The 221957-nt window shown below is 39.1% G+C and overlaps 10 protein-coding genes across 15 annotated transcripts; 5 read left to right on the top strand and 5 right to left on the bottom strand.

Annotated features, from left to right (window-relative positions):
• The first annotated feature begins 3303 nt into the window (after positions 1-3303).
• Positions 3304-30708, top strand: LOC105395608 (ubiquitin carboxyl-terminal hydrolase 4). Of its 3 annotated transcripts, none has more exons than XM_038121653.2 (14): positions 3304-3553; positions 5887-6738; positions 7534-8670; positions 16734-16812; positions 23192-23350; positions 24209-24339; positions 25295-25392; positions 26488-26640; positions 27248-27341; positions 27930-28018; positions 28408-28544; positions 29036-29114; positions 29418-29516; positions 29988-30708. In XM_038121653.2, the coding sequence occupies exons 2-13, from the start codon at positions 6097-6099 to the stop codon at positions 29497-29499; spliced, it is 2880 nt and encodes a 959-aa protein (XP_037977581.2). In that variant the 5' UTR covers positions 3304-3553; positions 5887-6096; the 3' UTR covers positions 29500-29516; positions 29988-30708. The 3 variants fall into 3 exon arrangements, with proteins under 3 accessions (XP_037977581.2, XP_037977579.2, XP_037977580.2); XM_038121651.2 differs by having other exon boundaries at positions 3304-3564; XM_038121652.2 differs by lacking the exon at positions 3304-3553 and adding an exon at positions 3583-3768.
• A 24967-nt stretch (positions 30709-55675) lies between these two features.
• Positions 55676-68642, bottom strand: LOC105395183. The gene is made up of 9 exons (XM_048631978.1): positions 68463-68642; positions 63879-64290; positions 63126-63194; positions 62235-62338; positions 61658-61767; positions 59103-59245; positions 58461-58506; positions 56893-57514; positions 55676-56582 (listed from the first exon to the last, which is right to left on the bottom strand). Exons 2-9 carry the CDS (start codon positions 63936-63938, stop codon positions 56213-56215), a joined length of 1524 nt encoding a protein of 507 aa, XP_048487935.1. The 5' UTR covers positions 63939-64290; positions 68463-68642; the 3' UTR covers positions 55676-56212.
• Positions 68643-77963: 9321 nt separating this feature from the next.
• On the bottom strand, positions 77964-89820 carry LOC105395619 (organic cation transporter protein). Of its 2 annotated transcripts, none has more exons than XM_048632081.1 (10): positions 89620-89820; positions 85709-85838; positions 85183-85311; positions 83808-84000; positions 83429-83534; positions 82853-83103; positions 82500-82579; positions 81718-81893; positions 78963-79135; positions 77964-78633 (listed from the first exon to the last, which is right to left on the bottom strand). In XM_048632081.1, exons 1-10 carry the CDS (start codon positions 89752-89754, stop codon positions 78435-78437), a joined length of 1572 nt encoding a protein of 523 aa, XP_048488038.1. In that variant the 5' UTR covers positions 89755-89820; the 3' UTR covers positions 77964-78434. The 2 variants fall into 2 exon arrangements, with proteins under 2 accessions (XP_048488038.1, XP_048488037.1); XM_048632080.1 differs by lacking the exon at positions 89620-89820 and adding an exon at positions 86369-86569.
• A 7796-nt stretch (positions 89821-97616) lies between these two features.
• On the bottom strand, positions 97617-112435 carry LOC125491070 (carcinine transporter-like). Its single transcript, XM_048632082.1, has 3 exons — positions 112177-112435; positions 104140-104606; positions 97617-98291 (listed from the first exon to the last, which is right to left on the bottom strand). Exons 2-3 carry the CDS (start codon positions 104529-104531, stop codon positions 98015-98017), a joined length of 669 nt encoding a protein of 222 aa, XP_048488039.1. The 5' UTR covers positions 104532-104606; positions 112177-112435; the 3' UTR covers positions 97617-98014.
• Positions 112436-121596: 9161 nt separating this feature from the next.
• Positions 121597-126281, bottom strand: LOC105395237. Of its 3 annotated transcripts, XM_048632098.1 has the most exons (9): positions 126050-126281; positions 125380-125449; positions 124900-124972; positions 124485-124735; positions 123996-124074; positions 123297-123538; positions 122970-123045; positions 122563-122804; positions 121597-122039 (listed from the first exon to the last, which is right to left on the bottom strand). In XM_048632098.1, the coding sequence occupies exons 1-9, from the start codon at positions 126166-126168 to the stop codon at positions 121632-121634; spliced, it is 1560 nt and encodes a 519-aa protein (XP_048488055.1). In that variant the 5' UTR covers positions 126169-126281; the 3' UTR covers positions 121597-121631. The 3 variants fall into 3 exon arrangements, with proteins under 3 accessions (XP_048488055.1, XP_048488057.1, XP_048488056.1); XM_048632100.1 differs by lacking the exons at positions 125380-125449; positions 126050-126281 and adding an exon at positions 125047-125292; XM_048632099.1 differs by lacking the exons at positions 125380-125449; positions 126050-126281 and adding an exon at positions 125105-125292.
• Positions 126282-127189: 908 nt separating this feature from the next.
• LOC105395226 lies at positions 127190-140297 on the top strand. Its single transcript, XM_048632069.1, has 6 exons — positions 127190-127499; positions 127924-127990; positions 128521-128771; positions 129544-129616; positions 137822-138078; positions 139535-140297. The coding sequence occupies exons 1-6, from the start codon at positions 127299-127301 to the stop codon at positions 139973-139975; spliced, it is 1290 nt and encodes a 429-aa protein (XP_048488026.1). The 5' UTR covers positions 127190-127298; the 3' UTR covers positions 139976-140297.
• Positions 140298-142812: 2515 nt separating this feature from the next.
• Positions 142813-171428, bottom strand: LOC105392123 (lachesin). The gene is made up of 11 exons (XM_048632030.1): positions 171312-171428; positions 170093-170211; positions 160185-160307; positions 159657-159749; positions 159212-159275; positions 158591-158690; positions 157871-158027; positions 156788-156894; positions 156068-156207; positions 145010-145136; positions 142813-144211 (listed from the first exon to the last, which is right to left on the bottom strand). The coding sequence occupies exons 1-11, from the start codon at positions 171361-171363 to the stop codon at positions 144190-144192; spliced, it is 1104 nt and encodes a 367-aa protein (XP_048487987.1). The 5' UTR covers positions 171364-171428; the 3' UTR covers positions 142813-144189.
• Positions 171429-172703: 1275 nt separating this feature from the next.
• On the top strand, positions 172704-180198 carry LOC105395266 (D-arabinitol dehydrogenase 1). The gene is made up of 10 exons (XM_048632079.1): positions 172704-172813; positions 173452-173611; positions 174108-174232; positions 176768-176925; positions 177566-177667; positions 178006-178101; positions 178521-178604; positions 178985-179078; positions 179466-179573; positions 179949-180198. The coding sequence occupies exons 2-10, from the start codon at positions 173468-173470 to the stop codon at positions 180061-180063; spliced, it is 1026 nt and encodes a 341-aa protein (XP_048488036.1). The 5' UTR covers positions 172704-172813; positions 173452-173467; the 3' UTR covers positions 180064-180198.
• A 3671-nt stretch (positions 180199-183869) lies between these two features.
• LOC105395281 (D-arabinitol dehydrogenase 1) lies at positions 183870-192509 on the top strand. The gene is made up of 11 exons (XM_048632078.1): positions 183870-184004; positions 184936-185085; positions 186190-186314; positions 186731-186897; positions 187767-187868; positions 188375-188470; positions 188725-188802; positions 190132-190225; positions 190801-190908; positions 192142-192293; positions 192325-192509. Exons 2-10 carry the CDS (start codon positions 184942-184944, stop codon positions 192254-192256), a joined length of 1029 nt encoding a protein of 342 aa, XP_048488035.1. The 5' UTR covers positions 183870-184004; positions 184936-184941; the 3' UTR covers positions 192257-192293; positions 192325-192509.
• Positions 192510-204050: 11541 nt separating this feature from the next.
• On the top strand, positions 204051-217161 carry LOC105395289 (trypsin). The gene is made up of 7 exons (XM_048631950.1): positions 204051-204390; positions 207375-207482; positions 209276-209396; positions 209825-209980; positions 210634-210762; positions 216093-216216; positions 217074-217161. The coding sequence occupies exons 1-7, from the start codon at positions 204127-204129 to the stop codon at positions 217159-217161; spliced, it is 990 nt and encodes a 329-aa protein (XP_048487907.1). The 5' UTR covers positions 204051-204126.
• The last annotated feature ends 4796 nt before the right edge of the window (positions 217162-221957 follow it).

Here is a 221957-nt window from a genome sequence, read left to right as displayed (position 1 = left end):
ACATTTTAAAAATATTTACTCACTAGTTTTATTTCATTACCTTCTGTTATTGAAACTTCTAATTATTTATTATAGGTACTTACCTTTTATGAAAAAGAAGGGTGTTAAAATTAGAATACTTTGGTACTTACCTACATAAAAAATCATCAGCTTTATTCACAGGTAGGTATATTTCTTGATTTATGCTTTGCCTAGGAACTGATACACTCACAAGCAATGAAAAGTTCTACTCACAAAAAATTTATAAGTACCTACTGACACAAAACAACCCCAATTTTTTTAAACATTCAAGTAATTAAGAATTTACATAACTACCTACAATATTTTCGTTTTTAGTTGGCAATGTTGATGCGGTGTTCATAAAATAATATATTGCAGACAACGACTTCATTAAGTTAGTGTTTTCCGTTTAGGATTAATTTGATGCAAGACAGTTACCATACACTTAGTCCAGTCAATAAATGAGTCAAAATGAGGTGTAGAGTGCGTGAGCAGGTAACTAAGCGATTCCTTCAGAAACTTGTTCAGGGGGCTTAGGTTGTTAACATACCAAAAGTCCTGACTCCTAGGTGATGAGCGGGGGGGAGAAGGGGGGTCAAAGGTACGAATTTCTGGTTTTTAGCTTATATCTCGAAAACGGTGCATCGGAGAGAAATATTTTCAACTAATGAAATTAAGTTCTTAAAATTATCTAAAACTTTTATAGTATATGTTTTTTTCTGATTCCTAACCGTTTTCGAGCTATTACCCTCGGAAAAAGTTGAAATTTACAAGAGAAATGTATTCGAAAACTGAGATATAAGCAAAAAACCAAAAATTCGTACCTTTATCCCCTCCTCCTCCCCCCCGCTCATGACCTAGGAGTCAGGACTTTTGGTATGTTAACAACCTAAGCCCCCTGAACAAGTTTCTGAAGGAATCGCTTAGTTACCTGCTCACGCACTCTACACCTCATTCCTTGACTGGACTAACTGGAAAATTTCATTGCTCGTGTGTGTATAAAGAACTTATTATAGTACCTACCTACCAAGGCTATACCTACGTATAATAAACCTGACTGAAACCAAAATGTAGACACGTTACATAAATTGATCGAATTCTGGACTTCTACCAGTCTCCTAACAGATGCAGTTATAAAATGTAGAGGGTTAATCCACAACAATGAGAATTTGATCCAGCCCAGGCTCAATCAATACAGTTAATCAAATAAAAAAACGCAACAAATAAAATAACACCAGCTGCAGGAAATACAACAAAAAACCCTTAAAAAGGGAATAAAGAATTCTTGTTTTTGCCCAAAAACTTCACCCTTGCTAAAAGGTTTGCGCAAAAGGGTGGTTTTTTGAAATTGCCAGTTTCGGTTGAGTTAGGGGTAGTTTTTTTCAGTCGGAAATAGTAAATTTCGTAGATCCGTATCCAATCTATGTGTATCGGATGATCACTCTACCTTTTATTATTATTCTGTATTACTGCTCACAAATAAATAAGTAAGTAGGTACTTCCTACTTTTTATAATGTATACCTACCTATATCTAGGTACCTATAGGTACTAGTACTACCTTTCTTTAGTTCTACAAAAATGGCTTTCTATCTTTAACTCCTAATAAGAGAGGGGGCCCCTATGCCATGGTCATCCCCATTTATTAAGATTTGATTAATACGTTAGTATAAAGAAACCAAAAGAAACCTACCTTTCTACAAATTGAGAGCATCACGGACCTAAGACTCTGTCCTTGACATCATCCAAATTTTAGGTTAGTATCTATCGACTATCTGTAAGTATGAGATGTTGACCCATCAGTCTAGAGGGCGTCCCACACTACGCCTGTTCGTGGTCTCCACTCAAGAACTCGTCTACCATAGCGGTTCAAACCCCGTCTACCAAAGCTGTCAGGAAGACTGTACATAATATGACGAACAACCAAGTTACGGAGCGAGTCCCGAGTCCATCTGCCGATTGTGCTTCTAATCTATCTATCTATCATGGCGAGCTGATTTTCCGCATTTACCCTCTAAGGTGGGCCATTATTCGTGAAATACCTATGTGGTGCTGGTGACTAGCTATTAAGCCACCCAAGCTCACCCTAGGAAGCCAGTAGACAACCTAGGTTGCTTATGACTTCCCGGAGGGACACCGGAGATCCGATTGTGATTATTCGCTCGTTCGTTGATTTAGAGAGTTCTGCCCTCCTGCAGCAGAAATCGGCTAACTGCCACTCCATCTTGTAGATAATAGAAATAATAACTTCAAATGTAGTAAATCCTTCGCTAACACTAGGTACCTACCTACTTACTCACGAAGTCATCACTGGCAAGACGCACTGGTTGAAGATATGTCTTAAAAAAAACGATTAAGTATAAACTATCATTGAAATAATGTAAGTATGAGTACTTAAGTAAAGTTGAATATATGTAGTTTAGAATCGTATAAGAAGGTACATTATGTATCTAATAAGATACCTATCAACCTATTACTCTTCGTAGGTAGGTCCTTCTAACTATTAACAGTCTATCATTTATAGGTACTATGTGGCATTGCATATAGAAATCGATCATAGATAGGTACCTTCCTAAAGAGATAAGGATAATAAAGCGCCCCTATGATATAAGATTATTGTGTAAGTAAATAAAATGAAATTGGAATAACAAAATATGCTAGCGACACCTATCGGTCGTTATTTAAAGCTTCGCTAGCTATGCCATCTGTGGGCGAGTAGCAATACTATTTTGTGCAGTTCAGAAATTTTGTAATACATAATTGTATTATTTTCTTTAAGGTTTTTGCCAAGATTTCCTACAGATTTTATTATTCATGTGTTAGAATAGAATAAAATATAACATATTTAAATAATGAATGAACTTGCTGGCTAGACTAGATTTTAAGACTCAACGATGAGTCATAATAATGCATTCCAGTTAAGTTACAATGCTATTGAATTTTGTAATCTTTCCTCAGTAAAGTAATCTCTACTTATTGGGTATGTGATTTCCAAGTAAAAAAGACTTAAACAAGAAAATTTACTGAATAAAATCTATGAAAGATTTAGGTTCTTTATATTTTAGGTCATTATAAAAATCCTTATCTAGTATTACTAATAATGGAACACAGCAAAGTCATTTTATTTTCGACATATCGTTTCTTTGTGATGGCAACACTGAAAATTTGACTTCTACTTTATTGTTTTAATACTTATGTTTAAATATAACCGTTATCACATTGCATCAAAGTCTAATATCTCAAATTTTTTTATTATAATAAGACATTTTATCGTTCGAGACGGAAGTGGCATAAAAATAGGATTGCCAACATATTTCATGACGTCATGACGTCACTATTCAGGCAATGGTTGAAGTTGGAGCCTTCTAAAATTACAAATCTGGAAGAAAAATACGCTATACGCACGTAAATGCTCCAATTTTTTCATATTAACTCTCGAAAGTGCCGACAAACGAGATTTGCGCGAGTGAATTGGTGGCTGGAGTAACTGTGTCAGTGCAATAAACTTATTTGTTCTACAAAATCCCGAACCGAGATTTCTACTTGTTACCAAAAGTGTGTAATTTGTGAGTATCAGGGTATCCCGTCGCTATGCAGCTGAAAACGATCGAATTATCAAATGTGCGCCGATGTCGCACGTGATGCTGAAAAATTTAATTAGTGTACGAAAGTGGTCGAAATCTATGTGTCATGCTGTGTCTTTCTAGCTAAAAATACACCAGGGAGTGTATTTTTAGTCGAAATTGTGTGATTTTGCGAGTGCGAGGCGGGTGAGTGCTGTGAAAGTGATATTTGCCCTCTTATTCATCATAAAATCGTATAAAAACAGATGGCCTTGAACCAATGAATCAATTCTTCTGGTTCGGTGTCATATTACAAGAAAGGCAGACAGCTGTTCTCGTGAAACGCTAATTTGGTGCGAATTTTTCATTTCTGAACGATTTCCTGATATTTTCGTGCAAGTTTTTCTTTTTTTCTGCAAAGATAACCGTCGCCAGAGAGCCTACGGCGTGCGTGACCTTGGCGCCAAAATCTGATTAGTTGTACGGAAATAAAGGAGTTAGACTTTATTAAATTAAATACCTAACTTCTAATATTTTCACTAAACATACACACAACACCTATTCTTTAAAAATTACAAATATTTTGTGAAATATGTTATTCATTAGATTCCATCCCAACCATGTTATTTTTATGGCAGTCTGTACAGAATACCTATATCCTGTTTAACATACTATCAAAACAAAATACAACTAAAATTTAAAACTTTTAGTACTAGGTAAATACTTTAATAATCCTGAAGTATGTTGATAATTGCTTAAACTCAGCAAATCAATTAAAGCAAGGCAAGGTTGCATTCCAATGAAATAACTCAATAATTTGGTCCTATTTTTGTTAATTTGGTGCTAGACAAGCTGTCTTTTTCGTTATGTTTAAAGTTAGTTTAGTTTGTGTTGATAAAGTGCTGGCGAGATAAAATAACTTGAGGATAAAACCGCTGCCCAATCTCATTGCATATTTGAAGAAATATTTATCCTATACCTGCTTGTACATCATTCTTTAATGTTTAAAATTAACATAAAATAAATTGTTAGTGGCTATCTACTTTATTTACACAAATCTGGTCTATACATACTCTACTAAAGAAGAACCGTTAACCAATGGGGTAAATGTGTTTTGCAGTAGAGACCATGATTAGCCAAACATAGTGTAGGACGCTCTCATAGGGGTGACAACTTGCAAAAGGTGCTACTAGAAGCTATACATCACATCCCATAGCAGGCTTATGGAGAGGCCTACTAGGCCTTTGACCCTAAACTCCCATGTGACATTATGTTGAATATCTGACATAGGAAGCGAACCTGGGCCATCTGTGTAGGAAGTAGTATTGCAAACCACCAGCTATCTGTTTATCTGATCATGACATAATGTTATCACTAAAGCATTGACAAGAAATTTTAATATCTCTCAAGGTTAAGAGAGTGTTGCATTTTGTTATCTTAAAATTGCTTTAATACTTGACAAGAAAGCCTTGTACTTTTTATGAAAGAAATTATATTTTTTATAATATGTGTATCACAAAACTTACTTATATAATAAACAATTAAATGATTGAAATATCAATAAGAAATATTTTTTCCGAGACTAAATGAATTAATTTTATATGTTGTTAAACCTAGTTGGAGGCTTGGAGCTTGAAAACGTCGGACAGTTTGGTTGCCCATTTACCATTTTTACCCAACAATTAACTTTCTCAGCACAAGCTTGCTTATCGGGGTCGCCACCAACCCGTAATTGACCCTTGTGGTAGACAGGGCCTAACTTCCTTCCTTAAGTTTTTTTTTCAGTAATAACATTACAATTCATCAAAATCTGTTCAACCGTTGCACATTTCTGAGCAAAACTGTGTCTATGTTATACGTGTATGGGATAGTCCTTACAGGTTACAAGTTTATAGCCCACAGGTTTACTATTTCCTGTATTTTGGATATGTAGTAAACATTGCCTAGACTCAGACCAAACAGGATATGAAAGATGAAACAATCAACAAAATTAACTAATATGAACACAGGTGAAACTAGTAAAATTTACTGTAGGTACCAAACATTTGCAGGGCATGTCACTGTTCAGTCAGCAACTGACAACTAATCTGAGTGGTTAATCTTTTCAGCTCAGTAACCAATGCTATTTCAGCTTTACCCTTTCTAAGGCTCTGGGCAATATATGGCCTTGATATTTTGAACTTTATGACATCAAATTAAGGTCCATAACCAAAGAGATATTTGGACTTACTCTGCCTTATAAAGGGTTAAGTGTTAGTCACCGAAAGAAGTTCAATGTAGGTTCCTACTTTAAAGTTAATCTAAAATACGATTATTTTGTTTCAGGAACAACAGTTCAGCCGGCTAAGAAGATGCTCAGAAAGAGACCTCCGTCTAGAAACAAATATCACAACAAAACATACTTTTAAACTCACTCATTCTACTCAACAAACTCCTCACTTTAGTCCTAAAATGTGTTAAAAGCACACGCCTAGCTAGAACACAACCAGAAGATATTTATTTAATTTTAAAACCGTTTATACTAACTAAGCCAAAATGCCTGCTGTATCGTCAACCAGATATACCTCGTCGCCAGCCTCTTCTATTGTCTCTGGCTCGTTCCGGTCCACGCTAACCTCGTCGCCAAGTCTAGACAAGCCTTACTTCCGGTCCGGGAGCGGCACCTACGTGTCCTCTTCGATCCGGACCAGCATCGGAGACCGAACCACAGAGTACAGGTCCCGATACTCAGATGTCGACGGGAAGCGGGAGAGAAAGACGTCTCTAGTCGAATATTCCAGAAGCTCCAGAGCTCCGAGCGTCACGGATTCTGACAGCGGCATATCGACGAGATACCGCTCGGAGCGTAGCGAGTCTCGCTCGCGGGATCTGTCGACGACGCGGAGCGAGAGCAGCAAGACCAGTATCAGCGACCCGTTGCCGCGGAACCCTAAAAGAAATGTGATAAACTCGGCCGCGCTGGCCATGTCGACGGCCGAGCTGTACAATAAATACTCGCCAGCGAATTATGTGCCGTTGACGCAGCGGATCCAGCAGCAGCAGCAGGCGAACCAGAACAGTTATGGCGAGATTTCGCGGTCGAAGTCGATATCGAACGACATCGGGCGGCCGCCGGCGCCGGACGCCCGGACCGTCCGGAAGGCGAGGAACTCCACCGCCGGCTCCACCATCAGTGAGGTGAGTGGCGACTCCTTTTGATTTTTAGTTGAGTGTCTGCGAAATTTTGGATACTTTTCGGTTCAAGATAATATTGTAAAAAGGAGGACCTAAAACGGTGCCCTGTGGAGGCCCGGTTGTTTATTGACTTGTACAGTTCGTTTGATGTTGTTTGTTGTTTATAATGTGGTAATTAAAATTAAATTCAAAATTTATTCGAGCAGACATTTCATGTGTTGATTTTTTTATTTATTTAATTGGCCTATTTATTGATAAGTGAATATATCACCCATAATACGCCTAGTGTCTAAGTTTCATTTACACCCATAGTACACTTATACAAACAGTAAAATCCGTCAGTAATCTACCAACTGAACACATTATGCACAACAACACACCTTAAAACACAGAACACAAGCCACATATACCTTCAAATTCCATTCAAAAAACAACAGACAATCCTAATAATTTCGCAGACACGCAGCCGAGTGCGCGTGTGTGAGTGTGTGGATGTTCATTAACCAGCGCACTGATGAGCCACTCAGAGATCTCAGCTTACTGTTGATTAGACTCACTTACTCCGTATCGCTCGAAAGGTCATCTCTGTCCGCTACAGCATCTAGACTAGCCTTTCACGCGATACCCCAGTAGCAACATTAGCCTCAGAGCCGGCCGAAGCATCACAAATGAGAATTTCTGGTGTCTCCGGCTCCGCATGTAACTCGTAAATGTCGAACTAACACACACTTTCACACAGCGCAATTTGTTTAGCCCATTTGTTGTCTGAGAAACTTACGCTTGATTCGTAAACGCCAGAGACCGGAGGGCCGCCGGTCCTACAAGGAGACCTCGCCAACGCCGAGCTACAGCAAACGCAACTCTATGACCAACGGCGTAAAGGACACCAACGGCAACGAAGTGCCTCCATCCGTCTCCGAGATACGCAAGAGGTTCGATCCTAAAATGACTGTTACAAAACTACCCGCGAATGAAACCAAATACTCGTCGAAAACCGCAGTCGACCAGTACCTGACGCAGCTGAAGAACTGTGAAAATGGGACTTCAGGCTACACAAAGATACTCCCTAAAGACGAGCAACCAGTGCCCGTGCACCAGCCGAGCGTGGAGAAGAACGGGATAGGGCACAAGTGGGAGGTAGGCTCGTCCAGCTCACGATCTAACTCCAACTCAGATCTCTCCATCAGCAAGACGCTATCTGAACCCGTCTCACTGGCCAGACCTGTTGTAGACAAGAGCAACGATATGTCAGTCTCGTTCAACGCTAAGCTCCCGTCCGATCGGCTCGCCAGCATCAAAAGCCAGTTGGACCCGAACAACCCAATCGGGAAGATTCTGGAAAAATCTACCGTCATTCAAGTGGAGAACGGAGATGCTGACGCGAAAGAACGCAAAAGGTTGTCGCGGAGTCCAGAAGTGACTGTCAACTCGAAGAAAGAATCTCTCAAGAACGACATAGAAAAGCAAGGTATCAAAACTCCGAAGCACACGTCAAACTTTGCGTCCTACATCCAGATATCGCAGCCCGTCGCCTCGGGCAGCTCCACGCCTAAAACCAGACTCATCGAAGTCACCACTTCCATTGACGAAGACCCAAAACCGGAGCCAAAAGAATCTCAGAAATCCAGAAACCGAATCAAATACATAGACTCCGAAACAGATGACAGTCGAGACTTGCTGGATAACGAAGTGGAATCCCCGAGCGGGACAGGGTTCGAGAACAAAACGTTTGAACACGAGAACTATTTGAAGAAACGCAGCGAAGACTTGGAAGTGAAAGAGAAGGATTTGCAAACTAACGGCGATGAAGTGGACCTCAAGCCCATGGAAACCAGTACAGAGAGCACGATCAGTGATCCAGCCGAAGATCTGAGTCCAGACTCGCCGTCTTCTAGAAGGAAACTGAACATCAAAGATTACGACGACATTACAACGGTAAGTGCGCATTATTCCATACCTGGAGGGTCACTCTATACTGTAGAAAAACGAACGAACGAGTGCTGTCGTGCAATCGGCACGTTTAATATAGCGAAAAAGGGTCGTGGCTCGCGCAGTAGCGGTCCGAAACTTCGTTTTTCGTCATATAGACTGACCCTCTTGTACCTCTAGAATATCATTACATTCTGGCTCATTTTGTTTGTTTGCACATTTTTGTATCTGTTTTCGTCCATAACACGTACAATGCTGCGATCTACAGGTGTTTGCGAGCTCTGGTGTAAGCGGTAAGGGTGTTTTCATTTGAATTTGTCGATTCATTTCTGGTGTCATAAGAAATTGGTAGGATTAGTGTCGGTCTGAGCTGCCACGGAATGTAGGTTAATGAACACATTAAAATACATTGATTAGTTACCTTTTAGCAGGAATGCTCTGTGTTAATTACTTTTAAAGAAGGAAATAACATTTATTTAAGCACGCGGCAATAGTAAAAAACATACCCTAGAAACTACTCTATTCTTTCTACCCCTATTACTAAATCTACAAAGATTAAAGCCTAATTTAATTAAGAAAAGTCTAGAACAATGCAATGATGTCCGAAACAAGACAGGTACTCAGTATGACGACTGTTTTAGGTTTTAAAAGTACCGAGTTCGTTGCCATTTAACAATTCAGGTCATTTATTTGTGTGCTACTGATGTTGTGTGTGTGTGGGTGTCAGGTGGTTATAGATAGGATAGAAAAGTGTACTGTCAGAACGTTGGATCCAAAGTTTGCGACCGATACGCAAGTCACTCGTCCAATGTTTTAAAACTCGCTACAATCCTTTTCTAGAATTTTGAATTTAATAAAATAGAAACACAAAATACTTTCACCGAACCATAACAAACAATTTGTAGGCGGAGAGAGTTTGCTCATTACGATTACAACATTAGCTTAACTACCCACTTTGTCGTTAATGACTCGGATATAAGCCCACTGTTTAACCACCTGTCAAAATGACTGTGCCGGAAGCCGATAGGTGGATGGTATATTGGTTCCAACATATTCGATCGAATAAAAGTTTATAAACGCTATATTAATCCGATGATTCTTGTGCAACTAAAGGACATAAGATTGTGCTGACCATCAGCCACTGCCCACTGCTGGACATAGGCCTTTTCGTAAAGCTTCAAAACAAATATCTTTCCCGCCATGTCCATGTTTTTAAGTTATTAAATTTAAATACCGAATGTTTTTTTTCTGTTGAGAGTTGGCGCGACAATAGTCTACGAAATTGAACGCGTCCTCTTTCCAATAGAAAATATGTTCTAAATTTAAACTCATGCGAAATGCGACTGGCTGGAAATAAAACATCGCGATAACCCGAACTGACGCTGCGCGCTTTTCTTTCACGCACGTCAACTTTTCGGGTGGCCATCTTGAATTTGCGACACGCGGCTTTTCCCCCCAATTTTCTGCAGCGCTTTGCGTGAGTTTTTGAGGTTAGGTTGTGAATTGCACGAACGTACGTAATCTACATAAAATATTTAATAGTGTCTATTCTTAGATTTTTTGAGATTCTGTTAGTCTTAGATAGTTGATGCCTATTTTTAACTAGATACTTTGTCGGCAACATTCAACTCTAAAATTTCTCCCTATTTTATTGTTTTATTACTTTTCTAAATAGTGAAGGTCTTCTAGCAAAGCGTGTGGCTGTTATTATTCTGAAGTTAATATCCTGCCTTCTGTACAGTGAAACTATAAAGTCCTGAAATTAAATGAGGGCACTGCTATCTTTCATGTAGCAACCCTATATAGCGAAACATAACTGACTTTGATACTTGAAATTTTGCCTGTTAACTTCCTACCTATTTATGTATTTAAAAACAACTTACCATCCACAAAAAGCTCTTATACAAGCTAGAAGGTGTTAATATGAAGGCTAATAGTGAAACCAATAAATATTTATTTAGATAACGTTATTTAACTGTATAAAAAAACTGGATCTGTTGACGAAGGGCACCCATAGTAAAGACATCAATTTCTCTTTTTGGACGGCCAGTTCTGTTTCTTCCAGGAGTTAGAAATATTCCATATTTTGCCCTCTTTGGCACGCTGGTCCGATATAACTAAAAAATAAAATAAAAAAATCTTTTTGAGTTACACAATGCCCCCCAGATTCACACAATGTGAATTTAGTAAGTGAACAAACATATCTCTTCAAGTATCAAAATGTTAAGGTTTGACTCAACTGAAACCAGATGAAACCTACAATAAGTGGTATGTAAACAATGTTCGACTTGGGCTCTAAACCTAGGTTTATCGATAAATGAAGCGTTGGTACTAATAAAAAATGAGTTATTACAATTTGTACAATGCTACATACCCGTCATAGACGCTGTACGAGCGTAAACATCCTCCAAATTCGACAAAATATGTCCAGCTTGATGTTCCGCTAAACATTGTATTAAAACTCGATAAATAACTTCACTAGCTTGACTACGAATATTTTTCTTCATCTTCCTAATTGCAACCAAGCGTAAATTGTTGCTTTTATCTAGATTATCCTTATAATTAATAAGAAAATTCAAAAAAACAGCCAACCGCCTATTGACATAAACAATTGTTATGACTTTTATGTTTCTTTTCTAATGGTGCCAGGCTCCTGAAAATTTTAGTTCCTCAAACATTAATTTCAGGACTTTATAGTTTCACTGTATGCGTACTTATTGACTCCGAACTTCTTGTTGCCGCGTTACGAAAAACGAAAGCTGTCATTGAAATTCAGTATTGTCAATGTGTCAGTTATGTTTTGAATGTTTTGTTTGAATTTCTCGTTATGTTTTAGATAATTTAGCCGTTTTGTGTTGTTTTTGGACGATAACGGGTGTTAATGAAGCTGGTTTCTGTAATGTAGAAGGTAATTTGTAAGTTTTGTAACCATCAGAGTGTAGGGTTAGATGTTTACCTTTTTGCTCAAAAACTATACAAATCAGCATTTCGTAGGTCGTCAATACACTACATACTTATAGTATTGTTCAAAATTCATTAGAAAGATTTAAAAACCCTTCCCTTTCAATGTGGAAAAGCGAAAAGTACCTAACAAAACTAAAGATGTTGACCGTGGCCTTTCCATCCCCAATGCTCATTCAAAATGTAACCCTCAATTCAAAACTCTAAGGTTTATTTCAGCGTGTAACTCTCTGAAGCCAGCGTGCATTATCTAGAAAGATTACATGACAGTGGTTGTGAAATTTGGCAGTGAATTTTGGCGATACCCCGCTAGGAACACCTCAGTGCCCGACTGGGCAGCGCCTAGACGCCATGGGGGTCACGTGATGTTACATTCGCGGCAAATATACGCGACGTTAGCTTTCGCGTTTACGAAGACCGCTAATTTCAAAATCGCAGGTTGTTTACGAAGTTTGCTATCTACTTAAAAATTGTTTTTTAAAGGTGATAACTGAAACTGAACCAGCTTCTTAACATTCGGTGTTGATGCAAAAACAAATGTGGACGAGTTGTAGTATACAGATTTTAAATGTTGTTAGTGTTTTGGAGTCGACTACGTGATAGCTACTGTGATAATAGTTTTAAACAGTAAATAACAAAGTGATTGACTGAAAGTTTGCCTGTAAACAGACAAAGTAACCTTTAGCTTCTGATGTGTAATCATGGTCAATGCAGTAGAAGAAGCATTTGATCTGCCTTGACCTAATGAAGTGAAATCAAATCGAAAGTGAATTAGTGAACTTTAAATTGAAGTGTTTGGATCTATCGTCGAGTGATAAACGAGTGATTTGATGACTCAGTGGATTGAGAAAGATATGGACGCTTGTAGCAGAGATTTAATGAAATCACAAGTGAATAGGCTTGTACAGAGCTGGTGAATCTTGTCTTGACTGATCAGCTGATAGGTACTCTAACGATGTATTCCGCCTCTCTTTATATCATATTTATGTGCTAATTCATTCATACTATATTCGACATCGATGTTATAAGCACATTTTCTACTTATTTGTATTGCTGCAGTACTATTTTTAAAAAATTGGTCTCCATTGACAATACATTCATATTTTCAAGATCAACCCTTCTGTCTTTCGATTCTCCATACGAAAATTTTCTCTGAAATGGATCAATCCAATTTCACCATACTTAAAGCAAAATTGTAAGAATTAGTCCCAAAACCCCAACCAAGTTGAACCAATAAAGAGCCTATATTCTACGACCATTTCACTTGTAAAGGAATCTCAAACCTGACAACCTCAAAAACCACCAAGCGTTTAGGGTTGCCACATCAACCGCAAACAATTCCTAACCTAACCTCAAAAACATCTAAAACACAATACACAAAAGTGAAAAAAGCCTAACCTCAAAAAAATTCAGGTGAAAAAATCGTGAAAGGTCTAAACAAATCGTGAAAAAATCCGCCCAAAGCGCTGAATGCTGAGTTAACCGACAACCATTCCCTACCTAACCTCAAAAACAAGCCCTGAAAACAAATCTCGTACGCCAAACAATCGCTTGAAGCAACGCAGCGCTGAATGCTGACCAACTTAGCCTCAAAAAGACCTTGAAAAACAAAACACGAACGTCAGAAAATCGGCTGAACGCTGAATGCTGACCTAACCTCAAAAACTTTCAAGCGCTAAAACAATCACTTGAAGCGCCACATCGCTGGATGCTGAGCTACTACGAGGCGCTGGTGGTGGTAGCATGCGTGGCGACGAGCGTGGCGGCGCTGCTGCATGAGGTGTGGCTGTCGGCGCTGCCTGGTGCCGCGCCGCGGGGGGGGGCCGCCCCGCGCGGTATGGCGGGAACAATTATCAGGTAGCGAAGGTGATTTTGTTGTGGATTTGTTAGTGTAGGGGCGTTTGGGTAGGCGAGATAGAGTTGCACTTTTGACAGGAAGTGCTTGAGGGCTCGTGTCGCATTCTAGCATTACATGATTACTAGATTGCATGATGTCTGAATTCAAAACACCGGTATTACAAGAAAGTGTGGTCCTTTGTAAATGATATTCTCCGAAAATAAAAAAAAAACAGTAAAATATTGTCGTTATTATAACGATGTAAGGTGGATAAAAACCATTGTTCTAAATGAAGTTTCTGAAATATGAGAAATTTCAATATGAGCAAATTTTGTGGTGTTAGCTAACTCTAGTTTGGCTACCTTTTGTTACTCTTATATTGGATCTACATTGTCCGTCTGAAGAGTTCGTCATTTCGACAAAAGTGCAGCTCTTTCTACGAAAGCTCTTATTATGTAGGATGTAGGTACACTAGACAGTAGTAAGTGACTCAATGCGATGTACATCTGACGAGCGGGCGGTATGAATCATTCGTTATTTACTGTCTGTGAGCTATACACATCTAGTTATCTTTGTGTCCAAACGCGTAAATTCAAGTAAATTTTATTATTCACTGGGTATTTTTATGCTTTTCGACACTCTTGTCAAATGTAGATCGGATTAGGAATAAGCTACTTATCTACGTATCTATCATCCATGAGAATTTTCCTAAGACCTTTCTTATTATCCAAAATTAAACTATTTAAGACGTTTAAACTCCAAAATTAAACTATTGCTTCCGAATAAAAATATTTAAAACGTTTGAATGAAAATTTTCCCCAAAATAAGCAAAAAATATTTTGTAGTGGCAACACAGGAGCGGGCTAGAGCCCTGCGGGGGCGGGTTGCGTTCGGAAATCACGAGCACAGCGGGTACGCCGTCGCACTCGCCGCGCTGACGCTGCGGTCGCGCATGGTACGCGTTTCCGAACGCTTGCTTGCGTCTTGCGTGTGATTTGGCGGGAACTTGAGTTTTGTCGTTTATAGTTTTTCCTAACCTTAAAACGCGCCATGTTTTTGTAAATGTAATATTCTAACACACATCATATATTTTCCAATAAAAAACAAAGAAATATATTATTTTCAAGTTGAACGCATTCGTTTGTAAATTTCATTTTCTTTGCGTTTTCCAACAATGCCGATAGAATTTCTTATTATAGCATAGGTTAGTTTTATGGCAGTTAAGTTGTGCTACAAAAAGCTACCCATGTCTGTACCTATGTATGTATTTGTATGTATATTTCATAGGGCATTGAAAAAGCTATACTTTTTTAATAGAATTCCGTGGCAGCTCCAAAAAGTCTTACAACTCGATAGTCTATGGCAAAATCCTTTGCTTTTTGTACTCCATGCAGGATGCAACTTGTTCAGTGAACTTCCTCTTAAAAGGTCAATTTACACGACATATTGAACAACTTTTATTATAAAAAAACAACTCTAACAAAAACAAACTTATAAAAAACTTTTGTCGAAACTAAAATTAAAAAACTCAACCAATAACTTAATAAAGTTACTAAGTACATAGATCAGCCAATAGGAAGTGTAATGTTTCGATTCTTGTAATAAACCACTGTTCAACACTTGATTAACTTGGCTCGTCAGTACACGCCCACTTGCTTGTAACCCGCGCTTCATCCGCCACACTGACAGCTGGGCACAGACAACTGACATATGTACTCGAGACAAGTAGGATCTGTGCAGGATGTTATTATTCCGAGTGTCATACACTACAGGAAGCTCCTTGAATCCCACCCTGTATGTTGGTCCAATAAGCAAAGGATTCCCTCTCTTTCCAGATATCTATATGTTTCGGGAAGATTATCTGTTTTACTTTGGCCTTACCGTGCATGTATGAAATGTATTTCAAACGGGAGTATAACGAGACGTTTCCCGGTAGACGGGTCATCCAGAACTACCATTTGAAACAGGTATCCCGTTATTGTAAAACGTAGACTAAAGATAGTACTGGTTTAGTACCGTTTATAATCCAGAGATTAAGGGCCTTACCACAAAAACTTAGACAGTATTTAACAGATGTTTAGCGCTGTCAAACGCCTAGGAAAACTGTCAGATTTCGTTTTAAACACTATTTAAACAGTGTTTAAAGTTTTTTGTGGTAGCACAGTACATGTATTGTATACAAATCAGTAGTCCAAACACGGGTTTTAACCAGAACTATATTTAGTCTTCGTTTTATGCTAAGGATAGTAAGAATTTGTGAAATAAGGACAGATTCATCCAGGTAAAGTCAGATTCATTAGTAGTTACACTATTTTGTACCTTGTCAAACTCACAAACCGCCTGATCATTGATAGAAGCGTAGACGGTTTTTGAATTAAAAAAGGTACAGTTTGGAGCAAAGAAAACTGACCCCCAGCAATGCACCATGCAAAGGGTCATATTTCTTTACCCCAGATTGTACAAAAGTGTAAAGCTACTAGTGAAGCTGGTAGGACATCGTATTTTTCACTCTGTTCAGTTTGGTTAGGTACTTCGAAATCAGTTTTTTTAAATCACCTACTGGGCTTTTGGTCATATCATTCTTTATGAAATAAGGTGAGTCATGATTTTTGGTTTTCACTGTTTGTGTGTGTTTGTTTTTGTAGCTTATACTATTGCATGTCTTTCTGTGTATTTATTTTCAAGTTGATTTGAAACTACCTTTACAATACAATGGATTATAGGGTAGTTTATTATACGAACAAATATGGTCAATTTATTTAGTAAAATTTATAAACACAGAATTTACATTTCAAATTCTATGCACATGTTTTAGGGATCATATTGTTATTCTATCACCATATTCAGAGTGGAATGATAAAAAGTAAATTCAAATTTAAATATAAAATCTAATTCAAATATAAAATCTAATTAAATATCCCAACTAGCAAATGGGAAGTTTATTAAAAAATACAGTGTTAAAACTTTTACAAACTTATTTAAAAAGTTTACTATTGCATCATTGTTTGACGGCCAAACACTTTGATCCCAACAGTTAGGTATGCTGGCACCACACTTGTCTATTTTGCCAAATATTAAAAACGTGGCCAAATTCGGCAATAATTTTGAAGAATATGCTGACCGCAGATGGAAGTTTTGGAAAAGACGCAAATACGAATAGCCAAGTGGGGTGTTAGCATAACAGGTAAAAGCAATATTCGTCAATGGCCACAGAGTAACAGTCGCTTGCCTATTTGTCAATGGCCACAGAGTAACAGCTGGTTGGTTGTAGGAGGTGGGCGGCGGGGCGGCGGCGCGGCGCAGCTCCGAGCGGAGCGAGGCGGAGCGGACCACGTGCAGTGACACTAACGGTGAGTCTCATCATTAAATACATACATACATAATACACACGCCTGTCTCCCAGATGGGTGGCAGAGAGCTATGGATCGTCACGTACCACAATGTACTTCTTTAAATTAAATTTATAAAAGGAGTCTGATTTATTTTGTCCTCCCTCTGAAAAGTCTCTAACCCCAATTCTCCTCTGACCCAGCCCACAAGATAGAGCCCTTATCGAATTTTAAGTATTTTGTTTTTGACTACCATTAAGTACGTATTATGCCATTTTACAACAGCCGTTTGGCTTATTTATTTAGATATTTCGGGGCGCGCTCTGTAATACAGGTTCCTGTTTAGGTTTTTGTACAACCAAGGACAAAAACACCTAACCCCTAAAACACAGAAACCTTTGAGGGTCAGGTTAGACGTTGGGTTTTGCACAAAGGTTCAATTCTCGAGCCAGTTACTTCTTACACCCCCAGAGACACTAGAGCAGCTATACTCAAACTGCGGCCCGCGGGCCGCATGTGGCCCGCCAGGCCTTTATCAGTGGCCCGCGTGCCATGGGAGATAATAGAGAACATACATTCTGTGTAAAAAGTATCGGTATTAGGTATATCCATAAAAAATGATTGTTATTCATCCAAATTTATTTCATCACTTTCAAAGTTTGCTCCTTCGGAAACAATACACATACGCCAACGAATTATCCAATGATCACAACATTTTTTTAAACGCTGTTTTCAGTTTAGTACTCGCGGCGTTTTTTTCTTATTGTCTTCTATCGATTGGAAACCGTGCCTCGAAGTGGTAATTTGAGTTTAGGAAAAAAAAGAAGCTGTAGCCGTGAGCTGCAGCCATATCTGGTTAATATGGTGGATGCTCGATGGTATTTATTGAGTGTTTGCTCAAAACTTCATTCACAATGATCCTTGTGCGAAAGGCGCGATATCGTTGTGCAAAATATTTTCTCGATTTTTTTCCACAATCTGGCCTTCTTCGTCGAATTTGCTGTATTAAATTCTACATAACCCGCAAATAATATTATTTTCCTACCATTTGACTTTCTGGCAAGAATTTCGAGTGCACAACACCAGCACCACGTTAATCAAATAAAACAGTCAACATGACTTTAACTAACAATCGATAGAAGACAAAAAGGAAAATTTGCTGTGAGTGCCAAACAGAACTCTAGAAACATCGTTTAAAAACGTTGTGACGTATGTGTATCGTTTCTGAAGGAGCATACTTTGAAGGTGATAAAATAAACTTGGATGAATAACTATCATTTTTTGTTTTATTAATCCCGATACTTTTTAAACAGAGTAGTGTATGCATGTGTTTTTTTTATATTATTATTCGATAGTTTACATCGCTTTATACATAATAGTTAAAAAAAAAAACTTGCGGCCCGCGACACCATGACTTAAACGTGTTTGTGGCCCTTATATAAAAAAGGTTGAGTACCAATGCACTAGAGGGTCTGCTTTCTGACCCCGACTGTACAAAATAGAGAGTTTTACCTAAAAATAAAACTTACCTATTATTTTTTCATCAATATCCGGAATCCATCTTGAGTCAAGCGAGTGTCTTTCCGCTTACAGTCGGCCTAGCATTTCCTCTCTCGTACAGTGGCGCCATCTTACCGGTGTTGTTGCCGGAACTGTCATGACGCACTTGGCCTGCTTGATTCTGATTTTTCGTCATTATGGCACTCGGGATGCACCAGGTAGGTCTTACCTGGATTCCGGATATTGATGAAAAAATAATAGGTAAGTTTTATTTTTAGGTAAAACTCTCTATTATTTGTTTTGTATCAATATCCGGAATCCATCTTGAGTGATGTGTTTGTTATCTCCTGGTGTTTGTTGACGCTATAATGTGTCAATTAAAACAATATTGGTTTTATTTGTTAATTTTAATGTTAATAATTTGTATAATCTGACAATTAATGTGATTCTTAAACAATTTGCTAAATAGTAACATGCATATTGATTCAATCAACTCATTAACTTTAGAATTTATCGTACAGGCTGGAAGTAGTTTGAAAGGGAAATAGAATCATTACCATTCCTTTCGGCTGTCTCAACAATAATTTCTTTTTGGTAATATTTACGGAAAGTATGTTCCTGTTTCCAATTGCCTGTCTCTAATATTTTATCAATTGGGAATTTTTCAAGCCAATTTAATGGAGCTACAGCTGATCGTACACTTCCTGGCGGAGCCTCTATGCCGGCGTCGCGCAGCAAGGACTTCACCCATCCTCCAAGGACAGTTCTGGATGCAGGCTTAGGCTCACCTCTAGCGGTTATAAATAAATCTTTTAAATTACTATCTTGACGCCTAGGTTGAGATAAAATAATAATTTTTCTAATCCAATAAATAATATTTAAATTTTTTAATGGATGTTCTCTAAGCCTCCACCCAGATTGCCTGTAGTTAACATTATCTGTTTTCGACCCAAATTTTGGCCATAAAACTATAGCATTGCCTTCATCTACTAAATTGTCTGTATCAATAGTTAGAAGCGTTAAGTCGTGAACTCTACGTCCAGAAGCTAGAAGCAACAAGGTAGATGTAAGCCTTGAAACTTGATATAAACTATTTTCATTAATTATATTACAATTTATATAGTCAATGAGGGTTTTCGGGTTCCATATTGGTGGTTTAACAGGTTTGTTTTTGGCAACAGATATAGCTTTCAACATATGTTTTACAAAGAAGTTTGAAGACAAATCAGTATTTGAATTAATATTTGTAAACGTAGAAATGACCGATTTGTGCACTAGTATAGTTTTATATGCCAAACCTTCATCACAATGCAGGTGGGCGAGATAGCGTGCTACTTGATCAGCACTAGGATTCTTAAAGTTGATTGTATGATCCCCGCACCATCTCCTCCATCTCGTCCATGCTGGCTTGTAAGTATTAATGGTAGACGGACGCCAACTGCTCATTAGAAGTTGCTGCTCTTGTTCCGTCCAGTCGGAAACTAACTCTTTCCACCCAAAATCAGCCATGCCTCCAGACACAGGTCCTGCACTTCCGGTGGGTGTATTCCCGTTCTCGTGTCGATGAGGCTCTGCGGTAAGTCTAGAATCTGATAGGGTACCTGTAGCGCTCGATGCTGAAGATCTGCTTTCCAGAATACTTTTTTCCATTTCGGAGCTATTAGAATGTATCTGCCCTTCGCATGATTGAGTTGAGTTAGAACTCGGGGGATTAAGTTCGGGGGCGGGAAAACCCAGGCAAGTCTGTAGTCCCACTGATGGCAGAACGCATTGTGTCTCTGTGCGTGGTGATCCTGCGGGTCCATTGTCACGTACCTTGCAACGACATGTGCGGTTTTCGAGGCAAACAGGTCGATATCCGGTATTCCGAACCTCTGGAAGATTCTTGTCGTGGCTGGTGGTAACAGGTGCCACTCTGGGCACGTTTTCCCCCGGGACAGTGCATCTACTACTGAATTGAATCTGCCTGGAAAGTATTGAGCTGTTAGGGAAATGTTCAGCCGATCGAGAAGCGCCAGTAGTTGCTGTGTCTGCTGGAGCAGTTTCTTTGACTTTGTTCCTCCTTCGTTTTTTATGTACGACACCACGGTCCGATTGTCCGTTTGCAATAGAATCTGAGCATCCCTGAGTTGGTTTTCTTCCTGACTTATTGCAGCGTAGACCGCGTACATCTCTTTCCTGTTCGCGTGCCATGAGCCCTGTTGTGGTGTCCAAGTACCTGCTATTTTGGTGTCTCCAATCTGCGCTCCCCAGCCGATATCCGAAGCATCTGTTGTCAGTAGGTGATCTATGCTCTTGGGGTGTATCGGTGTTGATTGGCCTATAGCCGCCATCCACCATAGCATTTCTGTGAGAACTGGTTGTGGAATGCTCACCTTGCGATATGGGTGTTGTTTCGGCAATTGTCTGCTGTAGTATTGTATTGTACGGCAGTGCAGCCGGCCACGAGGTGTGACAAAGTTGGCGAAGTTGAGTCTCCCCATTAGTGATTGATACTGTTTTAGGGACCAACTGCCTTTCGACATCTGCATCTGTAGTACTTTGCGTAGCGTTAAGCACTTTGGTTCCGACAGGGACTTTGCGTTGCGTTTTGTATCCCAAGTAATGCCCAGAAATTCGAGGCACTGTGTCGGAACCAGCACAGACTTGTCGAAATTGATGCTCCAGCCTAGGTATTGCATCAAACTCACCGTGAACGATATGTTGTCTCGTAGCTCCTGTTCTGATTGATTTGCTACCATAAAATCGTCCAGGAAGACCACACATCGGATGCCCCGGGCCCTTAAATACTCCGCTATCCAGTTGGTGAGACAGGCGAACGTTCTGGGCGCTGAGGCAAGGCCGAAGGGTAGGCAAGTCATCTGCAGTAGTTTTTGGTTGTAGATGAGCCTTAAAAACCTGCGATGTCGTTGGCAGATCGACAGATGAAAATAGGCCTGGCTCAAATCTAGCTTGGTCATCCAATCGCCGTCTTGTAGGAAGCTTGGCAGTCTGAAGTGGCTGATTAAATGAAATGGCTTGGTTTGTACGAACCTGTTCAGTTGTTTTAGGTTGAATATTGGCCGAAAAGTGCCGTCCGGCTTCGGGACCAAGAAGAAGGTCGACAGGTAACTCGGCGACGGCTCTGCCTCCTCCAGCACTTGGGCATCCAACATACCTTGTATTTGTAGGCTCATTTGCTTGGATGGTTTGGTCTGATAGTTTTTTATTACCGCAGAGTTTGGATATATTAGAGGTGGCTTTAGTATAAAAGGAATTGGGGCACCACTTAGTAACCTGCAGATTCTGTCCGGTGCACCTAACCTTATCCATGCAGATTGAAATTGCTGCAGACAGCCGCCTCGAAAGTGTTGAGAGTCATTGTGAACGCTTGCCTCTCGGGGGAGTACGAGATCGAGGCTTCTTCCCCTTTTGATTATTCTTGTTTCCATTTTTTCCGCGATAGGACTGACCGGATCGATTATTAGACGTTTTTGTTTTCTTTGCGGGGGTATTTCGAAAAAATGATTCGCCGTTTTGTCTACTAGTAGAAGGTTTGGATCTTTGGTACAGGTTATCCTTGAAGTTATTTTGATGCACTGATGGACGTGAATGCGTCATTAATTTATCCACCCCCCCAATTTTTTGCAAATAACTTTGTATTAAATCGCAATCAAATAGATGTTGAGGTGTCGGTGGGATTTTTTGAAGTACATCACGATGATAATCATCCGGGATTTGTCGTAGAATAGCTTCCCGTCGTGTATTTATTAAATCTGCGCGTCGGCCACAAACTACTTGGGATAAATCATCAGAAACTTTACTGTACGCAGAATCTTTAGCAAACAATTCTTTTATCTTCGCAAACAAAGTTGTAGATGTTAAATTTGTTTCAGCGGCATTTGACCAATCCACTAACATTTGTAACGACCTTTGCAACTCATCTTTTTGCGTTAAAATTGCGTTTGTTAGACTGGCAAATGTTCTTTCCAAGAGATGAGAACGAGGGTCGTCACGTATTGCCGCAGCTTCTAATCGTTTAAGCTCATCATTTACGCTAAGCTCGACAAAACCCGGTGAGGCTACATATTTCTTTTGTGTCTCGGAGAATCTTATTGCGTACCAATCATCATTTTTAAATCTTTGCAACTGTGATAGTCTGCTTAGGTGAGGGTCAGAAGCTTTAGGATAAATAGGGTCCTTCACTGTTGTCGAAAATTCCGATATTTCAATTTTATCGCTACTTTCTGTTGGGCCACGCAATTCTAAATCGTTTGAGTTTTGTACCGTTTTTTCGTTTGAAATTTGTACCGTTTTTTCGGCTGCGTTTCCGGTATTTGTGACACTTGTACATGCTCCGGAAACCGGATTAGCCGCATAATTTTGAGAAATCAAATTTGTCAGGAAGGCCACTTGTTGTGATAAAAATTCAACATGAACATTATTACTCACTGCGTCCCGCTTCCTTACTTTTCTTGATTTTCTTCGGCTGGAGTCACTCTCGGATGTAGAAGCGCTAGTGTCCTCACTAGAGCTTGGTGAAGCACTCCTTTTCCGGGACGATTTAACACTTTCAACTGCACTTTTTTCACTTTCAACTGCACTATTTTCGTTCTCCATTGCTTACAGAGAGAGGATTACTTAAATTAAATTTTATTTTTTAAAATAATTATTTGGAGCGACGTGATTATTTAAGCTAGACCGATGTTCACGGCGCGAAACACGACGCTATAATGACGAAAAATCAGAATCAAGCAGGCCAAGTGCGTCATGACAGTTCCGGCAACAACACCGGTAAGATGGCGCCACTGTACGAGAGAGGAAATGCTAGGCCGACTGTAAGCGGAAAGACACTCGCTTGACTCAAGATGGATTCCGGATATTGATACAAAACAAATAATATTTGATTTTTGTCTCGCAGGCCTGAACGGTCTCCGCAACATCGGCAACACGTGCTTCATGAACAGCGTGCTGCAGTGCCTGTCCAACACGCGGCCGCTGCTGGAGTACGCGGGCTCGGAGCGCGCCGTGAGCCACGTCAACACCACGCTCTCGCCCATGAAGGGCAAGCTCATGAAGGGTACAAGCACTCATCCATTTCATTCCTTCTATATTAAGGGAGCAGATACGGACTGAAGGCCCGATATTCTTTGTTTGAGGGCTCTTAGAAGAGCCATTTTTATTTCTCGAATTCTTTGACGCCATAGTGTGTAGTGTAGACCAGTGTCCGGATCGGAACAGTGCAGCTGCCAGGTTTGTTACTCTCTTGGCACCACCCAGGGATCACGTGTAGGGTATGTGGTGGTAATTCCTACGAACGTGGAGTAACAACGATCCCCTCTCTCATCATTGACTCGATTACTAATTGACTTAAAGATGTAGCAAATGAGTCGTGACTCACGCGCTCTATGCGTCGCTTACTGTGCGCGGTCCGGCAACACCAGCAACATTTTCTAAACCGTAAAGAGCCGAGCGAAGCGAGGCCATACACCTCACCCCTGCATTCCTTAAAGCCTAGAGATCCGAGCGTAGCGAGGCAATGCAAACCTTACCGGCACTTTCTAAACCCCAAAGAGCCGAGCGGAGCGAGGTAATACAAACCCTCTCTAAAGCTCGTATTTCCTAAAACTTAAGGTGCCGAGCGAAGCGAGGCAATACAAATCTAACCCGCATTTCCTAAACCGTAAAGAGCCGAGCGAAGCGAGGCTATACACCTCACCTCTGCATTCCTTAAAGCCTAGAGAGCCGAGCGCAGCGAGGCAATACAAACCCTCTCTAAAGCCCAAATCGCCGAGCGGAGCGAGGCCATATAAACCAACCCCGCATTTCCTAAAATCTAGAGAGTCGAGCGAAGCGAGGCAATACAAACCTTACCGAAACTTTCTTAACCCCAAAAAGTTGTGTAGTGAAATCTGCTTATTGAAGCAATGTCTTGCAGCGTTCGTGTCGGTGATCCGCGAGCTGTGGGAGGCGGGCGCGCGGGACCAGGTGGTGAACACCACCAGCCTCAAGGCGCAGGTGCAGCGGTTCGCGCCCAGGTTCATGGGCTACAGCCAGCAGGACGCGCAGGTCAGTCGCCACCTCAGTGATTCGATCATTGAGTCAATCATTCACACATATTTGCGATTTCAGACTACAGCGCAGGTGAGTTGTTCACTCAGCCACCCGCAAAATTCATTTATTCTGTGATTCAATCATTAATTCACTTATTTAAATCAAGGAGCGTCATTGTATATGGGGTATTCATTCACGCCCAAATTTAATTTCTTTCAATCATTCTCCCTCCTATTCTCTCAAAGATCCATCTTTTTTTGTTAAGAACTTCTTTAAAAAAATATTGAAAAAATTGGATGTAGTACCTAAGCCAAAGGATTCTAAACAACTTTTTTAAATATACCACGCTAAAAATGCTTTCCTTTATAAACTTTGTTATACTTAGATGCACGTGACTTTTTTATAAGGAAAGTAGATTTTTACACGACTTTCCAAAAGTCGTAGTACTAAACTTGTTCAGAATTACCTTCTTTCGGTCTACTGTACCACCAACACCCTTCCTCAATGTATTATAACTCTACATCCGTATCATTCCCCACCTCCACTCAACATAAAACTAATCGTACAACGCACCTCTCACCATTCAATTATAGAATTACTATTCATTCATTCACTCACTCATTTTCTATTTCTTGACCCCATTCTTCTCTTTTCTCTCAAAAAATCTGCTTCCTTCCTGAAGGATTACTTTATCGCCTTTTATGCCCATGCCCTTCCTCACCTCCATTCAACATAAAACCATAACAACAAGTACAGTACTAGTACTAGTACTCGTTATTCTATGATAGATTAGATTAGATTAGTATTTATTAGTATTAAGTATTTACTGCATTTGTATGTTTGTATTTGTTTGTTTCATGTGTTATGTTTTGTTACAATGTTTTATGGACGTGGTCTGAAATAAAACTTTATTCTATTCTATGATAAAGCTAACCCTACAACCCCTTTCTCTCTCTCTCTCTCTCCACAGGAGTTCCTCCGCTACCTGCTGGAGGGGCTGCACGAGGACGTGAACCGCGTCACCGTGAAGCCCAAGCCGATACTCACCGAGATCGACGACAACCTCAGGTGAGTAGCACAACTTGGTTTAGGGCCACTTGCACAAACATTTAAATCTAGATTTACTGCCAGTTTCTATATTTCTATCTATCCATAACTGGTAGTTACTTTCATAGGATTTTGACATAATCAAAAGTAACAATCTGTCAAAATCGTAAGAAAGTAACTACCTACCAGTTATGGATAGATAAGAGTTATAGAAACTGGCAGTTAGTGTCAAAGGTCGATTTAAGAAACGTCAATTCATTTAAAATTTGACACTAAGGGCCACTTGCAGAAACATATTAAATCAAGATTTAGTGTTAAATCTCGATTTAGTGTCAAATTTTATATGGACTGACGTTTCTTAAATCGACATTTGACACTAAATCTAGATTTAATATGTTTCTGCAAGTGGCCCTTAATGGAGATTTAACACTAAATCTAGATTTAATATGTTTCTGCAGGTGGCCCTTAGTTTTTATGAATAAACCACCTGCACGGGTCTGTTATCGACGTTGATAAACGCCTCCAATCACAGCGTCGTATTTATAGCGAAACGCGCTGTAGTGACGTTTCTCCACGTCGATAACTAACCTGCTAGTAGGTAATTCTCAATTATCTGCAAAATGGTGACTGAATATTATTATTGCATTACGAATCAGAAAAAAAAGACGACTTATGTCTGGGATACAGGAGGCTAGTCATTCAAGCTAGTAATTCTGCCTTTTAGAAATAAATATAGTTGTGTCTACACGATGCCATTGCCAATATGAAATTATTTTATAAATGTCAATATTTTACTATCTACTATGTGTGATACTACTCAACTACTCAAACCCTTGTCAACAAAACTAACCAACCTACTAACGATATAGAAGATAGTACAGTGCTCCAAAATTGATAATGCGCATAGAAATCTTTGACAGATTGGTTGTTTTCGATTATGTGACACATGATATTGACTCCTATTTCTTTCGAACAAGGTGCAAATGCAGGTGTTATTTGTAAGGCTCTTACGATTTAATGATTCGGGTGTGAAGATCTGCATGTGCATTATTAATTTTGGACAAGTGTACCTAAGTGTAAGTATCCCTCCTCATTTATCTATCCATCAATTTCCAGTGACTCAGCCAAAGCCGCAGAAGCCTGGCAGCGCTACCTGCGCATGGAGGACTCCCAGATCATGGACATATTCGTGGGACAACTCAAGTCCACACTACGATGCACGCACTGCCAGAACGACAGTGTCACGTTTGACCCTTTCTGGGACCTCAGGTACTATTGACATACATAATATACATTCATATAGACACACATACACATAGAGACACACAGAGTTAATAGTTACAGCCAGTAATATACCGTAGCTAGGAAAAGCTGCCATAGCTATACTTAATTTGGAATACTACCGATAGACGGTAGTAAAAGCGAATCATGTCGGGGTCACCAATTTGCCTACTAATCTTCTTCATGAATTTTCTGCGTATTCCACTTCAGTGCCATCAGTTGGTTGTCTTTCGAACTTGTAGCTAAGATAGGTCGCCACACACATAGACACATCTACATGGACATATGCGTGGAGAAAAATGGCAGAAATGTGCCTGTGATGTAAACAATCCCAAGAGTGACAATTAACCTTAGAGGGGTCAGATTTCTATGTCTCAGACTGCACCAAAGAATACTTAAGAAAATGTAATGTGTAACCTTTTACTAAAAGGTGGAAGTTCTTTTAAATAAACAAATACATAGTTAATAATAATATACACGTAATATAATAATATTACCTGATATCTATAAAAGTGAATTGATGAGTGGAAAACTTATCCGTGTATTTCCTTTTAATTAGTATAACATATATTATTATTATGATTATGGCTTCCAGTCTGCCGATCCCGTCGCGCACGGGCTCGCTGAAGCTGCAGCAGTGTCTGCAGCACTTCACCAAGGAGGAGGAGATGGACGGCGACGAGAAGCCGGTACGTACTCACATCATCATCAGCCAATAATCATCCACTACTGGACATAGGCCTCTTCCAAAGAGCGCCACAACACTCGGTCCTAGACCTTCCTCATCCAACCACTACCGGCTACCCGCCTAAGGTCGTTAGTCCAGCGGGCAGGAGGGCGTCCCACGCTGCGTTTGCCTATTCGTGGTCTCCACTCGAGAACTCGTACTCACTAAATGCATGTACATCAACCCTAAGGACTTACCACAAAAACATAGATATTGTTCAAGAGGTGTCTAGCGCTGTGAAATGTAAACTCAAACGTGAAATGTAAATGTGTGTAAACACTTGGTAAGCCTTTTGTGGTAATCAGCTATTCTTAGCGTAGTGTTAGCAAACGCATCATCCTTTGATTGAACTGAAACTAAAATATCATTTAAGTCACTTGGCATCTTTAATATAGAGGGTAGCTAAAAAACCGAAAGGAAGTAAATAAAATAAAGACAGTTGAAAATTCAGCGTATTCAAGTTGACTCTATGTTCATTAACTATGTAATGTAACTTCTTCACAAGTATAAAATAAACAGGTGATTATAATTAAACTTGTATCATTCGCAGACGTGTTCGAAGTGCGGCGTGCGGCGCAAGTGCCTCAAGTGGCTCTCCGTGCAGAAGTTCCCGCAGGTGCTCGTCATACATCTCAAGCGGTGAGTGTAAAGGCATTGTTAGTTGATAATCGTGGCATTATGCTGAGTAGGAAAGCTTTTGCTAATATGATGAATAAATAATTTGGCGACTGAATGGCGTAGTGGTTAGTGACCCTGACTACTGAGCCGAAGGTCCCGGGTTCGATTCCCGGCTGGGGCAGATATTTGTTTAAAGACAGATATTTGTACTCGGGTCTTGGGTGTTGATATTTATATTTAATATGTATATCTATGTATTTGTGTAGACATATCAGCTGTTCGATACCCACATTACAGGTTCTGCCTAGCTTGGGGTCGGATGGCCGTGTGAGATGTCCGCACATCTCCGGCAAAAACTTTTTTTTTAAATATTAGTAAAACAAATAAAAATAAATCTATCTATTTTCCAGGTTCTCCCCAACGGAACGCTTCCGCGGCAAACTCAACGTGGTGGTCGAGTTCCCTCTCAGCCAGCTGGACATGTCGCCCCACGCCGCGACCCGCCAGCCCGCGCTGTACAACCTGTACGCCGTCAGCAACCACTCCGGTAGGTGCAGCACGCGCTGAGCGGGGCACCTTTACTCACAACATGCCAGCTGAGCAGGGTTTTTTGATCGCTGTATCTTCGTCATTTCTTGTCCAATTTGGATATTTGCGGCCCGCGGGCCAAAAGGTTGAGTATATAGCTGCTTTATATCGACGGCAACCATTCCTGTAGATGGGAGAGGCGTGGAAGAATGCTGAGTGGGGAACCTTTTTATTTTTTTATGATTACATGCCGTATATGAAGCTTTATGCAGTCGGCGACCACTCCGGTGAGTATAGAGGCGTAGGAGAATGCTGAGTGGGGAACCTTTTTTATAATGATATGTCGTATATCAACCTAAATGCCATCCGTAATCACTCCGGTGAGTGAGAGAGGTGGAGTAGAATGCTATCTGCTGGATAACTTTGTCTTACATGAATTAAATGATGCATACATTTGTAATTGTATTTGATTAAATATGTCATTTAATTATTATTTTTTTTAAATTCCAGGCACGACGTACTCGGGGCACTACACGGCGTACTGCAAGCACCCCTACACCGGCGAGTGGCACGAGTACAACGATTCGCGGTGAGTACAATGAGTACATGAGTGAGTACAGCGGTTCTAGAGCATCCAAATATAAAGGAGATGGAAATTTAGTACACAATCCCCCAGTTCAAAATCCAACCCTACACATTTTACACCCATCCTCCACACACACACTCCAAATCTCAACCGTCTTCCAAATTATAAATTAAAACGATACCTACCTTTATTATTACAAAGATTTTGAATGAAGTTCTACCGTTTATTCAAAATCCTAACCGTCACTTTTTACACCCATTGTTAACATATATTACAAAATCCTAACCACCACACTCCACATTCCAGCGTCACGCCGATCAGCGCGCGCTCCGTGGTGTCGTCGGAGGCGTACGTGCTGTTCTACGAGCTGCAGCGCGCCGCCGCGTGAGGAGCCTGCTTTGTGCGGTAAGTCAGCCTTTAGGGGCGTAATCACAGAGCATTTAGCTTAAATTTTCATCGTGAACGTGAAGTAAAAATCTAAGTAATTTTGTACGAAAATATGACAGCGCCCCTGGCGATGGCAGTCGTTAGCAGAACAAAAATTTTCCTACAAAATAAATAGAGTAATTTTACTTCACGTTCACAATGAAAATTTATGCTACGGGCTCAAAATAATACTAGATTCCGCAAGTGTATGTACTGCGCGTGTCAAAAACTAGTCAGAAGGTTGAGCAATTTCTCAACTTTTGTTCATACATTTAGTTCCGTCCAGCGGTCATTATCAGTTCAAAAATGGGACCGTGTGGTTTTCATCGAAATTATTATTATATTTTTGAATATTATAATACTCTTATGAAACTAGTTTCAAATACTCTTACGCTATTATGTAACTGAATGCATGCTAAATAAAGCTATATATAGTCCATATTTTTTCAGGATCGTCCGATCGCAGAGTTATTTATAGTCAAAAACAGTCCCGTAATCGTAAGTAATTTATATATAAATAATAATAAATAAATTATTAAAAACAAGCAAAATTTAACTATACATACATACACACGCTTATTAATATCAAGATATTATGTAAATACAAATAAATGTAAAGCGTATATTTATTGCAAAAATATAATAATATATATTATAGAATTAATTTAATCATTGTTATTTAATTTATTGGTTGTTGAAGTGAAATAAAATTATCAGTGAATGTATTGAATTGTATTTTATTTCTGTGACAGAAATGAGAAAGGTACACTCAATTTAAATGTAGATATTTATTAATTGAATTAAATCTGTAAAATAATGTTAAAGTTAAAATTTCTAGTCCATCACACCATCAAATTAATTATGACATTTTAATTTCCTACAATTTATAAAACAATATTTTGAAGAGAATATTTCTTTCATATGCATTTATATATCCATACCTACAGTGTTATTAAAAATATATCCTGTAACACAGTACTTAATTAGTCATAGCAAAATATTACACAAATTAATGTGGCTAGCCCAAACTTATATAGCCTATTCCATCGCAGTTGTTTGATCTCAATAAAGGTGGCAATTGGGTGCGGACGACATAAGTTTACAGCAACCGACATTTCGCAAAGTTTGCACTGCTTCTATGTATAATGTATTTTTTCTTACTTGTCGTAGATTTTCAGCAATCTTGGAATGTCTGTTTATTTGAACTAATTTGAGTTATAAAATAAAACATAATGTCAAATGAAATATTTACAAGCAAAAATTATTGATTTCGCAATGAAACCATTTATTTTGGCCGTAGTTTATTTGTTTAATAGTATTTTAATTAAAAAGACACACAAAGATTGTTTACCTTTTTCGCCAAATAAGAATGAATACAGTATATTTCTGTGGAGGTTTCGTCAAGCCTCATGTAGCTAGCCGCCAAATGACGGTCATTCTGGGAAACGTGTGTGTGAGAATTTACCCTACCCTAATAGATTGAATTACCTTTATGGTAGGGTAAATTCTCAGCTCATGAGCGGTGGTGGCGTTATGGATTAGGCCTCGTCCTCTCAATCGAGAGGCCGTGGGTTCAAATCCTGGCCTTTACCAATGAATTCTTTCAATTGTGTTTTCAATTAAAGAGTTTAAGTACAATAATACCATGTGCTCTTACGGTAATGGAAAACCTCGTGAGGAAACCTGCTCATCTATATTCTAGATGTGTATTCTAGGTGCATTGTGCTTATTCCAAAACGGCGATATGGTTCGCAACCTATCACGTGAGTACAAATGTGCTGCGAAAAGTGGGTGGCTCGCTTGTGAGCCACCTCTGACTACCCCTTCGGGGATTACAGTCGTGAGTGCATATAATTATGTAAATACTCAAACATACGTTTCCTAGAATCCACCATTGGGCAAATTTATTGGGTGTTACCCAAGGATAGGAATAAACGCCAAAATAATCCCATGTATAATATTATGTAATGATTTATATATATTAAATAAACAAAGTTAAAAAAAAAAAGGAATTAAATAGAAACCAGTAGTGAACCACGTGTCGTCCGCCGCCTGTTGTTACCTTTAGCAGACTTGATCGGATATTTGGGAAGTGAAATATGAAATACCAGCTAATTTAAAAAAGTAATAGTAATAATAAATTACTGTGAATGTAGTTAAATGAATGAAATTTAGTGTACATACGTGATGTAGTATTTGCACACGACATGAGTGTTAAATGTGTAAATATGAATTTACTATCGCAAACTATTGAATTGTTAGAAAGAATATATTTTAACTGATCTACCTCAAAGTGTAAATTTAAGAAAACTGAATCCTATGTAAATGTTGTAAAGTAGTGTTTTCCTTTGCTACGTAAAATTTAGCTTGATGTGGTTTTGCAATGATTAGGGTAATATTAGAAAGAATGGAATTGAAATATATCCAAATAATATAAACCAAAAATCAAGTAATTTTTCTTTGAACATTTTTTTCCTTTATATTAAAAATAATTGTTTTATAAATTGGTGGAAATTAAAATGATTTTATGAGCTTTACGGCTTTCTGTTTGTAAATGCGAGAAAGAAAATGTTTTTCATAAAATCTATGCAGTAGACACATAATACATAATTAGTTATGTACTTAATACTGTGAGATGATATTAGTAGTTAGAGTACGACCTCGCTAACTTTGCATCGCGTTAAAGAAGGAAGTATTTTTATTAACCGGTAATCCCAAATGAATAAAGACATGTAAGAACCTCGTCAGTATCAGTTAAATCAGTGCCCTAATAAAGCAAGCGAAGTTAGCTTTGTCGGACTCTAAAGTCAGTTTTTTAATCTCAGACACTTAGTGCCAATTTCACCATTCTCTGTTAGAGCATAACCAGGGAGTAATGGTTAACTTTTGACACATCTGTCATGAATTTTATATGGAGATGACGTTTAATTTATAAATCAATCCCTGTCGGTTAGATAACCGAGAATGGTGAAATTGGCACTTAGGGCCAGTTTTTTGATCCGTGGTCAACTTTAACCATTAGTCAGGTCACGTATCAGTCAGCATGACAGCAGCATACGAATTTTGTTGGTTTTTAACTAATGGTTGCCATTTTTGACCAATGGTTGAGTTAAAACTAGGGATCAAAAAACTGGCCCTTAATTGACAGATTCTGAACGGTTCACCAACAGTCGATTGTCCCGCCAATAGAACGATACGTCACTTAATCGCGGGCCAATCGAATGTTGGTGAACCGTTCAGAATCTGTCAATTAAGTATCTGAGATTAAAGAAACAGAGTTTAATCAAAATGCAGAACTGTTTTTGAAATAAAAATGCATAAATGTACGGTCATGTGTTGTCAATGTCGTTATGCATTTTTAAGTGGCAAAGAAAGATTTTAGATATAATTTTGTACTATTTCAATGCATTTTACATGGAATCGGACAATACATGGCTAAATCACAAAAATGTAGCTTCTTTTCAGGTCTTAATTAATATACGAGGTGGATTTCACCAAACGCTAAACGTATTTACAGACGTTTGACAGGCATCTTAATAATAAATAATATTTATTGAAAACAAGCAGAGTAAACATAACATATGAAAACCCTGACTCCCAGACTAGGTAACTCTGTATCTTGAGAGTCAGTGCCTTCCCATTCTATGAATAATACTTAGCGTTTCGTGAAATTACACCTAAGTTTCTGAGTTTTACTAAAATAAAAATCTCGGTACTGAGACAACTATGGAGCTTCCACTATATTATTGTATTTTTGACGTTTCCTTATGTCTGTTGGTTTTCCTTTGCAGTCATCAAATATGTATGGGATTTGGAATGTCAAAAAACCAATAATATAATGGACAGAGTATAAGTATGGCATTTGTTAGTTAATTTTTTTCACTCATATTTAACTTGAAATCCCATTTTCACATAAGTATCCTTCTTAGTATTATTCTTGCTAGTGTAAAAAAGGTTTTTACTCGCATTACGGTGTTGCCAGAGTGAAAATAATATAAATTGTGAGGAGTTATAATATTGTTTGCACTATAATACCCTTGACTTTAATGAAAATCATGCTAGTATCGTACATTCAGCAAAAGAGATATGTATACCTCCCAGCGTATTTACTGACGGATGATTATCTACTTTCCACCTATGAGTCTTGGTGCCAATTTCGCCATAGTAGGTTAGACCATAACCAGGGATTGTAGCTTGACTTTTGACACATCTATTCTAATTTGGAGCTTAGTCCCAGTTTCTCCATAGTCGGTTATCTTACCGACCAGGGATTGGTTCATCAATTCATGACTGATGTGTCGAAATTCAACCACTAATACCACTAATGACTATGGAGAAATTGGCACTTAGGATGAAACGGTTTGCTCTGTTCTTAATCATTTCTGTTGGCTGTACCTATGTATTTAAATATCTTGCCTTGTGTAAATTATGGTTTGAGAAAGATAATACTATAGTGTTGTAAAGCTAAGGATGTTGTTTTTTAATAATTGCGTTATTTGCATGGCAACAATGTTTATTTAAAACTACAACTATTATTGTTTGAATCAGCCTGTCAAATTAAAACCTTGTTAAATTTAAGATTAGTCAATAATCGTTGTTTTTTTGTATTATTTTATTAACTGTTGATAAATTAAATAATTTTATTTATAGTTTTGCCAAATGTCACTCATTTTAGTGTTATTGTCAGCAACTCATCACAAAAGGTTTTTTAACCAAAGATAATTCAAAAATAGTAATTATATGTATTGTATAGATTAAACCGAATGAGGTATATAAAAAGTATATTATGTACTTACCAGTTATATTTATTTTTCCCTGAAGAGGGTTTGTGCCCGTGATAACCAACTATGTAATATATACGTAACTGATTTCGATTATATAGAAAATATATATATTTAAAAAGTAAATTGCATACATTCGTGTGTTTTATTTTAAACCCTAAGTGCCAATTTCTCCATAGTCAGTTAGAGCATAACCAGGGACTGACTTTTGACACATCTGTTATTAATTTTATATGGAGATGACGTTTAATTTATAAATCAATCCCTGTCGGTTAGATAACCGACTATGGAGAAATTGGCACAAACAATAGAATAGAATTAGACAACGGTAATTTTTGAGTTTAACTGGAATTTTATGAATATTTTTTTTATTGAATTGTTGCCCTTTTCAAAGTTAGCATTGCAAAGTAGGTTTGTTTCTATGCGAAATACAATTATTTAAAATGGTAACGAGGATCCGGCGACTAAATAAAACGAGAAATATAGCTCCAAAATACTTTATAGCTAAACATATGTAGTGTAGGTACATAAATATTAAGACGAGTACGACTAATTTACATATTTATATACTTGATCACATATACACATTCAGGTTTAAATGTATATACACTTACTGCCAGTTTCTATAACTCTATCTACCGGTTACTCCCTCCATACGATTTTGACAGGTTGTAACTTTTAGGGCTGATTTTTCAATGGTCCGATAAACGCTATCTGAGGACTAAAATTGTAGCTGTCAATGTCTAATACAAACAGTCAGACGCGACAGCATCAGAATTATTCTCCAGATAACCCTTATCTGACCATTGAAAAATCAGCCCTTTAATGTGTGTGCCCTTTTATGAAAGTAACTACTACTCATCGGTAGATAGAGTTATAAAAACTAATGAAAAAGGTATAATGTTTCGTCGTTGACATTCATCAATGAGCCTGCGATTTTATTGAGAATATTCTAGTTATGGGGCCGAAACCAAACTCCTACTAGTAGACACATTTTACTTCCAAAAACTACAAAAAACAATGAACTATATCGTATTTAATGAAGTAAGAAATTAAAACAATAATAAAAAGATAAGTACTTAAATTACTTAATAGGTCGGATATAACAAAGGCCACTCCAGTAAAATTACAAAAATAAATACCAACTTAGGAGTTTTTCTAAAAAGCTGCTTAATTTAATACTTTACAGTAATCATTATTAGTATTTTTTCATTCTTAGCTTTGCTAGATTAACTACTTGTGACACAAATTATACCCATGTATTACCCATTCCCAATAATAAATAACACCAAAGTTCTTCTATTTTCTTTAACTTCACAACAATTATAGGTTAATCAAAATCAAACTTGGCAAATACTTGACAGAAAGGATGTACGTACCTATTCATTCGAGGTAATTCCAATCTGTTCCTTTAGAGAATTCACTCTAGGGTGGATTCTGAGAAACGAATATCCGAGAATTTACCCTACCCTCATAGATTCGAGTTTTTTTAACCTATGATGATGATGAAATCCTGTTATCCCTCATCAGGGACTTAGGGCTCGAAGAAAAGATTTCCACTATTCCATTTTTTAACCTATAGTAGGGTAAATGATCGGAAATACGTTTCCCAGAATCCACCCTGGGGTGTTTTTTCTAGGGCAAAAAATCGGAATAACCATGCATTTGTGTTTATTTATTATTGGTAAGGGGACAGTGAATTACTTACTTAAATTATCTCATATTTACACTACACATTTTACACATATAAAATACAAATGCATTCTAAAAAGTTTTATTTATAATTCAAACGATCTATGCTATTAATCTTAATATTTTTTCTTAATGTGAGAGCCATAATACAATTTCATTGATGTTTTTTTAACTATTCTAAGTTAAAAATAATACTAATACTTAAGTAAGTACTTTCTATTACCCTTACTAAGTAAATTGTTACTATTCAACATCATCTAACACAGCAAATATATTGTACGACTATTTACAGGCCTGGAACTTTAAAGATACTCGATACTTAATTCTGTTGTCAGTATTTTGTTCTAACTACAGAAGATAAATGCTTAAATTAAAGTGAGATTCTAATAGTAATCTATAATTAAATACCCATGTCCCATGGTTCATTCTTCTTCTTCTTCTTCTTCTTCCTTGCCTTATCCTTATTTAGGGTCGGCTTTGGTGGTCATGTCACGCCATTTAACCCTATCCTCTGTCATATCCTCATTCACTCCACACTCTCTCATATTTTCTTTCACGCAATCAAGCCACGTCTTTCTTGGTCTTCCTCTCTTGCGCCTTCCTTCGGGTCTCATTTCCAACACTTTCTTTGTCACATAATCATCTTCTCTTCTCATGACATGCCCAAACCAAGAAAGACGATGGCTTTTCATCTTCTCCACTATAGGAGCCACTTTCATACTTCCCCTTATATACTCATTTCGTATTCTATCTTTTCTTGTAACACCACACATCCATCTCAACATTCGCATCTCTGTCACATGCATCCTTTTCTCATCGCATACTTTGGTTGCCCAGCACTCAGCCCCATACAACATCACCGGCCTTATGACGCTTTTATATATTTTGCCTTTGATCTTAATTGGCATCTTGCGATCACACGTCGTGCCGGTGAGTTGTTTCCATTTCATCCATCCTGCATTCATTCGTCTCGTCACATCCCTGTCAATACTTCCATGGTTCATTCTTAATTAAGTATATTACCAAAAACCAAATACTAATCTCAACAAAATAAATGCTATAATGAATTTGCCACACTTTACTAATCAATTATTTTTTGTGCAAGTTATAAAGCGCCTTCTATGTTTGTCAATGAATTCGAAAGGATATTGATGTCGATTCTGAAGGCGGAAATTCTAATTTTAACGCTGTCAAAACCTTAATCGATTCGATTCCCGGCTGGGGCAGATATTTGTTTAAACACAGATATTTGTTCTCGGGTCTTGGGTGTTGATGTGTTGATATTTATATTTAGTATCTATCTATCTATGTATTTGTGTAGATATATCAGCTGTCCGACACCCATAACACAGGTTCTGCCTAGCTTGGGGTCGGATGGCCGTGTGTGAGATGTCCCCACATATTTATTTATTTATTTAATTTCTTTATTTAAAATTCGACTCTATGAGTGTTCCCGTAAATGTCATTTTTTGCTAGCAAAATTTATAGTTTGACAGCGTTAAAATTAGAATTTCCGCCTTCAGAATAGCTACCATTGAATCCTTAAACAGGTTTTATCAGTATAAGGGTGCTTACATAAAGAATCAGGTTACCGGTACATACCTGTACCATGACATTTAAAAATCCGGGAAATGCTCCGTGAGTGAGCGCTTTTACATAATCAGGTTACCGGTACAGGTAGATACAGGGAACCCGATTCTCTATGTAAGCACCCTTATTCTTGTCGCCAGGTCATTGTACCCGACGTAAAGAACTTTCATTATGAGACCAAACCTTAAAGCGCAAAAAATATAACCTATTTCAAACAAAATGCATGGAGCAGATCATATTTTTTCCGGGCTAGGTACGGTGGCCTGCGCCTAAAAGAATAGGCGGAGTTTTTAAAATAGCTCTAATATTTTAATATGCTGCTTAAAAATTCCGCCTGTATACTTTTAGGCGCAGGCCACCGTACATAAAGAAAGTTGTTTAGTATGTCTGACTTTTTGACCAGGAACGACAATGATAAAAATGTCACCACTACAATGAGTAGGGCATTGTCCTGGTCACACCGCAACAAATTCCAGCATAATTCGGTGCATAGAAACAAGGGGTCACGTCTCCCCGGTGCCTCTCACTGCTACATGTTGATAAAGGGGGGACAATTTCTCTCAAGCGACCTATCCTACAGCTTTCATATAGGTATAGCATATTCTGATATATCCGCCACAAGGGCCAACGTCCCCCCGTGCAATATTCCTTATATTGATTGCAGTTGGCTGCATCCCCTCTAGTGCCGTAAAATGAGCCGCGTCCCCCCTACTGCTTCCCTTTAGTTGGTATTTGTTGTCACACCGCAACAAGCGCTAGCATATTATATACACTTACACAGCTATTTCCTCTACGATTGGCAGCGTCCCCCCTAGTGCCCTCCTTGTCCCCCCTAGTGCCCTACTTGTCCCCCCTCTACTCATTGTCCTGGTCGCAGTCCGCAGCGAGCGCCAGCATGTGCGGCAACTTGTAGTGTTGCATGTGGAACGGAGGCTCCGGGCTGCGGGAACTCACCGTGGATATCTGAGGAGAGAATGTGGAATGTGGACTAAAGTGATATAGAGTAAGAAGAGAAGAGAGATCGGGAGAGAGAATATGGAATATAGTTACTTAGTGCCAATTTCGCACTAGTGGGTTAGAGCATAACTAGGAATTATTGGTTGACTTTTGACATATCTGTCAAAAATTTAATATGAAGATGACGTATAATTGATGAACCAGCAATCCATGGTTAGGTACGATCTAATTGACTATGGCGAAATTGGAGCTTTAAGTGAGAAGAGAAGAGAGATAGTTTCATTCAAGGTAAGACATTCAAATGCAGCTTGTGATAAGGATAAGCAGATATTAGTTAGATGAGGAAATAAGAAGGCATATTTTGGGAGAGTTCCAGAAAGGTCGCAATCCAGTGGTGGTGGTGATCGAGGTGACCTTTTGCTTCGTGTCAACGATTAATCTATTGGCTATATCAAATGATGATGTGTTAAATGGGGTATAGTAAATATTCTAGATAGGTAGTTAGGTGGTAGGTGCTACTCACATGTCCATGCCTGCCTCTGCGCCGCCGCGGCAGGATGCCCTTGCGTGCCATGAAGAAACTGAAACATTAAGGCATAGGTTAGGTACACCGTAACTACACACTTGTCTTAAAAACATAGGTGTTTATAGATGCCGCAAGTGCATGTAGCTGGTAGTGGCTGGACTCGGAAAGTCGAGGACCGAGTGTTGTGGTGCTCCTTGCGAGAAGCCTATGTCCAGCAGTAGAACATTACGGGCTGATGATGAAGTATTCTAAGATGCTCACCGTGTGTTCCGCTCATCTCGCATAATCTTTATTGACCAAAACTCATTTCGCATAACTCGTATGGTCTAAACTTTTTTGGCCGAACCATCACTTTGCCAAGACTTATGTGGCATAAGGCTCGTTTCGTCTAAAACTCTTTAGGCACAATCATTAAACACCTAAGTTTCGTTTGCTCAAATTTATGTTCGTCCATACCTATGTATAATCTTGTTTCTCGTAATGTTATCTTAATAAATAATATATTAAGTATGTAGTAAATGTACAAGTTGTGGTATTTTTCTCCTACATCCCGAAAATCACGATATTGTATGATCAAAAAATCGAAAGTTAACGACCAATATAATTATTACAAACCCCATGAGATCGAAACCTAAAAATAGGTGCGACGACGAGCAAAGCGAGGAGGAGCGTGTTAGGTGCACATGTTCATCAAAACCAAAGCGGAGCGCAGCGAAGCGGAGCGGAGCGTTTTCCAAACAGCGGAAACAATACAAGGCACCAGTTTGCGCTATGTAGGGAGACGCTCCTTCAAAGTTAAAGCCAAACGAATATTATTACTTTGTATAAACCTAATAAACCTATGCCATAGCATTAATAGGCTATTCAAGATTTGGCCATACCATTATTAGGCTAAACAATGTTATGCGAAATAACTTTTTACTAAACGAGATTTATGCCATACGATTTTCGGCGTAACGAGATTTTGACCAAACGTTACTATGCAATACGAGATTAGGCAAAAAAATCTTATGCCAAAAAAGGTAGAACCGCTCACCGTATCGTGGAGATGGGAATGTTGAACCGCTCTGAGACCGTCTGGAACGTGAGTCCTCGGCTCACGCAGTCCGCCGCTTCCTGGAATATTACATAGGTTGGTTTGACTATTTATAAGCAATGAACATTGCACAGGGATGTATCTTGGTTGACTAATGCGCAAAAAAGCTTATAAAAAGTTATACAGAATGTTGCAAAAAGGGTAAGTTCATATAGCAAACCCAAACGGAGTGACTCAGAGCGGGTCATTTTAAACAACTTTTGAAAATTCTCGACAATAAATACTCAAAAATCGTAGAAGAACATTTGTTCAGTATTAATACTTACCGGTAATTTATAGCCACCTACTTTCGGCTTGTAAACCACTTTTGCAACACCTGTAGATGGCGCTTGTAAAATGTTCTAGGAGTAGGAATATCAGTTAGTTAGGTAGTAGGTAACGTAACAGCACCAGTAATGGACACCTTAAGGATTTTTTACAAATGATTTGGCTGTTACTCGCACAGTTATTAAGTTAGAATATTGAAAGTTGGTATGAATCGTAGGAATATCTTGCCGTTTAAGATGAATGTACACTAGCTCGATTTAAACTATTGGTATTTCAGGAAATTGCATATTTGTAAAATATGTCCTAAAACCACAGTAATGGACACCCAACCTCCAGTTATGGACACCCAATGTTGGACAGTGATTTTTTATTGGATAAAAGTATAAAATATTGTTTTATGCTTATATTATTATAATTGTAACGATGATTAGTAATCATAACCGTTTACACAAACAGGCTTGGTTGCCAGTTACACTATGGGAAACATCAAAGTCGGTAGATTTAACTTTCTGAAAAAAAAAGTTTTACAGAAACACAAAAAATTCCAGTTCAACATTATAACTTTTTTTCAACTTTTTTTTTGGAGGTTAGGTGTCACAGTGTAAACATTAAATAATTTAGCTCTTGATAAAATTTAATAAATACTTACATAAATAGAGTAGTACTTCATGACCAAGTAAAGTTTGTGACACTATTATACCCGCCAGCTATATATATACTGCAAGAATATTATCCATTCATTGTTTGGGTGACATAACCTATAAGTAATTTCATAAACAATGGAATCAATAATGAAATCACTGGAGGATATGAAGGAGCTCTTTGGGAGCAGCATGTCCAGCTTCCAGGAACAACTGGACAAGAAATCCCCGAGCCCCCCAACCACCACTGGACTTGCTGCAGAGTTCAACACATTCCGGACGTTTATCATGTCTGCCCTGGCAACTCTGCAGCAACAAGTAGACTTCCTGGCGCGGGGCATGGACGCTGTTGAGATGAGGAGCCGCCGCAAGATGCTGCTGGTGAATGGTGTCCAGGACAGCAAGGACGAGAACACCATGGCGGCTACCATCAAGGTGCTTGCCGAACATCTCGCAGATCCCGAGCTCATCAAGGAGGACAATGTGAGACAATGTCACAGGTTAGGACGCAGTGTAGGTGACAAGGCCAGACCCGTTGTGTTAAAACTGAAGGAGGCTGCAGTGCGAGACAAGATTTGGTTCTCCAAGACCAAACTCAAGGGCACTGGAGTTACTTTGACGGAGTTTTTAACCAAGCCGCGTCACGATACATTCATGGCGGCTAGACAGCGAGTCGGTGTGACGCGATGCTGGACGAGGGATGGGTGCGTATTCGTGCTCAGCCCGGATGGTAAGCGGCACCGAGCAGTCACTGTCGCCGAGCTCGATGTGGTGTGTCCGCCGTCGCCGGTAGCAGGATCGTCGTCGTCCGATAATGCATCGACAGACGTTGCTAAAAGGAGTGGTGAAAGACCCCCATCCACTAAAGCTCGTCCAAAACGGGCCAACATTCAGAAATCTTCGTGATCATCTTAGTGTTCCGCTTAGTCTCTGTTTTGTTCATATTTTATTATTCTACCTGTAAATTTCACTTTTGTAACTTGTTTTTGTTTCCATTATTGATAAATGTCACAAATTTTAGCTGTCATTTAGTTGACTTTGACATCTATCACAGACTATGTTTATTTTTATTTATTCTATGATAGTGCTTTGAAACTTAAAATATTTATATAACGTAGTCTGTGGCTATCGAATTCGGACAGCTGGCGGGTGTATGATACGACTTTGTAGTACTTGCGTATAGTGCTGCTTTGTTAATATTAGGCACATATTATTTAGTTTAACTATTTGTTTAGATATTATTTATATTTATATTATATTATAATTAATTACATATACTATATAGGTACTTGCAAATTATGTCCATACTGAATGAAAGCACTGATGTTGAAAACTACCTCTCTTGTACGTCCGATGATGAGCTGAACAGCACAGGTAGTAGTTTTCTAAGTATCCCGTCCCTATCAGAAACCCTTATATCGAATTACTCTGATGTTCCAAAAAATTTTAATGTCATTCACTTCAATGCCCAAAGTATTCCGGCCCACTATTCTGATATGCTGGCAACGTTTGATAACAAAAATGTCCATGCTATATTAGTTTCCGAATCCTGGTTAAAACCATGTCTACCTACAACATCATATTCTCTCCCTGGTTTTCGGCTAATTCGAAATGACAGGACTGGCAGTGGAGCGGGGGGAGTGGCTATTTATCTTCGTGCCCACATTCCTTTCACTGTCATAAGTATGTCCGCACAACCCCCTCCACAAAATTCTGGTGAACACCTGTTCATAGAGGTAACTCTTTCACAGCAAAAAGTATTTCTCGGAGTCTACTACTGTCCTACTCTTCGTTATAACTTTTTTCCCTCATTTGAAAAGCTTCTTGAAGACTTTACTTCCACTTACTCTCATATAATTTTAATGGGTGATTTTAATACTTGCCTTCTCAAAAACGATACCCGTTCTTCGTCTCTAGTGTCAATCTTGAATGCGAGCAACTTAAATATTCTTCCCCTCCATGCTACGCATCATTTCCCCAACTGTAATCCGTCTCTTCTAGATCTAATAATAGTTTCCTCCAATAATCACGTTGCTAAATTTGGTCAATGCAATGCCGATGCGTTTTCGTATCATGACTTGCTTTATCTTTCCTACAAAATTCGCCCCCCTAAAGCCAAGCCGAGGATACTTCTGCAACGATGTTTTGGTAGCATGGATGTAGAAAAGCTGCGGTCTGATGCTGAAAAGCTAGATTGGGGATCTATCCTAAGCGCCAACTCAGTCGACGATAAAGTGGAGCTTCTCAACTCTTTACTGGAAGACCTTTATGACAGACACGCTCCAGTCAGAGCAATTAAAATGAGACACTTGCCAGCTCCGTGGCTTACTGACGACATAAAAGCTCTGATGCATCGTAAAGCTTCATCAAAATGCAGATTCAAGTGTAATCCTACAGACCTCAACAAAGACAAATATATTCTAGCAAGGAATCGCTGCAACAAGGCGTGTAGGGACGCTCAACGACGCCATATCCACGAATCTGTACAAAATGGAGATCCGGTTAAAGTCTGGAAATTCCTTAAAACATTAGGAGTTGGGAAAATTCAACATAGCTCTTTCCCCAAAGATATTAATATAGACTCATTGAATCAACACTTTTCCTCAAGCTCATTTCTCAGTGGATCTAGTAAATCTGATACACTTTCTCGTCTCTCATCATTGCCAACCCCTAACTACCCCCCTTTTACTTTTAGCCAATTTAGTGAATGTGATGTTAAGAAGAACTTAGTTTCCATTACATCAAATGCAGTTGGAAGCGATGGTGTTAGTCGAAACATGATCATCCCCATTATTGATGTCGTCGTCCCAATAATAACCCACATCTTTAATTTTTCAATTAATGCAGAATCTTTCCCCGTAATATGGAAAGATGCACAAATTACTCCCATTCCTAAAAAATCCAACCCCTCCTCATTCTCAGATTATCGTCCCATCTCTATTTTAAGCTTCCTCTCCAAGGTGTTTGAACGATTGGTGCATCACCAATTAAATTCCTTCCTTTCTCAAAACAATGTCCTTAATCCTTTTCAGTCCGGCTTCCGTTCAGGCCATAGCACGGTCACAGCGTTAATTAAAATAACAGACGACATCCGTTGGGGTATGGAAAAAGGTGAACTTACTGTGTTGACACTACTCGATTTCAGTAACGCCTTCAACACCGTTGACTTCGACATATTGCTAGGAATACTGAGTTCACTTAACATATCTCCAGGAGCTATTGGCTGGTTTCACAGTTACTTGCGTGGCCGACGGCAGAGGATACGCATTGAAGACTCCTTCTCAGCGTGGTGTAGCACCAATGCCGGAGTCCCGCAAGGTGGCGTCTTATCTCCACTTCTTTTCGCCCTATTCATTAACGGCATATCCCAAAGCTTTTCATGTTCCTACCACTTGTATGCCGATGACCTTCAAATATATTGTCTATCACCTCCACAAGAACTGCACAATGCAATATCTAGGATGAACTGTGACCTCAACAATATCTCTGACTGGAGCAAGTGCCATGGTCTAAAGGTCAACCCTACGAAGACCCAAGTCGTATTGGTTGGCAGTTCGAGGCTGAAATCTAAAATAGACTGGCTTCAGCTACCCCTCATTGCTTTCGATGGCGTTACGATTCCTTTTGCTGACAAGGTCAAGAATCTAGGCATCTTTATCGACAGTAATCTGACTTGGGCGCCACAGATCGGTGAAGTCAGTCGGAAAATTTTCGCATCATCCGCCAGTTTGAGAAGACTGCGTAATTTTCTGCCTACCGCTACCAAAATCTCGCTTGCACAAACTCTTCTACTTCCGATCCTCGACTACGCTGACGCCTGCTATTCAGATATCACAGAGGAGCAACTTAATAAGCTTGAGCGCCTTCAAAACTTTTGCATACGTTTCATATTTGGTTTACGCAAATTTGATCACATATCCGAATACCGCACTAAGCTCAAGTGGCTCCCAATCCGCCTTCGCCGGAATGCTCATATTCTCTCCTTACTCTACTCTGTGCTGTTCAATCCCTCAACACCGGCGTACCTTAAAGAGCGCTTCGTTTTTAAACTTCACGCAGACAACAGGCCGATGAGATCCTCACAAAGGCTTTTGTTGGAGCTTCCAACGCACACCTCTGAGTTTTATGGCAACTCCTTCACAGTAACCGCCATACGGCTGTGGAACTCACTGCCATTGGAAATCCGTTGTGCAAAATCAGCTTTTGCTTTCAAAAGACAAGTAAAGGAATATTATCTGTCCATCATTTAATAGTACCTACCTACGTATAAATCTTTATATAAGTATATGGTATGTATGTATATATATAAGTATCTATTATATTTGTATGTATGTATCTAAGTATTTATTATTAAAACATAAAAAATATCACTAGTATTTAAATGCAATACGTGTACACCTTCCTCTTCTACTCAATAAGTCTCTCATTCACCCAAAGGTTGCCTGGAAGAGATCGCTTTTAGCGATAAGGCCGCCTATTGTGCTTACTCCTTTTGTAATTTAATGTATGTTGTGTGTTTTGTTCAATAAAGTTATATTGTATTGTATTGTATTGTATTGTATAAATTCTGTCCTCCTGCATTTTATTCTGTAACTTGGTATCATTATGTTCCCCCAGTGGGACAGAGGGCAGACTCAACAGTTTTTTTTATCCCAGACTGTTGACAGCAGCCAGCTTTGCATCGGACCACGTGATTCACACTTTCCACATCTCCATACGATCGAGCGCCGAAAGGTCTATTTAGATCGGCCTTGCTTACGCTTGCCCTGCGGATCCCATTCGAGAGCCTGTCTCAAGATTGGGTTTTAGTCTCTACGCAGGGTATGGCTATTCCAAGTTCATTTGCGTCGTTTTATGTGTGAACCAACAGGATCTTCATGGCAGCTTTTCCTCAGATCTATGTTGGAGATGATCTCGGGCCAGAAAATCTTTAAGTTCCGCCGGGGACAGCGGTTAATGAATACCTGCAGCTTCTGTGTGTCTATGCGTCTTTGTGGTCTACCAGGTGTTGCAAGCGTATAACAGTACCGACTTTAGTAACGTTGGTGATAAATATCTATCACTGTAATGGAGAGGTGTTTTGACTGCCAAATGCATCGCAGACATGTAAATGCACCATTGACCGTATCAGTACGGGCACCCACATCTAGGTCAATGCTCTCGTCTCAACCTCTTCCGTTCCCACAATCCTCTCGTCATATCATATCATCTGAGTTATCCAGGTCTTGCATTTACACCAGCCAGAAAATGCTTTTAATTTAAGCTTTTCTTTTCAGAACCATTTCTCTCACTTCCCTTTTTTCTACTAAAATTTTGCTCTTAATTCCTTCTCCTCCTAAAGCCACTTCTTTTCAAATTCTCATGGTATTCTTACCAAGCTTCACTGGTCTATTTGTCACACGATCACTGTCTATTTCTCTATTTCTATTCTCTGTGGGTCTGTAAGTACCTGCACCTGGCTCTCTCGAATGAAACCTTTGTGCTTGTGCATCTAGGTCTAAACTGCATTCCTAAGCTTGGACCATTTCCCACTATGCTGGTTCACTGCGGGTTGGTGGGTTCACATATTTAGATGTGCTTAACTACTACTTATCATATTACTCATTTTATTTCATTGTGCTTCTGTGAGCGTGATTTTCTACAACCACAACAGTCGCGTGAATATTTAGATTTTCATGTGCATCTTGCATCAATACTTGTTCTGAAACACTAGAAATAAGTAGATGTAGGGGGAACATGTTTGTGTCTCCATAACGCGTGGCTGCAGTGGCCATCTTTTACATCCATAATACCATCTCCCATTTGCTTGGGCGTATATACGTTTTTCATGGACAATGTGAAAAATCCAGTGATGGACACCCAATTATGGACACCTGTACAAGACTGGTATCCTTCATTTTATTCATGTTTTACAAAAACTACCAATATAATTATGAAATTCTAAAGACAATTCAATAAGAAAACACAACATTACCTTAAAACATTATTTTCGACACGTGTCCATAACTGGATCTACAGAAAATTTGCAAACCAGTAATGAACACCCCCCTCTGTAATCATTTCCATAAACGTAAGCTGTCCTATTCCTTTGAAAATATGTCGGAAATTCAGTATAGTTTCCATAAAATCAAGAAAGTCAATTTAAAATAAAATAAAACGAAATTACCAACAATATTCTTCACTTACCTCTTTAACAATTTCCTTAACAAATCTCCATTTCATTTGTGAACCCCCGTCAAATGAACTTTTTTTCCTCACAATTTTTAATCTAAATGGATGACATAAATAACTTGTTTATATAACAAGGAGGGATGTCTAGGCTTTGAAACTAAGTTGTTGCAATTTTCGTAAAACTATGCATACTCTTATTTTAGACAAAATAAGTTTGTAAGTGTCCATTACTGGGTCCGTGTCCATTACTGGTGCAATTTTTTTTAAACTTATAACTATCATTACAGGCTTAACCTAACTTATTGTAAGTAGGTAGGTAAGTGGTTCAGTTACCTTCAGCACCTCTTCGCTCCGTCGGATGCGCTTGTTCATGCTGGTCTCCTGGGGCTGTTCCTGCACCTGGAACCATCACATTACAGATAATTGAATAAGTTAATAAGATAAGTACAGCCAAATAAACAAAATGTAAGTATTTCAAAAGCGTTTTTACTAAAAGTACCTATTTAATAAATGATTTCTATTCTATTCTATTTCTAGATTTCAAGATTAAGTAGATATATTACAATATTTCACTTTATAGATGAAACGGTTAACGGTTTGTCCATATTGGCCTTTTAATTGGACATTACGGACAGCCGGATATTTGAAATAAGTAGTTATCCGGATAGTGCCGGTCACACAAATACCGGTAGGTATTCTTGCACAAGTCTTCAGTTCCGGTATACCGTTTAAGTAAACCGGTACGTAAGTATGTGGCCAGCTATGATGTTCCTAAAGGCCTATCTCCACCTCCTTACCTGTCTTTGGTCGGCGACGTGTATGACATTAACAGCGGGCAGCGCGCCCGGCGCGATCGTCATGAACTTGGGCGCCGCCAGCGGAGCCCCGCCCAGCGGGAGGGACGACTGGAAACAATGTGCGTAAGTAAAAGTAATTTACATTTTATAATTTACGAAGGTAAAAAATAGTAGACTGTATAGACGGATGCTAGCAGCCATTTATTAAATAAAATTACTGTGCCTGGTGCCACTATGTAAGTTTTGTAAAAGTTTTTAGTTGATTTTCAAGACAGAATATAGGAATTTCGAATTACTTTACCCTAGGCCAGCCTGGGAAACGTATTTCCCATAATTTACTTACCCTAATTCTTTTTTTAGGGTTCCGTAGCCAAAATGGCAAAAACGGAACCCTTATAGTTTCGTCATGTCCGTCTGTCCGTCTGTCCGTCTGTCCGTCTGTCACAGCCGATTTACTCGGAAACTATAAGTACTACAGTGATGAAATTTGATGGGAATATGTGTTGTATGAACCGCTACAAAAATATGACACTAAATAGTAAAAAAAAGAATTGGGGGTGGGGCCCCCCATACATGTAACTGAGGGATGAAATTTTTTTTTTCGATGTACATACCCGTGTGGGGTATCAATGGAAAGGTCTTTTAAAATGATATAAAGTTTTCTAAAAAACATTTTTCTTAAAGTGAACGGTTTTTGAGATATCAGCTCTCAAAGTCGTAAAAAGTATGTCCCCCCCCCTCTATTTTTATAACTACGGGGTATAAAATTCTAAAAAAAATAGAGGTGATGCATGCTAATTAACTTTTTCAACGATTTTTGGTTTGATCAAAGTATCTCTTATAGTTTTTGAGATAGGTTGATTTAACTGTAATTTTGCTGCTACGGAACCCTTTGTGCGCGAGCCCGACTCGCACTTGGCCGGTTTTTTAACCTAAGGTTAAATTCTTGGACGTACGTTTACTAAATCCTAGAATCCACCCTAGGGTAAAATTTCAAGGGCAACACATCGGAAAACCTACAGAATTCAGACCTTTAATTGTGTCACTCATTCTAGCGATTCGTGTCGTATTTGCAACTACAATTTTCATATCATTCTTATCTTGTCTGCGTCCAACCACTTGAGCTGGTTTAGGATCTATCATCGTGGTGAAAGGCATAGCCAGTCAGAATAGCTTCAGTCGCTGACTGCCTAGCATGCGCCGTACGTAGAAGCAAGATACCTACGTCATACAAAGTACCTACAGTTGATAATGTCACTCGGGGGCCTCTCCTTTCATCATCCCTCCCCTCATCCTTTCATGCACCCTGTTACTCATCATAATCTTACTCACCACGTTGACCTGCTATATGATTAAGGTGCGACTTGCTAGCCACCGACACAGAAGAGTGGAAGCACCAGCCCCAGACTCCATGTCGTCTGGCAGGAATGAAGAAGAAGACTCACCAAATTAACCTGCTGTATAATGAAGGCGCACGGCCCGACTTGCTAGCGACCAACAGAGAGTGCAAGCTCCTGATATCAGCCCCAGACTCCTAGCGTCTGGCAGGAATGAAGAAGAAGACTCACCACATTAACCTGCTGTATAATGAAGGCGGGCGGTTCGTCGGCGCGGTCGTAGTTGTGGTCGGCGAGCGGCCGCGGCGCCTCCTCCGCGTCGCCGTCGTACTGGCACTGCACGTTCGCTATGGCGAAGTCTGGAGAGAGAGAGAGAGAGATCTATCTATCATGGCCAGCTGATTTTCCGCATTTAGCCTCCAAGGTGGGCCATCATGCGTGAAATACCTACCTATGGGGTGACTAGCTATTAAGCCACCCAAGAGAGAGAGATAAAGGAGATAAGGTAAGGTGGGGTAAGACAATCACCGGGGCAAGACTATCAGTCCATGTATGGCTAGACAAATATTATGGTAGTCTTCCCTTGACGACCGAATGGCGTAGTGGTTAGTGAAATAGTGACCCTCACTACTGAGCCAAAGGTCCCGGGTTCGATTCCCGGCTGGGGCAGATATTTGTTTAAACACAGATATTTGTTCTCGGGTCTTAGATGTGCATGTAAAATGGCTATACTCCCGCCCCCTATTACATTGGGACTAACATAACACTGGCGAAAAGTGGGTGCAGCAATGCACCTCTGCCTATCCCCAAGGGAGTACAATAGTACAAGGTGTGAAGGTTATACACATCTGATTTTAGTTGTCTGCCTTGTCTAGATGTTTGTCTTACCCCGCCACTATGTTAGTCTTACCCCACCTTACCTTACATAGACAGAGTGAAAGAATAGAGACGCTGAATTGCAGAAAGGAACTTAAATGCGTTATATATGTACCTATACGCAGAACTAGTGCCGCCAGTTGAAAAAAAACTTAACTTCCGTTTGAAAGCGTTTTCCAAAAACTGCCCAGGCCATCCCCCTGGTCATGCTAATTCCAATTTTTAGAACCTACCTCCTTATCCCTGGTGCCATAAAAATATAGTTATAGTAGTAGGTACCAAAATAAAAATACAAACATATTATGACGAAAACCATATTTATTCCATTCTGAAATCACCCGCACAAATCGAAACACCGGCCGAATCATTCATTTATTATCGTTTATTTATACCTAGAGTTTATTAAGTACAAATAAGAATACTTATACGATTGATAGAGACTGTAACTGAAATTACACCATAATTATACTATACATAGAGTAGGACATAGGAGTAGTCAAGTAGGCATCATAGAAGCATCAAATAAATTCACAGTTTATGTAAGTAGGTACTTATGTACAGTACTCTTATGTATATCTTTTGATTGTCAGGGTCATCAATTGTCAATAATCAGTTATTAAGGTATGGATTAAAGTGAAAGTATGTAAAGGGGGTTATAATAAATAATTTAAGTATATAACATGATGTAATTTTAGTTTATTTTGACATCCAAGATTTAAAAATTACATTTACTTTCTTAATTTAGTTTTAAATTTAGGTATATTGCGGCGATAAAAATAAAATGGAAAATAAGAAAGTATACAGATATATTTCGTTAATTATCTTCAGTAAGTTTATATAAATATATTTCTTATACTCAATGACTTAATTTAATATACCTACCTACATTTTATTGATTTGGTATAAAACTGTATCAATTATACCTATATATTATATGAAAAAATATGATAAAGGTAAAATATTCTCTAGTAAAAAATACTTATTGATAAAATGAAATTTACTAGCACTTATAATAATCAACAACATAAAAAAACTCAAAAATCCTTTGGACGCATAATTACTACTTTGGCAAATTAGGAACTAAATAAATAAAATACCTAATACAAACTTTTGAATAAAAATAAAACCTTTCTGTAGTAAAAATAAACACTCGACTATAATTATTTGGCAATCTTAGCAATTTTTACTTAATTATTAAGTACATGAAACTATATTTAGACTAGATGCATTATTTTACAATTCTATCATTATTATTATCATATGTATTTGAAAAATTATCATTGAATATTTACAGTAAAAACAGACTTTTAATTGGATGTGTTAGTTTCAATAGGTTTAGACATAAAAAAATATAATATTGCAGCGGTCGCCGATTTAACTGGCAAAATAATTATTCTTATTGCACAACAAAACTTACAAATAAGGATATTAAACCTAATTTCAAAACAAAGAGTACCTTTATACTAAATGCTTTTGTTGGGCACCCAAATAATATGTAAAATGTTGGTTTGGCAAATCTGTCCATTTCTTAATTCACTTAACTTTCTGAGGGGTTAATTTGCAGCATTCTTAATCTTCGATTGAGCATAAGTCGAAATCTATAATGTGTATCAATGCAAGATATTGCTTTGCTAAGTTTTACCAAAAAGGAAAGTAGTAAGATATCATCTAGATAAAACACAAACATACCTATTTGGTACCGGAATCCACAAAACTCATAGCTATTGCTGGATCGTAACTTTCACGTTATTGTGGCATAGTGCAACTATTCTAAAAACAATACAGTTATGAGCTACCAGAGGTTATAATATTATGAAACCATACAACTGCACTTCAAGTTGGTAGAAGCCGGTTTTCAAATCAACTAACCAACACGTAAATAATAAAAATCAATACTGCGTAACCTTTGGAATATTGGCAAGACATTAGCCTATATCTTATTTATTTGCTTACAAATTCTTATATTTTTCTCACAATTAATATGGCGTGTATAAAATCAGTCAAAGAACATTTACAACGGATCCTCATATCTCTCGGACCTCGCTTCCGCCATCAAATCTAACGGATCTAGTATCTGATTGTTCCGAGCGCCCCGTCGTCCTTTAGAAAACTGGCTCTTTATATCGTATTTCTCCATCCAATTCCGCAAAGTCTTTCTCGGTACACCGTATTTATTCGAGGCCGCATATACACTATATCCCTTTTTGACAGCAATCAACGCGTCTCTCAAATGCTGAGACGAATACTGTTTGTAAGATTTTTCCTGAAAAACGTCGGTTTCAATGTTGACTATGGCGTTGGGTCGGCGTCCCACGATGCGGGGCCGCGCGTGGATGTTGAGCGGGATGCCGTGGTCGGAGGGCATGTCGATGAAATGGCGCGTCACTATTTCCGTGGACGTCCGCACACCTGCAACAAGCAAGGAGAAGAAACTGCCCTTAGTTGTGTTGTTTGAACAAAGGGTGGGAGTGATCGTTGGTGGTTGTGAGACGGTTTCGGGCGTTTCTTTTCCTGGCTTCCTACAGGGTGCGGGCGGGGTTGTAAAAAGCGAGGAAAAGCCGCTCTCGAAAGTTAGTGCGAGTTTAGGTTTCAATATTTATTAGCTTGGAAGACAAGCTAATAATACTTATAGAGTTTACGCAAAAACAAACAATATTTTCTCGGTTCAGAATGAGAAAGTAGGTATTTGACCTATGTGATATCAAATTCTAATAATTAGCAATTGTGCAGTGTTCTTTTAGAGATTCTACAAACATAATGTTTGGACACGATTTAAGTATGGGTTGAAAAGAGAACTAGAAACTAAAAGTAGAGTTTATCATATAAGGAAATGACCGGCTTTCGATAATCATTTATGTATAGAAAAAGGAGATAAAAAGTAATACAAATAAATGATTTTTAATACATCTTTATTTTAACTTCCGTAATATAGCAAAACTCGTACAATCTTATAATCGTAATAGTAAATAATTATAATATATTATGTTGGCCGGTTTTTCCAACATGGAGACAGGAACAAAAACACTTCAGGCAACATTCATACTTCATAAACTTCTTCCTCATAAAAAAACATTAGCCTTTGAAATCTACAAACATATTAACTAATGTACTTACACGTAATTATTTTTTATAAGTAAAATTAAAGAAGGCGAAGTTTGAATTACACTCAGTAATGACGAAAGAAGTTTATAAAATACTATTATGGCTGTTTAGACATGGTTCAGTAATACTATAGATAGACATCATAAATAATACTTGGAGTCAGATAACCTTTATAAAATATGACAAGGAAGTAAAAATATTTAATAAAATAATAAGAAAGTAGGTAGTAGTCGTATTCCAATATCGGAATGGAATACAAACCAGTTCACCCTTTAACTGGTAGAAAAGTTAAAATATTTAATTGGTTTCGGACCTTATAATAATAAAGTAAAAAATATGGTGGCCATATTTCGACCACTACTGGTGAAAGGGTGAACCACAGCATTATAAGAGTATAGAGTGAAAATTATATACTCAAGAAAATATTTCAACATGATCATAACGAGAAAAGAACCATTATTTAAAAACTAGGAGACCAGTTTATTTTTGCAAAAGAAACATTAATTAGTATAGTATTTTAATACTGTGTAAACACTGACGTATAACTAAAAATAGCCACTTACGTACTAAAATGTATATCATACAGTATATTATATATAATAGTATATACTTTATATATACTAATAGGCACTTCTTGGGTTTAGGCATTAAGTACAGATTTTTGTTAAGAATATACTAGGTTTTGGTTAGTATTGGCCGAAAACTACACAGATCTTAATATATTTCTTATTTAACCAACGTTTAATGGACTTTTTTGTTTTATCGGCTGTAGTAAAAGGCCATGGATTAATTTATAAGTACACAATACAAAAAGTTTTACAAAACTTTAGAAACAATACGCATACTACAAATTTAGTGCAACAAAAATATATTTAAGTGAAATTATAGAAGCGTCCGTAGTCGAGCGGGCCTCAGTGATCGTAACTGATCGCTGAGGTTAAGCAACAACTGACACGGTCAGCCATTGGATGGGTGACCAATATCAAGTGGTGCTTTTCTGGACGCTTCCGGGCTTCGGACGGCACGTTAAGCCGTAGGTCCCGGTTGCTGCTTCGGCAGCAGTCGTTAAGCCTAGTCAGAGGCCTTCGTGCGGCTTGAAAACATCTGACAGTCGGGTTACCCACTTACCCGACAACTCTCTCAGCACAAGCTTGCTTGTGTTGGGGTCCACCAACCCGCACTTGGCCAGCGTGGTGGACTAGGCCTAAACCCTTCCTTCATTGGAAGGAGACCCGTGCCCCAGCAGTGGGGACGTAATGGGTCGTGATGATGATGAAATTATAAATAAATACCGGTAATAATAATAATAATAATAATAACGAAGACATTAGATTAGAAGTTACTTACACTTGTAAATCTGTACGTAAAGTTAGGCACATTAAATACATATACATATCTCTCAATAGTAAAACAAAATACCGGCAATGAAATTAAAATAAATCTAATTCATCAAAACTTTGAAAAGTAAGTAAAATCTGCCATCACCGGTATTTTTCTTAAATGTTATACTTACATATATTATAATAAGTATAATTATTTTAAAATTAACAATAATAAGAACACAGAAAACCATAGCTTTGGCTTTTTACTTAAAATGCTAAAATTAAATATTTTTGGTGGCATAAAATTAAGTAAGTACTTCTTTCGACAAATAAATTAAGTTACTACTTTTTTTCTATAATAATATATTAATAATTAATTAATAACTATTTATAAATAAGCTTTTTCCTAACAACTAATAGGTATAGTTGTAAAAACAGTCATAATTTTTCGCTCCAACATCAGTAGATTTTTAATTATATTTTTTATCTTTGGTAATATGACTAATATGCGATTTTAGTCAAATTATTGCACTCATTGTCGTCATACACAGTTATTATGAACCACGCTATCTCTGCACGTGTTATCAAACTCTTACCTAGTAGATTTTTTTGATTGCTCATTTTGCAATGTTATGTATGTAATACCTACCAATTATGGCTACTCTTTTAGAATTCATATTTTTATCATGAAATATTTTTGAAGAACTATATTTCTTTTATAAAACGATAATAATTTATATTCATCAATCACTTTTTTTGTAAAAAATATCACTGTTTTTACATTTAAAAAAAACGTAATTACTTACTATAAACAGTTATTTTATAATACTTAAAAACTAGTTTATATTTCAAGTCTTTTAAATAATTTGGACGCAGTCCAGTCAAGCACTAATTTTTTTCTCAAAAGGCCGTATTTTTTAATCTTAGGTCAATCTCTTAAAAATACTAGAATAACAAGAAAATAAATAAAATTATAATTAGAAATCTTTGGGTACGTAATAGTACATAAACAAGAATAAAACAAACTTTGGACAAAATGAAAATTAAGTATAGTTTTTTGAAACATAAGTACCTAAGTAATCGAAATAGTATTTTAAATACTCAATACTTTTTAGTTAGATAGCCAGCACTTTGAAAACATTAAAAATTTAAAATTTTAAACTTCTTTTGGTTTATTTCTTTGTTGATTTTTAATATAAGTTGTTATAAAAATGACTTATTAATAGAAATCAATAAAGGTAATAAGTATTTATTTCTTATGACATTAATGTTTTAAACACTTGCTTTGCCTTGTACAGATAAGTGACCCCCTTAGAATATTAGGTAGGTGACACTTCCTAGCAAAGTAAACCTAAACAAAACCAAACGGGGGGTCAGATATATGCGTCATAAACTGTACTCCTTTGCGGGGTAGGGCATTTAGGTCAATTTGATGAAGACAAAAGATTTTTAAATGAAAACCGCTACTATTTGTCTGTCTTTGGTGAGTCATACAACTTGGTTCAACTACATCAGTGCAATTATTCGTTCACCGACATATCTACTGCATCTGGTGTATCGTTTTTCTCACTACTCACTGGAGTGACTTCCTTATCATCATCGCTTTTATCCCCCGCATCATCTTCACTAGACACCTGATTAGAATTGGAGAACAGAAAGTGTTTCCCGAAATCGATATCCGGTTCGAAATTAGCCATTTCGGTTTCGGTATCGGCCATTTTCGGTTCGGTTTCGGTTTGCGGGTATTCGAAGTTTTTGAATTCTTTCTGTTTCTTGCTGTTTTCTACGAATTGTTTCAGTTGCTGCGGCATGGGGAAAGAGGACTTGATGTGGCATCGCTTCATCCAGTTGCGGAGGGATTTTCTAGGGACCTTGTGTGTTTGCGCCGCCCTGGAACAAGAAAATTAAACACGAGAGTTAAAATGTGGAAAATTAGCCGTTTATTTATTGTATTTTAATATGCTGTATCGTTTTTGTGTAAGGTTACAGTTATAACAATGAGTAAAATATTCAGCAAAAAATATGGCAAAATTGGAAGTAACTATCTCAACGACTAATAACTTATAAAATCTTTTGACTATCTTTTAGGGGATTTCAGTCTTGTAAAGTGCTAAAAAAAATTACAGCAAAAGGCTGTAGGCATTTACGACTATATTGATTTTTTATAGGTAAGTACTAGTTATGCCATAAAAACACTTACCTATAAATACTGCCACCTTTCTTCACATCCATAAGAGCGGCCCACATCGCCTCGTTAGAATACCGTCTATTAGGATTGAACTTGCCCATCATAACCCTCTCCAGATCTTTCCTCGACAGTCCCGAAGAACTGATCTCTTTGCCTTCCAAAAACTGGTCCAAATCCGATTTCAAAACCGTTTCCCCAATATCCACATTCCTGTCTTTAAAAATTGGAGGACGCCCCCTACGGCGTATCTGTGGGAACAATTCGGCTTTCGGATATTCGGAACTCAAAGCCTTGTCGATAGCGCTCTTGTTTTTCGGTATGAGCTCCACTTCGGATTTTCCGGTTTTCGTTTCCGGTTTCGGTTTTTTCCGGTCGCTAGCTTTTAGGAGTGAGACCTCTAGCTCTCCGTTTTGCTCGAGCCACGACTTGTAGTAGTCGTTGTCGGATGTTTGTTGTTTTTTCGCGTTTATTTCTTCTGTTGTGCTGAATCCGTATTTTGAGAATTCGTTGTGTATCTGCGCGGGGTTCATTTTGGCTAGTTTGGCGATGTAGTCTGAGTTGTTTTTGGCTAAGCTCTGCAGTTTGTTTTGGAAAAACAATTCGCTTTCGGGCTTTACTCGCAAGAAAGAGCGCGCTGCAATAAAAAAAATGATTGTTAATTTTTGTGGTCAACTTTTGTAAACCATGAATGTTTTTTTGGTAGACAAAAAAATATTGTGTTAAAAAAATATAAAAAGGTAAGGACATAATGTCTGTAAGATAGTCCTTCATTTTTTTAAATAAAACAAGAATAAAAATACGGGACCAATTAAAAAAACATTCATGGTTTTTTTCTACTGTAAAAATATCAAATGCTATAAATTTTTCAAAGATACAAAATGTGGCCTACCTTACAGACATTAATGCTTTTTGTTTTTTTTCTCACAATGTCCATTCACAATATGCTCTTCTTGATTTCACACACATTTGTCTATGGTCCGATTTATTTTTTTACCACAACCACAATATTTTTTTATTTGCCATACTTATTATAATAATCCATGCATAATAATTTTTTAAAATATAAATATAAGCAAAAATACGTTGGTGACAGTCACAAGAACAAATAAAAATAAATTACACCTTTTTAAAAGCAAGTGACATAAAGAAGTCACATTGCAAATAAACATTGATTTTGAAAATAAATATTTAAAAAAAGTAACAAATTGGTGATAGAAACAAAAACAACAGACAATATTATTTAAAACTACAATAATACATTAAATTGCACGAAAAGCTTTTTTTTGTTACCATCACCAAAAACCCTAATGATAAGCTTTATTATACCTAAAGGATATTGCAAAAGTGGAACATTATACATAGTAAACCAAAAAATTATGACTCAGAAGGTCAATATTTTTGAAATTCGTAAAAAAAAAATAGGTGCTTCCCAATGCACCACTTTTGCAAGACACCCTCTAGAAACCCGTACTTCTTGTATCCGCGCCTAAAAGTGCTGTTCAAATGTTCAATTAAGCCAAGTTTGAATCAGTAAAGTTATTATATACTATGTAGGTGCACTATCTAGGTCTCAGACTCACCAGAAGGCTGTCCGAGGCTGCTGCCTGGTTTCCCCGAGTCTTCGTCCTGAAAATAATAAGAAATACACTATAAAATCTGCAGTATTTAATTGCTATCGCGGAAAATGGGCTAGCTTTCCTTGAAAATGAACAAATGACAAATAAAACGTATGGATTTGACAGCTGTCATAGGACTCTTGCTATATTTTAAGGTTGCTCCCGTAACATACCAACCCCCTTCGATCTCCTATCCCTCTATACCCCTTCACTTCAATATGATGATACCGTCAACATCAGGCTTCCTGTAACCCTGACCCTGACCCCTATACCTTGCGGTAATTCATCTGATCCAGTCCGTAAAAATGAACATCCCCTCCCTATCACCCTTATTACCCCCACTTTCTGCCCCCCCTTACCTCATGGTAGTCCATCTGGTCGTTGTCCAGCTCTCTATTAGAAATGATCATCCCTCCTGGAACTATTACTGGTCTAAACACCAATATCACAACTTGTCACCCCATCCTCTTACTTTCTTTTCCCTTTTACCTCAGTCTACCTCCTTTTTGTGTCCTTCCTCCACTAATTCAGTTTGTGTCCTTCCCAATTCTATGTCTGTCGACCCTACTTTGCCTATATAATCTTCCTTCTTTATGTCCCCCTCACCTCATGGTAGTCCATCTGATCATTATCCAGTTCCCCGTAGAACAATCCATCCTCTTCCACCAGCTCTTCCTTGACGGCGCTGTCCGGGGTTCGCTTCTTGCCCGCGCCGTTGGAGGGCTTTGTGGGCGGTTGGGGGGTTTGGCCTGTGGGGGAAATAAGAGAAGTTTGAGGTTAGAAATTATTCTTGTCTGCTTTTTTATGGATTCTAATTTGATAGAATTTTAATGAGTTGCTTAAGATTTTTTTTAGAATCGAATTGCTCATAGTCATTCTAGGCAACAAATTATTATTTAATTATTGCACATAATACAATATTATTATCAAGCAGTTACCGTTATAGGCTTTAAGGAGAAAAGTTTCGTTTTGTGTAGATAAATCTGTATCTAGCTACAAGTTGTCGCACTGTACAATGACAACCTTTGCAACAGACACGGATACCAGTTGCAGAAACAAACAAAACCCATCTACCAGTTGCAAAGTTAGCTTTGTCGGACTCTATCCTACTAATTTACTAAAACACACAAACATCACTCTACTGCACTCACCATTGCTAGTGGCAGTCTGCGCCTGTGCCAACAACGCTTCAGTAGCCGACGCGTAGTCAGCAGTTGAAGCTGTGGAGGGGCCTTTCTGCAACTCCGATAGACCAGGAGTATCACCAGAGCAGTCCTAGAGAGCCTTCGCTCTATTGCTAGCATGTCTTTGCCCAAGAATACTGTCTTACTTTACTTGGTAGGTGTAAGGCTCCTTTTAATAGCATGCGGGACACGTAGGTGCGATGGCCGCCATTTTCCCGCGTCTCATATTCGTATTTCGTATTGTCATACGTATGACCGGTTGCGATGGGGAGTCACTGTGGATGCCCTCTGCCCTATATAGGGGACATAGGACACGTAAGTAAGTCATATGTATGTCCACGTGTGGAGCAATGCGGCACGCTGTTAAGAACAGCCTAAGGGTATACATAATAATAAGAAGACTCACCATTGCTAGTAGTTCAGTAGCCGACGCGTAGTCAGCAGTAGAGGCGGTGGAGGGGCCTTTCTGCAGCTCCGATAGACCGGCTGTGTCGCCGGAGCAGAGGCCTGGAGAGCCTTCGTTCAATAGCTAGCCGCTATTATACAAGATTCCACAAGTGTAAGTACTGCGCTTGTCAAAAACTAGTCAAAAGGATGACGTCTATTATACCAGACACCATAATGAAAACCACGCGTGCCGATTATTGTACTGATAATGACAGCTGAACGGAACCAAATGTATGAACGAAAGTTGAGATATGACTAGTTTATGACACGTGCAGTACGTACACTTGGGGAATCTAGTATAATTAACATCTGCGTGCTCGGAAACTGCGTTTTGACCTCTTCGGTTTACCAATCGTTCTCCAACAGGTTGATGTGCTGAAGATCCTTGCGCAGTGTATGGCTACAATACTTGCAGCGTTGCTTCTAGAAACGCGGTACAATAAGACCACTCACCGTTGCTAGTGGTAGTCTGCGCCTGTGCCAACAACGCCTCAGTAGCCGACGCGTAGTCCGCAGTAGAGGCGGTGGAGGGGCCTTTCTGTAGCTCCGAGAGACCAGCTGTGTCGCCGGAGCAGAGGCCTGGGGAGGGAAAATGGATATATTATTGAAAGATCATATTGTAAAAATGAAAATATATTACTGTATAAAAAACACATGTTAGAAACAATTTGCAAGGGCTCATGTAATAGATGTGTATTACGGGATGCCAAATATGAATTCAAATAGGTAAGTAATGGTGAAATTAACTATCTAGTTAATCACCAAAAGACCAATCTATCTAGATTGGCTGAAATGGGTAGTGGGGTCCTGAAATGCGCGGACTTGAGTTTGATTCCAGGTTACTGTGATAACTTATTTTCCATTTAAAATATGTATTTTTATAAGTAATCTGACTGGCCAATTCTTTACCAAAACTGAACTATCGTTAGTTGCTAACTAACTAACACTGTACCTGACGGTCGAATGGCGTAGTGGTTAGTGACCCTGACTACTGAGCCGATGGTCCCGGGTTCGATTCCCGGCTGGGGCAGATATTTGTTTAAACACAGATATTTGTTCTCGGCTCTTGGCCGTATGTGCCCGTAAAATGACAGTATGTCCGCTAGATAGATTGGATAGTAGATGAAATGGGAAATGGCGGACTTAATATTGATTCCAGGTTAGTGTGATTTTACTTATTTTTCATTTAAAATATGTATTTTTATAAGTAATCTGACTGGCCAATTCTTTACCAAAACTGAACGTTAGTTGCTAACTAACTAACACTGTACCTGACGGTCGAATGGCGTAGTGGTTAGTGGCCCTGACTGCTATGCCGAAGGTCCCGGGTTCGATTCCCGGCTGGGGCAGATATTTGTTTAAAGACAGATATTTGTACTCGGGTCTTGGGTGTTGATATTTATATTTAATATGTATCTATCTATGTATTTGTGTAGATATATCAGCTGTCCGATACCCATAACACAGGCTCTGCCTAGCTTGGGGTCGGATAGCCGTGTGTGAGATGTCCCCACATATTATTATTATTACCTCTGATCTGCAGCGCCTCGGCTGACTTAAGCAGGCTGGGCAGCTCATCCTGAGTGACATTCACCTCGCCCTTGTACATGAAGTCTACTAGCGCTTGGAGTTCACTGAACCTGCGGATGAGATTTTATGCATTAGTAATGTTTAATGATAAATTGGCTTGGTATGGTCATGTGCAAAGAAAGCTGACCCCCCCTGTCATAGTAACAATGCTTCTGAGAGGGGTCAGATTTCTCACCCTTATACAAACAAAACTAAAACAATGTTCAATGGGTGTCCGAGGACAGAGTGTAGTTGTGCTCCTTGGAAGCCTATGTCCACCAGTGGACGATTACACAGACTGATGATAATGATGTGTGTGCCCTCAATAAAGTGTTTGTTTTTTTCTTAATCTTTTGGTGAAAAACCTGTATATTCTTTGCATATTTAAAAGGGCTGCATGGCACCTTTACATTGATAAAATTGAAACTCTTGTCACCGCCATTGTTGTGCCTCATTTTTTAGTTAGCGAGATTCCTTCCACCTCATTTTTTACTTCAATGGTATATCTATGTTGATAAAGATGTCCGGTCCCACTCACCGCATGTCCTTCATGAGCACGATGGGGTGCTTGCAGGGGTTGCTGAGCAGCAGCTGCTCCAGGTAGCCCGAGCTGGCCGATAGCACCAGCTTGTGGCAGCGGACCTGACAAAGGAGAACGGAATCAGTATGAGGGAATTAATAAATAAATATTTGGGGACATCTCACACACGGCCATCCAACCCCAAACTAGGCAGAGCCTGTGATATACATTGGTGTCAAACAGCTGATATATCTACACAAACACATAGATAAATACATAAAAAAAAAAACACGCACTCACGCCTTGTACTAATGTACTCCCTTGCGGGGTAGGCAGAGGTGCATTGCTGCACCCACTTTTCGCCAGACTGTTATGTTAGTCCCAATGTAATAGGTTGCCATTTTACGGGCACATCCAAGACCGAGAACAAATATCTGTGTTTAAACAAATATCTGCCCCAGCCGGGAATCGAACCCGGGACCATCGGCTCAGTAGTCAGGGTCACTAACCACTACGCCATTCGGTCGTCCGTAGATAAATACATAATACAGATAAATACATTATATTTATAAATAACAAAAACAAGAAGGACTTAGTATGATGGGAACAAAGGGCTATTGAAATCTATGGATATTGCTATTGGGGTATAAACTGAGAATATGGTCAGACACAAACATATCATTTCAAGTTGCTATTTCCTACTGTACTGCAAGAACTTATTAATTGACATGTCTATTCATTAAGTAATTCCGTGTTTTTTTTTGTAAAATCCCAATAACATCTGAAATTAACAGATTTCTGACTGCTCAGGATGAGCTAAAGGCACCATAATGTATAGCAGGTATGCATCACTTGGACATTTCTCTTCATGCAAACAAGAAGAAGATTATACAGAACAAGGTGACATACCTGCCGCCCCTCGCTGGCGAGCGTGACATCCGCAAACTGCTCTGACAGCAGCAGCCGCGGAAACACCGTCTGGAAACCAACATGGATGCAAAGTTATTAAAAGAAAAAAATATTCTTGCATTGCTTGATCGAAGAGCCTTATAAGGGTTTAAAAATATTATTTACATGGCTTTTACCATTATAAAACCATAATTATTTTGTTAAGTCATCATGTTCAATCATGTCTCACTACTTTTTCGCATATTAAAGACTTAATGATCAGCCTTTGGAGTCCACAAAAGAAATGAGGTACCCAGGAAACTTGATTATCTCTATTCTATTCTATTCTCTGTGGGGGTGTAAGTACCTGCACCTGGCTCTCTCGAATGGAACCTTTGTGCATATCCCCAAGGTCTAAACTGCCTTCCTAAGCTTGGACCATTTCCCACCACGCTGGTCCACTGCGGGTTGGTGGGTTCACATATCTAGATGTGCTAGATCTAGATATGTAGGTTTCCTCACGATGTTTTCCTTCACCGTAAGAGCGATGGTATACATTGTACTTAAGTTAAAAGAACTCATTGGTACATGTCAGCGCCGGGATCGAACCCGCATCTCTGGCGTGAGAAGCGGGCGCTTACCCGACTGAGCTACCACCGCTCACTTGATTATCATTATCTATGCTTTATATAAATTGATAAAATTCCACAGGAAAACATTTCCCCTAGAAGGGAAGGTTCACACAAACAACTAGCAATAAACAATGTATCTCACCTGTAAATTGGTGTGGTAGGAGTTCCACCGCACGCAGAACTGCTGCGGGGCCTGCGCCATCGCGACACACTTCACACTCAGGCACACAATAACATCATTCCGTATAACTAGTCTTTGGGCTATGTATCAAAACTTTTAGAAATTGCACACTTCATGTAAAAAATTGCACACTTTTTATTTTATTTTAAATGTATAAATTGTCCACTATCACAGCTCTATTACTAGTTTATCGTAAAAAATATACTCTCATTATTTTAGGTAAGTACAGTGTTCAATACTTAAGTATCTGGCTTCAGTAGATTGTTTTACTGACTATTTTATTAGTATATAAGTAGAAACTTGTGGGACTAGACTGTATAATATATAGTTTATTTAAGAATACTGTAGTGCTCAAGAATATCTTGATTTGTATCTGAAACAAACAGAGAATATACAATTAAGGTTTCTAAAGTCACATAAATGGAGGTTAACTTCAAACTCAAACTAAACCTATACAAAAGTTTATGGGAATAGATGAGCCAATAGGGGCTGGATGAGGAAAGCCGATGTCAGGGACAGTAATTACTTATTGGAAGAAGCCCGAAGCCGCATCAGCAGTCCAGCATTGCAGTGAACTTCATGGAATCTTATGAAGAAATTAACCTGAAGAATCAAAAAGTACCTTAACTATTAGATACGTAGATACCGGGAACTTTTGTAATGTAAAACATGACGTACAGAATAATTTCGATACCTACCTAATTTAATTACACATAGGTATTCTAATAAGAAATAAATTAATAATAAAATAATTATTTTGAAAACTACCCCTGAAAAACAAACACAGCACCGCCATTTTTATTTATTTTCTGCCATCAATCAATTTGTAATTTTTGACCTTTGACGTCTACAAAAAGTTACCATAAAAAATAAAAATGAGGACAATCGCCAGCTGAATCGATTATTAAAAATTATGATGGCAAGAATCGCAAAACAGATGACACAAATATTCTCACCTATATTTTTTATGAAAACATAAACATGCTATAAGTTGATACGACTATAGTTAATTTAAAAATATTTAGTATAGATGTAATATCTACCGACCTAGCCTAGAATTTAGTCCTTTTTCGTAATTTGCTGAGGTAAAAAAAATATAGTTCACCGTAAATAAACTGCACACAAATTAAAATGAACACTCACTATTTTATGATTGCGACAGTGTTAAATCTCTGATGCCCTCCAATGTAAAATAAAACCTTATAAAGTCATCGCACAAAGTTTTCAAAACAACCCCTACACACCACCATCGCACACTACAAAAACTTTTCCACTCAAGAGTGAGAGAGATAGATAGATGCAGTCGGAAAATACCCCACAAGGATTTTGTTACAAACAAAAAGGCACTTGAACATAAAAATCAATATCTAGCGTCGAAAAAAGAGGGCAAGTGAGACCCTATCTGCGCCTCCCTTGCGCAGTGTGGTACAATGAACCTTATTGGAACCGTGGGCGATCTGTTTTACGTCATAAAATGCAGCTAATCTATAACTAGGTACCTAAGTACATCACCTATTTCAGATGCTGTATGCATTTATTTTGACGTCTAAATTACAACAGCGATCGCTTTTTTCTATTTTACAATGATGTTACTTTACGGAATACTAGAGTACTAAGATCCTTATTTAATTAACCTAATATGAAAATGATAAAATACTAAAATCCTCAAGAATAAGTACCTATTATTCTTCAAACATCACACTGAACTTAAAAATATGATCAAAAAACATTCATTCAAACTAGGTACCTACCGACTTCGAATAGTATTACAATAATTATGATCATACATAAATAGCCAGACCCTAAAACAAAGGGAGAGCAGCCAGTATAGCACGAAGAGGGAATGTCATTTTATCTGCTGATGAGTAAAAAACCCGACTGGGAGGGGTCTGGGTTCAGCGGACAACGACCTTAGGGGCGAGCCCGAAATAGCGAGCGCGGGGGTCTGCGAGGCGGCGTCTACGCCACCTGGCTCCTACATGGAGTTGCTATATTTGGACGCTTCATCTTTTTGGGGCCAAGCCGCGTGTTCTTGGAACACAGAATCGAGAATCTTTGGCCGCTGTACCGATTTTGCTTGTTCGCTACGATGGAGATTTACTTACTTATTTATTAATAATTATGATAATTTATTACGTTTGTGAAGTACGAATGTGTGTTTTAATGTCTACTTACGTTAAAAAACTTGGGACAAAAGTTTCTTAGTTTTTGACCAGGTGATTTTAATTGATGATGATGATTATTATGAATCTCAAATTGAACTTGGTCCCCAAATAGGGGTTCAAGCTACAAAGGTACAAAGTATACCATGCTGCTGATGCTAATACAATTTAAGACCTACTAAGTAATCATATCCAGACCAAAAATTGGGACTGTCAATTGTAATTTTACGACGTTTGGCTACAAGCCGACGAAACGTTGTGAGTACTTAGGTATCTATTATTTTCTTCAGACGGCGTAATCGCGGCCATGGCCAGCCAATGATGGTCTCCTTACACGTAGCCTGTAATTTGTTAGGTCTACGTTTACAGCGACCATTTGACCTCCACAAGTCCACACTGTCCATAACTCTGTTATTTTGGAATCACACGATTCAAACAACTTCAGACTTAAGAGATTTAAGGTAAAACATTGTTCTGTTTAGTTGAAAGATGTAGGTAAGTACCTACGTAAGCATTCAAATTCCTCAAATTCAGCACTCTGAAATGTAGCTCGCCGGCTCAACAGATATAAAATAATGACGCATTTGTACTTTTGATTGCAGATAGAGAATGTTTGAGGTATGCTTAGGTAAGCGTAAGTGCTATAGAACTGCAATGAGCATTCTTATCTTCAGAGTGGTAGGTATTATTCTATTGTGATCTAGTTTAAAGGGCATATTATGTATTATATTGACATATTTCATAATTACAATTATGAGACAATGATGGAATATATTCCTGTAGGTAGGGATTTATTAGCGGTCCGTTGCGTAATGTTATTAATAAATAACAAAAAACGGAACCCTTGTCTTTATTAAAGTATCAATATTTTACAGATATGAAATTGAAACATTTATTTGGGGGAAATAATTAGGTACCATACTATTTTATATTTTTTAACAATGTTACGTATTATTCAATCACCGTGCTCGTAGAAAATAGACAAATTGATAGTGAATGAATAATAATGATGATAAAAATAATAGTTATAGCACATGCCTACTTAAAAGATAAAACCTGTGGGATGGTAGGTAGGGAGGTCCTAGGTAAGTATCATGCGATAATAAATTCCTCTCGAGAGGTTCCAAATTCTTGCACAACAAAGATAACGCAGGCACTTTGACTTAGATTGGTGAATCACGTTGCGTTTTTCGTAAACCACTATCAACTTAAAATATGAAACATGGTACCTATGTAGATAATAATATATGGGTATTCAATAAATGTGAGTACTTAAATAAATCGTAACATCAATATAACTAAATACCTAGTAATGATACCTACGTTAGAAAATATGAAATAGCAAAAAATGGCCAGTAAAAAAAGTTTTACCATACAATTTGTACCAATGGGTACCTACCTGCTTACCTAACGTGAATATCTTATCAGGACTTTTTATGTTCCACGGCGCTGTAAACATTAGGTTTGGCTATTTGACCGATAAAGCCGAGCATTAACTTAAATGGCCCAAACAAAAAAACTTTGAATCCAAGGTCTTCAATAAGAATAAGACAAAAAGAGAATAATTAATGAAGATAAGTACCTGTTCGAGTCGACAAATGCATCAGGAAGTGAACACAAAATTAGAAACTACAACTCCTTGGCAGTACCTCTCCCACTCAACACGCAGGGAACTACGGACTATAAATGATGGTTAAAACATGAGCACAAAGCCAACATTTGGCCGATCCCAAAATAGTATATCGCAGGCCCCAACTAATGTTATAAACATTCTAGTACGGCAGGCCTGACTCACACATGCAAGCACCAATATAAAAAAATCAATATTTATGTTCACTAAACTATATTTAGATAAGAAAATATGGTCCTGAATACGTTCTCATGGAAATATTTAAAATCAAAGCTACACAAATTACTTCAAAATGCGCTGAAAAATTTAACTTTTCATGCCCATATCTAATCTTGTAAGATTCCAATACGTGAAAATATTTTAGTAAAAAGTGTACTTACAGTTGCAATGCAAGGGTCAGTGCGACACTACTGTATATGCAATTAGCAACGTCTGATATTTTTAACGATGAAAAATCAATAATTTTTAAGAGGTACGAAAATTGTTCATATTTTTCCATTGAGGCCCCGCTTTTCCTTCTTCGTCTCCTCTCCGTCTCACACGGATACTTAAAAATGAAAAACACAAGAAAACTGTGCTCAAGAAAGAGACGGATATACTTCACAGATTGTAAATAATGACAGCGGGAACGAATCATAACAAATGAGCGAGACAGTGAATAGATATTCGAGAAACATTAATATTAAAACATTATGTACCTATATGTTACGTAAGTACTGTAAGATAATTTAGGATAATTCAGTATGTACTTACCACCTTAATTTTGATTGAATGTGCACAATAGTAATAAAAATTCTAGGGGTAATACTTTATAACAAAACGAGCACATTTTGACGGCGACTGACCGTCCCCTTGGCTGACGCCATTTGCAAAGCATGGATGGAGTAGCATTCTCGTTGACAGTTGTCGTTTTTTATTATGTCACTTGCTGATGAATGATGTATGTTCTCCTTTTTTAAATAATTTATTACGAAAGTGTAACCGAAATATTTCACTATTGAGAAGAATTTATTTTTTACCATTTTTAGTTATAAAACGATTCTGTACTCGATTCATTTTTAAATCGAGAATACTTTTGTATACTTGCAACACTAGTTCTGTCATGCTTGTATAGCTTACGTTTAGAAATTTCGTCAGAACAGTCATATTGCATGCATTTATTGTAGTTTAATCCCAAAAAATAATAATAAATGAAATGGATGCCTACTACCTATAGATCAGAGGCGCGAGCATAGGATTCGATACTATTTTCGAATCTACACGAAGGGTCGCTTTTACCAAACGCTAAACATTTTAATCAAATTTTAAATACATTTTGTACTAACTGACAGACGTATGACAGGCTACTAAATACGTTTAGCGTTTGGTGAAATTCCACCTAACATGGAAAAAACAAATGCCACTTTTGGAACTAACAAATTTGCCTCATTTTGACAGTGACATTTGACGATACGCAACGTAAACGGAGGTTTCGAATCCTGTGCTCGGGCAACTGTACATTAAGAAATAAAAATATTTTAATAATTTTAATCATTCAAACATGTATACCAAAACAAATAAAGTGTTACCGAACACAAAACAGTGTATTTTTCTTACTGTAAATTTGGCGGTAAACGTAAACATTAAGCAGTTTAGCAGTTACGTTCCTACCTAACTTTATTAAACTTTATAGTCTGCTATTTCATTTCATTTTTAAATAGGTATTCCCATAGACCTATTACACAGGTATTCCTTTTCCTACTTGTCCTAACTTGGACCTATCTAACTACGTGAAACTATAAAGTCCTGAAATTAATGTTTGAGGAACTAAAATTTTCAGGAGCCTGGCACCATTAGAAAAGAAACATAAAAGTTATAACAATTGTTTATGTCAATAGGCGGTTGGCTGTTTTTTTGAATTTTCTTGTTAATTATAAGGATAATCTAGATAAAAGCAACAATTTACGCTTGGTTGCAATTAGGAAGATGAAGAAAAATATTCGTAGTCAAGCTAGTGAAGTTATTTATCGAGTTTTTATACAATGTTTAGCGGAACATCAAGCTGGACACATTTTGTCGAATTTGGAGGATGTTTACGCTTGTACAGCGTCTATGACGGGTATGTAGCATTGTACAAATTGTAATAATTCATTTTTTATTAGTACCAACGCTTCATTTATCGATAAACCTAGGTTTAGAGCCCAAGTCGAACATTGTTTACATACCACTGATTGTATTTTTTTTTTTTTTTTTTTTTTTTTATTAGGGACAACAAACAATTGTACACATACATTATGTAACACGTATATATCATCATCACGACCCATTACGTCCCCACTGCTGGGGCACGGGTCTCCTTCCAATGAAGGAAGGGTTTAGGCCTAGTCCACCACGCTGGCCAAGTGCGGGTTGGTGGACCCCAACACAAGCAGCTTGTGCTGAGAGAGTTGTCGGGTAAGTGGGCAACCCGACTGTCAGATGTTTTCAAGCCGCCCGAAGGCCTCTGACTAGGCTTAACGACTGCTACCGAAGCAGCAACCGGGACCCACGGCTTAACGTGCCGTCCGAAGCACGGAAGCGTCCAGAAAAGCACCACTTGAAATTGGTCACCCATCCAATGGCTGACCGTGTCAGTTGTTGCTTAACCTCAGCGATCAGTTACGATCACTGAGGCCCGCTCGACTACGGACGCTTCACACGTATATATAAGAAGAGTAATTTGGTGTACAATCCACACCGTTATCCACAGATTAAGTTTTTAAATACAATTGCAAGTACTTACAAAGAGTGACTAAATTAAACACAAAGACTAAACACTAAACAACCCAGGGGAAGGGACGGGGAGGGGGAGAGGAAAGAGGATTGAAGTGACATTTAAGTAGTGTGTGTGTGTGTATGAGTTACTACATGTGTAGGTTATTGAGTGTTTCAGTTATATGTTTCTTATAACAATAGGGAGTAAGTGTGAACACGTCAGCGTCATTAAAGAGTTGATTATAAGTAGCTACAAGGCGCTGCAGTGGCGCGCGCTTGCCGGCGTTGGTGCGGCAGCTGGAGGACGCGAACAGCTGGTGCGGGTTCGCAGCTCGCTGCCGGCCGCCTCGCCGCGGCACGCGATAGCTTATGGAGTTTATTAGTTCAATGGAATCGAACCGATGTCTACAAAGATTGTATAGCATCATGGCTCCGAGAAGTATCCGCCTAGATTTAAGTGTAGGCATTTTAAATTTATCAAGTAGGCCTGGGTAAGGTAATTTTGATTTGAAAATTTTATAAAAGGTTGAACGAAGGAATTTATGTTGCACATTTTCAATAGCATCTTCATACTTAGCGTAAAAGGGGTTCCATATACATGAAGCGTATTCTAGATGGGGACGTATTAGAGTATTAAATAAATAAACATAAGTGGAATATCTCTTGAAATCTTTGCAGGTTCGTATGACGAAGCCATACATTTGGAATGATTTTTTAACAATATTATCTATGTGAATATCAAAATGTAAATGTGAGTCAAAAGTGACACCAAGATCACGTATGTGTGACAATTTTGGGAGATTGAAACCATTGAGACTATAAGTGAACTTGACTACATTAATTTTCTTAGTAAAAGTAATGGAGCAGCATTTAGACAGACTTAGGTGAAGCTTGTTATCAGTACAGTATGTACTAAACCTGTCGAGGTCTTGTTGAAATAAAACACAGTCATGTTCGTTTTGAACACCTAGAAAGATTTTAAGGTCGTCGGCAAATAGTAGAAATTTACAGTTATGGAAACATGTGTTTATGTCATTTATAAATAAAATAAAAATTAAGGGGCCTAGGATTGAGCCCTGGGGGACACCAGAAGATACAAAAATGGTATTGGACTCGAAGCCGTTTACTACAACTCTTTGAGTTCTATTGAATATATACGATGCAAACCAGCGGAGGAGATCACCTTTGATTCCATTATATGACAATTTTTGTAAAAGGAGTCTATGGTCCACCTTGTCGAAAGCCTTTCGAAAATCTGTGTACACTGAATCTACTTGGATGCGATGGTCCATATGATCGAATAAGTAATTAGAATATAACATTAAATTAGTGACAGTTGATCTGCGGTGAACAAAACCATGCTGTTGTTGGATTATATTACTGTGAAGAAGAGGATAAATATGTGTGTGTACAAGCTTTTCGAAAAGCTTCGACAAGGCCGACAAACCTGATATCGGCCGGTAGTCTTCTACATTACTTCTCGAGCCACTTTTAAAAACTGGCGTAATGTTAGCCTTCTTCCACACCGCAGGAAATGATCCCTCATGTAGACATTTGTTAAATATAATATATAAAGGCATAGTGATACTAACAGATGTCGCTTTTAGAAAAGAGGCTGGTATCCCGTCCGGGCCCGGTCCTTTAGTGGCATCAAGGTTTTTCAGTTCACGCAGGATAGAATCACATGAAAGATGAATACTGCTTAAGTTCACGGTGGAGTGGTTATCGAATTTATATGGGTCCAGGCCAACATCCCAGTTACTAAGATCCGCAGAGGAAGGCTCGTAAACAGACTCAAAAAAGGCAGAAAAATAATTGCATATTTCCTTAGGATCACTTGTGATGTCATTTTTATACCGAACGGTAGACGGTATTCCGGGATTGCATTTTCTACTAGAGATAAAACTCCAGAAGTTTTTAATGTTAGTACGTATACCATTCTCAACGGACTCAATATAGTCAACAAAACATTTTTTTGATTCTAATTTGTACCTGTGCCTAAATAAAGAAAATAATTCATAATCTGAAATATTCTTGGTTTTCTTCCATTTAACCCATGCTTTATTTTTATTTTTAGATATGTGGATCAATGCGGTTGAAAACCACACTGGATATGATGATCTTTTACATATTTTAGTTGGGGTATGCATCTTAATGATTTTTTTTTTTTTTTTTTTTTTTAAATCTATTTTTATTTGGGGACTTTGGTTTCTGTAGAAACATGTCAGTCCCATCATACCCTAATAGAAGATAACAATCAGCTATTTCTTAACTTTAAACTAAATCTAACAAAACTAAATAGTAGCTTGCAATTTTCAGACTGTGGGCTTGCTAGAATATATTGCATGGCTCCTAAATCTAAAACATTAATATTAAGTAACTTAAATAATAAATCTCTGTCGGCCTGGTTCCGGACACACTCCATTACTAGATGTTGGGCATCTTCAATCACACCACACCGATCACAATTGGGGGATTCTGTCTTCTTCATCAAAAAACCAAATTTATTTAATGGCAAGTGTCCGGAACGCAGTCTGTGAGCAACAATAACATTTTCTCTACTAATATTTATACTTGCAAACCAAGGTACTTTGAGGGGTTCACTTTGTATAGTTTTGTACCAAATGCCTTTGTCTTTAGATTTAACATCAAAATATTCTTTCCATAAATTCCAACATTTCATCCTTATTGTAGGTAGTGCCTCAAAGTAGCTTGGTTTGATACTATATATTACACCATCGACAGCAGCTAGTCCAGCTAACTCATCAGCTCTCTCGTTACCTCTTACTCCCACATGGGAAGGGACCCATTGTATGTTCACTTTTCTGTTAGACACATTAATACTATTTAACTTATTTAAAATTTCATATGCTACAGATACACCTCTGCATCCAGAGGCGCAACGAGCTATATGTTGAATAGCGCTTTTACTGTCAGAGAAGATAACTATTTTCTCTGCTGGCAAATTCAAGGCATAAGAGAGTGCTGTTGAGATCGCCACCAACTCTGCTGTCATTATGGATACATTCGATACTATTTTGTGTTTGTAGCCAATATCTAAATTGTGATCATAGTATGCAGCACCGGTCCCACAATCTTGTTTGGACCCATCAGTAAAAATTTTGTACCAACCATTATATTTCTTATAAATTTCCATGACAGTCATATCTTTTAATTTCTTATTTTCATAAAAACATTTTGGTTTATCTACATTTTCTAAACTATGCCAAATAATACCTTCAATTTCAATACTTGACAGCCAAGTATCGAGGGAAAATATTTCTAACGGCCATGAGGAATGAATGTTCTCTGTTTTAGTTATTTTGTAGGTTGTAACTAATAACGGTTTCTTTTTGTTAAGCCAATATCTGTTATCAAGTAAACCTTCTAAATTGCTTAATAACTTAATCGTTGAATTATTTTCCCATGATTGGCTTTTGAGGCAAAACTTGTAAGCAAGATATTGGCGTCTTACATGTAAAGGTGGTACACTGACTTCGCTTTCCATAGCGTGAATTGGTGTGCTCCTAATAAATCCACCGATTATCCTTAATGCATGATTCTGAGCTTTATCTAGTTTGTATGTGTGACAGTTGGCACTGCAATCGTACAGAAAGCACCCATAGTCAATGCGACTTCTAATAAGCGCAATGTACAGCCTTCTCAAGTGTTTAGGGTGTACTCCCCAACCACTGCCAGCCAAAGCTTTCAAAAGATTTAGAAATTTCAGTATTTTTTCACAGCATTCATTAATATGCTTTCCCCATCTCAGTGTAGAATCCAACCACATACCTAGATATTTGACAGTCTGTACAGAAGTTATGACCACATCTTTAATTTTAAGTTCTATCTGTTGCCTTCTTCTGCCTCTACTGAAGATACAAAGTTTCGATTTAGATGGCGAGAGTTGAAGTCCTAATTCTTCTAGTAAAACAATCATTATATTAAGTGCTCTTTGGATACTGGCTGCTCCATCTTGTAAATTATTACAGCTAGTGTATAAGGCAAAATCATCTGCATATTGACAAATAAGGACATCAGTAATTTGTTTGCAAATTTTATGGGTGACAATATTAAAGATCAAAGGTGAGATTGGGTCTCCTTGAGCTATACCTCTGCAAGTCCATCTGACAATAGGTTTGTCTTCTCTACCTTCCCCTTTGATCTTCAAATAACGTTCCCTAAGAAAATTGTAAATATAGTTACAAATCGTTCTACCTAGATTCAGTTCATCAAGTGTCATCTTAATGATAGAATAGAGAATTTCATAAAAGGAGTTAACCGCCTCCACAGCTGATAACTTGTCAAATATATCATTCCACTTGAGTTCGTTTAAGTCTTTATTAATCATACAATAATCAGCTCGGTTAAAACATAATTTGCGGATAGGTTGACGGGGCATAGTATCGTTACTAGTGTCAAGGACAATCAACGCCAAGAGGGTAGGGTGGTGTCTGTCAGGAGGTAGTAAATCATTTGGGGGCGGTAAACATTGACATTCACCATCAGTTAGAAAAAGGTCCAGTGTGTGGTTAATGTGATTTTGTAGTGAGTTATATTGAAAAGTATTAAGTAACGATATGAAATTAAGTAGGTATAGGCCGATATCGTTTGTACTACCATTCTCGAACGAAGGTGTACAGTGAGAACCGTTGAGTGTCCATGTTAGACAGGGAATGTTGAAATCGCCCACAATTACATGGCGGGCAATACGGGCATTAGAGAGGTATTCACTAAGCGGTTCGAGCAGAGACATGTAAACGTGAAGGGGTAGTTTTGGGGGTATGTATACGGCAGCAATGACGTGTCTCGAGCCTGGATCCGTTGCCGGTAGTTCAATAAGTACGTAGTCGAGGCAAGCAGCAGGGGCGGCAGCGGAGGGGGCGGGGGCGGCGGGCAGCACGCGGCGCGCGGCGCGCAGCCCCAGCTCGCGCCGCACCGCCACCAACACGCCGCCGCCATCCAGCTTGCCGCAGGCCTCTCGGTCCCGATCGCAACGAAATACCACATACCTACTATCAATGAACTCACCATCGGATATCGCTGGAATTAACCAAGTTTCAGTTAAAATAATGACGTCGTAGCAATTAGATAGGATATTGTGATATAAAGTATTTAATTTGGTTCGCATACCACCGCAATTTTGATAATAAATACATATTTTATCCTTCATTTTTGAGAGTGCCTAATTAAACAAATATTTTTTTTTTGGTAGGTATAGGTAGGTATAATAATTAACTAAAAATAAATGTACTGTGAATGAAATTCCAACCAATATGCTATTATTACATGTACGTTTATTAAAAGGTTAGTAAATTTATAGTTAAGGCGATAAGCATTGGAACATATTGTACCTATAAATAGCTGGGTAGCCTCAGTAAAATACCTAATAGTATAGTAATGGTAACAATAAGATAAACGACATGCAGTCATGAAGATTGTAGGTTTCATCTGGTTTCAGTTGAGTCAAACCTTAACATTTTGATACTTGAAGATATATTTTTTTTACTTACTAAATTCACACTGTGTGAATTTGGGGGGCATTGTGTAACTAAAAAGATTATTTTATTTTATTTTATAGTTATATCGGACCAGCGTGCCAAAGAGGGCAAAATATGGAATATTTCTAACTCCTGGAAGAAACTGAACCGGCCGTCCAAAAAGAGAAATTGATGTATTTACTCTATGTGCCCTTCGTCAATAGATCCAGTTTTTTTATACAGTTGTAATAACGTTATCTAAATAAATATTTATTGGTTTCACTATTAGCCTTCATATTAACACCTTCTAGCTTGTATAAGAGCTTTTTTGTGGATGGTAAGTTGTTAATAATAATAATAATAATATAATCTTTATTTGCACACCATGAAACATAACTTAAATTTAACTTAATTAACATATATGCACAAATGGCGGTCTTATCGCTAAGAGCGATCTCTTCCAGACAACCGTTTTAGGTAAAAAGTTAAAAATTGGAAAAGGGCACTTAGGTGTACTTAATTACGAATTTACAACTAAAAACAAACAAAATTATTGAACACATAAAATACATATATAATTATAAATACATACATAAATAAATATATAACAATAATTAAATAAAATAATATATATTATAAATATATATTAGCTCTGACAATTTAAATAACTAAAATAAAAATAATAAAAATAATAAGTTTTTAAAATACATAAATAGGTAGGAAGTTAACAGGCAAAATTTCAAGTATCAAAGTCAGTTATGTTTCGCTATATAGGGTTGCTACATGAAGGATAGCAGTGCCCTCATTTAATTTCAGGACTTTATAGTTTCACTATATGTAAGTGCATTTTATATAGAAAAGATACCTACTTATGTCAAATATGTAGATTATTACGATGATACGAGTAGTTGACCAGTTAAGGTATTTAAAAGCATTCTGAATTAGGTTTTCCGACTGCGCAAAAAATCAAGGTTGTTTGAATTAATGAGGAGAGGAGCTTACATACTACTATGGGGTGAGCCCACAGACAGACAGGAAAGGGTATGCCCGTGCCACAATTCTGTAGGTCCTGTATAGGTTTGTTTGATTGTCGGAAACTATAAAAGTTTATACGTTTTCTCCCATACAAAGTGGCGCCTCTAGCGGAAACTATCATGCGACTTTTGACTGATAATGTATGCAGATGACAGAAGAAAACGTAAACTTTTATAGTTTTAAACATTGCAAAACCTGTACTATAATAGACGGGCTAAGTGTTTACTATCAGTACTATCACCACCTTAACGCCATCTATGATTTTATTTTCGGTAATTTTTATGGGCTCTGAAAAATTTATTATCTTTCAAAGAAGGAAATGAAATAAAGCGACTGAATAGAATCTTGGGAATCATGTTTAATTAATTTAAAACGGTACGTAGGTACCTATTTACAATACATATCACAGCAATATAAGTTATTTAATACATTTAAATTAATTAAGTATACTTACCTACATAGTTCTTAAATACCTAAGTTAGGTATTAAAAAAAAAATTAAATGGCAAATTTTTTGAACATAATTTCATTGTGTTTTGTTATGAATTTAAATTAGGTTAGGTACAAGTAAGATAAGGTACCCAATAAGTCACAGTCAAAGTATATATACAAATGCTTCTGTAGGTATGTAAATATGATTACTATAATAGAAAAAACGTACTTATATCATACGGCAAGCATTGGTAGGTGTAGATAAGTATAAAGTAGATAGGTAAATGTATACTTTACAAAGACCCACAACATTATCTAAGTACATAGGTATATGTTGTAGGAATGTAACTACCCTCCCACACAAAATACATAAGGTAGGTAAATATAAGATTGTACAAAGTATGGAGTTAAATAGCGTTAGTAAAGTTATATTAGGCTTAAAAATATCTAACTACTCTACAATACTTAGGTAACTACCTAATAAGTATTAAACTTAAAATGTATGTAGTCAAGGTAAAACTTAAAATAAGTATCAACAATAATTTACTTTTACCTTAAGCAACGATTATCGATTAACCATGTTTAATTTTGAAACTTAACTTCCAAACTTTGACTCTAAAAGTAACCAATTTTTTTCAATCTTTTTTAGCGTAAACATTCTTCTAGTCCGTACAGAATGACAAAAAGGCAACATGAGTTTTGTTTACTTATCGTCACAAGTACATATACTTTTTTTTGTATGCAGGTAAGTAGGTAAGTAACTACTATCAGGAAATCCGGTGCGAAAAAAACCCTTCTATCCTGCCTGCGTATTCACTACAAAGTTGAAACACACGCTCAACCTATGACCGAATATAATTTAAAATCGTTTCAGAATACATTTCCACGGTCATACCTATCCATTGGACCCATATATTGGACGAATAGCTAAGCTTGGACTATCTAAAAAGTCCAAAACTTCCAAAATCACTATCCATAATTTATCAAGTATAATTTCTATCACACTACAATAATAATCTTGACAAACAAAACCCCTATTCTAATGATCACGCGACATTTTCGTTCCTCTCTCGTCTCCTCATCGACCCCCGAGTGGACGCTCTAATAGATGCTCTGATGGATGCGCGCGACCCGATAGCACTGGGCATGGATCTGGTGAACGCTTCTGGCTCCGATATTGAGGATCTCTTCACGTATCGCTCAGGGTTTTGGGCCTCTTCGTCTTTTTCGTCCTGGTCTGGTTTCCTGTTGAAGGAGATTGGGAGTTAATATTTTCAGTGTGAAATTTGAGCAAGCTGTTCGTAGTAAGAGTAAGCCAGATGGTTTCCACTGCCCCTCCTATTCATCTTGCCACTTGCTTCTTGCAACGACGCTATAGGTGTTACCGTCCTAGAACTACCAGCGATACTGCGATACTTCTCGTTAGCGTGTCGGTGCCTAACACTACAGTACCAGTTACTTCAGATTTGACAGAAAACAATGTCTTGAGGCTTGCCGATTTCCAATCTTCGGTAGCTGATATCCTGACAGGTACCGGACCTAGAAGGCTGTAAGCCCCCTCTGACCCCACTGACCTGCTGAAGCAGGGGTTGTCCCACAGGCGCTGGTGCTGGCCGAAGCTCTCCCCGTCGGCCAGCGTCTGCGGCAGGTCCGCGTGCATGGTCTCCGGCAGCAGCAGACACAGCAGCCCGCCGCCCACGCCCAGCGCGCCCAGGATGAGGAGGGGCAGGTCTTGGGAGATGTTGGCCTGGCAAGATATGGGGTTATTAATGGGAATTAATACTTGTATGATTTTTTTATATGTTATGAACTAGGGTTTTCCGTGACCGTCGATTCGCATTCAAATGTTTTCCCGTGGCTGCTCTGCGTTGACGCAATGCATCGGCGCTCCGTTACCATGGTTACCAAAAATATCTGATGCTCGGTTGTTTCAACGTAGATCCCTATCTATGGATCTGACAGATGGTTGATAGCTCATGGTTAACTAAGAGCGTTGTAGCATCATAAAATTCAGTCAGCCTTCCTTTAACAGATTTACGTCAGTTACATGGTAACTAAGAGCGTTGCGTTGTAGGATGCCATAAGAGCGTAGCGTCAGCTATGATTCCACTGGTGTCTTAAAATACCTGATGGTCCGTTGTTTCAGCGTAGATCACTCCCCACCATACGCGCAACGCCCAAAATAAGGAGGAAAATGCTTTTTCGTCCCTTTTTTGCGTTAAGCGTGAGTGGCAATGCTGTAAAATGGCAGGAAATAGCTGGAGCAATTAGAAACTCACCAGATAAACCACAAACGGAGCCACAATAGAAGCCACATATCCCATGATGTGTATGAGCGCGACGCCCTGCGCGCGCACCACGGTGGGCAGCAGCTCGGCGCAGTACTGCAGCCCGATGTTGTACGAGATGTTCACGGCGACGCGGGGGGGAGACAGTAGGGGGCAGGCTGGGGGTAGCTTGTGTCAGATGGATCTGATGCTTATTTTGGCAGTAGCATAGGAACTAAGGGCGAAGCCAGAAGAGCAATGCCTAACCTGGTTACTTAAATCATATCATCCGTTGATAAATGACGTCTTCTTTAAGCAGCTGCGCTGCTATCTGACATAACTTACCTGGTAACTAAAATCATCCGTTGATAAATGGCGCGCTCTTTAAGCAGCTGCGCTGCTGTCTGACATAGCTGGTATGGATCCGACTGATTTTTGTCAGTACTCTGGTAACTAAGAGCGTTGTGGCATGATAGAGTAAGCCACAAGAGCGCTCTGGCTACTGAAAATACCTGATGCTTCGTTGTTTCAAAGCAGATGCCTTCTCCACCTTCTTCAACGCAAGAAAAGAGCAAGAAAACGCGTTTTGGTCCTCTTTTTTCCGTTACGCATGTGTGGAAGCGCTGTAAAATGGTAGGAAATAGTTGGAGTTATGATAAAAACCAGCGTAACTCACCAGATAAACCACAAACGGAGCCACAATCGAAGCCACATATCCCATGATGTGTATGAGCGCGACGCCCTGCGCGCGCACCACGGTGGGCAGCAGCTCGGCGCAGTACTGCAGCCCGATGTTGTACGAGATGATGATGAGCTTATGGCAGGCGCTTATGTGACAGTTGCATAGTAACTAAGAGCGATGCCACAAGAGCGATGGCTTACCTGGTAACTAAAATCATCCGTTGATAAATGGCGCTTCTTTAAGCAGCTGCGCTGTTATCTGATATAACCGGTATGGATCTAAGGGATCTGACGTATGCTTATCAGTAACATGGTAACTAAGAGCGTTGTAGCATCGTAGAATGCCATAAGAGCGCTGCGTCAGCTTTGATTTAATTGCCTAAAATACCTGGTTTTCCGCCGTTTCAACGCAGATTCCTTCTCCTCTCGAGAAAAACGGGTTTTCCTCCTCTTTTTTGCGTTAGGATTGTATAGCATCGCTGTAAAATGGTAGGAAATAGCTGGAGCTATGGGAAACTCACCAGATAAACCACAAACGGCACCACAATAGACGCCACATATCCCATGATGTGTATGAGCGCGACGCCCTGCGCGCGCACCACGGTGGGCAGCAGCTCGGCGCAGTACTGCAGCCCGATGTTGTACGACATGTTCACGGCGACACGGGGGAGAGACAGGAGGAGGCAGACTGGGACTAGCTTGTATCAGGCGCTGACGCTTATTTGACAGTAGCATAGTAACTAAGAGCGATGCCAGAAGAGCGCTCTGCTTTTAGTGACTAACCTCATGTCATCTGCTACTAAATGGTGCCACCATTTTATTTAAGCTTAGCGCTGCTGTCTGACATAACTTGTACAGATCTGACCGATTTTAGACAGTCAATTATATGGTAACTAAGAATGATGCCACGAGAGCGCTGCCTTACCTATATAGTTACCAACCTCATGTCATCTGCCGATAAATGGCGCCTTCTTAAAGCAGCAGCGCTGTTTTCTGACATAACTGATATGGATCTGGCAGATTTATGTCAATTACATGGTAACTAAGAGCGCTGCGTTTGCTTTGATTTATCTGGTGACTTAAAACACCTGATGCTCCGTTGTTTTAACGCAGATTCCTTCTTCACCACACGCGCTACGCAAGAAAAGAGATAGAAAATGCGTTTTCTTCCCCTTTTTTACGTTGGGAATGTGTGGCAACGCTGTAAAATGGCAGGAAATAGCTGGAGCTATGGCAAACTCACCAGATAGACCACGAACGGTGCCACAATCGACGCAACATATCCCATGATGTGTATCAGTTTACCTCCCCGTTTTTGCCTTGGGAGTGTGTGGCATGGCTGTAATATGGTAGTAAATAGCTAGAGTTATGGGAAACTCACCAGATAAACCACAAACGGAGCCACAATCGACGCCACATAACCCATAATATGTATCAGTGCGACGCCTTGCGCGCGCACCACGGTGGGAAGTAATTCGGCGCAGTACTGCAGCCCGATGTTGTACGAGATGTTCACGGCGAAGCGGCCCATGATGGCGAGCGAGGCTGATGGGCCGCCTGGGGGGAGATATGGAAGATTAGGATCATCGTCTTCTTGATCAGCCTTATATCACCCACTGTTGGGTATATGCCTCTCCGAAGATACAGATAAAGGCTTTTAAATCGAGTTTCATGGGGGGGCCTTTGCTTAAAAAAATTGGTTTAATGGTAAAAAGAATTATACAGCGAGCTTCATGAAGTCTTTGCACAGCAGAGAGACTCAGACTTTTGCTGTGGGAATTTTCGGAAAAAGGAGGCTATGATTTAGTTAATCCAGAGTGTCAGCTTACTACTGAGGAAGGGGGAAATAAGTAATGAGTTAATATGATGTATGTGTGTATACTGCTAGCAAAATTAAGAAGTACTGGGCCGGGCACCATTGATGTTTGCAACCAGATAAGAGAACTAAAACTGCCACTGAATGAATAACTATCCAGTAACCTAGAGGTAGACCCTGTAGGATTAAGACTTAGACTGAGGAACTAAACATGATGAGGACAACCTTAGACAGGTGGCCGGTAGTGACTGAACGAGAAAAGCCGAGTGTTGTGACGCATCTTGGGAGAAACCTATGTCAAGCAGTGGCAGCTTTTATTAGCCGGTGATAAGTAGGCGCAGACTTACCGACAGGCACCGTTGTGGCCAGCAAGCTGAATATTCCACTGACGACCATGGAGCCGCAAGCCAGCCATCTTCTACCCCATCTGGAAGAATAATAACAGAATTAATTATTGGATTTCCGCAAGAATCTTTTAGAAAACTTTGTGGTATTTTCAAAGACAAATTTGACAAGTGAATTAAACCATCCTGAGGAAACCTGCACATATAGGTAGAACCTGGAGTGAACTAGCTTGATAGTAAATGGTCCAATAGCTTCATCTTCTAGGAAGACAATTCGGATCTTGAGGGGGTAAAGGTTCCATTCGAGTGAGCCTAAGTGTGTCTAAACAAAGAAATAGAAAATAGGAACCACTTACCTGTCCAAAACAGCGGTCAAGAAAGTATCAGCCGGTAACTCAGTCGCAGACGCAATGGTGAACGTCAGGAATATATCCAGACCCAAAGACCCCACATTCCGGACGTGTCCATCAAAGACCAGGGATATCGCCATCCAGATGATGATGAGCAGGATGGAGTTACGCCTCAGCCGTGGGGTCCTGAAGAGGTCTAGAACGGAGTAGGTTCGGTCCTCCGCTTCGTTCTCTTTGAGGGTTTTTAGTGAGGATTCCTGGTTATGGGAGAAGATTTTTAATGCATGATAGTGTAAAGATATAATCTTTGTCAGCTAGTAATCGGGCAGTTTTAATTTGAAAGCAGTAGTGGCACTGGGAAGTTCATATCTTCCGAAGAACTGTAAACCAAGTTGGGGTAGATGAGTTCAATGATGTGGCAATATATAGTGTGGGACGCCCTTCCCCTCACTGGCTGGATGATCTTACACAGGTAGCCGGTAGTAGCTGGATGAGGAAGGCCAAGCACATAGTGCTGTTCGCTGAAAGCAGCAGATGACAGATTTTGAGCTACATAAGTTCTATTAAGTATAAGATACTCACAGTGAAATCACTAAGCACTTTTTCAGGTATCTTGGTCTTGTTGATTCTCTCGAATTTCTTCAGGATGACCAGAGCTTTGTCAATCTTTCCCTGAGATACTAACCACCTGGAAAATAAACATGTTTGGGTACTTATTGCCATGAAAATGAACATTAATTTACATAGATGCCTAAATGCCTTCTGACCTTCTATCAAGACTTTTAGTCAATCGTCAATCAACTTACTATCCACATTTTGGGGTACTATGGAGGGTCTACCAAGTAATGATTACGATTGGGGTCAACATAACCCCATGCGAGCAGTTATGTTATTTTCTTAATTCGAGTAGTTAAGCATTAACCGTCACCATCAACCCAAAAGAATACCAACTACAACATACCTGGCACTCTCCGGCACGACATACGGCGTGGCCAAGGCTAGCGCAAAAGGCACACTTGTGGCCAAAGTAAATATCCTCCAGTCGTCGGCCCAGAGCGCGATCCACGGGATGAGGCTCGCTGCCAGGGTGAAGAACAGAGCTATGGACATGTTCGCCACGAACGTCCGCCATTTTGGACCCACGTATTCTAAAACTGGAAAGAAGAATTTTCTTTTGTAATATTTTGCCTAATGGGGAGTCGTGCATAAAGGGTCGCGCTTACTTCTCACAAAAAGAGACACGTTTGAATCCAGTGAGTAAAATTTGAGTAGTGAGTAAATGAAATGGTTTGTAGACAGGCACTTTGTACCTGCCTAATTACTTCATGATTTACTGTGCTGAAACATTACATACATGTACATCGTGATTAAACTTCAGGTAGTTTATATACTGGGGCATGCATAAAACTTCTAGAAGAGGTTCTGGAACTGGATCTATCCATCTATTTATCATACCACTATCATTTGTCATGGGCCTTTTTGCAAGTAACGTTTTTGCTTAAGTATAAATGTAGGATTAGATAGCTCATCTACAAAAACAGTTAATTCGGGTTCATCAGCAAATATAACCGTAACTCTGACACGACTAATAAGTGAACCGATTCATTCATTTGTTTTGGTTTGAAAGACGGGTAGTATGTAAGTAAGTACTTACTTAATTTAGATTTAGCGTTAAATTATTAGCTTATTCGATGAGTAAGTAATAAATGAGATCATTTCCCAAAATTTACCGCGGTTTTCCATTTCGCTCCGGTTAAGTTCGTAATCATCATCTTACGCTGATTTTGTTTCTTCATGGTCTCCAACTCCAGAACTCGTGACCCTCAATAATTATCAGTTGTTCAGCTGATATGGCAAATTCAAAGTTTGCGTATTTAATTATTATTAAGTATTAAGGATGATTCGTCCCTCTATGTAGCTTGCTTATGTAGCTTCGTCTAACTATCATCAGCCAATAATCATCCACTGCTGGACATAGGCCTCTCCTAAGGAGCGCCACAACACTCGGTCCTCGGCCTTCCCCATCCAACCACTACCCGCCACCCGCCTAAGGTCGTCAGTCCAGCGGGCAGGAGGGCGTCCCACGCTGCGTTTGCCTGTTCGTGGTCTCCACTCGAGAACTCGTCTACCCCAACGGTTATCGGTTCTTCGGCAGATATGACCAGCCCACTGCCACTTCAGCTTGCATACTTGCTTGCTTGCATGATTGACAGCTATGTCGGTAACCTTAGTCCTCTGACGGATATCCGGACGGTAAATGGTAAAAGTAAGTAGGTAGGTACATAAGATCTCACATAGATGGTAGATGAAAGATCTGATTATGGATGCATTCTCACCTAAGATATACATCATGGTGAAGCAGTTGTCAAACGCGAATCCAACCAGGAACCGACAGAGCGCGAAGGACCAGAAACTGTTGCAGAATGCCGTCCCGACTCCCGCCACGAAGCCTATGAGGTTTGTACCTGGAATGAGAGAATAGAATTCTCAGGATTTTTTCGGCCCCCAGTCTCTGTTGCATTGAGCGTAGATATGTTTTCTGTATTAATTTGTTTATTGAGTAATGTTTTACAGGAAAACTAATGACCTTAGGACCAAATTTGCGGGTCACGCAGAGGAGGTCCTAAGGGTTTTATTCCTTTGCAGGCATGGACCATCAGTAACACTGAAAAATACTATAAATAACTAAGGTTACCGTGTATGAATTGGCCAGTCAGATTAGATTCAGTCAGTCACTGAGCAGAGAGAGTGTGTGCTTTAGTACTTTCGTGCACTTCAAGACGATAGCTTATCAGTATATTTAACACACGTAACACGTAAATATTAAAATTTAGGTACTCTAGTAATGCATTCCTGACTCACCAACCAAAGCGGAGACCCTCCCATACTTATCGGCGATCCAGCCGAATATCAGCCCTCCCACTATGGCACCACAGAAGAAGATGGCCTGAGCCGTCGCAGGCAGGTTGTCGTTCTCACACACCCAGTCCAGCTGTGGAGGGTAGAGATAGAGAATGGTTAGTTGTGTCTTTCGGTAATGGACCTAGCAGTGAGTCTTCTGTGGGTATCTGATGACCACAGAGCACAGAACACTATTACTCTAACGGTCCACATAGGCAGAAGGCCTATATAACAGTGGGTGAAAGAAGGCTATGTTGAAAGCTACAGACGCGATGTCTTGCTAGCACTGCAGAACTTCAGACCAGTCCGCCGAGTATCAGTGGGCATCGAGAGATACCAGCAAGGGGAGGAAGCTTATTCCTTAGCGCATTTAAAGAAGCCAGAGACATACTGAATACAATACCCTTCTTTACACACCATGCAGCTGAAACCGCTGTATTAAATCCTCTGTAGACGAAAACAAAAGCGCAATAAGAGTGCTACGACAGATGATGGAACTGCTCAATACTTTGACCTATGGACCTCAGCCGACGTCATTTTTCGCCTTAGCAAAGCACGCTACTGGATGCGATATAAAGCTTTCGCTGTCGTCTATGTCCTAAAATAGGTATCCAAACCCACCTCAGAAGCGATGGTGCTATACGGCACGTCAGTCCGGTTGTACTCCCAGCCGCTAGTGCAGGGGACGACGGCCCACTCGTCGTCAGGCGTGGTCCGCCCGGCCGCCAGCGCCGCGGCCCAGTCCGCTGAGTACATGCGGCGTCGAGAGACACCAGCACGGGGAGGAAGCCTATTCCTTAGCGCCCTTATATAGAGCGTGGGACACCCTCTTTCTTATATGCTTCGCATACCTATATAGAGCGTGGGACACCCTCTTTCTTATATGCTTCGCATACCTATATGTTCGCGTGGGACACCCTCTTCCTTATATGCTTCGCATACCTATATGTTCGCGTGGGACACGGGGTAACTTCACCCACCTCAGAAGCGATGGTGCTATACGGCACGTCAGTCCGGTTGTACTCCCAGCCGCTAGTGCAGGGGACGACGGCCCACTCGTCGTCAGGCGTGGTCCGCCCGGCCGCCAGCGCCGCGGCCCAGTCCGCTGAGTACATGCGGCGTCGAGAGACACCAGCACGGGGAGGAAGCCTATTCCTTAGCGCCCTTATATAGAGCGTGGGACACCCTCGCACTTATATGCTTCGCATACCTATATGTTCGCGTGGGACACCCTCTTCCTTATATGCTTCGCATACCTATATGTTCGCGTGGGACACCCTCTTCCTTATATGCTTCGCATACCTATATGTTCGCGTGGGACACCCTCTTCCTTATATGCTTCGCATACCTATATGTTCGCGTGGGACACCCTCTTCCTTATATGCTTCGCATACCTATATAGAGCGTGGGACACCCTCTTCCTTATATGCTTCGCATACCTATATGTTCGCGTGGGACACGGGGTAACTTCACCCACCTCAGAAGCGATGGTGCTATACGGCACGTCAGTCCGGTTGTACTCCCAGCCGCTAGTGCAGGGGACGACGGCCCACTCGTCGTCAGGCGTGGTCCGCCCGGCCGCCAGCGCCGCGGCCCAGTCCGCTGAGTACATGCGGCGTCGAGAGACACCAGCACGGGGAGGAAGCCTATTCCTTAGCGCCCTTATATAGAGCGTGGGACACCCTCGCACTTATATGTGCAGCATAAGTATATAGAGCGTGGGACACCCTCGCACTTATATGCTTCGCATACCTATATGTTCGCGTGGGACACCCTCTTCCTTATATGCTTCGCATACCTATATGTTCGCGTGGGACACCCTCTTCCTTATATGCTTCGCATACCTATATGTACGCGTGGGACACCCTCTTCCTTATATGCTTCGCATACCTATATGTACGCGTGGGACACCCTCTTCCTTATATGCTTCGCATACCTATATGTACGCGTGGGACACCCTCTTCTTTATATGCTTCGCATACCTATATGTTCGCGTGGGACACCCTCTTCCTTATATGCTTCGCATACCTATATGTTCGCGTGGGACACCCTCTTCCTTATATGCTTCGCATACCTATATAGAGCGTGGGACACCCTCTTCCTTATATGCTTCGCATACCTATATGTTCGCGTGGGACACGGGGTAACTTCACCCACCTCAGAAGCGATGGTGCTATACGGCACGTCAGTCCGGTTGTACTCCCAGCCGCTAGTGCAGGGGACGACGGCCCACTCGTCGTCAGGCGTGGTCCGCCCGGCCGCCAGCGCCGCGGCCCAGTCCGCTGAGTACATGCGGCGTCGAGAGACACCAGCACGGGGAGGAAGCCTATTCCTTAGCGCCCTTATATAGAGCGTGGGACACCCTCGCACTTATATGTGCAGCATACCTATATAGAGCGTGGGACACCCTCGCACTTATATGCTTCGCATACCTATATGTTCGCGTGGGACACCCTCTTCCTTATATGCTTCGCATACCTATATGTTCGCGTGGGACACCCTCTTCCTTATATGCTTCGCATACCTATATGTTCGCGTGGGACACGGGGTAACTTCACCCACCTCAGAAGCGATGGTGCTATACGGCACGTCAGTCCGGTTGTACTCCCAGCCGCTAGTGCAGGGGACGACGGCCCACTCGTCGTCAGGCGTGGTCCGCCCGGCCGCCAGCGCCGCGGCCCAGTCCGCTGAGTACATGCGGCGTCGAGAGACACCAGCACGGGGAGGAAGCCTATTCCTTAGCGCCCTTATATAGAGCGTGGGACACCCTCGCACTTATATGTGCAGCATACCTATATAGAGCGTGGGACACCCTCGCACTTATATGCTTCGCATACCTATATAGAGCGTGGGACACCCTCTTTCTTATATGCTTCGCATACCTATATAGAGCGTGGGACACCCTCTTCCTTATATGCTTCGCATACCTATATAGAGCGTGGGACACCCTCTTTCTTATATGCTTCGCATACCTATATAGAGCGTGGGACACCCTCTTCCTTATATGCTTCGCATACCTATATGTTCGCGTGGGACACCCTCTTCCTTATATGCTTCGCATACCTATATGTTCGCGTGGGACACCCTCTTCCTTATATGCTTCGCATACCTATATAGAGCGTGGGACACCCTCTTCCTTATATGCTTCGCATACCTATATAGAGCGTGGGACACCCTCTTTCTTATATGCTTCGCATACCTATATGTTCGCGTGGGACACCCTCTTCCTTATATGCTTCGCATACCTATATGTTCGCGTGGGACACCCTCTTCCTTATATGCTTCGCATACCTATATGTTCGCGTGGGACACCCTCTTCCTTATATGCTTCGCATACCTATATGTTCGCGTGGGACACGGGGTAACTTCACCCACCTCAGAAGCGATGGTGCTATACGGCACGTCAGTCCGGTTGTACTCCCAGCCGCTAGTGCAGGGGACGACGGCCCACTCGTCGTCAGGCGTGGTCCGCCCGGCCGCCAGCGCCGCGGCCCAGTCCGCTGAGTACATGCGGCGTCGAGAGACACCAGCACGGGGAGGAAGCCTATTCCTTAGCGCCCTTATATAGAGCGTGGGACACCCTCGCACTTATATGCTTCGCATACCTATATGTTCGCGTGGGACACCCTCTTTCTTATATGCTTCGCATACCTATATAGAGCGTGGGACACCCTCTTTCTTATATGCTTCGCATACCTATATGTTCGCGTGGGACACCCTCTTCCTTATATGCTTCGCATACCTATATGTTCGCGTGGGACACCCTCTTCCTTATATGCTTCGCATACCTATATGTTCGCGTGGGACACCCTCTTCCTTATATGCTTCGCATACCTATATGTTCGCGTGGGACACGGGGTAACTTCACCCACCTCAGAAGCGATGGTGCTATACGGCACGTCAGTCCGGTTGTACTCCCAGCCGCTAGTGCAGGGGACGACGGCCCACTCGTCGTCAGGCGTGGTCCGCCCGGCCGCCAGCGCCGCGGCCCAGTCCGCTGAGTACATGCGGCGTCGAGAGACACCAGCACGGGGAGGAAGCCTATTCCTTAGCGCCCTTATATAGAGCGTGGGACACCCTCTTTCTTATATGCTTCGCATACCTATATGTTCGCGTGGGACACCCTCTTCCTTATATGCTTCGCATACCTATATAGAGCGTGGGACACCCTCTTTCTTATATGCTTCGCATACCTATATAGAGCGTGGGACACCCTCTTTCTTATATGCTTCGCATACCTATATGTTCGCGTGGGACACCCTCTTCCTTATATGCTTCGCATACCTATATGTTCGCGTGGGACACCCTCTTCCTTATATGCTTCGCATACCTATATGTTCGCGTGGGACACGGGGTAACTTCACCCACCTCAGAAGCGATGGTGCTATACGGCACGTCAGTCCGGTTGTACTCCCAGCCGCAAGTGCAGGGGACGACGGCCCACTCGTCGTCAGGCGTGGTCCGCCCGGCCGCCAGCGCCGCGGCCCAGTCCGCTGAGTACATGCGGCGTCGAGAGACACCAGCACGGGGAGGAAGCCTATTCCTTAGCGCCCTTATATAGAGCGTGGGACACCCTCTTTCTTATATGCTTCGCATACCTATATGTTCGCGTGGGACACCCTCTTCCTTATATGCTTCGCATACCTATATAGAGCGTGGGACACCCTCTTTCTTATATGCTTCGCATACCTATATAGAGCGTGGGACACCCTCTTTCTTATATGCTTCGCATACCTATATGTTCGCGTGGGACACCCTCTTCCTTATATGCTTCGCATACCTATATGTTCGCGTGGGACACCCTCTTCCTTATATGCTTCGCATACCTATATGTTCGCGTGGGACACGGGGTAACTTCACCCACCTCAGAAGCGATGGTGCTATACGGCACGTCAGTCCGGTTGTACTCCCAGCCGCTAGTGCAGGGGACGACGGCCCACTCGTCGTCAGGCGTGGTCCGCCCGGCCGCCAGCGCCGCGGCCCAGTCCGCTGAGTACATGCGGCGTCGAGAGACACCAGCACGGGGAGGAAGCCTATTCCTTAGCGCCCTTATATAGAGCGTGGGACACCCTCGCACTTATATGCTTCGCATACCTATATAGAGCGTGGGACACCCTCTTTCTTATATGCTTCGCATACCTATATAGAGCGTGGGACACCCTCTTTCTTATATGCTTCGCATACCTATATGTTCGCGTGGGACACCCTCTTCCTTATATGCTTCGCACACCTATATATAGCGTGGGACACCCTCTTTCTTATATGCTTCGCATAAGTATATAGAGCGTGGGACACCCTCTTTCTTATATGCTTCGCATACCTATATGTTCGCGTGGGACACCCTCTTCCTTATATGCTTCGCATACCTATATATAGCGTGGGACACCCTCGCACTTATATGCTTCGCATACCTATATATAGCGTGGGACACCCTCTTTCTTATATGCTTCGCATAAGTATATAGAGCGTGGGACACCCTCTTTCTTATATGCTTCGCATACCTATATGTTCGCGTGGGACACCCTCTTCCTTATATGCTTCGCACACCTATATATAGCGTGGGACACCCTCTTTCTTATATGCTTCGCATAAGTATATAGAGCGTGGGACACCCTCTTCCTTATATGCTTCGCATACCTATATAGAGCGTGGGACACCCTCTTCCTTATATGCTTCGCATACCTATATGTTCGCGTGGGACACGGGGTAACTTCACCCACCTCAGAAGCGATGGTGCTATACGGCACGTCAGTCCGGTTGTACTCCCAGCCGCAAGTGCAGGGGACGACGGCCCACTCGTCGTCAGGCGTGGTCCGCCCGGCCGCCAGCGCCGCGGCCCAGTCCGCTGAGTACATGCGGCGTCGAGAGACACCAGCACGGGGAGGAAGCCTATTCCTTAGCGCCCTTATATAGAGCGTGGGACACCCTCGCACTTATATGTGCAGCATACCTATATAGAGCGTGGGACACCCTCGCACTTATATGCTTCGCATACCTATATAGAGCGTGGGACACCCTCTTCCTTATATGCTTCGCATACCTATATGTTCGCGTGGGACACCCTCGCACTTATATGCTTCGCATACCTATATAGAGCGTGGGACACCCTCTTCCTTATATGCTTCGCATACCTATATAGAGCGTGGGACACCCTCTTCCTTATATGCTTCGCATACCTATATGTTCGCGTGGGACACCCTCGCACTTATATGCTTCGCATACCTATATAGAGCGTGGGACACCCTCTTCCTTATATGCTTCGCATACCTATATAGAGCGTGGGACACCCTCTTCCTTATATGCTTCGCATACCTATATGTTCGCGTGGGACACCCTCTTCCTTATATGCTTCGCATACCTATATGTTCGCGTGGGACACCCTCTTCCTTATATGCTTCGCATACCTATATGTTCGCGTGGGACACCCTCTTCCTTATATGCTTCGCATACCTATATAGAGCGTGGGACACCCTCTTCCTTATATGCTTCGCATACCTATATGTTCGCGTGGGACACCCTCTTCCTTATATGCTTCGCATACCTATATAGAGCGTGGGACACCCTCTTCCTTATATGCTTCGCATACCTATATAGAGCGTGGGACACCCTCGCACTTATATGTGCAGCATACCTATATAGAGCGTGGGACACCCTCTTCCTTATATGCTTCGCATACCTATATAGAGCGTGGGACACCCTCTTCCTTATATGCTTCGCATACCTATATAGAGCGTGGGACACCCTCTTCCTTATATGCTTCGCATACCTATATGTTCGCGTGGGACACCCTCTTCCTTATATGCTTCGCATACCTATATGTTCGCGTGGGACACCCTCTTCCTTATATGCTTCGCATACCTATATGTTCGCGTGGGACACCCTCTTCCTTATATGCTTCGCATACCTATATGTTCGCGTGGGACACCCTCTTCCTTATATGCTTCGCATACCTATATGTTCGCGTGGGACACGGGGTAACTTCACCCACCTCAGAAGCGATGGTGCTATACGGCACGTCAGTCCGGTTGTACTCCCAGCCGCTAGTGCAGGGGACGACGGCCCACTCGTCGTCAGGCGTGGTCCGCCCGGCCGCCAGCGCCGCGGCCCAGTCCGCTGAGTACATGCGGCGTCGAGAGACACCAGCACGGGGAGGAAGCCTATTCCTTAGCGCCCTTATATAGAGCGTGGGACACCCTCGCACTTATATGTGCAGCATACCTATATAGAGCGTGGGACACCCTCTTCCTTATATGCTTCGCATACCTATATAGAGCGTGGGACACCCTCTTCCTTATATGCTTCGCATACCTATATAGAGCGTGGGACACCCTCTTCCTTATATGCTTCGCATACCTATATGTTCGCGTGGGACACCCTCTTCCTTATATGCTTCGCACACCTATATATAGCGTGGGACACCCTCTTTCTTATATGCTTCGCATACCTATATGTTCGCGTGGGACACCCTCTTTCCTATATGCTTCGCATACCTATATAGAGCGTGGGACACCCTCTTTCTTATATGCTTCGCATACCTATATGTTCGCGTGGGACACCCTCTTCCTTATATGCTTCGCATACCTATATGTTCGCGTGGGACACCCTCTTCCTTATATGCTTCGCATACCTATATGTTCGCGTGGGACACCCTCTTCCTTATATGCTTCGCATACCTATATGTTCGCGTGGGACACGGGGTAACTTCACCCACCTCAGAAGCGATGGTGCTATACGGCACGTCAGTCCGGTTGTACTCCCAGCCGCTAGTGCAGGGGACGACGGCCCACTCGTCGTCAGGCGTGGTCCGCCCGGCCGCCAGCGCCGCGGCCCAGTCCGCTGAGTACATGCGGCGTCGAGAGACACCAGCACGGGGAGGAAGCCTATTCCTTAGCGCCCTTATATAGAGCGTGGGACACCCTCGCACTTATATGTGCAGCATACCTATATAGAGCGTGGGACACCCTCTTCCTTATATGCTTCGCATACCTATATGTTCGCGTGGGACACCCTCTTCCTTATATGCTTCGCATACCTATATGTTCGCGTGGGACACGGGGTAACTTCACCCACCTCAGAAGCGATGGTGCTATACGGCACGTCAGTCCGGTTGTACTCCCAGCCGCTAGTGCAGGGGACGACGGCCCACTCGTCGTCAGGCGTGGTCCGCCCGGCCGCCAGCGCCGCGGCCCAGTCCGCTGAGTACATGCGGCGTCGAGAGACACCAGCACGGGGAGGAAGCCTATTCCTTAGCGCCCTTATATAGAGCGTGGGACACCCTCTTTCTTATATGCTTCGCATACCTATATGTTCGCGTGGGACACCCTCTTCCTTATATGCTTCGCATACCTATATGTTCGCGTGGGACACCCTCTTCCTTATATGCTTCGCATACCTATATGTTCGCGTGGGACACCCTCTTCCTTATATGCTTCGCATACCTATATGTTCGCGTGGGACACGGGGTAACTTCACCCACCTCAGAAGCGATGGTGCTATACGGCACGTCAGTCCGGTTGTACTCCCAGCCGCTAGTGCAGGGGACGACGGCCCACTCGTCGTCAGGCGTGGTCCGCCCGGCCGCCAGCGCCGCGGCCCAGTCCGCTGAGTACATGCGGCGTCGAGAGACACCAGCACGGGGAGGAAGCCTATTCCTTAGCGCCCTTATATAGAGCGTGGGACACCCTCTTTCTTATATGCTTCGCATACCTATATGTTCGCGTGGGACACCCTCTTCCTTATATGCTTCGCATACCTATATGTTCGCGTGGGACACCCTCTTCCTTATATGCTTCGCATACCTATATGTTCGCGTGGGACACCCTCTTCCTTATATGCTTCGCATACCTATATGTTCGCGTGGGACACGGGGTAACTTCACCCACCTCAGAAGCGATGGTGCTATACGGCACGTCAGTCCGGTTGTACTCCCAGCCGCTAGTGCAGGGGACGACGGCCCACTCGTCGTCAGGCGTGGTCCGCCCGGCCGCCAGCGCCGCGGCCCAGTCCGCTGAGTACATGCGGCGTCGAGAGACACCAGCACGGGGAGGAAGCCTATTCCTTAGCGCCCTTATATAGAGCGTGGGACACCCTCGCACTTAAATGTGCAGCATAAGTATATAGAGCGTGGGACACCCTCTTTCTTATATGCTTCGCATACCTATATGTTCGCGTGGGACACCCTCTTCCTTATATGCTTCGCATACCTATATAGAGCGTGGGACACCCTCTTCCTTATATGCTTCGCATACCTATATGTTCGCGTGGGACACCCTCTTCCTTATATGCTTCGCATACCTATATGTTCGCGTGGGACACCCTCTTCCTTATATGCTTCGCATACCTATATGTTCGCGTGGGACACCCTCTTCCTTATATGCTTCGCATACCTATATGTTCGCGTGGGACACGGGGTAACTTCACCCACCTCAGAAGCGATGGTGCTATACGGCACGTCAGTCCGGTTGTACTCCCAGCCGCTAGTGCAGGGGACGACGGCCCACTCGTCGTCAGGCGTGGTCCGCCCGGCCGCCAGCGCCGCGGCCCAGTCCGCTGAGTACATGCGGCGTCGAGAGACACCAGCACGGGGAGGAAGCCTATTCCTTAGCGCCCTTATATAGAGCGTGGGACACCCTCTTTCTTATATGCTTCGCATACCTATATAGAGCGTGGGACACCCTCTTCCTTATATGCTTCGCATACCTATATGTTCGCGTGGGACACGGGGTAACTTCACCCACCTCAGAAGCGATGGTGCTATACGGCACGTCAGTCCGGTTGTACTCCCAGCCGCTAGTGCAGGGGACGACGGCCCACTCGTCGTCAGGCGTGGTCCGCCCGGCCGCCAGCGCCGCGGCCCAGTCCGCTGAGTACATGCGGCGTCGAGAGACACCAGCACGGGGAGGAAGCCTATTCCTTAGCGCCCTTATATAGAGCGTGGGACACCCTCTTTCTTATATGCTTCGCATACCTATATGTTCGCGTGGGACACCCTCTTCCTTATATGCTTCGCATACCTATATGTTCGCGTGGGTCACCCTCTTCCTTATATGCTTCGCATAAGTATATAGAGCGTGGGACACCCTCTTCCTTATATGCTTCGCATACCTATATGTTCGCGTGGGACACGGGGTAACTTCACCCACCTCAGAAGCGATGGTGCTATACGGCACGTCAGTCCGGTTGTACTCCCAGCCGCTAGTGCAGGGGACGACGGCCCACTCGTCGTCAGGCGTGGTCCGCCCGGCCGCCAGCGCCGCGGCCCAGTCCGCTGAGTACATGCGGCGTCGAGAGACACCAGCACGGGGAGGAAGCCTATTCCTTAGCGCCCTTATATAGAGCGTGGGACACCCTCTTTCTTATATGCTTCGCATACCTATATGTTCGCGTGGGACACCCTCTTCCTTATATGCTTCGCATACCTATATGTTCGCGTGGGACACCCTCTTCCTTATATGCTTCGCATACCTATATGTTCGCGTGGGACACCCTCTTCCTTATATGCTTCGCATACCTATATGTTCGCGTGGGACACGGGGTAACTTCACCCACCTCAGAAGCGATGGTGCTATACGGCACGTCAGTCCGGTTGTACTCCCAGCCGCTAGTGCAGGGGACGACGGCCCACTCGTCGTCAGGCGTGGTCCGCCCGGCCGCCAGCGCCGCGGCCCAGTCCGCTGAGTACATGCGGCGTCGAGAGACACCAGCACGGGGAGGAAGCCTATTCCTTAGCGCCCTTATATAGAGCGTGGGACACCCTCTTTCTTATATGCTTCGCATACCTATATGTTCGCGTGGGACACCCTCTTCCTTATATGCTTCGCATACCTATATGTTCGCGTGGGACACCCTCTTCCTTATATGCTTCGCATACCTATATGTTCGCGTGGGACACCCTCTTCCTTATATGCTTCGCATACCTATATGTTCGCGTGGGACACGGGGTAACTTCACCCACCTCAGAAGCGATGGTGCTATACGGCACGTCAGTCCGGTTGTACTCCCAGCCGCTAGTGCAGGGGACGACGGCCCACTCGTCGTCAGGCGTGGTCCGCCCGGCCGCCAGCGCCGCGGCCCAGTCCGCTGAGTACATGCGGCGTCGAGAGACACCAGCACGGGGAGGAAGCCTATTCCTTAGCGCCCTTATATAGAGCGTGGGACACCCTCTTCCTTATATGCTTCGCATACCTATATGTTCGCGTGGGACACCCTCTTCCTTATATGCTTCGCATACCTATATGTTCGCGTGGGACACCCTCTTCCTTATATGCTTCGCATAAGTATATAGAGCGTGGGACACCCTCTTCCTTATATGCTTCGCATACCTATATGTTCGCGTGGGACACCCTCTTCCTTATATGCTTCGCATACCTATATGTTCGCGTGGGACACGGGGTAACTTCACCCACCTCAGAAGCGATGGTGCTATACGGCACGTCAGTCCGGTTGTACTCCCAGCCGCTAGTGCAGGGGACGACGGCCCACTCGTCGTCAGGCGTGGTCCGCCCGGCCGCCAGCGCCGCGGCCCAGTCCGCTGAGTACATGCGGCGTCGAGAGACACCAGCACGGGGAGGAAGCCTATTCCTTAGCGCCCTTATATAGAGCGTGGGACACCCTCTTCCTTATATGCTTCGCATACCTATATAGAGCGTGGGACACCCTCTTCCTTATATGCTTCGCATACCTATATGTTCGCGTGGGACACCCTCTTCCTTATATGCTTCGCATAAGTATATAGAGCGTGGGACACCCTCTTCCTTATATGCTTCGCATACCTATATGTTCGCGTGGGACACCCTCTTCCTTATATGCTTCGCATACCTATATGTTCGCGTGGGACACCCTCTTCCTTATATGCTTCGCATAAGTATATAGAGCGTGGGACACCCTCTTCCTTATATGCTTCGCATACCTATATGTTCGCGTGGGACACCCTCTTCCTTATATGCTTCGCATACCTATATGTTCGCGTGGGACACGGGGTAACTTCACCCACCTCAGAAGCGATGGTGCTATACGGCACGTCAGTCCGGTTGTACTCCCAGCCGCTAGTGCAGGGGACGACGGCCCACTCGTCGTCAGGCGTGGTCCGCCCGGCCGCCAGCGCCGCGGCCCAGTCCGCTGAGTACATGCGGCGTCGAGAGACACCAGCACGGGGAGGAAGCCTATTCCTTAGCGCCCTTATATAGAGCGTGGGACACCCTCGCACTTATATGTGCAGCATACCTATATAGAGCGTGGGACACCCTCTTCCTTATATGCTTCGCATACCTATATGTTCGCGTGGGACACCCTCTTCCTTATATGCTTCGCATACCTATATGTTCGCGTGGGACACGGGGTAACTTCACCCACCTCAGAAGCGATGGTGCTATACGGCACGTCAGTCCGGTTGTACTCCCAGCCGCTAGTGCAGGGGACGACGGCCCACTCGTCGTCAGGCGTGGTCCGCCCGGCCGCCAGCGCCGCGGCCCAGTCCGCTGAGTACATGCGACAGCGGTCGTGGCTGTACGGGCCGGAGGAGAGCGGCGGGATGGCTAGGGCTCGTCTGGAACATGAGGAGGAGATTTTAATGGGTACTTAAGTATTACTCTTTTATAAAGTTAAGGCCAGCTACCGGATCACCACCGACACATTAGCAATTAACAATCCATAAGCAGTGTCATTCGCCTGTCAAACATCTGTCAGATCCATACAAGTTATGTCAGATTTGACAGAGGATAGACACTGCGCGATGGTGGTAAGCCTTCAGCTTAAACAAGTGGAAGGTCAAGAACAGAATGTGGTGGCGCTCCTTGGGAGAGACCTATATCGGTGGCTGTATAGCCTGTGGCGGTTTTCTATGATACAAGGATCATGATTATACGACAAAATAAACTGCCTTATTCTTTCTCTACACCAATAAATAATTACTATTTAATACCACAAAAAACTTTAAACATTGTTTAAGAAGTGATTAAAACTAAATTTTACAGATTTATCAGGCGTTTGACAGCGCTAAACTGGTGTTTAACACTGTCTAAGTTTGTGTGGTTAGGCCCTAACCTAAGGGCTTGTAAGCGTCCACCTATCGGTATCGATGCCACGATTGTCATTAAATGTATGGAGAAACGGCGTCAGCAATGCCGATGAAGAGGATGCACTTGTGTGATTTTCTATAAAAAGAATTCCTTCCATTGCATACGATGCTAAAAAGTGGACGCTTAGCTTAATCCAGGTCTAGTGTTTGTCTTATTACCGACGTGCCAACAATAACAAGTGAAAAAAACATCTGCAAGAATTCACGACCGCCGCCGCTGCGCCCGCGCAACCACCGACCGTTACGTGCGAAGCATCGACCGTCGACCTCAAACCGCAACTCCGGTCCAAACAATAGCAAAGGTCATTAACAATCGTGTAATGTTGCTACAAGGCTGTGGGCAATGAACCGTCTGATTGATTTGTGTTTGAAGTTAGTTCGGAGTGTCCGGACATCCGTTCCGGTAGGTTGTAGCCGGATGTGGACGTGATTATAAGAAAACAGGAAGAAAACTAGATACAAGTACTTAAGTCACTTTAAGTGACTTCAATTAACTCTAACTATCGACAAAATGTAGGTACCTTAGTAGAGTTAGAGTCAGACCAATTGATTAATTTCTATGTTTTTTTTTATACTTACATGGTAGGTACATATTATGTATCTAGTTAGGTATCATTAGATAGAATCTGTCAGAAGATGACGTATTTTTTGGGACTTACGTTTTGGTTTACAAATCTTTTGATTTTGTCTGTCGGGCATAGCAGCTCCCAAGAAGAATTAGGTACCAACTAGGGCATGCAATACCGCAATACCGGTATTGCGTAATACCGGCATCCCGGACAAAATCCATGCTTTTTTCAATACCGGTATTGAAAGTTAATACCGGTATTGAAGTAATACCGGAATCGGACCTTTTTTAGGCTATAAATCAAGCGATTAAGATATAGTTTGCCTTGTGCTCCTATATACTATGAAAGTGCACTTGTTTTCAACCGTTACATGCTGTTTTTGGCCTTTGGAAACCTACTTGTTGTCCATGCGTTCTAAAATTTTAACTCTTAATACTCAATTCTCGTAAAAAATATTACATAATACAGAATTTGATTGCTTTTTCTTGTTGTATTTTGCCATTTATAACAAGGAAGTCTCATACCGGTATTAATACCGGGATCCCGGTATTGAGTTCTAATACCGGAACTCAATACCGGTATTGAAAATATTACCGGTATTGCATGCCCTAGTACCAACATAAGGTAGGAACATAAGTTGTATGTATGTCGCAGGCATTTTGTAAGATCTCGCCGTTTACATACGGCGTATTCAGTTTACAAACGCTCGCTGTTTTGTAATTTGCCGAAGGCATATTGATAACTCGTTCAATCGTTCTGATTTCGACGTTAGTTGCAGTTTTAGGGTGACCATGATAAAACACAGTTTGAACTTGGAACAAATGGAAACATCTGACTTTATTTCAGAATTTCAAGTAAGACTTTTTACTTTTATTTCTAAAGTAGGTACCTAAGCAGGTACTACATAAGTTTAAATATTTAATAAAAAGATACCTACATTTAAATAAAAAAAGTAGTCATTTATACAGATCAATAAAACTAGGCATTTCCAGATAAAAACAAACACTTGGCCCGAATGCACTAAACTTAGGAAAACGCTAAACCCTTTACTAAACAATTTATGAAGCTCTAAATTAATATCCTGCAGGTGTCCTCCGTACAACGGGATCTATGGATAACGTAGTAGTTTTTAGGTGCGGGATAACCTCAAAAACGTTGTCGTTTGTCTACGGTCTTTTTACTGCTCCTGTACTGTAATAAATGACTTTAAAGTCACAATTATTTGGTGAAAATGCTTCTACAATCGTAATATTTGCACTGTTTTGAGTATTTATTGAGTCACAGAACCACTACTTGAAGCCATTTTTGTTGTTGTGATCAACAGCGCCGCGCGTGGTAAGAACCAGAACTAAATTCTTCAATTTGCCGCGGCATTATGTAAACGGCGTATGGATTGTCAATGAAATGTTGTGGCATAATATAAAATGACACGGCAATATACATTTTGCCCTCGGCATATTACAAAACAGCGAGCGTTTGTAAACTGACGACGCCGTATGTAAACGGCGAGATCTTACAAAATGCCTGCGACATGTATATGCACTCACGACTGTAATCCCAGAAGGGGTAGTCAGAGGTGGCTGCGAGTCACCCACTTTTCGCAGCACATTCGTACTCACGTGATAGGTTGCGAACCATATCGCCGTTTTGGAACATAAGTTATCATTATCATAAAAAATCCAGCCACTAAGGTAATCATAGTTTTAAGTATTTTCCGTAGTTTTTTCGTGTAGATTACTTAATTACTATTAGCCTGTTGCATGACGAAGGTACATGCTTTTGTTAAAAATGAACAAATAGAACAACAAGAATGGAATCTGAAATTAAGACATTAACTTTTTGCTGTATTGTGTCTGTCTCAGAGCTGTATCGTTTACTAGTTACTACTGTATTATTCATAAGAATGATAAGTTTGCTATTCTACAAATGAGTTAGCTTAGCGTGGCTAATAGTCTAGATTCTTGATTCATTAATCATCAAATTAAAACAAAACCTACCTAGTCAACGATATCTCCTGAAAAAAGTTTCGGTTTGGACGGTGTGTTATATATACTGTTTTCGTGTTAGTGCCTGCATCTGACATTGTCTCGAGTAGAACCTTCGAGCGTATCCACAGGTCCAAACTGCCTTCCCAAGATTACTTAGACAATTTCCCATCACGCTGGTCCTGGCTGGAGTTTATAAGTTTCATTTCCCACCAGGCAGATCCACGGTGGTTTGGCGGGTTAACCTCTAGATGTGCTAAACCATGTTGTATTTAAATTGGATAGTCTGCATCGTGTACTATCTTTTACATCGACCTTCGTTAAGGCGTTTACGGATGTCCGTCCGGTTGTCTGTAGGTCTGTCAGACAAGCTATCGAACACTTCGCTTTATTCGCTATAAAATAGCGTAGGTAAACGGTCATTCATATACAGGGTGTTGCAAAAAGGGTATACTAAGCCGAAACCTACATGTGCAGCATGGTACCTATATCTAAGTCCTAAACTGAAATCAGAATTTCAAAATTCACGAAAAAAAAACATTCTCCATAGTAAAAAGTCACGTAACCAACAAAGTTTCTAAACAATTAGGTTTCGGATTAGTATAGGTACCCTTTTTGCAACACCCTGTATATTATACGTTAGATACATTAGAAGGGATATCTTCGTGGAACTTAACCCTGTTTTAAGATTGCGTGATGGTTATTTTATAACTGTGTTACATACAAGAATGTTACAAGTTTGCATATAAATTCTAGCCTGTGTTATATTATTATCTAGTTACTTATAAATCAAATTAATGACAACTTTAATTTAAACTTAATTGCATCTTGTTATTTATTTGTTTAAATGTTTTGCTACCATTAAAATGTGTCTGAGCTATGCTAATAAGTTCATTAGATCACTTTTTATACCAATTTATAGATATGCTATGACTGTACAAAACATAAATCAATCAATAACATTAATTTTATAATTGACAAACACAAGGTGATCCAAAATATTATCGAGGTCAAAATAATATTCAAATAGATTTATTTAGCTTCCTGATTTTTTGCAAGCAATGCAAATAGACTAGTTTGGTCCTACCTTAAGTTATTTCATGTTTTAATTTATGTTATAACTAGCTGTTCCCGCGAGCTTCGCTTCGGCTTAAAAAGTTTTCCTGTGGGAATTCCGGGATAAAAAGTAGCCTGTGTTCTTTCCCAGGGTCTAGACCAGGGTATACCAAATTTCATTCAAATCTGTTCAGTATTTTTGGCGTGAAAGAGTAACAGACAGACAGACAGACACAGTTACTATCGCATTTATAGTATTAGTCAGGATTATAATATGACACGTGATATGACAGACCGGATGGCGCAGTGGTAAAGACTGATGCGCCGATGGTCTCCGGTTCAATTCCGAGCTAGGGCAGTAATTCTTTAAAATGCTCCAAAATCTAACATAAGAATCAAAATCTGTTATGGACGGTTAAGGAAAAAATCTTGAGGAAACCTGCACATCTAGATGTGTGAACCCAGCAACCCGCAGTGGACCAGCGTGGTGGGAAATGGTTCAAGCTTTGGAAGGCAGTTTATACAGGATGTTGCAAAAAGGGTATAAAGCCGAAAGGCATAAAGACGAAACAACTTTTGTTCAGAATTACCCTCTGAGTCATCCCCTTTCGGCTTAGTATACCCTTTTCGCAACACCCTGTATAGGCCTTTACGCGATGTGTACAAAGGTTCCATTCGAGAGAGCCAGGTGCAGGCACTTACACCTAACACCCCAGAATAGAATAGAAAAGGTCTGTTATACCAATTAAAAGTTGGTGCAGCCATGTAGCTCTGCCCAGCATTATTAACTACTAGCTGTTCCCGTGAGCTTCGCTTCGCCTTAAAAAGTTTTCCCGTGGGAATTACGGGATAAAAAGTAGCCTATGTTCTTTCCCAGGGTCTAGACCGTATGTATACAAAATATCATTCAAATCCGTTCGTAGTTTTGGCGTGAAAGAGTAACAGACAGACAGACAGACACAGTTACTTTCGCATTTATAGTATTAGTAAGGATTGTAACTGTATTGGTAGTATATAGAGAATATTATTATCTTAATTTGTTTACTCAATGAAGCCGGATCTTCTGGTTTAATTAACGTAATGTAAGTCATGGGTGGTTGCATTTTTAATTACTGTAAAAAGTTTTTAGGTTTGTTAGATTACGCGTTCTAACCTACACGAGGGTACTTATTAAGATCTTTTGATTTTCCCTACAAATTACCATTGTGTTATGTTCCAACAGAACTACTTATTAATAACTGAAAAAAAACTTAACTATACTAGATACCTATCTATACTTATCTCAAATATTTCAGAAATTATCAGTTCAATCGACAGTGGAAATAAGTTAATCATTTAAAGGATACACCGATTTACCAATCACCCTGTATACTAACTCATAGGTACAAAAATGGCGGTCATCACTAAAAGCGATTTATTCAACCTTTAGGTGGAAGGTTATTGATGTATGGCTCACTGCAGTTTCAACTTGCAGATTTTATGTGCTCAAGTACCTTTAAGTACTTAGGTATTTACCCGGATGCTACTTAATAATATACCTAGGTAAACATGATATGTCCACCAACCCGCAGTAGGCCAGCGGCCCAGCGTGGTGGACTAAGCCTAAACCCTAAAACCCTAAACCCCAGCAGTGGGGACGTGATGGGTAGTGATGTGTGCAAAGGTATTATTTTTGTGTGAAACTTCTAAGGTGTAGGTAAAACTCACCTTGCCTCCACAGTGAGGTTGGCCAGCTCGGGCACCCAGCACCAGTGCTGCTCCGGTACAAGAGTCATGAATATTTGTGAAAAATACACGAACGCCACAAAAAATGCAAAAGGTATCATCAGTAGGAACAAAATTTTCTGGTAAAGTCCAAATTCTCCAACGTATGGCAATAAATCGTCGAAATCTGTGTTCTTTTTTTGACTGTTATTTTTTTCTTCTTTCCCGCCAGTGTGTTGTTTCGGCGGGATTTCTGGACTGTCGTTTTCGTTTACAAACGCTTTGTTGACGAATCCTTCTCCGAGAGCGATGTTTGACAGGTTGTGGTCTATGGTCGAGTTTGGGCGGGAATCGTCTTCTGGCGCGCAGGGTGTTGTTCTTTCTTGGGGCGCCATTTTGTTTGCTTTCTTTCTTTTTATAAAAAAATATGTTTGTTTTTAATTTAAATGCATGCCCTTTTTGTTGCTAGCCTGTAACAAAGGAAATTAAATTTAAGTACTTAACATTTACACACGGGGTGTAGGAAAGATTGGACGTTCATGCTGCCTTAGCGTGTCTGGAAGACATTTAGCGATAAGGCCGGATATTGTACTAAATATCTCAAAATTATAATAACTAAGTACATATATTTATTCTTACTAAACTTACATCCTAGTAGGTACTCTATAACCCTAGTCTGTAGGTTACATAGTGTTAATTATTACGTACCTAGTTTTAATATATTGAGATATTTATATAATTCATTTCGGAATGGAGGGTGTCCCACTAATAGGTATCATTTAAAATCCAGACTTAATTGTCACGTATTTTTTCACGCAATCTATTTACGTATTCAGTGGAAGATGTGTCTATAAAATCACTATGCTTACCAGGCTGCACTTCGATTACTGTAAGCCGCGGCATAGCAAACATCTTTATTTATTGTAAAACTTAAGTTAACGATTTACGAACAAGTATGGTGAATTACATACAAAACAAAATAAGAGCTCAGTTTCTTTGGAATTGACGCTCCATCTTATAATTAATCTTGTTCGTATATTCTTAATCTAAGCCCGTTATCGATAATCCTTTAATGATTCAGTGAGGTTCTGTGATTGAGTTGACCCCAAGGGGGTGTATACCTGTGGGTCACATTGACTTATCATTTGTATCTGAATAAATTAAGCCTAAAAATACACATCTACCTAATCTTTTCAAAAGCCTACAAGTGGTCTTTATTTAAAACCAAGGCCAAACAAGTTTTAAAACATAGGTCGAGTACATTTATATACCTACATCTGGGTAGACATGTAGCTAAGGTACAGGCATTTAGTAAGGACCTAGGCACTGCCTCGATTTCTTAACAGCCTTAAACTATAGGCCAAAACTGAAAGTAGGTTATGCAAGGACTTTTGTTAAGCTATGATTTATCTAGATACCCTACTGTGGCCTATGATCAAGATAATAAATGGTCTAAATCTTTTAAACGACATAAACTCTCAAGTTTTTAAGCTTTACTTTTGTATTATTCTGTTACTAGCTGTTCCCGCGAGCTACGCTTCGCCTAAAAAGTTTTTGGTTTGAATTCCGAGATAAAAAGTAGCTTATGTGTTAATCCAGGATGTCAGCTAACTCCATACTTCCATACCAAATTTCATTAAAATCGGTTCAGCCGTTTTGACGTGAAAAAGTAACAATCATACACATTATACATACCTACTCACAAACTTTCGCCTTGGATATATTTACCTATACTTTCAGGATTTATAGGATGCGAAAATTCATGATAATCGTCGATTCTGTCCTCAGCTTTCCTCATCCAGCCACTACCGGCTACTTGTCTAAAAATACCTTTTAAGCACAGAGGTTTGGAGGGTGTCCCACTCCACGTAAGCCTATAAATTATGGTGGTTATTCAGGTATTTGGGACACGCATGTCATTGTCAGCAAATATTGTCATATTGATTATATTGCAAGATTGATCTAAATCGGTTCAACAGTTTAAATTTAAAATTATTGTAACAACTTTACGTATTATAAAAAATATTTATAATAATATTGAGGCTATTTCTAAGAGCCTTACTTACATTGACAAATTACAATATTTAAGTACAAATTAGATACTTAGGTAGGTATGTACCAAAACTAATAAACTAGTACTTAATTAAACGCAAACCATGACATAGAACTTGCTTCCAAGATCACTATAATTAAAAAAAAACTGTATCAATCATCCTCCATTACCGCTGCTCCATAATTCACCCTGAATTTTAAATTTATTGTCTTTTTTCATCAGAAAACAAGCAATAAGAATCCCCATTGTATGTAAAACATGAAAATTGATAATTACTAAATGATACTAACTTCTAAACGCATGCACTATACCTTTAACATTCGAGTTTAAGTCTTTTTTCAACGGATTAGGACTGAAAATGTTTTGCTATGCGAATAGGTGAGTATTTCTTAACTCTGCTGTAGGGTTTGGAGTCTTATGCAGTAGGTAACAAGGGTGGTATTTGTGTGTGTGGCGTCGGCAGTGACCCCGTTGGTTACTGATCACGACGCTGGTCTATAATTGTGTGTTTTCTTGTAGTGTGAATACTTATTTGTAAGAAATGTGCAAAATGGAGAAGGCATATGAGACATTCATCACATTCATCACGACATTCACGACCCATCACGTCCCCACTGCTGGGGCACGGGTCTCCTTCCAATGAAGGAAGGGTTTATGCCTAGTGCACCACGCTGCCCTAGTGTGGGTTGGTGGACCCCAACACAAGCAAGCTTGTGCTGAGAGAGTTGTCGGGTAAGTGGGCAACGCAACTGTCAGATGTTTTCAAGCTGCGCGAAGGCCTCTGAATAGGCTTAACGACTGCTGCCGATATAATATCATAAGAAAATAGCGCATCATTTGAACCACTGAACTAATAAATTTAAAGTCGCCTTGTAAAAAATCTCATTCGAACATTCTCATTCGGTTCAACCTAGCAATAATTGACCATCATAAATATATACAGATTCCCACGTAAAATTTATAGGTAAGGTTTTTTAAATTTATAGGTACCTTTTTGTAGTGGGTACTAGTTACTATTCCGTGGTAGTGGTATAAAACCCAGTGCTTAATAGTTTTTGTTAAATCCGGATTAGCCGACTCTATGTCTCAAATTAGTTAATGTGTGTCTCAAAAACCCACAATAGCTTTTTTCTATAACACTATTAGTGTAAAAAATGCATAGAGCTTAAAAAAACGTCAAACGTTTGGCAACAATAAAAACAAAGAAATATGGAATAACCGAGTTTATGCTTCCTCTAGTTAAAAAACACTATTTTTTTAAAGAGAAAAGTTTTTGTTCTTGTTAAGTAATTCGTCATAATTATGTAAACTTTTGCATTTTCCAAAAAAAGTTACGTTTTTACTCATTAAACTACCTACACTGCCGGGCAATGAAAAAGTTCCACTCACAAAATACCGACAACAAACGACCCCAATTTTTTAAAAGATTTAATTTAAAATTGGAATAAAATATTACCAATTTTTGTTGGTGATATCCTGATGTTCAGTGAAATGTACTTCAATGTTGCAGAAGACGGCATTAAGCTAGCCTTTTCCGTTTAGAAGTAATTTGGTGCTTTTCTCAGTGGAACCTTTTCATTGCCCGTGAGTGTATAAAGACGCACGTAATATTATATTTAACACGTTTTAATCCTGGTTAAGATATACTTTTTGAATTTTGCATTGCAGTTGAGCAGAAATGCTTCTTGGCAATGTTTTTTTAATCACCCTATATGTCATAACCATAATACAGTCCAACTATAAAGTCCTGACATTAGAGAGTGCGATTTTGCAAAGACTTTTTATCATTATCAGTACTTACATTAACATAAAAGTACATTTAAAAAATAAAATACCATTTGGCAATGGCTTTTAATAAATACATCGATTAAATACGGCCTGTAACAATTAGTTAGGTACCACTTCCGTTTTCAGGACTTTATAGTTTTGCTGTACCCACCTATATGCCACATCCATTCCTAAACAGAGCTAACCAGCTGATTGTCATCTGTCCCCTGTATAGTTCCTTGACTTTAGGCTCAGAATAAAGTTGTTAGTTTTAATACATACTTCGTACATTATTATTGTTATTACCAAAGCTGTTATTAAATATTTAAATAGGTAAGTACATTAGGTACTCACTCCTATAAGTTCGTAAGAAAAATAAACATATACAATACAGTACACTTTATTTGCATCAAGAACAAAAATTACAAAAAAACTTAAAAAATAAAACAGTACAAAAAGGCGGCCTTATTGCTTATAGCAATCTCTACCAGACAACCTTTGGATGGATGAGAGTGTTTCTATAGGTATCATCATCATCATCATCATCATCAGCCAATATTCATCCACTGCTGGACATAGGCCTCTCCCAAGGAGCGCCACAACACTCGGTCCTCGGCCTTCCTCATCCAACCACTACCGGCTACCCGCCTAAGGTCGTCAGTCCAGCGGGCAGGAGGGCGTCCCACGCTGCGTTTGCCTGTTCGTGGTCTCCACTCGAGAACTCGTCTACCCCAACGGTTATCGGTTCTTCGGCAGATATGACCAGCCCACTGCCACTTCAGCTTGCATATTTTGACAGCTATAGGTATACGATTGTGAAAAAAATCGCAAACGCAATAATTATTAAAGTGTGTAAATTTTTTCATTTATTTAGCTAATTATTTATTTGAATATACGCCTACTCTATAAGGATTAGGTACTCTACAATAATACTGGCCTGTAACTGTTAATTTCTATAAGTTTATCTACCGATGTCTAGTTAGTAGTTAAGTACATCAAAGTTCGACGGCACCGTAGCTAAGGCGGTAGTGAAGCTGCTTCCGAAGCTGAGGACCGCGGGTTTGAATCCCGCCCAGGGCAAACATTTGTGTGATGAGCATTTGTGAGCCTTGTGTCTGGTTGTCGTTTATATATTCAATTTCTATTTGTGTAGATAAATCAGCTGTCCGACACCCATAACACAGGTTCTACCTAGCTTGGGGTCAGATGGCCGTGTGTGAGATGTCCCCACATATTTATATTTAAAGTTGGGCCCGGCTACAGTAAACCTAAGTAGGTAGATACTTAAGCATGGACTTAAAAAAACCATTATAAATAAGTAAACTAAGTAAAAAATATATTTTTAAAGGAATAACATTGATACTGAGCAAAAACTAAATGAATAATTTTAAAAATCTGTTAAGTGAAATGCGAATACGAATTTTCGATACAAAAGAATTCAACGGGTTGCAGAACTTCAAAAAATATATTTTACTGTAAGAAAAAAATATTAATAAATCTGCTCGTGGGTGGATTTAAGTGACTTGTAAATATGTTACAATATTTTGAATCAAGATAAAAAAAATAAGAAGCATACATATCAAGGACTTACAGTCCTGAATGTAATGCAATTTATATAAAATTACATACACTTTCAAATGACCTTGCGATTTTAATGTAATTTAATGCATTTTGTCCTTAAAAGGCTTTTAATTTTGCAAATTATTAATCCTTGTTACTTATTCAGTTTTAAATGCATATTTATCTTCATAATCTGTCTGAGATTATGATATTTGTTGGATTAATCATAATAATAATATATAACTAAACTACATTTTGTATTGTTTAATTAACTATATATATTTTGTTAAGCCTAGTCAGAGGCCTTCGGGCGGCTTGAAAACATCTGACAGTCGGGTTGCCCACTTACCCGACAACTCTCTCAGCACAAGCTTGCTTGTGTTGGGATCCACCAACCCGCACTTGGCCAGCGTGGTGGACTAGGCCTAAAACCCTTCCTTCATTGGAAGGAGACCCGTGCCCCAGCAGTGGGGACGTAATGGGTCGTGATGATGATGATGATGATATATTTTGTTTGATATTTATATTAAATAGCTGTTCCCGCCCGCTTCGCTTCGCCTTAAAAAAATTCCCGTGGGAATTCCGCGATAAAAAGTAGCATACTTATGTTCTTTTTCAGGGTCTAGATCATGTGAATACCAAATTTCATTCAAATCCGTTCAGTAGTTTTGGCGTGAAAGAGTAACAGACTGACAGACACAGTTACTTTCGCATTTACCTATAATATTAGTTAGGATTCGTCAGAAGTACTTATAGACTCATTGTAAATACAAATGTCAAAATAAAAACTTATGCTTTTACTTAACATAACTTATGAATTAATAGATAAGAACGTGTACGGATACATAGTATACATACTACTTTTAGTAATAAGGCCACCGATTGTACTATTTATTTTCTTTTGCATAATATTTGTAAAACTGTTTCTGTTTGTGTGTAATAAAGAGTATTTTATCTTTATCTTTATTTTTACGTGCATCTAGTTTATTTGTGGTAAGACCGATATTTCTTATCTCTAATTACTCCTTTGTATATAACTACTATGTACTTAATTACTTGAATTAAATAATTACAGCCCTTCTTAATTAGCAAAAGTCTGCTTATTCTAATCTCTTTGTTAATAATATCATGCAAAGTTATTAAAAAAACTAAATGGTATTAATTTTGTATTGAAGTTGATTAAATCTGTTAGTCATACATACCTACATATTATACATAAAACATAATTATTATGAGTAAGTACCTAAATACCTACTTTTAATTAGAATATGGTAGCTGTAGGATATCCGTGTTTTGATTATGTAAAATTATTTAAGATTGAAATACCATTTACATTGGAGTCGTGGTGGTGTGATAAGCCCTCGGCTCTCATTCTTGAGGCCGTGGGTTTGAATCCTGTCATGTAATAAATAATTCTTTAAAAATAAGGAATTAAAGTACAACGTACTCTTACAGTGTGATGAAATCTGCACATGTAGCTTCTAAGTATATGTGAACCCTGAGTGCATTTTACTCATTCAAAAACGGCGATCATACGACTCTCGCATGCGAGTCAAAACTAACTACTCCTTCAGGAATTAATTACAGTAAAACTATAAAGTCCTGAAAACGGAAGTGGATTCTAACTAATTGTTAAAGACCGTATTAAATTGATCTACTTATTATATTTTTTTAAGGACAAATCCGTTAAAAAGCCATTATCAACCGGTATTTTATTTTGAAAACGTATGTAAATGTAAGTTAATAACTGACAATGACAAAAAGTCTTAGCAAAATCGCACTTTTTATTGTCATGACTTTATAGTTGGACTGTAGGTACAGTGGTGAGCATAATCCTAACTAATATTATAAATGCGAAAGTAACTGTGTCTGTCTGTCTGTTACTCTTTCACGCCAAAACTACTGAACGGATTTGAATGAAATTTGGTATACATACGGTTTAGACCCTGGGATAGAACATAGGCTACTTTTTATCCCGGAATTCCCACGGGAAAACTTTTTAAGGTGAAGCGAAGCGCGCGGGGACAGCTAGTAATTAAATAAATCTCACGGGCAATGAAACATTTCCAGGGAGAAAAGCACCAAATTACTCCTAAACGGAAAAGGCTAGCTTAATGACGGTTTCTGCAACATTGAAGTACTTACATTTAACAGAGCATTAGAAGGAATATTAGGATATTACCAACGGCAGGACGGCCGAATGGCGTAGTGGTTAGTGACCCTGACTACTGAGCCGATGGTCCCGGGTTCGATTCCCGGCTGGGGCAGATATTTGTTTAAACACAGATATTTGTTCTCGGGTCTTGGATGTGCCCGTTAAATGGCAATAGGCCCGCCCCCTATTACATTGGGACTAACATAACATTCTGGCGAAAAGTGGGTGCAGCAATGCACCTCTGGTCCTCTGCCTACCCCGCAAGGGAGTACATTAGTACAAGGCGTGAGTGCGTGTTTTTTTTTTTACCAACTAAAAAAGTTAATATTTTGTTAAAATTTTAAAGTCGTTCGGTGTCGTAATTTTGTGAGTGGAACTTTTTCATTGCCCGTGAGTGTAGGTATTTCTTCTCCCTAGCGTTAGGAGTTTTATTAGGTATGGGGAAATGCGGTAGATAAGTACTTACTTAATTATAAAATAACTTTAAATAAAAAAAATATCTTACCTTAGTTATCCTTCGATGGCAGCAAACCAAACCAAAAGAAAATATTCACAATAAATTCAATCAATAAGCCAATCACTGCACTGTAAAGAACCTAATTTCTCCAATGGCGGGATCACCAATTTAAAAAATCATGCACTGACAGCGTCACAGAGTAACTATACGTTCGCGCGTAAAATTACTTTTGTTTTTTTTTCTGATTCAACAAAAGGCGCACGCGGCTTGCCGCGCTTACTGCCAACTGACTGGGTTTTAGATTTAGCCTTGCTTTTAAGTAACAGCTTATAAAATAGCATTGAGAATTACTGATTTACTTAAAACACTGCCCGATCCACAAAGGTCCTATCGGTTGACATTGCGTTTTTTTTTACTGGAATCGAATCGCATCATGGTTAATAATTTGACTAAAGTATCGATCGCGTCTCTAAAATAGATTTGGATCTAAATCGGGGCGCTACAATTCTTTCTAAATAGTTTTGTTTAATTACCTACCCACTCTGAAAAATATATTTATTAATCCAAAAATGTTCATGAAATACAGTTAATTAACGATAACGTTTTTGATAGTCATGAAAACAATCCTTCACACAGACTAAGTAGATTGTATAGACGAAACAGCTGGTAGCTTCTCTAGAAATTCCCCTTACGTTGCCAAAATTTTTGTGCGGATTGCTGCAAAAGTAAGAACTCCTCTCAGAATAGAATAGAATAGAATAGGGGTCCAGATTAGCGAGACTTTACTGAAGGTATTATTATTAATGTTATACCTTACATTAATATATATTATATATTAATGTTATACCTATACACAACTACATAGTAGACACAGATAGATACTATCGTAGTACCTACTACCTATCCCCCAGGGTGAGGCACAATTTTTTTTCCTCTGCCTTCCTCATCCAACCACTATCGACTGCCTGTCGAAGGTCATCCGCATATCTGGATGGCGTCCCACGCTACACATTTAGCTAAATCGAAAAATTTGACTGTCCTATAAAACCCTGTCAATGTAAATTTATTACTAACGGCTTGAATGCAAATAAATGTAAATCTATCAAATAATAACTTCATTTAGTTTATTTTATCCAGGAGCTAATCTATTCACGAATCAAAATAATTAATTGCTTTAAATACCTTATCTTTCATTCATAGCATACCATCATTGTAATGACACTGCTTACAGTCAAACTATAAAGTCCTGACATCAAAGAGTGCGATTTTGCTATGACTTTTTATGATCATCAGTTATTTACTTACTTTTACATACATTTTTAAAATAAAATACTGATTGATTACGGATTTTTAACGGATTTGTCCTTTAATAAATATAACAGATCGATTAAATAAATACGATCTTATACAATTAGCTAGGATCCACTTCCGTTTTCACGACTTTATAGTTGGACTGTAGTTAGGTATAAAAACTTTTTTTTTAAACGTAACGATTATAAGTACTAATCTCTAACGAGAAGCTGTAACAGTTAAAAATAGCTTGGTATAGTGTTCTCACCGATGTCGACATAGGCATAGGCACTTACAGAAGAAGATAGGAAATTTACTAGATATAATGTTATTTCAGAAACTGAACTTGTAGGTAGGTACTGTAAAATATCCTTCACAGTGTCTGAAAATTATTGACCAAATCAACTTCTAGGTTTCAAGTTAGTCTAGATTAGCAAAAAGTGTACCAGAAGGATGTAAGTTGAAGCGTTACGTCACGGTTTAGCGGGTTCGATTCTCGGCTCGGAACTTCTCGCAAAAAGTGGGATTTTTACGATGAAAAAATAACACTTAGGTCATCATACTAAATCATAGTTATTGCTAGAGATTTCCAGTTCTCACCACAAACAGGGCAAATTAGCGTGGGACTCTCCCCAGCCCGCTGGATCGTCGCGAGCCGTATCGCCGTTTTTGGATGAGTAAAATGCACTGAAATTGTCGGCTAAGACCCCCCGCAGACTGCAGACTTTTAGTCGGTCGATAGTTTGGTCGGGCTCTTAATCAGTATGGAGTATCGGCCGATACATAATCGTTGAATGTGCGTACTACCATACATCTCCATACTGATTAAGAGCCCGACCAAACTATCGGCCGACTAAAAGTCTGCAGTCTGCGGGGGGTCTAAGTGGGCAACCCGACTGTCAGATGTGTTCAAGCTGCCCGAAGGCCTCTGACTAGGCCTAACGACTGCTGCCGCAGCAGCAACCGGGACCCACGGCTTAACGTGCCGTCCGAAGCACGGAAGCGTCCAGAAAAGAACCAGTTGAAATCGGTCACCCATCCAATGGCTGACCGTGCCAGTTGTTGCTTAACCTCAGTGATCAGTTACGATAACTGAAGCCAGCTCGACTACGGACGCTTAAAAATTTTACGCGCTTTTACATTATGAAATTTCCTAAACAAAACATTATCTTTACCACCCATGTTTTGGTTCTAAAGCGAAAATATCCGGAACCAAAGAATGCTCGTTTAGTGTTACAAATATTAAATGTAGTAAGTAAATTATGCATTAAAATGTGCCGGCACATTTCCTATCTTTCTTCCTGTAGCGAAATTCACGGTCAAGCGGCCTATGTTACGGTTATACCGGGAAAACTGAATATATATATATAATATTAATAATACTAATATTTAATATTATATATTATAATATTTAATATTTAATTTATGGAGTCTTTTTAAAATAATTAATGAACTTTACATATTTAATTTTTAAGATTTATGTACCTACTTAATTACTTAAGTAAGTAAGTACATATGAATTATCTTACTAATCTCATCACGACCATCATCCGATCAAGGAAGGTTTTAGGCCTAGTCCACCAAGCTGGCCTGGTGCGGGTTGGTGTACCCTAGTGTTGCTTAACCTCAGTGATCAGTTACGATCACTGATGCTAGCTCGAATACGGACAGACCATACGTTACGACGCATAGAATCTATGTTAGCCAATCCATCATTCACATATACTTAAACATAATTACGTACAAAGGGTGGTTATACCTAAATCTGGCTATTTTACAAGAGCTGCCTGCAACATTATAACGCAAAAACATTATTTAATTGTCTGCCCAGTTCAGCCTTGCTCGAATCAGAGCTAGAATTAATTAACTTTATTCATACAACATGTTACGTATCAGTGTTGCATTTCATATTTAATCATGTTTAAACTTAAGTAGGTAGGTACTTACTTATGTATTATTTTTATTTAGTTATACATAAAATGTGATTAGCTTACTTGAGTATAATATGTCTATAGTTTTAGTTTTTGTGGTAATATCCTCCTATTATTGACATAAGTACTTATACAGGGTGTTGCAAAAAGGGTATACTAAGCCGAAACCTACATGTGCAGCATGGTATATCTAAGCCTAAAACTGAAACCAGAATTTGAAAATTCGCGAAAAAAAAAACATTTTCCATAGAAACTTTGTTGGTCACGTGACTTTTTAGTATGGTTTTTTTTTTTTTTTCGCGAATTTCCAAATTCTGATTTCAGTTTCGGGCTTAGATATACCATGCTGCACATGTAGGTTTCGGCTTAGTATACCAATTTTGCAACACCCTGTATATTTATTCCTAATAGGAGTTTCTTAAAGTTGACCCCAAATTATTTATTATATTCTCGTTGTGCTTGTCAATTTTGTTGGAGTAACCGATTTGGTTTATAATATCCCCTGTTTCTAATTCTGCTCGTTCCGGCCGGGATGGAAGCTTGCTGTTGCACATTTTTAATTAATTTTTATAATGGAAAAGTACTGTCTTTGATTAATTTAACACGGAGAATCACGTAGCGTCGCCCGATCTGCCAAATATGGCGCGCGAAGCGTCACTGGCACGGTCGCCATGTAGGGAACGGCGTGAGGATGAGATGAGTGATACAACCGAATGCTGAATAAACACTGATTTATTATAGTAATGCAATAGAATATATAGATTACCAATACATATACCACAGTTATGTCTGTCCTCAACATTCCACGGCAATCAACAAAGATCTTAACTAAATCAACGAGCACGCGTGCCCTAAAGGTACCAATTGACAGGAACGACATTATGCTATTGTATTCGCGAAATAAAAATAACATTCTCCATAGTAAAAAGTCACGTGGCCGACAAATTTCTATGATAATATTTTTTCGCGTATTTTTACATAATGATTTCATTTTCGGGCTTGCTGTACACGTAGGTTTCGGCTTGGTATACCCTTTTTGCAACACCCTGTATATTTGGCCTTACAACCCGTAAGGATTGTTAATTGCCAATGTGTCGACTGTGGTACGGTAGCCGGTCTCTATGCCGATAAGTATATTTATTCATTTCATGATTCATTTGGCGGCTAGCGACATGATGCTCGACGACACGTCCACAGAAATACATAGAAATCAGAAGGTAGTCCACCAACCCGCACTAGGCCAGCGTGGTGGACTAGGCCTATAACACTTCCTTCATTGGAAGGAGATCCGTGCCCCAGCAGTGGGGACGTGATGGGTTGTGATGTGATGTTAGTAGGTAGTGATGTTGCGACATGTCTGCTGCAACCTCATGACGTCGGCAGCCAGCTGGCACCTTAATGCTGCTGATAACATCAAACGCATGCCACTTGCCCAAAGTTAATGTCACAACATAAAACTCCTACCTATATGAGCAGGTATTTGTTAAAGGTTGTCCACCAACCCGCACTAGGCCAGCGTGGTGGCTGACTAGGCCTAAACTTTCTTTGAAGAGAAATTCACACAAGTCGGTCCACTTCATCAGCTTTGCCGACATCACCGCTAGCCCATTTTTTTTAAATCGGTTTAAATTCCGATTAGTGGCGCTTACCTTTACTCTTCTGCCTATCTCGTTTGGAAATATAATAACTACAATATAGTTTGTGAAAGTGTATTTATGACCTGGAAGCTGCCGCGAAGGATCGGGAGAAGTGGAAATCCTTTTTTCGAGCCCTATGTCCCTGATGAGGGATAACAGGATTTGATCATCAAGTAAGTATATACTTAACAATATTTTTAAAGGGTTTTTTTCGTATTTTTTGTACTTAAAAAGGTTATTAAACAGTAAATAGGTAATTTATTTCTTCCCCGCATAATTCGGACACACAATACAATGTGATAGATGAAACCAATTCAGTAATATCAATAGTAATATTATATAACATTATAATGGAGCTAGAATGGCGGAAACTAGGGCAGGGTCACACACGGCCCAAAGAGCTACGTGATGTAGATGTGCGTAGTGTATGCTGGGCTTTACGATAAATTCACACCTCATTTACATGCTCAATTTTGTTGGATTTTGATCGGAGTCACCGGGGTGCTGCGACGACCGAATGGCGTAGTGGTTAGTGACCCTGACTACTGAGCCGATGGTCCCGGGTTCGATTCCCGGCTGGGACAGATATTTGTTTAAACACAGATATTTGTTCTCAGGTCTTGGATGTGCCCGTAAAATGGCAATAGGCCCGCCCCCTATTACATTGGGACTAACATAACACTCTGGCGAAAAGTGGGTGCAGTAATGCACCTCTGCCTACCTCGCAAGGGAGTACATTAGTACAAGGCGTGAGTGCGTGTTTTTTTTTTTTTGTTTTTTTTTCACCTGGGGTGCAAAAGGTATCCCTGAGTGTCGTATCAACTGTACTGGGATATTACAAAAGCGGTATGCTTATAGTAAGCCGAAGGGAATGACTATAATTTTTCTTCTACGAATTTTCAAGAGAGTGACTCTGGAGGCTTCTCGAGGCCATCCAGAAGAAAAAAAATCTACAAATTTTGAACATCCCCTTTCCAATTACCCTTTTGCCACATTTGGTATAAGTAACTTCATTCAATAAACCTTACGTTGAAAGGATATCGCGTAGCCGTGCTTAGATCAGTACGTAAATAAGCATTTAGCACATAAGAATCAAGCATTCCAATATTTTTTTCCTATACTTAGGTAAGTACCTAACCTACCCAAGTACTTTTAATAATGAATTATTGATACACATAGATCACGTTGCTTTTAATCGTCTAGTAAATGGCGTTTAAGTATTGTTTATGTGGAAAAAGAATTAAATTGCTTTAATTTTAGTTTTAATAGCTGCATCATGTCATCTGGTTTGGAATGCTGTCAGAATTAACTCTATCTATAGGTACTATCAAACAACAAAATCTTTTGTTTCAGTAAAAAATTAAAGAATCTAAGTAGGTACCTCTTCTAGGTTCTATTTTATCCATAAATAGATCTTAATAGATTAGGTTCTATAAAATAGTTTTTCAATTATAGAAATGTAAGGGTTAACAATCTTATGACAAGCTTATTTATCTTTAAAAATATGAAGAATAGAGCTGAATGGTGGAATTGGTAGCAATTTTAAAGGCATCGAAATAAACATACTTACCTAATAAAATAAAAATCTTTAAGTAAATATAATTACTTACTCTAAAGAGTTACATTAAAATGTTACAGTACAAACCATTTCCCAGTAGCAAAATGTATAGTTTGAAATAATTGTTAAAATAAAATTTCGTGCCTTCAAAATCGACATCGTTGATTAATCTGCCACTTCGCTTATACTACCTAGAGCGTAATGGCCAAATTCAAGGTTGCTCCAAGCTGCATTGTATCAAATATTGTTATCTAACCGTGCCATAATACTAAACACTTATCCAAATACCTACTTAAATTTAAAAAAAAAACTAAATTGAAATTTGTCAACTATGACGAGATTTGGCCGTAAGTAAATTTCAATAATCTTTATTATTATACAGGGTGTCCCTCAGCGATGGCGGCGGAGTAAGTACCTAAAATACTAAATAGTGACAAGCTGGTGTTGGCACTTATTTCTGTTGCAAACTTAGCGTCCGCCTACTCTAAGTCATCATCATCACGACCCATCACGTCCCCACTTCTGGGACCCGGGTCTCCTTCCAATGAAGGAAGGGTTTAAGGCCTAGTGCGAGTTGGTGGACACTACCACTCTACTAAGTAGGTATGCGTCCAATACGATAGGTGCCAAAACAACTTCACAACAACATTTCAATAAACCAAATGCACTATAGTGCCACAAACTTATCTGTTCCGGTGACAGCTCACATAAATGTCTAATATTTCATAATTCTATAAGATTTTATGTTTGCTCGTATTGTTAATTCGCTCTTGCGGTCTTAATAAACCCATCTAATCTTTTATAATATACAATTCATTAGTAAGTAATGAGATATAGATCAATTTAGTTCGCTCTCACCGGAACAGATAAGTTTGTGGCACTGTAATGACGACAGACAGCGAACAATGTCAATGCCATTTCCTCAAACCCGCGATCGGAAATGGAAACCAGTCCGGCGACTTACGTAACGTGACGGAAAATAGTGATCTTGTGGATTACCTTCCGATTTGAGAAGGTAGGTTGAACTTACTCAAGTTATTAGGTAACTAACTATGTTGGTACAGGGTGACTACAGTCGTCCAAATATAAGAGGCCCGTTTGGACAGCTCCAAAATGTATGGGATGACAGCTGGACTGGACCTAAACTTAAATCATAAAAAATCTAAATAATAAGTAACTTTTGGTGCTTTAAAAGATCTTTTTTTCTTTCGGCGGGTAAATAATAAGCTAGATTATGTGTCTCTTTATGTATTTCATTCAGTAAATCAAGAGTAAATAGCTAATTTGTGTAGATGTCCAAACGGGCCTATTATAATATATTTCGACGACTGTAAATACTTACATCTTACACACAGCCATCCGACCTCAAACTAGGCAGAGCCTGAGTATCTACACAGATACATATTAACACCCAAGATCCGAGTACAAAATCTGTATTTTAACAAATACATGCCCCGACCGGGGGATCAAACCCGGGACCTTCGGCATAACAGTCAGGGTCACTACATGTATAACCACTACTACCCAGTTACACCATTCGGTCGTCATAGTAACAGTTCGTTGGTTATTGAAATAAACACCTGTGGATGAAGTGTTACATCCCCTCCCCAGTTGCACACCCTGTAGATATAAGTGCTTATACTACGTTTCACACAAGATCTGACGCAGTACCTACGTAGGACCTATATACCTAGGTCTAGCTACATACTACTCGTTTAACCCTCATGGAAAGGACAATATCCTTTACATTGGCATACTGTACTGTAAGTAACTACTTAAACCTTTTCACAATAGTGCTGAATTTTAAGACTATCGATAGTCCAAAGTCGTATCGTCGTATTAAGTACCTATATTAAAATAAATTTCATATGGTGAACGAAAGGAGTCTCCACTCCATACAGGTGTAGCAAAAGAGGTATACAAGTACTAAAGTTGAATATAGAATAGAGAATCGACCCCTTGAGTCACCGCTTTTCAGCTTTTATGCCTTTTGCACTTTTTACCTATTGGTTATTTTTCATTGCTTTCAACTCTCGCGAGTGTAGTTTGACGGTTAAATTGTATGTTTGAGCTTACAGATCGAAATCAAATTTGAGTTTAATACATCTGTCTAACAAGATTATATTCTATTCTTGGACCAACAGAGCGCCTATCTCAGCTATTGCAACACCCAGGCCTGCTACTCCAGTTTACTCGGGAGCTAGGCTGGCTGAGCTGAAATAAAGGGGATATGTACAAAGGTTCCACTAGAGAGAGCCACGTACAGGAACTTCGCCCCCTCTCAAAATAGAATAGAACAGAATAGAACATCTATCGATACTCAAAACATCGACATCCGTTCAACTCTACATACGTCACCAGTCGCCCATAACATTGAAGATATCAGGTTATACCAGTCGCGATGCATGGATTTACTCGCTGATGCAGTAAGTTATTGTTTCCGCAAGCTCCTGACCTTGCTACATATTGGATTGGTGAAAGGATAGCCTCAAGGGCCGTGTCCGGTAAACAATCATTCATTGTAATAATAATAATAATATGTGGGAACATCTCACACACGGCCATCCGACCTTAAGCTAGGCAGAGCCTGTGTTATGGGTGTCGGACAGCTGATATATACATAGATAGAACACCCAAGACCCGAGTACAAATATCTGCCATAAACAAATATCTGCCCCAGCCGGGAATCGAACCCGGGACCTTCAGCACAGCAGTCAGGGCCACTAACCATTACGCCATTTTTTTTACTCCATCTGCTTCAGCTTTCATCCAGACTATGGCACATAATATACAGATTGTCTGGTAGAGATGTTGAGCTGATTTATTAATACGTTTTTGTTTTTGTGACCTATTCGTGGGATACGATATAAAAAAAAATAGGTAAGTAGTTGTAGGTACTTAGATATTTTATTTATTTGCTACCTATCTGCTATATTTACAGTGTACACACCTAAGTATATAATATATTTAGACATATAATATATTTAGTTACTTATGTTGTAGAATAAAAGTTACTCAGAATGCTAAGCCGCGTCCGCTAATGTGTCGGAGCCTTTACTCGCCACTCGTACGATGTAAAACCCGCAGTTATGAATTCTGCAGTGTATTAAGTGGATCCTCCTCTTTATAATCCGTAGACTGGCTGGTCGCTTGCCAGCTGCTTATCTCAGCTTCGTGTAAAGCATCATTTATTACTTTCTCAACTAAAATCTGTTGTCGGGAGTCTAATTCTCTCATTTTCATAGCTATTAAAGTGCCGAATATATCAAATTTATCCAATTCCTTCTTCTTAATAAGTGCCGGGAGGGACTCTAGTATTGACATGTTTTTGTGTGTGTTTGGTGAAGGAGTTGGGTCTAGTTTTCGTCGTTTGGTCTTGGTCTCCGCGGCTGTATCAGCTGGCACTATGTAGAACTTACGACCGTCTTCTGTCTCATATTCTACTTCTTCTGTTTCTGAGTGGGTTTGTGTTTCTGACAAGTCTTGGGCTTCTCCCTGAAAAAATAACCGGATAAAATATGTTTTTTGTACAAAGATGTGTCAAAATATGCAAGCTGAAGTGGCAGTGGGCTGGTCATATGTGCCGAAGAACCGATAACCGTTGGGGTAGACGAGTTCTCGAGTGGAGACCACGAACAGGCAAACGCAGCGTGGGACGCCCGCCTGCCCGCTGGACTGACGACCAGGCGGGTAGCGGGTAGTGGTTGGATGAGGAAGGCCGAGGACCGAGTGTTGTGGCGCTCGTTGGGAGAGGCCTATGTCCAGCAGTGGATGATTATTGGCTGATGATGATGATGATGTGTACACCTAAGCTGAGGATGCTAACGCTTCTCTGTCTTCCTAATTCCTAAAGAAAAATAAATTCAGCGAGTTACAAATTCGTTAAAATCTTGTGTTACAGAAACATAAACCAACAAAACAGGGGTAGAGAGCTAAGAGATTCACAATCAATATTATCATTCAAACAATTGAGTGAATCAAAAGATATAAATACTCAGTGAATCGAATCAATCAGTACCTCTTCAATATTTGCCATCACGGTGGGATGAAGCGCCTTCAAATGTCGTGACAGATTCCCTATCATGCCATTAACAATGGCGATGACCCGGCCGCAGTGGTCGCAGCTGGCTCTCCGACGGTGTCCGTCATCGTCAAATGACTTCAACTCCGTGAAATGATTCCAGTAAACACTCCTTTTTCTCTTGTCTTTCAGTTCTATATCATTTGGTGAATCTTTCTTTCGGTCCGTTTCGGAGTCCACTATAAGAAAGATGAAATGTTTTTCACTGTTACAGTTCATATGGAATGAATTATTGTTTCACAGTTCACTGCTTTTTGAAATTTGAATTTTGCAACTCATAATATAAATGCATTGAAATTTTACCAAAATTAAGTTATGGATTATGTAGAACTCTTTGAACTTACGTCCGTCTTCATTCAAATACTCTACTTCTGTTCCTTCTATGTGTGTTTCTGTTTCAGACAGGTATCTGCCTTCAGCCTGAAAAAAGAAATGTTTTTTATAAAGATGTGTGCAACTAAACAAGAACGGATTTTATGGTATGTGATGTGTCTCTATACTCTATACATATAAACTTCGTCAATAGGTAGTAGGTAATAAAATACAAAACAGAAACTGCTAACAAGAAAAGCTCTTTCAAAAACATAAACATACAAAACAAGTGAAGGGACATTCACTATCGAGAATGAAAGAGATATAAAGAGATGGTTTATGAATCAATCAGTAAGTACCTTTTGAATCATTATCTCTATGGCTTGATGTTTGGCCTTAAAGTGGCGTGCAAGATTCCCAACGTTGCCCCGGGCAATGACGATGACCCGGCCGCAGTGGTCGCACCGGGCCCTCCGACGGTGTCCATCATCGTCAAATGATTTCAACACCGTGAAATGATTCCAGTAAACACTCCTTTTTCTCTTGTCTTTCAGTTCTTGATCATTTGATGAATCTTTCTTTCGCTCCGTTTCACTGTCAACTGTGAAAGCAGAAATATTTGTTACTTACTGTTTGCAGTGAACTGTGAAACAAGAATTTATATGGAAAACCTAATAGTTATAGCACAGTGAACGGTTTTTCGCGATTTCACAATAACGAAAACTATGGATGATTATGCCTAGTTTCACCATAGTCTGTTAGATCGTTAACACCCCTGTTACTTTATAATTTCATCAATTATATTTCATCTCTATAAAAAAATCAACAACTAAACCCTTGTAACAGAGTTTCTGACGACCTTAAGCGGGTGGCGGGTAGTGGTTGGATGAGGAAGGCCGAGGACCGAATGTTGTGGCGCTCCTTGGGAGAGGCCTATGTCCAGCAGTGGATGATTATTGGCTGATGATGATGATGAACAGAGTATGGTGAAACTGGGGTTTTACCTATTGAAATTGTACCAAAAAGTAGTTAGATTACGTAGGACTGTGTGAACTTACGCCCTTCTTCAGCCAAATACTCTACTTCTGTTCCTGTGTCTGTTTGTGTTACAGACAATGACATGTACCTGTTTTCAGCCTGAAAATACGAAATGTATTTTTTATAATAAAGATGTAAGATGTGTGAAACTAAACAAGAATGGGTTTTATGGTCTGTGTCTCTATAATAAACTCCATCAATAGTTAATAATAAAAAACCAAACAAAATTTAGGGTAGCTGTTTTTAGATATATTAACAAACCAAACCCTCTGTTTCACTATCAATCAAAGAAATGAGACAATCTAAAGAGATACATACAAAACGATTCAGATGGTTTACTAATCAATCATGAATGAATGATGATGATGATGATGTCTTCCATGCCGATACGGCTACGGCGACTGCTAGTGGAGATTTAGGCTTCGTTGGTGTGCCCGGATGTGGCTTATGTAGCCTATCTTGGCGGTAAATGTTTATAATCAATCATATATTATCTAATCAATCAGTACCTCTTCAATCATCACCATTACGGCGGGGTGAAGAGCTTTCAAGTGACGTGCCAGGTTTCCACTGGTGCCGCGTTTTATGGCAATCACTCGGTCGCAGTGCTTGCACCTGGCTCTCCTCCCCACTCCATCATCATCTTCTATCACTGTGAAATGATTCCAGTAAACACTCCGTCTTCTTTTTTGTTTCAGTTCTAGATCATTTGGTGAATCTTTCTTTTGGTCCATTTCCACAGTAGATGTTTCACTGTCGTCTGTGAAAGGAGAAATATTTTTGAAATAAAAATTACAAAATTTAATTGTTATATGAAAATCAGCTATTAAACCACATTTGATGCTAGATAAAAATCATGAAATGTAGAATCCCTATGTAAGTACGTCAGAAGTACACATGAACCCATGAACCCTTTAAGCTTACCTCCGTCTTCAGTCTCATACTCTACTTCTGTTTCTGAGTTTATCTGTGTGTCAGACACGTCCATGCCTTCAGCCTGAAAGCAAATTAATTTGGTAATAGAGAGAGAGAGAGAGAGAGAGATCTGGACACATAAACAAGGATACTAACTTAATGGTCTATAGTCTATACTCTCTATAAACTCCATCAATATGGATTTTATATGCACCTTATAATAAAATTTTCTTGCACCTCCTGTGGGTTGACTGGTAGAAAATGCTTATAGCATTAAGTCCACCCTTTGTACACTTATTTTTATATTTGTGCAATAAAGGATTAAATAAGTAAATAAATATGTTGTAAAATATAAATAAAAGCTATTAACAGCTGTTTCAAGTTAATTAGTAAACACACCAGGGGGAGGAAGATATACTTACTATCAATCTTATCATAGAAACAAATGAGTCAATCAAGAGATAGAAATATAATCAAATGAATCATTACCTCTCGAACCATCATATTTATGGCGGGATGTTTGTTCTTTATGTGCCGTGCCATATTTCCGAAGCTATAATACCCCATTTACATTCAGCCCCTGCCGCTGCCCCTCGCGCTGCCGGCAATAATTCCCTAAATATTGCTGCAGCAGGATCGAGAGGAGTGTGTGTTTACATACTGCCCTACCACTCACTTCGCTTTCAAGTGTCGGCAATGGCAGACGTCGAAATGTATAGGCAGAAAAAAAGAAACGACCACTAAGGAGCGACAAAACATTATCAGATGCAGTAAAATCGGTTCTGTCGTTACAATTACCTAAACGATCACTATCCGTAGTAGAAACAAAAGACACATACGTTACTCGAATGTACTCATAGTATGTACGTAAGAAATTAGCTCTTGATAAAAAAAATTAAAACCCCGAAATTTATTAGACAATCAACTTTAGTACAAGTGAACCTCCTCCAGGCGCTCGGCGAGTACTGAGCGTCGGAGCTGAATGTAAACACGCACTGCCGCTCGCGCTGCCGGTCCTTTGACTTCCGCACAAAAAACCGCCATTTAGGGGAGCGCCGGGCAGCGCGAGTGGCAATGGCAGCGGCATGAGAAGTATCGCGTTTACACACTGTCCTGCCCACTTCCCTGCTCACTTCGGCTGAATGTAAACGAGGTATAACTCGGCATGGAGAACACTTGGTGGCAGTGCTCGCACCGAGTTATCCTTCGCGATTTATCGTCGCTTTCTCGTTCTGTGAAATGTTTCCCGTAAACACTCTTTCTTATTTTCTTTTTCATTGCTAGATAATTCAATGAATCTTTATATCATGCTGAAGATCAAAAGAGTCACGGAACATATTATTTTTTTATTTACAAATTGTTGATTGTGATGATAACGATGATAATGATATGATTTAGGGATGTCGAAATAATATCGATGTATCGATATATCGATATATTTTTATGAATCTATCGATATTTTCCGACGATATATTGTAAACCGATATATCGATGTATCGATATAAATAATCAAGTATCGAAAACATATCAAAATCGATATATTTTTCATTAACAATACCCTTTTGTTTGCGTCACAACGCAATGCGGCGATGCTAGCTCGCAACCGTGACCGAGCGAGAGTGTAAAGGGGTCATCACACATGTCAATACACGACACTGGCACAAAGTGAAAATAGTATTTTTTAATAATAAACGAATTTGATTTCGCAAGGATTTATTCCTATTAAGCTACCGATATATCGATATATCGATATTTTTTATTCGATATATCGATTTCAGTAACGATATAAAAGAAAATATCGATATATCGAAATATCGATACTTTTTTGCACTTTCGACATCCCTAATATGATTTTTGATATTTTTGACTCTGTCGCATTGACAAAGGAATAAAGATTATTCCTTTGTCATTGCTCTGTCGCGATTGTCAGCTCAAGTCAGCTGTCAAATAATGAGTGGCCCACAGAACACGCCAATGTCAATAATTTTTAATTTAAATTTTTAATAATGTTTGTTGTATTTGCCGTATTTGCCAAATGCCAAAAATATAGACAAAATCGGCTATATAGAGGCTATATACAATAAAGGATATTAACCTCTATTAACAAAGTACGTGTAGGTATGTTTTTAACACTACACTACAATCATAGTCACAGTATACAGACAAGAAATTTTTATGAATCTTTGACAGGAAGGGAATTTGTCAAGTTGACAGAGCTCATATTTGACAGGTGAGTGGTGACAACAATCCCATGCATTGACTCGAGATTGACTCGCTCATCGCTCAACTCGCAGTATCAATATCATACAAACAACTCGATAAAATCAAATCAAGATCAATCTCACATCCTCATCAACCCGAGTATTTGACCTTCTGCTTGATCTTCTAAGTCATTGAATCCTTCAGCAATGGGAGACAGTAAAAACAAGGGAAGAAAAATAAGTCTATACTGGAATCATTTTACGGAGTTAGAAGTGGAAGACATGTCTAGACGAAGAGTCAGGTGTGAACACTGTTATAAAGTGTTAGGCCTTGGGGCTTGCGGCACGGGCAACATGGGACGCCACTTAAAGAAAATGCATCCTGCCGTAATGATGATGATTGCAGAGGTACTTGGGTCTTGGTTGATCTATCAACTTTGCATCTCATTCTCTGTGTGTCTGTTTTGTGATTGTGAAAGAACTCAAATGAGTCTTTGAATGATTGATGATGATGAATGATAGTGAATGCCCTCTCCCTGTTTTGTTTGTTTGGTTCTTGTAACAGCTTTTGTTTTTTATTTTTCATCTAAGTTTTTGTTAGTCAAATAAAAACAGGACCATAATCATTGACATATATATTACTGCTTTCTTTCTTTTGAAATCATTGACCATAATAATTTAATTTGTGCGACGTGGATTGTACATAGTAGGATAACATAGTGTAGTTTTTCCTCAGTGATTGTAGGTACATGATGAATAAACTTAAAAATGTTTTAGTACATTCTCTGCTTATGTGCTCACATCTCTAAACAACATATTCATTTGCTCACAGGCTGAAGGTTTGGACGTGTCTGAAACACAAATAAATTCAGAAACAGAAATAGAGGCTGCAGACGGAGGTAAGTTACACCTCGAACATTGTTTAGATTTGTTTTTACTGTTAGCGCTACCTACCATCTTTGTTATGTAACATTAAGTATACTTTTTGTAAAGCCGCGTACACACCGGGCCAACGAACGCCCAACGAACGCCAACGGTCAACCCAACGATGGATATTAACATACATAATACAGGGCAGATTGCAGAAACGAAGGCCAACGAAAAACGTTTGTTGGCGTTCGTTGGCCCGGTGTGTACGCGCTTAACCCGTACACCGGCATCCAAGACACAGGCTGAGTGTGGAAGCCACAAAAATTCGTAAATTAGCTTCCAATTAAATTTCATGAAGTATATTGTACTTACTTATTTAAATCATTCTAAGATGTTTAAATAAATATTTTTGATTTTGATTGACTTCTGACATTCATAAGGATTCTACATCTAATGATTTTTGCCTTACATCAAATGAGGTATAATACCTAACTGAATTTAATGAAATCATTAAATTTAGTAAGTAATTTTGCTTTCAAAAATATTTCTCCTTTCACAGCGGACAGTGAAACATCTACCATTGAAACGGACCGAAAGAAAGATTCACCAAATGATGTAGAACTGAAAGGGAACAAAAGAAGGAGTGTTTACTGGAATCATTTCACGGCGATACTAGACGATGACGGAGTAGAGCGGAGAGCCAGGTGCAAGCACTGCGAACGAGCGATTGTCTTCCAATATGGCTGCACTGGAAATTTGGCACGTCACATAAAGACCCTACACCCCGCCATATATATGATGATTAAAAAGGTAGTGATTGATTCGCAAATCACCTGAATGCCCTCTCCCTGTTTAGTTTGTTTGGTTCTCGTAACCGCTTTTGTTTTGTACTTTGCACCAAAGTTTTTGTTAGTCTAAACAAAAACAGGGCCATAATAATTTGTGCGACGTGGATTGTACATTGTACAATACTATTTGGAGAACTTAACCCACAGAACATACAACTAGACAGACTTTACCTGTATGGACCAATGATTGTAGATAAATTGAATTTTCTTACATTATTGGGCCATACAGGTTAAGTAATGTGTTCCTATTGCTATAGATAAGTAATACATTGCCCAATTTATGCTTAAGTACTTAGGGCCTTACCACAAAAACTAAGACAGTATTTAACAGATGTTTAGCGCTGTCAAACGCCTACGAAATCTGTCAAATTTCGATTTAAATACTTACTAAACAGTGCTTAAAGTTTTTTGTGGTAGCACAGTTATAGTTTAACAATTACTTACTTACTTGTAGATCTTGACTTGTAGACCTTTCACTCTTCTATTAAGAGATGAATAAACTTAAAAATGGCCCCCCAAACTCCAAAACGGCGATATGGTTCGCAACCTATCACGTGAGCACAAATGTGCTGCGAAAAATGGGTGGCCCCCTTGTGAGACACCTCACCTCTGACTACCCCTTCGGGGATTACAGTCGTGACGTGAGTGCATAATGTATAGGTATATGTATGTTTAAGTACATTCTCTGTTTAGGTGCATTCACATCTCTAAACAACATATTCATTTGCTCACAGGCTGAAGGTTTCGACATGTCTGAAACACAAATAAATTCAGAAACAGAAATAGACTATGAGGCTGTAGACGAAGGTAAGTTTAAACGGTTCATGCACTAGTCAAACTATTTGTATTTCTACTTCTGACATACATAAGGATTCTACATGTATAATATTTGCCTTGCATCAAATGAGGTATACTTAATCAATGACGAAAGAAAAAAGAAGACTTGGCCATCTTGGCATACCCACGAAAAAAACGTACATAAATACACTCTGTGCCAACTAAAATGGCGGCTCTTTTTTCTTTCGTCATTGGACAAATTGGAACAAGCAAGTCGCTTTGACAACTGAAGTGACTGTTGGTTGGTTGCAATGACGTTTCTTTCGTCATTGGTTGTTTTGCTGCCAATAAACATGGCGACCGGCCGCAATGTTATCATTTTAGGCAAAGACAAAACTATTTGTTAGCCAAATTTTATACTAGTGGGAATTTATTTTTCATGGTCTGGCAACTCAAAAATATAAAAGTTGGTCGGGTAGTTGGGTTTATTAAAAAATATAATATGGCGAATTTTCACTCGGCAACGGAACGATTCGGCTGGTCTTGATTCTGGTGTCTGGTACTTAACTACGATAAGAAGACATTAATAAATAGTGATCCAGAGAAAGGTGTTTTCTTACAAGTCGGAAGCGAGACAAATCTACGTGCCTGATCAAAGGCCGTTCGGACTACAGTATCTGCTGCTGCGTGTTTTCAGGTCAGACTTTTGATATTCCATATTGTTCACCTCCTGAGGCTGAAGAACTCTGTGTTTTCGGTACATGTGTGACAATGTGTGTACTTACTTTACTTATGCGGAAGTGAACTAAAATTGTCCCATTGGTTATTGTGATTACCTATTTCTGGCAAAGTGTTACGTATTTCCCGGGCTCCATGAGCTTCATAAAGTGATTATTTGATAATGAAGTGAACTAAAATTGACCATTGATTGTAGTGCTTATAATTTCGGGCCAAGTGTAACATATTTTTTGGGCCACGAGATTTCTGGTGATATTCAGTTGTATTTGTACCGCATAACTACATGAGCATTATTTTAATTTTATCCTCACAATTTAATGAAATTGCTTAATTGGTGTGAGTTGTGATTTGTGAAGTAGCTACTTATAACGGAACACTGATCGTTTAAATACTTGGTTACTATAAGTACTTTACATGCTAAACCGATGATAATATTAATCAAATATATCATAGAATCTTCCTTTATTTTATATTTAGTGAATGATTAATCGAATTAATCCGATGTTTTTTTGTAAGAGTTAATTCCTAATGTAATATAGTGAATGTGAGTACTTATATTGAGGTTATTGATATTTTTTTGGTTCTGTTTTGTATATTATAAGTGTTGGCCGTGTTTTATTTTGAATCGCTTTGGAGTTTACTGTCGGTTAAAAGTAAAAATTAAGATTAATAATGGGTAAAACAAAAAAAAGTCGACGTCGCAAGCGAAGTGAAAGTTCAAGTAGTGAATCAGTTTCAAGTGATGATAGCAATGTACGGCGAAGATCTAAACACAGCAAACGTCGACGGTACAATCGGAAACATCGTAGGGAATCCAGTAGTCGAACAGGCTCTGATAGCCATTCCTGTTGTGCTGCTCGTAGCCAAAATCGTGAGATAGCGCAAACACCACCGTTACCAACTCAGTTACCTGTAAACTTACAAACACAGGTACATCTACCAGAACAAATACCAACTCAGGTACATGTACCAGAACAACTGCCAGCTCAGGTACCTACTATACTGCAACCATTATTGCCAGTTCAACCGAATAATAATTCAACACAAACATCGATGGCAATGAGTAACCAACAACAGTTTGCTAATCCAAACTTTTGGGCACAAAATAATTTCCCAGTTGCATTTAGTGTCGTACCCGAGTTTGACCCAAGTGACAACAGCCAGACCGTTGAGAATTGGATAAATAAAGTAAACGAGTGCGCACAGATTTATTCATGGAACGATCGTCAAATTTGTCACTACGCCCTTCCAAAACTGAATGGTCTCGCTAAAAAATGGTACCAGGGATTGCCTTCTGTGCTATTCACTTGGGCGGAGTGGACACAGAAACTTAAATTGGCATTTCCATCTAACGAAAATTATGGTGACTTGTTAGCTGCCATGCTAAAGTACCGATGTAGGTTTAACCAATCGTTGGAACACTATTATTATGACAAAATGACACTAATCAATAAATGCGAAATATCAGGGGCAAAAGCTGTTGGGTGCCTTATTCATGGTATCGACGATAAATTTGTAAGGATGGGCGCAGGTGCAAGTATGTTTACAGAACCGGAGCAGGTTCTTAATTATTTGCGGACCGTAACACAAAGTGAGGCCAATGCTCAAACTCGCGGTAGAAATACTGGTCAAAGTAGGCAACCTTATAGACCCCAGGTAGACCAGTCACGTAATAATCAGGATAGTACCTATAATTACAATACGGGTCAAACAGTCAGATGTTTCAACTGCAATGAGATAGGGCACATTAGTTTAAAATGTAATAAACCAATCAAGAAATGCAGCCTTTGTTTCAAATTTGGACATATTACGAAAGACTGTCGAAGAAATAGTAGCTCAACATCACAAGAGACTAATAAGGGTCCCACTAGAATGGAAAATAACCAAACTGTTCTATGCATAGGTGATAGTGACTCTGGTAACAGAAAGTTCTACAAGAATGTAAAGGTTGATGACACAGAGTTACAAGGGTATGTTGACTTAGGTAGCAAATGTAGTATTATTCGTGAGTCTGACGCAATGAAGGTGACGTCTTCTAAATGGGTAACTACTGACTTACCAATATTACATGGATTCGGAAATTCTTCTGTGAAACCATTGGGCAAATTTAAAGCTAATATAGAATTAGATTCTGTTAGGGCTGAAACTGAAATATTAATTGTTCAAGATCATTACTTGCATACTCAAATTCTAATCGGGCAATCTTTAACCGAGAAGCCTAACATAATTGTTTTAAAAACGACTAATGAATTATTGTTTATGAATTCACCCGAAACGAATGAGGCCAAGGATAAAATAAAGTTAACAGCTTTAGAGGATATATTAATCCCATCAGGATTTACAGTACCTGTCGATGTTAGTACGGATGACGACCACCAGGGTGCTCTTTATGTTGAGTACAGTCATAGGCATCTCCCTAATAATGAGTACCTAATTCTGCCTGGTATTTATAATTTCGATGGCGGTAGGGGATATATTATGATTTCAAACTTGTCACCTAACGTTTTGAATATACAAAAATCGAATTTACTCGCAAGGGGATATAAGTACAATGAATTCAAATCGGAATACATTGGTAATATAACTGAAGGCCAAGCCTGTGAGCCACTCCCTCTTGATGACATCACCATAAGTGCAGATGTGCCAGAAGAGAATCGACAACAGTTAAAAAATTTGTTAGATAAATATCGTGATTGTTTTGCTATGAACCTAAGTGAAATTGGCAAAACAAATCTATCAGAAATGACAATAACATTGACAGATGAAAGGCCGGTAGTCTATAATCCTTATAGAATGTCACAAATTGAAAAACAAGAATTAAATAGGATTATAGATGATCTATTAAGTAATGGCATAATAAGGGAAAGTACTTCTCCTTATTCAAGTCCTGTGATATTAGTTAATAAAAAGAATGGTGAAAAAAGGCTCTGTATTGATTATAGGGCATTAAATAGAAAGACCCTTAAGGACAAATACCCGTTACCTCGTATAGAGGATCAGTTGGATAGTTTAGGTGGTAATAAATATTTCACAAATCTGGACCTTTTTTCGGGGTATTACCAAGTGCCAATGAGCGAGTCGAGTAAATCACTTACAGCCTTCATTACTCCAGACGGCTTATATGAATTTGAGAGAATGCCCTTCGGGCTTGCTAATGCTCCGAGTGTATTTCAAAGAACGATGAACCGTTTGCTGAAAGGACCTGGTAATATGAGGTCTAATATGGCTATTGCTTATATGGATGACCTTTTAGTTGTGTCCAAAACGTTTCAAGAAGGATTGGTAAAGTTAGAACAGGTTTTACAACTGTTACGATCAGCTAATCTTACCTTAAATCTGAAAAAGTGTAACTTTTTCCAGACGAACATCAATTATCTCGGTTACGAAATAAGTGCCGAAGGGATTCGTCCGAACTTGACTAAAATTGAGGCAGTCGCCCAATTTCCCACACCCACTAATGTCCATGAAGTTCGCCAGTTTGTTGGACTAACGAGTTACTTTCGACGTTTTATCCAAAATTATTCTGTTATTGCGAAACCATTAACAGTACTTACCAAAAAGAACGTTGCTTGGCATTTTGGCGAGCCTCAAATAAATGCGTTTAACGAACTAAAAGCTAAGCTAGTAAGTAGGCCTGTATTAGCTCTTTATGATCCAGATGCGGAGATAGAAATTCATACCGATGCCAGTAAAATTGGTATCGGTGCAATATTATTACAGCGTAATAGGACGACAGGGACTTTCCAACCCATAGCGTACTTTAGCCGCCAAACAAGCGCCGAAGAAAGTAAAATGCATTCGTACGAACTAGAAACTTTGGCGGTGATAAGTGCATTGACACGGTTTAGGGTTTATGTGTTAGGTAAAACTTTCAGAGTTGTTACTGATTGCGCTGCAATTCGAAGTACTATGACGAAACGCGACTTAGTTCCGAGAGTGGCTAGATGGTACATATTGATGCAGGAGTACGATTTTGTAGTGGAACATCGCGATGGCAACAAAATGAGCCACGTTGACGCTCTCTCTCGCAATCCAATTGAAACAGATGTAATAACAGAATCTAAGGTTATAGACGTTTTAAAAATTGATGAAGACTCTTGGCTTCAAACAGTTCAAGAGCAAGATTCAGAGTTACAACGTATCATTAATATTTTAAATGACCCAGAAACTAAAGACATCGTCGATATTCATAGCAATTATACGATAAAGAATGGTCGTTTGTATAGAGTAATTACTGACAGAAATGGTGAAACTAATTTGAAGTGGGTAGTGCCAAAATCGGTCCGATGGCAAATAGTTCGCATGAATCACGACGACGTGGGTCATTTTGGGTTTGACAAAACGTACAGTAAAATAAGTCAGGTATATTGGTTCAAAAAAATGAGGCGCTTTATAAAGAAATATTGTGAGTCATGCCTCAACTGTGCTCATAATAAATTGCCTACAGGTTCTAAACAGGGATTTCTACACCCAATACCCAAAGTATCTAAGCCCTTTGATACTCTTCACACTGATCATTGTGGTCCTTTTCCCATGAGCAAGAAAAAGAACGTGCATATCTTAGTTATCATTGACGCATTTACTAAGTTCATTTTCATAAAACCTGTGAAAAATTTGAAGAGTAGTACTACGGTTCAAGTATTCAATGAATATTTCTCAATATTTGGAGTGCCAAGACGCGTTATATCGGACAGAGGTACAAGTTTTACTAGCAAAGAATTCGAAGATTTTCTGTTAGAAAAGGGCGTAAAGCATGTTCTAAATGCTGTAGCCTCCCCAAGGGCTAACGGACAGTGCGAACGGTATAACCGCACCATTATTGATGCATTGACATCCGCGACCCACGGTAAAGCTGAAAACTTATGGGACACGGCTATACCACAAGTGCAATGGTCAATTAATAATACAATTAATAAAGGAACAGGGCATACTCCATCTGAAATGCTTTTCGGCGTTCAGACAACTGGTGTTTCGGACGGAATCATGAATGAAATAGTTTCCGAGATTCATGAGCCTGTAGATCGTGCTGAAGTTTACGATGACGCTACGGTTAGAATAGCTTCAAATCAAGAAAAGCAAAAAGAATATTTTGACAAGAAACGCAAAATTGCCACGCGATATAAAATAGGTGATTTAGTTCGGGTGGAAAAAGAGATACGCACAGAGGTTGGTCATAGTAGAAAACTACTGCCTAAATGTGTAGGGCCATATAGGATTTCAAAGGTGCTAGACAATGACAGGTATGAGATTGAAGACACCCCAATAACAAAAAAGGAGGGTTGCAAAATTTACAGAGCTACATATGCAGTCGATAAATTGTATCCCTGGCTTGTTTTCAGTAACGACGTCATATCAAGTGATTCAGAGTAAAACATGTATTACTTATATAACAATAATTATATTAATGTTGTATATAAAATTATACCTAAATATATAATATAAGATAATGTGAATAAATATGTAAATATATAACATAGTATCATAGTAATTTATTCCTCTACCTACTTTTATCATGTTTTTAATTGTCGTGTTGTATGATGGTACTTAAATAATTGTAAACAACCCATGAAACATATGTAAGTATTTTAGTATTTATGAAAGATGATTGATGATGATAATATGTTATGATTAAAAATGTGACGATAAATTATGTGTTAAAATGCAAAAATCTTTGTTATGTGGAATAATGGTTAAGAGAAAAAGTAACAATTCTGTGATTGTATATATATAGAGGTATGCACAATCATTACAAATCATTTATAATACCTTATAATTATGTCAAGCGTAATGTTAGCCAAAGAGAAGATTTATGAGCGAAACCTAAGATGAACAGTGATACCTACTTTGTTATATGGAGATAATTATAAATCAAGTGAGTCGTCATTGGCTGCCTTTGAACGACATAAGTTTACAAAAGTGAGTCGTCATTGATAAGAGTCTTTGAGCGACATTAGTTAATAAGAGTGAGTCGTCATCGACAAGAGTCTTTGAGCGACATTAGTTAATAAAAGTGAGTCGTCATTGACAAGAGTCTTTGAGCGACATTAGTTGATAAGAGTGAGTCGTCATTGACAAGAGTCTTTGAGCGACATTAGTTAATAAGAGTGAGTCGTCATTGACAAGAGTCTTTGAGCGACATTAGTTAATAAGAGTGAGTCGTCATTGACAAGAGTCTTTGAGCGACATTAGTTAATAAGAGTGAGTCGTCACTGACAAGAGTCTTTGAGCGACATTAGTTCATAAGAGTGAGACATCAATGAAGAGAGTCTTTGAGCAACGTTTCAAAGTGTGAATCGGTAAAAATTGTAAAAGTAAGCTGATGTACAAAAGAATGCCATTAAATGCGGATTAATGTACATAAATTTATAAAATCTTTTAAGGTATAATCATAAAAATCTAAGCAAGAATGTTTTGTTATAGTGATGGTTAACAATTGTTACACAAAATATGTGATTATTATTTGTCATGTACCTATGTATATTTATAAAAACTCTATAATACATTTGCATATAAAAAAAAAAATCAATGTTAATGTGATATTATGTTTCAGTTTTCTGATAAGAAATTATTATTGTTATGATGATTGAGATTTGTACAATATGTTAATCTGTAATTTCTTTTAATTTTTGGCGCGGGGACGCGTCCAGAGTCAGGATTAGCCGAATGTTAGCCAAATTTTATACTAGTGGGAATTTATTTTTCATGGTCTGGCAACTCAAAAATATAAAAGTTGGTCGGGTAGTTGGGTTTATTAAAAAATATAATATGGCGAATTTTCACTCGGCAACGGAACGATTCGGCTGGTCTTGATTCTGGTGTCTGGTACTTAACTACGATAAGAAGACATTAATAAATAGTGATCCAGAGAAAGGTGTTTTCTTACATATTGTTGTCATTTTTTACGTACGATAACACTAATAAAGCCTCGAATTCACTAGGGCACAAGTTCTGAGACTGTTACAGAACATCTACGGTGCGTGTTCTCAGAACATTTTGGTAACATGTCGTGATACATGTTGCTTGTCCACACCAGCAGTCTCCGCCGAGATGTCGCCCGAGGAAGTCAATAAGTTTTTCCTATGGGCATGTTGATGCTAGAAGTCGCGCACGCGTCCACACTCTGCAACAGCGGTCGCTAGACACAAAGTACTCTGTGCGCTAGACTGATGTCGCAGGAAGTTCTGTCTCGCGAGCCAAAACACGGAACCTGTTCTGCGACACGTAGATGTCGCTGTATAGTCGCGTGCGACGTCGCAGAACAGAGCGCGACGTCGCGGCGACACGTAGACGACATGTGCCTAGACAGGTTCTGCGACAATTTGTCGCCTAGTGAATACGAGGCTTAAGTTAAAGAGACGACGATATATTTTTAAGTTCTTAACGATGTTTATGCCGGGTCCTCTCTTTTTTTCTTTCGTCATTGGGTATAATAATAATAATAATCATAAAACCATTAAAATAAATATTTTGCTTTCAAAAATATTTCTCCTTTCACAGACGAAATATTCAGTGAAACATCTACTGTGGAAACGGACCAAAAGAGGGATTCCCCAAATGATGTAAAACTGAAAGGGAACAAAAGAAGGAGTGTTTACTGGAACCATTTCACGGCGATACAAGACGATGATGGAGTACAGAGGAGAGCGAGGTGCAAGCACTGCGAACGAATTATATTCTTTGCAAATGGCTGCAGTGGAAATTTGGCACGTCACATAAAGACCCTACACCCGGTTGTACAGATGATGATTAAACAGGTAAAAATGATTGAATGATTGCTTGATTGATAATTTTTCTTTGTATCTCTGTCGATTGATACATCTGACCCCGTAGCATGAATTTTCATGGTGAACGTGAAGTAGAGTAATTGAGTAATTTTGTATGAAAATATGAACAGCGCCCCTGGCGGTCGGTCGCAGAACTAAAATTTCCCTACAAAATTATCGAGTAATTTCACGTCACGTTCACGATGAAAATTCATGCTAAGGGGTCTGTTTGAATATAAACGAAAAAAAAACGTTATTTATTTATATAAATGATAGTGAATCTCCCTTATCTTGTTTTGTAGGTATATTATCATGTTTATGTTTTTGAAAAACCTGTTCTTCTTAGCAGTTACTGTTTTGTATTTTAGTAAGTACTATTGATGGAGTTTATCAAGTTTATGTACGAAGACGCAGACGATAAAATCCATTTTTGTGTCCTCACATCTTTATCCTAACTAATCCTATATAACTAATATTATAAATGCGAAAGTAACTGTGTCTGTCTGTTACTCTTTTACGCCAAAACTACTGAACGAATTTGAATGAAATTTGGTATACGGGTTCCGCTCATCTGGCATAATCTTTATTGACCAAAACTCATTTCGCATAACTCGTATGGTCTAAACATTTTTGTCCGAACCATCACTTTGCCAAGACTTATGTGGCATAAGGCTCGTTTCGTCTAAAACTCTTTAGGCACAATCTTTAAACACCTAAGTTTCGTTTGCTCAAATTTATGTTCGTCTATACCTATGTATAATCTTGTTTCTCCTAATGTTATCTTAATAAATAATATATTAAGTATGTAGTAAATGTACAAATTGTGGTATTTTTCTCCTACATCCCGAAAATCACGATTTGTATGATCAAAAAATCGAAAGTTAACGACCAATATAATTATCACAAACCCCATGAGATCGAAACCTAAAAATAGGTGCGACGACGAGCAAAGCGAGGAGGAGCGTGTTAGGTGCACATGTTCATCAAAACCAAAGCGGAGCGCAGCGAAGCGGAGCGGAGCGTTTTCCAAACAGCGGAAACAATACAAGGCACCAGTTTGCGCTATGTAGAGAGACGCTCCGTCAAAGTTAAAGCCAAACGAATATTATTACTTTGTATAAACCTATGCCATAGCATTATTAGGCTATTCAAGATTTGGCCATACCATTATTAGGCTAAACAATGTTATGCGAAATAACTTTTTACTAAACGAGATTTATGCCATACGATTTTCGGCGTAACGAGACTTTGACCAAACGTTACTATGCAATACGAAATTAGGCAAAAAAATCTTATGCCAAAAAAGGTAGAACCTTGGTATACAGATAGCCTAGACCCTGGAAAAGAAAATAGGCTACTTTTTATCCCAGAATTCCCACGTGAAAACTTTTTAAGGCGAAGCGAAGCGCGCGGAACAGCTTGTATACATATAATTATTTTTTTTCAGGGGGAAGGCCAAGATATGTCTGAAACACAGCCAAACACGGAAACGGAAACCGTAGTAGAGTATGTGACTGAAGACGGACGCAAGTTCAAAGAGTTCTACATTGTGCAATCTGACGAAGAAGAACTTGCGAAGCCAAAAGCGAAGCGAAGCAAACGAAATTCAACCCAGAAACATTCACAAAAAGACAACACTCACTTAAGGATAGAAGACGCCAACATATTACTAGATTCTCTCCCCCTACTTACGAAGCAAGAGGATGATAGAATAGATGTGTTTACTAAATTAGTAGGGATGAAAATGAGAGCTCTTGACACTCGCCAACGGATTTTAGTTGAGAAAGTTATAAATGATGCGCTACACGAAGCTGAAATGAACAGTTGGCAGTCTACTGTTGTGCACAAAGTAGAGGATCTAACCAATCCACTGGAGGAATTAGAGTAGTCTACTGAAGACCTACCGTGGGACTAAGTACGGGTTTGATAGTTTGTTGAAAAATATTAAAGTTTTTGTTTTCTCGGCGCCTCTAACGGAAACTATCATGAAACTTTTGACACATAGGTAATGTAGGCTAAAGAAAAAGTAATTTTTCGTAAATTCTAGAGGCTCTGAAGGCCTACTGTATAGGTTTTTACAAACTTTTTTCTGTGGTTGGCGCTAGTACGCATTTACCACATTGTTGTAATGTAAATATAGTTAGGTGTAAAGTAAATCTGTACAGTTAATTACCAAATAAATAAAATACTTAAGTATTTATAATAAGTAATACCTTATTTTCATTTTTCCTTATCCTATTAATATCACTAGCGCTAATAGGTATGTAGGGGCGGCCTAATCCTTTCACCACGGTGACAAATACAGCAAATACCAGTACCAGTCAGTACCAGTGCAGCGATCACAGAATTTGATACTATTTTCGAAACTACACAAACATATGAAAAAACATGTCACTTTTGGAACAAACAAATGATGATGGGCACAAATATATGGAAGCTGGGACCATCACCAATAGAAACGAGTGATACGTCGTTGAAAAGGTATTTTTTTGCAGAATATGAATAACGGAAGCGCTAGTCCTGATTTACTGTCCAATTAGAATAATCGTACCTTGAAAGTTTTTATATTGTATTTCTGTAATTTTAATGTTTTTGTTATTATTTCACATTCATTTTTATTTTTTATTACAAAATGATCATCATTCATTATAATATTCTATTCGTTTATTATCTCAGTCAATAAAACCAGTTGAAAGTAATTTCTCCCATTTTAATAATACGTGTTTACGTGTATAACGCCCTAACTGTCATCAGGAGAGAGAGTGCAATGCCATAGAAAATGACTTCCTTCCGACGAATATATTTCAAAATGGACAACTTACACGGATTTGTCGTCATAATATTTTTTTGCTCACTTGAAAAGAGCTATCCAACGATGTATGACTCATCTTTATTGGACATAGGTCCCAAAACGCCCATTTTCATTTGCCTTACATTGTAACAGTGACAGTTGACGATACTGACCCCTTAGCATGAATTTTCATCGTGAACGTGACGTGAAATTACTCGATGAATTTTGTAGGGAAATTTTAGTTCTGCTACCGACCGCCAGGGGCGCTGTTCATATTTTCATACAAAATTACTCGATGAATTCTACTTCACGTTCACGATGAAAATTCATGCTAAGGGGTCTGTTCTTTTTACTTATATTTGTGTAGTTTCGAAAATAGTACCGAATCCTGTGATCGCTGCACAGCTCTCGTGTTTGTCATCGACACGCTATTAAGATAAGATCTAAAATAATAAAGGTGTCTAAATATTAACATTACCCTCCTCCTTCGGCAGTCGAGTAAAAACAGACGTTGGTTATTTTTAAATACATTTATTACAAAAAAAAAAACAGAAGTCTACACAATAATTACATACAGCTGCCAATTAAATTCTTAAAAAGTGAGATTCTATGCACAGACACATGGCAGAAAAATAATCAATATTAGGATAGTAAAAACAGAAAAGACTTCACATTCTAAAGAACACACTTATTAAAAATAAAAAAATAATGTCACAACTCATAAATATACAAAAAATAGTCTTTTACATGGATGGAATTGATTCAAATCAGATCTTTACTCTATGTGGAATGCCAAAATTACAGTAAGTATAAAATTCAGGTTACTGTAAGAATAATAAACTATGTAGGTACCTACTTAATAATTAATACAAAAACTGTTTCGTTGTCTTTGCAAAGTCAAGCGGTATAATTAAATGACCGAAAAATATATTTAAGATGTTGCAAAAAGGGTATTTCACGAATTTTGAAATTCTGATTTCATTTTCGGGCTTAGATATACCATGCTGCACATGTAGCTTTCGGCTTAGTATACCCTTTTTGCAACATCCTGTATATATTTTTCGGTCATTGTTATAGAAAAAGAACAATCCTATTTGGTAAGAAGCATTGCATACAAAACACACAGTACATAAGCATTCGTTTGTATCAAAAATAGACTATGTTGTTAGTATGTACCTATAACTACAGCGTGAATAGTTGAATACTATTACTAAATATATTTACTAAAGTGTGATTAATTAAAGGAGTATTCGGCAAATACATATAGTTATGAAAATAAAACTTATAATAAGGGTGCTTTTCCACCAGAGATGTGCTATGCAGCTATGCTGCGAAGATGTGATATCTACGCTACGAAAATATGTGACCGTTTCCACCAATACTACGCTAGGTAGCTGTGCGAGGAAGATGCGCTACGAAGATGCGCCGCCGCAAAGTAGCTGTGCGAGAAAGATGCGCATCTCGAGCTATGCTATGTATCAATAGTAGGGAAACGACGGGGGCGGCGGCGCCATAGCTACACCACTCGCGATGGTCCATAGCACATATCCATAGCACGCATCCATAGCACACATCCATAGCACGCATCATTCCATACAAAAAACATATCTTAGTTGAATCCGTTTCCACCAGTGCTAAGCTATGTGCACCAATAATTATGATTGGTGGATATCAAACGCATCCATAGCATCGTAGCATAGCACATCTCTGGTGGAAAAGCACCCTTATTATTGGGTGTATAAATCAAAATTTGACACATTTATAAGGCGTTTGACAGCCAACTGACAGCGTTTAGCATGTGTCTTAAGTTTTATAAGTGGCATGGCAAGGCCCTTATAAGTTTGGCAAAGATGTATGTAGGTACTTATAAATAAATTCAAAGCGAATTTAAAACCCTTTGTCAGAAAATTACAGATTTCTTACGAAAATTTTACTGAAATTTTTACGGCAGAAAAAGAAGGTTTTTGGAAACAATGAGTAAGTTTACAACTTTGTATTATTGCTATACCAGTTCTAGACATTAATTTAAACACATCTACTTACCAACTAATGTTATCAAAAAGTACAAAATGTCAGTACGAAATCATTTATGCTTAGATACGTTATTCACTTATTGCTTTAAATAAAATATTGTTGAATTCGGTATTGTAAAACATACGAATCGAAAGTTCTAGATCATAATTATATTAAAACATGTCAATGTAAATTGTGAATACAATAAGAATATCATCTATCGCTACACGGGTTCGTTATCGACACAGATAGACGTCACTATATCGCGATTCGCCATAAGTACGGTAATGTGACTGGTGTAGCGCGCATTATATGAGTTTATCGACGTCGATAACGAACCCGTGTAGCGACTATCTCTTAGGTATTCTATAAGTACATTACTTATCTTTAGTTATGAGAAATATTTCTCTTCTTTTAGCAGTTTGTACTAGTTTTTTTTAATTGTTTTTGTGACCGTAAAATAACGATTTCAGTTTAGTGTAAAATTCGTTCTTAATTCCAACTTATTTGTACGGACTCAAACTAGCTCATGTTTTAAAAATATGGAAATGCAAGTATGTTTAAAAAAAATATTGATGAATTCTTGTCATTGGAATGTTGATATAAATGCTAATGTACGGTGAAACTTGACGTGGCATTAAGGACAGTAAGGGCGAGGCCCCATTGGTGCGTTGCGTCACTGCCATGTATTTTTTTAAAACCTTACCTATGGGACGACGCGACTCAACGCATTGTAACGCACCTATGGGGCCTCACCCTAATAATTTGCTGTCAAAACAGTTGCAGATTTTTCGACGCGACGTCGTGTCTTGTTTACGGTGCGGGCGCCTTTATTTAAACCGATGAACTAACAGGATTTGTCTCGCAATCCGTATGCTTAATACAATGACATAGAGTCGTGGATGGCGCTGCAGTTTTGCTTCGGAGCGCTGTGCTATCCACGGTTCTATCTTGTTGTATTATTATATCAGTATATAGTATATTTAGTCAGTTTAGACCTTGGGGATAAATATGCACAAAGGTTCCATTCGAGAGAGCCAGGTGCAGGTACTTACACCCCCACAGAGAGTAGAATAGAATAGGCTCGTTGTAAGTTTGCCTATTGCGTGACAATTCTCGTTAGTTCTTTCGTCGGTTTAGAAAGTAACCTCTAAGACAAAATCCGTACATTCAATGGTCTACTGGAGCTTCAGTACAGTGCTAGGACGATCCCCAGCAGGGTAGGCACAGCAGTGATATGGTGAGTGGAGGCAGTCTTGCTGAACCCGTAGAGTGGATCCGGGCGGAGACCAGCGAAGTTAATGTCTGGTATTAGCGATTCTGGAAGTGGAAACAAAGTTAGGTGTTATTAATGATGAATTCTGTTGGATAGGTATTAACAAATATGTTTGATGGTTAACAGACAGATGCTTAGTGCCAATTTCTCCATAGTCGGTTAAAGCATAACCAGGGAGTAGTGGTTGACTTTTGAGTCTTTTGACACATCTGTCATGAATTTTATATGGACATGACGTATAAATTATGAATGATAACTGGTCGGTGAGATAACCGACTATGGCGAAATTGGCACTTAATCATCATACATAATAATCTCCCAAGGATCAGATGATTAAATCATCATCGGATATAGGCCTCTTCCAAGCAGCGCCACAACACTCTTTCCTCACCCAGCCGTATGTCTAGCGGTTTGGAGGGCGTCCCACTTTATGTATGCCTTTTCATAAACTCTTCTTTACTCAAGAACACTTGTGAAATTTATAATCTAATACAGAAATAATAGAGATACACTTAAAATCATGCCACTTGCACTATCATGCCAACACTTAAGAAAAGGTAAAATATGAAAAAAAATACACTAGGATACTCGAGTTAATCTTACGAACATTTCTTCTACGTTTCCTCAAAGGACACATCTATACTTCTTTTCAGCTACAATGATTCTTGTGAAGTTTTGAGTTTTATGGTTGTACAGATACATCTATTTTCGGGATACACCATATTGAAACATAATGAAATTTGATTAAAATAATTTGGATAAGTAATATAATAATCTGTCACAGGACTCACCATAGCTGAAAAGAATTACAGGAATACCTTAATTACATCAAAACCACCTACCTCCTGAACACATAAGCGGCATACACCGCCGCGCACGCCGCCACGGTGCCGGCAGAGGGCGCCACCGCCGCCGCGGCGCCGTACCGAGCCGTCCCACACGCCGGCGGGCACACCGGGATGATGGTCTCTACGGGGGCAGGCGAGCCAAGCGGTTCAGTACACAGCCAGGACAAAGTAAAACATTGGTAGCGGGGGGCAGGAAAGATGAGTATAGAATACAACATTCTCTGATATGTTCTAGTGTACCATCCTTTTCCGAAATTTTTATCGTCCTTTTGCCTGTATTGTACCATTCGTAAGAGCGTTACATTACACAGAAATGGTCGACAAAATGTTGTAGTCCATACTCACCTTAATACTACATGATAAAACATTCATTTTAACTACCTACATGGTAACATTCGTAACAAAAAAGGAAGAAAAATATGGGGTTTACTAGGTAATGCAATGGGGTAGAAAATGGAAAAACTTTTTCAAAGGTCGAAATTTGCGTTTTTATCTGTCAACTGCATTATTTGTTTCATAGTGATCGGTAGAGGCGCTGGTTTATATGGAGAAAACACACCAGTTACAAGTGGCGCCATCTTTAATAAGCATTGCGATTTCTTCCCCATTGTTTTTCTTAGATGCATAGTTTACGGGACATTTAAAAACTACAAATGGCATCAAATGGACAAAAAGTAGAGTACAATAATACATCGGGCAGACTCAATAATACATAAAGAAAACACATGATGCATCAAAATAATAAAAAGAAAGATCCGAGTTTGGCTGATGAAAGTTGGTAAGCAGTGTAAGCACATGTAAAAACTGTAGACATTTTATTTAGCGGATTTTATCAAATTTTATATAGGTAAATGAATTCATAAGCCAGACTCCAAAATATTCAGAAAAGGAAATAATTTCATTGCATGTTGACGGAACGGAACTTGCCTCTTTTTTAAATACAGTTCAATGAAATAATTGTCTAAATTGACAGCTGTCACATTTACCCGTATCGAATCTAGCCTGTCTTGCGCCTAACTAATCAGAAACCAATCTGATCTTCTGGCGTCAGGTGCCATCACCCTATCCATTTTAGACAGTCTACAACTCCAAAAACGCTTCAACTATCTAACGAACGTCACAATCGGACAGCTGTCTCTTTTGTCTTACCTATCTTTCTCCTAGCATGCTATCCATATCACATAACCACGAAGATAGCAAACAAACTTAGCTGACGTGACGTTAAATGCTATAATCCTATCTATTTTAAGCATCCTATAACTCCAACAACGCGCCAACAGTCAAACAAACGCCACATGTGACAGCACAAACCTCAAACTGACAGCTGTTTAGGCGCGATCTGTCATTTCTTGTGTCTAGCATGCTATTTGGCGACAAATTCGGTATTTCTATCCATTTTAGACAGACTACAACGCTAAAAACCCATCAACCATTACTGAAATGTCAAACAAACGTTAAAATCTGACAGCCGTCAGTGTCAGCGCCATCTAGCGGCCTCACCGAACAGCTCCACCTGTCCCTCGTCGGACCCTAGTTTGTTCTGCGCCTTGCACGTGAACACGCCGTACTGGCACTTCTCGATGGTGATCACGCGCACAGGAAAAACAACTATCCTTTTTTCACCGTTATCCTAGTAATTTTATGTGTTTACCTACATCTAGCCTAACCTATATCGCCCCTAGCATGCTACACAAACTACAAATTCAAAAATATAGCCATAACAAAACCTTATTATCAAATACGAGGTCAAAACTCTTCATTTTAGACAGTCTACAACGCTAAAAACGCGCCAACTGTCTGTTAGAGTTAACATCTAGGCATTAGTTTGCATTTCCTTAAACGTGTTGACCTACTTAGACTTAGCGACAATTGTACCTACATAATCATATTTCAGTGTTCAATATACCGTTCACACATTACGACGTCTTTTCATTATCATACGTCACGCGGCGGTTCGGCACTCACCCTATCAAACTATCAATTATCATTAACTATCAACCCCGTTGTTGTGGGCAGCAATCAACCCCAACATCGTTTTGGTCCTTCGAGCCTTCGGAACAGGCGGGATCAGTCGCGAGTGTCGTGAATCTTAGCATTTGTGCTTCGCGAGTGGTTTACCTATTGTTTTGCAAGGATTTATCATTTGGAGACCTGTGGAGTCAGGAAACCATCAAACTATCATCTTCAGCCAGCTTTATCAAGTAAGATCTTTCCTTTTTTTTGCTTGCTCTCAACTTAAAAAATGGAAGTCAAGATGGAAGACATCCTAGCTACGCAACAGCAAATCATTGATGCTATGGAAAGTCTCTATATCAACTTTAAAAAAGACCCCAAGGATCGTAAATCAAAAACTGATTATTTCAAGCGGAAATTAGATGTGCTTAATAGTTATTGGGGCGAATTTCAAAGTAATCATATTAAATTATGTGGATTTGACGACAAATCGCACGAATATTTCGTTAACAACGTCTTTGAGGCAGTACGCGTTCGTTACGAATATATCATGAATCAAATTAAGGAATCAAAATCATCATTATCAGCACCTTTTATGAAACCACCCGTCCTAAAATTGGGAACGGGAACAGCACAACAGCATGAGCACGTCGATGAGGCGTCAAGGATGCAGCAGCCGGCCTCAGCAGCACCTGGAACTAGTCGGGCGACGGATTCGGTACCTGTTGACAGCATCAACATGAAAGAGTCAGGAGCCGTACCGCGGGACACTACAACATTGACCCCGGCACCTATCAAATTCAAAGTGAAGACTAGTTCACACGACGCCGATGACGATCCCTCAGAACAGATGCAGCCTGAGAGATGCTCTGAGAAACTTATCAAACAAAATAGCAATTTTCGAGCTTTAAACAGAACATTATCAAGCATTAATTTAGACGATTTATCAGAGAGATGGGAATTGGAAGATTGTCTTAAAACGCTGCAAATCAGGTGGCGAGCTATTGATTCTCTTCATTGGGAGTTGGATGGAGAATTGAACGGCCAGAATCTGGAGTATGAAGAAGCATTTTCTGAGTACGAGCAGTGTTACAATGAGATGAAAAGAGCTATCAATAAGAAAATGTGGAGCACGCAGCATCGTGAGAAGTCTACACCAGTTCTGGACATTCCTCAATTCCACGGAAATTATCACTTATGGACCTCATTCAAAGATCTCTTCATGGAGGCCATACATAACAACTCATCGCTCTCTAATGCGCAGAAGATGCAGTTCCTGAAATCTAAAGTTAAAGGTGAGGCGGAGCGCCTTATACAACACCTCAAAGTAAGCAGCGATAACTACGGAGCGTGCTGGGAAATACTTAACAATAGATATAATAACCGGAAGCTCATCTTCTCAGCTCATATCAATATCATGTTAAATCTACCATCGATGCAAAATCAAGCTTCTATCAACCAGATCAAGCGACTACATGACGTCACCATCGAGTGCCTGAACGCAGTCAAAAATCTAGGAATCGATACTGCCACTTGGGACCCATTACTAGTCCACATTTTGTCGCAAAAGCTAGATGCGAGTACAAATGAGGCATACATCGATTCTCTCCAAAAACCATTTGAGTTACCCACCCTTGCGGAATTTTTATCATTTCTGGAAGGCAAATTCAGGAAAATGGAGTCAGCCTCCGGAAAAACTAAAATCGAGGAAAATATTACCCCACAAAAATCTAAAATATCATTTATCAAGCCAAAAAATTTCAACAAAAATTACCAACAATCATTTACGTCATTGAATAAAAGTAGCGCACGTCCGGTCTACAATAAAAACAACAACTTCGCAAAAAGATGCCCGATTTGCGACACACACGAACACGCGTTATTCTATTGCCCTCAATTCTTAGAAATGGACAACAACTCAAAATTAAACATCATCAATAAACATGAGTTATGCAAAAATTGTCTGTATTGTCACTTTGGAAAGCCGTGTATATCAGAAAAACGCTGTCAAAAATGCAATTCAGATCATAACACCATCTTACATGACGCATTTTCGCAAGGCCATCAATATGGCCAAACAGCATCGCGACCGACATCATCGAACATCAAGTTTGAGCCAAATAGGAATAAAAATACTCACGTGTCACTACAACGTGACGTTCCACCCGAAGTATTGTTGGCCACAGCTATGCTAAAAGTAAAATCAGCGGATGGTACATATCATACATTAAGGGCACTTATAGATCAAGGATCACAAACATCCTTAATCACAGAAAAGGCAGCGCAGGCATTGAGACTATCGAGAAGCAAATTCCACGGTATCATATCAGGAGTAGGTACTAAGGAAAGTACTTGTAAAGGTATCACCAAAATCTGTTGCTCATCAATGGACAACAATTATCAATTCGAGACCGAGGTTCTTATCATGAAATCTCTTATCAAAAATTTACCCAGTGTCTCATTTAATGAACCAGAATGGTCATTTTTAAACAATATCAAACTTGCTGATCCGCAGTTTTATATAAGTCGACCAGTCGATTTACTGCTCGGCGCTGATATATACTCTATCATTTTGTTGGAAGGAATATGCAAGCAAAATGAGAACGTACCTATAGCCCAGCAAACACAGCTGGGTTGGATTTTGTGCGGTCATGTTAAAACATTACAATGCAACGTAACATTATGCGATATTGACGAAATAAAAAGGTTTTGGGAAATAGAAGATATCACCGACAAATCGCAACTATCATCATCAGAAGAACAAGTTATCAATTTTTATCAAAAAACAACCCGGAGATTAGAGGACGGCAGGTATGAAGTGAGGATACCAATGAAGGAAAACTTCGAGGACAAACTCGGGACCTCCAAAAATAAAGCTGTTGCTCAATTCCGTCAATTAGAGCGAAAATTCTGTAAAAATAAACAAATGGAATCTGATTACAAGGCATTCATTCATGAGTACCTATCGCTCGGTCACATGAAACTATCAACATATGACGGCAATATGAAACCTACCTTCTTTTTGCCGCATCATAGTGTCACACGCGAAGAATCAACAACTACTAAGACGAGAGTGGTATTTAATGGGTCAGCACCTACCTCAACAGGACATAGCCTTAATGACCTTATGGAATGCGGGCCCAATCTTCAACAAGACCTTCAAACGCTTATCATTAAATGGAGGCAATATCAAATCGCGTTCACAGCCGACATAGAAAAAATGTATAGGCAAATCTGGGTGCATGAAGAAGATCAGAACCTTCAAAAGATCATATGGAGAGATTCACCAGAGCATGTACTCCAGGAATATCAACTAAGATCTGTCACCTATGGACTCCGCTCATCACCGTTTCTTGCTATGATGACACTGCGGAGATTAGCGGCAGATGAAAAAGAAATCAACCCAAACAGCATTGCAGCAGATGTCATTGAGTCCTGCTTTTACATGGATGATCTCGTGCATGGCTGTCATACAGCAGAAGAAGCTGAAGAACTGAAAGAAAACCTTATGTCGGTGCTCCAGAGTGGAGGATTTAACCTGCGCAAGTGGAAATCAAATCACTTACCTATATCAACCACATCAGAATCAGAACAAACAGAATTTGACTTTAAGCATGCAGAAACATCAAAAACTTTAGGGTTAAGTTGGAACCCCATTCAAGACTGTTTCACATTCCAATCAAAAATTGAAATATCATCAGAAGTGGTGACAAAGAGATCATTCCTATCAGACCTTTCGAAGATCTTCGATCCCATCGGATGGCTCTCCCCACTGACTACAAAATTAAAAATTATGTTCCAGCAAGTATTTATGTCACAGATTGGATGGGACGATCAACTACCAAAAGATTTAACCACAGAATGGATGGTGCTTAGAGAGGATATCATAAATATCAACTATTATCAAATACAACGATGGCTTGGCACTGTTAACGGCGACGAGATTGAGTTGCACGGCTTCTGCGACGCGTCTCTGAAAGCTTATGCGTGCGTCATCTACTGTAAAATCAAGAGAGGAGACCATGTATCAATCAACCAAGTAACTGGAAAGGCAAGACTAGTTCCTGCTAGCAGCACCAAAGAAGAAAAGGTATCATTACCTAGATTAGAGCTATGTGGTTCTCTTCTACTATCAGTTGTTATGGAGAAAGTCATACAATGTCTATCAGAAGACTATAAAATATCAGTTTACGGATGGTGCGACAGTAAAATAGTGCTAGGATGGCTACAGGGTGAGCCGGCACGTTGGAAAACTTTCGTGGCCAACAGAGTATCAAAGGTGGTGAAGACCATCCCATCAGACTCATGGAGATATGTGGCATCAGCAGATAATCCGGCAGACTGTGCTAGCCGAGGACAATCAGCCACGGAACTCAAGAACAACGCCCTCTGGTGGTGCGGGCCGGAATGGCTTCGAGAGTTCGAAAATACAACCGCTCAAAAGGAAACATATCAAACCGATCAAGAAATCAAAAAGATAAAACATGTAAACGTCACGCAGCAAGACAACAATGACGTCATCAATAAGGTCATCAACCGTTTCAGCTCCCTGAAAAAAGTTGTACGTTCAATCGCATGGTTGAAGCGTTTCGTGCAATATTTATCAAACAAATGTCACAAAAAACAGCAAATTTGGAAACCTTATCTGTCCATCAGCGAACTCAGAATCAGCAAAATCATAATAATAAAGCACACACAGCACGCTGAGTATAGCAAGGAGATAGATAAATTACAATCAGGCCAGAGTATCAGCGGAAAGAGCAAACTGTTGTGTGTTACGCCCTTTTTAGACGAGGAAGGTATCCTCAGGGTAGGGGGTAGATTGAAACACGCTAACATGCACCCCGATATGAAGCACCCGATCATCATACCAGAAAAGTGCAGATTATCGGAACTTATCATAGATCAAACACATAAACTCACATTCCACGGTGGACCTAAAATGACTACAGGAGTAATCAGACAAAAGTACTGGATTATTGGTGGTTACCGTGTTGTGAAAAAGCAAATAAGATTGTGTGTTAAGTGCAGAAAGCACTCACCATCAAAACATCAACAATTAATGGGCGACCTACCGGAGCCAAGAATCAACACCGCTCGACCGTTTTATCATACAGGTGTCGATTACACCGGCCATCTTTATGTGAAAGCTAGTAAAGGTCGAGGCACCAAAACATCAAAAGGATATGTTGCGGTATTTGTATGTATGGTGACAAAAGCCGTGCATCTCGAATTAGTTTCGGATTTATCAACATCAGCGATGCTAGCAGCCCTAAAACGCCTATCAGCAAAAAGAGGGACACCTGGGCACCTGTACAGCGATTTTGGATCCTGCTTCATTGGCGCTGACCGAAAACTGAAAGAAGAATACGAACAGATCAAAGAAACATTCGGTACAGAGTTCATGAGCGAGATAGCAGATATGAATATCGAATGGCATTTCCAAGGACCATCATGGCCATCAGCAGGAGGTTTGTGGGAGAGTCAGGTCAAACAACTGAAACATCACCTTAAAAGAGTTGTCGGCGATCAAAAACTGACATTTGAGGTACTCCTCAAGCGAGTAACGTGGAGTACTCTCCACGTTACTCGCTCAGCTAGAAGCCTGTTTGAACAGTAGGCCCCTGTGTCCAATCACAGAAGACCCGAATGAGCTAGATTGTTTAACACCTTCGCACTTTTTGGCAAGCGGTCCTTCTCTAAACGTGATGGAAACGGAAGAAGATCATAGAAGTAGATGGTATCATACTCAAAAAATATTCAACGACATCTGGAGGCGATGGAGAAATGAATATCTCACGCAGTTATCCATCAAGGGTAAATGGCGTAGCCCTCAACCAAACTTCAAGGTCGGAGATATAGTTATCATAAATGACGCGAATTTGCCGGCTGGGAAGTGGCCAATGGGCCGAATCTTAGAGGTCCATCCGGGAAAGGACGGATACGTGAGGGTGGTAACTGTCAAAACGAAAAACGGCATAATAAAACGTCCTATCGTTAAATTATCAATACTGCCTGTAGAGCAAAATTATCAAACTATCAACAACCAAGCAGCAGAAAGCGATGACTCATCAAATGCTCAACGCAACTTGCCTCCCACTGAACAAAACAAAAGGCCAAAAAGAACAATTAAAAAGAAGAAACCATTCAACCTATCATTACTCGTATCAGCATTATTGTTCTTCTTCAGCCTAATATCAAACTCCGAATGTGCCTACAACTATACAACGTTCAAAAACAATCAATCAGTCTATTTTGACAAAATATCAAACGCACAATTAATAAGAGATGAGTGGCGGCTTATCGTTTATTATGACATGAACCCATACCGAGACGGCTTGTCGACAATTACAGAGTACTTATATTACATAAACAAAGTATGTACCAAGATAAGAAGTCAGTCACACTGTGAAGAGATCATGTTACAACTGCGACACGAGTTCGGAGAAATAAAGCACTACGATGGTGTACTATCAAATCAACAGACGGTGAGGCGCCGGCGCAGACGAGGCTTAGTCAACCTCGTGGGAAACGTAGCTAATACCTTATTTGGTGTACTAGACAGCCAGTTTGCAGAAAAATATGAGAATGACATCAACCTCATCAAGCAAAATCAAAATCATTTAGCAATGTTGTGGAAAAACCAGACATCGATAGTTGAAGCAGAGTTTAACTTTATCAAAAGATCTGAGGATATTATGGATAAACATCATAAGGCGATCAACAAGAGACTATTAAATTTAGAACAGAATCAGAATAATATTCAGAAAGACTTGAACAGCATATCATTAATCAATGACTTCACGATGTCAGCTGCTATAACCAGTAATCTAATTTCTCAAATCAAATCTATGCAAAATGACCTACTCGATACCATTACCAACATCTATCATGGGAAAATAAACTTACATCTAATAACACCTGAACAACTACAACACGAGCTCAATATCATATCATCTCATCTTACCAAGGACCTTACACTGCCTGGTGAAGACTCAAACTTAGCGAAAATTTATCATCTATTAAAAACAAGAGCAAAACTATCAAAAAACTATATCATCATTGAAATAACCATACCCTTAGTCACCAGAGACTACTACGAGATTTTAAAAATAATACTAATTCCCCATCAAATACAAAATAATAAAGTCAGCATAGTTCCAGTATCAAATTACATTGCTATCAACCTAAGAAAGGATACGATGATTCGAGTGTCTCAAAATGAATTACAGTTATGTATGGAGAGGGATCAGTCATCAATCATTTGCAACTTAAGGTCTCCAGTATATTCAATCAAAAGTGATGAAGATGTGTGTCAGAAGAAAAATGGGTCAAGTCTATGTAAAACAGCTGTCCAGCTATGCGACAATGAATGGATAGAGCTGAGTCAAATAAATACATACTTTTATTTCTGTTGCGATAAATGCCCGATTAAATTATTATGCCCAGATCAGATTACATCATTACAATTACAATCAGCTGGCATGTTTGCTGTCGGAACCGATTGTGCTATAAAATCAAAAGAGTTTACATTATACTCACACAATCAGAAATCCAACAAATTAGTACTGCACTCCGAAATAGAACTACCAAAAATGGCTGCTATTAATCACATGTTTAATATAACGCTGCCATTAGAGAATATCACCACAGAATCAATATCAGACCAAGAGCACCAGCAACAATTATCAGAAGTTCAGAGACAACTGGATGACATGAAGCAGAGAGTACCTCTGGTAGCAAGCAGTATGAGCAATCATGACATTCATCACTACGTGGCGGTGTACGGGATAGTAGCGACCCTGGCGATCGTCGGCGCGGCGGTGGCGTGGCGGCGAGCGTGCGGCGGCAGGCAGCGCGCCCGGGCGCCGGCGGCCCCGGCAGCCCGCCCAGCGGCCCCCCGCCCGGGCTCTCCGGTCCTGGTGGGCCACTCCAGTGTGTTGTGTAGTGACAACATTCGATTGCAAAATCTATCTTATGAGTGCAGTGATAGTGGTCATAAAATTCCAGTAGTATGTGCGCGTAAAAATAAGTACAATCGATCAATGTGATTGGACAAAATCATTTTCTAAATATCATTAGATTCTATTTACATTCTGTTAACTTTAGATTCATTCTATTAAATATTATAATTTTTGGAATAACTTCTATTTAAGATATGTATCAATTTCATATCATTTACTTAGTCATTACCTTATCAGTAGATCATATATTCAATTTTATCATTTCGTTTCAATATCATTTTCTCTCTTCTCTGAGTGGGGAAGATGTTAGAGTTAACATCTAGGCATTAGTTTGCATTTCCTTAAACGTGTTGACCTACTTAGACTTAGCGACAATTGTACCTACATAATCATATTTCAGTGTTCAATATACCGTTCACACATTACGACGTCTTTTCATTATCATACGTCACGCGGCGGTTCGGCACTCACCCTATCAAACTATCAATTATCATTAACTATCAACCCCGTTGTTGTGGGCAGCAATCAACCCCAACACTGTCAATCAAACGTCACAGCTGTCATCACAAACTGACAGCTGTCACCACAAACGTCAAATACCGCTTACCGAACAGCTCCACCTGTCCCTCGTCCGACCCGAGCTTGTTCTGCGCCTGCACGTGAACACGCCGTACTGGCGCTTCTCGATGTGATCACGCGGCGCTACTGACAGCCACCACTATAGCGGGAGCTAGTGTAGAAGCAAAACCTATCTTGCACCTTCTTCTTCTTATCGTGACGACGACAAACCAACAAAGTCGCTAAATAACACAGCTAGAAAGCTTTCATATAAATATCTACGAAAATACCACACAAACTAAGCTCATCCGTCAAGCGACGTAATCCTATCCCTTTTAAACAGTCTACAACTCAAAAAACGCGCCAACTGTCTAATAAACATCTGACAGCAGCTGTAACTTCAGGCGGGATCTCATACCGTACCTAGCATGCTATACAGACTACAAATTCATAAATATAGGCACCAAACGCAATCCTATCCGTTTTACAACGATTTAAGACACAACACAACTTCTAGAACGCGCCAACCGTCATCACGCACAAACGTAACATTTGACAGCTGTCAAATATCGCTTACCGAACAGCTCGACCTGTCCCTCGTCGGACCCCAGCTTGTTCTGCGCCTTGCACGTGAACACGCCGTACTGGCGCTTCTCGATGGTGATGACGCGGATGGTGGTGTCCGTGAACTCGTCGGCCGTCGCGAAGTGGGATATTCTGTGTGGGGAGAGTGGGGATTTAGTTCGGGTTGCTGGAGATAGATGGCATTATCGTATATTTTGTAGTCAAATTAATTCCTTTACATGATACTTTTTTTGGAAAAACACTTTATTGACCAGAAGGGCTAGCTTACTAGCCCTTCTGGTCAATAAAGTCTCTGGGCGCATTTAAGATGTGACAAGAGTTTTGCATCGCGTTCACTCACATCGCGCAGCCTCAAGAGCGAGCGTGACGGAGAAGTCTTGTCACGTCTTAATAGCGTTCTTTGCCAGGCCGTAAGTACGACGACAGTAAGGCCACCTGAATGCCTATCGCTATCATAGGATAATCATCTTAGGGCCGATTTTTCAATGGTCAGATAAGTATTATCTGAAGAATAAAATTGTTGCTGTCATTGTCTAATACAAACATTCAGATGTGACAGCAACAATTTTATTCCTCAGATAACACTTATCTGACTATTGAAAAATCAGCCCTAAATCAAAGCGTAAATTAGGATATGGATGTCATGTCACCAGACTAGGCAGGCCTTAGGACAGGTAGACCTAAGGTTCAGCTGGTGATCATGACTACTGACCTGTAGTGCTGGTTATTGGACAGCTGCACCTCATCCTTGAGCCACACGATGGCGGGCGGGGGGTAGGCTTCCACGTGGCACTCGAGGTCCATGTCGAATTGGAGAGCCTGCGGGGATAAGGGAAAAAGGTTGATGAATTCGTTAGTTACGGTGGCGCTAGATGGCGCTAGCAAGACAAGATATTGATCTAGTAGTTAACCACTTGCGTGGCGGTAGCATTTAGCTTGGATTCTAATATACTGCATGGAACACAAGAGATTGATGAAGTGGTTAGTAACAACGACGCTAGATATGATGAGCTATGTGGTTCACTAGGTACCTCCTTATGGCACTGTCTATGTCTAATTGCAGTGCCTGCAATATGTGGTGACGTATCACGTAAATTGCAGTTTACACGTCACTCGGAGAGGCTCCTCTCAGGAACCTGAATCTTAACAAACTTATTTTCGCGACGAAAATTGCCTCTCTACTCACTTGACCGAGTCTCGGTCGCGGCACAGACACGACGGGCGCGAACTCAACCTCGAGGTTGATGTTCCTGCGGGCTCCCTTGCCCACGCCGCTCTCAGCTACACAGTAGTACGTACATAACCTAGGTATACAGGGTGTTGCGAAAGGGGTATACTAAGCCGAAACCTACATGTGTAACATGTTATATATAAGCCAAAAAATTATGATATGACACGCTACACACGTAGGTTTCGGCGTAGAATACCCTTTTTGCAACACCCTGTATACAGCATGCTCTCTCACCTGGCCGAGTCTCGATATTGGCACAGACACGGCGGGGCTCCCTCCCAGGTTTCCATTTATTGCGCACTAAACTAGTTAACAGTGACGTATTTTTGGCAAATCGCGATAAAGTGACGGTTATTTAGGTCTAATGCGCGCTAAACTATTTTCGGCGAATCTCGATATAGTGTCGTTTATCTACATCGATTACGGACTATCTAGTGAGTTTTGATTCTGCGTAAATAGCTAGCGTTAATCTAGGCTGTCAGCTTTCTACATAACTAATTTCACTACAATGGCTCCGGTCGTTTTCCTGTGTACAAAACCTAGCAACATTCTTCATCTACTCACCTGACCGAGTCTCGGTCGCGGCACGGACACGACGGGCGCGAACTCCACCTCGAGGTTGATGTTCCTGCGGGCCCCCTTGCCCACGCCGTTCTCGGCCACACAGTAGTACGTGCCGCGGTCCTCTTTGTGCACGGCGGCGATTTTTAGGATGTTGCCTCTGTGGGGGAAAGGGGGTTTAGGTTAGCACCTGTACTTAGATAGTCGACCGAAGCGAGGCAGCACAAAACTAACCTACATTCCCTATTGTGTTGAGAAGCGAGGTCATACATCTCAACCCGGCATACTCTGAAGCTTAGAGAACTGAGCGAAGTGATGCAATACCAACTTAACTGGTACTTTTTAAACCCCAAAGAGCCGAACGAACCGAAACCATACAATCTAATACCGTATTTCCTAAAATGTAAAGAGCTGAGCAATGCGAAGTAGTATATAGTACAAAAAAAACAAACTGACAATTCCTAAATTCTAATTGACCATGATAACTTTCTAAACAAGAATGGAATGCTTAAAAAAAAAAGATCCCGACAAATTGAGAACCTCCTCCTTTTTTTGAAGTCGGTTAAAAACCGATTCGGGGAATATGCTTTCAGTACAATTTCTAGTTATCATAACGTTGTATAATAATTTATTCAAATAAAAATGTTATGAACCCCTGTAATTTTGTTTACATTCTTTATCTCGTTTTCTTAGCCTTACATTAGAGTTGTTGTTGGTATTTACCTGTAGATGGACCCCCCGGTGGGCAGGATGGCGTTGTTCTCGCGGCGCCACGACATCTTCGGCGGCGGGAACCCGCCCGCGTAGCACTCCATTTGAGCACCTGAGGGTAGGGGGTAGGGGTTATATTTGTGTGTGCATTTTAGAGTGGATAGATTTTAGCTTCAGATATCAGCCCAGTTGTGTGTGATAAAGTTAGCTTCAAAAGAAGTTATAACGTACAAATGTGGTACAAATAAACAAAACACAAATGTACAGATCAGTTTGTACAGGGAAAAGCGTGGCGTGTGCGTCACCTCGGGATAACAGTACTCTTGAAAGGCAATGTATAGCGTCTGTCTTGCGTTCTCAACATCAAATGAATTATAACTTTTCTTCAAAAGCGTTTTTGCAAAAAGTAAAAATACATACAGTATGCTGATCAAGCTAATGCCTATTTTAGAACCTAGTATGTAGAATTTACTTTCCGCCAAAAACAAGATTTTTGGCCATTATTTATGAGTTATGATTGTTTTAATTTTGGGAACCCAAGGCAGACGCAATACATTCATTGCCTTTCAAGGGTAGGGGTACTGACGTGAGCATGATGGATGTATGTACGTAGTCTATATAATGTGTACTTACTCTCTCCCTCGCTGGCGACAAGAGACCGCGTGGAGTTGTCAGAGATGATGGGGGGCAGACGCACCTGAGGAATAACAAATTAATGCACATAAAGCCATAAAGATCCGGGCAAAATGAATTAATATTGTGTGTCACTTAGGTCCGGGTAAGATAGAGTTCATTAGCCAACATAATGTCTACTGCTCACAAATACATGCTATACTTGTCTAGAACTACCATGTATTTGATCCAGTCTAGACCGATCTGTCTGGTATAGGTCAGAGCATTGTAGTTACTGACCTGCTATGAACACATCCGTCCCGAAACAGACTGGTATGGATCTGAAGGGGTCACACTATATGACGAAAACCGAAGTTTTGGAGCGTTACAGCGGTTGCAAGACAGCTCTCGTTTTTGTCAGTATAGAGTAACCGTCCTGTCCCACTAACTCCTCAGGGCATCTCACCTGCAGTTCTACTTCAGCAGTGATGCGGTTGGAGACGGAGATGAGCACCTGGCACTGGTACCAGCCCGCGTCCGTCTCTTGGATGTCACGGATCTGTGGAAGAAGAAGAGGAATTGCAGTGGCTATTATGGATATCTAGTATTTTGTTAGGTTTGAACAGTTTGAAGACAGTATAAGAGGTTATATTGGTAGATTTGCATTGAAATACATGTAGGTATTAGTTATAATATTCTATTTTGTTATGTGATAGGGTCAAGCTCCTGTGTGTGGCCCTCTAGAGTAGAACCTTTGAACATACTGGAGCAGCAAGCCTGGATGTTCTTATGGGCTTTTTTACAACGAAAGTATCAGATTATATACATTTCCTACACAATGGGAGTTGTGTTGTGTAATTCATGTGATCTTTGTAATTCGCAAATCAAATAAATCAATGTACAGTAAGCTTCACAGAAACCTGACCCCGGGAACGCCGGCAGCTGCAGAATGCAGGCCACTGTACACAAATATGTAATACTTTATTAAACTCACAGAAAGCGTGTAAGTAGCCGAAGCCACGTCGAACCGGAGGGAGAATCTGGAGTCCTTGATGATGAGCCCCGAGTTGGTGGACAGCGGCAGGGACTCCACCGACTTGTGACGGTCGTACTTCACCTGGGGATAGGGAGAAATGTAGGTTAGAATGGTAAATCAATAAAGAAAGACTTAATCTTCTTTTATAAATAAAAATTAATTGATGTTCGTTAACCGATTTGGCTAATTTTGATCATGAAATATTCGTGGAAGTCCAGGGAAGGTTTAAAAGGTAATAAAAGGGAAGTAGGGAAGGGGGTAGGGTAAGAGGCGGTATGGAGGGGCCAGCTAGTAAATAAATAAAAATAATATGTGTGGACTTCAGACTATTCACCATTAAAATGCTACATTAGCCATGAGTGCTATAGACTTCTATTATTCCCGGAATTCCCACGGGAAAATCCTTGTGGCGAATCAAAGCTCGCGCGAATATTCTAGTATGTATACCTACATATAATTAATTCCCCATACGATTAACAATACCTAATTAACACATCATAATGAAACCATTAACATAACAGCAGTAAGTACCTACATGCAGTACATAGTAATAGTACATAAGCCTACTGACATGATTCAACGTGAGTCATGGCAACGCAATGTATTTGATGTCAGTCAGTCAAGATCATGATCAGCCGACCGTTTAAATGTTATAGGGTGGAATTTGATCAGTGATATTCCCGTTGACAGTTGAATAAATACCTACTCAGCTGATATGTATGGAAAAGCAGGTTTTTGGGTTATTCCCAAAAATATCTCTGCATACTTGCTGTTGGTTTTAAGGGTCTGCAATAGGGAATCGAGGGTTGGCATTGTCATAGAATTATGTAGTAAATGATGCTCTACAGCCTTGAAAAAAATCACACAGGTAGTTGAAGAGTCTAGCTAGGTGCTGAATCATTCGAATTTAAGTAAATGATTATGGATAACTGTAAATTAATTTCAGAATATCAAGAAAAACCAGTCAATCACACTCCCGTATTGTAACAACTGTGTCGTAATTATAAAGAATTTTCATATGATTTTTATCATATTATAAAGTTAAAGGCTTGGACTAGGCGCTAAATACCTTGTTTTTTAATAAACACACACTTATTTTGTGTAAATTAATCCCAAACTTGAGCAATTTTTTTCCCTCCAATCTTCATACAAATATCTATGGCGGCTTTCTGTGTTATAAAATCATAAACACAAGTGACGTTTGACTCAGTTGGCCGCTGGCCTCCAAAGAAGGGTCACGTCGGTTTAGGCAGCACTGACAGCTCGCGATCTTATCGTGTACAGATACAAAATCACTGCACATTGGTTGTCATTGCACTTTTTCAACTTTTATGACACCAACATAATTTGATTTGAAATTGAGGAAGCATAATTGACAACATTTCAAATAAAATGCTCACCGATTTTATTTTATTTTCGACGAGATATCACAAATTTAGATGACCCGTATCTTTTTATTTCTTAATATTTCTATGTTTTAATATATTTTTTTGATTTCAAAGTTCAAAATATTTTTAGTATGAGTGACGTCACGTCGAGGCTTGGGATAAAAATATTTTCGTTGCCTGCCTAACCTAAAAAAAAAAAGTTGGATGACATTAACTTGACATGAACAAGGACCAATCAGCTTCAACTTCAACTTTATTTTGTGGCAAGGACCAATCACGTACTTCCGTCATTGACAAGGACACATAAAAGTGACAGACATTTGAGTGATGTTTGTCATTGTCATTGTCAAAGTGACATAACATGTTTTTTTGTTGTTTATGTTTTAGAAGTAAAAGCCCGTTTAATTATTATGCCACATCGTGGTGTCACGAATGATAATTTAGATTTTTATGTTTTTCTCTGAAATAAATCAAAAGAAAAATCGGAAACATTTTTTTTTGTGAATATTAGAGCCATATCTCTAAATGGTTTTCGAATTTCAACTGTATAAAATTTTGAAATGTTGTCAATTCTTAATATTCAATATACATTAAATTAAATTAGATAGTGGGCAATGTTCTCGCTTGACATTACAGTTACAGCAGTCTCGTAAAGGTCTGATGAGGAGCAGGAATATAGCGAATGGATCTAAGTGATGACAATACGCACGAACATTAGGTTAGCGATCAAAAATACAGTCTCTTGGTGCTGGTTGAGGTATGGTCTCGTGAGGATCTGATGAGGGCAGTAACACGGTGGTGGCTCAATTTTATTTCAAAGATGTTAATAGCTAAAAGCATCGAGTTTGGGCTATTAAGTATGTTTTTCAGAGAGAGAGAAAGAGATTTTGTTTTTCCTCTGGATGTGTTAGGTTTACTGGGTTTACTAAGTTCATTCTGTTAATGGCATCAAGTTGTTATGTGTTCATAAGTAATAATTATTTATTAACAAAATGCTGTTGATTCTCCACGAAAATGTAAAAATAAAAATAAAATAAATAAAAATAAATTCGTAACGTAAAATTGTCAATGACGGAATTTCTTCAATAGACAGTAGCCACAAAAAAAACAAACGATAGATGGCGTGATTTGAAGATAAAGATACATTTTTTCGACACATAGACAGCAACAACAAAAAAAAATACAGATTTAAAGAAAAGAAACACATACTTATACAAAACAACAAAGAAAAAAAAAGGATACACATCAAAATAACTGGAAAAAACATAAGCCCCAATTTACTTGTGTGGGACAGGGAGTACCATAATATTTTTTTTGGGGTACTCCCCATCTATGCGAAATATAAGCTTGATATCTTTACCCGTTTCTGAGAAAAAGGGCGGTGACAGACAGTCAGTCAGACAGACGGACAACAAAGAGATCCTATAACGGTTGCTTTTTTTCTTTTGACGTTCGAAACCCTAAAATTAAGTAAAAATATTATGCTGCCAAAAAATGTACTTACAGGTATTGAAAAAGCGGTATATAAACAAATTATACCAGCAGAGGGTTCACCATTTAGCTGAATGTTACTTAGAAAACGGCCTTGAGTGGCGGTCAAGTTGGTCCCCGCCTGCGATACTTTCCATTAACATTGGGACTCGTTTTCATGTTTTTAGCGTACAGTCAGGTTTTTAGTTTTTTATAATTGTATTTTTTTATTTGTAACTTTTTAGTTGTTTTTATTTTATGAAATTTTACGTCGGTAGGTAGTTCATGATCATTTTTTATTTCAATAATTTTGGTGTTGTTATTTAAATACCTTCAATATGCATATTTTTGTAATGTGAAAATCAAGTCCTTTCATTTGATACCTTACACGGCAAAGTTGAATTATTATTTTTTCGATCATCACGTTATGTCCTCAAGAGGGCGCTATGTACATTTTAATGGAACGTCACATAGCCTATAGCCATCGCGCCATCAATACGCTTCTAACAATACCTCATACATCAAAATCTATCAAGCCGTTTAGGCTACAGGAGGGAACAAAGAAACAGACAAACATACATGTCGGCGAAGGTGAGGGGTTCGGCAGTAGCTCTCCATCTCCATCAGACATAGTGGGCGTGCAATGGGATCCGGGCTTGATGGAAACACTCTTTGTAGGCAATCACTTGATTTATTAGGTAGGTGCACTTCACAGAATACAAGACAGACTATGATACGAAACGTAGGGTACAGGTCGATAGCGCTCGGCGGTTGGAAGGCAAGTGAGGGAGCGCAGCTCTGCTCCCACCTGCTGCCACGCGCCCCACCATAGACGCTGTAGAGCGCCGCCAGGCGGCGCTGCTGCGCTTCGTATCCGGGCGAGTCAGCGGTGTCAGTATCATGACTGTAATCATGACTTCACCGACATACATACATACAATCAAAAAACATTACCCTCCTCCTTCGGCAGTCGGGTAAAAAGGAGTAAGACAGGGGGTCATTCTGAACTTTTGCTCTACGAGTTTTGGAAATTAACAAAAAAAAACCTTTTTCATAGAAACTTTGTTGGACATGTGACTTTTTACCATGGAAAACGAATATTTTTTTTCGCGAATTTGCAAATCTCGTAGAACAAAAGTTGTTCAGAATGACCCCTTGAGTCATCCCCTTTTGGCTTAGTATAGCCCTTTTGCGACACTATGTATTTACTTTGCTTTGTCGTCGGGGTTCAGTTGGCTGGAGGATGCCTGAAACTTATTATCTACACTTTAATACTTTTAGTTACCTTTCTACAAGTAAATACCACATTTGTTTGAGAAAGCTAATCGGGTTCCGAGTATAGAGTAAAGTGGCACCCCTATTAACTTCTACTCTTTCCTGGTGCCTACCAGTGTAAGTAAGAATTATACTTACTTACCCTAAAATCACCCAAAATGTACTTGAACATAATTGTCAATAAAGTTGGCGAGTAAAAGTTTATCGACCCACTGTGCAAACTTACATGTGTGCGTGTCACTGCGTGTGCTGTGTGAAGAGCATTGAAAACCCAAAATTGGCGCGGCACGTCACCCTGTACGGGCCCTTAAGGCTGTCACTAAAGCTGGAAGAAAATCAGAATCTGTCAAATCTAGTGAGGGGGGGTTGAGGTATGCGGGGCGTTCTACGGACAATGACATGAAATTTTAACATAGTACTCGAAAACATAAAAGTGAAGACATGCCACTTTGTTAAAAATATACTAAGTAAGTAATATTGTTTTGTGATACGAAAATATTTATTTTTATTTGAAAGTATTTTTAATATTTAATAATTAATTATATATAAAGTCGTACCCGTGCCGATATTTATACAGGTTGTTGCAAAAAGGGTTTAATACTATGCCGAAACCTACGTGTGCAGCATGTTATTGATGTTATTTCTAAGCCAGGAAATGAAATCAGAATGTAAAAAAATCGCGAAAATATTATCAGGGTTTAATAGTTCAGGGTGTTGTATTAAACTCTGCCCCCGTGTAATAAAAAAAGTATAGTTAGCCGAAAGGGCGTTACTCAGGCGTCACTCTGAAAAACTTTTATCCTACGTAATTTTTTATATTCATGAAAAAAACGCTTCTTCATATAATTTTTTTTTGGTCACGTGACCTTTTAGTTAGACGACCTGTTTTTTTTTGGTGTTTCAAAAGCAGAACAGTAGTTTGCAGAACTCTGCATATACAGGGTGTCACAAAAGGTTACGTAGCTGGCAAAGGGATATGTGGAGGTCACCAGAAAAATAATAACATGTAAGTACTCCCGCAAGGGAGTACATTAGTACAAGGCGAGAGTGTGTATTTTTTTTAAGTACTTTTTTCGGCGAAAAGTACTCTTTGGTGTCAATAGAAACGTTTTTTGAATTCACATGTTTTCCTCTTTATTCGAAAAAAAAAACTGTATTCCGCATTTTACCATTTGTTTTCCTCTAAACCCCAAACCGTGATTTTTAAACAAGAAAACTTAGTAATTATACCCTTTATTCTCATATACAACGTGCGATGTAGGCGAACGTGAACGAAAACTATGCAATAAGCCTTTGTTTTTATTACTACTTTAGTAAATTACAATAACATACTCAACATTGTTAATTTTTTTTTGCAATGTTATGTTGTTAAATTAAGATCTAATATTTTATTAACATGAAGTTACTTTCAACTTTTTTTTGCATCTATGCGTCGAATCACAGCATGACGGCTGCTGCAGCTTCCTGCTGTCCTGTCCTCCAACCAATCCCACCAGTACTGCAGGTTGCGTCGAATACGAGCCATTCTCTTCGACTTGACAAGACAGGTGCTCCCGGAAGGATCATAGATCGCACGGAACCCGTACCGTATAGAGGCAACGGACTCCTTTGCAACAGCCCCCCAGATTCGGAAGTAGCCCATGCACTGCATGGCGAGCACAGCTGCAGCAATTTTTTCGTACTGAATCATTGGGATGTCATCCCCGAAGGAGGCTCTCAGCCTACCTCACGACCTGTGTGACATTAGAAAAATGCACTGTGCTAACGCCGTTTGCGAGCTTGATTTGCAGGACCGCGTTGTATGCCAAGTTCCACAGCAGAGGGGTCCAAGACCTACCGCTGTGGAACTCCGCAACTGAACTTCTTCAGTGAAAACAAACCCTCTCTTTTCGCATCCTTAATGTACTTGTTAGACACGTATGACCTCTGTCAATTTTCTGCAGATAAGAAGACAAGTGATGGTATACAAGAGCCGCCCTAAAGGTTCGCCCTCTAGGGGATAGAGTTGAACGCGGTTACTATTTTTAAGCAAACAGCCAGCGCAACAACTCGCCCGTGGTTCTTATCCTGCTCCGACAGTGAACGAACGCAAAGTATTGTACCCACTATTCGAATCCGCATTTCGGATGCCAAACTGACTGTCCGAAAGGTCGAAACCGTACCACCACAGAGGTATGACTCGTTCGAAGAGCTTATCAGGCTCTTACAGCAATCAGATGTGTCGGTACACTGAAAGATAATCTACAGGCCTGCTTTATTTATTTAGGAGCACTAATGGCCTCCTTTCAGTCATTGAGTCACTGGCACTCAGGCTGCGGTTGAACAGGAAGATAGACTGTCTCAACAAATCATTTTTAGGCTACTTAAAAAAAACTTTAGGTGGGTAGTATGCCAACTAGAACTACAAATAAAACAGTATTTTTGTCTCCTCTAAAATTTGGTCACGAGGAGTTACGATGATTACGATCTAAGGTGACGCTGACGATATTTTATACAAGGTATTGAAAAAAGGGTATAAAGCTTAGCCAAAAGTGGATTTAGGTGCCATTCTGATCCACTTTTCTTCTACAATTTTGAAAATTCACGTAACAAAACCTTTTACATAGAAACTTATTCGATCACGTGACTTTTTACTATAGAGACCGAATTTATTTTTCGAGAATTTCCAAAACTTGGAGAACAAAAGTTGTTCAGAATAACCCCTGAGTCAAACCCTTTCGGCACAGTATACCCTTTTTGCAACATCCTGTATAGGTAATATCAGGTTTATAAAAGACCTGGGCCTGTAGAGTGAGACTCGGCATGGGGAGTCATAATTTATAGATCTTTTAGGTTGCAGTGGCGAATGGGCACTGGTAGCCCTGCCCTTTTCTATAACTATAACTATAGGTAATTTTATGGCAATTTAAAAATGGTATAACATTTATCTATTTGAAAAAATCATTAAAAATATACATTACCTATCACCCTAATTTAAAAAAAAAATTCAGCCCTTACTTTAAACTTATAACACCCCTCTATTTCCTTCAGGGGTTAAAAAACCTGTGTATTTAATATTTTCTTATGAGTTTTTTTTTAAAAACTAGGCTCTTACATAGTTGTACATAATATTATGCGGTATTTTATTCCACTTGTAACGCATAAAATTCATAGCTACAGTAAACATTTCATTTTTTTCATGGCGAGATACAGTCGCACTTAACCGCTTTTTTGCAAAGCTTGTTAAATAGATTTAAAAAATTATGTAAATTTTAGATCTTCAATTTTTAAAAATACTTACTTATTTTTAACAACCTGTAGTGTACAGACTACCACATCTTAAAATATATATATTTTTAATTAACTACGGTTTTTGGTTTCAAATAAAACAAATTATGAACTTACTTTTCAACACCCTGTATATTGTGTAGCTTACCTACCATACACAACCGTTAAAATAAAATAAATTACCCCTCAGAATATAAACAGGCTCGCGCTTTGGCATACTGCATTGACCGTATAGTTCTTATTCGGAGAATCTAATAAGTGTCATTATGTGCAATGTTTACCTTTATCTATGCATCTGTAACTCTATAGTAAAAAATGTAAACAAATCGAAAAGGCGAAATGTTTTCTAAGAATTTTTGGGCTTTTCTGCATCTAAAATGATTAGAAAATTAACTTTCCATAGCAAATGCATATGTATTATAATACTTGTAGTCATAATTTGTTGATTTAATCAGTTTTTGTGAATTATTTGATAAAAAATAAAATGGCTTGGGTATCGCTCCTAACAGGCCGCCACCAGGGCGACGACTGAAGAAATCTGAAATCTGTCACGGTGTCATCATTTTTAAACCGGAATTTATTAGTTTTTTGCAAAAAAAGTTGACTTCTGGTCCATTAAATCCAACTCTTTAAGGTAACTTTGTTAAGAATTTAATTACCTACACATACATATAAGATTCCATGAAAATGGGCCCTCTGATTTCGAGGGTTTTTTCATAATAAGTCAAAAAATGGCAAAAGACATGGTGTGTTTGCAAATTTTTTTAACATACTTATTATAATCCTGCACCAATTTATAAGCAACTAACATGTTCAGTATACCCTCTGCTACAAAATATATTTTTATCAATGTGATAGAAGCCACCGTTTTTCCAATCTAATCAAGTATATCAAGCCGACTTTAGCATTTTAGCTTTAGGGATCCCCTTAAGTTGGAATCTTGGGATAAAAGTAGCCAGGTGTACCAACACCCTTTATAAATCCAATGTGGACATAAATTTCTAGTTTCTAGACACTTATAGACTAGCCACATATAAATTCTTACCATACAAAAACTCGTCAACAACAATATAACAAAAACCAAGAAATCTTTTCAATTATACCTATTGGGATAGTTTAAAAAGAGGGGATCTTAAAAATCATTGTCAATGCCCACATAATCTATTTTATACTATGGTTCAATGACTCTTAGGTCTGTGCTTTAAATTTGTATGGTTTTGGACTTCATTGACCATTATGTTTGTTCCCTGTAATAAAAACTCAATAGAATTTAATGATAGTGGAAAAAATCAAATAACACGCAAGACCCATAAGACATTATTCTTGAAGGGTGGGTAGTTTAAAATAATATAAAACGTTGTGTATCTCCTGTTTGTAATTTCTGTGTGTGCGTGACAATAAATCTATCCAACTATACTAGAATTGTTCGAAAATCATTTAAATACCTTATTTGAGTTCTAGATTTAGTAAGTACCCCTACATTTTTAACAACTTAATAAGGCTCTGAATCTGTGACACAAGTTTAAGTATTTAACTTGATTATGTATAATGAATTTTAAATCGATCCAAACCGCACGTAAGGGCGAGTTTCACACCAATTACCAGAAATAGGGGACCAAATTGACCCATTCATGCGATACAATACCCATACATGTGACCATTTGTGACCAATAAAATGTATTTGAATGGAAGCTGCAGTATTGTTGGTGACAGGATGTGACCATCTTTGGTTTTACACTTGGGTGAACTTGTCTACTTTGCTTCCTGAACTTTGATATTGTGGAAAGCTAAAACTTGACTGAAGTTTTGGACAATGTTTATAAATTTTGTTTGTGTCCTCTAACAAAATCTTCAACTCATTTTCATAAAAAAACTTCTTAATATTAACTTCTTATAGGTATGGTTCAGACTTATAATTACTTATGATAATTGGACAAGTTGGGCAAAGTTTATGCATTAATTGTCATTTTATCACAAAGCTCAGATAATTTTGTTTGACTTTAAACAATAATAAATAATAGCCATTTATCAACGTTAAATACAAGTTATTACACTTATTGATATGAAGTACAAAGCCTATAGTTGCATCTCACAATTTAAACCCAGTTGGTTTAAATTACACCAACTATGCTATATGAATCACCACTAAAACCAGTGTAGATTGGGCATTATGTTCCTTTTTTCTTATTTCCAGGCATATGTATGAACACAGGTAGATGTTTACAAAATTATTAAAAGACAGACATTAAAATGAAAACACCCTACTGTTTTCATCAGGGTACTTCATCATGGCATGTTGGTGACAAACACTAGAAGCAATCTAGAGTTTATCAAGTGGAGAAGAAAGGATTAGCCAGTCAGAATATTATGAGTTACTGACTGCACCTAATGTCTACTAAATGTAGCTCGTTTTATACACCCTATTAGGGGTTTAAAGTAAATGTGAACAACACAAATAAACATTACCCATAGCACGGGGTACTCCTGCGCGTAGTGCACGGAGCAGTCGAGGTCCACCTGGCCCCCGATGTCACGGATCTGCTCCTGCGTGATGTGCGAGATGGTCGGCGTCCTCTGTGCCAGGACTGAAACAAATTAGACTTGTGTTAAGCTATAATTTGAACCAAACGTTCAAACAACATGGTAGTTCTGAAGTTAGCAGTGAATGAACTTTTGTACCTTGTCAAACTAACAAACTTCCTATTCATCTTTTCAAAGATTGATTGTTGGCTAGTTTTGGCAAAGCACAAAATTGTACTACTGCAGCCAGGAACTATCAAGAACAATTCAAAATCTATTGTGTTTGGTGTATAAATTGGTTGATGGGGAGTTCATGAGTGGTTTACTTAGTTGATAAAAAATCTTCAGAAATCTGATTTTGACAAAAATAAACATACTTAGTTTACACAAAGGTTAATAATTTTAAAACAAATTATCTGATTTAGAGGTAGGTAAGTATTAAACTTTTCAGTACACTTTTTATATGTTACTTTTCCAGCCATAATTAATAAAATACAAGAATTAGACTGACATGCTGGCAGTTAGTGAACCCTGTAATTAGGGTATAAATGGGTTCTTATTTCAAAAGGGTGTTATTTATTACCCTTAAATGCAATCTACATAAATGGGGTGCCCACCACCCCTTTCTTCCTGTTAAAACCCAATCAAGTGTGATATAATATAGTTATATGTAATACTTTGAGCAATTCCATGTCAAATTCTTAAATCGCTACTCGTAAAGTCTAAAATCGGATGGGAAGTTGTAAGGATAAGGGATCATAGTAGCATTATACATGGAGGCCTACTTGATCAGTTTATAGCAGTAATTTGATGCTCTAAACCTATTATTAAGAGACATCTGTGAAATAAAAGCTTCTATGAAGTAGGTAAGTAAGAAGAATAAAGGATATTTGAAACGGTGAGCTAGGGCGTTGGCAACGAAACCTTTCTATATCAAGTGTTGTTTAACATGCAAAACTGCATTTTTGCACGGTTATGAGAAGTAATGTGGTAAATAATTAAGCTAATATTGAATCCGGAGGGCAATTAACAAGAAAAGGTGTGTCGTTATGCCGAAAACGTGATATTTCGCGGTAAACAAGTAAAGGCAAAACGGGCGGAATATTTTCGCCACATTTATGCCTCATTGTTGCCGGCATGAAAGAAAAACATTGAATTTACTTACCACTAGTAGTTATGCACAGAAAAAGCGTTAAATGCCGCATATTTAACGCCATAATAATACAATTATTTTCCCAAAGAAATGCACACCCGTTACGCTTGGATTGATGTTTATGAACGAATGAAATGAAAATGAAAAATATGGTGTTGGTGATTGAATGAGTTTATTTGAATGTGAATGACAAAGAAAAGGAATGAATGAAATCATTTTTTTTTCAATATGGTAACACTATTCATAAGAATGGAGTAAACACAAGGTAAAGCAGTGCCTTGATTAGTTTCATGGTTTCGTTACTAGATGTCTCGTCTAACAAAGCTATTTCTACCCCTCAGCAGATGGCGTTAAATTATGTTTCGTTAAATAATTTGTACTCAATAAAAGATGGCAGTGGCGTTAATTTTGGATATTTGTATAAAAATAAAATCCACATTTCTGGCTACCGAACTTTATCAAAGGATACTTTAAAAAAAAATTAGTAATAATACATGTTAGGTAAATAGCTTGTTAAGTATTATGTGTAGTTCTATGGTCTTGAAGTGGCTCCGAAAAGGTCCTGCAGTGTAATTTTCATTGTATCGTGTTATTAGTTGCTTGGAAAGCCTCTAGATATCGCTCAAAGCGTGTTTTCTACCTCGCGGTATGGTTTGATTTATAAGGCGCTACATGAAGCTAAATGTAACTACTATTAATTGCTTTTTAGATTTACTAAACTCGATGGTAAATCAAATTTTTGATGCCGATTCTTACTATTTTGTTTTAAGAAATCGGCTATTTATCCTAAGTGTCACATGGCTAAACTACTTTGTCAGGCACTTATTTGTTACGAGGTGATATTTTATTAACGTAGGTACTATGTTAAACCCACGTTATACCCCTTCTCTAACATAGTAACTAGGTACGTTTTGTGATTTTACTCATCATAGCTTTTTTATCTACTCGTTAAGTAAATTTTTTTATGCATTACTTACCATTTGTTACCAACATTTTTTCTCTTTTAATTCAGGGCTATGAAACCTAGTATGTGCTAGGTTTGAGTGAAATAAATTATAGGCAGCCTGGTTTAAAAGTGTAAGGAACATTCTCTTACGATAAGGTATTAGCTAGGCACTTAGGTAGGTATATGTACTTACTTACACCTATTTCTCTAGAATTTAGAAAATATACAATACAATCCTGTTTATTTTCACCGAAACTGGAAAAAATATCCAAAAATGAAACTTAAAAATAAAAACAGTACAAGAAGGCTTCCTTATTTTTTAATGCTTATAGCAATCACTACCAGACATCATTTGGATGGAAGAGAGTTATATAAGGAGGAGAAGAAACATAAACAGGCATGGTTTCCTCTAGATGTTTTTCTTGCATTAATACCTATAAGTACCCATAGATATGGAGCCATAATAAAGATTAGCATCATACGTCACACTATTAAATATTTATTATTATGTATTATCTTTTAACCAGTAGATAAAGTGACATTGCCTTGATAAGTCGTGCTCTGTTATGTAAGTAAATAACATTACCTATTTATGTAGGTATCTATTATGTATTATAGCATATATTTACTGAATTGTACATAAGTACAAAGTGCCACAATCTAATTCATTTTGAACCATAAGAATTAATAGGTCTTTAGTGAAATAATAATGTACCTAAGTATTCCACTCTTAATATAGACTGATTAATGTGCAGATACTTACATCCAATTTATCCAATTTAATGCTTCAAGAATTTTGCAAATGATACGTCTGAAACATAAAGCAGTGTCACGATGCTCGTTGCACAGTTAGCTCCAATTTCGCCATAGTCGGTTAGATCCTAACCAGGGATTGGTTCATCAATCATCATCATCAGATGTGTCAAAACCAATAATCCCTGGTTATGCTCTTACCCACTATGGCGAAATTGGCACTGCACCTATCAGAGTAGGTTTGAAAGAAAGAAAAAAAGTTTATTTCCGATGGACGTATCGACAATATTTAATGTTGTGATTCGCATACGGCTCCAGTGCCAGTGTCAATAATAAGCTAAAATAGGCGACTTTTAAACTTCGCAAAAAAAAGTTCAGAATGAACCCCTAGCTTACAGCTTACCCTTGCCCTTTTTGCAATAAACACTCTATTTCATTATTTGGTTTTCTCAGTTCGGATATCCACATCATGGAAGCGCTAGTATTCGACCTGAAGACCAAAGTGCTGAAACATGAGAAGAAGCACCCGATGCCTGAAATTGTGAAAGACGATGACGTCATCGTGAAAGTGGCTTACTCAGGAGTTTGTGGTACTGACCTGCACATCATGGCGGTAAGTTTACAATCTAAATGAAGAGTGAGGTTTTATGTATATGTGAACTTGCTGAAGGCTGAAAAACTTAGCTGTTATTTATCGAAATTTTAAAATACATATCTCAAAAAGTTGCTTGGTAGGTATGTCGGGTACTTTGACAGGTTTCGTGAAGTTTACGTAAATAATCCACCCTATAAATAGTGCTGATGAGTTCAAATAGAACGCCTTTGCTCCATTTAAGTAATGGATGTTAGCACATACCTGCAAAAACAGGCGTACCTGACAAGATACTCGTACCTTTAGCCGAGCGTCCACTGCCGGCTAAACTAAGTTAGTTCGCATAGTTTACCAGTTTTACATACATAGTGCATAGTTTGCTGTGACTAGCCAGACGCACTATGTATGAAAAACTGGCCCAACTTTGCGAACTAACTTATTTTAGCCGGCGGTGGACGCTCGGCTTTCATCGTCATAATCGAGCGGTTGACACGTTACCCTAACTCCTCTTCCCCAGGGTGAGTTCCCAGCGCGTTCGGACCGTCCCTTCACCCTGGGTCACGAGTTCAGCGGAGTGGTGCACGCGGCCGGCCCCGCCTCCGCGTTCAGGGCCGGACAGAAGGTCGTGGTGGACCCAAACCGGTGAGTTGTGGAGGATGCACGAGAGAAACCCTCTTAAGAGACGTATGAGTATATTATTATGGCCAGCGTACCCTGGGCAACGACTGCCACTGACACTTATCCTCCCACCACGGTGAAGCACCCTTTTCCGTGAAAATTCCAGTCTGAAAAGTAGCCCATGTAATCAGGGAGTCAACTTTCAACATACATGAAAGAGTAACAATTATCTATTTACAAATTCAAATTCAAATTCAAATTCAAATGGTTTAATCGACGTAAAATTTTACAATTATTTGTCGATAGTCATCTACCACCATTTCACAAAGGCCCCGTCATTGAGAAGGAAAGAAATGGCGAAAGAAACTCCTCGAGCATCTTTTCAACTTTTTCCTTATAATCTATTACAATTTTTACTTATATCTAGTACCTACAATTTTACTTAAGTACCTATATCCATTTCATTTTTTCAATAGCCTTAGCTGAGGTGGACAAGACCACGCGTTTTTGTCGTTTAAATAATCATTTATACTATAGTAAGCTTTACTACATAATGTAGCTTTAACATAATTCTTAAATTTTTGCTCAGTAAGGTTTATTGCTTCATTTGATAATTTATTATAAAAACGTATACAGTTCCCCATGAATGATGTGTTTGTTTTCGAAAGTCTGAGTGTGGGGAAAAGCAACTTATTTTTGTTTCTGGTCTCAATACCGTGATTGGCTCCTACTTTACTAAATGAATTTAAGTTTTTACGAACATACATAATATTTTCATAGATATATTGGCATGGAACAGTTAGTATACCTATTTCCTACGCATCTCTTAATGAAATTCTAGACCCTAATACATATATGGCTCGAATTGCTCGTTTTTGCAGAACAAAGATTTGATTAATGTCAGCCGCTCGTCCCCACAATAGAATTCCGTAAGACATAACACTATGAAAATAACTAAAATACACAAGCCTGGCTGTATCTACATCTGTTAACTGTCTAATGGTTCTAACCGCATAAGCTGCAGAACTCAATCTACCGGCTATCCTCTCAATATGGGGTCCCCATTGCAACTTTGAGTCAATTGTAATACCCAGGAATACCGTTTCATTTACTAACTCTAGCTTATCGTTATTCAATGTCAAATATGTCTCTACTTGTCTTACATTAGGCAAAGTGAATTTAATACATTTTGTTTTCTTGGAGTTAAGAGCTAAATTATTTACAGTGAACCAATTAGCAACTATGGAAAGAGTACTGTTTGCATTGTCAAAATTGACTTCTTGTCGCTTCAACTTAAATATAAGTGAAGTATCATCAGCAAACAGTACTATCTCACATAATTTATCTACCAAAAACGGTAAATCGTTAACATATACAAGAAACAAGAATGGTCCTAAAATCGAGCCTTGGGGAACACCCATACTGACAGGACAGCCAGCCGAACGCACTCCATTTATGTCAACTAGTTGAGTTCTGTTGCTCAAGTATGATTCCAATAATGTAAGAGCTTTGCCAGTTAGCCCATAATATTTAAGTTTCATAAGTAGAGTGGCATGATCCACACAATCAAATGCTTTCGATAGATCGCAAAATACACCCACAGCATCAAGACGTTCCTCCCAAGCACTAAATATGTGTTTGACCATCGCGACACCAGCGTCAGTTGTAGATCGACCTTTGGTGAAACCGAACTGTTGGTTATGGAGAAGGCCGTGAATACTAAAGTGCGAAAGCATTTGATGCAGCATAATTTTTTCAAATATTTTACTCAGTACTGGCAAAACTGATACAGGCCTAAAATTATTGGGATCATTTTTCTCACCAGATTTAAAAAGCGGTATTAGTTTACTAAGTTTCATCAAATCGGGGAATACACCGACCTCAATGCATCTGTTAAAAAGATTAGCCAAGTATCCTAGCACCCCTAGGATATCAATAACATGACTAATAACTTTAACGGACATGCCCCATAAATCTTCTGTCATTTTTAAATTTAATTCTTTATAAGTGGTAATTATGGTCTGTGTATTTATACCATGAAACAAACTTTGCCTTCCTCAGCTCAGCAGTCATCGTGGTCGCATCATCATCAACATCATAATCAGTAAAATCCTCAAGCTTTCTCCTACTCTTTTTCTCAGCCCCTGCATCAGTACAATCTTCAAGGTGTCTCCATCTACAGCACGTCCAGGTTTCCACTTCCAGAGCCTCGCTTTGCCAGCACCTGCAACCCTCTGCCCCTTTGAGCCCACACCCCCTGCTCATTCTTCAAACTATTCCACTTCCTCAGCCTCTGCAACCTATGCAACCACTGCCGGCGCTCCAAGTATCAGTTCTGCTCTGCCCGCGCCAACATCGGCGTGTGGGTTGACGGTGGCTGGGCTGGTTCTGTGCAGCTCATCATCATCATCATCAGTAGAATCCTCGAGCTTTCTCCTACCACCATTATAGCCCCTGCATCCGTACAATCAGGTTTTTCCATCACACCACAGACCATCGGCTGTACCCTTTCAAGGTTTCTACTAATAGAGTCTTTCTTCACAATTTCCCCTTCCTCAGCCCCTGCAACCTCTGCAACCACTGCCGGCGCTCAAAGTACCAGTTCTGCTCTGCCCGCGCCAACATCGGGGTCTGGGTGGACGGCGGCTGGGCGCAGTACTGCGTGGTCTCCAGCCTGCACGTGTTCCTGCTGCCTGATAGCGTCAGCTTGGCTCAGGGTGAGAGGGTATTTCTTGAATGTGCTGTCGTTTGGCGCGTGTCATAATATAGTAGATGAATAGTAGGTAGTCAAGAGATAGTCATAATCAATCATCGTCCTCTACGGTCTGGACGGTGACCCATGCTACGTTTGACTGTTCGTGATCTCCACACGAGAACTTCCAGCCCTACGGAAAAGCCTCTTTGCTCCACCTTTAAAAGACCCTTTTGAAGATATGACCAGGCTAGTGTCGGTACCTCAACTAGTAACATTGAGAGCTGTACTGTTTGGATGGATATATGATGATGATGATGATGATGATGATTCTGTCCGACGGATGGATGGATATATATCTATGGTACATACCTCAATAATTAACTGCTACAAGTCTCAGCACATAATTAAGCGTAACGTAACGGGATCGCCTTTTTTTCTTCCGTCAACCAGGCGTTCGCGAGCTCGCGTTCTACTGGTTCATCATAATCATCATCATTATCAGCCTATAGCAGTTCACTGCTGGACGTAGGCCTCTCCCAAAGCACGCCACTGGATGCCATCTTTAGCTTCTACTGGTTGACAGTAGAAAAATATGTGATCCGTTTACGTTACGCTTATATGTGTGGTGACCTTATTATCGATCACAATTTGTATATTCGCAGGAGGTCTCTGCGAGCCGTACTCCTGCGTGTCTCACGGCTTCGACATCATCTCGCCCATCACCGTCGGACAGAAGATCCTCATCTGTGGGGCTGGCATCATTGGTAAGTAATTATGTTTATTTATAATGAATTCTTTACTATGCATATGCTAAGTATACTTACCCATGAATGTAATTCCTTAAGTGGTGATCACAGAGCTGTTTTAGATTACCGTATTCTAGTACCTAACTGTATGACTCTATGTTATACAAGTTACAAGGACTGGTCTTTTGGGCTCGAGAGACCTCTGGCTCCGCGACTGAGTAACAGGTCTAGCAGATAGCAAACAATAACTAAAATTGCAAATAATTGTCTCATGATAGAAATACTTGTGACGTTGACACATTATATCTGCTGTAACCTGATTTCCTTGCTACTGTTAACCATCCGTCCTGCTTCAGGGAACCTGTGGATCACGACTCTTCACCACCAGGGCCACCGGAACATCACCGTGTCAGAGATGAACACGAAAAGGCTGGAGATCGTCAAGAACTTGCGTGAGTTTCATGATCATCATCATCAATTACCAATACGCTGTTGGGAATATACCTCCTCTATGTCTGGAGCGTTATGTCGTATTTGGATGGAGATGTCAGTTTGGAAGTGCACATCAGGAGAATTTGTAATCAACTCTGGCCACCACCATCATCATCAGCGAAGATAATATAATCGTTCACTGATGGTTATAGATCTCACTCTAAAAGCGCCACTACCTAGCATCTCTAAGGTAGATCCAGTGGAGCGGAAGGTCCAACGATAAGTTTACCGTTTATGGTCTCCAATCAAGAATGTAAAAGCAGTGACCCTGGTTTCTTCAACTGATAATAAATATGACCTTTCCATATTAATTTTAGCTGCATCCTAGTGGTATTAAGTGTACTAGTAGGCACGTTAAAATTATATTGTTTTTTTACAGAAACGGGGTACAGGCTGGTGACTCCAGACGTGTTGGAGAAAGAAAAGAATGACGTCCTCTATGATGTTATCATTGACTGCACAGGTAAACAAGGCCCTAGCATGTAAAAGAATATTACATGCTAGGCATAGAATAACTATGATGCTAGGGCCGTTCAGTGCGACGGATGGTACCTACGGAACTAATTGTTTCATTCCAAACAAACTCCGAAGTCTGCCAATTTTTTTATCGAGTCCGAAAAAAGGAGGCGGTTTTCAATTTGTCTGTAATTATGTATTTAAAACAAATATGTATGTTCTATAGATTTCAGTTGATGTAAACACCAGGAAATTTCATTTTACATCGGGTCCTGGTGATACGTCACTCGAATACTCTACAGTACAGTAACCCTATGGGCTACTATCACTGTCGATGTATACCCAGTGTATTCCTAATTATACTAAAGTTCTTACTTCTCCCACCAGGGGTCGGCAAGGTGATGGAGATCAGCTTCAACTACTTGAACTACGGCGGCAAGTACGTGGTGTTCGGCTGCTGCCCGCCCACGCACCAGGCCAAGTGAGTATAGTGGATTAGTAAGTCATTCTGAACAACTTTTGGAGATGAAGACAGGAAAGAAACTTCTCGACTTCGTTAAAACTCTAAATATCTGCAGTTCATGCAGCCGGAGACGAAATGTCATCAGAATGTTTTCGAGAAATGGCAACGGAATGTTGTCAATAGCAGCTTGTGAGACGAATACAGTGGATATTTAGTGCATGCTTTCGTCTATAAATTCAATAAAACACATATGTTCTGTGTATGACGCAAATGCATTATACTCATATTCCGTGCATCTAAGTCTATTTATGGGGAGTTCATACAATTTTGATTTTTACACCCTCTTTCAGCTTAGTTACAATGCATTTTTTTCAACCGTAGTTCATTCAATGTTATTATTTACAGTATAAACGTGTTTAAGATCTACGAGAAGGAGCTGACGATCCACGGGGTGAAGGTGAACCCTTTCAGCTTCCCCAACGCCATCGGCTGGCTCTCCGCCATGGGGGACAGGTTCGGAATCTACTACTTTCTTGCAATTATATATTTATATTATATTTATCCGAATTTGGGTGATTGAAAGGAGCATCTAGAGTCTCTAGACTGACGTATCATTTACTTTAGTTTGCCTATATAAGTTCGGCGTACCCTGTACAGTCAGCAACGGACAACTTATCTGCCTTGCAAATCCTTCAACGGTATAATATGGCCGGCGCTCTCCCTACTTCTTATATAGCGCTAGAGTTTAACTAGGGTGAAGGTGGCCATAGTAAAAGGATAAGCCAGACAAATTAGCTTCAGTGGCCGAACGTATAGTATAAGAAACTTAACTCGGAAAGGCCTACAGCCAATGTTAGTAAGTTAACTACATTTTCTTCTCTTTTTCAGGTATCTAAACTTTGACAAGCTTGGTGTGAAGGTGTACGCACTCTCCGACTATCAGCTCGCTTTCAACGACCTGAAAGCTGGAGTTATCTCGAAGGCTATGTTGAAGATCGATTAATACCTACGGTCCGTGGATTTTCCTAACAGTGCCTATTAGAAAAGCTCTAATAATTTGATTCAGCAAGAATTAACCCAATGGAAGACCTACAATGTTTAAAAAAGTGTTAATAAATTATTTACAATAAATCTTTTATAGGTTTGTTTTATTATAATCGGATGGAGAAGTGAGTGAGTGAAGTGAGAAGTGGAGATACATAAGTACCTACAGCCTAAAGGTAAGCGTTCACCTATGGGTATCATACATTTAATACATTTCGCATCAAACCGATTGTCACAAATGTATAGAGAAACGGCGTCGTCGGAATGCCGATGAAGTGGACGCACTTGTCTAAGAAAAAGAGATGTATAACAAGGAGAATGATTCCAAGGATGAGACTGCTGCTAGTGGCAATAAGGTAGAAAATAGTTTATGTATAAATATCTAAAAAAGATCATGCTTATGCCAATGCGTCTAGCGTTAATGGAAATAAAGATGAAATGGTGAAGTTATTGATATATGAAGAATATGAAAAAGTAGACCTAGACATTCAACCAATAAAATCCTGCGCCAGTACATCCACCTGTGCCTATTTGTAACATACACAAGCAGTTTTATGGTCACCGCCCATATAACTGTAACGTAAAGGTATCGCCTCTTTTACTTCTCCCCTCGGGTTTTGCTATTTATGAAAACGAAAAAGTTTACGTTTTCTCCTGTCATTCGCTTACATTATCTGTCAAAAGTTTCATGATTGTTTCCATTAAGGGCCCGTACAGGGTGACGTGCCGCGCCAATTTTGGGTTTTCAATGCTCATCACACAGCACACGCAGTGACACGCACACATGTAAGTTTGCACAGTGGGTCGATAAACTTTTACTCGCCAACTTTATTGACAATTATGTTCAAGTACATTTTGGGTGATTTTAGGGTAAGTAAGTATAATTCTTACTTACACTGGTAGGCACCAGGAAAGAGTAGAAATTAATAGGGGTGCCACTTTACTCTATACTCGGAACTCGATTAGCTTTCTCAAACAAATGTGGTATTTACTTGTAGAAAGGTAACTACAAGTATTAAAGTGTAGATAATAAGTTTCGGGCATCCTCCAGCCAACTGAACCCCGACGACAAAGCAAAGTAAATACATAGTGTCGCAAAAGGGGATGACTCAAGGGGTCATTCTGAACAACTTTTGTTCTACGAGATTTGCAAATTCGCGAAAAAAAATATTCGTTTTCCATGGTAAAAAGTCACATGTCCAACAAAGTTTCTATGAAAAAGGTTTTTTTTTGTTAATTTCCAAAACTCGTAGAGCAAAAGTTCAGAATGACCCCCTGTCTTACTCCTTTTTACCCGACTGCCGAAGGAGGAGGGTAATGTTTTTTGATTGTATGTATGTATATATGTATGTTTGTCTGTTTCTTTGTTCCCTCCTGTAGCCTAAACGGCTTGATAGATTTTGATGTATGAGGTATTGTTAGAAGCGTATAGATGGCGCGATGGCTATAGGCTATGTGACGTTCCATTAAAATGTACATAGCGCCCTCTTGAGGACATAACGTGATGATCGAAAAAATAATAATTCAACTTTGCCGTGTAAGGTATCAAATGAAAGGACTTGATTTTCACATTACAAAAATATGCATATTGAAGGTATTTAAATAACAACACCAAAATTATTGAAATAAAAAATGATCATGAACTACCTACCGACGTAAAATTTCATAAAATAAAAACAACTAAAAAGTTACAAATAAAAAAATACAATTATAAAAAACTAAAAACCTGACTGTACGCTAAAAACATGAAATCGAGTCCCAATGTTAATGGAAAGTATCGCAGGCGGGGGACCAACTTGACCGCCACTCAAGGCCGTTTTCTAAGTAACATTCAGCTAAATGGTGAACCCTCTGCTGGTATAATTTGTTTATATACCGCTTTTTCAATACCTGTAAGTACATTTTTGGCAGCATAATATTTTTACTTAATTTTAGGGTTTCGAACGTCAAAAGAAAAAAAGCAACCGTTATAGGATCTCTTTGTTGTCCGTCTGTCTGACTGACTGTCTGTCACCGCCCTTTTTCTCAGAAACGGGTAAAGATATCAAGCTTATATTTCGCATAGATGGGGAGTACCCCAAAAAAATATTATGGTACTCCCTGTCCCACACAAGTAAATTGGGGCTTATATTTTTTCCAGTTATTTTGATGTGTATCCTTTTTTTTTCTTTGTTGTTTTGTATAAGTATGTGTTTCTTTTCTTTAAATCTGTATTTTTTTGTTGTTGCTGTCTATGTGTCGAAAAAATGTATCTTTATCTTCAAATCACGCCATCTATCGTTTGTTTTTTTTGTGGCTACTGTCTATAGAAGAAATTCCGTCATTGACAATTTTACGTTACGAATTTATTTTTATTTATTTTATTTTTATTTTTACATTTTCGTGGAGAATCAACAGCATTTTGTTAATAAATAATTATTACTTATGAACACATAACAACTTGATGCCATTAACAGAATGAACTTAGTAAACCCAGTAAACCTAACACATCCAGAGGAAAAACTAAATCTCTTTCTCTCTCTCTGAAAAACATACTTAATAGCCCAAACTCGATGCTTTTAGCTATTAACATCTTTGAAATAAAATTGAGCCACCACCGTGTTACTGCCCTCATCAGATCCTCACGAGACCATACCTCAACCAGCACCAAGAGACTGTATTTTTGATCCCTAACCAAATGTTCGTGCGTATTGTCATCACTTAGATCCATTCGCTATATTCCTGCTCCTCATCAGACCTTTACGAGACTGTAATATCACGAGAATATTGCACACTATCTAATTTAATTTAATGTATTGAATATACTGGAAGAATTATGCTTCCTCAATTTCAAATCAAATTATGTTGGTGTCATAAAAGTTGAAAAAGTGCAATGACAACCAATGTGCAGTGATTTTGTATCTGTACACGATAAGATCGCGAGCTGTCAGTGCTGCCTAAACCGACGTGACCCTTCTTTGGAGGCCAGCGGCCGACTGAGTCAAACGTCACTTGTGTTTATGATTTTATAACACAGAAAGCCGCCATAGATATTTGTATGAAGATTTGAGGGAAAAAAATTGCTCAAGTTTGGGATTAATTTACACAAAATAAGTGTGTGTTTATTAAAAAACAAGGTATTTAGCGCCTAGTCCAAGCCTTTAACTTTATAATATGATAAAAATCATATGAAAATTCTTAATAATTACGACACAGTTGTTACAATACGGGAGTGTGATTGACTGGTTTTTCTTGATATTCTGAAATTAATTTACAGTTATCCATAATCATTTACTTAAATTCGAATGATTCAGCACCTAGCTAGACTCTTCAACTACCTGTGTGATTTTTTTCAAGGCTGTAGAGCATCATTTACTACATAATTCTATGACAATGCCAACCCTCGATTCCCTATTGCAGACCCTTAAAGGCGCCACTTAGTATGCTAGAAAACGTAAACTTTTATAGTTTTCGAGAAACGTCGAACCTGTACTAGACCCCAGGCGTGCGCGAGCTCGCGTTCTACTATAGGTTCTGTAGGTTACGCATAATTTATATGCGGTGAACTTTATGCGCCAGGTAAATTTATCTATTCCTTTTGGTATACATAATGGTCTAGCTAGACCCTGAAAAACATAGGCTAATTTTATCCTGAAATTCCCACTGGAAAACTCTTTAAGGCGAAGCGAAGCTCGCGGGAACAGCTAGTACATAATATATTATGGCTGTGCTTGAACATTTACGGAGATTGCAGTATTGACATACAAACATACATACAAATAATAGTTTAAACTTGTCACTGTAAATACACAATCTTATCTGTTCTATAATGAGTTGTTAAACAAATAACATTAACTAGGTATTGACATACACGTTGTTGTTGGGGTAATATTGTTGAGGACACACGTATTTGATTAGAGGGTGAGTGAAATTTAAATTACCTAAACAGTCAATTTGTATCTGCTATTCTACACAACAAAATAGGTACTTAGTACTTATAGGTATTATAATAATCCTACTAATATTATAAAGGCGAAAGCGAGTATGAGAGCGTGTGTGTGTTACTTCTTCACGTTAAAACAGCTAATCCGATTTCCATGAAATTTGGTATGAAGTTAGCCAACACCCTGGATTAACACATAGGCATTTTTATCGCTGAATTCCCATGGGAAAACTTTTAAATGCGAAGCGAAGCTCGCGAATACAGCTATAGAGCTTCCACTATGTTATTGTAAGAAGAAGTTTGCGAAGACAGCTATAGGTTTCAAAAAACAGGTAAAAGAACATTATCTTTCCTCCATCTTGTAGTACCTTCCTATATTATATAAATCTATATAGGTAACTTTGATTACATTATGTATATATGTATTTAAGTATTTATTATTAAACATGAATGTTTACTACATTTTGTACACCTTCCTCATTTATTCTTTAAGTCTCTCCTCCACCCAAAGGTTGCCTGGAAGAGATCGCTTTTAGCGATAAGGCCGCCTATTGCGTTATATTGTAAATTGTTATTTGTGTAAATTGTTTTTAAGTCAATAAAGTAGTATTCTATTCTATTCTGTATTCTTGACGTTTCCTTATATCTGGTAAGTAAAGTTGGTTTACCTTTACAGTCATCAAATATGTAGGTATGGGATTTCAACTGTCAAGAAACCAATAATAGGTATAATGGACAGAGTATAGTAATCAATAATTTTGGATATTATTTACTGTTTTTCATATGAAAAACCGTTGTGTGATACATGGTGATACTAGTCTACTATACGATTTGAGAAAAACATACCCTAATTCGACGATACTTTCCAAATTTCCGCACATATCACAGTTTATTTATTCCTATTTTCAGTAAACCATGGAAGCTGTAGTATTTGACGGCAAAGCCCTTTCTCTGAAGTACGTCAAGGACTTTCCTGTTCCGAAAGTCGTCAATGACAATGACGTCATCGTCAAGGTGGCCTACTCCGGAGTTTGTGGCACTGATCTGCACATTATACAGGTGAGATAACCCTAATATATAATATTGTAATACAACCGAATCTAATAAAAGGTCCCGGGTTCGATTCCCGGCCGGGGCAGATTTTTGTTAAAAGACAGATATTTGTACTCGGTTCTTTGATGTTATGTGTTTTGTTTATACATATAATATGTATTTGTGTAGATATATCAGCAGTCCTATACCAATACAGGCTCTGCCTTGCTTGGGATCGGATGGCCGTGTATAAAATATCTCCAAATAATGGTTTTGTATGCATGCATGGACGTTCTATTTCACGGCAAAACAGCATTTTTAGTGAATAGCATGTAAGATTAACACAATAGGTAAGCTACATTTTATCCCGAAACACTACAATTACTTTGTTGGTCATGTGCAACGGTTGTGCAATGTGACTTTTTACAACGGGAAGTGTTTAGTAGTAATTTTTTTTGCTATTTAATATTTTTTATCACCCCGCGAGTCATCCCGTTTCGGCTTACTATAAGCAGCACTTTTTCAACACCCTGTTTATAAAATTATCACCTAGGCTAGGTAGGTATTTGTTTCTTTATCATAAATATTATTATGAAAGTGACGAAAAATACTGAAATTACAGTCTTTATCATTATAGATATTTCATAACAACTTGTGTACTTATGTATATCTCTTGTGTTTAGTTCAAAGGTTCACACTGCGGTAAACATGATAATTTATCAGATGTTTATTGAAAATATTAATATTTACATTTTCCTTATGCTAAAAATTACAGGTATTGTTAGTAATTTCTTTTTATTCAGATTATGCCATCGATTAAACACCGGATTTAACTATTGCTTTCACTGAATTTGAATAATATTTTTAAAATAAAATGTTGGAAAAACCCAAAAAACATATATTTTTTATATTTCAGAAATGGTCAAGTTTTGGATAACGCATTATAGGGTTCAATCGACTGGCAATGTCTTCCTCTATCACCTACTGAAAGGATCAGGTCTACTTGGACATCAACAAACAAATTGTGAAATTTTACGTAGAATTAAATAAAAAAAAATATATATATTTATTTCTGAATATGTTTACAGTATTCTTAAAGTAAAATAAGTTATTCTATTCTATTCGTTCCAGGGTGAATTCCCAGCCCTGAAAGAGCGCCCTCTGCCCCTGGGGCACGAGTTCAGCGGCACGGTACATGAGGCGGGGAAGAAATGTCAGCTGAAAAGAGGACAGAGGGTCGTGGTCGATCCTAACAGGTGGGTTTTGTCTATGGTTTTAAAAGTTTCTTTAATAGAGAAGATAGATTGCGTTGTTAGTTCTTCTATGACCATGTCTGAGTTTACGATATGAGCTTTCCCGAGTGGCGATGGCCTATCAACCATAAATCGTTATGTTTATTAATTTATTCTTTGGTATCAAAGTCTGTACTTACTGGCATACTAAGATGAAGATTATGTGTGTTGTAATGTTGTTGCAAATATGGATACCAAACGGATGAATTAGGTAGGTACTTTTCATTAGTTGTTTAAGTGTTACCGTAGCCCTTACATAGTTGACTAATAAGTCCTAAACACTGGTTGCAGTCACATATTTTCTGAACATAACATATGTACATTTTTTATCCACATTTTTTTACCATTTGCCTCAATTCCACTAAATTCTCCTTCTCCAGGGCATGCGGTCTCTGCGACTTCTGTCGTAAAGGCAACTACCAGTACTGTCTGACGGACGGCATCAACAGTACCGTGGGGATATTCAAAGATGGCGGCTGGGCTCAGTACGTCAGGGTGCCTATGGAACAGGTGTACGCTCTGCCTGATAATATCAGTTTGGAACAAGGTAATAGTTTTGGGTATTTGATGAAAATATTAACTTTGGAACTACAATAGCTGAGAAGTATTTTTCTTTACCTTTGCCACTGAAGTGTTGACAGGCATCAGAGGTATAATACTTAATTTAGGTCATATCTTGAATAGACCTCAATTTCCCGCCTACTATCAATTGCTAATGTGCAGCGATGGACAGCGATTACTGTTATGTCTGTTGTATTGACTGCTGCAGGGCGATCACGAAAAACAGAGGCGCGAGCATAGGATTCGATACTATTTTCGAATCTACACAAAGGGTCACTTTTACCAAACGCTAAACGTATTTAAATCAAATTTTAAATACATTTTGTACTAACTGACAGACGTATGACAGGCTACTAAATACGTTTAGCGTTTGGTGAAATTCCACCTAACATATGGAAAAAACAAATGTCTCTTTTGGAACTAACTTTGCCTTACATTTTGACAGTGACAGTTGACGATACGCAACGTTAACGGAGGATCGAAACTTGTGCTCACGACTCAGAGCTAACGTATAGAATCGAATGCGAGTGCAACAACTGTCATTCTGTCAATTCGATAGGTAAAAAGTGTTCGAAAGTGCTGTCAAGTTGACACGTTATATTTTTCGTGATCGCCCTGCTGGTGTTCCTTATTTAAATAAATAAATGGCATGGTAAAGGTCTGGTTAAACGGCGCGGTACTCCGCGCCGTTTAGTGGAGATCTGGCTCGCCTAACCGTGACCGTGAATCAGCTCGTTTATACGGCGCCGCGACTCTTGGGATCTACTGATGGATCGCGCAAAATTTGACGAGTCGTTTAACCACTTGCAACTTGCAGAACCTCATAACTAGCCTAATCATCATCGATTGTTCTAGCGGGTCTCTGCGAGCCCTACGCGTGTGTGGCGCACGGGTTCAACCGCGCGGCGCCCATCCCCGTCGGCAGCCGGGTGCTGGTGCTGGGCGCCGGGATCATCGGTGAGTCAGGGTGGATGGTTAATGGAGGCTGAAAATGTTAACTCTGAATGAATAGTCCATCTAAGGGACAGCCAGGAAAAACACGGGCTCTAAAGGCAGATAGAGTAGTTTTTTTTATTTATGCAAGTACCTACATTAATATACATATATGATGTGTGTGTCTGTGGCGTACTGTATGTATGTATACTGTATGTAGATCTGATTAGAAATAGAGGCGATTATGCGAATTTCCAACAGGTGACTAAATTTTGATGAAACACAACTCATACGGTAACCTATTGGTATCGGACCAAACATATTTTCATAAAAGTATGGAGAAACGGCGTCGGCAATGCCGATGAAGTGGACGCACTTGTACGAATTTTGATAAGTACAAAGTACATTGAATGCCACGCGTCCGTTGCGTACGATCCCGAAAAGTGAACGCTTACCTTACACAGGTTCATCTTAATTTCGTAAACTGGACTAAAAACAGATTTTATATAAAGATAATTACTAACTTTCAGGCAACCTGTGGATCACGACGCTGCACCTGCAGGGCCACCGCGACGTCACCGTCTCCGAGATGAACCAGACCAGGCTCGACATCGTCAAGAAGCTCAGTAAGTGCTTCTACAGTTTTTTTCTGCTCAGCTGTTTGAAGGGAATCTTATAAATTGATAAATTTGACATAAGTAGGCTTTTTTCCAGACAGTAATTGGCTTCCTAGTTAAGCTACAACTAGCTCTTAGGGTTTCGTTAACGCCGTAGATTATTTTATTTATTGGAGCCAACCATCTTTACGAATATCCTCACATAAATACAAATTATGTTGTAGGTATGCTAAGTACTTCAATCATGATTTTTGTCATTACAGAAACTGACTTCAGATTGGTGACTCCAGACGTTTTGGAGAAGGAAACCTTTCAGTATGATATCATAGTTGACTGCACAGGTAACCGAAATTTATTTATTACTTACCTACATACAATGACAATTTCTAGCAGCCTTTTAGCACTTTCAATACTGTGATCTCAAACCTATTTGACAAATATGAAGCACGTACCTAAAAAATGAAAATGAAAATTAGTCCAGTCAAGGAATGAGATGTAGAGTGCGTGAGCAGGTAACTAAGTGATTCCTTCAGAAACTTGTTCAGGGGGCTTAGGTTGTTAACATACCAAAAGTCCTGACTCCTAGGTCATGAGCGGGGGGAAGGAGGGGGGGATAAAGGTACGAATTTTTGGTTTTTAGCTTATATCTCGAAAACGGTGCATCGGAGAGAAATATTTTCAAGTAATAAAATGGAGCTCTTAAAATTATCTAAAACTTTTATATCATATGTTTTTTTCTAATTCCTAACTGTTTTCGAGCTATTACCCTCGGAAAAGTTGAAATTTACAAGAAAAATTCATTCATGTCAAAACATTCATAAACATTGCATCATATTGTCTAAACCTATTCAGAAACGAATAAAATGAAAAAGAAAGAAGTTGTAGATTTTTTAATTCCCTTTTAGAATATATATGCATATGCTGGTCAATGTCCAACCGGCCTAAAGTTACAGCTATTTTAAACTTGCATTTTGCTAAATTCACTGACATAACTCACCGAGTTAGTAAGCTTAATTGTAACCAAAATAGCTGTAACTTTAGGTGGGTTGGACATTAACCAGCATATCTATATATATTCTGAAAGGGAATTTAAAAATCGAAAAAGGGTATAGCTCGAAAACAGTTAGGAATTAGAAAAAAACATATGATATAAAAGTTTTATATAATTTTAAGAGCTCCATTTCATTAGTTTAAAATATTTCTCTCCGATGCACCGTTTTCGAGATATAAGCTAAAAACCAAAAAATCGTACCTTTGTCCCCCCCTCCTTCCCCCCGCTCATGACCTAGGAGTCAGGACTTTTGGTATGTTAACAACCTAAGCCCCCTGAACAAGTTTCTGAAGAAATCGCTTAGTTACCTGCTCACGCACTCTACACCTCATTTTGAGTCATTTATTGACTGGACTAAATATGTTTACGAAAGAACATCGCATTGTGTCCTGGCTCCCAAACTAGGATACCCGGTACTATGGGTACCCAGGTTTTTTACTCTTATGATAATTCAGTAAAAGAAGATAACATATTTTCATCGGTGGAATACAAAAAGCTCTATTGACAATCTTTGGACTTCCAAACCAGAAAGCATATCTCTTTCAAAGAAACAGCCACTACTGACTATCTGTCTACCGTCAAATAATAAATTAAGTGGTGGTATTTTTTGATTTTTCAGGTGTCGGGGTGGTGGTTGAGAAGAGTATGAAGTATTTATCTCCAGGAGGCAAATATGTGGTGTTCGGGTGTTGTCCGCCGACGCACCAGGCGTCGTAAGTTTCCATTTCTTATGATCTTAACTCCCGACGAAAAATATAGATGTTTTAATTTTAACGTGTCTGTATCTGACAGTAGTAACGTAGCTCCCATACGGGCTAAACCTTTTTCTTCGTTTTGTTTTTTAAGGTCGTATGTAATGTTACACCGAGTGCTTCTATTACAGCCATGTTTCATGAAAATCGGGTTATCAGTTCAAAAGATATGCGACTTTAAGTGTTGATGTCGAGGGTTTTTAACATTGGTTAGATTATAAATTGTCACCAGCATACGATGTTAAAATACGCAAACATAGTTTTTTCATCTAGTACATTTTATATTTATGATCACTCCATTTTATGCAAAAATCGTGGGAGAGAGCCAGGTGCTAACTTATACACAGATAATAGGATTGAATAGAATAGGATAGATCACAATCAATTTGCATATTCGGACAATACCTTCGACTATTATATTGATATCTAAATTATAATTTCTTCATGAAAAAGATCTGTCTTTCTGTTTGTCTGCAATGAAATAAAATTTCATCAGATGACATGATCAATCACCAATACCTGTTTTCTTATTCCAGCATCAACCCATTCGACCTGTACAACAAGGAGCTCACCATCATCGGAGTGAAGATCAACCCGTACACTTTCCCCACCGCCATCGGCTGGCTGGCGGCGCTCGGGACCAGGTACTGACTGTTCTTCATCATCATCACCATCATCATCATCATCAACCCGTACACCTTCCCTACTGCCATCGGCTGGATCGCGGCGCTCGGGACCAGGTACTGACTGTTCTTCATCATCATCATCATCATCATCATCAACCCGTACACCTTCCCTACTGCCATCGGCTGGATCGCGGCGCTCGGGACCAGGTACTGACTGTTCATCATCATCATCATCATCATCTTCATAATCATCATCATCAACCCGTACACCTTCCCTACTGCCATCGGCTGGCTGGCGGCGCTCGGGACCAGGTACTGACTGTTCTTCATCATCATCATCATCATCATCATCATCATCATCATCATCAACCCGTACACCTTCCCTACTGCCATCGGCTGGCTCGCGGCGCTCGGGACCAGGTAATGGGGGGTTGCCACCACCGAACATTAGCTATTAACGATACTTAAGCAGCATCGCTCGGTAGAGTCAAATCTGACGTAACTTGTATGAGATCTGAGATGTTTGAAAGGCGCGCGACGCGGATTGTTAATTGCTTATGAGTAGGTGGCGGTTCGGTAGCTGACCATCTTCTTCTTTCTCTTAATACCCACTACTCCAACTTTAACTTTAACTGCCTCTGTGGTCTAGTGGTAGAAGCTTCGCTTCATGACCCAAAGGTCCCGGGTTCGATTCCCGGGTGGGACCATCAATTTGTGTTTCTAAATTGTGGTTCTAAGTTTTTAAGATGGGCATGTAAAGCAGTCGGTCCTGCGCCTAGCTCTCTCCAGTCGTGTCGGTCAATCCGTCCCATTGGGCTATGAGAGTGATGGAACAGAGAGTGCTCCTGTGTACTGCGCACACACTTGGGCACTATAATCTACTCCTGCGTGGATGGCTGATCTCAATTGAGATTGGCCGCCGTGGCCTAAATTCGGCTAGGAGGACATTATTATTACCCACTACTCCTCCAAAGAGTCTGGGACTGACACTAGACGCTTCCAGAATCCAGATTATTATCCTATTAATAAACTTGACCTCTCTTTTTTGCAACACCATGTTGTACAATGCGTACTTTGTGTGCATATTCCAAGATTTTCATACAAAAGACATCAACGCGTGCAAAAAAGAAAGCGCAAAAATCTAAATTTGATTTTGTATCACTTTATAAATAAACGTCCGATGCTATCCTTCAGAGTAAACCCGAGTGAAGAGTGAGATAGTTAAGTATAGTATACCTATTATTATTTCAGATACTTGGAGTACAAGAATTTGGGAATTAAGACTTTTAAGCTCTCCGAGTATAAGAAGGCTCTGGACGAACTCAAGACTGGAGCTATATCGAAGGCTATCTTTAAGATTGATTAATGTACCTACATACCAAATGATTATTTAACAAATATACATATATTTATTATTTAATACATATTTAATACATATATATTTTTATAAAATGTTGACTTTTATTAGTAATTAGTATAGAGTCTTTGATTTCTTATATTCGTTTGACTGAAAAATAAAACTTAAACTAAATTAAAACACATATTGTGCAGTAGCTAATGTAGAATTTAAATCCTAATTGAAATGGATTGACTCCATTATGTAATTTTTTACCCAGCCCGAAAAGAGGGGTGTCTGTTGTTTGCCTGTATGTACTACTTATATGTCTACCTGTTCGTACTTACAGCAATGAAGCAAAACTACGGTTATTGGCTTATTGTAATTGGTCCCTTTCTTCTGATTGTTATATCACATTCATGAATGTATATTGTCACAATTCCAAGAGTCATTTTTGTTGAGAAACAGATTGGAGCAGGGACGACCAACCATGAGGAACAAAATCAATGAGAGAGTTTCTCACTCTGAATCATAGATGGCGCTAGTACAGCCTTCGTAAAACGACCACTGCAATAAAAAAGTGTCTGTCAAAAAGTCTCCCTTTGTTTTGTTTCGTTTACAACTTGTTACAAGTTAATAATGTGGAAACTTATTATTGAACTCGTACACTATTAATTATCTTAAGTCACATATGTTTTATAAGCGCTGTTAGTTTCCTGAATAAACATAAAATAAAAAATAAATAAAATTATTTCTAATCACAAAGTATATTTGGTTCAACATACATACATCGTAAGCAAAAACATTTAAACCAATTTTTTACTTTACCTCAGCAGCGTAATTCCGTCGATTTTTAGGGGTATTCAAGAAATCGTATTTTATGTTTTGAAATCATTTAGATTTTTGCTTTTCTTACCACGTAAAAAGGTTGGCTGCCCCTGCCCCAAAACGCATTGTATGCAATCGGATCAACGAAACAGTTACTTACTGTGATGATAAAGAAATGCCAGGCCCTGAATCATCAGTCATTGTGTGAGAAAGTGGAGTAAGTGATGCATAATCATCGATACACAATGTGCAATATTGCAAAATATAATTTTAAAACTGCATTTTCTGATGTATAGGTATGTACTATCGTGGAAATCTCTCATAACTTCAATACAATATCTTTATTTCGACGATTATTATAAACGACAGAGGTAACACAAACATTGAAGATTTAAGACCTAAGTACATGTTTTTTTTAAATTCAAAAATATATCTGCCCTGGCTGGGGGCCGAATCTAGGACCTTATAAACTTTGGTAAGCAACTGTCAACAGATGTGAACGCGTGTGTATGTGGGTGTGTGTGTTTAGATAAAGGATCTAATCTAAGCTTTAATAATAATAATTAAATTGATTTATTCAAGTAATAAGAATCAGAAATAAGAAATTTATTGGGTAACAGACGGTAAGTAAAAATAATAATGACATAATGTAGATTCACAATTACATGTTTTGTTATATACATTTGATTTATTATTATGGTTCACGTCGAAAATCACACTAGGTGGACCCTAGAATAAAAATAAACAACAAACAAACAAACTACAGATTAGAACACAAAAATATAAACCTTAATTATGTTCATACATGAGTCATCCCCGCCTTTAAGGCCTATAGGACCCTGGGATTCTCTGATAGTACATTTAGTATAATTATTTGGTGCAATATAATAATACTGGTTCAGAGATAGTCACGCGGATGGCGCTTGTTAAGTATTGATGCAATAATGTTGTTGAGTTTAGGTATTGTGGGGCACTATAAAGTTTGTTTTTTAATCTCGGATACTAAATTGACAGATTCTGAACGGATTATCAAAATTCCATTATCCCGCTAAGGGCGGATTCGACCAACGTCGAGTAACTTTTTACTCACGAGTAAAGTACCAGTTACTCGCGAGTAAGCAGATTTTGCATTCTACCAAACCTGAAACCAAGATAACTAGCTTATCCCAAGAATAAAATGTTATACCGCCAAAATTGACCGTGTAACGAGCTTATCCGAGAGTAATTTTGTAATGGCGGCAGCACATCAGCTGATTAGAAAACCGTCATAATGACATATAAACACATCTGTCAAAACATAAACAAAAGTACGTTAAAAGGCAAAGTCTCAGAATAACAACAGCGAATAAAATATTAAAACATAAACAATTTCATACTTTTATAATCCATTCAAACTAAGTTGGCATGTCATTTCTATTGCATGCTTTGAAACGCAGCTATTTTTATTTTAGTTGCATTACAGTTTCGTTCCTCCTCTGAGAACATGCTCCAGGGCTAGGTTGAAATAGAGGAGGAGAGGAGTTTTAGAACTTGACTTCGGGCTACAACTCAATGGAAAGCACAAGGTGGTTGGCTATGCCGATGACCTAGCGGTGCTGGGCAAAACAGCTGAAGAGGTTCGGAAAGCTGCGAAACTCCTTGATACAGAAGCCGGAAAAATTGGTTTAAGAATAAACTGCGGAAAATCCGAATATCTCCACATGAAGCGCTACAAGGACAAGTCCGTTCGCAGACAAGACCTGCATGTTGGAGATGTGACGTACAAAGGGGTCTCCCGGTTTAAATACCTAGGTTGCACTGTCACGGATACGAACACTCGCGACGAGGAAATCGATACCCGCATCCAAAGCTTCCTGCGCTGCAGTGCCGCTTTGCATAAAGTGTTGACGTCTAGGCTTCTGAGCAGAAACACCAAACTCAGAATTTACAAAACGGTAATAAGACCGATACTGATGTACGGGTGTGAGGCCTGGACGTTAACGCAGAAAGAAGAGAGCAAACTGCTGGTGGCGGAACGGAAGGTCCTAAGGAAGATCTTTGGCCCAAGACAGAGACCCGATGGAAGCTGGAGAGTCCTGAAAAACGCCGAACTGGAAGATCTGATGGCGGGGGCTAACATAGTGGGAGAAACAAAAGCCCACAGACTTCGCTGGCTAGGCCATCTCCAGAGAATGGGAGAAGATCGTAGCGCAAAAAGAGCCTACATGGGCCGTCCGACGGGGTGCCGACCGGTGGGCCGGCCCAGGTACCGCTGGAGTGACGCGGTGGAGGCGGACCTGCGCGAGCTACAAGTCGTTGACTGGCGGGAGACTGCACTGGACCGTCAGAAGTGGCGATCTCTTGTATCGGAGGCCAAGACTCACTTTGGGTCGCTGAGCCAGCGGAGTAAGTAAGTAAGTAAGTACAGTTTCGTTCCTCGTTCATTCAATTTAATCATGGTATAACTTGGTAGAATGCAAATGTACTTATCCTAGATATTTACTCGCGTATAATTTTAATTCCGGTATAGTTATTCTCGTGTAACGTGATGTTTGGACGAATTCACCCTAAGAGAGCGATACGTCACTTAATCGCGGGACAATCGACTGTTGATGAATCGTTCAGAATCTGTCAATTTAATATCTGAGATTAAAAAACAGACTTTAGCTAGTCTGAGGCACACCTAATCTATTCTATTCTCTGTGGGATTGTTAGTACGAATTTATCTATTTATAAACGCTTTATTGTACACATACAAACAAACAATATACCAACCAGTTACAAATTTAAAACATATAGGACGTATACAAAGGCGGGCTTATTGCCAAAAAGCAATTTCTTCCAGCCAACCTACGACTGGGTACTGAACTTGCACCTGGCGCTCTTGAAGGGAACCTTTGTGCCTATCCCCAAGGTCTGAACTGCCTTCCTAAGCTTGGACCATTTACCACCACATGCACTATGCACACGATGTATGTCTTCACCGTAAGAGCACGTGGTATACTTAATCACTATGCTAAAGTTTCTAACATTTCTGGTCCCAACTTGCAAAAACAATATAGCATACTTTAATCCCATTCTCCGAATGTGTCGGCTTTATAATGAGTTATCTGTGAGTAACAAAGACATTGATATTTTTAATAACAAATTCTTTACATATAAAAAATCTATTGGCATCCTTCAGAGCTCTAACCCGAATAGCTAGTTCTAATTATTTCAACTTCATAGTAATTTTTAGTTTTATTTTATTTACCTTATCTTATAGCATAGAACACATGTAATGAGTAATGTTCCATCCTAAACAATTAATGTTGTGCATGCATGTTTTGGGTATCAATGTAGAACAGATGTTTAGTTGTATTTTTTAAATTTTGTAACCATTGTTATCTGTTTTGTGTGCCTAAATAAATAAAAAAAAAAAAAGTCTTTAATATACTCGTGTGTAAAGTCGAAATAAAGGACCGTTAGGATGGGAGATGGGACAGTCCTATGTCCAGCAGTCTGCTCCACATAATGATGGATGGTTTATTCACATGTTGTCACACTATGGCAATAGGTGAAGAGGAAATGTCACTGTGTCACCGACATAAGGAGATATGATCTGCCCATTGTTAATATGATTAGGCGTGGGTGGTAGTAGTGGAGGTATTTTGGAGGTTATGTTCTGGTAAGACGATAGTCTTTGGCCTATGGGTTGGAGATGTTTATTATATTTATAATTAAGTTAACTATATATACTTATTGCTCGTAACTGAAAAGTTTAAATACAAAAATACATAGTTAACAAGCCATTTATCAGTGGACCTGACCAAAATAAATTTTGTGTACTTATTTTTAACGCCTATGACGCCTATCTATCAATGATTTTTTATTTATGAGCTGTCTTAATTTTTTCCCTTCCCATGCTATTATTGACATCTACAATCACGGGAAAGAAAAAGTTCCACTCATAAATTAACGACACCAAAAGACCCCAATTTTTTCAAACATATAATTTAGAATTTGAACAAATTATTACAGTTTTTAGTTGGTAATATCCTTATGCTCTGTTAAATGTACTTTAATGTTGCAAAAGGCGTCATTAAGCTAGCTTTTTTCGTTTAGGAGTAATTTCGTGCTTTTCTCAGTGGAACCTTTTCATTGCCCGTGAGTGTATAAAATTTTGCCGTCGTCGGGCCGAGTGCTCTAGGTCATACGGGTAACTATGTTGAGGTGTGAATATCTTTGAAAAACGCCGTTAGTTCCTTAAATCATTTGTCATCGTGGTTTACAAGAATCGTGTAGTATTTTTGTTTACTATATAATTAATCATAGTGAAGATGGTACCTATAACGTTATTAAGAATTTACAGTGATTAAGCACTATAAATTACTCCTAAACGGAACATAAACCCTAGCTTAATGATGCCGTCAGCAATATTGAAGTACCTACATTTTAATATCGCATCAGAATGTTATTAACTAAAAACGTAAATATTTAGATCAAATTCTAAGGGCGTCTTGCACAACGAAGTTAATAAAAATTAAATAGTACTTATGTCATAGATTTAATTTTGATTAACTTTGTTGTGCAAGACACCCTAAATCTAAGGCCCTGCCTGATTCACAATGTCTGGTTAGTGGCTACCTGTGAGATAAAATACATACTGTCACTGCCAAAAAAATTACAACAGAGATTGACAGCATGTATTTTATCTCACAGGTAGCCACTAACCAGACATTTTGAAACGGGGCCTCAATGTTTTAAAAAAATGGTCGTCTGGTCTGGTGTCGACATTTTTTAAGTGGAACTTTTTCATTGATCGTGTGTGTGCCTCTAGTAAAGTAGGTCACTGAAAATGACTAAGATAATGATGTGAAGGGAAACATTAATGGCGAATGATGCAATACGCGTATGACCTAGAATCTGAGTCTAGGTTCTAGGGTATCTGGCTACGTTGTTGTGAATGGGTGTTTGTATTTCTCACGTATGAGGTTAGCAAATCTAATTTATTTCTACTTATAAGTAGGTACTACTGAAATATGAATAATTACCTGAATAAACAACTTCATAATAAAGGTTAAATAGATATTAAAAGGTGTACTAGTAAAGGTATACTGTAGGTATAAATGGTGGAATTTTATAAGTGACGTTCCCGTTGCTAGGTCAATGTACCGAGCCGACATACAAATGACTAAAGTCACCTGTTGTCCACAGCATATGCTGAGCTGGAGCCTTTTTGACGCTCTGGACTGCAATCTGTTGTGTTATTGTTTGTTGCGTGTTGTATTATTTTATATGGGGTCAACACTGAAATCGTATTTTTTAAATCAGGGTTACTTCTTAAGTCGCCTACATTATCGTAGCCACGGGTACGTCACTGATAAACTGTCACCCGTTAAAGATAAAGATAAAATACTCTTTATTGCACACAAACAGAAACAGTTTCACAAACATACAAAAGAAAAATGGTACAATCGGCGGCCTTATTACTAAAAGTAATCTCTTCCAGACAACCACATTGAAAGGAAATATAAAGTATAAAGAAAGGGATAACGTGGGACAAGACAAAAGAAAATACAATATAACCCGTTATATTTCCTAATTTTCAAAACTTGGTACATCATACACAAAAAAGTCCCCTATCTTTGTAATTACATTGCTAACCCTACATACCCATGTAATATTTAATTAGTACATAGAACTGCTATGGTGTCCTTATGTACTGCGCATCGGAACACTTTGTAGGTCAAAGTTGCAGATAAAATGGTAATTACAGTAGACAGTTAGTACATAAATAACTATTTACTGGATTTAACCGGTTTTTTAGCTGATGTAGTATTTTCGTTTTACATTTGACAGCTGGAAGTAATTAATAAAGTACCTACACGTAGGTAATAAGATAATATACTTTATTATAAAACGTGGACTAAATATAGTCCAGATTTAGAACGGGTTATACTAAGTCAAGAGATTTCATTTAAATCAGTAGTCTAAAGCCGGGTATAAATCAGAACTACCTTTAGTCTTCGTTTTATAATAAGATGAATTAAGTGCAGAATAGAGTTCATGGAAACTGCACAGATTGAATTCCACTCCGGCACTGAACCCGGGACCTCTGTGTAAAAACAAAGCTCCTACCACTAGACTACAGATGTAAATTATGAAAACGAATAGCTTGTACAGTTATAAAGTAAATGTAATAAGTACGTATGTTGCAATAGTTATTTCCCTCAATAACGATTATAACTCAAAAAGATAAACATAGGATGCCTGTCATATAAACATAGGATTACGAACAAAGTCGTATTTCAGAGGTTATACTATTTGAAATATTTTAAAAGATTTTAAATTAGATAGGTAGGTACTTACTAGGTGGTTAGTAGTTATACATATAACGCGGGCGAAAAAAAAAACGATTAAAAATAATTACTTTCCGAATTATAATCCTATACCAATGGCTTTAGACATTATAGACATAATCGGTGAATGAGGAAGGCTAAGGACAGAGCTATATGCCACTTGTTAGGAGATGTCCCTAGGATATGTCTCCAATGAGCAAATTTGGCGCAGAACCCATCAAAACATGTAGCTGAAACCGTAAAAGAACACAAATAGAAGTGGATAGTGAGGCGTACTGAAGACGTCCCAAAGGAAGCACTGACATGGCACCCCGAGGGCGGTAAACGAAGACTCGGCAGACCGCGAGAGACATGGCAGCGCTCTGTGAAAAAGGAAATGGGCCAGGCGGGGATGTCTTGGGACGATGTCTCTGAGCTGGCCCAAGATCGTAAAGAGTGGCGGCGCTTCACTTCGGCCCTTTGTACCCCAGCGGAGGTTGGGAATAAGTAAGAAAGTATTTTAGTCCCAATATCCGCCGAGAAGAGAAATAATGTAAAGAGTTCTTAAAACTGAAGGTTACAAACTGACAAAGGCATGAAATTACTGGAAACAAAACAGTTTTAAAACAATAGAACGAGACAGGTAGGTATTTGTATTCATAATCTTTTCAGAAAAGGTCATTATTACGACAGAGTGCAATGAACCTTTGGAAAGGATAATTATGGTCCAAATTAAATGGGCTACCCTTTCGTGTTTATACTATTTATACTAGCTGTTCTCGCGAGCTTCACTTCGCCTTAAAAAGATTTCCCGTGGGAATTCCGGGACAAAAAGTAGCCTATGTTCTTTCTCAGGGTTTAGACCATATTTATTCCAAATTTCATTCAAATCCGTCTAGTAGTTTTGGCGTGAAAGAGTAACGGACAGACAGACAGACATAGTAACTTTCGCATTTATAATATTAGTTAGGATAGTTAGGATTAGGATTAGTTAGGATAATGAACCACCAGAAAAAAAGACGTTGATTTCGTCACCTGTCGAAACGGCCCCTAAGCTAAGCTTAGTCACTCTTCGGCTTACTATATTATTATCACTTTTGCCATACGAAGATACTACGAAGAAGTAAGTACGTATGTTATGCACGTAATACACTGATCTATTATTCCCACCAATTATTTAGTAAACACCTGTAACACTGACATTGAAAATTAAATTTGCGAACTGAAGTCTCAACCGGGAAATATAACCACAAAACTGTAATGAGGCAAACAAGGAAATATTAGCATTACAAACAAACAAACTTTTGTTTCCAATGTGTCTCTGAATATGCTGCCATTGTCTTGAATGTTTCAGGAAGCGTTTCAGTAGACTGTGTTATCTTACTGAATATTTAGAAGTTATGCGAAAGCGATTAAATATTTGAGGTGTAAAGGTAAGCGTCGACCTATCGGTATCGTATTATTAATATATATACATAGGCGAACTTAATGCTAACAGCATTCTCTTCCAGCTAACAGAAACGATTTTCATAAATGTGAGGAGAAACGGCGTCGGCAATTCTGATGAAGTGGACGCACTTGCCTGTATTTCTGTACAAAGAATACTGAATGCGATGCGTCCGTTGGATACGATGCCGATAGGTCGACGCTTACCTTTAAAGTGCACTTTTGTTATTTTTATCCAAATTGAATTTTTAATTTTGTCCTGACCGGTCTTTGAAACGAGATACAAATTATAAATTAATTAATAAGATATTTATGGTGTTTAGGATTATTTAAATGAACCTTAAATCTTGACATTTAGATTTAACACTCACATTTAGATATAATTACTTTTAATATCTGTGTTAGTATCTAAAAGTTTAGTAAATAAATGTTGTTGACTAGTAAAATATTAAATTTTGCAGCAATATTTTGAACTAGCTGTTCCTGCGCGCTTCGCTTCGCCTTAAAAAGTTTTCCTGTGGGAATTCCGGGATAAAAAGTAGCCTTTGTTCTTTCCCAGGGTCTAAACCGCATGTATACCAAATTTTATTCAAATTCGTTCAGTCGTTAAAAAGTAACATACAGACAAAAGAGTAACAGACAGACACAGTTACTTTCGCATTTATAATATTATAGTAAGGATTCGGTTCGTTCATTGAAATTATTTTCTAATTATTTATCTTGTACTTTTCTGCACCCAACTTCCTCTAAATCCTGTTTTAGTTATACCTGGTTACATAATAATGTATTAAAAATGTCCTTTAATTGGAGGTCAAGCAGATATGACCGATAAATTGGTTGAAATTCAAATCAGCAGTTTTAATCTTTAATTAGAATTTTGTACATTTTTTTTCGTCTCAAAAAAAGCGACAACCGTTGCGGTAGACGAGTTCAAGAGTGGAGACTACGAATACGCAAATTTAACGAGGGGTTAATGTTTTAATGGGGTTTACGGAAACATAACACTGGCGAAAAGTGGGTGCAGCAATGTACCTCTGTCTACCCCGCAAGGGAGTACATTAGTACAAGGTGTGAGTGTTTGCTTTTTAATCTTAAATATAAAGATTATAAATCAATTAATTAATCAGAGTTATTAGGATAATCATTTGGTAAAACAGTGATTCAAATAAAATGTGATCTGCGACTAATTAACATAAACTAAAATACCTAGTTCATTTTTCTTTCACACTCACTTATCATTATATTGTCGCGCTGAACATAATTTCGCGCTGACACGTATAAAAATAAATCAGTAGAAAGAAAAATAAGGCATTAAGTATACCTAATTATACCCTCGGGTTTTCATGATTTGGTGGCTATTTCCTATGAAATGGTCAGTGACGTCAGAGAAAATAACTTTTGGGGTTTTACGGACTCTACAAATAAAAGCAGTTGGAACTGTACGCCTTGTTTTATTATTTTTTTATTAAACCTCTTTACATTTTTATTTTAAACTCTCTTCCATCCAAAGCTTGTCTGGCAGAGATTGCTTTAGGCAATAAGGCCGCCTTTTTGTATTGTTTTTATTTTGAAGGTAATTTCTTCTGTTTAAGGAAAAAAAAGGGAATTGTATTAAGATATTTCACTGATACGAGTATAATATGTTCAGAAAAAAACTGTATCAATATTACGACGAATGTTTGGACATTGACTTTGCTATAAATCGAAAAGCTTATAATTAAATACTTACATAGGTACAGTACAGTACTTATATTTAAATACTTAATATTCGAATGCCGGGGGTTGAACCCGGGACTCTAGCTATAGCAGATAGGATTACTCAAGGTCACAAACCACTACACCATTCAGTCTAACCGCCATATTTATAAAAAAAAAAAAAAAAACGCACTCACGCCCTGTACTAATGTACTCCCTTGCGGGGTAGGCAGAGGTGCATTGCTGCACCCACTTTTCGCCAGAGTGTTATGTTAGTCCTAATGTAATAGGGGGCGGGCCTTTTTCCATTTTACGGGCACATCCAAGACCCGAGAACAAATATCTGTGTTTAAACAAATATCTGCCCCAGCCGGGAATCGAACCCGGGATCATCGGCTCAGTAGTCAGGGTCACTAATCACTACGCCATTCGGTCGCCATATTTATCTAAGGTCACCAATCTATGTACATAGCTCCTCCTTACACCAGCATTATATCACAAGGGTAATGTAATTTGCTTTTCCCCATTAACCCTTTCATTGCCATCATAATTAGTCTAGCCGTGCACAAGGGGGCGTGTCCTTATAAGCCAACCGGGTAACTAGGTCAGTAGAGAGAAATAGCTCTTCAATATCATAAATAAGATAGATAAAGATGGTAATGTACGGCTGGTACACAAGGTAATTGTTGTTGAAATGACTGTTAGATTTGCAAGCCAAGATCATTGAAATTAGGATGCAAAAATATATAAAAATGTATCATTTATTTTGGAGAAGTAAGTTAAAGTAAATATTTATAGGTTCAGGGCCCCTACCGCTAAGTTAAAACGAAATAAAATTTACGAATTAATTATTGGCAAATTCGATACATTTTGAATCCGAAAATCATTGTCAAAACACGATGGATCCACAGTCTTTAGTCATACTTACATACATTTTGAAGAAATTTGCTGTTTTACTAAATCAGACTCCTATCACCACGTTGATAAACCTGAAACTAGTGGTTGTCATTTTTCATCTATAAGCTAAGAAGAAAAACAGCTGAACTCTTGTAAGTTCAAGATGTCAACTCAAGTCATCGGGTTCAATAAATAAAACGAAAGTTAATTCAAACAATAAGACACTCTCACACACCAAAGGTCCAATTATTTAACACCTACACACATTTGCGATCAAAAACCGAACCCTTTCGTTTTCTCTTCATTTTCCTTTCGCCTTGACCCAATTCTATTCAGACGTGTTGATCCAACTAGAGCACACGATCCATTGACCTCAGAATCAAAATCGAACAAAGGACTTGTCTCAAGACTGATCTTGTGACACACATTCTCGTGTGCATTAATAAATTCTGACATTGTCATGGTGCCTTTGCCTCGGTGCGAGTTTAAAAAAATAATCACATCGTCATTCAAATATTCATTCCGTTTTCAAAAACCGCGGCGCGCACACGTTCCATAAACGAAATATTTTAGTTTTTTTTTTAAGTTGGCGCGAAATAAAAGTGCTAAATTGCTCTGTAGAATGCCAACGGAAAATGCGTTCGGGAATCAGTGATACAAATAAATAAAATTAATAATCTCAAAATATTGTGCCATAACATAACAAACTGCAGTTTTAGAACGCAAGTGTCAAAAATGTTTCTAAAAATCGTATTTCTAAACGTATTCCTCCATTTAGCCGCAGCGAGTTACTACGATTTGTTCAGTAAGCTGAATTATTTGGACTTGTTTTCGAATAGAACTCGACCGTCGAAGTCGTTTTCTAACTACAACCTCTTTCCTTCTGGTTCTAAGTCTAACAAAGTGCAGTGTGGTACCAGAAGTGTGAACTTCAACCCGACAAGGAAGGCCAAGATTGTCGGAGGTTCAGAGATACCGTATGGCGCCTTTCCGTGGCAGGTATGGTTTTTATTTAGTCTATGGTCCACTGAAAGATAGTTTATAGGTTTTCGATTACACCATAAATAAGGTCAAAATATTAACTATTATCGTTATACTCATGATTACTCGATTCGTGTTGGGTATGAATTATCTATGCTCTCTTTGTGGCTTTACTGTGTATTAGTAAGGTCATTCACAGGGTGTAAATTATCCTTAGGCAAGTTAAATGTCAGATGATGTTTCATTATACCTTTTTTCACGAGGAAAGACAGCTGATACAAGCAAAAACTTCCCTTATTCGAATGTAATAAGGGTCCTGTCAGATGTCTTTCCCCGTGAAACAAGGTATAAATATAAGAAAATTGTTGATAGAATAGCCACAGCAGCGAATTGAACCCTTGACCCTTATTGACATTCGGTGTTATACCAACAGCGAGTTTTTTTTTCTGCTGACATAAAACATAATTTCACAATGATATTACACAAAAGAGCATCGCATCCATTATAATCGAACTTAAAATAACTGCCGATAGGTTGTAATAAATGAAGTTATGTAACTCAGCATCGAAAATTTATCAATGAAGCTCATTGATATTTTATCTGCTTCTTGCATTTAAATAGTCTCAAAAATAGTAAATAAAAAAATAACACTTTCAAATGTAATGAAAAAAAAAAAAAAATTATTAAATGAACTATAAAAAACAAGATCATATTTTTTTATAAATGCTGTAAACAGCGGAAAACTGTAAATTTTCACGAATGCGTAAAACCATCCCATACAGCGTGAATACTTTCACTTTTACACGAGTGTTATATTTCAAGATCACGGTCAAAGACTAGCTTTGCGGCTTTTCAATAGTTGATTGTTGTTTGTTTTTATTGTAATTTTCATGTGTGTAATGTGTATGACCACTGGATGGTGTAGTAGTTAGTGACACTGACTGTTATGTCGTAGGTGCCGTGTTCGGTCCCCGGCCGGGCTAGATATTTGTTTAAAGAGTTTTACTCGGGTCTGAAAAATCAAAGGTTTGTGATGTTGTGTGATTCCAACCCAAACGAGAAGATTATGGCAATAACCCTCTAGAAGTCGTAGTTGCATTTACTCATATTTTAATAACAAATAAAACGCCTTTTGACGCCTGAAACAAAAACGCTATGAATTGAGCTATCGTTTTTAGATTACTTACTTAAAATACACACATTAGATACATACACGGAGCGGAAAAAATAATGTGTACCTATTAAAACACCCGTCTGTGTGTTTAGATGAATGATTCGCCGAATTATATTAATTTAATGCAACAGTCATCGGTCAATCATACACACATTTACCTTATTATTTATTGCAATGTCCTCTGAGAGTAAGTTATGTAAGAAAGCAAATTATGTTGCAATATTATTTTATTGTGTTGGCTGCGGTTTTCGAGTATGATTTTGAGTTTTTATAATAACACTCATGCTCAACAACTCATAAGTCGTACATAACTTATTTCATCATCATCATCAAAGGGGTCTTTGTGTGTCGTATCATAAGACTTCTGTTTCTTTTTACATACGCTAATCTGAATGCCGATCGTTTCACTACAATGATAAAACTATAAAGTCTGTTTTTTAATCTCAGATACTAAATTGACAGATTCTGAACGGTCCATCACCAGTCGATTGTCCCGCCAATAGAACGATACTTTACTTAATCGCGGGACAATCGACTGTTGATGAACCGTTCAGAATCTGTCAATTTAGTATCTGAGATAAAAAAAAGACTTAAGTCTAGCTCTTGTATTTGTCACCAATACATTGAAATAATGATAAAACATTACCCACCTCCTTCGGCAGTCGAGTAAAAAACTAAAGATGATAAAAATTAATACACTTTTGATTTCAAGATTCTATTCTATTCTCATAGGGGGATTTCAAGATTAAAATTAACCGTTTTTGATTTTGGTTTAATCATTTATGCGGAAGCAATCCCAAAATAATTACGCTGTCGTAAACTCGGTAAGTATTTATAACACTGCTCATTGAAAGATTTTTATTTCGTTTAGATACTTAGTTATAAAAGGATATCATTATAAACTTGTAAGTTGTTAACACCTGTATGAAGTTTGATGATTTGGAAATAATTACACAAGCTTTGCTTTGCTCAGTTTTCCGCGGGAATCAGGGTTTTGAACTTTAAAAACAATACGAACTACCTAGATGGTATGTCACATAATTCAAAAACAAAGCTACCTACTGTCCATATTTTGTTTACTGTCAAACCGTTTTAATTTCAACCTAACGACGACCATTCTTACTACTACAATTAATAGAGTCACGAATAAATAAACCGAACTTATTTAAAATAACAGCTCAGTTTTAGAAGTAGGGCGTTATTTGTCGAGACATTTCTTTTGCACTGACATTCCATCTAGTTAGTAGTCCTTCCGTCGTCGATTCTTTTATGCTGAAATAATATGAATATGCAGTTTTCTCTGGGAATTTTTCTAAGTTGAAAGGTTTTGTCCCCGATGATGATGACCCCACACCCTGGTTCCAGGCGGAAGTCCAGATGCTGGACCTGGATCTCTGATTTCTAGGGACGTGAGGGGTTACAGCTAGGTTCCTTTCCTACACCCTGCTTCCCTACACGCTAGACCCACTAAAAACCTCTTTTCTATTCTGTGTGGGGGTGTAAGAACCTGCACCTAGCTCTCTCGAATGGAACCTTTATGCATGTCTGTAAGGTCTAAACTGCCTTCCTAAGCTTGGACCATTTCCCACCACGCTGGTCCACTGCGGGTTTGTGGGTTCACATAATCTAGATGTGCTAAATCTAGATTTGCAGGTTTCCTCACGATGCTTTCCTTCACCGTAAGAGCGATGGTATACATTGTACTTAAATTCAAAGAACTCATTGGTACATGTCAGTGCCGGGATTCAGACCCGCATCTCTGGCGTGAGTAGCAGCGCTTACCCAACTGAGCTGCCACCGCTCTGAGGACCTCCTACCTTCGTTGCAGGTGGAAGTCCAGATGCTGGACCCGGACAAGCTGTCGTTCGAGCACCACTGCGGCGGCGCCGTCATCGGGGAGAAGCTGGTGGTGTCCGCCGCGCACTGCTTTGACAGGGTGAGTATGGGTTTGACATAAGTATGACATCGTGGAAGAATGGTAACTGACAATCCACCAAGGACTTTGAAAGTCCTGGCAATCCATATGCTGCCTGTGTACCAGAGTTACTATGACAAGGTGAGTATGCGTTTGACACAGTATGACGTCATAGAAGAATGGTAACTGACAATCCTTTATAATCCTTTATCCAGTAAGGCTTTCGATAGAATAGACCACTCTTTACTTTTGTGCAAGTTACATAGGCTGGGAATTCATGGCGACCTTTTTCGTTGGTTTTCATCTTACGTTACCCGACGTTCTCAGGCTGTTGCTGTAAACGGATTTTTATCTCCGTTTACTGAAATATCCTCAGGAGTTCCCCAGGGGTCCCTTCTCGGGCCTCTCCTCTTTGTAATCTTCATTAATGACATAACATCTTGCTTTCAGCACTCTCAGCTTTTCCTTTTTGCTGATGATATGAAGATTGCAAAGAGGATCTGTAGCGCAGACGACCAAACTGACTTGCAGTCTGATCTATGTAGATTAGATAGTTATTGCTTGGCCAACAAATTGGATCTTAATGTTTCCAAGTGCTATCTGATCACTTTTACTCGCAAAATCCACCCTCTTCAGTTTGGTTACTCGCTGAAAAACACCGATTTAATAAGGGTCAATCAGGTCAGAGATCTGGGAGTTGTTCATGATGAAAAACTCTTATTTGATCATCACATTGATCAACTTATATCGAAGGCTAATAAATCGATGGGGTTCCTAATTAGAATATCTAGGAATTTCACTAAAATCAAAACTATAAAAATAATTTACTGTGCATACGTTCGGAGCATACTCGAGTATGCCTCACAAGTGTGGAATCCTAGGTATCATGAATACATTGACAGGGTCGAAAAAATACAAAAAAGATTTTTACGATACTTGTCCTACAGGACCGGTATAGCTGATCCCAGCTATGATGATCGCTGCAAGCGTCATCACCTACTTCCATTATCCAACCGCCGTCAAATAGCTGATATCATATTCTTTTTAAAAATTATTCACGGCTTAGTAGACAGCCCTGAGTTGCTTTCCTTAATTAAATTTTTCACTCCATCCAAGCAAATTCGTCAGCCGTCTTTGTTCTATGTCCCCCTTGTATCAAGTAACTACAGGCAGAACTCTTTCTTCTGGCGTGTACCTAATCTTTTAAATAATATATTGCGTGACCACAGTGACTTAGACATTTTTATAAATAGCATAGCATCTATTTCCAATGAGCTGGTTTCTGACTACTTTGGTTCTCATAAACTTAGTTAGTTTAATTTAGTTTGATTTCTTTGTAAGTCTTTGTTTTTTGTTTTATAATTTAACTCCCTCTATTTGTTATAAAGTTATGTGTATTTTTTAGATTAAGTCTAATTATAGCTTTAGTTAACTCTCTCTATACTACCTAACTAATCTACATAGAGGTGGAAACTTGTGAAACATAAGCTACCCTGACATTGTTATCTACAAAATAAATTAGTTAAGTTTTCCTAATATAGTAAAATAAAAATAAAAAAAAATAAAATAAAATCCGTAGGCTTCAGCTTCCATCCCTTGTAGCTGCGATGCAGTTTGTCTATAGTCAGCCTTAATGTCTATGGTCGTAAGAGGCGCATGAATAGATGGATAGTGATAACGTTATTTGACTTTTTCGAACCACCCGGTCTCATAGTCATATACGTCACCAGTGGCGGGTTAAAAAGAATTGACCCAAGACATGTCTTCTTCAAATCCACTGGCTATTAAATAACTAGACTCGTATCATCTTCCAGCAACCCCTGCAGCTGGAGCAGCTGCGCGTGGTGACGGGCGAGCACCGGCTGAAGGTGCAGGACCAGTACGAGACCAGGTTCCTGGTGGAGAAGCTCATCCTGCACCCGGAGTTCAGGAAGAGTGAGTGTCGTTATCCTGGTTAACCTGGCGTGGGATGGCTTCCTTCCTACCGGACCAGCCAAAGAGGACCGCTAGCAGCTACAGTTCCACCACTGCACGGACACATTAGAAGCGTCGCTCGCCTGTTAAATATCTGTTAGATCTACACAAGTAACGCCACATTTGAAGGGCGAGCAACGATGATTGTGGATTGTTAGTAAAATTGCTAAATTGGTAGCGTTCCTTATAGGTATGAAGATGTTTTATGTAACGCTGATAGCTCAGCGTTACATAAAACATCTTCATACCTATAAGGAAGCGCTGATGATTAGTGCCGTATCAATGGGACTTTATTATTCTTATAACTTCTAACGGCTTCTAATCTAACAGATCCAACAATAATGCACTCACCTTGACCTAAGATAAAACCCCCCTCTCCAACCTTCCAGACGGCCGTCACAGCAACGACATAGCCCTGGTGGGGATCCGAGGCCGCGGCTCCCTCGGCATCCAGTTCAACTCTCACGTGAGGCCCATCTGTCTCCCGGAGAAGACCTCTGAGGCTGGCCAGTGGTGCACTGTCAGTGGGTGGGGGTATGAGGATGGTGAGTTGATGGGAACATTGTTATTATCACTGTAGTGCTCGCTGACTCGTATATAGGTGTCTCGTAAATAGTGGACCAATGGAAAAGGGTGGACTTCGGGGGTCAATGTGAACAAATTTTATTTTGATTGTCCCCTGGTTGACCCTGAGTCACCCCCGGTTGGTCCACTATTTACGGGACACTCTGTATAGCTGATGTCGTCGATGACAAAAACTTGGGCTGGGACTATATTTATTACCCCTGGTGAAAGCACTAGCCAGTCAGTTTAGTTATCAGGTTCTTGTAAACACGAACATTCATGTGTTGGGCGCCCTCCTGCCCACCAGACTGATACTAGTCAGGTATCTTGCAGTGGGTGGACGAGAAAGGAGTGATGAAGAATGGCCGAGATAGACTTTACGTATACTGAATTGGAGGGTAATTGGTTGATTGTGAATCAAGGTATAGCAAAGTAACATTCATGCAGCATAAGCAACACCAGAGTAAATAATATTTTTATGAAAGCCCCTGATGGAAAACTAAAGTAAAAATATAGCGCCTGTCATAACTTTATAGCACTATAAACTTTATCAAAACTAACTCTTTGCTCACACCAACCAACCAGGCACCACGAAAACATCTTCACTGAATAAGCAACTTTATCCCAATTTCAGAGAGCACAGAATCCTTCGCTCCAGTTCTCAGAGCCGCGGCCGTGCCAGTGTTAGACCTTGCCACTTGCAGAAAGAGCCAAGTGCTGGGAGGCAGGCAGCAGGCGATACTCGACTCTATGCTTTGTGCAGGTAAATCTATTTTATCTAGCCATATTTTTAGAAGACAAGGTAGAGGACCTTCAAAAAGCAATAACGAAAATGTTCCATGGAACTAAAAAACGTTCCAAAAATTAAAAATGAAAATAAGGAAATTCTCTCTACTATGGTAACGCACCTATCTTCTCAACTAAAAGTTGACCTAGAGACGAAAGACATAAAGGACATCTACAGGACCTCGTCGAAGGCTGATAAAACACCCATTGTTGTTGAATTCTCGTCATATATATTGAAGACCGACCTGATGAATGCAGCGAAAAAATACAATATAATGAATAAAAACAACAAACTGAATGCCTCACATTTGGGTCAGCAATCAAATAGTGCCCCCATATACCTCTCTGACCACCTTACCCAAAAGGGTAGTAGGCTATTCTACCTGGCACGCGAATTGTCAAAAGCACAAAATTACAAATATTGTTGGACCTCTCTCGGAAACGTTTTTATTAGAAAGGACGAGAACGCTCCAATAATAAAAATTATTAATGAATCTCAAATACCTACAAAGATTAAGTGAGAACATTAAATGACTACTCAACTTAATTCGTATCTGTAAAGATTTCTTGCATGTTAGTAGTTTAAGTATGTATGTTATAGTCTTAGTCACAAATAATTTTACTGTATGGCATTTCCTAGTAACCTTTACTCTCCCTAGATACTCATTTACAAACTATGAATCGTTTAACGAATTCCAATGTATACCCAAACCGAATATCACAATGTTGAACCATACTATGATAGTAGTTATCTACCCAACTGACTTGTACTGTAGATGTTTACTATGTTGCTGCACCTTGTCTAACCATGAGCACATCGCTAATGACTATTTGATTCATAAATGTTACTGTGGATAATCTATTTCAAACAAGTAAGGATGTAGACAATTTTCTAGTCGCTCAGTCTATTCATTGTATACCAGAAGAAAGCAAAAATCACATCGAATTAAAAAATCATCTCACAGTACTTACCCAAAATATAAGGAGTATTCATAAAAACTTTGATGCATTCCAGGTAACACTAAGCGCACTTAATTTTGATTGTGATGTGATTATTCTGACCGAATGTCGCCTTAATAATAGACCTGTACCTCCATCAATCCTTAACTATGATACTCACTTTACTAAAAACAATTTAAATCAGAACGATGGCGTGGTATTTTATGTAAGAAACTCATTAAAGTATGAAATTGCTGAACCAAATATAAAAAATGCTTCATGTCTAGCACTAACTATGACTGACACGGTTATTATTGGCATTTACAGAACACCTTCTATCAAAGACTGTCACGATTTTACATCTTCTCTCTCGCTGCTACTCAGTAAATATGAAAAATACCCAAACATAATTGTAACCGGGGATATCAACATTGATATAAAATCAGACAATGTTGACAGTAATAGTCAAAACTATTTAAACACCTTAGCGTTTCACGGTCTTCTTCCAGGTCATAAACTTCCCACTCGTGCCAAAATGTGTTATGACCATATGATGTTAAAATCTGACCAGACTGCAAAATCAATAGTCCTTAGTAATGCCCCGACAGATCACTCTACGGTTCTATTAAATTTCATGTCCATCTCAACGCACAACACTATCCAGAGAACAAAAACTGTTTTAAACATTAATAACGCTGTAATGGATCTGAAACAATGCAGTCTTAATAAGATACTAGACATATCAGACCCGAATGAGGCATCTGAAACGCTTGTCGCTGAAATCACCACAGTCATCCACAACAACCAGAAAACCATAGTAATCCCTACGCGTAAACGCTGTATTCAGCCATGGATTACTTCAGGAATATTGAAATGCTTACGGCATCGCGATAAATTACACCGTAAATCAAAGGATAATCCTGATAACTTAATCTTACAACTTACATATCGGCGATACAGAAACTTCTGTGGGAACCTGGTTCGTAAACTTAAAATAAACTACGAGAGAGAACAATTAAACAGCGCTGGAAGAAACTCCAAACACATCTGGAAGGCAATAAAATCTATTTGTAATATTCAAAAAAACAAAACAAATGACTCTCGAAAACTATCATCATTAATGTCATCTCCTTGTGATTCTGCTAATCTAGTTAACAAACATTTCACTAACGTCGGCAGACTGCTAGCTGAAACTCTTCTTAAGTCACCTTCTCTTAATAACATAAATTACAGTAACATAAAAACTCCAGTCAATTCTTTTACTCTAATTAATCCTGATCCTATTGAAGTAATTGATATAATTAATTGTTTACCTAATAACTCAACAACAGGCGTCGATAATATACCAACAAATCTTTTAAAAGCTGCTAAATATATACTCGCACCAATTCTGTGTCATATTTGTACTATCTGCTTCGATACGGGGCTCTTTCCCGACATCTTTAAGAAGGCTGTGGTAACCCCCATTCATAAAGCCGGAGATAAAGCTGATGTAAACAACTACAGGCCAATATCTGTACTACCTGTGATATCTAAAATTATAGAAGCTTATAAACAATCGCCTAAAAAACTATCTTGAAAAAAATGAACTTCTCTCGCCAAACCAATATGGATTCCGAAACGGTATTTCTACCGAAGACGCCGTATCCGCATTAGTAGAAGAGGTCGCAGTCCAACTTGACAAAGGCAACAAATGTGTCGGAGTCTTTCTAGACCTAGCAAAAGCTTTTGACACCGTATCTGTTCCTCTTCTACTCGAAAAACTATACACCTTCGGTATAAGAGGTTTACCCCACGCCCTTTTATCAAACTACTTAACACATCGCTCTCAACAAACAAAGCTTGGAGAGTATACCAGTGATGCAGCCCACGTAACTTATGGTGTTCCTCAAGGTAGTGTCCTCGGCCCCACACTTTTTCTCCTATACGTGAATGATCTTTGTAATTATACACTTCCAAACTGTAAAATTTATACTTATGCCGATGATACAGCCTTAATATTTCATGCAAAAACATGGGAACATCTACAAAACATTGCGGAATCTGGAATATTCACTATATCTAATTGGCTCCGTAAGAACTTGCTAACATTAAATATTAACAAAACTAACTTCTTACCCTTTTCCATCCGAAAAAATACACAGCCCGACCTTAATTTTAACTTAAAAGTTCATATATGTGATAGCTCAAATAACTTGACATGCATGTGTGAAAACATTAACCGAGTCACTCATGTAAAATATTTGGGAATAACAATTGATAACCACCTTCAGTGGGAATCACATATCCTTAACAACGCAGACAGGATAAGAAAATTAATATGGATTTTTAAAAAACTTAGAAAAGTTGCAAATGAGAAACTAATATTGTCCACATATAAAGCACTCGCTCAGTCAATTATCAGCTACTGTATCCCAGTATGGGGCGGAGCCGCCAAAACCCATTTAATATTGCTGGAGCGTGCACAGAGAGCATTAATTAAGATTATGTATTTTAAACCTATTTTATTTCCTACCTTTCACTTATACAATTCATGTAAATTACACTCAATTCGGCAAATTTACATCATAACCTCAGTAATAAAAAAACATAAAGTAACACCTTTTATCCAAAATCACATGCACAAACGTAGGAATGACATAGTATGCAATGTCCCAAACTGTAATACAACTTTTTATCAAAAACAATTAACATATCAGTCTTGCACTATTTACAACAAGCTTAATAGAATAGCGCGGAAGGTAGCGGGAAGCCGCTGGATGCAGATGGCGGGTGACCGTTTGGGGTGGCGATCGTTAGGAGAGGCCTATGTCCAACAGTGGACTACGGAAGGCTGAGAGAGAGAGAGAGAGAGAATAGAATACTTAAAATTTACCCAAACACAATAACAGAAATAAAAAAAGTATTATCTTTGTATTTACTAGATTTAACCTATGATGACACTGAAAACATTGTAAATTGAGCATAAGGTATACTTAGTTCTTCATATTATTATTATTTTTTTTTTGTAACTACCTTTTCATACCAAAATAAAATGTGTAATGCTTAGTTATAATATTTCATGGGAAGTGTAATTATTACTAATTAAATTAAATTAAAGATTGCCATCTTCATTTATAAATTTTAAGAGTATGTATTATGTATGTATGAGTCTTTTTAGTTTAATTTTATTATTGTTCATTTTGTAACACGTGCTGGTAGTGGGGCGGAGTACCCAGTAATACAGGTTTTAAACCTAGCACAGGGGCTCTGGCTATTTTATTGTATTGAATTGTTTTGAACAATAAACTATTTTTCATTTTTCATTTTCATATAAATTGCGTGTTGATGTCATGTTTTGTTGATGGTCAAGTTCAATGTTCTTTATTTTGTAATCAGCTGTTCTTTCATGATAGGTATTTTAGGGTGGGTTGCACCATTTAACTTTAACTATTACAAACGTCAAATCTCTTGAAGATTGATCTCTCTCGTCAAGGGATTTGACGTTTGTAATAGTTAAAGTTAAATGGTGCAACCCACTCTTAGAGTAGCTTGGTTTAGCAGATAGCCCAGTAGGCCGGTAAATTTGGTAAATTTTAGAATAATTTAACTAATATCAGTAAATAATGTTATGTGATATCTTTTTCCAACGCGGTACCATCAATGGGGCTCAGGTACTTTGAAAAGCATACATAGGACTGAATTTGACCGAAGTAAATACACCACAAATAACCGTTATCTACATGACTTTTGACACAAACGTGGAGTTTTCCTTGTATAAACAAAAAAATGCATTAAGGGAAAAACCCTGGTTAGTGCAGGACTGATACCGTATCCCTCAGAACTATTTACATCCTACTAATGTTATAAACGTGAAAGTTGTTTGTTATTCTTTCACGGGATTACGGCTGGACCAATTCTTATGGAATTAAACATGTAGTGAGCTGGATTAAATCAAAAGCTTCCAACAGGAAAACCTTTTAAAATCATCCTATTCTCGCAGGAACAGCTAGTGAGTACACGATAAGGAGTTGATGACGCTAGCCGTATAATCTTATAATGTACTTATCCGAGTTGCAAGATATTCTAAATAAATATATTAAGTACCTACCTGACAATGTAGCACAGGGCGCTATTAAGACGTGACAAGAGTTCTCCGTCCCGCTCGCTCTTGAGGCTCCGCGAAGTGAGTGAGCGCGATGCAAAACTTTTGTCACGTCTTAAATGCGCCCCGTACTAGCCCTTCTGCAGTTAATTCACCCCTAACTCCATCCCAAACCACCCTATATCCAAGATGTCGTTGTTCCATGATTCACCCCCAACCTCTATTTCTACTCTATCTTTTCATGATCATCAATGTTCTGTACATCCATCCCTTTCCGTCCCCAGGCGTGCTAGGCGGCGGCGTGGACGCCTGCTCCGGGGACTCCGGGGGCCCGCTCGCCTGCGCACCCCCTGCTGGCCGCTGGCAACTCCTCGGCGTGGTCTCATGGGGCGCCGGCTGCGCGCGCAGGTAACTTTGCATGTAATTATAAGACGGCTGACTGGTGTAGTGGTTAGTGACCTTGACTGTTATGCCGAAGCTCCCGGGTTCGATTCCCGGCTGGGGCAAAAATTTGTTGCTGTGCTAAATCTAGAAATGCAGGTTTCCTCACGATGTTTTCCTTCACCGTAACAGTAGTGGTATACATTGTACTTAAATTCAAAGAACTCATTGGTACATGTCAGCCCCGGGATTCGAACCCGCATCTCTGGCGTGAGAAGTGGGCGCTTACCCGACTGAGCTACCACCGCTCTTAGTGCACGCGATTTACGCGCGTATTTTGAATTCGCTCGATGCTTGTGGACGCGATGTATTGATGTCTAGTATCTCAACTACGCGCGTATGAATTCGCGCGAAACGATTCGCGGCGAATTCGCCCCTTCTAGCCGCGAAGTCGCGCCGTGAATTCGCGGCGTGAATCTACGCCGTAGTGTAGATGTTGTTCGCGCCTTCGCGTTCGCGGTTCGCAGCGCTTCCCGTCCGGTGGCGGTTTTTTGGCCCGCGACAAAGGGTCCGCGACGCGCGAACGCGAACGCATCTACACTCGCTGTTTTATCTATATATTTTCATTGAAGTTGCGAACAACACTGCGAAGCTTCGTGAGTGTGGAGGAACACAGTTACGCGCGAACCGTGACGTAAATTCACGCCGCGAATTCACGGCGCGAGTGTGGAGCGCGCACATGTTATAATTATAATGATATCTGTTTATACCTACACTTGATTTGTACGTCCAACTCCGACAGAATATAGCGCTAAATTAAAAAACCCTACCATCATGTTGTACCTATGTTTCACAAATAAATAATTTTGAATTTGAATTTGCAGGGCCCGCCCGGGGGTGTACACCAGGGTGTCTTCCTATGTGGGCTGGATAAGGAGTGCTGCGGGGAAGAATGGTTATAGCATTTCTTAGGGAGGTGTCGGTGGATAGGAAGCTAAGTTTTATTGGAGACTTAACTCATTGTAAATTTTTGCTATTGAACTGTTTTTTCCCTCTCTGTCAAAAAAGCAATTTGTTCTTAGCTAGAGAACAAAACAGTTCAATAGCTAAAACGTCCTGTAACTTTTGTATGAATAAGGGGTATAGAAATGAAGCAAAACGTTACGTATATTTGTATAGGCTAGCTTCTCACGTAGGTACCTACTGATTGATTGTCTGCAGGCCAAGTAACTAATGATTTTTAGTAAATTACCAACAACCTCACTAATTTACCTCTATATATAATACACTCATGAGCAATGAAAAAGTTGTGTTGCAGAAAATAATTTAACGCTAATGTTGACCTTAAATTAATTGCTGCCTTGCTTTGTCAGTATGTATACGGACAGAAAGTGACAGACATAGATTTAGGTGGAATTTCACCTAACGCTAAACGTTTTTAGTAGCCTGTCAAACGTCAGAACAGAATTTTAAATATACTTAGCGTTTGGTAAAAGTGGCCCTTAATGTCGACGCATTAGCTTAAAGTTTCTTTCTGTAACTCAGCTTAAGTTAGCATTTTCCGTTTAGTAGTAATCTAGTATGGACACTGGAACTTTTAGGTTGCTCGCGATTGTACTAGTACTTAAGCATAGATAAAATTAGTCCATCATCATTATGTACATTTAATCGAGATTTTCACGATAAAAGTATATACTCGGTTAAGCCTGCTCATAATAATAATTACAAGTATTAGGAAGATGGAAAATGATCCAAATTTTCTTTCAGGCTGTCGTTTTTCGATAGTATTTGGATCAGTGACTCGGACCGAGCATACTCTTACGTTGGGAATACTCGTTGTATTATTTGCCATCAGTATAAATAAATAAATAAATATGTGGGGACGTCTCACACACGGCCATCCGACCCCAAGCTAGGCAGGACCTGTGTTATGGGTGTCGGACAGCTGATATATCTACACAAATACATAGATAGATAGATACTAAATATAAATATCAACACCCAAGACCCGAGTACAAATATCTGTCTTTAAACAAATATCTGCCCCAGCCGGGAATCGAACCCGGGACCTTCGGCATAGCAGTCAGGGCCACTAACCACTACGCCATTCGACCGTCACTACGCCATTCGACCGTCGAAGTATTTTAAAGTGTCATGTATCTACTAAGTATATTTTATTGTTATGTTAATGCCAAAGATTTTAGTTGATAACTTTACATACGTACTCCTAAACCTAGGTAGACTTAAGGTGATGTAAGTCTTGTAAGCGTCAACCTTTCGGTATAGTACGTTTTTTCAAATTCAAATGGTTTAATCGACGTAAAATTTTACAATTATTTGTCGATAGTCATCTACCACCATTTCACAAAGGCCCCGTCATTGAGAAGGAAAGAAATGACGTATCGCATCAAACGGATTTTCATAAATATATGGAGAAACCGTGCGGCGTCGGCAATGCCGATGAAGTGGACGCATTTATTTGTGTGAATTTCTATAGACAGTATACTGAATACGATTCGTCCGTTGCGTACGATAACGAAAGGTGGTCTCTTACCTTTAAATTTAAGTTAGCCTTTTTGTCAATTTATCCGGCTGAAGGGTGTCCCACGCTTCGTTTCAGCGTAATATTAACATCAAATAACTGATGATAAGTTGTAGAATCGTTACAATAATTAAAAATTTAATTAGCATATAAGTGTAACTTAGGTACTAAAGCCTTATATTAAGGAAGTACTCTAGTAGAGTAAATAAGATGAAATTAAATATTAATTGATTAAAATGTATTGTCTTTTATTATTATTCATTAGAGGTCATGATTTTAAATATTCCTTAAGAGTTCTTTAGTACACTTTGACCCCTCTTTGATCATAAATATGCTAAGGTTGTCTTGAAAAAATCACTTTAAGCGATAAGACCGCCATTTTTGTACATATGTGTTAGTATTTAAGTTAAGTAGGTAAGTTTATTTTATGTGTGTGTAAAAATAAAGAATATTCTATATATCTATCTAGATATCATTCCAAAAAAATATTAATGATAGTAGTCCACTTATTATTGTTTACTTACATCCTCTGGCGTACTTACAGATGTATATAAATAAAATTATGTCAATCTAATTATTACGTAATCTATCTAGCTTTCAGACTATGTCCTCAATAAAATAATTGTTATTTCATAATTAACCTAACAAACATAGACGTAGGTGTATGTTAGGTATTGCAGATAGTATAAAGTATATAGTATAAAGCATAGTATATTAGATGTTAGGTGAAAGTTCTAGTTACAATCACGTGCGTCAAAGATAGTGAGATGACATAACCCCATTAGACTATAGGTTTGAACCCTATAGTATATTAATATACAGCATATTGTGATATATCTATACAAAATATAGTAGTGGTAGTAGTAGTATAACTTTATTATTGTACATAAAACACTTAAAATAACATTTTAAGACTTAAAATTTGTAATACAATAAGGGCGTCCTTATCGCTAAAAGCGATCTCTTCCAGGGAACCCTACGAGCTAAGAGAGACAATTTATACACACAATTAGGTCCGAGAGTGGATCAGAATGACCAGAGTCCCTCTTTTAATTAAACTGACGGCTTCGCGACTCTAGCTCGATCCTGAAGGGCTAGCACAGGGCGCATTTAAGACGTGATAAAAGTTCTCCGTCGCGCTCGCTCCTAAGGCTGCGTGATGTGAGTGAGCGCCATGCAAAACTTTTGTCACGTCTTAAATGCACCCCGTGCTAGCCCTTCAGGTGGCAATAGCGTGGAGAAAGTAAGTATCCTTTTTTTGTATACCTAATCTTTATCTTTTCACTCGCATCTTGCACTTCTGTTGGTGTCCAGTAAGTTGAGCCCGGGCCTCGCTGACTATGGACCGCTTCCAAGTATGAGCTGGTGGTCCAAACTCCAAGTGTGACCGGTCGCTTTGAACTAGGTAGTATTTTTGCCAGGCTGTATATTTTGTCTTAGTATCTTCGATTTAGGGGTTTGTCCGAAAACAAATAAGCTGAAATTATGTGTAATTTTGGATGGATAGAATCTTCGTATCATATTCTACAGGCTTACAGTAGTCGAAATATAAAAGGCCCGTTGGGACAGCTCCAAAATGTATGGGATGACAGCTGTTGTCAAATCTAAATCATAAGTAATGTAAACAATAAATAACTTTTGGTGCTTCAAAAGTTCTTTTTTCTTTCGGCCGTTAAATAATAAGCCAAATTATGCGTCTTTTTATGAATTTCATCAAGTAAATCAAGAGTAAATAGTAAATTTGTGCAGCTGTCCAAACGGGCTTATTATATTTCGACGACTGCAGGTCGTTTTCAGCAGGCTCCAAGTCCAACCTAGCGATCCCCACGGGACCAACACCGCGTCGATCGGGGAAGTGTCGACATCGCTATCAGAAATGCAAGTGTTTTATTGCATTTAGCACGAGATACCGTATTTATGTCAATTATTGTGAATGAATGTTAATGTTTGTCGTGTGGTGTGTTCTAGAAGCTTTTATAGGACTTCGCTATGCTGTAGGCGACCGAATGGCGTGGTGGTTAGTGACCCTGACTATTGAACCGAAGGTCCCGGGTTCGATTCCCGGCTGGGGCAGATATTTGTTTAAACACAGATATTTGTTCTCGGGTCTTGGATGTGCTCGTAAAATGGCAATAGGCCCGCCCCCTATTACATTAATATAAAATAAATATAAATAAATAAATTAATTAGTACAAGGTGTGAGTGTGTCTGTGTTTGTTGTTGCTATGCTGTACAAGGTGCATGTGCACAGCCCCCGAACTCTTGAAACGAAAATAAAAATATAATTTACCATAGTTTCCGGTAGACATGGCAGTTTTTTCAAACTAAATTCTAGATCGTAGTACTTAGCTATTTAGGTTCATGTTTCACTTTTACAAGTTTCAGATACAATAAATACCACTTAATAACGCCGTTAGCAATATAGAATTATATTAGTTATTTAACACATACGAATATCCTAACAAATATTATAATTGCGAAAGTAACTGTGTCTGTCTGTGTGTTACTCTTTCACGGAAAAACTACTGGACGGATTTGAATGAATATTGGTACATATGGTCTAGACTAGACCCTGAGAAAGAACATAGGCTACTTTTTATCCCGGAATTCCCACGGGGTAAACTTTTTAAGGCGAAGCGAAGCTAGCGGGAACAGCTAGTTACCAAATAAAAACATAAATACCTATGTATGTTGTTCTAAATTAAATGTTTTAGAAAAATGGTTTCGAAATTTTGTGAGTGGAACTTTATCATTGCTCGAGAGTAATTATGCTCTAGTTGTCCCGTTTGTCACCCAGAAACCGGGAAGTTTTGTACTTGACTCATTAAAAAATAGGTCACGGGTCGCCTCATAAATTATAATTAATTTAAATTATCTAAAAATGAGATAAAAACGTCTGCAACATTTCCTCGCTGTAGGTAGCCATATTTTTTATATTTTTCATTGGGATTTCGATGTCCTAGATTTCATTAGCTGATAACAAAACTATATTTTTAAACGAAATAGATGGAGTGCCAGTTTAAAAGAAACGTCCCGCACAATGGCTACCACTGAGCTCTTATGTTGAATTAGTTCGGTTAGAATATTAGTAACTATATTCATTGGTATAAGTACCTACTGTCAGTTTCAATAACTCTATCTAGCGATGACTGGTATTTACTTTCATACTATTTTGACACGTTAAAAGGTAGGTACAGCCTGTCAAAATCGTATGAAAGTAACTACC

This window comes from Plutella xylostella, chromosome 30 (genome assembly GCF_932276165.1).
Source record: "Plutella xylostella chromosome 30, ilPluXylo3.1, whole genome shotgun sequence".
Classification (NCBI taxonomy): Eukaryota; Metazoa; Arthropoda; class Insecta; order Lepidoptera; family Plutellidae; genus Plutella; species Plutella xylostella.
This window is presented reverse-complemented; position numbering and strand designations above follow the sequence as displayed.

Coding starts and splice junctions, on each gene's coding strand:
- LOC105395608 (XM_038121653.2), top strand. CDS start 6,097: ATGCCTGCTGTATCGTCAACCAGATATACCTCGTCGCCAGCCTCTTCT. Junction 6,739..7,533: donor CCGGCTCCACCATCAGTGAG/GTGAGTGGCGAC, acceptor CGTAAACGCCAG/AGACCGGAGGGCCGCCGGTC. Junction 28,019..28,407: donor CTCGTCATACATCTCAAGCG/GTGAGTGTAAAG, acceptor TCTATTTTCCAG/GTTCTCCCCAACGGAACGCT.
- LOC105395183 (XM_048631978.1), bottom strand. CDS start 63,938: ATGGCGCAGGCCCCGCAGCAGTTCTGCGTGCGGTGGAACTCCTACCAC. Junction 61,768..62,234: donor GTGCTCATGAAGGACATGCG/GTGAGTGGGACC, acceptor TCTCATCCGCAG/GTTCAGTGAACTCCAAGCGC. Junction 57,515..58,460: donor CAGCCTCGGACAGCCTTCTG/GTGAGTCTGAGA, acceptor TTTTTATTGCAG/CGCGCTCTTTCTTGCGAGTA.
- LOC105395619 (XM_048632081.1), bottom strand. CDS start 89,754: ATGTACTCAGCGGACTGGGCCGCGGCGCTGGCGGCCGGGCGGACCACG. Junction 81,894..82,499: donor GGCCACAACGGTGCCTGTCG/GTAAGTCTGCGC, acceptor ATCTCCCCCCAG/GCGGCCCATCAGCCTCGCTC. Junction 78,634..78,962: donor GACAACCCCTGCTTCAGCAG/GTCAGTGGGGTC, acceptor CTCCTTCAACAG/GAAACCAGACCAGGACGAAA.
- LOC125491070 (XM_048632082.1), bottom strand. CDS start 104,531: ATGGCGCCCCAAGAAAGAACAACACCCTGCGCGCCAGAAGACGATTCC. Junction 98,292..104,139: donor AACCTCACTGTGGAGGCAAG/GTGAGTTTTACC, acceptor CTCATGTTCCAG/ACGAGCCCTAGCCATCCCGC.
- LOC105395237 (XM_048632098.1), bottom strand. CDS start 126,168: ATGAAAAAGAAAATAAGAAAGAGTGTTTACGGGAAACATTTCACAGAA. Junction 122,805..122,969: donor GTATTTGAATGAAGACGGAC/GTAAGTTCAAAG, acceptor TCTTTCTTATAG/TGGACTCCGAAACGGACCGA. Junction 122,040..122,562: donor TGATGGCAAATATTGAAGAG/GTACTGATTGAT, acceptor TTATTTTTTCAG/GGAGAAGCCCAAGACTTGTC.
- LOC105395226 (XM_048632069.1), top strand. CDS start 127,299: ATGGGAGACAGTAAAAACAAGGGAAGAAAAATAAGTCTATACTGGAAT. Junction 127,500..127,923: donor TAATGATGATGATTGCAGAG/GTACTTGGGTCT, acceptor ATTTGCTCACAG/GCTGAAGGTTTGGACGTGTC. Junction 128,772..129,543: donor TATATATGATGATTAAAAAG/GTAGTGATTGAT, acceptor ATTTGCTCACAG/GCTGAAGGTTTCGACATGTC.
- LOC105392123 (XM_048632030.1), bottom strand. CDS start 171,363: ATGGCGTTAAATATGCGGCATTTAACGCTTTTTCTGTGCATAACTACT. Junction 159,750..160,184: donor CGGCTACTTACACGCTTTCT/GTGAGTTTAATA, acceptor CTTCTTCCACAG/ATCCGTGACATCCAAGAGAC. Junction 158,028..158,590: donor ACCGGGGGGTCCATCTACAG/GTAAATACCAAC, acceptor TTTCCCCCACAG/AGGCAACATCCTAAAAATCG.
- LOC105395266 (XM_048632079.1), top strand. CDS start 173,468: ATGGAAGCGCTAGTATTCGACCTGAAGACCAAAGTGCTGAAACATGAG. Junction 173,612..174,107: donor CTGACCTGCACATCATGGCG/GTAAGTTTACAA, acceptor CCTCTTCCCCAG/GGTGAGTTCCCAGCGCGTTC. Junction 178,605..178,984: donor TGTTATCATTGACTGCACAG/GTAAACAAGGCC, acceptor TTCTCCCACCAG/GGGTCGGCAAGGTGATGGAG.
- LOC105395281 (XM_048632078.1), top strand. CDS start 184,942: ATGGAAGCTGTAGTATTTGACGGCAAAGCCCTTTCTCTGAAGTACGTC. Junction 185,086..186,189: donor CTGATCTGCACATTATACAG/GTGAGATAACCC, acceptor TATTCGTTCCAG/GGTGAATTCCCAGCCCTGAA. Junction 186,315..186,730: donor GTCGTGGTCGATCCTAACAG/GTGGGTTTTGTC, acceptor CTCCTTCTCCAG/GGCATGCGGTCTCTGCGACT.
- LOC105395289 (XM_048631950.1), top strand. CDS start 204,127: ATGTTTCTAAAAATCGTATTTCTAAACGTATTCCTCCATTTAGCCGCA. Junction 204,391..207,374: donor ATGGCGCCTTTCCGTGGCAG/GTATGGTTTTTA, acceptor CCTTCGTTGCAG/GTGGAAGTCCAGATGCTGGA. Junction 210,763..216,092: donor CGACTCTATGCTTTGTGCAG/GTAAATCTATTT, acceptor TTCCGTCCCCAG/GCGTGCTAGGCGGCGGCGTG.